Source organism: Amblyomma americanum, chromosome 1 (assembly GCF_052857255.1).
Source record: "Amblyomma americanum isolate KBUSLIRL-KWMA chromosome 1, ASM5285725v1, whole genome shotgun sequence".
Classification (NCBI taxonomy): Eukaryota; Metazoa; Arthropoda; class Arachnida; order Ixodida; family Ixodidae; genus Amblyomma; species Amblyomma americanum.
Genome location: NC_135497.1, coordinates 443508841 through 443728191, shown reverse-complemented (window position 1 = coordinate 443728191; position 219351 = coordinate 443508841). Strand labels below are relative to the sequence as shown.

At 46.5% G+C, this 219351-nt stretch overlaps 4 protein-coding genes across 5 annotated transcripts in view; 1 reads left to right on the top strand and 3 right to left on the bottom strand.

Moving 5' to 3' along the window:
• RpL35 (Ribosomal protein L35) overlaps window positions 1-3464 on the bottom strand; it is a 170538-nt gene extending 167074 nt beyond the window's left edge. Inside the window, exons 1-2 of the mRNA XM_077650556.1 lie at window positions 3391-3464; window positions 2871-3007 (exon numbers count right to left, since the gene is read on the bottom strand). Coding sequence (XP_077506682.1) covers window positions 2871-3007; window positions 3391-3393 — 140 coding nt within the window. The 5' untranslated portion in view covers window positions 3394-3464. The remainder of the gene's footprint in view (window positions 1-2870; window positions 3008-3390) is intronic.
• Window positions 3465-3617: 153 nt separating this feature from the next.
• Arpc5 (Actin-related protein 2/3 complex, subunit 5) lies at window positions 3618-8160 on the top strand. The gene is made up of 4 exons (XM_077650552.1): window positions 3618-3896; window positions 4432-4504; window positions 5970-6146; window positions 7901-8160. Exons 1-4 carry the CDS (start codon window positions 3751-3753, stop codon window positions 7961-7963), a joined length of 459 nt encoding a protein of 152 aa, XP_077506678.1. The 5' UTR covers window positions 3618-3750; the 3' UTR covers window positions 7964-8160.
• A 9421-nt stretch (window positions 8161-17581) lies between these two features.
• Window positions 17582-161154, bottom strand: LOC144115921 (golgin subfamily A member 1-like). Of its 2 annotated transcripts, XM_077650550.1 has the most exons (19): window positions 160627-161154; window positions 160356-160502; window positions 154055-154134; window positions 140758-140791; window positions 140565-140659; window positions 137917-138045; window positions 133943-134146; window positions 123077-123172; window positions 114030-114158; window positions 108941-109036; window positions 86790-86948; window positions 71696-71848; window positions 57452-57547; window positions 50576-50665; window positions 50201-50303; window positions 43339-43499; window positions 32949-33059; window positions 29095-29409; window positions 17582-25746 (listed from the first exon to the last, which is right to left on the bottom strand). In XM_077650550.1, exons 2-19 carry the CDS (start codon window positions 160462-160464, stop codon window positions 25528-25530), a joined length of 2379 nt encoding a protein of 792 aa, XP_077506676.1. In that variant the 5' UTR covers window positions 160465-160502; window positions 160627-161154; the 3' UTR covers window positions 17582-25527. The 2 variants fall into 2 exon arrangements, with proteins under 2 accessions (XP_077506676.1, XP_077506677.1); XM_077650551.1 differs by lacking the exon at window positions 57452-57547 and having other exon boundaries at window positions 160627-160980.
• LOC144104115 (uncharacterized) lies at window positions 45192-48329 on the bottom strand. Its single transcript, XM_077636932.1, has one exon. The coding sequence runs from the start codon at window positions 47841-47843 to the stop codon at window positions 45738-45740; it is 2106 nt and encodes a 701-aa protein (XP_077493058.1). The 5' UTR covers window positions 47844-48329; the 3' UTR covers window positions 45192-45737.
• Window positions 161155-219351: the final 58197 nt, after the last annotated feature.

Here is a 219351-nt window from a genome sequence, read left to right as displayed (position 1 = left end):
GCCTTAAGGCATAAAAATAACTCCAATAATAAATATCTGCTTGTTCTTTAGTTATAATTGAGGCTGGCTGGCATTGGATTTGAAGTGAATGAAAAACATTGAAATAGAGACGTTTTCCTTTTATACCACACGTGACCTCAACCCCATTTTACATTATGGCCACAGTTGAAACCAATAGAGCATTATTAACTAGGCGCAGGCGAATTCCATGTGATGATCCCTGTTTACAGTCGTGCATCATTTCAAAGAACTCATAACCAAAATTTGGTTTCTGCACAACTTTAATAGCTACAGTATTATACACCTTCTACTTCTGCTTTAACTGATGGCTACTGCACAGCAACTAGAGCAGAAACTATTCAAGAGATGCAAGCTCGAGTGTGTATCACTTGTATTCCTCAAGGCCTCTTAACGACAGACATGGCAGGTTAAAAAAAAAAGTAAAATAATATGGGACCTAAACACTGCACAACTTGCTTTTAGGTTAAAACAAGCCCGATTACTGCCTGGTTTGATGCAGAAGTTGAGTTTTCTCCAACATTGTGGCGCACCTTGCAATGAGTTCAAAGAGCCAGTATGCTCAGACGTAGCTAGGTCTGTGGTGTATGCACTGAATAAATTCAAGTATGGTAGTATGGCATCCCCTCATGCATGCAAGGCATTCTGTCCATGAAGGCCATGCCATACTATTTAAACCTCACTGCCAGCAGCAACCAGTTTTTCTTTTGTCCACGCCCGGGGTGCTTAAATTTCCATTACATGAAAATCCTAAAAATGTGCCATTATCTCAGGGCCAAAAGCAGCATGGTGCTTGCCATACAATGAGTAGAATGGGCAAGAAAAAATAAAATTACCCAGCCCGCACTACACACAGCAAAACTGCCCACTCCACTGCTTCCCAAGAGCTTAAACAGGCATGAACTCTGAAACTTCTTTCAGACACTGCCCTTTTGTGCCGCATAAACGCTAAATACAATCCAAGCGTCCTACAAATAGCTTGCACTGACATCACAGTGGCTTCCATGTAGCAGGCCACAAGTACTTTGTGCATGTGCCTAATCTACATGGCACTTAGTGAAAGCTTGGTGGAAACGGATTTGAGGTGCTCGTAATGTGCAAGCCGCCTATAGGAGGTATTCACATGACATCATCCGCAAGGGGCGCTAGTTGCCGGCGTGGCATTCGCCATGTTGGTGGTTGCGCGCGCGGCAGCCGCAGCATTTACCTCGCTTGTGATGTGTGAAATGTGAGTGTATTTAGCGCCTCGCCGCAGATCATTTCTGTCCGACCCATAACACCGTGTGACTGAGTGGATACGCCGTGAACTGCGCAAAGCAGAAAGAGCGGGCACGCTGAAAATGTTACATTTTGTGAAAACGTCAACCCGTAGGAATGTGCAGGTGCCGGCGTGGTGTGCGACGTACAAGACGGCTGCCGTGTGTTGAATTCATCAATATTGAGGTCCGCCTTGTGCACGGCGTAAGTTTGCCGACAGGCTGAGGAATTAAAGCATGCAAATCTAGGCACCCTCAGCACGGAGTTTCCTGACGGCCGAAGTGCCGTTTTTCACCTAGGTGAGTAGTTAAACGTGTCTGTTCGTTTAGCTAGCTTAACTTGTCATCTCTGCCTGCTGAAAGTGACGTGTTACTATTGAATGTAGCGGAATCGCTGCACATCGCGTTGCTGCGAACCGGCCTACAGATTCCAGGTCTTGTGCACTGGAAGCAACGCTACGTTTCTACAATCAAACCTGCAAAACATTCTTGCTGTCTGCCATTCGTGCTGCGAGTGCATGACAGTTTTTGCTCGACCATTCTGTCGCGTAAACAAAGCAGCTATGACACAATATGCCTTTTGGCTGAAACAATGAGGCTTCGGCAGTTCGCGGACTACAGCCGCTGGAAATATGAGTCTGCAGCATCCGTTTAGGAATATGGGTAATTAATCATGCTGTGTTATCCACTATGTGTCCTGCATGAGTAGCTGACAGTTATGAACTGATATTAAAAGCTGCAAGTCGTTTACATTCTTGCGTGCAATGCAGCCGGCCAGTTTTGCTGCCGAGTTGCGGCAGGCAGCTCGGTTAAATTACGGCACAGAATTCTGCTGCAAACTTTATGCACAATAAGCGTTCCACAAAGAAAAGTGGACGTTGACGCATTTAACAACGTGCAAAGATGTTACGGATCACTAACAATACAGGCCGGATACCTCACGGCGTACCGTGACACTGCGCGAGCAGGCGTGAAACGACCGGAAACGTGGCGCGTTTGCCGCGGCGACGCTCGCGCCGTCTGGTAGCGCGGCCTCAGTGAATACCTCCTACTCTTGGCGCAAACATAAGCCGACATTCTTGAAAAGTAGCATGCCTCATCAAAAGCATTTCTGCCAAGGCTTAACTCTAGAACTGCGCGAAATAACATGCTTTCAGGGACCACTGCACTCGCATAACGCAAAAACTTGCGTGTTGGGCATGTTCGAGACGGCTGCCAAGATAACATCAAAAACGCTGGGCAGCTTTGCGAACGCATCAAATAAATTCTGCGTTCACACAGCAGCATGCCAGATTTGATGACCAGTGCTGCCTAACGCTTAAAAAGCGCTCCAAATGGGTGCTCACTGCAACACTACCGTCCCTTATTCTAGCAAACGAAGACAACACGCACTGCAACCTCTGCCCTGAAGCCTGTGCACAGCGACTGGTCCCAAGAAGCAGGGTAATCGCACGACGCTCACTCCGGGCGTGCACCAGCCCAGCTGCATGCACAAAGCAAAGAAACTGCCGAGCCGTTGAAGCGTGGCCTGGGCCAGACTCGAGGCCACGCTGCGAGGCACAGCAGCAGCATTCCCCCGTTGCTGCCAACGCTTACATTTTGGACAGCTTGGACGCGGCACCGCCGGTGACTTTGGCGACTCGCAGGGCGGCCAATTCCTGCTTGAGGTCCTCCAGCTGCTTTACCAGCTCCTCCTTCCTCTTCCCCCGCAGCTCGCGTGCTTTTACCTTGGCCTGCGACATCACCCGCTCACATCACTCGGCAGCAAGCGCCATGCGGCTCGGCGACAGCCATCACAGCTCGAGACTGCGGTCTTTAAAGACGGCAATCTCGCGAGCACAAACTTACGCGCCGCGGCTAAAAGGAGGAGTGGAAAAACTCTGTCACGCAAATGCCTCAACACTGCACTGTGCGCCACGTTAAAACACTGATCGAGAAAACGAAGCTGCTTCTATGCGGCATCCGGCCGGTCGCCAAACAGGCGCTAACATCACTTACAAGGCACGTCAAGCGGTAATAACACATTAAATGAGGAATTTACTTCATGTCTAAAATATATTACCATTAATATGATTGCTCAGATATTACGATTACTTCGGATTGATGCAGCACTTACCATCACGATGTGAACGTCGTCTCAGCGACTCGAAAGGAGGAGGAAAAGGTGGCACAGAATAATCACCAAAACCGCCACTTTACTGTTTTGAAAATAGAATATTAAAATGAACACTTGAAGTTATAAATAATACTTTTATTAGTTTTTAATTATCGTTTTATATTGAAGTTTTGATTAACGCTTAAATATTTATTTTATGCGTTCCTATCTCGGCCACTTCAGGTTCTCGGTTTACTTGTCCGTTTTGCGGCGTTCGTAGGTTCGTGGGTGTGTGATGTGAGGTTTTGACTACCGCTATTTTTTCGTTCGTCTAGCTTGTTTGTCCGTTCTCTAGTTCGGCTGCTGTAATCTCCTCTAGCGATGTCCAAGAACACGGAAAGTTCGGCTTTTCGCAAGATTGACATCGATCAGTACAACGAGGACAACTATAAGGAGGAAGAAGGCTTGGACGCACAGTCACCGCCGGCGGGGCCGGACGAGCAAGAAGTGAATCATCTGCTCAATCAATATCCTTTATTCGTTAGTTTCGCCGCCGATAGCCTTCGCGCAGGAGCTGCCCGTTTCGAGGAGTGCCCCGGCGAAACCTTTCTTCTGAGTAGCGCGGACAGGAAGCCGGTCAACCGTAGCCCACCGTTTGTCGGTTCATGATTCCTTAACCGCGACTCAGCAGTTTCACTGCTTCTCACGCATGGCTGAGCTGTAAAGTGGGCTTTCGCTTAGGCGTAATGCTTTGCCGTGCTCCCAGTGTTGGTCTGAGTCTGCTCAAACGCGCGCATGTAGTACGTAGTACAAATGGAACACCGCAGGGGAGTGCGGGGCGCGAGCCAGAGGAAACAGCCCGTCACGAGTGCCTGTTGTCGCGCATGGAGCTGGCCTGGTCCCGCGTGCCGCCATACGCTGACCGACAACATGGGGGAATTGCATGGACGCGGCTAGGGGGCCGGTAGGAAGCTGCCCACTTCTGTCAGAGGGTGGCTGTTGACAGGTGCAGAGCGAACTGGTTCATCCATTTTAACGGCCACCGCCCTTAACTTATGTCACGGGAAAAACCGTGGACGCCCTGAAGATCATTCTGAAGACAGCGCCGATTGGCTCCAAGTGCCAAATTGTAAAGGTGAGCGTCCTGCAATGATGGAAGCCCTGCTTCCATCATTGCCTACTGTGCTATTGAATTGCTAATTGTGTTAATTGCTAATTATGTTAAATATCCAAGCGTGACTTTATTTGCTAAGATTTTTCTGTGCGATGGCTTCGGATTCAAAAGCCATGAGGCAGGCTTGCAGCATGTGTGCAGATGTGTTTGCAGGCATCGCTGCGGGCTCTCAAAGCTTTGAAGAAACTTGTTTCAGTCTGCTACCGCGAAGCATTGCTTATATCGGTAGCGCCATATATCTTAGCACTGGATGATAATCCCAAGGGCGCGAGGTCGATCCCGGCCGCAGCGGTCATATGTCGATAGAGGCGATAGAGGAATACAAAAGTGCCCCTGGGCAGGCGCTGCACAGCACACATTAAAGAACACCCAGGTGGCCTAAGAGCCCGCCACTGTGACGTCCCACATGGCCCATGTGCTGCTTCGGGATAGTAAACCCCACAATTTACAAATCTTGTTATGACGAAACAGCACGGTTGTTCATGTGCATTCACTTTGGCATTATGTTTGCAAAAACTGAAATTGCTTTGTGCAGAAAATATTAAGCGTTTGTGTTTTTTTTCTCGGTATTCGTAATGGCCAGTTGTAATGCCAGGAGCAAAAGTGCCGCATACCACGCAAGCTTCAACTGAAGTTGATCACAGTGCCTTGTTTTTGGTGAGCAGAAGCGTGATAGATTTAAAGTGTAAATTTACACCTGCCTCAACACCAAGCACAGCTGTGACATAGCTCGCATGGCATATGCCACTTTCGCTCTCGATAGTACACACATTATTGTGGGACAGAAAAAGTGATTAAGGTGAAGATCACCTTTAAGCAGTGTGGGCAGCAAGAGTGTTGGGTGGAATGTGTGCAAGTGGTGACTACTTTCTGAGCGGTGTCATTGCCACCGGTGACGATCTCAGTGACCTGTACTGTTTCATGCAGTGGGTGTCATGCTTACAAGGGCCGGCACAGTCCTCAGAACCTAAAGGGTTGACAAAAAAGTGTGCATCGGTAGCGTAGGCAGGCCTTGTTTGATGGAGTGCACCCAGAGGAGTCTTTCTGTTTGGTAGAGGTTACTAACTGAGTGCAGCTGTGGTAACATGAACGTTATCCTTATATTTGTCCTGGCATCATTTTTCGGGGTGGACACTGATGCTGGGCTGATGTGTTAGTGTGCAGTGCGCATTGATAAGATGTTCAAGTGAAATAGTAAAGTGAGTGCAGAATTTAGCCAGGTCTGGTGCACGTAGTAACTGTGTAGACGCCGGTGTGTATGCAGTTTTCGTTGGTTCCCTGCAACACATTTTTGAAAGGCAGCCGGTGTGACCTTTCGTGCAGCAGCAGTGTCCTCCCAGTGGCTTTGAGCACCTATCCGATGGCAGCCGCCACTTGGCTGCCTTTGTGAAGCTGTGTGCATTTCAGGAGTTCATCTCTGCTGCAGGATGCCGCCAGTGCCCTGGCCATGCGTGTGCTGCTGGCGGTGAAGGCCAGCGAGATGGAGCAGGCGGTCGGCAGCCTGGACCGTGAATCAGTAGACGTGCTCATGAAGTACATCTACCGTGGCTTTGAGAGCCCCTCAGAGGGCAGCTCAGGCCACTTACTGGCTTGGCATGAGAAGGTAGGCATTTTGCCTTGACTGGTGAGTTGGCACTCACTGATAACCCACAACTTATTTACGTCACTTGAACTTATTGACTGTCATCTTTTTAGGCATCCTTTTGCATTGTGTGTTTTGTTTCTCTTTAGAAGGTGAACAAGGTATTTTTTCTTGCTCAAAATTTTGTATTGTGAAAGTGCGCCCAATCAAGGGTGTTCGACTGAGCTTCAGTGTCATAACATCAGTTATGGGCTTTTCAGTAGTGTCACCACTGTCCTTATTTGAAGATGAGCACATCTTTAAATCCTAAAAAAACACTTACCATAAAGGGAAAGCTTGAAGGTGCACAACATGTGAGCAGTGACAGCACTGAAGTTCTATTAATTTTGGTATCTACAGTACTGTGGTCTTCCAGCGTGGCACTGCATTAAAAAAAATTCAGAATAACAGAAGAAATTGGAGGACATTTAAGCTCTACCTTTAGGAGTGGATAGCATGTTCCAGCACTGCCAGGGTACAGTAGGACCCCTCTACAGTAAAGAAGCTCGGACCAGAAAAAACCTTTGCTATATCAGGGTCTTTACTATATCAGTTTTTGGTGGTGGCATGGCTCTTAGCATGCTCTGCCTGCTTATAAGCACGGAGTGTTGGTTTATAAAAGAAACACTCAGAAATACATTGTATCCTGCTCTTATCCCTTTACGCGATAATTATTTTCAGTTATCACGTTTTCGACTTGGTTTATGTCTTGTGGAAGTGCCGCATTTACACGAATAGGACGTGGCTACAAAAATAAGGCGTTTGATACCATGTGAAAACCCGAAGCCTTGCTTGATCATAGCGTCGTTTTATGTGGCTTCAGTGTCATTTAAGAGGCAGTAAAAAGCGCTCGTGACACTGTCGGGTGTGGCAAAACCACATACCCAGTGCCGCCACGCCTCCGCTTCTTGCCACTGCTTCCCTGTGCTTCGCGCTGCCGTGCTACAAACACAGCCCCTTTTCTTTCCCTTTGTACTCCTCACTGCACTTTTACGGGCTTTACTTTCTCAGTGACCCGCGCCGCCTTCTTTCCATGTTCATAGCCAGCTTTATTTTTTCCGTGCGCGCCGCGCGCTTTGCGAGGTCTTCAAAAAGTTGGCTTCTCCTCGCGGCTCTCTAGCTTGGTGGTGAAGCCACCTCAAAGAGCGCCGTTTTATCGTATTCGATATGTATTTGCCCTGCGATCCTAGACTTCGCGCGGGCCGCGATGTCATCATTCCGCGGGAAGCACATCACCACTGCCAGACCCTCTTTACTATAGCCGTTTCTTTGGAAAAAAAATCTTTACTATAACCGAAAAAAAAAAATGTACAGTCATCTATGCAAGGCGAAATGGGACCACAGCTTCAATTTACTCTAACCGAGTTTACTATAGCGGGGTTCTGCTTTATTACTCATGTATGCATCAGTACACACAGACACTTCACGAAGTCAAAAACCACAGCGCATTCACTAGGTTCACTTTTATTCAGTTCGAACCAACGAGCCTTCATAGCGTGTTCTGCACATGCTCGCCTCACAATCTGAAAGACCTGGGTTCGATTCCTCGTAGCTCCACAAATTTTTTTTTATTTGAAGGTTTTCGTGTTACAACGCCGACACCGGCTTTTCTGCAACACGAGCTCCTTAACGCTGTTGGCTTAAAAGTGAAACATGATCGTCACTTTTCAGAAAGGAAACATGGCACTTCAGGAGGTGTTGAAGACAGCTTTTGATTTTGTGTGTTGTATCTGCAGGCTTACGCTGCTGGTGGCATTGGATCCATAGTGCGTGTCATGACTGACCGCAAAAGAGTATGAAGACCTCTCCGCACAGCGCCGAGCTGCTAAAAACGTTGAACCTGCTGGGTTCAACGGTGCCAACCAAATGTATCGCTTTTCGATTGGGCTCTGGGAGCACATAAGGACCAACCACATGACGAGTGCTGTACATAGGCATGGCTGTAGCAGTATGAGTGATGCGCAGGCGCACCTGATTAGTAAACGTCTGTTTCGGACTTGTTTGGCCATTCTTTTTTGATCGGGAAAACGGGTGCAGTGAAATGCATGTCTCTTGTGGCCTGCTGCCTTGTTCTTAAGACCGTTCACAAGCAGAGCAGGTTAAGCTCCTATGTCAGCAGCTGTGCACCAGAAATCATATGGTTTATAGAGCCTCATTACAAGTAACTGGAAGGGACCCTTGCTTCTACCACTTAAGTTGACATGAAAGTGCACTACCCCAACAGACCACATGGCAGTCTGTTTCTGCCTGAGACCAAATGTGGAAAACAAATGACAGGAGTGCATCTTCAGATTAATGCACAAAATCAGTAGATAATCTTGTGCCATCCTCTGTGCTGTTTAAAAGTTTATTTCAGAGCTAGCTCAACTTCACATGCCCGGACAGTCCTATTAATGGGAATGCCTTTCATCTGCCTAATAAGGCTGAAACTGGGGCTGTTGGTTAATCATCTTGAATATACACACTACTGAAATTACAAAATGCAAGGAAAGGAAAGAATGATAGACAACACAAGGCAAGCCGTGGTACTTGTAAGCATGCATGCATGACATTTGCTCTGTGATCATGACAGGCAACTTGAGTGCAGAAAAGTCCTCCCAAGATGGTTGAAATAAAACGGTCGCAAATCAAATAAGCCTTGCTTTGTTTGTTGCTCTTCTGTGTCCTTGCATTTTCAAATTCTGAGTAGTGAGTATGTTCAAGATTTCATCTGGGCTTTCTTTATTGAGGCTCGGGAATCACGTAGACTTGAAAAAGCAGTGATTTTGTGAGTTGCCTCGTGTGCTGTTTGCAGAGAAGCCACAGTGGGCTTCGTCTTTTATTAGCGGTGATGGTTGCAGCAGCCCATTCTGCTTGTCTGTGTGGGACTACTTTCATGTTTGAGGCAAGTTTATGTTGCCTGTGAGAGTCGAAAAGCAACAGTGATCGGAAACAGCTCCTTATAGCTAAGGTAGTGCTTCCATTTTCACTGGAGCCTGAAACGATGCAAGCCAATGCCATGCAAGGGACAATTTTGAGTCTAAGGTCACAGTTGCATGATGAAGTGTTTGAGGCGAGGTTATGATGCCTGTGAGAGTCGAAAAGCAACAGTGATCAGAAAGAAACAGCTCCTTATAGCTAAGGTAGTGCTTCCATTTTCACTGGAGCCCGAAACGATGCAAGCCAATGTCATGCAAGGGACAATTTTGAGTCTAGGATCACAGTTGCATGATGAAATGGGGAGCACCAAAGGGATTTTTGAAGTCATATAAACATTCAAAGCCATAGAATAGCACTCTTCATGATCCTTAAACAACAGTGACTATCTTTATTCATATCCCTAGATATATTTTGCCCTGAAGGCATTAATGAAAAGTGGTGTGTTGCAGAAATAAGACTAGTGGAAGGTGAACAAAACATTAAGCAGAAAAAGAAAAAGGAAGGGAAAATTTTCAACAGAAGCAAAATAAGCTAATAAAAAAATTGGAAGGGACATCCAAGTTCCGCCATAAGGATGTGATGTGATAGCATAATATATGCAGGATTGGTCATTCTCAACTTCACATTCATATGTCCCTGGGAGTCCTCATATCGCTCTTCAGGCAATGGTGCAATGGTTAAGGGATGCGCCGCTGCTTTCGGGTGGCAGGTGCTGCCACCGGTGGGCGTTGTGTGACCCAAGTTGCTATTGCCCGAGCAACCTCTTGCGATCAACCATTAATTTGACCATCACCTGGTAGGATGGTTAGTCGTCTGCCCACAATCTGGCGGGTAGGTTGTGATGACCCCACAAGGTCACATGACCTAGGTTGCTTCTCCGGGGGTGGCTGCCCGGAAAGGAAAGGATGACTGAAATTCAGATGTGCAGCAAGAAAGTTCGCACATTCTGCAACTATGGTCTTTCTTAGTGGAACTAAACTTGGGGCACATCTAAAGAGGCTGCCATATTATCTTCATTGCATGTGTACACAGACGCGAATGTATAGCATACAGCAGTTTGTCTGGTGTGACACCTTTACGAAAATGAGGTGGCGGCTGGAACCACATTCCACCACCCATTCTGTGCTTTGTCGCTGCACTCCCTTTCAGCCCATGCTGTCGCTGAGCCTGTAGCCTAATTGGCACAGTGCTCACCTAGGTAACCTGCGTTAACAAGACCATTAGCTTGTGCAGTCCTGTAACAGTACGAGCCCTGTGTTTTGTGTTTCTGCACTGAAAAGACTCTTAAGGTGGATTCACACTACGGACCATTTGCCCACGCGTCGCGCAACGTCTCACTTCTGCTCCGAGGTTCATGCATGGCCCCCCATATGGAGAAAAAGCTACATCCATGTCTGATGCAGTTATCGCCCCCTCCACTGATCTTCACCTTTGCAGGTGGTGATAAGTGGATTAGGCATGCACACAGTCTTTCGCCATACTGCCAACGTTGCGGGTCAAAAGAGAACTGCACAGAACGGCAGTGAGACATCACGAGGCGCTTGGTCTGTGGTGGTCCGCAGGCAAATGGTCTTTCGTGCAAGTCCATCTTTATTGACGTGTGCTCACTAGCCCAATTGAGTGTTCTGCTCCAACATGCTCTCATGCGCGTTCACAAGCAGATGAAACACACTGAAAAAGTGTCATTACGCAAACGCATTTATTACATGACCCACCTGTCTGGCTTTACCCTTGCTGAGCAGTGCAATTGGTTGCTCTGCTAATAGTCATTATGCTGTTGTCATAGCACGTAAACAAGGATATGGCAATTTTTTACTCGAAATTTTGGATTGGGCAGTCTTGCAATGCAAGCATGCCTAGTTATTTTTGGAATGGCTTTTAACAACAAAAAAAAAAACTCAGTCTGCTTCACTCCAGCCAAATCTGTCTGCTGCTGAATGCATTCATACGTTTCTTTTTTAATTTTATTTCACGTACTTGCCATACTAAAGCATATGAAAGAAGGTCGTGGAGGCTATTTTCATCCAAAAACCTGAGGAGGCCCTGGCTTTTAGTGTTGCCCATCAGCTGCTTGTGACGGAGGAACCATTAGTGAGTCCCTGTCACCCACGATGACAAGCATTGCGCTGTGGAGCTCGAAACGCTCATTTTCACTTTTACCGCCTCTTCCCATTACGGCTCTGGCTCCCACACTGGCCTGGACCACATCGTCACTAGTGGCACAATACCGTGAGCACTCGCAGCTCGGTTTACACATCCCTTTCAGTTGAGCCCCACCTGGGCCTCAAAACATCGTGACAGAAAACCTTGGTGAGCAGCTTTTGAATGCACTCTGCATTAAGACTAGGGACGAGACTTTGCACCTGACAATAGTTCTACTGTTGGCCAGGACTGGACTTGACAGAAGTTGTACTGAGGGATGTGTTGAAGTGGGCGGTCTTCACAGCAACAGCCCGCAATGCACTAATTGCAGTTTCAAACTTTAGCACCCACCTTTGTAGCAATATGACAACAGTGCTACGGGCACAGCCACTCCCAAGCCCATGTTGACCATGTCCGTGGTGCATATTCCTGAGAACCACTCACTCCACATGCCATTTTCATTGGCCAGCAGACAAACACAAGACAGCAACAGTTTACCCAGGATAGAACCCCTTGCATAGCCATAATTGTGAAAGAAAACACTGTCAGGTTAGTCATTTTTCTTGGCCTGCTCCGAGCCAAAGAACCAGTGGCTCATCCCAAGAGTCATGCCTATCCCGAACAGAGTCAGTCGGGGCACCGACCATGACTGAAAACTTGACAATTTCGATCCCACAAGGTGGAAACGGATAAGCTACTAAACGGTGCAGTATGTGGCACCATTGCTGCAATCAAAGGTGTGCTAGATGGTTTGGGTGACCACATTCTAGATATAGCCAGTATTGCAGGTTCTTTTCTTTGCTCAACATGTTTGTGTTGCTTCAGTCTGTATCATACCCTTGAGAGACTCCAGCGGTGGCCAAGTGGTTGAGCATCCGCCTCGCATTCGGGAGGTGCGGGGTTCGATCCCCAGTGCCGCCAGGTACCCGCTGGTGATACAGTGAGTACAAGCTTCCCCTCGCCTGGTGCTCGGCTTAATCAGGGTGAATTGCTTGGGAAATGGGTCTTTGACTACACCTTGAGCAAACAAAAATACCTTGTGCCATAGCCTCTTTGGCCGCATATGCCCTTGTGTGCCCTTGGGCTTCAGCATGTTGAGCTAGCACATTTGAAGATTTTTCTTCCCGACATCGTAAAGTGCTGCTTCAGCATTTCTACAAAGTTTGCAGTTTCTAATGTATGCATGGTCACAATCCCACATGGTACACGGCAGATTATGCCTGGAAATTCTACTGTTGGTAGGCTGCCTTTTACGTTTCGAGGGCATGCCTTAACTTTTTCACCAGCACATGTAATAACTGAGCGCCGTAAGCATATAAGACGACTGGACTACCTGGGACTAAATGACTTGCTTTCATTAACCACCAAGCAGACTTGGACGAGCCAGGCTCATCAGAAGCCAATTGTTATTTCTAGCTCGTGATGAGTCCAGCTTGTGTCTGTTCTAAGGCAAACAGCTCATCCAAAGCATATTTTTGGTTTGCCAACAGATGGCAGCATGGTTATTAAATGACCATTTTGGTACCATTTAAAAAAAAATGCAGCTGTTAGGGGGTTAATGGCCAGTGTTTTTGACTGCTCATCTTATGAACACTGCATGTATCAGCTGTAGAATGGAAAGGGGTAATCAGAGGTGCACTGAAATTCAGGAAAATTTGTGAGGTTTGCTGGAATGGGAGGGAAGTTCCACGTGTGGGCCAGCGTGGGTTAGAGGGTTAGTACACGACTGTTGTGTGAAGGTGAAAGCTGCTGCTGGTTGCTTTGGGCATGCTATTCAGAAATCACGTACTATAACAACATGGGGGCTAGATGACAGAAAAGGTCAACTCGCACTGTCCGTGGCTTGGGACACTGTCGGAGAATACAGTTTGCAGACCACATGGGTGTCAATGAAATAGTGCTGGCAGTAGGTGGTAGCACTCTGCTTTCAAGGTTACAAATTTAGCCCCTCCATTTGATGCTTGCTGCAGTTCTCATTCCGCTTCTTCAGTTTCGTGCGAGCAGCAACACTTGTGATCAGTCGAGAAGCTCTGAACACATGCCATTCTGATACCTCCCCGTGTAGACGAGCAATCCTGTGGCATCACCTTTCGAGAGAAACCCAGGGAATGCAGACAAATGGTGCTCTCTTGAGCAAGCTCCCTTGCAGGTATGAAATGGATGCACCACGTGTGGTGTTGATGGCAGAATAGTACAGTAATGCTGTTGCTGTCATGTTGCTTTTACTGTTGGCTAAGGTGTAAGAAATGTCAACAGCAAGATGCTTACAAGTTACAACCCCCTCACTGAAGCAGCCTGCTCTATGCAGGCAAAACAAGGTTCTGTATAGTGTTCATACCTTGGTTTGAGCCATGTAGATTGCGCAAGAAGTATTAAAGGAAAAGGAGAAAGAATTTTGCACACGAAAGCCACATGCTTTAGTTTTTAATGTTCTTAAACTTCAGGTTGTGGTTGCAGCTGTGACAAACAGGAAATTTGGAATGACTGCAGCATTTCATGACAGCTGCTACTACTGCCAAGGTGTCTCAAATTTCCATTTTCCCTTTTCTTGTGGGCAGCCAAACACTTTTCCTTTGTGTTTCCAGTTTCACCTTGATTTGCAGCTTGAGAAATTTGGTGGTGCTATAATGCGTAATGCTCTGAAGGGCTGTGCGAGGTGTCTAATGATAAAGTATTTCCTGCTCGTTTCCAAAATAATCAAGTTGGTTCATACTGCGATTTTCCTATTTTCTGTTGGCAGCCACACAGTTGCACTTGACTTCTTGAGGCAGTTCCACCTTGACGTTCTGCTGCACTGCTTGCACCTATCCAAACCGCCAGAAGCACTAATGCTGTAGATGGACATTTTGCCAATCTTTGCTGCTGTTTCTTTTAAACACTACGAAATGTACCACTACTTTTGCCAATATTTGGAGGCTCAATTTTCCACTAGCAGTCTCATTACTGACATTCATTCCAGCAATTAAGGTCGTTACCTGAATTGAAAACAACAGAACCAACACTACTAATAACTGGCGGTCTCCTGGAAAGCTTGTAGCACATCTCAGGATGTACTCTTGTGGTGCTAGAGCTGAAAAATCCCTGCACAATTGGTGTTAGTGTTAATTCAAGCATCAAAATGTCCACTCAGCTCAAACTGAACTTGGCCTAGATTGACGGATTACTACTTTTTCTGATCACTAAGAGTCTAACTTCACTGCAAATAACTAGAAAAAAAGGGAAAAAAAAAGACACATTGCCAACACCGTATTTTCCACAGTGCACTGAAGTGACACGAGGGCAGGTTTTTTTTTGTTGTTGAACAGAAAAGAAAATGCGTTATACGTGCCTCATTATTAGGTGGTTTTTCTGTTGCTACCTCTAGTTCACTTTCATCACACAACAAAGGTAAAAACAAAAATGTGGAAAGCTAAATTAAAGTAACTAATGCTAGGTGCCATCACAAGTTTAAATTGGAGAGGATTTAGAAAATGCACCAGCTACAGCGCAAAATTTCTCAACAGTGAAAGCATCACCTTACTGTGATGTGTATTGTGTGAAATGCTCAGCTATTGAATATTACTAAAAATAAAGTCCACAGCATCCATTTAGCAAGTACCTGCAGAGGCTCATGCACACAAGGTTTTGTCATGCGATTGGCCTTGTCCAGGTGACTTCTCGTGAAGTACCCGCAGTAGTTTGCCAAATGTACTTCCCTTTTTTTCTCAGTGATGACCTGTGTCCTCATGTGTCCAGTTGTCCTACCTGAACTACATTGCACTACAAAATCAACTGCTTAAAGAAAAGTAGATTTTGGTTACAGCTGTATGAGACAACACTGGACAATTTGGCTGTGCTTCAAAGCGAATTCATTGCCTGCACAGACTGTGTGTGATAATACCTATCACATTGTTTTGGTTACCTTGGCTTGAGCACAGTGGCTTAAACAGTTGTCACTGGCATCAGGTAAGCCAACATGCCCAAGCTGAGCCTAACAACTTACTTCGAGCTTCAACACTTCAAACCACACTGGACGCTGCCTAATATCACTGATATGATGAGGTGAGCTTGAGCACAAAAAATGCAATGACCACATTAGGAACACTTCCCTTGTCAAGGAGATGCCCAAACGCAACAAAAACCTGTGATTGAGGTCTAGAGACCCGATTTGTGAGCTCATGGAAAATGTAAAAAATATCCTTACACACCATGCGACAGAAATGGAAGTGCAATGGTTTCCATTGCAGCTGTTACTGCAACTACTTTCACCTACATCTGCTTTTGTAGAAATTTCTTGCTGTGCTTCTGCCACTTACAAAGTGCTGAAAAAGAACTTGCTTCACATTGTGCTGCCTGTTCTTCAGCCTAGGCAGTGGCACATGTGCACCAGGCATCATAAGCACCCAGCATTCTCACAAAAACTGAGGCCAAAAGCCTCAGCTTCATGTTTGTGTGTACTACTGGTCTGTTGTGTGTTGCCCAGGACACCTACTGCAAGCTTTATGTATAAACACAAATTAAAAAAATAAACCACTCGTTAAGTATGTTCAGTCTTGTGCACTATGGGTAGTTAGTATTTGTCCAGCTTTCTGGCCCATTTGAAAGAAAACAGAGGATTCGTAACTGAACTATGGGATGTGGTGCTCAACATTGCTTGCATAACAGTATAAGCAACAAGGGACAAGAGAGAAAGGGATGCCTAAGGCTCCTAACTTTCTATAGTGGAAAATTCCAAACTCTGTGGATGCAGAATAAAGAATCTGAGAAATTCCGCAAATGCACAACCCGGGTTCGATCCCGACCGCGGCGGCAGCGTTTGGAAGGAGGCGAAACGCAAAGGCGCCCATGTGCTGGGTAATGTCAGTGCACACTATAAAGATCCCCAGGTGGTCGAAATTATTCCGGAGCCCTCCACTACGGCACCTCTTTCTTCTTTCACTCCCACCCTCCTTCCTTCCCTTGTGGTGTGGTTCGGGTGTCCAACGATATATGAGACAGATACTGCACCATTTCGTTTCCTCAAAAAAAACAATTTTGAATTTCAACTAAGAATCTGTGAAATTTTGTGGGAAGCTTAAGGCGCTTGAAAGAAAAATGCAAGTTTATTTTCTGTGCACGCGTTGCATACTGCACTGGTCAGTCTTCTAAAATTGAAGGTAGCTGCTACTTGTAGAATTTTCCTACATTCTATTTCTCGCCTGCGGGTGCAAAAGGATCAGTTGTCCTTCCCTCAATGGATTCTCTTATGTTCCGATTAGATTAAGCCTGGTGCATTTTTGGGGTCCAGGCTGGGGCCTATTATTTTCTAATTTTTTAGGGCAGCTCGAAACCTCTGGATGTAGCTCAACATCAAGTAATGGTTTGTGTTATCCTCACTCAAAGAATTGCTGCATATTGAGACTGCAATGGATGAGTGTGTTGAGGTCACTTCTTTCGTTCCAGCCCAGAAAGATGGGACGTTGAAATCTTTGCCTTGTTTTCCTCGCTTAGAAAGCGTGCAAGGTTTCTGTCAGTGGATTTCAGTTCTCAAGCAGTTTTCAGGTAAACTTGCCACTCAGCAGCCAGTACTACCGATTCTTGACTAAGTCTAGGCAGGCTTGCAAACTTCTAACTTTTCTGCCAGAAACCTGACCTGTGGATCCTTCTTCTTCTATGGTTGGCCTGAAGAGTTTGGGATTTTGTCATAATATTTTTTAAAGCATTTTCCTGAGGTCTCAAACTGCCTCTTGCGTTGTATTCATAAAAATAAGGTAAATTAGCCATTTTCCCGTCGTCCTGTAATGGTGTCCATAACAGCAATTGTATCACAAGATGAGAATTTGGCTGCCAACACAAAATTCTGCAAAAAATGCTTAAATCCATGATTTTTCGCGAAATTGAGGGAATCTAGAGGCCTTAGGGATGACACGCAGCAGCGCTGGTTAATTTCTGAATGCGTGCCACTGCATTTCAGTGATGCCATGTGTCGTTGCTGTCATTGTTCCTTGCTGCTTCGCACCGTTACAGAAGTAATGCTAAACCAACTAGTCCAGTAGCATACATATGAAGGAAGCCAACAGTCGGCGAAACCAAGGAAAGCACAGGGGAATTTTTTTTTCTGCAATCATCTTTTGGCCATAGGTAATTACACTACTGAGTTCCCATTAATCAGCACGGCACCCCAGAACGAAAGAGAGAGAAAAAAAAAACATTCCCATATGCTTTCCTTGGTTTCAGTGACTGTTGGCTTCCTTCATGAGTGTCGTAACAAGTCCCTCATTTCCCTACTCTTGTCTGCTCAGTGGCCCAGAAGCATGTGGTTTTTGAAATCGCAGGTTGTTCATGATAAGCGTGCGAGTTTAAGGCCTGCCAGAGAATAAAATTAGACAGTCACCACATTATAACATTTTCGTGGAGAAATTTATTAAAATAACATCCACAAACTTAAACGAGCGATGCAGCACGCCCTTTGTCTACACCTCCACGAAGGCAAGACACTCTCATGTGATTTTTTGGAGAGGGCGTGAATAGCAGCATGGAATGTAAAAAAAGTGTCGCTTTGCGAAGTACCCTAGAATAATATTTTTCTCGGCTCTCGAAAGAGGCCACCGTCCTGTAAAAACAAAAAGATGCAGTGCACTGAGTGCTGAGGCGTGTGAAATGGTACGCTTTCCCACAACCCGTTCCAACTAATAATGCAATGTGGGCTTCACTTCTGGGCAGTGAAACCACTCACAGAGGCTCACTGGGTGAGGTAACTATGGCAGCTAGTGTCATAAGAACATAGTTTGTGGATAAATTCTAAAACAAGATGCTGCTGCAGACATACTTACGGATAGCTAGAAAAACTCATGAAAATGTAATGTTTCAACTTGATTGAGGTTAAGTAACGGCACTGTTAGCTTTCATTCACAGAAAATGCTGATAGTTTCAAGCAAAAAGTTGAAAACCAACCGTGCCACCACTGAATTTAACTGCCATCAGTTGAAACCTACACATTTTACACTCGCAGTGCCCCATTCGAGTTTTATCTGCAATAGAACATGATGACGGCAAAAGACGCACAGCATGTTTTGACTTCACATGCAGAGAACAAGTTTGCTTATTTTTGCGCTTCACTTGCACCATGACATTATTTGCCCTCATGCCTAATCCATTCAGCAATTTGAAGAGAAATCAGCATGCACCTTTTGTTTCTGCAACTGTGTTTATCAAGTATTTAACTTTTCCACCGAGAAATCCTTTCCTGGGGTCCTGTATGAAGCTTTGGCTGATACTCAGCACGCTAGTTGTGGTGTGCAGCTATGCTCAGTTTCGCATCATTGAGGCTCACCCCAGACAGCTTTGCACTTAACATTCCCTTGGGTGCACCCATGTCATTCATCTTTCGCACTGCTTTAGGTCATGTTGCTACTTAACAGCACTGGGGCGGGAAAGAAAGGCATGAGCACAGTGCAATGCCATGTCAGAAGCACACATCCTTCCCGTTTGCGTTCTCAACTCTCCACCCCCCCTCCCCCTAGTGAGCCAAAGTAAGAGTGCCAGCCCCAGCCGTGCAGGTTAAATTTTTGCACGAAATGTCTTGATAAGGAGAGAAAGCAAGTGCAAATATAATTCAGAGTGGGCCACAATATTAGCACTGCGGATGCAACAATTCAAGGCCTTGATCGCTTCTTGTGTACAACGTGAATGAAGACACGCAAGTTTGAAGATGGTCACAAATTGCTTTGCTTCCTGGAAAACAAGCAGCAAAAATGATGAAAAGATTTGCTGCTTTACACTGGCGGCTCTGGAGAGAGGGACAGTATCAAAAATATTTCCTGTAACACAGTTTAGTACATTGTTTATGGAGCACACCAGGAAACTAGTTGTTCATTCCAGCACCACAGTAAATCAGCCAACATTTTCATAGTCAGCACCAGATGAGCCAATTACGTATCCTCCGTCATTTCAGTGAAAAGCAAGCAGCTCCTAACACTACAAGCTCTCATTCCTTGCTGACTAAAGCAGCATGCTGTGCCAAAGGCTAGCTGTGCAAGCTTTGTGTTGCATGAGCAACACCTGCTTGAGGCAAACTTCACGATCCAGGCCACAAAAGAAAAAAGCCACTGTTGACAGCTGCAAATGGTTTTTCTAAAACTTCCCTGCTGCACCATTTACAACCGCCATAAAGCTAAAAAACTGTGGAGCACGCTGAGAGTTTCTCAACATGCCTGGCAGCAAGAAAAAGGCGGTGCAGAACTGCATACCCATGCAGCAAGGCAAAAGCGTGCACTTGTTTTCTGCTTTCCCAGGTGCTCCTTTGGCACGGTGAGCACTGCACTCATAGTTGCAAACGTGCATCGTGACCACTCAAGTGCGATGGCATACCTCACAGGCATGACAGAAAACGCAATAGGCATCCTTTCGACATGTGACCCCTGCAGGCAAAGACATCTAGTCCTTGCAGTAGCTGCTGGCTTCGTCTCTCACAGGCCTTTGCCCATGGCTGTGCCACAGGTTGTGGGCCTTTTGCTGAGGCTCACAGCACTTGTTTCACAAATGCCATTCCCACTAGATGATTCCAGTTCAAAGATTGCCAAGTCGCTGGCAGATAAGAAAGTGTGGCTGACAAACACAATATCCAGCTGCAGCACTGTTTGAATTACATGCCAGCAAAACAGCAGGGGTTCGTGTGTTTTTTCTGCAGTGCTGGATGAAATTGCTTTTGGAATAAGAAGCAGCCTTGCCATACAGCCACACACTGTACTCAAAGCGTTACTAAACAGCCGACTTCAGCAATGCATGCCTATAAACTCTGACAGCAGCATAAGACCATTATGCTGGTTATCCCATACAGGGGCAGATCTATGGGTCACTCTTGGAGGAAGCAGTCGGAGAGGGGGGTGATACCATGTATTTCAGCAGAAAAATGGGGTTCAGCATCTGCCCCTGACCCCACAGCTGTCCGCAAGAGCACTTTCAGGATTCTTAAAAACCATTTTACACAGTTTTAGCAGCATTTTGGTACAGCACTGTTCTTCATTATTAGTTACAATGCCAGTCTGGTGAGCTGCACAAGAAGTGAACATTAGCAATGTAGAATGAGGGGGGAATCATTTTCGGAACAAAGAATGTCATTTTAAAACATCGCATAGAAAAGGTGATGACAGGACGGACAAGCATGAACACAAGCATCAAGTACTGGCCTCAGTTCACAGAGTAGCACAGAAGGTGAGTCGCAAGGGGAAAGCGCATTGTATTTCTGAATGTGTCGACTGCGTAACAAAGCTTGCAAGACCTTAAAAAGTGGCCACTCTGCTATTAGCAGCATCATTCAGCACTTCCGAGAACCGCAGTTGTCTCTCGTGCAAGCAGTTCAGGAGGGAGGCTTTGCTGTTCTACCGTGGTAGATTTTTGAAGATAAGGCTCCAAATGCAGTCCAGAAGAACTTCAGGCCCTTAGCCGGGCCCAAAGCACTCAAGCTGCTTGAATGTTGCAGGTTTGGATAAAACTGGAGAGGGAAGTAGGAAACTGAAATGGTAATGCGTTGAAGATATTTTTCAACATGAAAACACGCAAGCCCAAATGCCCGTTCAGAGCCATCATTATGGAGAGAGAGAGAGAGCTGGCAAGCACAACTAAGCAAGTTTTTCCAACATCATCTACGCGTACTAGTTACTTGGACCCCTTCGAGATGGGCAGTTCGGATGCCTTAGTTGACATTCTTTGCTTTAACGTCCCAAGGCTGCTCAGGCTATGAGGGACACTACAGTGGAGGGCTCCGGATAATTTCGTCCACCTGGGGTTCTTTTAACGCGCACCGACATTGCACAGTACACGAACCTCTAGCATTTCGCCTCCATTGAAATGCAATTGCCGCAGCCGGGATCAAAGCCGCGCCTTTAGGGTCTGCAGCCGAGCACCATAACCAGTAAGTCACCGCGGCGGATGGTTGACATTCTACACCAGGACTTGTGCAGTGCAAATTCAGTGTTCTCAGTGAACATAGAAGTTTACTTGGTGCCACATGCTGAACTGCTCCTTGCAGTGAAGGAGTGTACTGAAGAGATGGGACGTGTGCCAATTCAGAATACTTGCGGAGTAACCGTTGAGACCTTTTTGAGAACTGCTGACATTGTATTTAAATTCCACAATAATTAGACGTACAGTAAACTTCTATATTCAGAAACGTGAAATTTGCAGTGGCGCGAGCGTTACTCCTGTCCTCTGCAAATTTTTTTTTGGCAAAATTTGGTCGCCTGCTTGAGCTGCATTTGAACAATGAGCGCATTTCCCACATTTTCAGACAGCTTCTGTGTTGTTTTTAAACTTAATCCTCTAGTTAACTTGGTTTAAGTTGCAGACTTGATTCTGGACCAATTCAAAGGGATCAAGAATTCTTTTAACTTTTCCATAGAACTACCAGTTCAGGATTTCATAGTTTTCAGCTATTCACCTATACTTTGCTCATGATGGGAAATTATGCTGGGTGTATCTACTATGGTTCAAGAAAGGACTACTGCCTTACGACTCTTCGCATTTGAAACTAATCAAGAGAACAGTAGCAACCTCCTGTTTTACGTTATCACTACTCAAGGCCTGTCGTCACAGAGTAGAAACTAGTTTTAGGCACCAGGATGAAAGACTGAAGACGGCAAGTTTTCCTGCTGATATAACTGTAGCAGTTGCAGAGGCTCTCAAGAAAAAGCTACAATAAAAAAAATTCCAGCATGGCCCTCCAAATGCATCTTCAGAGAAACAGAAAAGAAAGTTATGTATTGCCTTGTACAATAACTCTAGCACAACTTGAAGACAGTGGCCATGAAATTTGGAGTCCCAGATGTAGTTTCTGGCCCCCTCAAGCTATCAAGGCTCTGTGCTTTAGCTGAAGAAACCAGTCTACGAAACAAAGCACAGGAAGCCGTACGTGTCCTGCGCCACCGGTCTTGTGTACATATATCTCCATTGTGGCAGCGTGTACATAGGGCAGACTGGCAGATGCCTGAACATAAGGCTGAGAGAACATGCCTCGTCATTTTGTATCAATACAGTGCAATCCACTTATAACGACATTAAGAAAACCGGAAAATCTGACCGTTATAACCGATTATCATTATATTTGGACTGGCAAAAGGAACACATGTAGCCACCACTACCAGAGCTCCATCAAGGGCGCAAAGCGTATAGGCACTCTGCCAAGTTCGCCCAGCCAGCCACCCCTATACTCTGGAGCTCCCATCAAAAGATGGGAGCTCCACTTCGCGCTGTTATCAGCGCACAGCATCTTGGTGTACTGCCAAGGTCTGCACGCTGCGGACAACGCGAAATGGGGAAACGGGCCACGAAAAGCTAGTGCGTAATAAAAAAGAGTAAATTTTCAACCATCTCAATGACAAAAGTGGAGTGAGGGAGAGGAGGTGCAGAGATATCGCTTTGCGCTTAGTTGGCGTCACTTTTTACCCAGTTCACAAAAGCACAAATGGGTGGAAACTACGTTTGTGTGACTCACAGTGTTGTGCGGCGGCTGCCAAGCAGGATCCTCCCTCGAATGATTGTGACAATGATAGCGCTTGTTCCCAAGGCCATAGACAATGCTCTGCCATGAATTTAACCACGTCTGTCCGTTTGTGACAGACGTGGTTTCAAGTTTCAAACTTTCAAATTTTGGTCGTAAATAAGTTCGGGGAGGCCAGAATCCTATCGCTGCATCTGTTATTTCGCCGATGATAGTACTGTTGTATACGGTTTATTTTTACACAGGGGCAATGAGAGAACTAAAGAATTTGATCGTTATAAGCGATGTACCGTTATAAGTGGATTACACTGTACTGGTGAGCATTTGCCTGTACATTGCAAGAGTTGTAAGGACTGTTTCCCCTTTCTAAATCACAGACAGCTTTTAGGGTGCCGTAAAAATCAGTTGGCCATAAAAATCTTGGAAGCACACGAAGTCTGGAACTGCTGTAGTGGCATGCATATTGGTACACCTTCTGATTTCCTACTCGATTAAGAACGTGACTTTTGAAAAGACACCTAAGTTCATACAAGAATCTTCTTGCACATACATTCCTTCCAATATCCGACAGGTTTACCTTTAGGTTTTGTTTTTATGGTTGCTTCTGCAATATTTTCACTTTTGAGCGTGCGAGTTTTTTGCTCATTGAAGGGATGCATTCTCATTGATTCAACTGCAAGCGTAGTGTCCGTCCTGTCCTCTCCTTTTCAAAGTGATATTTTAAAGCAACATTCTTTGCTCGAAAAAAGTGCACAAAAAGCCATGCAGGTGTAGTGTCGAACGTTCAAGACGTGCCTCATGAAAAATGGACAGCTGCATTCTGTCCTTGGAAATTAATATGAAAATATAGCTCCCAATGAAGCAGTGAAATGTCAGACAACCTGGTGCTCAACCAACCTGCACCCGAATGCAGTGGCAAGTGTGGGGCAAAGCTCACCAATGCAGACTCAATTGCAGGCACAATTTTGCTAGCGTTATGGAGAAAAAAAATAGTCTACCGGGAGGACAGCATGAACTTTGCATTTGACTCGCATCTTAATGATTATAGCTAATAAGGCTGCCATTCCAATCTCCTCCCTCACATAGGCATAAAACGGTGAACAAAAGATGAAGCTGACAATGCATCTCGACAGCAAAAATGCACAGCACCAAAATTGTAAAAAGACAAGAGAATACCCTGACTGAGAATTGCTTTGATCAGTGCTACAACAAGTGCAATTTTGGCAGCCAGTGGTATGTGGACATGGTGCATCACAAGCAAATGGAATGCAAGAACAGTGGCTGAGCTACGCTGCTCCAGGGTGCTCCACTTATGCACAAACGAGTCCTTTCAGGCCTGGGTTTTTCTTCAGTGGCTCAAGAGTGATGGCAGTTGCATGGTTTCCAGCTCACAGCGCCTTCTTCAGCTGCCCTTGCATGATGGGGTTTCCGCAAGTCACCGGGAACAAACTGAGCAAGAATGCACCCAGCTTAGATGATGGTATGCGGGCCCACATCACAGCAGAGTTCAAAGGGCAGCAGCACTTGCAGTTAAAACCCAGAGCACAAAAACCATTGGTGCGGTCGTGCTCTTTTCCATTGCTGATGCTGCTATACAAGCATCAACGGCCATCTGTGGTGAGATTATTGCCACAAGTGAGACCAACTGCTTTTTCATAAAAAAAAAAAAAACACAGGAAACATGCATTTTAAGAGAAGTGATGACAGATGAAGAGTGCTTTCACTACAACAGCTGCCAAAAGTGATGGCTGAATGTGCAAAGATGTGACAAGGTCAAAGGAGCGTGTGGCACAGCCAAAAATATGTCGCCACCAGTGCTGAGTCAGCCTTTCACAAATGTCACCATGACATTGGAGCCAGCAAAAAAGTCTGGTTCAAAAGGACTTGGCAGTCACAGCTAAATTTAAGCATATTGGCATAGTTGTTACTTAACAGTAGCAACTAGCACTGATAAGATGCCACGGAATTTTGCCACCACTCCCGCATTCCACTTACTTCGGATGTGATTTGTATAGAGCTTTTCATCAGGGTGCTGTGCATATGATTTAGGCAGTTCAACCTTGAACCTTCACCATCCAAAGCTTGCTGGTCACAGAAGGAGCTCTGACTCAAGGTAACATTGCTGGAAGTCTTAGAAAAGCACTGTGCCCATGTTTCTAGATAATCTAATACAGCAGTGTGTAAAAGCCATTATATGCTTTCATTTCATTTACAAAAAAAAAAAGGTGGCATCATCAGGAAGTGTTGCTTCATGGCCCAATTTAGCATCTATTTGAGCTGCAACTGCTTGAGGTCTTTGCGGTATTAAAGATCTATGAAACCGAAAGTCTGCTGATGCATACAAACTGTATCATATCTTGCTTTACAAAATCAGTTCAGCTCTCACATACGCATCAACAAAAGGTCCACACAGTTGAACAGCACCAGCGCACAACAAACTCATACTGGTGACAGCCGATCCTCTTGCTAATGCATAAGGTCCCAGCTGTACAGTGCTGCCATACAAAGCCAAAAGGAATGCCACAAGAAAGCAATACTTGTTCCAGCCACTGTTGCCTTGCCATTAGCACAGTGGTTTGCTCCTACACATTCTCAGTGTGGCTGGCAATTCAAAACAGGAACGTTTCCATGATGCAGCACCTGTCCACTGCAGTATTGTGCGCCTTGCACTCTGAGATGCCACTGTTGTGTCCACTGTGGCCAGAGGTTTTGTAGGGGAGCATCTCTGCGACGCACAGGTGCCCCTACAGGTAGCCTCCTATGCCATGGGGCACATGACATGGGTCCGTGCTCTCAGCACACGTCTGTGGTGTCTAGCTCTGCCCCCCTGCATAGACAGGAAGGCTGCTAGGTGGTCTTCGCATTGCCCTTGGGGTGACTCGTGAGGGCAGAGCGGTGGTGTGCCGCACCATGCCCATGATGGGGCAACGGGTGGTGTGGTGCGTGATGCAGCTGCGGCCGTGTCCCGAACCATGAGTTCTTCCAGTCCAGGTGCTCGCGAATCAGCTGCTCCTCATCAGCCGTGAATCGAAGAAGCACAGAGACGGCACGGATCAGGTGCTGTGCCTGCAACAAGGGCAGCATTTCTAAATGCAAGCAATCTACGATCATGACAGAAAAAAAAAGGAGGCTGGCCGAGTTAGAGTTAGTTCGTGACTGTGGTATATATACCACCATCGTGAAGATAGCAGTCACAACAGAACAGTGCCTTTGCAAACCACACAGCATAAAGAGCACCACAGGAATGTTTACCGCAGTGCTCGCCACACAGCAGCAGCAGCATGCAGCAGCATGCGACTGGAGCAGTCGCTGCACAGCAGGCTCCTGCTACACTCCTAGCTGACATACAGAGAAGCAAGGTTCACTCTCTACAGCTTCAAAGCTCAAGCGGCAACTACTTTACGGTCATGAGCAATGTACAAAGACTGGGTAAACCACTACACTGCTCATAATACTAATGGGCAGAAATGACCTAGAGCTACTAGCAATTGCCTGAGAGAGCACTGCAGCCTGTAAGCATAGAATGTGAGCCTGCAACATGCTGTCACACGCTTGTGAATGTGAGAATGCCAAAGAGGACACTCTTTCTCCAATTCATGCCATTGGTAATTGGCACACACTTAACACCTTTGTGATTCCGCTGTAGTTTTCAGAAAAAAAAAACTAACCATATGACCCCACTGGCACTGAACTACAATGCCAGCAGCTCTGAGAAACAAGCCTTCAGAATCTGTAGCTGAGGGCACAATGAGCCCTTATCTGTGGCAGCTGCAACAATGTGTGTGCCAGCATGAGGCAACACACTCTCTCCACAACCAACACACAGCAAGTGAGCTGTTGATGCACAAGATGGCACACGTCATTATTCATTGCTAAATCTTCAACTGGGTTGACCAGCTGTCTCACTTGGGCCAGTGGTTTGAACTCTTGCTACACCATGTTGCCTATCTGACTCAAGAAAGAGGGCAGAAAGTTAGGCATGTATGTACTGGCTCATGATGGGTGCTGTCTGAGAGCTTGTTGTAAAGACGGGTGCTTGTCGCGTATGGCTTTCTTATGCGTCTCGTCCTTTTTGTGTGCTACAGTACTCATCATGATTCAAGAAAGCTGAGAGTTTCCTCACTGCTGGCACTGATCCCATGACACTCCATCTCTGCAGGCAGCATCTAACCATTCCTGCAAACTGGCAGCATCAGTAATAAAATCAATAGAAGGAAGCCACAGGCAGCAGGGACGAGGGACTGACAAGCTCTGCAAATTTCGTCATACAGCTGAAAGTTGGTCATGGCTAAGGCCTCTAATATTCTGAGGGCGAAAAATTATAACTCCACCAACTGAGAGCGAAGAACCTGTAATATTCCACAGGAAGGCTCCCACACATTAATGCATGCAGCCTTTTGTGCAGCAGCAGCTGCTGGAACAACACTTTTTGCCTTGTTGCTTCGTATTTCACGCAGCATAGTTCCGTGTTCGTTTGCCAGTTTTTTTTCTCTTCCCTACTCCTCATGGCTGTTTCACAGCCTTCTCTTCTCTCTCAGCGGCCCGCGCTGCATTCTTTTCACATTTGTAGCAATTCTTCACCAGACCACACACTTCGCCTCGATGACCCAAGGTCGTCAAAATGTTTTCTCCTTGCAGCCCATGAGCCTGGTGGGCGAGTGCACTGTGAGTGTCTCAAGAGACAGCAGAACGATGGCACTATTTGTGCAGCTTGGTTCAGAATACAATGTGAGGTGCTTACTGAAGCTGAATGTAAGTAAAAAAAACGCGTTATATTTGTGCAAATGCGGTAGTACTACTTTCGTCAGGCACGAGTCTCATGACTCTTCCCATACAAGCACGTTGCTGCCAAAGACGCAGCACTTGACACGCTAGCAGACGGGGAAGCAACAATGTCAAGGTGTCAGCGGAACTCTGTTCACCACTAGAATCTAACCTCTCAATAGAATTACGAAGGTCAAATTAGCCATATTCCGATCACTCTACCATTCCTGCTGATGTCCACAATCTGCCTTTTTCACAAGATGTGGTGCCCTCTGGGGAGTGCACGAAAATTCGTCTGCTACCCAGAAAACTGGCTGGAAAAAAAAAGGCACGTGGGCAACGCAGGTGCAATCCAGTTCCAGGAGCTGCCAGCTACACCTGCAAAGTGGCCAGTGTGTGCTTGACAGGTACCACCATCTGCCACTCGCACCTGTCACTAGCACAAACACGCATGTGCAGTAAGAGCTGGCTGTGTGTGTACAACCAGTGCAGCTCAAGGAGTAGAGGCACGCATGCACAGAGTGGCCATGTGAAAAAGGCACATATCAAAAAAAGAAAGGGAGTGTCATGCCATGGCCTAAGTCATGTCTGTGAAGCACATTTTGGACCCTAAGAGCCCAATTTTCACTGCACTGCCATTTCATGCATGGAATGCATTTGCCAAATTTCATGTTGCTGAGCTCACAAGCAGAGGCTTACTGCTGAAGGTGCACCAGTGAAGCAATTCTAGTGCACATGTATGTACACATGCATGCATGCACGCACACAAAATGACAAGTAATTTGGCCAGCATGTCCAAACCAGCACTGTCAGCAATGGTCACCTGCCACACTAATTACGGGTGAATCATTTTAAATGGCTAGTTCCTGCAAGAGTATAGTTCACTTCTGGGCTCATAGCTTCATTATAATTGAATAACAAACTGCTAAGATGCATGAAGGGCTTTCATGAGAAAATAGGAATAAGCTGTACAGTCTTTGCCAAAAGTAGTCAAGCAATGGGTTGGCTTCTCAGCCATATAACAGAGCCCTTGAAGCATTGCTAAAAACCGAAAGGTATCAAAAGGTGAATACTACTAACTTCTAAGGTTCTTAGCTTACACAGATTTAGAGCTTAAGGGGTGTCACAAGTGTTCGCTAAATGGCTGAGAGACAAACCCCGTTGCCTGGTTACTTGTGGTAAATGCAGTACATGACAAAACATGGCTGGATGTATGCTCTACAAGAATTGCATCACCAACAGATTTCCAGACAAACTTTATGCCTTATGGATTTAGGCATCAGGCAAACTATACATGAAACAGACTGTCAGTTCAAGTGCAGAAACGTGCTCCAACAGTCTCATCTAGATGCAGCAAACCTACACCACAAAAAAGATCTGTGAACATTGCTTCTCACTTAACACTGGATTCTTTCTTTCCCTAAACACCTTTCTGCACCAATAATATGCACATTTCCCATGCCACCATGAACATGAGGGAACTTTGGCAGGGTGCAATTAAACAAGGTGGGTGGTGACAAGCAAGTAAAGAGGCTTCAGACAAATTTTTTTTCCCGCAAACAAGGGACTAATCAGTATCCGCTAGAATGTAGCCACACAGTGGTTTGTTACGTATTGCTAGCAAGCCCATTTCATCACTGGCTCTCCTACCTCATACTCTTTGCTCGTCATGAACTTGAAGACCACGTGCTTTAGGTATTTGAAGTTGATGTCATCTTCCAGCTTGTTGTCGAGACCCCTTGGCTGTGTTGTTGTCGTGTCCTGGGCTCCAGTCTTCAATACGCTATTGCCTGCTGGGCCTGGAGCACTGCCAAGGTCGGCGGAGGGTGGCACCTCATTGACTAGGCTGGCCATTTTCTCAATGCCCAGAGCAGCACCAGTGCTGGAAGCACCGTGATGGCCTTTGAGTTCCCTCTGCAACGTCTTCTTCATGTCACTGATCCTCTGCTGCTGCAACTTCAGCATCTGCAGGTGTAGGGCGTTCAAAGCTGATTAAGCAGCCAGTGGAACAACATGGCCATTCATCGATCCTTAACACCCTCATCTGCAATGCGCCCTCAGTTTGTTTCCAGGGGACCACTCTTAATGCAAAGGAATGGAAATCTTTGCATGCAAATAAACAACTACCGCGCATTGCCGCATATAAGTCGACGGCTAATTGAAATTCGGGGGTAGACATATATGCAGAGCCATGGAGGAAGAAAAGGCAAGGAGAGGCCCTCACTATCCGAGCAGCAGGACAAAAAAAAAAAAAAAATTTCTACTTCACAGCAGATAGCAGTATTTTACATTCATAGATCCCTGGGAGTCCTCGTACCACTCCAGGCGCAGTGGTGCAGCGGTTAAGCGATGCGCCACTGCCCTGCGACGGCAGCTGCCGCCGCCAGTGGGGCTTTTGCGATCCAGGTTGCTCTTCACAAGCAACCTCTCATGACCAATCATTCATTTAACTGCCACCTGCCACGGTGTACACTTTTCTCACAATCTGGTGGGCAGGTTGTGATGATGCCACAGGGTCATGTGACCTAGGTGGTCCACCTGGGGATTTTTCGCGGATTTTCTGCTCAGTCAACGACGCCAACGCCAATGCTGGCTTTTCTGCAACACAGGCTTCTTAACACTTTGGCGTTAAAAGTGTGCCAGAAGTCCCTTGCTTTCTTAAGATTGCTCGTCGCGCAGCGGTGGCGTCTGCAGCACCCGTCTGTTAGCTGCTGACAGCCCAGCGCAATGCAAGATCTGCATGCCTTGGCCATCACGGCACATGTGCACTGAGACGACAGTGCCAACTAGGATGGTGGAGCCCTCACTTCCGGCTTCAAAACATGTGCCACAACTGCCTTTCCTAATTGTTTCTTTCCTCCATGTGCGGAGGGTCTAAGGTACCGTAAAAACCGGACTATAGGTCGGACCGGAATATAGGTCGACCCCCTAACTAACCAATTCTAAAATTGAAAAATCTTTTTCAATGGGAAAAGTACCGAAAGACATCCTTACTTTGAAACAAATGCGACTCGAGGGGTTGCACAATGGTGACAGTATTTAATTTCATTTAAATGCTGCTTGTATGCACACCCGGAAAATTTTTCAACAATATCGCGCACCAATCGGCCCGCGTGTTTGTTTCTGGCACAGGCAAGTACGGCGCCGTAGAGCAAAGCCCTCCTCTTCATGAATCGCCGCAACCAGGATGGCGAGCCTTTGAATTGCGCCCTCGTGAGTCTAGAGGCACGCGCGATCTCTGCCGCTTTCACGCGGATGCATTCGGCAGTCACAGGCAGCGATCTTGCTCGCAGCGCAACGTTTCCTTCCTATTCTCGATACACTACGGTCTGCCCACGAAATGATGTTTTCTTCTGGTTGCTGCAAGTTGTAATACGCAGCTTCTGCCTCCGCCAGTACTGAATGCTCTTTTCGGATACTCCAAATTCGCGCTGTGCCGCCAGGTTCCCGTGAGCTTCCTCGTACTCAATCGTGTTTTTCTTGAAGGCGACGGTAAATTGCCGTTAGCTTCCGCTTTGCATCTACTGAAATGCAAAATGGCAGCACTGCTGCTAATGGCGATGGTGATGGAGGCTGTTGACTTCAGCCACCCATTGTTGCAAGACTTCCGTATTTTTTCCACCAATGACCGGTATATAAGACGGGGGTCGACTTTTCACCATGGTTTTAAGAAAAAAAGTTCGACCTATATTCCGGTTTTTACAGTAGTTTTATCCGAGCCGTGGGTAGTACGTGCCTCAAGCCAGTATCTGTTCCCGGCAGGATGCATGGAGCTCTGTGTCCAAAAATAATCCTTAATTCGAGTGCATATCAGTTCTGCTAGCAATATTCGAACTGCACACCGTTTACCTTGCTCGCTCACGTCGGCAATCGCTTTCCCTGATGAGGGGTAGACAGCGTGAGAGAAAACTTCCGGTAACCTCCGGAGCACAAGTCAAGCCAGTATCCAAAACTACAGGACTGTTTGCAGTCTGATTAGCCAGCTGGTCACACGCAGGTATAGAAGGCAGAGTGGAGTGCCGTTTCATCACGTTTGACCTTCATTTGCCTCTGACTGCTCTTCCTGAGATTGCATCAGTATGAGTTTTTTGCTTTGAGCTGGCACGCGCCACAATGCTATCCTGAAAATGGGGGGGGGGGTATCTTACAGACATTTTTTTGGCCAGCAAGGGCTGCGAGTTGCAGGGTCGACTTATATTCGGAGTCGATTTATATGTGGCAATATACGGTAACACTATGCTCCTCGTTAACTTATTTGTGCAATGCAGCCAAAGCTATGCATCTCATCAACCAATCAGAGAAAGAAACAAATGCTCACACACTCTCTATAGCATGACAGGAAATGATGTGTTGTTCACCTCAATTCAGGATTACTTACAACTAGCCATGTAGGACTATTATTTCGCTACTTAACTACAGAAAAGAAATTTGTCTGCAACATGGCCAGAGCTACAGCAAGAAACTACATTTTGCTGTGCACTGCATGCAGCTGATGATTTCCTGGGGCTCTTCATTCGATTTGAGCCGGAAAGTTACTGAAAAAGTTTGAAGTCTGAAGCATACAGACCAAATGGTGCATTTTTAGCAAAACAACAACATCCAACCTGAAAATCTACAATAGGAAAACTGTTAAATGGCCAGTGGCTACCCTTAGCTTAATGCACCTCAGATGATAGTTTTTACAGGAAGTAAAACCTCTCTCACTATTACCATTTCTTAGTGTAAATACAAAAATATTTACATTAAAAAATGTAAATGGTGATGAATCGTAGCCCCTGCCATTTATGCAGAAGACACTGTGCACCAGTACTAATATGCCATGCAGAAGTAAATTAAATATTAAGAGCATATTAAATCCATTGGCTACGAATGCTAATGAAACCAAGGCAGTGTCTTCTAACCTAAAAGCCAGTGTAAAGGAATCAATAATGTCTGCAAACAGGATAATACAACTGCTCAGGTTTTTGCGCCAAGAAAAGGTCCTTGAAGAGCAGGGAAATCATCAGTATAGTTTCAGTATGGCTGCCACCTAACTTTCGCATTGCGACTGGAGCTCTAACACAATCTGAGAGCAGGAGATGAAAGCTTTGCAACCAAAGGTTTTTATAATGCAGCATTTTATATAGCATAAGTTAGTAGAGACGTTATTAGCGAAAAAATTGAATTTACCATTGCCTTTGCCTGCAGCCTAGAAATGATGCATACAACTTAATTCTGAGTGTGCAAATTACAAAGCATACCATTGGCTCTCAAGACATGTGCCCTGGATCCAAAGTAATTTTCCGCCAAAGTCGTGCTCCACCAACTTCATCATGGCGGGATGTGGTGAAGCAGCAAAACATGAGCAGAATTAACGAAGCACACAGATAAGAGCAGTGGATCCAAACCCTAGACAAGCAACACTGACAAGTGTCGCTTTCTGCCAACGCCTAATGCACGCGCATTCATGGGTGCCCAATGGCCATGCAGCAAGGGTGTAACAAACCCATCTGGCAGGCGCACACCTTGTTTTTCTCAGACACTTGGTCCTCAAGATCAGCCACCTTGCTCTGCAGGTCAGCCAGGCTGGTGCTGTTGGTTTCATTGATGGCTGCCTCTTCCTCCAGCTGCTCCACCTGCAAGGAAAACCCTCCTTGCAGGCACAAGCGGGCAGGAATTTCACAAGAAAAAGGAACGCCACACCACATTTTTAAAACTCGCTACAGCTGCAATGTCTTGTGTCTGAGACAGTAGTAGGGATAAACAAATAAAACAAAATAGTGGCCACCTCTTTGACCCATCCCAAAATAACTTTAAGGGGGGACGCAACTTTCAGCAACTTTTTTTTTTTACTTCTTGATGCATTTACATGAAATTTTTTCAGGATATGACAAATAACTTTGACTACCTACTCTAAAGAAATTTATATATATCTCCAAAAAACGGTTTTATAATATGCAGATTAAAGAACATGTGGCAGAAGGCTGCTTCAACATTCAGTGCTTTGCTACTGATGTGCTACATGTCAAGACATTCCAAGAATTTCTTTTTTCAGAAAGCACAAACTCTGGTTTTGAATTTTTGTGATGGAGTGTCCATTGACGTATCTAAAGTGAGAAGAAAATTTCATACAAGAAATTTAAAATTCACACATTTTAAAAATACACAAGGTCTCCACCTGCACTATGGTCCTAGGAATGCAGCAAACTGGGTCAAAATAGATAAAATAGAAAAGAGGAAGAAATCTGCTTCACAAGGTGATTACCTAGGCAGAAAACCATAAAGGAGAACACCCATTGTTCAATAGTTTCCGTGCAATGCAGAGCCACCATGGCAAACGAGCAATTTTTTTAGAGTATTTCACGGTCGATTCCAGCAATGAAACTTTGGGACAACATATAAAACAGGCCATACAAATAGAGACACATATTTCAAAAAGTCACTTTTTTTTGTTCAAAGCCGCGTCCCCTGGGGGCTGCGCCAACAAGTAAAACCGTGGGATGGGCATTGCCGTACACAAGAGAACTATTCGGAGCAGGGTCAGGAGCTGTGTTGAACCAATACGGACACAATGTTGCCTTCTGTCTCTTCATACTACCCCAGACCACCAGGCATTCGTCCCAACCTATTCAGATTGTTCTTTCTCTTTCCGGCCAGCGATGGTGTTAGCAGTGGACATGGACGCACACAAAGGCCTCTCATACTGCATGTGGAGTGATAGTGGTGGCGAAATTTTTAATGGCTGGCAGGCCTAGTGCAAATGCTCTATCCCACACAACTGCCTGTGTGGGCATCTTGTGTCCTACAACATTACTCCAGGGTACTGAGTAATCATCCGAAGCACTTGTGGGAGAGGCCACTTAGGTACAATGGTTTAAAGTATAAAAATTAGGCAGAAGAAGAGACACAGGGGAAACGTGGACAGAACGAGCGCACATTTCCAACTTGACTCTGTCTTGTCTCCTGTGCAGTTATGCTTTAAATCATGCTGTACCAGCTGGTCCCTCATTGCACACCACTTTTCATCTTCTGTGCTCACCTGCATAACAATGTACCCTGTGGAGGCTCTGCCCGCCATGATAGCTGGACCAAATGCGAATTAACGTGGGCTAGCAGTTCGGTTTCACTTCGGTTCCGGCGTTCAGATGCAGTGTTCACGGATGGCTGCTGTTCGGATAGCGATAATGGGTTAATGCCCATATATGTGGAATTGGTCATTCTCTACATTCATAGATCCCTGGGAGTCTCCCTACCACTCCTGGCACAGTGATGCAGCAGTCAAGCGATGCGCCACTGCCCTTCTATGGCAGGTGCTGCCATCGGTGGGACTTGGGTTGCGACCCAGGTTGCTCTTCCCGAGCATCCTCTCAAGATTAAATGACCTGCCGCCTGACGCGGTGAGCAGGTATACTATATGTATATAACAGAATTCTTTCTTATTTTTTTTTTAGATATCAACACCACAAATTAAAAGAAATAAGAAAGAAAAAAAAATCCCCTATGTGCTCTGTTGTGTTGGATTTTAATGGGGCATAAGCATCTAAGGCTATCATGCACCAAGCTGAAGGTGTAGGAAAATTGTTTTCTGCGGAATTTTAATATGTGAAAAACCATCAGTGGTGTGAGGGCCTAAAAAATTAAGTTTGTACTTGTTGGTAATGAGAAAGGAAAGGAACTTCAAAAATGGCTATTACAGAAAGCTTTAAAGAGGGTCAGGCAACCTCAGTAACCATCCTTGCCCAGGCAAGGATCTCGAGGCTCTGAACCCAACAAATAAAAAACTTCGGCCTTCTTCTCAGGAATGAGAAGGTGGCTGAGGTGTACCACCATATGTAGTAAGGCGCAGGGTCAGAATTCAGAGCTTTTAAAGGAGACCTGCTTCCCTTAAAAAGCTAAAAACATTTGGGATATCAATAAGTGCACCTTGATCTGAAATCAATGCTGGGTGAAGAGGAAGGTGTACTTTGTAGCATGGAGAAAATTACTTTTTCCTCGGTGATTCAAATTCTGTGCATGAAAATAAGATGTGATGTACTGTAATTTCATCTCCGCATTTTTCAGAAATAGGTTTGTCTTCTTTTGTTAGTAGGAAACTGTGTGTAAGGTAAGTATGTCCAACACAGAGACAGCATAATATTACCTCTATAAAACGTTCCTGGTGACTACAGGTTTTCCATTCACCCGGTACGGGCTTTACCAAATGCAGTTTGTTATTTACTTCCTGGTCCCAGGTTTCCTGCCGTTTAGCCTAGAGATTGCTGTGTATTAATTTCAAGCAGTCTCTACAGGGTATGCTGACTTTCTTGATTTCATAACTCTGAGCTTGTGCAGCATATTGGTCGGCTCTTTCATTACCTTATATTCCAACGTGGCTCGGCACCCAGCAGAATTTTATTATATGTCCCTGTGTTCTGACATTTTCTAGGTTGTGTAATATGTTTCCTGCTAAGGGTTTGACTGCATTTCTGTAATGTAATGCCTTGAGCACGCTAAGTGAATCCTTGTAGATTATGATGGTGATGATGAATTTTTTATGGCGCAAGGGCATCTGAGGCCAAACAGTGCCATGGCACAAGGTGTTTTCCCCGACTACTCAAGGTGGGGTCAAAGACCCATTTCCCAAGCATTTCACACCAAATAAGCTGAGCACCAGAACAGCAGATAGCTTGTATCAATTGTATCACCGGTGGGTACTCGGCAGCACTGGGGATCGAAGCCCGCACCTCCCGCATGCAAGGCGGATGCTCAACCGCTGGGCCACCGCTGTGGTGCAACCCGTGCAGATTATGCTGTTTTGAATGCTGTTATTCATTATTCTGCCAACAGCTATAGAGACTGCATAACATTCGGCAGTAAAAATGGATGCGCAGTTAGGGAGCCTTACTATTTTTTGCCAGTTGCCTTGTACAACCACGCTTCCGACATATTCTGCTGTTTTTGAGCCATCAGTGTAAAGTTCTGTCCAGTTCGCATATTTTTCTTGTAGTGCCCGGTGTTCCTGTAAAATGTGTTCTTGTGCTGTTTTTTTTTTTTTTCGGAAGTGTGTTAACGTGATGTCACACACATTGGGAAGATTGTACCAGGGGGGCAGTTGGTCGTGTCTTGAGGCGACATCAGGAAGACTGCTCAGTATTTCCAGGTTTTGGCAACTATCCTCGAAGCGGAGAAGCAGAGGTCGTATTGATTGCGGTTTATTGTTGAACAGGGTTCTGGAGGTGCACTTTGTAACAATTGGATAACAAATATATTTCGGTAGAGATCTTACTTTCAGTACATATGCGCCTATGAGCATTGTTCTTCTGTATGCTAGGGATGGTTCATTTGTTTCTACATAAAGACCATTTATGAGAGATGTCCTGTATGCTCCGGTTGAAAGACGGAGACCTAAGTTGTGAATTCGGTCCAGTCGTTTCAAGTATGATGGCTTGGCTGAACCATAAACCACAGATCCATAATCTAAACGGGAGCGCACTAGAGAGCGGTAAATCTGCAAAAGACAAGTTCTATCAGAGCCCCAGCGTTTTCGTGAGGTATGAATGTGGGCTTTTTATCAAAAGTTATGCCCAAGAACTTGTTTTCCTGTTTTACGGGTAACACAACATCATTCAGGTATGTATAGGGTAGGGTCGCTCTGTAATCCTCGTTTGAGCAAGAAAAGCACAGTCACTGATTTTTCTAGGGAAAATTTGAATCCATTTCTATCAATTTGAATCCATTTCTATCTGCCCAATTAGCCAGTTTATTTATAGTCATTTGTAACTGCCTCTCACATGTTGGTATGCTGGAGGATGTACATGCAATTTGCAGGTTGTCTACGTATACTGAATACACAATCGACTTGGGGATTATTTTTGCTACTGAGTTCATTTTTACTGCCAAAAGTGTAGTACTCAGAACACACCCCTGAGGTACACCGTTCTCCTGGATGAAATTCACTGATAGGGCAGTACCTAGACGTACTTGGAATGAACGGTCTGCTAGAAAGTCGCTCAAACAGTTCAGCATCATGACCCGGATGGTTGGATCCGCTAGGTGGCGGAGTATGCCAAACCTCCAAGTGGTGTCGTACGTTTTCTCAATGCAAAGAAGACCGCAAGACAATGCTGTTTGTGTATGAATGCCTCCCGCACTGTGGACAAGATGATCCATGGTGGAGCATGCTTTTTTGAAACCACACTGATGTATGTCGAGAAGCTGATGAGATTCACGAACAAAGAATAGTCGGATGTTAACCACACTTTCAAATGATTTTGCTAGGCAGCTGGTGAGTGCAACTGGTCTAGAAGTACCAGAACTTGATGATGGTTTTCCAGGTTTCAAGAAAGGTACTATGATGTCTTTCTTCCATGCCTCAGGTATCTTCACCGAAAGCCGGATTTTGTTCAAGAATTTTAGGAGTGCCTCAACGGCAGCCTCAGCGAGATGTGCAAGCATGGTGTAGTGTATACAGTAGCCGACGGGTAATTCGGACTCCAATAATTCGGACTTGTAGGATATTTCGGACCTCCATGAGGCACCGTCAGTCACCCTATAGAAGCGCATACATATTCGCGACGGATATTTCGGACTAAAGTCCAAAAGTTCGATTTTTCGGACTAATTTGAGTCGCCTGCGGGCCAAAATCGGCCATCTTATTGGCTTTTCACCGGCGCAAAAGGTGCCATCTTGGATTGAGGTCGATTTATGCTGCAGTTGGCTTGGCTTGATACACTTTCGGCACCTCATTGTTGCCAGTAGAGGTCCCTGCGGTCTCTGACACTTCGAGGTGGTAGCCGGATTGTCATCGCTGCCAACTTGCTTTTGTCGCCGACATTGTCGCAGGCAGTTATCGCTTGTCCCACACATTGAAAATTGGTTGTTGGGGGAAGGAAATTGTGCAGGAGCTATCTCATATCTCGGCGGGAAGGGATAAAGGAGGGACTGAGAGAAGAAAGGAGGAAGAAAGAGGTGCCGTAATGGAGGGCTCCGGAATGATTTCGACCACCTGGGGATCTTTAACATGCACTGACATCGCACAGCACACTGGCACCTTTGCGTTTCGCCTCCATCGAAACGTGGCCATCGCGGTCGGGTTCCAACCCGGGTACCGGATCAGTAGCCGAGCGCCCTAACCACTGAGCCACCGTGGCGGGTCTCATATTTTCGCCATTCGCATTTTCGTCACTTGGGTTTCTCTGATTGCGTTGACCGAGTGGTGCTCAGTCTTCACGAAGTTACATCTGTTCGCCGTTTTGTGATTGCGTCCGACGGTTTCGCTGCTTTGAAAGAAAAGGGTCTTATCTTTGCGTGGGTTTAACGAGCGGTGTGGTGCACACTCGGGTTGTGGGCAGCATGGCCCCGCCGGGTCCGTCAGAGAAGCGTGGGAAGTATTCCAACTAAATGCGGTGACCTTTTTGTCTTGCGTGTACAGTGAAAGCACAACCTTGGCGGAAATACAGGTGCAAATCGTAGCCAGCAAGAGAAATTTTCCGCAAGGTAAAATCAGTGACATTTTTAAGCAGATTTCATCTCAATAAAGTGATTTTTTTGTACTTCACGGATTTTTCGGACTGTGCGGTTATTCGGACCATTTTTTGGGTCCCTTCGAGTCCGAAAAATCGGTCGGCGACTGTATTATCTAGGCCTGCTGCTGTCTGTCTGCCTGCAGATGGTACTCTATTTAGTTCCTGTATTGTAATTTGCCTGTTATAATCTTCGTTCATGCCTGCTCCTGTGGGAAGTTTTAGATTTTCTGCTATGGTTTTGTATTTCTGAAATGTCTCTGTGTAGTTGGAAGAACTGGAAACAGCAGCCAAGTGCTCACCTAGCATGTTTGCCGGATCTTCTAATGTTGTTTGTGTACCAGGAGTGGACAGAAGTGGCAAACTGCAGGGAGGATAGTCGCCACTAAATTGGCCTATGATGTCCATGCACTCACTGCCTCAAAAGGGGAGTGCGCATTAAAATCCCCAATACCACACATGGTTCATGCAATTGCTGTAGAAAGCTTTCCAAATTGCAGATAGTAATTGTTAGGTGTGGTGGTATACAATACAGAGCATACTGTTATTGTTTTGTGTGCAACTACACTGACTGCTACAGCCTGAAAGTTTGTTTTCAATAATATTTCTCGTGCAGGGGCACCGCTTTGCGTTATGATTGCGACGCCACGTGAGAGCCTATTCACCTGTTATTCATCTCGTCGGAAAATTTGGAATTTTTTCAAGATATCTGTGTGTTTTGGCCCTAGGTTTGTCTTCTAAAAGCACAAAGCTATAGGCGATGTTCATTTAAGTTATGTCTGCAATGTCTATGTAGTTCCTGATCATTCCCCTACAATTCCATTGAATCAAAACTGACAAGTTTCAGTGTGTTGGGGGAATGTTAGTTTTCAAAGGCATTATTCTTGGCTTTCCTTTTCTCTTGAGAGAGTTACACCGACCCTCCAACACAGCTGAGCTGGGGGTGGTATCCATCACCTCCCTGGAAGCGCTGGACTCCCATGAAGAAACAGGTGTATGCGTGGTAAGCTTCTCCCTGTTGGAAGAGACCTTGTGGGCTCCCGACTCACGAGGTCGACAAGCCCTCTTTCCGAGTTGGCAGGGCAGCCTTTGCTGCCTCTGCCTGGTGGGGTAGATAGGTTTGGTTTGACGTCTCAAAGTAACTAAGGCCATGAGGTACGGCATAGTGAGGGGCTCCGGACATTTCGACCACCTGGGGTTCTTTAACATGCACTGACATCACACCGTACACGGGCCTCTAGAATTTCGCCTCCATCGAAATTCGACCTCCGCGGCCGGGATCGAACTCGCGTCTTTAGGGTCAGCAGCCGAGTGCCATAACCACTGAGCCACCGCGACGGCTGGGGGTGGATTGTCCTGCCGGGGCTTCGCTCAGCGAGGCCTGGGCGGGCGCTGAAGACTGGCGTGGTGCATCACCCCATTGCACCGCATTGGCGAAGTTTGTGTTGGGAGTGAGGGAAAACTTGTTGGCTTGTTCATTTGTCTTGAGGGTAATTGTTTCCTTTTCTATGTTCCATTGTGAGCATGATCGTGAGTAGGCTGGGTGATCCCCGCTACAGTTCGTACAGTTTGGTGAAGCAGTGCATTTGTCAGAGATATGCTCATTAGCATTTTGTGCATTTTTCTTGACCACGGCAGCTCTGCAAGCCATGGCCAAATCGTTGGCACCTGAAGCAACGGCAGGGGCTGGGAATGTACGTTCGGGCTGATATTTTTGTGTAGCCTACATCTATTGAGTCGGGCAGTGTGCAGGAGGCAAAGATGAGGACAAGGTGCTTTGTGGGGATTTCTTTGATATCTTTTCGAATTTTTATTCTGTGCACGTTGGTCACATTCTGTTCCTTCAGTCCTTCCAATATTTCTTCTTCAGTCAGGCACATGAGGTCACAGTCCGATATTACACCACGCACAGTATTTAGGAACTGGTGAGGTGTAATAGTGACTGGGGTTTCTCCAGACGAGACAATGTTTGAGAGGTTGGGTATTTGGCTTTTGCCGCGGATTTCTAGTAGGATGTCACCAATGGCTGGCTAACTTCGTCGCCTTGTAGTCAGGGCCCAATGCTTCCGTGAGAGATTTTTCGATGAGGAAGGGAGAGATCATTCGAGCTGTCTAGTCTTTTGCTTCATTGTGGATGACGTGAAATTTGGCAAAGGGTTCTTTTTTTTTTTTTGGTGAGGAAATCAGATGTTATGTTGGTCCGCCTTTTTTTTTCTTTAGGGTGGCGATCGTTTTGCGAAGTGGGAGGAGCCATAAAGTATGTGTTGCTCAGCTGCGGTGCCAGCCGCCCATTATGGAGTCCAACAAGGGGACGGGACAGGAACTTAGAAGCAAGTGCTGCCCATGCCAGCTGTACACCTCAACTATAACCCAATATGAAGCAACTCAGGGTAGTTACTCACACAGGGTTAACCTTCGTCGCCTGGAAAAAGGAAAAAGTCAATAAGAGAGGAGAAGACAGTTGAGAGGAGGACAGTTGAGAGAAAGATGATAGGAAAGTGAAAGATGGAGGGAAGGATAGGAAAAGGCGACTGCAGCATCACCAGACACGGTGATGCACGCAGGGCTAAGCTCGGGTGCTCGGGTCTGTGGTGACGCACTGCTCACCATCATCCCCCTGCGGGGATGTTCCTGCAGATGCTCGGGAAGCCATGGTGTCGCAACTCACCAACATCTGCGTGAAGCAGATGCCCCTGCATGGAAAATCCCCTATGGTCCTTGGTTTCTGTCTGTTGGCTTCTCTCACACATATGAATTATGTGAATTATGTCTGCTTTGTTGATTAGTTCTAGTACTGTTTTGCTTTAAGTATTATGTGTTTGTTATAATGCTCCTTTATTGTAGCGATAGTTACATTACGGTAGCATTTCGAGCCCTCAGCGTGGCCACCCCGTGGCGGTGGCGGCGCAGCCACAGAGTGGCTGCGCCGCCACGTGGTGTCACGTGGTGCGGAGCAGCTGCCGGTGGCGCGGCACCGTGGCTGATCACGTGGTTCGTCACGTCACGTGACCAAGTTCCACTCGGCCAGCTGTAGCTATCGCGTCACTCCAGATGTAACCAAAGCTAAACCACCGCCAGTTTTTTAATTATGTATGTAATGTTTTTTTATTCGAGTGTTTGACGGAATCTTGTCTGGCGAGGAGGGAACATAATAACAGGAAAAGAGGAGCACTCGCCAAAAAAGAAAAAAGGGGAAAGACAAAGACGTTTCGGGGCCCGTACGGGTCCCTTGTTCACAATGGCAGCGGATGGGTGAAGGTGGTGACTTATGTACGGTGCAGGTGGCGTAATGACATTGCGTAAATCGCAGGAAGATTACTCCTCCTTCGGTTTAAAACATGTGGTGTCGTTTGGCCTTAGCCAGGGTCTTCAAGGACTATAATGTCCATATCGCCCACGTGCCACCAAGTAAGCTGAAACAAATACTTGTCAGAGTTAAAGACCGGGTTGAAAGAAACAGATTCCCCGGAGTGGTGTACAATATTCCCTGCAAGGACTGCAAAGCTGCATACATTGGCGAATCAGGCAATTTTATTAGGCGTTTAAAACAACATCAAAATGACGTCGCCAAAGGCCGCACGAAAAAAAATGCCTTGGCTGAACACTATCAAGCTGCATCACATGCCATCGACTGGAACAACGCCTCAGTGATCGCGATGGAGAAGTTTTTATCGTCCCGCTTATTTCTAGAATTACTTCACATCCAAACGACACCACGTCTTGAACCGAACGAGGGGTAATCTTCCCGAGATTTACGCACGCTCATTATGCCACCTGCACCGTACATAAGTCACCACCTTCGCTCATCCGCTGCCATTGTGAAAAAGGGACCCGTAGAGGCCCCGAAACGTCTTTTTTTCCCCTTTTTTCTTTTTTGGCGAGTGCTCCTCTTTTTCTGTTATATTATGTTTTTTTAGTGCTGTATTTGTAGTTGCTGCATTTGCCTTCCCTAGCTTCGAAGTTTGTGTATTTTGTTCTGAAAAATTGCACTCTTTCCGAACAAAGTAAGGGTTTAGGGACCTAGTCAGGTACAGCATACCTTTTGTCCCTGATCCTTGAGCTTTCTGTACACAGAAAACTAAGAACAAATAAAATGAAATGAAATTTCCCTGTATTTTTCTGCTCCATACATATATATATATATATACACACTGGGGCAGGTTGCCCACCGTCCAGTGGGCAGGTGAGCAGTCTGCCACAAAACCGGCTTCAGACAAACACACAACGTCCTAATGCAGGGAATGGCCACTATAAGTGCTAGCGCACTCAGAACTTTTCCCACTTCTTCTTCGAACAGCTGGAACGTGGAAACCCTTTCATGTTGTGTGCACGCTCCACTCTTCCCATGCGTTGCTGCCTGCACTCTGCCCAGACGGCTCAAGGGATTGTCCCCAGAGCAAGCCCCACTGCTCACCTTTCGGGATGCAGCACGCAGGGACTCTTGCAGGTGTGCCACCTCCTCCTGCAGTTGGCCACGTTCCTTGTCCGCCTGCTCCCACAGAGCCTCCAGCCCCTCCTTCAGCTTCTTGTTCTCCGCGACCAGGGAGGACAATTTCTGCTTCAGATTCGTCACCTCTGCGCATTTTGTGAGCCATTATGTAGCATTAATGGGTTAACGCCCGTGTATGTGAAATTGGTAACTCTCAATTTTACATTCATAGACAGCTGGGAGTCCTCACACCACTCGTGACGCAGTGGTTAAGCGATGCGCCACTGCCCTGCGATACCAAAGTGTTGCCACTAACGGGGCTTGTGAGACCCGGTTGGTCTTCCCCAGTAACCTCTCACGACCGATCATTAACTGAACTGCCACCTGCCACGGTGGGCACTTTGCTCACAATCCGGTGGGCAGGTTGTGATGACGTCACTAGGTCACATGACCCAGCTGGCCCACCTGCCAACCAGCTCTTTAAGGTCGCAGAGGGGCCGCAAAGACAATGGCTAAGCGGCTGAGTGGAAGCTCTGATTATGACAATTGATTCTGTCACGGTTATTGCAGTGCTGCTAGTGTCACGTGCATGTGCAGCTGGCCATCAAACGCCCGAGGCTATCTGCTCTCAGTACATACCACTTATCACTGCGTGGTTTCGCACTGCATGTGTTTGTCACCTCCATTGCAATTCGGGGCAAGTAATGCCTAACAAATGATCTGCAGATGAAGGCCCACGTACTGCATGAAGTCAAAATGAGACAATGGTGTGGAAGTCTGGATATATATATATATATATATATATATATATATATATATATATATATATATATATATATATATATATATATATATATATATATATATATAGCATCCCTGACATGAAGCGGTTTTTACAACACCTGTCAATGCATTGATTACTCCAACCCCTTTTGCTCCCCCTTCCTTTTCCTGTGCACCTGTCATGGCGGGGACCTGTTTATATTGGTGGCAAAGGAAAACCACTTGCTCAAGTGGCATCAACGTGGTGCCAGCCCATCTCGTACGCCACTACAAATCCATCACTTGCCCTTGGTGCTGAGCCGCTGCAATGTGTGGAAAAGGGTACAGTGTACTGATGCACTTCTAGTGCGGTTACCCATGCAACGCAATGCATCCACCCCTCCTTCAGGCCTAAACATCATCACAGCCACCCAGGTCAAGTCCTCTGTACGACAAACACCTCTCCCAGTAACTTTCAGTCAGCCCCACCTACAGCCACCATTAGCCATTTCTTAGCCTGCCCCTGGTTCTCTTGCCTAACCCCACCCTAACCTTGGCGTCCACCCTGCCACTCTATTTGACCACAAGTTAGATATTTGGTCTAGGCACAACATGTGCACACCATAATTACGGCTCCAACTTTCTCTTGTTACCGTTGTAGCTATATTCTTCTCTCTCAACAATGCTGCACAATGCTGAGTCTCAGTTGTCTCCATGTTGAAGACCCACACTACGGGGCACTGGCAGGATACATGTCACATAGTACTTTTCTTCTGAGGTATCTGCCATAAGTAAGCTGCTGGTCCACTGGTCACAACTAGGGAGTACCTACAAGATACACTCCCACCTCTTCTGTTAATCTTTTTCTCACTGTTTGCATCTTTCATGAACAATTTCCCTAGATCACACTGCTCCACTACAACTAGCAGTACCTCACTATCAACCATAAGCTGGCATTCCTCTGCCATGTTAAGAGTTGCTTTGAATTTCTCCATACTAACTTTAGGCCTACCATTGTAATTTATCTGGATAAAAACATTAACTGCTCTGGTTGGTTAGGTTTACAGGGTTTAAGGGGGGATGCTACACTTCATAGACAACTTTTTTATTTATGAATGGATCTGAACCAAATTTTCACATCTTGCATATTTTGATGAAGTGATTCCTCAGGTGTAATTACTTTTGCAATAGGACGAGTAGTTTTCGACATACTGTAAAAGTTAGGTTCTTTGTTTGGAGCAAAATTAGCATCTTAACAGAAAACCACAACACAGTGGTTTGAGTATCGAATGAATCTAGGATGTTTAAGGAGTGTAATAAGGTATAAATAAATGTTCTGGGCCAATTTGAACTAGACTTACAGCTCATCAAAGTAACGCCATCTTCGCACGCCAAACATATGACCCATTTTTAAAAATTTCTGAAATAAATATTGTATTGAAATTGAGCATATTACATTCTGCATGCATTTACCTTTCTGGCAAAAAAAAAATTATGTTGATAGCTGAAATAGAACGAAAGCTATTTTTCCTCCAAAATCACAAGTGTGCCAAAATTGCTGTTTTGAGAAATCAAGAAAAAAGGTTTCAAAACATCTTTATTGGGAAAAACCCAATAAAATTTCAAGGAAATGCTCCAGGGGCATAATCAGGATGTATCCCGTCTCTGTGCCTTTTTTTGGCTTGCTTCCTCACTTCCAGAGAAGCTTCTCGCTTCTTCTTCGAGCTGGCACTTCGACGGAGATCTTTCTCCCTGACCCTCTGAAATCCACTGCTAGTGATGTTCGTGTCTAGCTGCTGTAGAATTGCAGATGATGCATGAAGATTCCCAGTGTTGAAGCGCAGGACAGCTTCCGCAACAGCAGCTTGCACGGCAACGAGTGAAGAATGCTGCTCCTTCGACACTAGACTCCAAATGACGGAGTGGAGACTTTCGTTAGCATTCTGTGTCTTGCCTCGCTGGCACCTCTGGAGTAGGGTCCTTTCAGATAGCCGAGTGTAGACGGGCAGCATTGCTTCTGCAACGTCTTTGGGCAAATTGTAGTGGTGCCCGGGTTCTGGCTCACCCTTTGCTCTAGCAGCATTTTGGCGACACCACGAATTGTCTCCAGTGGGGCATAGGCTATGATCTGAATGTTCATCAGTGGATGTGACATGCCTGTAAGTTGCCATTACGGCCTTCTGCATTGCATCCACGTCACCGTCATTAGACTTTAGAGCCCAGCCATAATATGTGCTCAGTCTCATGATGAGGTCATTTGTTAGCCGGCCTCTCCCACCAAGGCTTCGCTTCCCCTCTCCTTTTTGTTTCTGCACCAAATTCCTCAGTGCTGTCCCCATGCGCTTCTGAACATGGTTCACGCAGTCCTCCTTCTGCACATCAATGAAACCATACACTTTCGCTTCTTGGATTGCTGTAAATGTACGGCTGTCACCATCACACAAAATGGTTGTGTAGTGCAATCCATGTCGCTCTAGTGATCTTCGGAAAAGTATGAGGCCAGCTTCGACCTCCATGTGACCAGCTTTGCTATCACTATTTTTCTGGCACTGGTGTGTGGCCTTCCACTCTGCGTAGCCCTCAGAATCTGGCTTCGGTCCTACCTCACACCCTAAACAAAAGTTAGAGAGTACAACGTAGTCCAAGACATAACCTGAAAACAACTCTATCACTGCACCCACGCATAGGTGTGACGAGTGACCACGTGTCATCCAAGAGCCATCATAGCTTACTGCTATATTGCCTCTATGACCAAAACACAGGTCTTCGTAGAGTGTGGCCACCTTTTGTGCACACTGGCTCATAGCGACCTCGGCCACTTGTGTGGCAGCAGGTGCCAAAGACTGCTTCAAATGTCGCTGAAAAGTTTTGTGGTGCATTCCACGGTGCGACACTCCCATTGCCGCGAATATATCGTTCATGGCTGTCTGGCCATTCCCTGTTGAAACCATTATTCGCGTAGCCAGGAGGTTGACGTCGAACGCGTTGCAGGTCTTCGAACCATCAACTCGGGGCGAGCTCCATTCGGTCGCGATGTCTCCGCAGTTGTCGCACACGACAATCAGCTTCACCGCAAGGCCGTAATCACTATCACCTCTCACTATACGCGCTGGCTGGTTGCACGTTTCGCATCGCAGAACTTGAAGGAGCGAGCTGAGTGAGTCGATGTTCATGATGACGTAAGGAGCGGCACGCTGATCCGGCACTGGCGCCGTTGTCGCATTGCTTGCCTCTGCAAAAGGCTCAACCTTCCGTGCCGTTGCCGGTATCGACGAAAGTCGTTGAAGTGCCGTTTTTTCACGGGCGAGAGCCTCGCGCACTTCTCTGTCGCCAATAGCATCGAAGCTTATGTGAACGCGGCCGGAGTCGACACAGCGCACGCTGTCAGAGGAAGCAACCTCATGCGCTTCTCTGTTGCCGATAAGATCGGTGCTCATCCGAGCGTGGCCTAAGTCGACACTGCGCATGCCATCTGGGGAACCGATCTCGCGTACTTCTTCACTGATAACATCGGTGTTTATCGACGCGCGGCCGGATTCGACATCTTGCACGCTGTCAGGGGAGGCGTCCTCGGGCACGACGGCGTTATCAGGCGATGTCGGAGCCCGATTGTCCATCACGTGCTCCCGCAACGCGGTAGCAGCACCAGCACGCTTTCTGCCTCTACCTTTCTTCCGTGTACGGCCAAAATGATGCAGAGATCGGTGTTTTTTCGCACCGCCAGGCATGGCGAACCGAAGTATCACGTTGGGCACAACACGTTTTCGCAAGAGCAAATACCCTTACAAAATGGCGGCAGGCACCGACCACAAGCTTCCTTAGCCAATCAAAAACCGCCATTTTGGTCACATGCTTCAAGCAACCAATAGAAGGCCACTTCGCGCATCATTTTTGTTGTTGCTTTTTTTCTTTCTGCGTGAAACTCAGGGTTGCTTACTGAAAAAAATTAAACGCTGGAAACTGCAGCTTTCCAACAAGACCAAAATGGCGCCGATCGAGTGCGTAGTTCCCGAGCTGCAGGCGGTTGAAATAGGGCGAATTTTGACCTCAATTTAAAGGTCCGCGTGCCGTATTTGCTATTATTAACTGGTATAACGCGTGAAATAAACATAGTTTTGAAGCCAAAATTTGCAGATCGGCGCAGAATGGTCTCGGGAACGCGAAAATGAAGTGATTGAAAATGCGATTTTTGGGCCGATTTTCGGCTCTCAAGTGCCGCGTCCCCCCTTAACATCCCAAAGGATCAAGCTGAAGGGCTCTGGATAATTTCGACCCCCTGGGGTTCTTCAACGTACACTCACATCGCACAGTACCTGCGTCTCTAGCAAATGTGACCACCCCCCTCTGGGATTTTGTGTCTTTCAGGTCAACAGCCAGGCAACACAACCACTGAGCCACCGTGGTGGCTATTAACTGCTCAGGCATATAAGGCTAGTGGAGCTGGCATATATGCACTGCATACCCACCATATCTTAAAAAAAAAAGGCTTTTAACAAGTATGTCCAATACATCAATGCAGCTGCACAGGTATGTTAGCAGCATGGATCATCCAAAACAACAAAATCCCCAACAAGCCATAGTGACCACAAGGCTGCATTCCATAGGCAGTCACTTGTGGTCACAATGAAGATATTTTTAAGCTTTTTTTACTCACAAGTCCAACCTTGCAAATGGTGCCAGCATGTATGTAACACAGTTTTCCTCATGGAATGGAACAACTAATGCACAAGTGGCATGAGAACTGCATTTCATTTTCTGCATTACACTGCCAGTTCTTGTAAATTCTGCATCACTTTAGTGGTGTTGTGCTTGTATGTGGCAAACAAAACAGAAACTGAAAAGACAAAGCCTGTATGTGGCATTGCAGTGCACTGGCATGCAACTCTGTGTAGTTTAACAGGACATTATACCCGCGCAGTGTTCCAACCCCACATATGCAAACCAGCATACTACGCCCTTGAATCTCCAATACCCGGAAGGTCAGCACATTTACATGATAAGGCCATGTTCCAGCTACTCCTGACGCAACTAGTACACATTCGCAATGTGTCGCAAGCATGGGGTGATGATCAGTGCAAGCAAAAAGCCTATGCAGAGGAAGCAGTGGCTGTGTGCTTCAACGCTAGCCTAAAGGCTCCTCTGTTGATGCAAACACTCAAAGCACTTGCACCACCAGCCATGGTTACAGTTCACTCTAGCCACCACAGCAATACTGCTAGGACTTGCAACATGTGCATGTTAGCCCATATTCCTAGTTAAAATTTCCTGCATCTCTCCCATTGTTGACAATTGAGAGCAATGAGGGAACATAATCACCAGTACCACATTAGTCAGGCCCCCACATTTCACTTGCTCAATTTCACCTCTGCCATGACTTTTTGCAGCAACTCCAAGGATGTACAGGGGCGATGGAAAGAAACTCGAACAGAGCCAAGCCTAGGCGCTCCACTGTTCGTATTTCCTTTCATCACGCTTTTGCTTCAGTGGTAGCAAAAAGACACTAGAGTCGTCCATGATACATTGTAGGACGACTCTAACGTCTTTTCTTACCGCCCAGGTAAAGGCACGATAAAAAGAAATTCGAACAGCGGAGCGCGTGGGCGCCGCGTTGTTCACGTTTCTTTCCATCGCGATAGTACATGCTCTTTTATGCACACTGTTCAGGTGCCGAGCAAACAGAAAAGACAGCAAGCCCTGAGCAGCAAAGGAACGCTGACACCTGTTACCTACCACTTCGAAGTGTGGCACTGATCGGCGCTGCAGTTTAATATGGCACTGTGTGCACAGACTGAACATTCGCTCATGGGTTTAGGTTAGATTCATAATGGCCCATCAATACATTGTACTACTGTTCTGTGGACAAATGGTGTTAACTGATGGCCATGTAGTAAATCAGCTTTCAGCCAAAATTTTCAAAGGCCCTTTCACAATGCATGCTGCATAACAGTAGGGCAATGAAAATGAGGAGCTGCTGTTCAGGAGCCAGTGGTTCTTCTAAAACCATTTCCTTAAATTGAAATTGGGCACGGTTCTCCGATTCAAAGAAAAACCATTTGCTGCTGCTGATTTGATTGCCGAGGCTCACCTTCTTTTATAGCCTTCAGCTCTGCTTCACTCCTCCTGACACTGTGCTTCAAGGTGGTCTCAGAGTGTGACACAAAACTGAGCTGTTTCTCCAGCTTGGCAACCTAGAAAAGAGAGCCATAATTTGAAGGTTACACATTGAACACACGTGGTTACACATCACTGAAAAATTTCAGACCAACTTGGACAAAAAAAAAAAAAATTAGAACATGTTTCTATTCATGAGGAAGCCTTCTTTCTCTTTTTTAATTGAACGGTACAACCAATGCAAACTTGGATCACATCACTAAATATTCTGGAATGCACAGGAATATCGTCAGACATGATGTAATACTACACATGGCTGCTCCAGTTTCAAGTCATTGTGCAGTACTACCTTCTCTGACGATATCTGCTGACTGGTCTCCAGACCCTGGATCAATTCCTGGCTTTTCTTGCATTCAACCTCCTTCTTCTGAAGTTCCGCCTACAGCAAGAGATGAACATAAGCACACCAGGTCATTACTGCGACTGGTAGATTCCGGGTCTTCATCTGTGGCAAAAATCAGCGAAGCCATACAAGTGGGAAGGGGTCTGACCTCTTATTATGAAGTGGCTTGAAATGTAAAGAACTTTAGTTTCAAAATGTGCTCTGCGGCCAAAGTTCACATGTGCACTGGGCACTCATTTTTGCATCTTAAGCATTCCTCAGATCATTGCTTCAGGCAACAGTGACTGCTGCTCTTACAATTTGCAAGAAAGAAAAAAATAAGCATGCGATTTTTTATGAGTACGTGTACAGTCCGTATGTTGCCGATTTTCACAAGAATATAGCCACTCATGTGCCTTCATCTTACCAGCAATTATTACATGCAAAAAAAAAACACCGAAGTTGCAATGGCACTTGCAAAACAATACAAAAGCAACTGTATATAAGGGCTATAGGTCAGCACTCACTGAGAAAACTCGCCACTTATGCATAACAGGGCTGAACAACTGCACTTCCTCGCGTGATGTGGCTGACTTGGCCTGCTCAGCCTTCCTCCCGCCCTGTACCCTGAAGCAATGCGATGCGTGTGCACAGAAGCAGTGAGGAGGCAACAAAGGCGCTAGCACAAGATGGAAAAGGATGATGCCACCACTCAGACCTGAACATGATCTGGAAACTACAAAGGCTCAGGCAGTCTCACTCCTCGCATTGCTACCTGGCATTCCAAGTGAGCTGCTTCCCTCAAAACATGCACCAAACAGTGCCTGTAGGGCATCAACGCTGCTAGAGATAAATTGGTTCACTTATCTCTCCATGTACAATTAAGTGATCACAACAAGAGGCCCCTTAGGAACAGCACTCAGCGTGTTTCCACACTCAGGACGTCCCAGCCACCTGCATTTGCAAATCGGACAATGCAGGAGGGCAGCAACTACAGCCCAAGCTTTTTACAGACTGCACTATCTGTAGCTAGTACTGAGACTTGCTTGTGATAACAAGGAAGTGCTTTCTCTTCTTTGATCACACCAGGGAGACCAACTAAACAATTCCCTGTTCATCAACACATGTGCGCATGGCACAGTTCTCCAATGTGTGCAAGAAAATGCCTAAGCACCATGCTATGGAACCTAATTTCATATATTTCTGCAGGCTGCAAACTACAATTGCACTGCGCATGGAGCCTAGTGCCAAATAACTTATTCCTTCCCTTGGTGACAACACTCACACTTTAGCATATGAAGGTTTAAAGGGACACTGAGGAGAAACAGATGTTGGCCTGCATCAACAGGGTACAGCCTTTTAATCACAAAGAGACCACTCTCACCGAAAATGAAGCTGTTATAAGCTTGAAAAGACAAGAAAGAAAAGGTGTCACCACCACTGGCCGATTTCGCAAGAAAAACGTGTGCATCGCAACCATTTTTTGGGCACGGATCTCAGAGCATATGCTACACCAGCATTCACTTCGAAACAGTGGCACCCCGTCCTTTTCGGTAAGGACATCATCAGTTTGAATTGACTGCTCGGATGATTTTCAAATCAAATTTTCTCGGCAATAAATTAGTCTTTTTCTGATCATCCAATGTCAAAATACCTAGAAAGAGCCAGAGAATAAATTTTTACTGAGAACAATAATTGCATGACCTCAGTGTCCCTTTAATTGTGCTAGAAGAAATGCACACTGTAAGCGCCACCTCACTGCCACTGCTTGCGACACACCAAATTATCTATTGTGAACAAACCAAGAAGTTACCACCCTAAACTAGACACTACATAGAGCTGATATCCCAGTAGTGTTTTTATCTGGAAATTAACAACTCAAGTCCTCGATGAAAGACCCGTATAAGCCCGCATATGCTTTGAGATGTTACAGCTCACCACTCCCCAGAGAAAACCGGTGTTCAAGAGTAGTCTGCAAAGCTTTATGCAGATTTGTTTACATTAATGAAAGCACTGTTAACCCACATCACAGCAGGCAATCATAGTCCTATGCCCATTGTTAGTGAAGCATCATTCAGCATGCCATTGCGCCAAAACATGCTCAAATCGTGCAAGGTTTCCAAGATGCCCTTTAAAAAAAAAACCCACATTAGACACCTTAGATGCTTCGATGTGTCACTTTGTTCTTTAAGGCAGAGGCTTAATTAAGATACGAGGCCATTTCCCGAACCTACAATAGGTTATGCAGGCTAATAGAGTACTAGATCAATTTTGCTGACTGCCTCAAAGTACATTCTGCTTGTATCAGAATGTTAAGTAAGAGGTATGTTGTACTGCAGAGCTCCAGATTAAAATTCTCTGCAAAACAATGAGGCTAGTTAACTAACAGAAGGCAATTTATTGTACCAGTTTGTAAGTTTCATGAAGACACCACTCATCTTCTATGAAGATTTGTATTTCTTGTTATGCAGTTTGTTACTGGCTTTGAAAATGCTATCTGATCAAATGCATTACAGCAGGCTTGGGTATTATACATTACCGTTGATAGCAGCAATAAACTTGGAAACAGAGTCACCAGAAAATGGATGACTCCATTCTACAGGCTCAACAGCTAATAGGAGAAAAAGGACATTTATGAATGCTAGTGGACATGCAAGGTACAGCTGTTTGTACTCTCCAGCTTAAGCAGTCACAGGAAATGCAACCACGAATAACTGTACGGCACTTGAAGCATGACTTAGTGGAGCTCTTTGTCTCCTGCAGTCCTCTCTACAAGTGAAACAGTCACAGACATCACAGCTGCAGCTAGTGTTGACTGCCACATCTCTGCCATATTTAGGATGGTGATTTGAGAAAGAACCAAACATTTTAATGCGCAAGCGTTAAAGGCCTCATGTCTCAGAAAAACCGGTGCCTGCATTGGCTGAAACCGACTGGTTTGTGTTGTCACAACCACATGACCTCGCTCGGGTAATTCAAACACCCCAGTGTGATCCCAAAACCCAAAACGGTTGCATCACAATTTTGGTACGAATGTCGGGAACAATGCCGCCACATGGAGGTCGGCCAGTGGCAAGTATATATAGACGAACGACATGTATACGACTGTCTGAGGTGGCAGCGCTCGGCTTGCTGTGCATGTCATACGGCCGCTTGATGACGTCACCCAATTTTTCTTGTCATCGGTGGGAGTTTCTGTACTATCTTCGAGTAGACACACACACACACACACACACACACACACACACACACACACACACACACACACACACACACACACACACACACACACACACACACACACACACACACACGCACACGCACACACACCACTGTCTGAGCAGGTCTGTAGTTCAGTAGGTCTTGGTGTATACATCCTGGCATAAGGCTCTTTTGAAAAGCAATACATCTCCTATGCCATTACCACCTTTTTGTTTTTGATGATGATGAACATTCATGTTCAGTAATGAGCCAGATTGGAGATTTCAAAGATAACAAAGGTGGTTAACAAGGGGAAGTTTTAATGTGACAGCATTAGAAGCCTCATGGGGCCAAAACGTGTCGTCCGTCATAATATTTGCCCATTGGCTTGTTGCTGGAGAGAAGCGACGTCGCAAGGTTGGAAGTGACATCACCAGACTTCTGATCCTATTGCATTGCCAACACATGAAGTAATTCGGGGTTCCTGTGAATTTTTGTGGTGCAACATTTCCAACAAGTTCACATGCTACCATTCAGTGTTGAGGAAATACAGCAAAGGACACTCATAATTCAAGTCCAAATTATTGTTGCTTTTAAAAGCCTGCAGTGTTCAACACTTTGCTGCAAAGTTGGATGTTTCTTTATGCACAAGTACTAACGGCTTTTAAATAGCAAAGTATCAATTCTGCTTTCTGTAATGTTTCCTTAGTACAGCTAAAAAATTTCTAAGCTCATGACAGAATTACATTAGAAGCTATGCATAAGCAAAGCTGGCCGGAACAGAAATGCATTGCAACAGTCTGCCATTTCTCCATCTGTGATTTTCACGCTGAAAGAAGTTTTTATGAGCAAAACTCTATGTAGACTCACTTATCTTGGCCATCAGGCAACAAGATAAAAAGCTAAGAATTAAGAAAAAGCCTTGGCAGCAGTGCTTCATATAGCTTCCCTGAAAAGTACTTCACAGGGAAATGAGAAACTAGCAAGGTCAAGGCCAGAATGTCATGTTGGGCTCATTGAGCAATGAGGCTGTCAGTAGGCACCGGCTTTATGCAAAAGAGCTTGTTTACATTAACTCCCACAGTTAAAATGAGCAATGCTCAATAGCAATTAATAGTGGACGAAAAGCCTTCTTCAGCAGTTTCCAGCGAGAAAAACTGATGAGCACTATCACAAGGTTAGCCCTGATGCCTATTGTCTCCAAAGAGATTACAATAGCTAGGCCATGCAGGGCCTATTATCTAACATCCCTGGAAGTGCTCACCGAATTATTGAAGCAAGGAAGTGGTTGTGACGCTCCATTGCGATGCTAAGCATCAATGAACCAAATGTTCAGATAGTGATAGCAACCTAAATGCACTCAATTTTGCATCTCAGCTCTGACACTGCAGACAGGGTTACCATAACTGACAGTCTACAAGGTGTGCCAGTTGTCGAACAAACTGCATGTGGAGACAAAGCAACTTAGATGTTGACACAGTTATGTAACTGCCATGCTCAAAAGCGGTGGCTGAAATACTAGCTCTTTCTGCTAATGAGCCGAAATATATTTTGCGACATCTGATCAAGATGATGGCAATTTTATTTGAATATGTAATTTTTTCTTTGGAGTGCCGTGAGTGTTGTTGTGAGATCAAGGCGTTCTACACTTGCAGCGCAGGCAGTGCGGCTGCACCACTGCAGTTTCCGTTGCGAGTGGGAGCCACAACCACTTCTGCTGGATGGATGGATGGATGGATACGGCTGAACCCTTTACATCGGGCGGTGGCTCAAGCCACCTAGCCATGTCTTGTGAAATTTTACTCCTGTCTTGCTTTTAGCCACCAATCAGATAACCTTCGCTTGGTTACTTCTAACCTCTTAAAATCCACTTTCCCTTCACTATCCCTAAACCCCAATGCCTTGGGTAAGTCAGCCCCGCTGCCTTCCACTGTAGGGTGAAGCCCTTTACAGAAAAGTATCAAGTGTTCAGCCGTTTCCTCCTCCTCTCCGCACGCAATGCACAAAGTGTCTATCTCCTGGTACCTGACTCTATACGTCTTAGTCCGCAAAACTCCAGTCCTGGCCTCAAACAACAAAGAGCTTCCCCTACAATTATCATAGATATTTTCTTTGACAATTTCCTGTTTAAAGGTCCGGTATGTTCCCAGTGCCGATTTCGTCAGCATCCCTGTTTTCCACAGAGCTCCCTCTGTTTCTTTAACCTTTTTCTTGACCGATAATTGCTGATTTGCCCCCTTACTGCTGTCCAGATATTTGCTTGTCAATTTTCTAGTTCGCTTTCTCCATTTCGTGTCAACATTTTTTATATACAGGTATCTGAAAACTTTCCTAGCCCACCGCTTTTCCTCCATCTTTCTCAATCGTTCCTCAAATGCTATCTTACTGCTAGCCTCTCTGCTCTCGAAAGACGCCCATCCCATATCACCCTGTACCCCCTGATTTGGTGTATTGCCATGTGCTCCGAAAGCTAACCTCCCTACTCCCCGCTGCCTAATTTCCAGCCTTGCTTGAACATCTGGCCTCATACACAGGACCGCATTACCGAAGGTCAAGCTAGGGACCATCACCCCTTTCCAGATCCCTCTTACCACCTCATACCTATTGTAATTCCACAGTGCCCTATTTTTCATGACAGCTGCATTCCTACTAGCTTTATTCATTACATATTTTTCATGCTCTGTCAGATACTCAACACTGTTATTTATCCAGACCCCAAGATACTTGTACTCATTCACTACTTTTAGCACGAACTCCTGTATCCTATGCTCGCCGCCCTCTTCATTAAATATCATGACTGCAGATTTTTCCTTACTATACTTGAAGCCTAATCTATCTCCCTCTGTACTGCATATGTCTAACAACTTCTGCGGGTCTTCCTTGTTGTCAGCCATTATCACTATATCGTCCGCGTATATTGGTCCCGGTAATGTCTGTTTAATCAATTCCCCTTGCTTGAAAAAAGATAGGTTGAAGCCTAGTGCGCTCCCCTCTAGCTTGGTCTCCAACCCTTGCAGGTACAACATGAACAACAAAGGGGACAGAGGACATCCTTGTCTAAGCCCCCGCTGTATCTCTACAGGCCCTGATACATTTTTTTCCCATTTTATGAGCACTATATATATCTTTTAAAAGATTAATTACTCCATTTTGCACATCCAATGTGCCCAGTATGTCCCACAAATGCTCCTGATTAACGTTGCCATAGGCTCCCCTAACATCCAGAAATGCTAGCCATAAGGGCCTATGTTCCTTTTCCGCAATTTCTATACACTGTGTCAATGAAAATAGATAGCTGATCAGTGACCCCTTCGGGCCCCCTGAGGGATCAAAGCTGGAATGCAGGTCCAGGGGTTCACCGAATACAGCGCACGGCAGCTGCCCACTATTTCCATGGCCACACATGTGCAAGCAGTGGCTCTTAAAGGTGATACAAATGCATCTAAAACCAAGACAGACTGCACACGCAAGCACCTCTGCGCTACAGAACAAAGCCACACATCAAAGCACCTCCCTGCCTCAGTCAAGGGTGGCCCTCACTTCAGGGGCTAAGTGTGTGGTTGAATCCTGCGTTTCTTTTTCCTGTCAGTGCACTGACCCGAGTGTTGGGTGGGTAAAGAGGGGACGCTCGCGCTCACTCACCTTGAGCCGCCTGGCTGTGTTTTCGAGAGCAGCCACCTGCTTCTCGGCCTCAATTTCCCTCTCGACAAATTCCGTCTGAGAGGTCTCTAGAGCGCTCTGCGAATTGGTGGACGGGACACAGACCACCCGGAATTGGCACACAAGGTTGGCGGGGGAGGAGGAGAAGCAAGCACAGTGCACAACTTGCATGAGCATGCATGCTGGCAGAAGCAGTGCGGTACAACACCTCAGCTTTGTGACCACAGACCAAAGCGGCTGGGTGAGAAAGACAGTAAAGCTCCCCACCACCACACACAGGAGAATGCATCTGTGAGCAAACCAGGAAAGCTGCAGTTAGAGAATGTGGAGCAAAAACAAGTGTGCACAAGAAAACGCATGGAGCTACTGGGCAAGAAAGCAGGTGGTCAAGTGTCACTGCACAAACTGTGCCAGCACCATCCAAGGTCTTAATGCCCACACAATGCATTCAGTGAGAAGGAACAAGTCATCCCGAGAAAGCTGACACCCTAAATATGCACCCATGTGCAAGAGGTTAACCGGTCAGTCAAACTATTGACCAAAGTGATCACAGTTATTACCCATTGGAAAACACACCTTATCATTTTCATATGTGAATACATGTACTATATGCAGATATTATATACAGGATGCCTCAGCAAAGCCTGCCAGTAATACTGAAAAATGCTTCTTGAGGGATAAAGTTGGCTTTTGCAGCGCAGCAATAGCAAATCAGAGAACAGGCGAATCGCGTTAACTAGCAAAGATGGTTAAGTAAATTCTAATCGCTAATTTTTTAAATACAGTGGATTATCTTTAGGACGAACTTGAATGGACCACAAAAATGTGTTTGTCTTATCAGAAGTTTGTCTTAACTGCCCCCCAAAAATATACGTGAGCATGCCAGGTGTGTCCAAATGTATGTTACATAAAAGCTATAGAAAATGGCCTTGTAGCGAGAGGATAACTGCTTATAGAACATTTACTGCACTATGCATGAAGGAGGCTGAAGAGCGAGGGCATGAAACAAGCTCATGTTGTACTACCTGAAAATGGCACTGGTGTAATTTTCTTCAACTTACTGTCTATTTTTCTCTCTCCATCATGTAGTGATTGCTATTTGTGCACTTTTTTCCAATTTTTGCTTTCCTCCAGCGCCGAACGCTTCAAAGGTGGCCAGCTGGGTAGCCATGAGCCTCTTTCTCTTATCTCACTCCTTCCTGAGCGCAGTTGCTACCAACTCCACGACCAGGTGCACCACATGCCTTTCCGTCGACCGCAGGAAGTGCGCACACCACGCGGCATCAATATCCGACTATCTCTGTGTGGCAATGATGCGTGTGGCGACGCCGCATCAGATGAAAATTCGGCCCACAAGTGCTGAGGCCCTAAGTCAACCACAAGTGCACTATGTGCCTATGCACCTTTTAGTCTGCCAGAGGCAACTTGTGGCATGCGACACATTCGCAACACCAAGATCTTGTAACGCCAGACTTCTGTGTGAAAGTGCCCTCCTTCTTTCACACAGGCAAGAGAGCTACCCCCCAGGAAGCACGTTCTCGCAAGACAGCTTCTCCACAGTTTTGAGTGATGGTGCGCAGAAGCTATCTTTCGGGGGGTGCGCTTTCTTGCGTATAAGTGTTTTCTTTTTTTTTCTTTCCTCAACAGTGCCGCGAGGAAGCCCTGTAAGCCTTGGGGTGACTGGAGTTCAAGGTCACAGCAAAAGTTTGTCTCAACAGAAGGACACGCGAAGCAGTTCGTCTTCACACAGAATCTTATGAGAAACCAGCCAAATAGTCTCGCATTGCTGCATCTTATCAGAGAATTTTCTTAACCAAACACGTATTAACAGGAGTCCACTACAGTTAGGCCCCTGCTAGCAATTAGAGACTTGCAGCTGAGAATTAGTAATAGCCATCCCGGGTGAAAAACTTAACTGGCCAAACTGGGCTAAGGAACAAGTTAAGTTTGGCCAGTTATGATTTTCAGCTTAAAAATTTTTGAAAACATGATTCTGCTCATCACTGCAGCAAAACGAATTCTGGCCCACCCTACACACCAAACTGAAATTTGCGCAGCCGCTGAGTGCAAGCAACCGCAAGCAAACGGGCCAAAGAGGGCGCGCGATGTGTGCACCGCTGAATGGTGTTTGCTTATGGGTGTGACACTTGCGTGGTTTAAATTCGGCATGCCAGGTTGGCCAGAATTTGTTTTGCTGCAGTGATGAGCAGGTTCATGTTTTCAAAATTCTAAAAACTGGTGTGGCTTATGATGAACTGGTAGCTACAAGCCAACAATTAAAACCTGCCACCTAACAGTAATAGCTAAAAAGTGTTGGCTATAGTAGAATACAACTTAAAAAAAAACAAAAACAGCAGTTGGTAACAATGGGCCAGGTCCACAGAGTCCTGTATTACTCCGCTGACCAATCAGTCACAACAGTGAAATAAATCTGCTTTTTAATGTTTGACTGTATCAAACAAGCCAGAAGCATCGAAATTCTAGAGCTTATAATTTCGTCTCGTGATTAGCATCTTGTTTAGGTAACAAGAAAAGCGTTAACAATGGTCTACTTTCTGTCATGGAGGAATTCAGTTCAAAGGTCCTGAAAACGGGCAGAGCTTCACTGCAGACTTGAGTTGTATCCGACTACAATAAAATTTAGTAAAATTTAGTTTGCCAGCATACTAGTTAATAAAATTTTTGATTGTTTTTCCAATGTCTACCGCAACTGGTATTACTATGCCAAAAAAGCCCCTTAGTTTTTAATTTATCAGAAAAATTTACTGGTGGGCTTCAATGAAACAGCCTGTATATACACAGTAAATCTGTTAAATGGATCATGTAAAGAAGAAAAAAAATTCGAAGTAAGTGATGTGATACCGAAATTTTCACTGTATCGTGCATTGTAAAAATTTAGGCCTGCTACCTGCTACTTTATATTGCAACACAAACTGCACTACACAAACAATGCAAAGTAAGCACTCAGTCCCAACGAAAGCAATCCTGTGTGCTAGCATGGCAACACAATAAGCACACCCAACAAAGAGTGCACAATGCACCTTAGACAATGCCAGTGCACATAGGGCTGGGGTGGTGGGGGTGCAGAGCCACCTGTTCCTTCCTGCAAGTCCATCTTTTGAGCCCGGCGGTCATGCACTAGCATAGACTTGCTGGATTGCAGCACAACTAGTGTGCCACATAAACCACTGGCTCATGGCCCTTTGTTTCGAGTTTTCACAGGAGGTACTTTCAGATATCTGAATTTTGTCACGAAGACCCTCCTAGATAAGTAACCAAAAAGAGTACCTACTGAAGTATAATATACTGTGCCACATTAAAAAAAAAATAGCAAATGCTAACAAGGCTTTACTGTATATGCTTCGTTTTTTGTGGCACTTGAGGTCAACCAGGACACACCACCATGCCTGCTCCCATGAATCGGTGTGAAGGTGATAAACACACTCATGGTTGGCCAGTAGAATTAACAGGATAAGTAACCTCAAAAGTAGAAGGCAAGACAAGTGCCAGTGCACATCAACTGGTAGAGCAACACATGCCTTGTGTGGAGGTTGTGGGCTTGATCCCCACGAGTTAAGGGGGAAGAAGGTCTTAGAAAACTTTGAAAATATTTATTAATGAAGTGACAATCGTGAAATTTTCAGAGAACATAGTATATTTTTGCATTCTGACTGAAACTAGTAAGTTCATTTTATTTATGCAAAAATGCACGTTACACATTTCATGCACATGTTACACAAGTGCACGACAAGTTTTTGTCGTGAGCTTTTAAGAAATTTTGTAGCAGGGAACTTGCTAAAATGCCTACCATTGATTTTTTCTGATATCAAAGATGCAATATCAAGGAATGTCATCCTGCTTTTCATAGTACTCAAGTTATTGGGTTTTGAAGCTGCCATTTTAGAAACAGGGAAAAAAAAGCTCCCTTTCCCATTTCTGAAGTGGCAACTTCAAAATCTGACAACTCAAGTTCTATTATAGACAGGATAATAATTTTGCCCTCACTGCATTCCTTGATATCTGGAAAAACCAACGGCAGGCATTTTACCAAGTTCCCCACAAAAAATTTTCTTAAAAAGCTCACGACAAAAACTGTACATAACATATTATGTAAGTGCAGGAATAGTTTTTACATGAAATTATATGACATATTTGGAGTCAGCAAGCAAAAATGCTCCCTGAAGCTTTCATGATTATGACTTCATTAATAATCAAACCTCAATATAATGAACACGGATATTACTAATTATTAGCTATATCAATGTATTTTTGACATGCATGCAATTTCTACTTTATATATTGAATGCAGTTGGCCATGAAACGGATATAGCGAACCCCCCAGCGCCAAACTGTGCCCGTTCGGATGGCAGGCTGCGGGCTTTGCCGCTCTGCACGAGCTCTGCAAGCGTTCGCGCCAGGGTGTTTATCTCACGCTCGCCAACAGCGGTGCGTAGGCTTGCAGTCCGGCAGTCGATACGCGTTCACACCCCTGGCATCTGTCGACAGCGCCCTAGAAGCAGCAGCGCAGGTGGTGAAAACAGCGATAGCTTTCGCTCTGACGTACCGATTCCCACTCGACACGGCTGTGATGCGGGGAAGCCACCGTAGCCGGCGCTCGACTTGCGCTTGCGGTGCTGTGCGAAGAAGCGAACCTAACTGGCGCTTAGTTTTTTGCGACCTTCGGAATAGCCGCGAGCACCTTCGAAACGCCGTCAAAAACCCGGGAAAACGTCTCTCCGTTTCTCTATTAAGGATTGCCTGAACTGCTGCCCCTTAAATGAATGAATTGCGCCGCTGTCACGCGTGCTTCTGACGAAATTTTGCATTACGAATTTTCGGCTATAGCGAACTATATTACGGTTTTTTTACTTGTTCGCTATAACGAGGTTTCACTGTAAAAAAATCTGCTTAAGGCCCTCTTCCCCCTATAAGTAAAACCTCATCAGTATGTTCCCAGCTCTTACGATTTTTCTGTTCAAAAGTTCAAAATCATGAGCAGTAAAAATGAACCCTAGAGAGACTGTTTTACATCCACTTAATACGTTCCCTGAGTATACTTTTTCTTCTTGAGCACCGAACAGACCGATGTATTGATGTCCAGCTCAGGGAGCGTAACACAGATCTCTTCCTTCAAATGGTGGGGCACAGCTGGCAGTGCACGTGCACTAAACTTTTTAAGAACACTGTCATCCTTGGGCATGGGAAGGCAAAGGGGCCAGCGCCTAATTCTAGAGGCACTCCATATTATCAAGAGATCGGATGCTTGCATAAGTGACGTATCAGTGTGCCTTCCGGATAGAGAAATTAATTTTTTTTTAGTGGTCATAGATGGCTAGTGGCCTCACAATGAAGTGGGTGCCTTTCATTGCTTTGATCTTTTTCATGCTTAATTGTGTTGGGTGTGTGCATCTGTGGAATCACCGCTGATGGGCTTGTATCTAACCTTCACTGAAACACTAACAGAGTCAGCTGAAAGTCTAGCATTGTCCTCTGGTGTGCATTGTGTTTGCATCCCTTCCATCGGTTTTGCTGCATGTGAACATGAACCAAGCGGCACAACTCTCTGCTTTTCTGCACCATGCGCTGTGTTGCCCCATTTATTCTTAACTGACTGAGGGGCCAGTAGGTCAGACATAATGTCTGAATGAAGTGTGTAGAAAATGCGAGGACAGGAGTAGCGCTTGTCTTTTGTTCCCATTTATATTCTCCCTATGCTGCCACATCAGCTGCTACACACCAAAGAAACAATTCTTGTTGTGGAACTCTACACATCAGTCATGAAAAACAGGAAAACTGCATAACCCTTTCCCGCCCTGCCCACCGCAAGCGTGTGGGTGCATAAAAAGGTCTATTTTGGACCCTAAGGCAAAATACATGTGTTCTGGCCAAGCCCACTCGTTTCTGAGCGTTTAGGAAATAAATCTGTCTCGCTAGTTTTGAGTGTTGTGTTGGGTTTTATGGCACATAGGCAGCAAAGGCCATCATGTGCCCAGCTCAAGGTATAAAAGGGGTTTTCTGTTGAATGTTTAGGAATATGAAAAATCGTTGATGCTCTAGATGGCCTAAAAATATTGAACTGCCTAGTAAAAAAGAGGGAAGAAGAAATCTGGAAATAGCTAATGGTAAAAGCCCCAGAGAAGGTCAGGTAGCCTCAGCGGCCATCCTTGGCTGGGCAAGGATCCTGAGGTTCCCAACCAATCAAATAAAAAGCCTCAGCCTTCTTCTCAGGAATGAGAAAGTGGCTGAGGTGTACCATGTAATAAAGCGAACCAGTGGTTCAAAATTTACAGTTTTTCAAGTACCCCTGCTTCTTTTAAAAAGCTAAAAACTGAAGGTATATTAACACTGGCATTACCATCTAAGAGCAGTGCTGGATGGAAAGGAATGCATTCATTATAAAATTGAGTAAAATACTTTCTTCTCAGTGTTTCCAGTTGCACACATGAAAATGAAATGTGATTAACCGCAAGATCATCTCCGCATTCGCAAACAGGTTTGTCTTGTTTTGTTAGCACGAAGTAAGGTGCATGTGGCCATGCCGACTGCCATTTTTTCTCTTAATTTACGCTGTACTAAGTTTATGCAATCTTTAAAACGTATATTTACTTTTTCATTTCCTTGCCACGAGCTTTAGCAGCGCAGAAATCTGCCCTCTCATTGCCTCTTATTCCGACATGACTGGGAACCCAGCACAATTTTATGTTTTGTCCTCGAGCTGTGGCTGTTACTATCTCATGTATGATGTCGCCAAGAATCGGAGTGACTGCATTTCTAGAGCTCAGAGCTGTAAGTATACTGAGGGAATCTGTGTAACTAATACCGTTGGTGAGGTTTTCATTTTCCATTTTTTCTACGGCCGCACAGACTACGTAACAAGCTGCAGTGAAGATGGATGAGCACTGTGGAAGTCGTACTGTTTTCTCCGACTTCCCCCCGACCACTGCGCTTCCTATGTAAACGTCCGTTTTTGAACCATCTGTATAAAACTCCGTAAAACTACTGTATTTTTCTTCGAGTGCAAGGAATTCTTGTAGTATATGTTGTTGTGGAGTTTGTTTTTTATGGAACTGAGTAAGAGTGAGATCACAGATTGCAGGAAAATTGTACCACGGAGGCAGTGGATCTCGTCTCCAAGCAATGTCAGGTAATGTATCTAGCACGCCGAGGTTTTAGGACATCTCTTCAAAACGCAGGAGGAGTGGCCTGATAGCGAGCGGTTTATTGTTAAACAATGTTCTAGATGGGCACTTTGTGACTACTGGGTAGCATAGGTGTTAGGGCAGTGAACGGATTTTTTAAAATGTATGAGCATGTGAGCATGGTTCTTCAATCTGTAAGTGATGGTTCGTTGATTTCTACATAAAGACTATTAATGGGCGACATCCTGTAAGCACCAGAGGAAAGACGCAAACCTAAATTATGTATTGAATCTAGTCGTTTCAGGCAAGAAGTCTCGCTGACCCGTAAACTATACATCCGTAGTCTAAGGTAGAGCCTACCACGGAGCGATAAATTTGTAAAAGACATGTCCTGTTAGCACCCCAACGCTTGCGTGACATTACCCTGAGTATGTTTAGGGATCCGGAGACTTTCTTTTTCAGTGCGTTTATATGAGGCAGGAAAGTGAGTTTTTTGTCAAAAGTTATCCCTAGAAATTTGTGCTCATTTTTGATGGGTATCTGTGTTCCGTTCAGGTGTATGTATGGGTAGACTTGTATGCCGCGCTTCAGCGAGAAAAGGATGGCTACCGTTTTCTCTGTGGAAAACTGGAAACCGTTCTGATCTGCCCATGTCACTACTTTATTCACTGTCAACTGTATTTCTCTCTCACATGTTGCAATGTTTGAGGATGTGCAGGCTATTTGAAGATCGTCAACGTACACTGAATACAGGATGGACTTTGGGATTATTTTACTTCTGGAATTCATCTTTACAATAAAAAGTGTTGTGCTTAAAATACACCCCTGGGGAACCCCGTTCTCTTCAACGAAGCTCCTGGACAGGGTTGATCCCAGGCGTACTTGAAATGAGCGGTCGGAAACAAAGTCATTGAGGCAATTTAGCATCTTACTGAGGATACCTAGGTCGCCCAGCTCGCGGAGGATTCCAAATCTCCAGGTTGTATCATACACTTTCTCCATATCGAAGAAAACGGCAAGACAGTGTTGTTTGTGTATAAAAGCTTCTCTTATTGATGTTTTTGAGGCGAACTAAATGGTCTGTCGTTGAGCATCCCTTTTTATAACCGCATTGATGGGCATCAAGAAGTTTGCAGGCTTCAAGGACAAATGCTATCTTATATTACGGACACCTTCAAAAGATTTCGCGAGACAGCTTGTGAGGGCTATCGGCCTATAGCTAAAAGGGTGTTAAATATTCTGAGACAGTGACGCCCCCCCCAAGATGTCTTCACGGCACAACATTGTGAGCCGCCCACTGTGTCTGAGGGAAGGACGCCCCGGCCGCTACCAAGAACAGTTGGGAAGCGTCCATTAGTTCCTCCGAGAGAGAGCGGTGTCGATGTGTGCGGGTCGGTTGCGCGGAGGGGACGATCTCATTGCCAAGGTCAGCAAAGCCAGACACTCAGCGACCCCGGAGAAGCGAGGCTCCCGTTTCGACGCTCTTCGGCCAGTGTTTCTTTTCTCTTTGTGTAGTGGCAAATAAATCCTTGTTCGTTGTTTTTAACAGTATCGTTCTTCCGTACGTCATTGAAACGAACAAAGGGAAAGTTGGTGGTTCCTTGTTCGTTGTTTTTAACAGTATCGTTCTTCCGTACGTCATTGAAACGAACAAAGGGAAAGTTGGTGGTTCCTTGTTCGTTGTTTTTAACAGTATCATTCTTCCGTACGTCACTGAAACGAACAAAGGGAAAGTTGGTGGTTCCTTGTTCGTTGTTTTTAACAGTATCGTTCTTCCATACGTCATTGAAACGAACAAAGGGAAAGTTGGTGGTTTTCCATGTTTCAGGAAAGGCACTATCACTGCTGTTTTCCACGCTTTAGGCATTTTCTATGAATATTTTGTGAAAGAAATTCAAGAGTGCCCCTATGGCAGGCTGAGAAAGATGGGCAAGCATTTTGTAGTGTATCTGATCGGGTCCTGGAGCAGTTTTTTTTCCAGCAGGCAGTACTCTATTTCTTGGAGAGTAATTAAATTGTTGTATTGTTCCTTTCCCCCTCTACTTACTGGAAGTTCTTGTTTTTCAGCTATATTTTTTGTGTTTAAGAAATGACTGCGCATGTGAGAAGAACTGGAGATGGCAGCGAAGTGTTCCCCCAAAATGTCTGCCTGTTCCCTTATGCTTGTTTCTGTGCCAGGTGTTGTTAGAAGAGGAACTGTGAATGGTGAGAAGGTGCCGTTTAATTTTCGAACCTGCTCTCACATTTTTTTTTTATGTGATTTGACTATTTAAAGTTGAAACAGAACTCTGCCAAGAAGCTTTCTCAGCACTGCGGAGGACGTACCGAGCTCTGGCTCTTGCCTTTTTAAAATGTATGAGGTTTTCTTGTGCTGGGTACCTGCGAAATTTACCCCAAGCTCTATTTTGTTGTTTTTTTGCTTCCTTGCATTCTTTTGTCCACCATACTTTGTGTTTCTGCCAGACTACTCCTGAAGACTGAGGAATAGCTAAGTGTGCGGCAGTAATTATACAATTCGTGAACATTTCGTTTATCTCATCGATGCTATCTTCTAAATTGGCTTGAGCTCTAAAAAGTTCCCAGTCTGCTAAATGCAGCTTCCAATGTCGGGGTTTAGTTGGGATGATTTCTGGTGCAGATGACAAACTAATAACACAGGAAGGTGATCGCTGACATATGGGTTGTCGATAACATCCCATTTAAAATCGTTAAAAACAGATGGTGAACTAAAGCACAAATCTAAACAGCTCATATTTCCCGAGGTTGGAGAGCAGTATGTTGCTTTTTCCATGTTTAAAAGACATATATTGTTTGTGAGAATAAAATCTTTGATTGTTTGCCCCCAGGGTCGCAGCGCTCGCTTCCTCAAAAAGGGGAGTGAGCGTTAAAATACCCTACTACCAGATATGGCTCTGGAAGTTCATCTATCAGTTCTTGTCAATCATGAATTGTTATTGTAAAATGTGGAGGAATGTATATATGGAACAGATTGTTAGTGTTTTGTAGCTGACGATGCTGACTGCAACCGCCTCAAGTTTTGTTTTGAGCTTAATTTCTTGAGCAGGGACGCCGCTTTGAACGACAATCGCGTCGCCTCCCGAGAGTCGATTTGCCTGTTCTCGATCGCGTCTAAAAGTTTTATATTTTTTCAGGACATGCACATGTTGTGGACCAAGATTGGTCTCCTGAAGACATAAAACTATGGGTAGCATTGACCCTAAAATATGTGTTATGTCACTGTAATTCCGCATAAGTCCTCTGCAATTCCACTGAATTAAAAGAGCCATGTTTATGCTTTTGAGAGGAAATGAAAGAGGATTTATTCATGTGGTCGGCCCGTTATGAGGGGACTGTCTTTTTTTCGCTCAAGAGAGCTGTTCCGCCACTGCAAAGCGGGCAGACTGGGGGTTACATCCATCACCCCGCCAGAGGTGCTGGAGGACCGCACAGCCACGGTTGGGTTAGTTTCAGGCCTCTCCCGACGGGGGGAAGTCCTACGGGTTGCCGACCCATTGCCCGGCGCTCCCTGCTTTGTCAATGGCAGGGCAGCCTTCGCTGTCCCTGCCTGGGGCGTGGATGGCCCTGCCATAGGCTCTGTGAAAGCGGCCTCGGCAGGTGCCAGAGTGCTGTGTGGTGCTACGCCCCAGCGCACCACATCAGCGAAGTTTTGTTTTGCTGTGAAAGAGAATGTGTTCGTAAGCGCAAAACACCTTCTCGCTAAATAAAATGTTTTCCTTCGTCTTTATGGTGATTATCTCTTTTTCTTTCTTCCAGGACGGACACGCTCTGGGATATGAAGCATGGTCCCCTTCACAGCTTGCGCAGCGTGGGGCTGTGTCACATTCATCAGAATGGTGATCCTTCGAGGCACATTTTGCACAAGGTTTGCGACCGCGGCAACTCTATGAGCCATGGCCGAACCTTTGACAACTGAAACATCGGCGAGGGTTGGGTATATATGGTCTTACATTGACTTTCAAAAATCCCACGTCGGTTGTGTCGGGCAGCGTGCTGGTGTCGAAAGTAAGGATCAAGTGCTTTGTGTCTATTTCCTTACTGTCCTTCCGGATCTTGATTCGGTGCACATCTATGACGTTTTGGTCACTGAGCCCTTCGAGCATTTCTTTTTCAGTGATGAGTACAAAATCAGTTCCTGATATTACGTCTCAGACAGTGTTCAGTGATCGATGTGCTGTTATGGAGACCGGGATGTCCCCTATAGAAGCAATGTTCGAAAGTTTCGAGCACTGGATGCACTCACGCAGTTCAAGGAGAAGGTAGCCGCTGGCCATTTTTGAGACCTTGTAGCCAGGGCCGAAGGCATCGGTTAAACATTTAGACACAAGGAAAGGAGATATTATTCTTGCTTGTTTTTCATCGCTTTGAATGTGGATTACGTGAAACTTGGTGAATGTCGGTTTCTTTTTGGCAAAAAAAATCTGCTGCTTCGTTCCACCCTTTTTTGAGAGAGCGATCTGGTTTTGAAAGGGGGGGAGCCATAAAAAAAAATAGCTATTCGGTCATGGTGCCAGCCACCCACCACGGAGTCCAACTAGGGGACAGGACAGGAACTTGCAAGCAAGTCCTGCCCACGCCAGCTGTGCACCTCAAATATAACCAAATATGATGCAACTGAGGGTGGTTGGCCACACAAGGTTAGCACTCGCCGCCAGGAAAAAAGGAAAACCGAAGAAGTGACTAGGAGACAGGAGAGTTGTGAGAAAGGGGTAGGAAAGTAAAAGACGGAGGGGAGGACAGGAAAAGGCGACTGCCCATTTCCCCCGGTTGTGTCAGGCCGGAGGTGCCGTCTAGAGGAAGCTGGGGCCAAAGTGGTGTGTTGCTTCCGCCGAGGGGCCTTAAAGGTCCAAACGCTCGGCATCGGCTCAACCACCAGGATCCCCCTTTCCCCGGACACGGCGATGCCAGGCATGGCTAGGCGCGGGTGCTCGGGTCCGTGGTGATGCACTGTTCACCATCATCCCCCTGCGGGGATGTCCCTGCGGATGCTCGGGAACCCGTGGTGTCGCCACTCACCAACACCTGCAAGCTGCAGACGCCCCCCTGCGGGGATGTCTCGGTAGTTTGGGAAAGCACCTAAAATAAAAAACGGCCTTTCACCGCTTCATCAAAAGGGAATACATTTGAAGACTTCACGGGTGGCATTCAAGGTCCCTTGCATACTGCGAAAAATATGACATTTGCTTATGTTTTACTATCACAGGAAACTGCGTTACATTTTTTCACTCCGAAGTTAATGTTTCCTGTAACCCGCCGTATTTATGATCTCTGCTGTGATGACAGTTTCATCGACAACACCTTATTAAGGTGCCTTTTTGCAATTAAGGATTTAAATTTTTGGTGTTTCAGTGCAGGATATTATGTCAAATGTCTTTTAAGAGCTATAACTGCACAAAGAAATTACAGCTTCTCGGATAGTGTGTTTATGGGCCTGAAAGGGTTAACGGAGTGTTGCACCAGTAATGGGAACAGATCTAAATGCTTCTTTTGCCTAAGCTGCCCACATTTGTGCACTAGAATCTCTCAGATGAGTTGCTTTGCTTTGATTTTTGCCTAATGCCACCTCTGGGTACAGTGCTTGGCTGCTTTGTCCAGGGCAAATAAAATTCACCATGGCCTGGGAGAAAGGCATGGCGAGAGACATACAGTTCCTCCGCATAGGAGAACAGCACAGCATGTGTCACTGGGAAGGAAAAGTACTTGCTATCTTTCTCATCTCATTTACTCAACAAAAAGTGGTGCCAGTACTCCTTGCACCGGGAGACTACATATTTGGGACATTCTGAATTGCAGTTTAACTTTGCAATGGTTTGTCTTTGCACCCCTCTCCTGCTTGGGGTTCATGGCCTGCAGCATGTAATAAATAAATAAATTAACAAATAAATAAATAAATACCACCACTGTTTCAAAGCCAACTTAGCAGCACCATCAAATTTTCTTCCAGTCAAACTCTTCTGCTTTGAACTAAACTGAGAGTGTAAAGAGCAAAGCTCAATGCTTTTGCTGCTCTGAAGCAGCCATTTCAAGGCAAGCAGGTTAGTGGAGAAAGTGGAAGCAAAAGTGGGTGTTCTGGGGCAGGTGGCAGCATGGTAAGCAGAGAGGCACACAATTATAAACGCTTGTGTATGCAACAAGGGGCCCCCTCTGTTCCTGCTATCACTCTATCCTACTGATACACGAGGCAAATCGCACGAAATGTTGGCCCGCTCACAGACTATGCAAACCCTGTCACCAGGGAGAACAGAGAGAGCCGATGTTAACGATATGCGCCTGGGTGCACACATTGCAAAGGATGCCCATGGCTCTCTCCCTTGAAAGCCAACACAGAGACATTGAAAGAGCACTGGCACAGCATCTCACGTGCGGCATGCTAAGTTTTCAATGTCTCTGAGCCCTTTGACAACCCTTGTCGAAATAGGCTCAAAATAAGGCACACAGTGACACTTCTGGTAAGCTGCACTAGTGTAACATTGTGGTGGACACGGAGGATGTTGCACAAACAACCAAAGGGGACAAACACTCACAGTCGTGAATGGATGCTGTGTGTCCAGCTCACCACGAGTGCTCAGCCTTAGCTCAGAAGCAGAATTTTGCACAAGAATCACAAGCTAACAACCACTGATAAGAAGGTTTTTGCTAATCATGCACCAAGAATGAAGCATAGATATGTTACTTTCTTAAAAATGAACCGTTACCTGACAAATTCCAATGCATTCATTTGTTGACTTTAAACTGCAATGAGTTGCAGTCTACTACTGACAGACACTAGACCTAATGAAACCAAGGTATGCTTCAGCATTTCTGTGTGTGTTGCGAGTGCTCCTTCACTGTCCCAGTCCCTTTCATGCAGCAGTTACTTGGTGTAAAATAATGAACCAACTTAGCCTGACAAGTTTTACTGAGGTATTTGAAATAGTTTCTTGCAGTGCAAAGTCAGCTGGCAGGCCTCCTGCCTTCTGCTAACATGCTACAGATAAATTCTCAGACAAAAGTGCACTGCCAGTCAGCCACTGCCTGTGCTCATAATCCGAGGCCCCAAATGAGGAGCCCTTGGAGCACCGCCACTCACAATGCGTGCCTGTGCCCGGCTGGCCTCACGGTCCCGCTCCCTTTGGGCCTGGCTCAGCTGAGCACGCAGGTCAGCTGCTTGCAGCCGCAGCTCGTCCAGCTGCGCATCCTGAAGGGACCGCTGGCGCTCCAGCTCCTCGGCATGACTGCGCCGCTGCACACACAGGGTAGAAAATAAGCACACGTGCCGACAGCAACATGACAGACTTCTGCCATGGGCCCATCCGCAGTAAGTTTGTTCTACACTTCCGAGGCTACCAATCTTTTTACATCAGTGTGCCATCAGCTGGCACCCAGATTTCACCGACCACCAGAAGTGGCCAGTGCACAAATTAAACTTGCATGCAAACAGCTTTGTTCAATTACCACTGCCCTTTAAGAACCTTTTCTGAGCTCCAGCACTACAATGAAACCTATGCACAATAAACTACAGAACACGCAAAGATTTAACGAATGTACTGAGCAGTTTGATACAGTTTCATTGCCATGCAGCATTTTTGTTAGCAGTCTGTCCCACAAGCGTACACAGAAAACAAGAGCAAATGAAAACGTCTGTGACTTTGCACTGATAATTACTGCGAAAGGTGTGGCTGCTGTTCACAATGAATAATTACCTAGGCCAAGGTTTTTGTCCTCATGCTGCCTAGAAGAGGAGTGTCCCCAACAGGACACTGTCCTCATGCACATATGTACACATGAGAAAATGTCTCAGCACTAAGGTGTTAGACTCGCACATGTGTACATGAACATTGCTTGAAATCATGGGCTGCTAGGGACAATGTTAGCAGAGACCATAAAGCCAGAAAGGGCTCATCCTTTACTCAAGTAGTTGCAAAACATTAGGGCCATGTGTGCCTGTGAGATGGGAAAAATTCAAACCAAAGCCCTTTGCGTGCTCTTTCAACAAAGCCAGCCTCCTCGTCCTCTACACATTCACCCATAGCTGGTTTTGCATTGTGTAATTTGTTATTTACTTCGTTGTACCACGCGGACTGCCATTTCTGTCTTATTTTACGATGAATTAAGTTAATGCAATCTTTGAACGGTATATTTACTTTCTTTACATGCTGATAACAAGCTTGAGCAGCGCAGAAGTCCGCTCTTTCGTTGCCTTTAATTCCGGTATGGCTTGATACCCAGCAGAGTTTTACGTTTTGTCCTTTAGCTGTGGCTATTACTATGTTGTGTATGACATCAAGTATAGGACTGACTGCATTTCTAGAGTGAAGGGCTGTAAGCATGCTTAGCGAGTCTGTGTATATAATACTGTTTGGGAAGTTCTCGTTCACTATTTTTTGTATGGCTCCAGAAATCGCGTACCATTCGGCAGTGAAAATGGAAGCACACTGTGGAAGCTTTACTATTTGAGTGCAATCCCCTTGTACCACTGCGCTTCCTACGTTGGCATCTGTTTTTGAACCATCTGTATAAAAAGCTCTGAAAGTACCGTACTTTTCCTCCAGTGCAAGAAATTCTTGTATGATATGTTGTTGTGGAGTTTCTTTCTTCCGGAAGTGTGTAAGAGTAAAATCGCAGATTGCAGGGAAATTGTGCCATGGAGGTAGTGCGTCTCGTCTTTGCACAATACCAGGTAATGTGTTTAGGATGCCAAGATTCCGGCACATCTCTTCAAATCGCAAGAGCAATGGCCTGGTAGCTTGAGGTTTGTTGCTAAAAAGCTTTCGAGATGGGCACTTCGTAGCTATATGGTAACATAGATGTTTTTGTAGGGAATGGATTTTTAGAATGTACGAGCAGGTAAGCATGGTTCTTCTGTCTGTAAGTGATGGTTCATTAGTTACTACATATAGGCTGTTTATAGGTGATGTCCGGTATGCACCAATGAAAAGACGTAAACCTAAATTATGCACTGGATCCAGTCATTTAAGATACGATGCTCTCGCTGATCCATATAATATACATCCGTAATCTAAGGTGGAGCGTACCACGGCACGATAAATTTACAAAAGACATGTCCTGTCAGCACCCCAACGTTTGCGTGACAGTACCTTGAGTATGTTCAGGGATCCGGAGGCTTTCTTTTTCAGTGCGTTTATATGGGGCAGGAAATTGAGTTTTTTGTCAAAAGATATCCCTAGAAATTTGTGCTCATTTTTGCCGGGTATCTGTGTTCCGTTCAGGTGTATGAATGGGTCGGCTTGTATGCCTCGTTTCAGCGAGAAAAGAATGGCAACTGTTTTCTGTGCAGAAAACTGGAAACCGTTCTGATCTGCCAATGTCACTTATTTGTTCATTGTCAACTGTATTTGCCTCTCGCATGTTGTTATGTTTAAGGATGTGCAGGCTATTTGAAGATCTTCAACGTACACTGAATACAGGATGGACTTTGGGATTATTTTACTTCTGGAATTCATCTTTACAATAAAAAGTGTTGTGCTTAAAATACACCCCTGGGGAACCCCGTTCTCTTCAACGAAGCTCCTGGACAGAGTTGATCCCAGGCGTACTTGAAATGAGCTGTCGGAAACAAAGTCATTGAGGCAATTTTAGCATCTTACTGAGGATACCTAGGTCGCCCAGCTCGCGGAGGATTCCAAACCTCCAGGTTGTATCATACGCTTTCTCCATATCGAAGAAAACGGCAAGACAGTGCTGTTTGTGTCTAAAAGCTTCTCTTATTGATGTTTTCGAGGCGAACTAAATGGTCTGTCGTTGAGCATCTCTTTTTATAACCGCATTGATGGGCATCAAGAAGTTTGCGGGTTTCAAGGACAAATGTTAATCTTATATTAAGGACACCTTCAAAAGATTTCGCGAGACAGCTTGTGAGGGCTATCGGCCTATAGCTACAAGGGTGTTAAATATTCTGAGACAGTGACCCCCCCCCCCCGCACAACATTGGGAGCCGCCCGCTGCGTCTGAGGGAAGGATGCCTCGGCTGCTTCCAAGAACAGTTGGGAAGCACCCACCCATTTGTTCCTCCGAGGGAGAGCGGTGTCGATGTGTGAGGGCCGGTTGCGCAGACGGGACGATCGCATTGCCAAGGTCAGCAAAGCCAGACACTCAGCGACCCCGGAGAAGCGAGGCTCTCGTTTCGATGCTCTTCGGCCAGTGTTTCTTTTCTCTTTGTGTAGTGGCAAATAAATGCTCGTTCATTGTTTTTAACAGTATCGTTCTCAGGTACGTCATTGAAAAACAAACAATTCTCTGGTGCCGAAATCCGGGAAGAAGAAGAAAAGAGCAACGGAAACGCGAGGATAGCGATTGCAACTACAGCGGACGGCGGCGATGGAGCGACTCCAAACAAAGAGGAAGGTGATGCGCGCCGAACTGGACCGGCTTAACGAGGAGCTCGCGAGGCTATCGACGACGGAGGACCTGGGCCCCCAGCAACTAGATCGCATCGCGGAAATCTCAGATGAGTTGGATGTGCTAGCTAAAGAGATAAAGGAGCAAGATGCCCTTATTGAGCTGCATATTCATGACGAAGATCTAGCGGAGGAGTACAAAGGTGTTCGTCAGGGCCAAGCGCTCATCACACGAATGCGGACCCGACTTCGGCGTTACAGTGAAAAATTCTTCTAACGGAGCAACGAGCACTGTGAGTACAGAAGGCCCCGTGACCGCATCATCTACTGACTGCACCGGACAACTGAGATTGCCGAAGCTCGAGCTCCAGAAATTCTGCGGCGACAAGCTTAAATGGCAACCAGTCCACGAAAATAACGGCCTAACAAGCACCGAGAAGTTCCTTTATTTGCGGACAGCATTGACGGGGAAAGGGGCAGTAGCACTGACCGGCATACAGGCGACAAATAAGAACTACGACTACGTTGTAAAGACATTCCAAGGGCGCTTCGGGCGATAGGATGTGCTCGTGCAAGAACACCTCACGCAGCTGTTACACCTGCCACAGGTTAGAGCTCAGAGTGATGTCAACGTGCTGCGACGCCTCTACGACCACCTTCAACGAAACATCGCAGGACTTGACACGTTGGGCGTCAAATCGAACAGTTAAGGTGTGATGCTGTGCGCGGCTTTGTTTCACGTACTGCCCGCTGAGTGGACTGTTGAGTACCATAAGGCCCACAGTACGGACAAGGATGTGCTCAACAGCTAAAGTCTCCAAGCCATTCTACAGTCAGTTCGCTTGGAAGTAGACAACAGGGAAAAGGTACACGGAAGAAGCACGCACGTTCCTCAGCAAACACTGACAGCTGAACGCTCCAGAGAACGACTTCCCGACAGTGTCAAGGGCGAGGGCTCAGCGGCCGGCCTCCACGTGGGTGCCAAATCTAGCAAGGAGAGGTGCCCTTTCTGTGCTTCCGATATGCATGAGGCGGCAGAATGCAAAGCCCCTATCCCAATGGACGAGAAGAGAAAACTGAGAAACGAAGGGAGATGCTACCGATGCTCGAAACGAGGGCACATAACGAAAGGGTGCAAGAATTGGTCACTGCGCTGTGCGAAGTGTGGCCGGCATCACATCGCCTCGCTTTGCGACCCACCTGCTCCGAATGCCAGAGGCAAGACCACCACTGGGCTGCACTCAACAGCGACTCTTGACAGCAGCAACAAAACGCCGTGCTGCTGCAGACTGCACAGGTGTGGGTGGGCGGGCCTGAAAGGAAGCGCCTCGCTCGCTGTCTGTTTGACTGAGGCAGCCAGAGATCATTTGTCACCAAGCAGCTCTCGCGAGAACTGAATCTGGGGGCGACCGGCGAAGAAGTGACCATCTACCCTTTCGGTGGCTCGGCCAACGTCATGAAGGAAAAACGACGCCGAGTTAGAGTGTGGCTTAGAAGCCAATACAGCCGAAAAGAGCACTGCATTGAGGCGCTAGAAAGAGGCGCAGGAATGAAACTGCGGAAATGGAGGAATACAGGAATTTTATTGCAAGATATGTATATACAGTACATAGCGTGTGCCCGCAGAAGCCTCGCTCGCTGTCTGTTTGACTGAGGCAGCCAGAGATCATTTGTCACCAAGCAGCTCTCGCGAGAACTGAATCTGGGGGCGACCGGCGAAGAAGTGACCATCTACCCTTTCGGTGGCTCGGCCAACGTCATGAAGGAAAAACGACGCCGAGTTAGAGTGTGGCTTAGAAGCCAATACAGCCGAAAAGAGCACTGCATTGAGGCGCTAGAAAGAGGCGCAGGAATGAAACTGCGGAAATGGAGGAATACAGGAATTTTATTGCAAGATATGTATATACAGTACATAGCGTGTGCCCGCAGAAGCGCAAGCGCTTGTGGGCGGGCCACGGCAGTCACAACAGCATGCGGTCAATGCAAAACGCTGAAATTGCACAATTTACAATGCAAAAAGAAGAAGAAGAAAAAAAAATTAGCAATAACACAAAGCCGAAATATTACATATAGTTCAGTCAACAAAATTAGTGATTGATAATTATGTAACGCAAAGAAAATCTGGAGTTAATAAATAGAACACAAACAAGATAGAAATTAGAAAGCAACTCAGTATTTCCTTTCTTTAAAACTTTCAAAACACGCTTGCAGTCCAGATTTCACAGCCGTCAATGAATCACAATCAAACACCTTTGCAGGTAGTTTGTTAAAGTGGTAGGGTATATAGAACTGTCGTGTCCTTTTACCATAATGTGTATAAACCCTTGGAACTTTATAACACGCTATGTGCCTAAGCGACTCTGGTTTTTTATCTGGCTGTTTAAACTGTGCTGAAAAGTAGTTTCTCAGAACTACCACCTGCAAGTACAAGTCATGCAGAGGAATAACTCCTGCTTTAACCATTCTGGTGTTATGGTCGGACTTCTCGTAAGTAGTGCCATACAATAAATTAGTGGAGATTCTGCACAGGAAATTATCTACCTTCTTAATCTTACAAGGTGCACAAGAACCATACACTGAAACACCGTATCTAAGGATAGATTCTCCTAAAGATCTATACACAATCTGATGCAAGTTTATAGGTGTAGTGTATTTGATACGATAAAGCTGCACAGAAAGAGCACGGAGTCGTTTTAATAAATAGTCAATTTGGGAAGACCAACACATGTTGGAGTCAAGATATTTAACACTGCTCGAGTCGGGTAGTGGCGAACATTCGCATTTGGCACAGTTGCTACCATGCAGAATAACCGACTGGGTAAGATCAACATTCTTGTGCGGATTTCTGAAACACATTAACACAGTTTTGTTTATGTATATTTGATTTCCAGATAACCAGTCTACTATTTTATTGATATCGTACTGAAGTAATTTCAGTGCGAGTGGGCTTGATTCATGGGATATCACTAAAGCTGTATCATCAGCATACTGAAATAATTTTGCATTTAATGTTAGATTAACCATATCATTTACATAAACATTAAACAAAAAGGGTCCCAAAACAGAACAGAGCTCCAACATTAAACTCTTGCAACAACGATTCGATGCTGACGGCGTCGGAAATCCCTGTGCCGACACTGCAACGACGACATCAGCCATAGCAAGAGTATTGGGACTCGAGTGGGACCGAGAAGACGACGAGCTGAAGTATTCCCTGAAAACAGCGCTGGAGCTTCTCAAAGTCAACAGAAACACCAAACGCTTTGTGCTGCAAGCCTCAGCGAGAATATTTGACCCACTCCATCTCTTAAGCTCAGCGACAATCACAGTGAAGATGCTGTTTCAAGAACTTTGAATGCTTGACTTGGGCTGGGATGAAGCATTGCCGCAGGGCGTGAGTGAGAAATGGGGGAATTGGATCGACACCGTGCATCACCTCAAGGACGTTTTTCTACCTCTTCGATATGAGTGCAGTTCCGACGGCAGCACCGAACTTCACATATTTACGGACGCCAGCCCCCAAGCCTATGGAGCTGTCGTCTACCCGAGAAGCGAGATCGATGGAAGAACAACGGTTTCCCTGGTCATGGCCAGAACGCGTGTCGCACCGATCAAGACGCTATCCCTGCCACGGTTGGAGCTTCTTGGGGCCTTGATAGGCGCGAGGGTGTGCGCATACCTGAAACAATCTTTGGCCTTGAACCTCGACGAGGTAACTCTCTGGACAGACTCCATGATTGCACTATATTGGGTAAATGGATCAGCTGCTCAGTGGAAGCCCTTTGTGGCTAACCGAGTCCGAGAGATTCAAGAAAACAAACCCAATCAACTGGAGACACTGCCCTGGAGTCCACAACCTTGCGGACCTCCTAACTCGAGGAATTTTGCCAGCCACACTTCAAAGCTGTGAAAAGTGGTGGAAGGGACCGAAACGGCTTGCGCAGTCACCGGCAACCTGGCTTGACACACCGACTGATATTCCTGCTGAGACAGTCGACGAAGAACGAAAACCTACAAAGTCAGCGGTCATCCACGTTGCAGCACAGGCGCTGCCACCATTAACTGAAATCAAGCGCTTCAGTGATTTGAATCGTTTGCAGTGAGTTACAGCTTTGGTGCGGTGGTTCGTGCACAATTGCACTCTGCGGAAAGATCGTGTGGAGGGTCCGCTCAGCACTGACGAAATCGGGGGGGCGCAGCATTTCTTGCTGCAAGAGGTTCAAAGAGAAGCTTTTGGGAGCGGATGGTGCGCCGAGTAAACACAGCATTAAAGAAGGTGCTGGGCTGCAGCTACGTGAACTTCAAAGAGCTCTGTACCATTCTAGCGGATATTGAAGCCGTGATCAACTCGCGGGCCCTGACAATGGTCCCCTCTGAGGCAGGAGAACCAGAGCCACTGACACCGGCACACTTTCTTGTCGGAAAGCGCTTGACGTCTTTGCCTATCTGTGGTGGACATACCACAACTTCCAGCTCCGGCGAACTCACTCGTCGTTGGAGGTAGCGACAGCGCCTGACCAAAGGCCTGTGGAACCGGTGGCGAAGCGAATATTTGTGTTCACTGAGGTAACACCACTATTCCACTCCGACAGCATCAAGCGACCTGCAAGTCAATGATCTGATGCTGCTTCATGACAATTTCCACCCTCGACAGACATGAAAAATTGGCCGCATCGCGGAGGTGTTTCCTGGACGAGACGGAAGAGCACGCTCCTGTGTGATACGCTTGCCAGGTGGCATGACAGTAAGGCGTCCCATCCAACTCCTACACCCGTTAGAAGCACAAAAGGAATGAGTCAACACTCATTCGGCGGGAAGGATGTTAAATATTCTGAGACAGTGACGCCGCCCCAAGATGTCTTCACGGAACAACATTGCGAGCCGCCCACTGCGTCTGAGGGAAGGACGCCTCGGCCGCTTCCAAGAACAGTTGGGAAGTGCCCATTAGTTCCTCCAAGGGAGAGCGGTGTCGATGTGTGAGGGCCGGTTGCGCAAAGGGGACGATCGTGTGCCAAGGTCAGCAAAGCCAGGGCTCCAGTGTTTCTTTTCTCTTTGTGTAGTGGCAAATAAATAATCGTTCGTTGTTTTTAACAGTATCGTTCTTCCGTACAACATTGAAAAACAAACAAAGGGAAAGTTGGTGGTTTTCCAGGTTTCAGGAAAGGCACTATCACTGCTGTTTTCCACGCTTTAGGCATTTTTCTATGAATATTTTGTGAAAGAAATTCAAGAGTGCCCCTATGGCAGGCTGAGAAAGATGGGCAAGCATTTTGTAGTGTATCTGATCGGGTCCTGGAGCAGTTTTTTTTCCAGCAGGCAGTACTCTATTTCTTGGAGAGTAATTAAATTGTTGTATTGTTCCTTTCCCCCTCTACTTACTGGAAGTTCTTGTTTTTCAGCTATATTTTTGTGTTTAAGAAATGACTGCGCATGTGAGAAGAACTGGAGATGGCAGCGAAGTGTTCCCCCAAAATGTCTGCCTGTTCCCTTATGCTTGTTTCTGTGCCAGGTGTTGTCAGAAGAGGAACTGTGAATGGTGAGAAGGTGCCGTTTAATTTTCGAACCTGCTCTCACATTTTTTTTTTTTATGTGATTTGACTATTTAAAGTTGAAACAGAACTCTGCCAAGAAGCTTTCTCAGCACTGCGGAGGACGTACCGAGCTCTGGCTCTTGCCTTTTTAAAATGTATGAGGTTTTCTTGTGCTGGGTACCTGCGAAATTTACCCCAAGCTCTATTTTGTTGTTTTTTTGCTTCCTTGCATTCTTTTGTCCACCATACTTTGTGTTTCTGCCAGACTATTCCTGAAGACTGAGGAATAGCTAAGTGTGCGGCAGTAATTATACAATTCGTGAACATTTCGTTTATCTCATCGATGCTATCTTCTAAATTGGCTTGAGCTCTAAAAAGTTCCCAGTCTGCTAAATGCAGCTTCCAATGTCGGGGTTTAGTTGGGATGATTTCTGGTGCAGATGACAAACTAATAACACAGGAAGGTGATCGCTGACATATGGGTTGTCGATAACATCCCATTTAAAATCGTTAAAAACAGATGGTGAACTAAAGCACAAATCTAAACAGCTCATATTTCCCGAGGTTGGAGAGCAGTATGTTGCTTTTTCCATGTTTAAAAGACATATATTGTTTGTGAGAATAAAATCTTTGATTGTTTGCCCCCAGGGTCGCAGCGCTCGCTTCCTCAAAAAGGGGAGTGAGCGTTAAAATACCCTACTACCAGATATGGCTCTGGAAGTTCATCTATCAGTTCTTGTCAATCATGAATTGTTATTGTAAAATGTGGAGGAATGTATATATGGAACAGATTGTTAGTGTTTTGTAGCTGACGATGCTGACTGCAACCGCCTCAAGTTTTGTTTTGAGCTTAATTTCTTGAGCAGGGACGCCGCTTTGAACGACAATCGCGTCGCCTCCCGAGAGTCGATTTGCCTGTTCTCGATCGCGTCTAAAAGTTTTATATTTTTTCAGGACATGCACATGTTGTGGACCAAGATTGGTCTCCTGAAGACATAAAACTATGGGTAGCATTGACCCTAAAATATGTGTTATGTCACTGTAATTCCGCATAAGTCCTCTGCAATTCCACTGAATTAAAAGAGCCATGTTTATGCTTTTGAGAGGAAATGAAAGAGGATTTATTCATGTGGTCGGCCCGTTATGAGGGGACTGTCTTTTTTTCGCTCAAGAGAGCTGTTCCGCCACTGCAAAGCGGGCAGACTGGGGGTTACATCCATCACCCCGCCAGAGGTGCTGGAGGACCGCACAGCCACGGTTGGGTTAGTTTCAGGCCTCTCCCGAAGGGGGGAAGTCCTACGGGTAGCCGACCCATTGCCCGGCGCTCCCTGCTTTGTCAATGGCAGGGCAGCCTTCGCTGTCCCTGCCTGGGGCGTGGATGGCCCTGCCATAGGCTCTGTGAAAGCGGCCTCGGCAGGTGCCAGAGTGCTGTGTGGTGCTACGCCCCAGCGCACCACATCAGCGAAGTTTTGTTTTGCTGTGAAAGAGAATGTGTTCGTAAGCGCAAAACACCTTCTCGCTAAATAAAATGTTTTCTTTTGTCTTTATGGTGATTATCTCTTTTTCTTTCTTCCAGGACGGACACGCTCTGGGATATGAAGCATGGTCCCCTTCACAGCTTGCGCAGCGTGGGGCTGTGTCACATTCATCAGAATGGTGATCCTTCGAGGCACATTTTGCACAAGGTTTGCGACCGCGGCAACTCTATGAGCCATGGCCGAACCTTTGACAACTGAAACATCGGCGAGGGTTGGGTATATATGGTCTTACATTGACTTTCAAAAATCCCACGTCGGTTGTGTCGGGCAGTGTGCTGGTGTTGAAAGTAAGGATCAAGTGCTTTGTGTCTATTTCCTTACTGTCCTTCCGGATCTTGATTCGGTGCACATCTATGACGTTTTGGTCGCTGAGCCCTTCGAGCATTTCTTTTTCAGTGATGAGTACAAAATCAGTTCCTGATATTACGTCTCAGACAGTGTTCAGTGATCGATGTGCTGTTATGGAGACCGGGATGTCCCCTACAGAAGCAATGTTCGAAAGTTTCGAGCACTGGATGCACTCACGCAGTTCAAGGAGAAGGTAGCCGCTGGCCATTTTTGAGACCTTGTAGCCAGGGCCGAAGACATCGATTAAACATTTAGACACAAGGAAAGGAGATATTATTCTTGCTTGTTTTTCATCGCTTTGACTGTGGATTATGTGAAACTTGGTGAATGTCGGTTTCTTTTTGGCAAAAAAAATCTGCTGCTTCGTTCCACCCTCTTTTGAGAGAGCGATCTGGTTTTGAAATGGGGGGAGCCATAAAAAAAAAAATAGTTATTGGGTCATGGTGCCAGCCACCCACCACGGAGTCCAACTAGGGGACGGGACAGGAACTTGCAAGCAAGTCCTGCCCACGCCAGCTGTGCACCTCAAATATAACCAAATATGATGCAACTGAGGGTGGTTGGCCACACAAGGTTAGCACTCGCCGCCAGGAAAAAAGGAAAACCGAAGAAGTGACTAGGAGACAGGAGAGTTGTGAGAAAGGGGTAGGAAAGTAAAAGACGGAGGGGAGGACAGGAAAAGGCGACTGCCCATTTCCCCCGGTTGTGTCAGGCCGGAGGTGCCGTCTAGAGGAAGCTGGGGCCAAAGTGGTGTGTTGCTTCCGCCGAGGGGCCTTAAAGGTCCAAACGCTCGGCATCGGCTCAACCACCAGGATCCCCCTTTCCCCGGACACGGCGATGCCAGGCATGGCTAGGCGCGGGTGCTCGGGTCCGTGGTGATGCACTGTTCACCATCATCCCCCTGCGGGGATGTCCCTGCGGATGCTCGGGAACCCGTGGTGTCGCCACTCACCAACACCTGCAAGCTGCAGACGGCCCCCTGAAGGGGGCGCCATAAAGTCTGCACGACAGTTACTAAAAGAGATCGCTCCGACGATGCTTCTATGGTGTCTTGTGCACACAGGCAAGTGAAGCATGCCAGTCGGTGGGAGGGCAAATTCAGAGGAGAACCGAGGAAAAAAGCAGCTGAAGGGACGAGAGTGTTGCTACATTCAGTACCAAGGGGCTCCATCGGAAGCAGCGGGAGTCTCGTCTGTGCTGTCGTCAGCTACAGTTTGCTTTTGTTCACTTATCATGCAGTTTGAGAACTGCTTTCTATATAGAGCTGCCTCAACTTTCTAGTTTGAATGAGTGCATTTGTGAGCAAATACAGTGTACACAGTGGTATGTCGGACTACACCAGAAGCATGTGTGATTCAGAGAAACCCCAAGCTGACTAAGTGCCAAGATGTTGTGGGCGGCATGTTGCTTTTTACAGCTGGGTGCACTGTGAAATGAGAAAGTAATGGGCCGCACTCTTGCCCAGTACCCCCACAAAGGGGTCAAACAGGCACACACATATTGTGGTGCTTGAAAAATGCATTGGCTTTGAAATGATGTTCCATACGTGCACATTCTGTTATGGGACTTGCTTGGCTTTCGTTATCGAACAGGCAATCTTAGAGGTGCAGTTTGAAATCAGAAGACTGCTTTGAAAACTTTTGTTTACGTGCATTCCTATGGGTCGTACCCCCAGCTGTTACCCCCCAAACTGGCAACAGTTGCTTGCATCACAGACCAGTGTTGGTCTATATCGTGAACCACGAAAGAAAGCTCCGCTGCTTACACTATTCGCGTCATTTTCACTCTGTCCCACTTCAGTGCTGGCTTGTTGCAATGTCACACGAAACTGTGGTCCCCCAAAGAGGTCATCTCGATAAAATGCCACAGCCAAAAGTTTAGCAAGCTTCAGTGTGCAATGATAGTCACTGGTCCCTCTCTCCCATTTCTCAACCACCCCATTTGGTTTTTTTTAGCCAAAGGGCGCAGTCATCACTTGTGCTCACAGCTCTACTTGTTTAAGAGGGGGGGGGGACACTGGTCTCAGACCTACTTTCCTTATTTTTAGTCCAATCCTAAAGAAACTGTATCACCTTGCCCAGCTTTTTATACTGATTTCAAATATGAAATTGCTTTTTAATGAATTTGTTGGTTCTTGATATAAATAATTTTAATTAGTCATTTATTAGTACCTCGGTACAAAAAGAATGGCTCAATAAAAAATAATTTTTAACCCATGGCTACATAGTATGGTGAGTAAAGAGCGCAATAATGAAAGCAGTTTTTTCATTTCACCCTCATTAGTAATTTTACAGCACTTAGAATAGTAGCATTCAAACCGTGAATATCATGCATAGATAAACTTTGCAAAATTATAAATTCTTGAGGTGTGATTGAACAATTGTGCTTTGATTATTGCATACATTGTGCCTTCAGCTTCCCTCAGCAAACAATATGGCATGTATATCTGTCCTAGACGTTGAGATATTGACGTACTAAGACAGCCAGGTCTCCAAAATTTTTATGGTGTTAAATCGCCTGCTCCTGCATAAATTGAGCCCACACAATGATCTAAATTTAGTATTATGGTCAAAATACCAATTTCCTGCAGGAAAAAACTGGTAGAGTAAAAATAGTATCTATAGGCTCCAAAAATGTCATTTTTAAAAAATTGATTTTTGGGTCATTTTTTGGTCCCAAAGACCAGTGTCCCCCCTTAAAGCAGACTGCTCCTGACCGTCCTAGCCACCTCACAGAGAGCTGCTGGTGAAAGACAACCCTTCGCACGGCCCCAAGTGCAACGAAAAATTGACCTGCTGTATGTGACCTGCTTTGTCTAAAGTGTCTCACCTGCTGCGCCTCTGGGCAAGCCACTCGGGCATGCGGCGTGAGTGGCTTACCTAGAGCTGCAGTTGCGGCAGGCCAGACATGATGCAAATGCAAAGTGGTGGTGACATCAGCAACACAAAAGCACCACTCGTACAATCACCACCTGAGCAGTGCTGTGCTCTCCATGCACCCAGTTTTGGAATAAGAGTGGAGAAAGGAATCAAGCCGCCTAAAAACATTAAAGCGATAGCTGCATGGCCTGCAGCAGGGGTCATCATGTGAGCAGCACTGACAAAACTTCTGTCTCCCACGGCCCAATAGTCGGGATGGGGAGAGGAGTGTGAAAATGAAAGGTGAGAAAGCAGCGCTCCTCTCCTATGAACACTTCACCTGCTGTTCTGCATGCAGTCAGAGCCAAATGGTGACCCACAGCCGAGGAGAGGGAAAAGGTGGGAGATTACTACCCCTTAATTTTCCCACAAATGAAGCTTAGTTGTTGACTTACAAGCACAGCACAGTGCACAGCTGGCCACATTGAAAGAACGAACAGTGATGATGATTATAAAGAGATACAATATGAAGGAAGGAAAAACCTAGATGCTACTGCAACTGTGCGTTTCTAGAACAGGGGCTCAAATGCTCAGGGACAGTGGACCCCAGCATAAGGCCCTCTGGCCAAAAAGTTTGCAGACCCCTGCTGTAGGGCATCTCATGCAGCACATATGAGGTTCATGTTTTTTTAAGATCACATCAACTGCGTTTTTCTGCAGAGGAACCATCTTAAAAATTCCAATTTCAATGCTGCCTTTAAAGCAATTAAAAGAGTTACAGACTTTTGTTAACAGACTGTGATGGTTAGTGAGCCCTTGAATGCCTGCCAAGGCTAAAAAAACATTCAGTGAAGGCAGGATCATTGCAGTAGTCAAGCTTTTATTTTAGAAATCTGTTTTCTCTGAGAAAGTCACTTCGCGAACATGTAGAGGCGCAGACATAAGTAAACGGAGCACTCTATTCCGCTCTAATTGCAATCTCGCCATTCCTACAGGACATCAGGAAACATTATTTGTTCATGAGAACGCGAACTATCGCCTACTACTAGCGTGCACATACCACAGTTGACTGTGTCAATTAGGAAGCGAGTGAAAAATCTTAGAAAACAAAAGCGTGCTCCATTTACTTTTGGCCGCACCTGTACAGTATTTGCCAAAAGTAACCAGGCTGCATGGTTAGTTTCTTCCTCATATAGTGGAGCCCCTACAGCTTCCCTAAAAACCGAAAGCTATTGGAAGGTGAGAAAAAGGGTTCTCCTGACCTCACAGTGATTTATAGCTTGATGGGTGCGACAAGTGTTCCGCTATGCAACTGAGAAGCAAACTGGGCAGCCGGGTCACTTTTGGCAAAGGGGGTACATATATGCACCTGCACAGAAGCAGCACATGACAAAGCATGCGGATCACCACACACAGATAAAGCATGTCTGTGTGTGTGCCCTGAATGAGTAAGCCCTCTGTCAAGGCCTACACTGCAAAGAATAATGAGAAGAAATGATATGCCTAGCTTCTCTCCCGACCAACTTCAATAGCTGCAAGCGTGTTCCCCACCATGCTGGATAGCTGGGCATCAGCGGTGGCCAGTTGCGCCTCCAGTTGGCTAGACACCTGCTGCTGGTCCCTGAGGCGCTGCTGGGCATCAGCAAGGAGCTTCTCCATGCGGCTGCACTCCTGCGAGTCCTCAGCCATCTTCTGGTTCAGGTTGAAGATCTGCACAGAGAATGCAGCCCAGGGACCAGCTAGACACATCCAATGAAACTTCACACTTTCACTCGCCCTTTGGCACACACTCATACCGGGTCAACCAATTCCAAATATTTAAAAAAATTCCACGCAAAAGATGAATATGTACAGACATGTGGCTACATGACACAAAGTGCAGAACAATGCAGTGACACACAAATTCTTTTGATATCAGAGCGATTATTGACTTTACTTTATCACCCTCTAAAGCCATGGGCGCACTAAACATACCGTATTTACACGATTGTAAGTCGACCCCCCCCCCAAATCGCATGTCCGGAACCTGAAGAAAAAGCCTCTGACATACGCCAAGTGCGACGTGAGCTCAACAATTGTGGCTACCCACAGCACTTTGTGAACGCTGTAATACAGCAGACAACGAGACCAGCTCAGCCCGTTCGCCTACCTTGCCGTGCCCGAGCTGCAATACCCTATGTGCCAGGCGTGAGCGAGTCATTGGCCCGCATTTTTCGCACCTACGATGTGCATATAGCTCACGTGCCTGCGTGCAAGCTTCGTCATGAGTTGGTGTCCGTAAAGGACAAGCTAAAAAAGGAAAGGTTTCCCGGAGTAATTTATAAAATCCCCTGCTCAGACTGCGATCACTCCTACATAGGTGAAAGCGGAAACTTTGAAAGACGGCTGAATGAGCACAAGAATGATGTCAAGAAAAAGAAGGCTTGTTCCAACGCACTGGCTGAACACGTTGAAAACACGAAGCATGGTATCGCTTGGGAAGAAGCGGCAATTATCGGCCGTGAGAAAAACTGGATGTCACGCCAATATCTGGAGTCTCTGTTTATCCAGACAACAGATCAGACGCTCAACCGTAACATCGGCAATCTACCGCCCTCGTACGCTAGATGCCTGCGACGATTAGCACAACGTACTTAAGCTTTGTGTGCGAAATTTTTCCATCAGTGAACAAGACTTCCGTGTGGAAGTCGAAACGTCCTTCCATCTTGACAACACCTTTTGGTCGGCGCTTCATTATTTTCGCCAATGTATTCACCCGACCAGACGAGATTTCGTCGAACCTTAGATTTCATCATGCTACGAAGGTCGTATGGCCAGAATTTCATCACTCAAGTGCGCCAGTTCGTTTCGCTAACCGTCCGGCTTTCTGCATTCAAGGCTCATCTAGAATTCAACCTCATATGCAAAGCCAGGAACCTAACCCCGCGGTCCCTCCACTTGCTACGACCGGTCGATACGCCCTTCGGTCATAGCGTGGTGTTAAGAGCAGAATGACAGTTGCTTCAAGCCAGAATCCTGGAGTGCAAGGACTCAATAAGGCACCTTCAGAACCAAGCCTTTTTTGCCCGTCGCCGCCTTGAACACCAGTGTCCGAACGAGTTCGTCAGCATCCAGTTGCACGCGAACTTCGTAGCTAGTCTACAGTCTGGTCAGCGTGGGCGCACACACAAAGAGAAGCTAATCAGACTGCTACCTGGCCGTAAAGGGAGTCCGGCCAACAGACCTACCCCCACCGTCCACAATCTGTCTTCGTATAGGCCTACTCGAACAGAGCTCGCCGTTCTGGAGCTTGGTTTGAACTTCAATACGAGAGCGGCTCCGGACGCAAGAAAAATCATCTGTGCCGTGGAACAGGCTGTGGGACGTGTGGAAAACAATCGCCGAGAAGAAGCTCGTACCCGTGCGATCAGCATACTCGCCAAGCTGCCACATCGGCACCCCACCCCACTCCTTGCTCAGGAGCGTGATGCAGTCAGGAGCCTGCGGAGCAATACGGATATCGTAATCCTACCTGCTGACAAGGGCAATGCCACCGTCATCCTAAACCACAGCAACTACGTTGAGAAAATGACGAAGCTTCTGGAGGATGATGGCACGTACATGCGACTCAAGCGGGACCCTACACTCAAGGTAGAGCGAGAGTTGCAAAGGCTTTTGACAGACGTCTTCCAGTTTGTTCCACCACAGCACAGGTCGTTATACTTCACGCTCCTCTGCCACAATGGATCTGCCCCTGCTATATATGGCCTCCCGAAGATCCACAAGCCAGGCGTTCCAATGCGACCAATAGTGGATTTTACCCGCTCTCCCTTGTACCGGCTTTCAGGCTACTTGCACAAAGTTTTTTCGCCACTCGTTGGCAAGAGACCGACTTTCGTACGCAACCCCTTTGATTTTACTGAAAAAATACGCGAAATCACGATTGACAGCGACGAGATAATGGTGTCATTTGACGTCAGATCACTGTTTACCAGCGTCCCCGTGGATCTGGCGGTAGAGGTATGCCGTTCAGCGCTTCGAGACGACGACGGACTGAGTGCTAGGACACCCATCGATCCATCGGACCTGTTGAAGCTTCTGCAGTTTTGCTTGAAGAACATGTACTTCATCTTTCGGGGCACTGTCTACAAGCAGGTTCATGGCACTGCCATGGGAGCATCTATCTCGGTCACAACAGCAAACCTCACAATGGAAGCACTGGAAAGCCGCGCTTTGGCTTCGTTCGAGCCGCGCCCGAGGGTCTTCCTGCGGTACATTGATGACTGCTTTTGCATAATCAAAAAGAATGCCTTGGCTGCTTTCACGAACCATTTGAACAGCATGGAAGATTCCATCCAGTTTACCGTCGAGGAGGAGATTTCTGGCCGTCTTCCCTTTCTGGACGTCATGGTGGAGCGACGTGATGACCGCCTATCATTCAAGGTGTACAGAAAGGACACGCACACAGGTTAATACCTTCACTTTAATTCAGTCCATCCTACGTGCCATAAGCGCTCCGTCGTTTCTACCCTCGTCCGTCGTGCGGAAAGAATATGCTCGAAACCCGAAGAAAAAGCCTCTGACATACGCCAAGTGCGACGCGAGCTCAACAATTGTGGCTACCCACAGCACTTCGTGAACGCTGTAATACAGCAGACAACGAGACCAGCTCAGCCCGTTCGCCTACCTTGCCGTGCCCGAGCTGCAATACCCTATGTGCCAGGCGTGAGCGAGTCATTGGCCCGCATTTTTCGCACCTACGATGTGCATATAGCTCACGTGCCTGCGTGCAAGCTTCGTCACGAGTTGGTGTCCGTAAAGGACAAGCTAAAAAAGGAAAAGTTTCCCGGAGTAATTTATAAAATCCCCTGCTCAGACTGCGATCACTCCTACATAGGTGAAAGCGGAAACTTTGAAAGACGGCTGAATGAGCACAAGAATGATGTCAAGAAAAAGAAGGCTTGTTCCAACGCACTGGCTGAACACGTTGAAAACATGAAGCATGATATCGCTTGGGAAGAAGCGGCAATTATCGGCCGTGAGAAAAACTGGATGTCACGCCAATATCTGGAGAGTCTGTTTATCCAGACAACAGATCAGACGCTCAACCGTAACATCGGCAATCTACCGCCCTCGTACGCTAGATGCCTGCGACGATTAGCACAACGTACTTAAGCTTTGTGTGCGAAATTTTTCCATCAGTGAACAAGACTTCCGTGTGGAAGTCGAAACGTCCTTCCATCTTGACAACACCTTTTGGTCGGCGCTTCATTATTTTCGCAAAAAAAAAAAAAAAAGTTGACGTGAATGTAAGTCGACCCCCCCAATCAAATGTCCGAAAAAAAAAAAACACCGGTGGAGCGCTTCAAAAAACGAAAATTTATTGCATAGATGGGCTATTCATCTTCACTTGAGTCATCTTCAGTGGTACTGCTGTCGTCGTGGTCGCCGCTGCGATCCCACAGCACATCGTCCTCCATGGAAAGCCCGCACTTCCAAAATGACCGCACCACGACATCGCGTGGAACGGCCGCCCAAGCGGAAGTCACCCACCCGCACACAGCCGCCAGGGAGGCTCTCTTCACGCGCCCCGTTGGCGTAAGTTCCCACCCTTCTGCCGCCAGCCACTCGTTGTACTCACGCCGAAGCAAGTCCTTGAATGGCTTGTTAATGCCAACGTCTAGCGGCTGCAGCTGCCCCGTCAGACCGCCGGGAATCACCAGCATATCTGTATCTTCTTTTCGGAGCTCTGCCTTCACTTTCGCGGTAAGATGGATGCGAAATGAGTCCAGCACGAGGAGGTTCGGATTGCGATTTTTGAGGGATGCCCCTGGCCTCAAAAGCCACACCCGACGGTACCAATCAATAACTAAGTCGTCCGTCATAAAGCCTTTTTCGTTCACTCGCACAATCACACCTTTCGGGACCATTTCCTTTGGCATAGTTTTTCTTTTGAAGACAATGTACGGTCGGAGCTTTGTGCCATCTGCCAAGCATGATAGCATAACAGTGAACCGAAGTTTCTCGTTTCCGGTCGTGAGAAGCTTAACCTCGCGAGCTTCCCTCACGCTCACTGTTGCGTTGCTCGTCATGTCGAAGTTGACGGGAGTCTGGTCCGCATTGCCGATTTGGCCGAGCAGGTATTGCCGCGAGTCGCGGAGCTTGAGGTAGTGCCTATGGAAGGCGAGAACTTTCTCCTCGTAAGCAGCAGGCAGCTTCTGGCATACACTAGTACGCCGACGAAGAGAGAAGCCAGCCCTCTTCATAAATTTCGAAGCCCAAGCCCTGCTGGCTTTGAAGTCTGTTCGGAGTATTCCAGCTTCCGCAGCAAAGACCCGGGCTTGTTGCGTGATCATTTCACATGTCACTGGAAGGGACCGATCACGTATTTCGGTGACATACGCTGCAAGCTTGACCTCCAGCTCCAGAAAGCGTCCCGACTTCGGCCCGCGGAAACCTCTTCGCTTGGAGTCGCAACCGAAAATTTTGTCTCGCTGCTCCCGCCACTCCCGCACCAACCGTTCAGAAACGTCGAACTTGCAGCCCGCCGCGCAGTTGTTGGTTTCTTCGGTGTAAATGATGGCCTCCCTCTTGAACGCTGCAGTGAATGAGCGCCGAATGCTTTTCGAACCTGGAGAGCTCATGGCGAAGCACGTGGCCGGCAGTCGAGTCGAAAGCACCAGCTCCAAGCGCCACCAAACAGAGTGATCGGTGTCGGGGCGTCGGCTCTTCCAGCAAACATCGGCATTCCCCAGAAGCGCCGCTGTTACGTATTGCGCAACCAACTGAAATAGCGACTCTTCCATCAGCTAGCGACACTCCCGGGCGCTGGCGCAGATTCCGCGATTGGAACCGCGGGACAGCGGCCCTTCCCGCGAGTGAAATAAAATGAAATTGGTTTTGGGGGAAAGGAAGTGGCGCAGTATTTGTCTCAAATATTGGCAGAAACCCAGTTGTAAGGGAAGAGATAAAGGAGGGAGTGAAAGAAAGGAAGAACGAGGTGCCGTAGTGAAGGGCTCCCGAATAATTTCGACCACCTGGGGATCTTTAACCTGCTGTACTGACATCGCACAGCACACGGGCGCCTTTGCGTTTCGCTTCCATCAAAACGCTGCCGCCGCGGTCGGGTTCTAACCCAGGTATCCTGGTCAGTAGCACTGAACCATCGCGGTGGGTAATGGTGTGCGCAGTAAAAGTAAAAAATGAAAAATCCTGGCCAAAAAGCCCGCGGAATGCCTGAATGCTATGCTTGGAGCCGTAGAGCAAACAAAAACTTCTAACATCGCAGTAGCATCCCTGATAGTTGTTTTTCTTGCTTTTATTAGCAGTTCAAGGTTTCGTTTCGATTGTAAGTCGACCCCCCCCCCCCCCCACTTCAGAATTTTAAATTTCAAAAAAGGGTCGACTTACAATCATGTAAATACGGTATTACAAAAAATATATTACACTAAAATAAGTCAACAGACCTAAACCCCGCTTTTAATACTCTGTGCACTCAGCTGCACTCCACAACATAGTTCACAATACCCTAAAGACCAAATTCAAGAAAAATTTAAAAGGAGAGTAAGCATTCTAGCATGTGTGCTGCCACGTATATAAGTACCTCTTATCGTCCAGAATTTCATTTTAAAGCAGATGACAAAGAACCAAGCAAGATCAGGTGGCTTGGTGGTTTTGAGGGGCTTAACACCCCCAAAGTGACTCAGGCTATGAGGGACGCCGTAGTGGAGGGCTCCCGATTAGGGGTGTGCGAATATTGAAATTTACGAATACGAATCGAATACGAATAAAAAATGGCTTCGAATATCGAATCGAATATATGGCCAGCACAAAAAAATAAATTCAGAAAAGATAAACAAGCAAAAATTGTTGCTCCTATTTTTTTCAAAATAGTGTATGGCCTTTGCAACTGAAATAAAAAAAACTAGACTGCCTGAGCACTGTATAAAAAAAAAAAACTTGAGGTGCGCAAAGATGTATACAGTAAAAGCTCGTTAATTCAACACTGACGGCACCGCGAAAAATTGTCGAAATATCGAATGAACCACAAAAAACATGAAATTTGCCCCAGCATGACATACCTTTATTTGGCAAAGAAGTTTGTTATCGTCGTCTGCTCGAAAACGCCGATCCATTTGATGAAGCCAGGACTGAAATATGTTGGACGTCATCCAAGCCTTCCTGTTGGCTTGGTATTCAACCGGAAGGCGCCGCGCGTTCTTGAAGCACCTCGGCTTCTGAGCCTTTCCGATCACTAGGAGAGGCAGACGCTCTGTTCCCGTCATGTTGGCGGCAAGTAGCACAGTGACCCTTTCTTTGCTTCTTTTCCCTGCTGTGCAGGGGTCACCTTTAAAGGTGATCGTCTTATCTGGGAGTGCTTTAAAGAAAAGCGCTGTTTCGTCGGCGTTAAATATATTCGGAGCGTCGTACGCAGCTAGGTGTTCACGAAGCCCGGTGATCCGCCACTCCTCGATCCTGTCTTCGTCCACGGATGCTCTTTCGCCACACACTTTTAAAAGTCAGATTGTGACGGCTTCTGAAGCAAGCAAGCCAACCTTCAGAAGCTTTGAACTCTTCAAAGTTCATTTTTGTGGCGAACCTTTCAGCCTGGGCACAAATTAATGGCCCACTCACAGGGAGGTAGGCCTCACGTGCGTTTATAATCCATCGCATTACGGCTTCTTCGAGTTCCGGGTGGGCCGCAGTCCGCAGTCGTTTCCTTTTGTCACCGTAGGCTTCACTGTCAAACGCCTCCATAATGCTGTTTTCATTCTTCACGTAAGTGGCCAAGGTGGTTCTTTTAACATCATACTTGACCATCACGAGAGTTTTGCCCCATAGACTCCTATATATAATTGTAGGGACCATGCGTGCAGGTCGAATTATCCGATTGTCCGAATTAACGGGGGTCGAATTAACGAGCTTTCACTGCTACTTAATTGAACTGCATAACAGTATTCAACCTGTAATGTGCTCAGGCAAAATGCAATCCATAACACGACAAGACTGGAAACAAAAATAACATGATGGCTAGTAAAACCTCATTAATTCGGAGTTCAAAGAACCGACAGAAATGCCCAGGTTATTTGAAGGTCAATTTATAAAATGCCCCGTGGCCCCGAAAAAAAAAAAAGTACCGAAAATGCGGTAGTCTTATGAGGTGGCTCTATCGTGCCAACACCTGTAATCCTGTGACGAGCACAGTTTCGGCGTGCTGGAAGACATCGCGAATGTAAGTGAGATGGGAATGCGCACTGACGTCGGAATGGCGAGACTGTTTCTAAAAAAGGAAAAGAAATGACGAGCGACGTGGAAGTCAGCGTCTGAAAGCGGCATGGTGCTGAGATTGGACTACTGGCGAATGCGCAGGTCGACAGTTGCCACTGCAACGGGCGAGTGGCCAAGCTCAGAAACCAAAACTACGCGGCCAGGTTATTTTTTTGACCAAGTGACAGGGGGCCCTCCGAATATTCTCACACCTGCCGTTAGGTCCAATTAAGAGGTGCATGGGTTACAGTGCACCATGCAATACGTGGCATTTTTACAGGATCGCTTGCCCTGTTGTGAGACCTCGACTCGCCCCTTCGGGAGCCTCACGCGAAATTCCGCAAGTAGGATTTCCCGCATAGCGTAGTTGACCAAAACAAGATGGCGGTGGTCACGCTCAGAGAGTTAAGGTATAGAGGCTAGAAGGTTTGACTAGTGTCGTGAACGCGCCAGCGGAGAGGAAATAATTTGCAATGACGGCTCACAGATGGCGCTGCAGCTAGCAGGTGTGTTGTGCGCGCACTCGGCAGCAATGCCGGTAAACGCATTTCACTGCGAGCATCTCGCTATAACGGCTGCGATATTCGTCTGGCCAAAGCACAAAATATAATACGAGTGTCCATATGTTCTGCGGTGCATGCGGCGTCGGTCAGCAGCGATATTCTCAGCAAACCACTTTCGAAGCTACTGCTTCAGGTGGGCATAGACTGTTGAAGCCGCGAGCGCTTATATTTTTGCTTGTTTATGCTTTGGTTAACACATTTTCGCAGGAAAAGGAACAAGGAAAAGGTGCGCAACAAGACACTGACGAAGGGAAATTAACGAGCGCAACACGACATGCGTAGAAACAAGAAAGGCTCGTCATCCAAGAAATTGAGCGCGTCTTGTATATAACGAATGAGCGAAATTACGGCCTCACGTGTGGAACGCACCATTCAAGGATGGTCGTTACAGCCCCGAATACATTAATGTAATCACATAAATAAGGGAACAGAACATATTAACGCAATGTTTATTTACAGGAACATTTCACTGATGCAGTTCCATCGGCATCGCCTCAGTTTGAGCAGTTTTAATTTTGCTTCTCGCGATTGGACGCCTTATCTTTGCTCATTGCCTTAGTAAAAAATGCAACCTCGTCAAACATAACACTTAATCACATCCCTTATAAGAGCGCGGGAGTGCTCGTTGCCGCGGACTTCTTGGAGTTCATGCCCTTGTAGAAAATGTAAAAACGACATCATGCTCCCAGCATGCAGCTCGTTTCTGCTGAAAAAGGCAGTGAATGCATTTTCTAGTTTAGTTACTAGCACTTCAATGCGCTTTGGAGCGTACACCAAACCTCCATGGTCAGCCTGCCTCGTCAGTGAGGCATTCTAGATCTCATTTTTATCAGCCTGTAGGGGCAAATTAAATAGCCAAGGCAGATGCACATGCGGGGCATGGGAATCTTTTCAGTGATTTCCTGACAATGTAGCCATGGCACAGAAAATGAGTCGGCTGTTGCTTTTCTTTTCTACGCAGCCTTTATGGTCAAACATGCTGTCCTGCTCTTGCAGCACTGCTGAAGCATGTGCCAGGTTTCCCTCGTCCAACAGGTCATCAATTAGGCTTGCTATCTGTGCCGCCTTTTCTTTCCTTGCATCACAGGGCTGCAGAAGAGAAATTACAACCTCAGCTGGTGAATTTCCGTTCTTTGGCGGCTTTGCCAATTATTGTAGAAGGCAAGGTTATTACTATAAGCAAAAACTGCTCTGGAGAGGGGTGGTCATTGCAGCCGAATGATTGTCTTACAATTCCAAATAAATTCTCCAGTTTGTCTTGGCTCAAATTGGCTGTCAGGAAATAATTGTATTTTAGTGATGACGTCACATAATTCACAAGTGACAGTGTGCTTTTCAGCGTCACTAAGTCCGAAGGCAGTCCCTGCACTGAGAAATCCACCGCCGTGCTGAGCGGCATACCGTTCCCATTCGTTCAAGAAGGTTAGAAATTCTAGAATTCTCGCACTTGCTGCCTCTGGGCGAAGCCCTTTGGAGAGCACCCTTGATGTCATGACAAATATCAAGCGTTCCATGAGCTTCAGAAATCGTTTTGTTGGCTCAGTTGTACGAAAAATTTTGTCTAGCTTATCCTTGTAAAAAAAAAAAAGTCCTTTCATAACCTCATCACTTAACAGCTGGAAGGCAAGGTAGACACGCATTTTGTCAAATGCATTCGGCTGCAAATGGGATAAAGTTAAATGTGGCATGACTTTCAATGTAAGCGCGTCTTTGTCAAGTTCCACGCTTCTTTGATAACGCCGACGTATGCATTACCACCTAGGATCTGGACTCCCTTAGAAGTAAATGCATTCCTTATATATTTTACGATGTTAGGAAAATCAGAAATGAAATGAAGGTTCCTTGTTTTGTCCACGGGATGTTGAACCTTGCACTTGATTTCCTGGGCTAATGCTGGAAAGATGGAAATGCGCTTCGATTAACACAATAAACAATATCGTGGTCACAATGCAGACACAGATTAGCGAAGCGGAAGCGCACCAGAAAGACGCGCTTTCACTCGACGAGAGACATGAGGAGCTGCGGCGGCGGCGGCATCGGCTTCTCTGCTCGCCTAACTCGCCTGCCGCGAACAGCGCCACCTACGCTAGCATCGAAACAGGCTTCGGCGCGGCGGCTGGCGAGGGCGCCTGCTCACGACACTAGTCAAAACTTCTAGCCTCTATAGTTAAGGTGACAGAATAAATGCCATGGGTGTGGGCATTAATAAGATAACATATTACGGAAGGATAAAAAAATAAACGCGCTTTCGCGTTGCAATTGTTAGAAGCGGGTCGTCCCCCATCTTGTTCACAGCACGTGTGGTATGTGGGAAAGCCCACTTGCGGAATTGCGCACAAGGTCAAGCCTAGCGGCATCGGAATGCAATCGGTCCACGCGATAAACGATGGATAAGAAAGAGAACAGGGCCTTTATGTTGTTTTCCTGGAACTTTAAACTATATATTCAGTTCATTGGCCCAGATATTGCGCTTCTGCAACAATCAGATTTATGAAAGTCGGCGCGGTATACGATCGCTGCCGAGTATTCGGGAATTTTCGAATATTCAGAAATTCACGAATATCATTTCTCGAATACAAATATGAACCGAATATGAAACATATTCGATTCGTATTCAAAATTTCGAATATTTGCACACCCCTACTCCCGATAATTTATACCACCTGGGGTTCTTTACCATACACTGACATCGCACACTACGTGGGCCTTTAGCATTTCGCCCCCATTGAAATGCGTCCGCTGCAGCCGGGATCGAACCTACACCTTTCGTGTCAGCAGCTGTGGACCATAACCACTGAGCCACCACAGCAGCAGCCAAGCAAAGTATCACAGTATCATTACACATGAGCTAAGTAAGAAGTAGAGACAGATGTCCTTGTAATGGCAGGAAGTGTCTTGCCATCAAAAAAATGAAGTTTTCACTTGTACAAGACAGAACAACAAAAAGGCTGCATGTTTAAACTGTTGCCCAAGAATATCAATAAATAAATAATAAATAGTATTTATGGCTTATGGGGGTTTAACGTCACAAAGCAACTCAGGCTATGAGAGACGCCACAGCGAAGGCCTCCGGACATTTCGACCACCTGGGGTTCTTTACCATGCACTGACATCACAGTACACGGGCCTCTAAAATTTCGCCTCCATCGAAATTCGACCACCGCAGCCGGGATCGAACCCGCGTCTTTTGGGTCAACAACCGAGTGCCATAACTACTGGGCCACCGCGGCCGCTAACAAATAATGTCTTTATTTGCACCTTATAAATACATGGTACGGGAGACCAGCCGTAAAAGCTGTCACAATCAACAGCTTGATAAAGCCCTGTGTATACACTTCACAGAATCACAGAAGCAAAGAAATAGCATGCCTCTTAATTGAGAGAAATAATATTCTCTCAAAATAATTACTATGAAAATATACAGAACCGTGATCAAACGAAGCTAGAAGCAGTTGCAAAAGCAGTTTCACTTACAGGCATGAACAATGAAAGATACATGTGTGACGATAATGCTTGGATCAAAAGTAGCGAACAAGTGAAGCACATTTGATGCTTCAAATAAAATATGTACCTACATATTAAAACTGAACACAGACAAGCAGTACAATCAGGATAAAGAAAATCCACCAGAGAAAACAGAAATGGCAAGGAAGCAACCTATTAGGTATAGAAGTACCAGCGGAGTTCTTTAAACGTCATCTTTTCAAGCTGAAAATGTTAATACACATTTCCGGCACTCTTTCACTTGCACTTTTCAAGTGAGATATGACGGAAGCACTCGCACGTAGATGCATTTTACCTAGTGAAATCGTGCAATCTTGCTTCTATTAACAATAACTACACAAAAAGCTTGCCTTAAAGGGACTATGCAATGAATTAAAAGTCTCTTGTAAATGTTTTCAATGCTTAGAAATGATCCAAAGAACCATTCACACAAAGTATGAGCCTTCGGAACTGAGCCGGCAATTTATTATGAATTTTTAAAAACCGCGTTTTTCAAAATTCGCGGGCCGAATGGTGTTCTCATAGTGACGGATTTTGCAACTAAAATCGTGAAAATATACGTCACTAGTTCAGTGATGTCGGCAGGCCACCACACACTGTCATTCTCTGGAGCCACGGCAGCCACGACGCCACGGGCAAACTTCCGGTAGCCGTGAAAGTCGTCTGCTCGTGTCGCCGCGCGAGCCCCTCGGGCAAGGGCGAGCCAGGTCACTGCCTTTGCGCATATGGTTTCAATTTACATCTGGCGCCTCTTTCTGTCGGGAGTTGCGGGGTCACCCGCAATGCCTTTTTCGCCCGCGACAGCAGACGACAAGCAAAGGAATCCGACGCGCGCCACCATCCAGGAAGGCGAAGAGAGACCGCGGAGACGCTGCGACGCTGCTGCTGGGGGGCTAGGAGCGACAACCGGAAGTTGCAAAGGGAATGTCAGTGGATGACGTGTTCATGGGTGGGGCCCAGTCCCAGAGCTATTTATTTTTTTCCAGTGCCCCGCGTGTACCAGTTGAGGGGGGAGAGGAGGAGTGGAATTTTTAATCATCTATATCTTCGCTGTTATTGATGCTAGCTCAAAAATTCTTGCGATGGGGTGACGAGTGATCGAATGCCTATCTCTCGTCTGCTTTACGTAATCTCAATTATTTATTGCATAGTCCCTTTAAGAAATGTATAGAATGTGATGCTGAACTGAGCTGAGGAATGGCTAGACTGGCATCACAGTGAAGCACACCAGAGAGAGAGAGAGCGAAAAAACTTTATTGCGCCAAAAATTGGTCGATTCAGCGGGACCCGGGTGTCTTCATGTTGAAGTTCCGAGTCTTCCAGGGGTGATGCCCTTATTCCAGGGCCCCACTGAGTCTTGCTACCTCATACACATGCTGGACCATCATGGGTGGGGCCCAGTCCTTTTTGGACCGCCAGCACGCTGCTGGTGAGCAGGCTCTCCCACTGTTCTGCATTGGGCTCTTTTAGTTTATGGAATGAATGATTGTTTTTAAACTCCCATGTAATATGGTATAAAGTGGGGGTGGCTCCTCACCACTTGCATGTGTCCGCGTACTGGTTCGGAAACATTTTGTGAAGTATGTGTAAGTTACGAAAGCTTCCTGTTTGCAGTGTACGCCAACCGACTGCCTCATATTGCTTTAATAGCTGGTGTGGTGGAGGATACGCTATCCTCTGTCCTCTGTAGTGGTTTAGGATTTCCGCGTACGATGGTTCCACCGTTGTGGTGGGCTCAGGGTCACTTGATGTACCTGCTCGGTTGGTAAGCTCGCGAGCTAGATCGTAGGCCCTCTGATTCCCAGTCACCCCGGTGTGCCCCGGCACCCAGAAAATGTTGTGCTGAATTTCTTTGTTCGGGGGTCCCGCCTGGAGGATGATGCGTAGCGCTCCCTTGCTGATCCTACCATTAGTGTAGTGCCTGCATGCTTCTTTGGAGTCAGTGATTATTGTGAGCGATTTATTTCTGCGGTATCCTTCAGCTACTGCTAGCGCAACAGCAGCTTCTTCACCCTCGGATACTCTGCAGCCGCTCTGTGACATACTGGTGACTAGGTCCCCTTGATGGTTCCCCACCACCGATACTACTCTGTGTTCCTTCGTGTTTCTGTTCCATCGATGCAAAGCTGCATCTGTGTATATTACATTTGTTTTTTCAGCTAAATGCTTTTCTACATACTCTGCTCTCGCAGCCCTTCTTCCTGCATGCAGATTAGGGTCCATGTTGCGAGGGATTGGGCACACCCTGAGTGTTTGGCGAATGTTATCAGGTATGCCCGCAACCCTATCTTCCACTTCTTCATTTAAGTAGCCCAGCCTTCGGAGGAGCGCTCGGTCGGTGGTTGACTGCTGGAGCCTGTACATTTGGGCCCCTATTTGGGCTTCCTTTAGCTCGTCAAACGTATTGTGGACTCCCAACTTGAGGAGCTTCTCGTTTGACGTATTTCTTGGTAGATTAAGTCCTGCTTGAAAGCCTTCCTGATTAAAGTGTCTGCTTGTTCTTTTTCGTGCTGTGTCATCTTATGGTAGGGGAGTGAGTATGTTATGCGGCTGAACACCAGGCTCTTGACTAACTGGATCGTGTCACTCTCCTTCATGCCAAATCTTCTCTGTGATACTCTGGTGATCATTCTGCTGACCTGTTGCATTGATTGTTGGAGAAGGCTGAGGGTGTGGCTGCACTTCCCGCTGCTTTGGATCCACATTCCCAACACTCTGATCATGTTGCGTTCCCGGAGGACCTCCCCTTCAATTTTTATCTTGTATATTTCTTTGGATGGTCTCTTGCCCACTCGTAGAATTTCCGACTTCTCGTTGGAGCATGCCAGGCCTCTCTCTCTGACGTAGTTCTCCACGCATGTGGCTGCCTGCTGCAGGAGATCTTGTTTTTGGCCTGGGGAGCCCTGGCTGATGCAGATCGTTATATCATCAGCGTACATAGCGTGCTGTATCCCCTCTATCTGGCTCAGCTGTCTGCCTAGCCCAATCATGGCTATGTTGAAGAGGACCGGCAAGATCACTGAGCCTTGCGGAGTGCCTTTGTTTGGTGTTTCGAAGACCTTGTTGCGTAGGTCCCCCAGTTCAACCGTAGCTGTGCGGTTTGACAGGAAGGCCCTTACGTAGTCGTGTACTCTTCTTCCGCAGTTGGTGGTGGTTAGCCCTTCCATGATGGCGTCATGGCTGACGTTATCGAACGCGCCCTTGATGTCCAGTGCCGTGATGATGTTCTCCCCTGTTTTTGGGGCGGCTTCTGCGACTTTCTCCTTGATCTGTAACAGGATGTCCTGCGTCGATAGATTTGTTCTGAAGCCGAACATACTGTGCGGGTACAGATCTTCATCTTCCAGGTATTGTTGTATTCTTGTGATGACTCTCAAAAAGTTTTCCTAGGCACGACGTGAGCGAGATAGGGCGCAAATTGTTTATCTCCAACTTTCTTGCCTGGCTTGGTATCATCACAACTTCTGCATGCTTCCAATCCCGTGGCAGTGTGCCTTCTGTCCACAGTGTATTGAGGTAGTCTGTGAGTTGCATCACCGCTTCAACGCTGAGGTTGCGAATTAGCGAGTTTCTGATTTTATCGGCTCCTGCTGCTGTGTTTCTGGTAATCGCCCTGATGGCCGCATAAACCTCTTCATTGGTTATCGGCCTGTCGAGGTACGGGTTCTCCTCCCCTTGATATTCTCCTTGGTATTCTTGCGGCTTGTCTGTGCCATAGCACTTCTTCTTGACCGCCTCCAGGATCTCTTCATCTGACTCTTTGCTGTTGTGGACCAGCCTCTGCATTGCTTTCCCACTTTCTGCTTTGCTCTTTGTTGGATCCATGAGGGCTTTGAGTATCCTCCACGTTCTGGCCGTGCTAAGGGTGCCGTTCAGAGAGCTGCTAAACTGCTCCCACCCCTGTCTGGCCAGGTGTGCCGCATACTCCTCTGCTTTCTTGGTGACCTCTGCGATCTTGAGTCGTAGCTTCCTGTTAAGCGTCTGTCTTTTCCATCTCTTTGTGAGCCCTCGCCTTGCTTCCCATAGCCTAAGCAGCCTCGGATCCACTTCCGGTGTGACTTCCGTTCTGTCTATCTCTTGCGTGTTTTGTTCCTGCAACTCTTTCAGCTGCTTGCTCCATTCCTCTATTGAAAGAATTTTTGGTCACAGACGATGTAAAAACATTAGCTCGCACTTCAGAACCACTACAGGTTTCACCGTGAAAAGGAGCCAGTGCGTGTTCTGAAATGTGAATTAACACTCTGACATAGTCAGCAACCAAAGATTCTCTGCGCTATGCTAATACCTGACCAGACAGCATTCTATCAATCCCTAGACAACTATGTCGCGCTTTTCAACAGTTAACACAACCACACAGTGTTGTGATAAGCATTATTTGCCCTGAATGGCCTGGTAAGATCCCAGTGTGAGAACCATGGAGCTTATGTACTGACCTGTGATACATTCAAAAGGAAGCTCTTGGAAGGCATGACAAGCCTTTTTCAGAAAAAGTGCGCTAAGCTACATTTGCAGTCATGAATCCAGCACCATAATGAGACTAAACATTTGAATAGAAGATGAGTAGACCTCAACATGACTAGGGAAGTGAGCTTCCTGATGCAAAGCATTAAGCAGCCACTTTTCACAGATCTGCTGAAAAACCTGACAAAGATGGTGGCTAATTCACTAACGAAGTGTCTACTACTGAAAAGATCCTGTATGTACGAGCTGACCACACAATCGCCAGCCACATGCCCTTTCAGCAAGTAGCACATAAGTCATGCTTGCTAGTGGTAACAAACTGCGGAGGTCATCTGTGAGATTGTCCACGAGAACCCCACAGACATCTACAATCTTCAACACTAACATGAATCATGAAGTCCAGCAGGTGTAATGCGTTTTAATAAGCACCTCAAAAAATGAGCCCGAAATAAGAACCTCAAACAAACGATGACTCATATCATTGTGCCAAGCAACTAAAGGTGTCTCTTTGGCTCATGCTAGGAGCCTTAAAAAGGGGCACTGAGGAGAACCCTATCAAAATTTTTTTGTAGCAATATCTGATAGTTCGGCATTTCATGGCTTTGTTGACGCTTGTCCGGGAGCGAAAGATGCATTTATTTCAAAGAAATTCGGATTCGAAGTTGAAAAATTTTTTCCCGCCGCTCCGATTCAAACTCGAGAACTCTTATGACGACACAGACCAGAGTGACGTGCAAGGTGACGTAAACGTAGACTCCGTGATTTCTGGCTGCTAGCGGTGCGGTCTAGCAGCTGCCGAAATGAAAGCTACCGCCGCCGCACGTTGACTACATCTATCGGGGGTTGCTACCGTCGCTTCGTTTACGTTTGCACCGGCGTCTTGCCAGCGTTACGATGGATCCCGTTCCCCAACCCGACGACGTAGTTCTCACAAAAACTCTGGCCTGCATTTCAGCGACCTCAGCCCCACAGAGTGTGCGATGCTTTTGAGGGAGCACGGTTAGGTTAGGCGCCGGTGAGTCGTTTCCCACTTCCTCAGCGAGCAGCCATTTCAAACTAAATATCATAACCCCAGTGCGGGGAGTCGCAAGGGGCCAGGACAAGGTCGGTGCCTTGCGCCCATTGGAGGCTGGCCGGGGCTTTGGGGCCAACGGATTGTGATTCCTTGAACGGCGCGGTTGCACGGCGCAGCAGGCGGCGTCGAGGTCTCCCACGGTTGCAAGGGCCAAGTTATGTATTTATTTTTTGCCACAAAAAACAAATTGGTGCTCGAGGGCGGTCGCGTTTAAAGTCGGCGGCTTGAAACCAAATAAAGGCTGAGTTTGGGCGAGTTGGTTTACCATGCTGAACGTAAAAGCGGAAAAAGCAAGGACGAGAATAAGACACACAACACGAACGTAAAAGCACAAAAAACAAGGACGAGAATAAGACACACAAGACGAGCGCTCGTGTTGTGCGTCTTATTCTCGTCCTTGTTTTTTGCGCTTTTACGTTCAGCTTGAAACCAAAGCCGGTGCACGACGCTTCAACGGCTTCCGCTAGATCCGACGGGTCCACTGGATCTGGCTCTCTCGCCAACTTGAATGTACCTTCAGATATGTACAGTGAATTGATTAAAATAGCCGAGCTCGAAAAGAACAGGTCCACCCAACTGCCGCAGTTATTGAATATAACGCGCACCTCGCCGCGGAGCCAAATCAGTCTGGCCGGGCTGGCGGCGGCTGGCGCACTCGGCGCGAAATAGATACATGCTCCAATCTCCCCGCCAGTGCGGTCAGAGTGCGCCGAAGCCGCCGAACGCGTCGGCGGTCAAGCGCAGTTGGAGTATAGAGGGTCTCGCTTTGACCGACGTGACTTCGCCGTGCAGGGCGCGCGCGCCTCGCAGCAGCATGAACGCGCCTTAACAGAGCCTGCGCTTAACAGCTAACCAACGTATTCAGTGGCGGCATCCATGGGAGCCACTGAAACCCCCCGCCCACTCACTGAATAGAAGAAAGAAAGTCGGATGCCGAGGTTCGGAATCAAACCAGGGCCTGCGGCGTTTGAGGCGGAAACGCTACCGCTCCGCCACGACGGCTCAAGTTATAGCCGACAATAAAGGCGCATCTAGTGAATGCATTCTTTTGATGCAGAAATCTCCGCGCTTTCGCTAGGTATATCTTGGCCTATTAGCAATTTTTCTGAACTGCCTTGTACCTTGTCTCCCGTCCCTAATAAACGATTTCCGTTAAGTAGTTTGAAGTTGACTGGCACAGCCGGGAATGTTTCGCTGGGCAAGCGTGCGAATACACAAGTGCTGCCTTGTACGATCACCGACCATCGTGCCATCATAGCTTTTCATCGACCGTGGCGATCATCTGACAAGCCTTAACAGGCTCCTTCAAAGGTTAACTAGCACTTGTAGCGGCACCTGGAGTTCCTCTGCCGTTCGGCACTTGTAAATCGAAGCGCGTCAAAAACAAAACCACGGGGCACGCAAAGCTCATAAACGCGAAGCGCCATAAGGAATCGAAACTTTCCTGGCCGCCTGTGGCGCCGCCAAGCATCCGTTTTCTTTGCTTCCAACATTCAGGTTGTCTTTTGCCTGCCTTCCTTGTGTGATAAAAGTGCACTATTGGTTTTAAAACAAAACTTACTTCAATATTGATCTGTGCAACCTACCTTTGTCAGCCTCAGAGATTCGCGTGACCAAGTAGGATGAAAAATTCCTCCAAGGTGGCGTCTCTTGTCTTATGGCGTCACCACGCTTGTACTTGCGAGATTGGCCTGTGGTGGCGATACCTGTATTTTGGTTCTTGCTATTTTCTACCTTACAAGAGCTTTGTTTTCGGTAAGAGCGGCGTTTTTGTGATCAGGAGCTGGTATTCTGTCGATACAAGCCAACTTCAATTTCTCCTCAGTGTCCCTTTAAGACTCACCCACAATTCACCAAGCTACGGCAAGGAACACCAATGTTTGAAGAATACCTGATCAGTACCACCCAATGTGCTTCCACAAACCTGGACACATCCTCAAGCATTAACCTTAAAAAAATGGGCTTTCATGGATTCTCTTCTGACATATAGCAACCACGTCCTGACAAGCAACCCTGAGAGGCTGATGACTACTTGCATCAAAAAGACTATGTGTCCGGCCATCCTTCTTGATCCCCATCACTGTCAATGTCGCGCTTCGTATAGCCATGTCATAGCCATGCAGAGCCCTTGTACGGCAAACTGCAAAACTGGAACCTCAGAGATGGGGCAGCTTTCCTGCAAAATGACGAAGATTCTGCACCGCTGGCACAGCATCAACACATCACATCCTCTACACAAAAGAACCCTCTCACAAAGCTGACGTTGCATGTGGAGAAAAATGCAACGATGGTACAGCACAGCTCTAAGATGATGACACCACCCAGCAAAACGACAATGAACCTAAGCCACAACTGCAACACGCACCGCAGCCAGGACCTGACTCCAAGACTGATATTATCAATGGCATATAGATTTCAGGGGGGAGGGGCTTGGCCCCTTAAGTTCCAACGGTATAACTATTCTCAACAGAAGATTGTGAAATTCCTCCTCCGGAACACTCTTGCTCCATAGCTTGAGCCTCGTTTTCGTACATATATGCCACTGCACCAAAAAAAAGAGGATGTGATGAGTGTGAGAGCAGTGGCAAAGCTAAAACTAAGGAAAGCTGGCAAACCTTGTTCAAACTGGACTGTGGTGTGCTTTCGCAGGTACTGGAAGTTTAACATCCTACTGTTGAAATGACTCGGATCTCAAAGCAAAGAAATTTTGCAGGAGTTTTCAATCAAGTTCTCCGTGCACACCACTGAGACCTCTTCTGTACCTACCGTATTTACTCAAATGTAATGTGTCCATGATTGTAACACAAGGGTTGGCTTTGTAGGACCAAACAGGAAAAAAAAAAAAGGAATGAAACACAGGGAGTAAGACCATAGTATACAAAAAATTGGGTGGATGTTTAAGATAAAGGTACCTCAAAAAATGAATTTCCTGTAGCTCATCTTCATAGTAAGGTGAGGCTGTGCCTTCGAGCATTAAAAGGTACAGCAGTTGCTGCCACCATTATCATGCATAGGTTTCACGCTCTCCTTCTCTTTCAAGAGCAGTGAAAAAATTATCAGAAGACAATGATACGATAAGCACGGACTTCCGCCACGCTGTCACCGCGTTGATTGTGCGGTTAGAGGCCTCATTGTAAATATGAAACTTCTCCCAGTCACTCAAACATGCAGCAAGTCGTGCCTTCCGGATGTCAGCGACCGCTCTCAGCAACATTTAAAGAGACAATGAGGACAACTCAATTACTGCTCTAAGTAAAAATTGGTTCTCTGGCCCTTTCTGGCTATGCTCGTCAATTCGACTCTGTTAATTCAGAAATCCGCATAATTCAAACCGCCGGCACCGTCCCGGCTGATGCCCACGTAAGTTTATGGAATCGAATGCTTTCTAATTCGGATGCTACAGGCCTCACACCAGTTGGTTTGAAAGGAGGCCCCGTCCAGGAATGACCGGCATGACAAGAGATCATCAAAATCCCCCCTACTCGAACCAGAACTGTATGCTGCAGAGTTCCACGCACTTTTTACGACATGCACGCGGCGGCAGGCGTGACACAAAACGGACGGCACCATTGCCAAGAAGAGTCCGACCGCTAGATTACAATGTGGTTCCATAGTTTTGGTTATGCTTGTCTGAGGTTTAAGCCAGCCAGCGGTGATGGTGGCGGCTATCGGCCATGCATCAGCCAACTAAGAGAGCACAGTTGCAACCGCATGCCATTTCGGAAGCTGATTGGCGGCGCTGCGAGTTTTCCGTGCTTCCAACATGTGATTTTTTCCGTTCCAGTGAGAATGTCAAAACTTCGTGCCTTCTCACACACGCCGCGATGACTCAGTGGTGACGTCGTACCTGCCGCAGTGGCTCAGTGGTTAGGGCGCTTGGCTACTGATCCAGAGATCCCGGGTTCGAACCCGACCGTGGCGGCTGCGCTTTTATGGAGGCAAAACACTAAGGTGCCTGTGTGCTGTGCGATGTCAGTGCACGTTAAAGATCCCCAGGTGGTTGAAATTATTAGGCACCACTACGGCACCTCTTTCTTCGTTTCTTCTTTCACTCCCTCCTTTATCCCTTCCCTTATAGCAGGTGTCCGCCAATATATGAGACAGATACTGTGCCAATTCCTTTCCCCCAAAACCAATTATTATTATTATCTCACACGCAATGTGGCTGCTTATGAGGGGGCTTCATAGCTACCATGTCGCATCATGAAGGATGCCGCGGGGAACATAATCATTTTTGAACTGTTCTACTTTGATGCTCCTGACAGTGTGCACGCAATAAAGAATTAAAGGAAATCTGAAAGATAGTCACAGACGACCACTTGCAGAAAAAATTTACTGTGATGAAAGCAGTTCTTATCAGATTTTTTGGAGTCATTCAATATTTCGAACCTTTTTTCCAGTCCCTTGAGGTTCAAATCAACAAGCTTTTACTGCAAAATGAAAGAAGACCTTTACAACTTGCAAGTTCTGTCATGTTTCCACAGGACGAAGCATTGAATTTGCGCTTATTGCATAAGTGACGAGTTTCCAGTGACGACTTTCTTAACACTCTGCCTCTGCTCCGATACGTGATAAGACGTGCTGGTCGCCTTAGTTGAACATCTATGGCTTACAGCGTCTGTTAGTCAACCAATAACGGTATTCAAACTTTTTTCTGTCCCTTTTTTCGATTTCCCGAAGTTCAGGAGATGGACCTGCACAATGCATCAATCAATATGCAAGTAAGTACGGCACAGTGTGCCTTTGTCTCCAAATAGATTTTAACCCAAAGGTGACTTTTCATTTCTATTTTCAGTAAAAAAAAAAAAAACTCGCTACATTCAAGTAAAAGTGGCATTACACATGCATCTTACCTGGGCTTCAAGGTTGTTGATTTTGTCACTCCACGACGTCTTGACCTCGGACAGATGCTGGCGTGACTCATCAAGTTTCTTCTCGATTGCCTTGCGCTGTAACGCAAGCAAGAGAGGAGCAAACACTGCAGTCAGTGCCTGGAAAAATTATACTGTCAACAAAGCACACATCATGAACATGCGATGCTCCACTCTTCCCTCAAAAATGCCTCATCCTTGGCTGAACTTTAGATGATCCCAGCATAGTTCACACAGTAATATACACCAAAACGCAGGACGAGAAGCAAATGTAGAGGCAGGATGTCGTCCATTTTTCACTCCAGACTTACCTGGGTGGCTTCACACTGCTTTTCATTCCACATTAAGGCTTTGCAAAACCCATGGTTTATGGTGGTTTAACATCCCAGAGCGACTCAGGCTATGAGGGACGCCGTAGTGAAGGTATCCGGAAATTTCAACCACCTGGGGTTCTTTAACATACTAGGTGAGCTGCTAAATTTTTTTTTTGCTCTTGACAAGCAATCGAATCTAACACAAATTGAAAAGTAAACAAAATAAACTGGATGCAAATACAACATGTTGTAAATGATGTTCCAATTGTGTGTACACGGCTTATAAATGTCAGCATTATGTGAAAAGCGCCTTGTGAGTGGCCGATTTATGAATGGCTTCCAAGAATGCACTGCTACATGAAACGTAACTAACAGCAAGCCTGTCAGATGCCTGTCAGCATATGGCAGGCAGCACATGGGCACCAAATGAGCACAATGATAAGTGATGTTCAAGAAGAAATCGCAGGGGAGAAGGAATATAAATTCACATTTCTTCTATTCAAACTGCTGAATGATATACTCTGGATGCATTCACGCATGCACTTCTGAATCAATCCTAAAATGCTTTGTAATTTGCTCTGTGCACCTGCTTTTGTTCTGTGAAATTACCTTCTGTACAGGTTTTAGTGTCATGCAACCACTTTTGCGCTTGTGTTACAGTTATAGTACAGCTTTGTGTATTCAAACATGCATGCTGTTCAAGGCTGATTCCTTTTTCTGATAGCTAATTCGTCTTCAGATACCTATTATTTTGTAATCTATTGACAGAAGAAAAGTTGGTATTCCTCAAGCTGTGACTGATCCACAATTTTATTTGTCAGCACTTTCTTTGCCCGATTATACCGTGCATTTTTTTAGAGGGTACCAAATTAAAAAAAAGTAGCTTTCTTTACATTTATTTTAGCCCTGGAGCCAGATTGGAGGTTATAGCGGGCACCAGGTATGAGACAGAATGCTTTAATTAGTTTACAAAATACCTGAACATGATAATTAACTTTTCTCATTTTTATTTTAGGGGGCATGTTCTATTTGCAGAATCGGAGCTCGTCCTCCAAACAGTCTACCCAAGAAAAAAAATTTCATCAACAAATTTTTAGCACGTTACGATGCAAAAAAGGTCACCCCAGTAGGAGACTTTACAAAGTAACACAGTGGCAGCAAGTGTGTGTGGTGCAGACTTTTCCGCCCTGTGCTTTGCGTCACACTACTGACGTCAGCAGAGGCCTAGGCGGGTGGGCCGGCGGTATCACTGTTAGTTCCGCTTCGCTCCATGGCCTCACAGATTGCTTGCCCCATTAGAATGCTATGTGTGCTGTCACTGCGCTTGCTAGGCAGCCTCAAAGTGACTGCATGGCCCTTGTTGTTTGTGGAAGCAGCACGCAGAAAAGCTCCCGCTATTATCCCTTGTGGCATGTGAGAGCATAGGCCTTGGAGTGGCGTCACGGAGTGAAGGGAGGTTATCCACCAAAGAAAAACTGGACACGGATGTCGCATATGTAACCATGGAGAAGAAAAAGCACCTGGCAGAGCAGTTCTATGCCTTCCAGCAAAGACATTGTTTCTGCAAATTTTTCACAAATTTTCTTCTATAGGTTCTTTGGCATCAAGAAGGAGGCCTAACACGCATGTTCTGGACGAAGAGTTTGAAACAGGTGTGCTTGCATTCGTGACAGCGAAGCCAGAAGCCAGCATTCAACAAACAGCGCAGTGCGCCGCTGCAAGCATGACGCCAGTGTGGACAGCCCTTGTCAAGCACTGCATGTGTACCCTTATCATGCGAGTCTCCAACAGCAGCTGAGTGCGACAAACTCTGAATGGAGGCTGGATTTTTGTAACTGGGCCCTGATTCACATCGACAGAAATCCCGACTTTTCACAGAATGTGGCCTGGATGGGTGAAGGGCAGTTCTGAATTCTTGTGTGAACCTGCACAACAACCATTAATGGGATGATGTGAACCCCCTCTGGCCTTGAGTGCACAAACACAGTGAGGTCACAAACAGTGAGGTCAGTCATTGGTTGGTGTGCCAAAGACCAAACTGTCGGCTACTATTTTTTTTAAGAGTCATTGACCGAGAGAGAATAGTCCAAAGTAATTCTGGAAGGAGAAGGGAAAGTCTTCACGGGAGACCTCCCACTCAAAGTACTCAGGGAAGCATAGCACAAGCACAATGGAGTGCCAGCGCACTCTTCTGCATGTGCTGTGAACCATCTCAATGCAAGATTTCTTCTGCAATGGATAGGATGCAACGGCCCTATCCTATAACCCCCAAGGTCTCCAGACATGACATTCTTTTTTTCTGTGGGGGTATTTAAATAAACGAGGTTTACATTGCTGAGCCTGCCAGTGCAAAGGACATGAAGGCGAGGATGAGCATGCACTGGAGTTTAGTCTGCAATGCTGAGGCGGGTAACCAATTCGGTGCTCAAGCGATACATGATCTGTGTTGCAGTGGAGGGACAGCATTTCCAGCATTTTTTATAAAGTTATGTACGCTTCTGGGAGGTAAACAACGGATTCTATATTTGGTGCTATGAGCTAAAGGTTTTAAGTTTTATTTTGTTCTTGCAGAAATTCAGTCGCAGAAGACTGCCACTGAATTTCTGCAAGAACAAAATAAAACTTAGAACTCGCCAATTAGCCATGATAGGGACATTCGATTCTAAGAAAAAACTTGCGCTAAGTAGGTTTTTCAAATAGGCAAGTTTACTGTATCAAGCAATTAACAAAATTATTTCAGCAGCAAAATGTATGAGGCACTGAACATTAGAGCACTGTCAAAATGCTAGTTGTGAGCCCCCTAAACGATCACTTTTAATTCCATCCAGTTCATTAACATCATGGGACAACTTGATTAATGAGAGACTTAGTATTTATAATGCCTTGAGCGAACGAGTGCTTTGAACAGAAAATAAAACTTACAAGCCTGTGGAGCTGTGGCCATAACCATGGTTTCCAATATTTATCCTCACAGAATAGCTTCAGGGTCAATATTTTTCAGTCAAGGTGTCAAGACAGATAACGTTACATCAGTGGTACTTGTGCACAGTTCAGCAAATAAAACGTTTTCACAATGCAAAAGCTGAAGAGTTCATGTCTTGCACTCAGCAGTTGAAAATGACGTGAGCCTTTCTTTTTGCTGCTTCCACAAATGACAATGGCCAAGTAATCGCTTCGAGACAGGATTGCAAGAGCAATAACAGCGGGCATTGGAACCCAATGCGCTCCCTGCCGCTGTGTGTGTGAAGCCGCCTACCAAGATTACTTCTTTTCACTAAGTAGCATGCACTACAAATTTGTTCATCATTTTTTTTTCTTGGCTACACTGTTTGGAGGATGAGCTCCAATTCTGCAAATACAACATGCCCTCTAAAAAAATTACAAAAGTTAATTATCACATTTAGTTAATTTGTGAACTAATTAAAGCATTCTGCCTCTCACCTGGTGCCCACTGTAGCTCGTAAAGTTGGTAACAGCTATGCTGAAGTAGGAGCGAGATAAGAGAGATGCACGGCTACCCTGCTGGGGCCTTCAAAGCAGTCAGAGCAAGACGGAAAGCAAAAATCAGCAAACACGCACACAAATAGTAGCTGCTGTGGGGTAGAGTGAAAAAAGAGAAACGGTGAAAAAAAGAAATTTGACGTATGCCATTTTCAAGTAGGATAACGTGAGCTTGTTTCATGCCCTCACTGTTCAGCTCACTTCATGCATGGTGCAATAAATGCCCTATCTCCAATTATATTGTGTCTGAAAAGGCTACTTTATTCACTATTTTTATGTAACATATATATGGGCACACCTAGAATGCTCACGTCTTTCTTTAAGGGCATTTCTGTAAAGACGACCTTCCGATAAGGCGAAGTTTCTGGTCCTTTAAGTTCATCTTAAAGGGAGCCAATTGTAAATCACAAGAGCTACACATCTTCTGAGAATAAGTTCCAATAGAGTACTATGAAAACTGCAACCAGACAAGCTTGTTTTAAAGGTTCTATATGCTTTATTAAACCAAGCTATATAATCTACACAAACTATTAGCTCTGGGGTGCTACAACAAAGTATCCTAAAGCCACTTTTATTTTCTACATTATATACAAGGTGTTTCAGCGAAGGTGAACAAGAATTTTTATAAATAGGCTTTCTGAGGTATGAAGGCGGCTTCTGCGGCACAATAATACCTGCGTTGGTGGACATCAAAGTGTACGTAAATAATGTTATCTAGTTAGCCACTTAAATAATTTCTGATAACTAACTTTTTAACTATAACAGGCTACTGATTTCACTAAGCCAACACAGTGGCTGGCACTAATCATATACTTAATTCATAAAACAAAAAGAAAATCATAGCGACCTAAATGAGCTAGACACACTAATCAAGTTAAGCCAGCACAAGACTAAACCCATTGACTGTTACCTTCTGAACTGGTTTCTGCAGGCAAGATTGCAACTTTCTGCTGGGCTTCCTGGTGCACACAGCAATTAAAGTGCACCGCATGCAGAAGCATGCCACCACAAAAGAATGCACAGATGGGACAAGTGCATTCTCGTTAGTGTGTCCTTTCATGGCAGTGTGCTTTGACGCCAAGTGCTTTTTCATGTCACAAAAGAATTCGGTAAAGCATCCATCTTCTCTTTGCACTGCTCCCACCACCGTCAGCTGCTGACGGGATTCAGCAGTGCAGCATTTTGGCCAATACAGGTCCTGGGGAAGGTCCCCCTGCTGAAATGCCCACTGCCCAACCCCTCCATGATGGCCTCACCTCTTCCACTAGCGACTGGATGTGCTCGTCACCCGTCAGTGTCGTGCCTTCAAGCCGCTTTTCCAGGGTGCGGATCTTGTCCTCCAAGTCAGAGATGCAGCGGTCTTTCTCATCCATCACCGTCGTTGCCTGCACAGGCCCCACTCGTGAGCAACGACACCACTTATCAGAAAAAAAAAACATGCTCACTGCTGCACAGCACAGAACATGCACGTGAGATCAGAGTCAATCTAGACCTGCGATGGCCACAGCAGCGCCCGATTCCTGGCTGACCTCAAAAAGTGCTGCAAACATTGTCTGGAGCAGAATTTATATTCAGTCGTCTCACTAAGCACAACAAAGCTGAACATGAGGATGCAGGGAAAGTGCAAAAACATCGTCTGTTAAGAAGACACCCCAAGGCTGCAGCACATAGGCGGCGGGGGACTCCACAGTGAAGGACTCCAGATTAATTTGGCCGCCTGGGGTTGTTTAACGTCTGCATCAAAGGGTTCTTGCCACGGCCGGGATTCAATCTTGCGACACTGGATCTAGCAGTCGGACGCCATAGCCACTAATCCAATGCAGTGGACCAAGTGAAAAAAACAAAAAAACTATCACATAGCTAGCTTGAACACAAGACCTGTGCAGGAGTTTCACCATTAAGGGGGGATGTGGGTCTTGAGATTGCAAAAAATCACGAGAAAGTGTATTCTTCGCAAATGTTTTTTGCACTAAATATACTTCAGACTACATTTCCACAAAATATCCATGCTCAAAATCTCAAAGTACAAAAAATAGATTACTTTGAGAGTTACGCGGCTGAAAAATGAAGAGGGAGCTTCGAAATGATGTTCCACTTCCCTTAACTGCAAATTCCGAAACCGCTTCCCAACTGACATTATCCTCCTGCAGTTTCAAAGCTTCCCCATAGCTATTGCTTATCGCTGTCACGTGACTCGGTGCCCAATGCCGGCTCATAATAATATTAGCTCAGTGTCACAATGAATAGTGGCTCTGCAGTTTAGGCTGGCCCGCAGTAAACTTTCGTTTTCCTCCATCTTCTGTAGCTGTCATTGCTGTAAAGCTGGCTGACCGACATCACTGCATGCCTGTGTTATGGCCCCACCTCATTGCACTGTCATGTTATTGGCACTGTCATGAATCATGTGCTTCCTGCGTCTAGTGCTTCCCAAGTGACATCACTCCTCAGCCAACTCGTGTCAGTGCAAAGCTCAGAGTGTTAACCATCGCCGCCGCCGCCTGTGAACGGCTCTTCACAGAAGTTTTGCAGCAGGAGGGCACTGTGAAAACTGTCACCTTTTGCATGTTTAGAGATGCAGGCAATGCAGTTTAAACTTCTCCAGCATAATCCGATAGTAACAGTGTTGCTTCAATGACAAATGCCATCCATGGCAAGCAACGCCAAAAAGGAAGCTGAAGATGGCCCAAGCCCTACTACCGCTGGAGAAACTGTGCGCGCAACATGTGCTGTGCCTGTTCGAAATACGAAATCTAATAGAGCAGTTGAAACCCCGTTTACACGCCTTCAAGGCAGCAGTAGGAGCTAGGAGCTGCGCCTCGGCGTCTGACATATTTAACGGATTTCTGTGGTCCTAAGCAAATAAAAGCTTGCGTGTGAGCCTTCCTTCATGAAATATCTCGGGTATCGTCTTTCACTAGGCAAGAGGATATATTAAAGCTGTGTTCGGTTAGAGCGTACAGTCGCTTTGCACGCAGCTTTTCCGCCATCCCACGAGGTGCACCTTAATGAGGTTTCACTGCACCAGTGCTGTAAAGTGATTTTACACCACCACTGAAGGAAAGGGCACATCAGGTTTTCAAATAGCACTGAACTAAATGGCTGTTGCCTTTGTAACCACATGACTTTGACCTTTGTTGGTAAATAAAAATACAGCAGCTCTAATCTATTATTTTCTCTTTTTAACCCCTACTTCATGACGTTTTCATGTAATGACACTTCACTGGATTTGTATACCACTGTTAGCATTGGCCAGGCCAGCAACATTATGTAATATAAAAGAAAAAAAATAGCAGCAGGAAATGCTGCCGGGTTGGCCAATGCAGTGAAATCGCTGACTGCCCCGTTCTCAGTTCGTAGCTTCAATGGGGACTAAGTCTTCAATGAACTCAGCGGCTATTAAGGCTCAACGCCAGTTGGCACTTGTGTGCAGTGCCCACTAATTATGGCTGAAATAGTTAGCTATATTGCCGATTATAGGTCGACGTTTGTTTCGAAAAATGACCTTCCGAAGTTTCAGGGTCGACTTATATTCGGAGTCGACCTATAAGCGGATTGCATAGTGAAACTTTTATTTCCAACAGTTTGAGGGACTGTAGGCCCCTCGCCTAAACGACGGCCAGAAGGCCCTGGCTTCTGGTAGCGTCTTCGGCCAGTTGGACGACCTTTATCTGAATCTCCGGATCGGAGCCGAGTAGGAGAGCCTCCCATTGGTCAAGCGCCTATCTTTTTTCCTCCAAGGGGGGCAAGAGGGCATTTCCAAAGAATATGGTTGAGATCCGCTTTGTTGTGACATAGCTTGCGCTCATTTGAATATTGTCCCGGATAATAAGGACTACACACAACTGGGTTCAAGAAAGCAAGAGCCTGGAGACGGCGCCAAGAGGTGGCCTGACTCATTGTCAATGATTTATCAGCCGGGGGTACTTCGCTCTATTGAGCCTGTAATGTTTTGTGATCTCTCTGTAACTCACAACACGATCCCCGTCTGTGAAGCCCTCAGTATGCCCACTGGCTATATGCAGAGTCGTAAATTCGACCTATATGCAGGGTCAAAAGTAGTTTTGGCCAAGCTGCGTGTGATATCACGTGCGTTCAAGCCTAATTCCGTAATAGTTGTCGGACATACTAATAAAGGGGGCTGCTCAAAAAACAGGAATTTATCCAAAGAGATGCCCGCAATTTTTGTTTTCGTAAGACAGAAACACTTTGTAGGCGAACCGTTGGCATTCCACATAAAAAGTGGCAATGCTGTGCCCCAGATCCAATCCCAATCCTGTCCCAAACCACATGACCAGTCACATGCTCTCAGAAGAGTCTTCGCGTGTTTTTTCGTCCCTTGGCGCCATTTCAGCGTTTCACTTCGTTGGCGCCGGACATCTTATTGCGGATCGTCGACCGTCAGCGGTGAGCTTGATTTGTGTGCCCGTCAGACCCCAACATGCCCCCGCAAGCTCGGCAACAATACAGAGTGGCTTTCAAGCAGAATCGGAAAACAATGTCGCAGCAGGGTGGAAGTTTGACGTGTCTGAAAAGTGCATGAGGGACCGGAGGAACCAGACTCCAGTCTGGTTCGACATGCCTAGTAGCAGAACAGTGTCCGCGAAAGGGGAGCGCCAGGTTCACCTGCTGACCACGGGAAACCCTTTACGGTAATGTTGTGCTGTACGGCCGATGGGCACAAGTTGCCGCCTTTTCTCCTGTTCAAGAGAAAAACGATCCCAGTGAAAGAAATGTTTCCACCCAAGCTTATCTTGCGGGTGAATGAAAAGGTTTTTTTTGTAACGATGAACCTGTCCTCGAGTTGTTTCGTCTAGTATGGTGCAGGCGTTCTGCTGCAATGTTGAAGCCCCGCAGCGTACTCATCCTGGACTCTTTCCAAGGTCACATCACCGACCGAGTGAAGAAAGCAGTAGCGGACGCTGGATGTGACTTGGTCATTATTCTGGGCGGATTGACATCTATCCTTCAGCCGCTAGACATGGCGCTGAACAAGCCATTCAGAGACCACATTGGCGCATTCTACAATGAATGGCTTCAGCAGGAAAACCCTATGACACCAACTGGGTGGCTGAAGCGTGCTTCTCTAAGCCAAGTGGTGCAGTGGGTAAGTGACGCTTGGTATGGACTGCCAACCAACATGGTCTCTGGGGCATTTTCCATGTGCGGCATCTCATTACTGCTTCTGACAGCCAGCAGCAGCAGTGGCTCAGGTCACGACGACTGCGTCCTTGTCGCGAGCGACGACAAATCGTAAAAGGAGTTTCGTGTATGAACAAAAATTTTTGAATGACTGTGTTCTGAAGAACTTATTGGCAAGCTATGGCCGCATTGCGATTTAATGCCTACCTATATTCGGGGTCAAACCTTCTTTTGCTAAGAAGCTTTCACGAGTTGGGGGGTCGATTTATAATCAGAGTCGACTTATAATTGGCAATATACAGTATTATTGTACACTGTTACTGGTTCAATTGCAGCTAAATAGGCACAGGTGAATATTCGATAATTTCGAATATTCGGTCGAATAATAAAGTATTCGATATTCGATTCAAACTGAATGTTTGGTATTTGAAATCTCTAAGCATTCATTCTGAGCGGATAACATTTCTGTAACTCTTGCTTTGCACTCCAGGATTGCAACGCAGCACGCGCGTAACCAAAGCCCTGACTCTGCAACGCGTGCCTGCACTCCCGCGCATATGCCGGAACTGGTCTGTGCATGCTTCCGGCAACAGATGCGAGCAGGCGGAAGCGTGGCGCCCTAAACTGTACTTGCCAGGTGTCCGCGGCCGCGCTACCCACAGTGCGCACTCGCCGTAACCGCGCTCGGTGGCATGCATCAGTTGAGAGATTTAGCATAGCACGATCCCCTTCCACGTGCCGCTAGTGTGCACGTTGAAATGGGGGACGACGAGGCTACGCAACTTGACAACTTTGCCAAGACACTCACAGACGAGGCTCCCAAAAGCATAAAAGAACTTACTAAGCTTACTTCTAAATTTATGGAGGCCATGACTGAAATCAAGGTCGCAGTAAACAAGTTGAACTCATCTAGCGATGCTGTACAGACTGAAATAGCAGTGAAGGAATCAATGGGTTTCATGAACACTGGCTTTGAGGACTTCAGACCGGAAGTTAAAACGATGAGGCTTGAACTCACAGAAGTAAAGAAGAACAATATAGAAAGTCAGCAAGTAAACAAGAAGCTGACCAACGAAGTGAAGGAGGTAAGGACACAATTGGTTGAACTGAAGCAATACAGCAGAAGGAATAACATTGAATTGAAAGGAATCCCTGAAACTGATAATGAGAACCTCGGTAGTATGATGACACAGCTATCTTCCTACCTACAGGTTGAGCTTTCTCCTGAGGAAATTGACGTGATACACCATGTTCCAACCAAGTCGAAGGGACCTTCCAATGTAATTGTGAAGTTTAAGTCAAGGTCCCCACGTGACAGAATCTTGCAAGCTGCAAAAAAGAACAGGCTAAATACTTCCGTGCTTGGCTTCCCAGAGAACAATCCCATTTTTGTCAACGAACATTTGTGTCCGGAAAAAAAGGTTTTGCTCGGCAAAGCTATTGGAGTAAAGCGTGACAGAGGCTGGAAGTTCGCATAGGTGTCTGAAGGCAAAATCTTGATGAGAAAACGGAAAGCTCGAAAGTAATGCACATAACTTGTGAAGATGACCTGGAAAAAAATTATCTAATTACCAATTCTCTTGTGTTTTTGTACCTGTTTGCTCTTACAATGTCTTTGGCCATAGAAGATGATGACCTGTTAAGCAGAGACAAAAATACGTCAATATTTTACTCTAATATCTGCAGTGTAAGGAACCTTCTAGTGGCTTCTTTGACGAGATATTCCCAATCTTTTGATATTGTAGCGCTTACAGAAACCTGGCTGCAAAAAGATGAGAACGTTATGCTTCCCGGCTATGCTATGTTATCTCATCCGAGAGAATCAAAAAACCGTGGTGGCGGTGGTCTCTCTCTCTCTCTCTCTCTCTCTCTCTCTCTCTCTCTCTCTCTCTCTCTCTCTCTCTCTCTCTCTCTCTCTCTCTCTCTCTCTCTCTCTCTCTCTCTCACACACACACACACGCACACGCACACGCACACGCACACACACACACACACACACACACACACACACACACACAAAGATAATGTTTACTATCTAAACCAATTTAAGAGCCTGCGCAACAAATCCGTGTCGATGATGAGGGCACGAAAAAAAGGGTATTACACGCGTCTCGTTGAACAGGCTTCTGGCAATTCGCATAAGGTCTGGAAAATGATAAATGAAGTCGCTGGCAAAGCCAGTTTGCACCGTGTTCTCCCGGAGAGAATAGATGGCAGTACTACAGAAAGATTTAACTCCTTTTTCACCAATATTGGCCCGTCCTAAGCTGCTCAACTCCATGAATCACAACATAAAAATGCTGCATCCAATCCAGTTCTCAATACTTTTGGAATCATTGAAATCGAAACCGATGAAATTACATCCATTATTCTCAGCTTACCAGGCAATAAATCTGCCGGACTGGACGGAATTTACCCTCGCATACTTAAGGAAAACACTGATATCTTGGTGCCCATCTTATGCAAACTTTTTAATCATTCATTAAAATTTGCAAAGTACCCTTCTGCACTAAAGATTGCCAAAGTTGTCCCGGTATACAAAGATGGAGACCGATCCAATCTGTCAAGCTACAGACCCATTTCTGTCCTAAGTAATATGTATTAATAATATTTACGAAAAGATTCTATCCAACAATATTTGCAAATTCTTAGAAAAGTATAACTTACTCTGTCAACAGCAACAGTCTTTCACTACTACCACCGTCGCAGAAAGAGTTTGAGCAGACTGCAGGTGACGCAACTGCTCTTCTCTATGTGAAATTCGCGAATCAAAGCGCAACAACGCAAGCACGAGAGGAGGCTAGCACGAGGAACATAGCGACGGGTGCCGCTTTCCGACGCCTGGCGTGGGCCGGCATTGGGCATGCAGTGCGTACGCTTATCAGGCAGAGGCGTGCGCACAGGGGGAGCTGCGCATTCCCCCAAAGTCATCCAATGGAGGCGAGAAGTTTCCACCATGCATTTACTCTTGGACCTGTCTGAAGTGCAGGGTTATGGCCATGCGGGTTCTCAGACGATAAAACTCAAAACTACTGCTCAGTAATATTTTGTATATGGTGCAGTACCATCACATTCAAATAAGCGTTTAACAACCATACGTCATCTTTGCGCTGCGTTTTGACCCTAGGGGCTTGGGTGTGATGGAGAAGAGAGGGGGGGGCAGGGAGCGTTGTGAAACTTGGCTACTCCTAAACTCCTAATGGGGAACCTTGTAGACTCGCTAGCAGTGTTCATGGATTCGTCGCTTAAAAGCGATAGCTGTGCGACAACGACCAGCACTCAGGGGTCTCAAAATAGGTCTCACCCCCCCCCCCCCCCCCCCCCCCCCCCAGTTACCCAAATGTGCTGGCTGCGCATGTAGGCCCACTCCCCAATTTTTGATGGCCCCTCTTGCATGATGTCGACACGCTTCAATGAGAGTGATAAAGTTCAATGCATTCTTTTTTTTTTTTCTGGTAGTGGCCTTATGTGTTCGAAAAATACATGATTTTTAAAATGCCTATTGTTCCATTCAACTTATTTTGTGTGCTAGAAGTATTCAAAACATTCGCTTAGAAATTATTCGAAGAAAATTACTATTTGATTCGAATTTGCTTAGAACCAAAAACCACTATTCGCACATGCCTACAGCTAAAGCTTCCCATTAGGGGTGTGTAAATATTTGAAATTTCGAATACGAATTTCGATTTGAACCTATTCAGCTCATATTCAATTCAGGAAATTGGTATTTAAGAATTTTCAAATATTCGTAAATTCCCAAACGTACGCCAACATTTGCATACTGCGCCAACTTGCATAAATCTGATCATTGTAAAACGACAATATCTGGGCTAATATCTGAAGATTGAGTTTGAAGTGTCAAGAAAGCAGTACAAAGGCGTCCTTTTCGCTTTCTTCTCTGTTTTTATCATGTTGCAACATGACAGCATGAAGTTTTTTTGTTTGATGCTTCCATAATTTGCTTCAAACGTAACGCTCACGCCCTTGGCACTCGTCCTGTCTCTTCACAACTCTTCAGGTGAAAGCTCAGTTATCTCGTTTTGGTTATGATATGCAGGAAAGACTACCTGCAGAATTTTGCACGAGGCTCCTGAAGAGGGTGCGAGTTAAGGTGTCACCGGCAGGGCAAACGATAGTGCAAAACTCCTGCCTATTGCATGATGCACTGTAACCCACACAACTCTGACGTGCACACAACAGCAGGCGTGACCACGACACGCGGGCCCCTGCAACTAGGCCAAAAAATCTGGCTGCACAGTTTTGTTTTCAGAGCGTCACGGCCAGCCCGCACAGACAGCGGCTATGGGCCATGCATTCGCTTTTGGATGCCGACTGGTGCGTCGCTGGTATTTTTTTTTTCTTTTTAGGAGCAGTGTTCCTGTTCCCCTCGCTTAAATACGCCCTGTTCTTCCAACACGCTGAAACTACATGCTTGTCAAAGGCTTTTCGTTGTTTGTGTGATGGAGCCTCCTTACAAGGAACCAGCCCTTTTTTTTTGCACTTTCAGGAAGTTATTGTTTATTTTTTAAGTGCAAGGGGGGGAGGGGCAGGAATTGTTCAACTTTTATTTCATACTAAACAGATATTCGATAATCAATTCAATATTTAAAGGCACTTTTTGTTCATATTCATATAAGAAAATTTCAATATTCATACACCCCTACTTCCAATGAAACAAGTATTCCACCCTACATTAGCCCTCAAGCGCACATTTCACACCGCATTGGTCATCTCCTGCAAGCTGCCCGTCCACCAACTCATATCACAATGTTAGCTGCATCATTCTTTCCTCGCTCATCCAAAGACTGGAACGGCCTTCCACACGACGCCACTACAACCACCTGTCCATCCTCATTTTCGAATTGTATCATATTTAACAAATAACATCTTTGTACATAAAGTTTGATGCTATCTGCACCCACCCCTTTTGTAATACCCCCGAAGCGGGGGTCTTTAAGGTAATAAAATGATGTGATGTGACGTGACGATGGCAACATGCACAATTAAAAAGGCAGGTCACACCAAACATGCATGCGCATGCGCAAACACACACCAGACAACATCCAAGAGAACAGAGGTAAGATCAAAGGAAGCAGGCAATGGGGTCTTAGCTAGCCACTAAATTCACAGGACAGCCAAGCTGCTCCTGGTCACTTAAGGGTACCTTGGATTTGTAGACGTCGTGCGTGTGCTTGAGACCATCATGCTCGTCCGTCAGGCTTCCGAGTTCACACTCCAGCTGGCTGATGCGGTTGGCACTCTGCACCACATGAAAGTGGGAGCACACAGTCAGACACCCGGCTGAACCACTATCACACAGCCAAGTGGGGGCCCACAGCGATATTGGGGATGCCATGGATGAGAGCGCTGCACTTGCACAGTGCCTCAGCAACCGCCTGTACTTTCAAGTTATGGGCAGAGCACGGCCTGAGCATGTCACCTGTTTTTGAGGGCAGTATGTCACAAACAAGTTACACACCAGAGATGCTTCATGTCATTTTTTAGGCTCTCACTCTGTCCACATGGTACAGTTGAACCTGGATGTAACGAACCTTCATACAGCAAATTCCTTGATATTACGAAGTTACTCAATTCCACAATGCTGGCCCCATTGAAGCGTGTGTATTTGAGACTTTCGCGTATGGAACGTATTGCGGCGACTGACCTTTATATAATAAACTCTCTACGCCAACTATCTGTTAGTTTGTTCTGAGTTACGAAATTTGGCAGGAAATTTTCATGACGATAAAGCACAAACTAACACGAAAGGAACGTTTACGATCGCGACGAGTGACCACAGTTGACACAACGCACCATGCTCCAGCACTGTTGGCACATCGCCACTGCTTTCGCTTTTGGAACATCATACCACGTGGTACAACAGTTCATGCTCAAAAGCAGCAAAAAATAACAGGGCATAGAAAAAAAGAATTATTACGAGCTGTGCACTCCCACCACTGCCGCATGGTTGCTGGCGTGATTCCAGTGCCGATAACTCTCGCACATCGGTAGCGGGGATGGAGGAGAGCGCTGGAGACGCAAGGTGAAGAGTCCATTTCCAGGGGCAACGGCGGTGGGGGCAGACCAAAAGGGGGAATGTGAGGGAAGAAGGATGCGCCTCCGTGGCCGGTCTGCGGCGGCAGCGCGACTGTGCATGCTCTCTAGATGAGCTGTAGTACCGTACCCTCGCCTTCCCTACTTGTAGCGGCATTGTGCAAGCCACGCCAAAGGTGGTGGTGGCCGCTGCCGCAGTCGTGCTATCAGCGAGATCGCAAAACGTGTCTCTGCATTTATGACTTTGAGTAACGGGTTTTTCCGCAAACATTTTCAAAGTAGTTTCATCTACATTTATTTCTTATTTTGCTTTCCCATCTGCACTGTCCTTTCGAGTCATCTTGCGAAAACTGTATTTAAAGAAAACCTGGATGCAACGAAAAATCCCGGACTTTTTACAATTTCGTCATATCCAAGTTTAACTGTAGTCCCAAACACACTAGTTCTCTCCCCAATCCAGCACACTCAAGAAGCATTCCTTATGCTTCTTTACCAGTGCAGCAAGGCCCTTAATTATTGAAAGTGCACTAAAGGTCTAACGATAACATGGCAAGGGCTGAGGGGGAAGGCGGTCTGCAGCCCACATTGTAAAACAAACACAATCCAATAAAAAAACACCCCATGAAAACATATTAAAAAACAAACTAACAAACAGAGTAAGATGCTTTTGAAGAAAAAAAATTAGCAACTCCATTTCCTTGGTTCAGGGGTAAAAAGTTTGGGAAAGGAGGACTGCAACATTGGCCTAGCAGCACAGTGTCTGTCCCACAGGCAGGAAGCACTGGGTTTGAATTTCTGAACCACCAAGCAGTGCGGGATTTAGTTACAAACCCGTGCCGAAGTGTTGAGTGGCACTTCGCCCACATATCGCGGGTTCGGGCCAGACCAAGCTGAGGGCACTGCCAGCCTCCGAAGGTAGGAAGGCTCAGTTATTATAGAGCACAAGTGTTTATTGCACAGGAAGCTGCATTACACAACACTGCACTGATCCCCAGACCTCAGTATACAACCCATAGCCCAGCTGCAGCACCCGAAAATGGGCACACGGAGCCGCGCGCGCAAAGCAAAGACTACATACGCGCATGACGGCACAGCCCAGGGCGATCGCATGCCGCACAGCCAACCAGAGGGTTAGATCGCGCGCGACACAACACGAGGGAGGATGGGGAATGTGGGGAGCACATCTTGACGATGCAGGTCGCATGTCGATGGTCCATCGCGCGTCGTCACCGGCAATGGCCGGCGATGACGGAGAACCAGCCCAATCAGGCCCTCCCGGATGCAGAGCGCGTGAGCACTGCACAGGCGGGCGACAGGACTCCAGAGGCTCGGGCCTGGACTCAAGCGTACATACTAGGTGCGCAAGGTTATACCACCCGCGCTCTTGTCCCCCGGCAAACGCCGGGGCACCCGGGAGGCGAAACCTATGCACCTTTCTGCTGCCCGAGTCGGTGGTGGTCTCCCTGTTCATTTCCCGCTCGGGCCTCTCGCCGAAACAACGCCCCACAGCTGTCACTGGGAGTGACCCAATGGGGACGCCAGGTCGAAGCGGGAAGAACGGAAGGGAGGGTGGCTTACAGCGGTTCTTCAACAGAGCTTTCCTTGGAAAGGAGGACAAGCAGCGCGGGCGCCTGCATTTCACTCGCAGACACCCCACGCGGGGTTTCTAATGAGCAAACGGCAGCAGCGGGCGCACACTTCAATCGCTCAAGAAGCCCAATCCCCACAGCAGCCACGTGTTTTCCTTATCTGTAAAAGCATCCCAACTGTGGACTCACAGGCCCAACTGTAATTCCCCAGTCTTTGAGATCCAATGGTTTGGTCTGAGAGACGGCGATCCCTTCACAGACAAGTTGAGCACAAGGATAGTGGTATACATGCAGTGATAAAAAAACTTGGCAACTTCCTGACGGTAGTGAAATTTGAACACAGGCACTTGTATAAGAAGTAGATGCTTTACTGCGAGGCCACTGCTGAGGGTTTAAAAGGTGTTATACGTGGCCCACAGGACTGATTTGAGTTGACTGACAGAGGAACAATATCACTGACCGACTGACACAACAGTCTGGCTGCAGAGACTGGGTGGCACCTTTCACAGGCACTTGTCTGTGAACCATGGCTTCACACCAGGGGACACTTGTACACATTACAAAAGTTATGCGCTCCATACGGTACCGAGACTCAAACCCCCATACAAAAGAGATGCTCTACCACTAGACCTCTACTACAGCACTCAATGCAGTACGCGCTAAAAGTTTAACAGTAAAAAGCCATCTGTACAATTTCCAAGCAAAAAAATTACTATCATTGCTTAGTCTGACAGATGAATAACAAAATTAAGTATATCAAGAAGTCAGGCAGTCATAACTAAGCTCACAAATGATAATTTTCTGTATTATGACAAAGCCATACAATGCTTATAATTTCTAACAAACTTCCCTACCATGTTCACTGACACCGACACAAATTACGGCTTCCAAAAGCTACCTTACCAGATACCAGCTGCACAGAAATGATTCACATAGTTTACTGACCTAGACTGCTACTTGAACTAAATGCCCCATTGTCCATTGGTTATTGCTCGGCAGTGTGTGATTATTCGAACTTTCAAATACAAATCAAATATGTTTGTTATTCAGTTTATACTCTATTAAAAGAAATTGATATTGGAGAATTTTCAATTATTATACAGGAAAATTTCCGAATATTCTGTAGTGAGTGAATACTGAAAAGGCTTTTATAAAGCCAACCGTGGCAGAAGCTCTAGACAAATTATTTGAAGATCGAGTTTAAAGTGCCACACCCATGGCACTCGTCCTGTCCCCTTCACAACTTTTCTAATGCAAGCCCTGTCACACTGTTTTGGTCAACTATGACGTGCTTTTAGAAAACCCACCTGCGGAATTTTGCATGGGATTCCCGAAGGGCATGTGAGTCAAGCGGTCACTGGCAGGGCAAGCGATTCTGCAAAAATTCCACTTGTTGCTAGATACATTGCAACCCACACACTTCTGATGTGCGTGATAGGAAGGTCCCACTCACTAGGCCTAAAATATAGCCTGGCTGCAAAGTTCCGGTTCCTGCCAGCCTGCAGCAATGGCAGCTATCGGCCGCGCATTCGCCAGTTATTCGAACCCAGCTGCGTACCACTTTCAGAGATCGACTAGCGTGTGGCTGGTCTTTTTTTTGCTTTTTAGTAGCAGCCTCGAAGTTCTGACATCAGTGTGCATTCCCCTTGCTTACATACATGCTGCTTATCCAGCATGCCGAAACTGTGCTACAGTCTGGTACTACTTTATCCTGCAGTGAAGCTCCACCGATATTAAGGACCGCCATACAGAATTCCTCCACGACAAAAAAGTAGTCAGTTGTTGAAATTTTGCTTGTTCCGTAAACAAGAAGCTAATCCCCCCAAAAATTATAGCCTGTAGAACTTTTATACCTGGCTAGTTTAATGAAGTCAAAGATTAAAAAGCTTATTTCGTTTGCTGTTATGACTGACTAGAAGAGCAACACAGGATGCCGCAGACCATGGCCCAATGTTACCAAGTGCTGTTTTTTTCAATTAAACTACTTACTGGGCTAGTCGGTGACACATACTTGAATAAAAAGTAGCGCAAAAGAGGCGAGCACGAAAGGAAGACACCACAAACACGAACGCTCATGTTTGTGGTGTCTTCCTTCCGTGCTTGTCTCTATTGTGTTACTTTTTATTCAAATATGCTGTTTTTTAAGTTGTATCCTATCATAGTCACAGGTTTTTCACTGTTTGTGCGATGGAGCCCCGTCACAAGAATTCATGTCATTTTCGAATTTTCGGCAGTTTTTTTTTCCGGTGGGTAGGGGACATTAAGTAACTCGAACTTTTGATAATTCGGGCATTTCTTGCGGTCCCCTGAAGTCAGAATTAATGAGGTTTTACCATCGATCATGTTACTTTTTGTTGCCAATCATGTGTTATTCACAGATTTCATTTTGTTACTCAGTTTGCTTGACCAAATTACTGGTTGCATACTTTTATACAGTTAAGCCAAGCGGTATAAGCTTCTGTGCGCACCACGATTCTTTAGTATGGTGCTGAATCAACAGAGTTTCTTTTTATTTCAATTGAAAAGCCCATATACTATTTTGAAAAAAAAAAAAGGACATCAGCATTTATTTATCTTTTTCTGAATTTTTTTTTCATTCTGAACAGATATATGACATTCGATTCTTATTTGAAAATTTCATACTTGCACATGCCTAGTTATTGCACACAAATACCATGAACTATGTGGATGGCTCTTGAACGTGCTCTGCATACCAAGCTGTTTCTGGCCAAAATTTTTGTAGTATAGTTTTCATACTGTACCCTCCATGATGACAGCAGCCGAGCAGTGTGCTCGGCTGCTGCGCCCAAAGGCTTAAAAAAGCCATGACTTGGTCGCTCTTCATATTGCAGTTTTCTGCTTCAGTAACTAATGCAAGAGCTTATGATTCAATTTCCGAAATTTGGCTGCCCTGGACGCACTGTATTTTCCAAAAAATACGATCAAAATTGAGACCGGGAGCTCCTCCCACCGGCAGCGACCGCCACATTGAAAGCTCTCGTGACGTCACTGAAGCATGCACAGAGCAACGTCGTCTGCTCTCGTTGCTGCAATATGCGCAGCGAAGTCTCATTCCCCCCTGTACTTTCGCGGGCGATCGAAGCAGCAATCATCCCCCATATATGAATGACTGGTACCGCAAAAGCGATAATAATCCAGTTTTTCTTCGGTATAGGTAGGGTCCGGTCACACTATAGGCCGATGCGACGGCGATCGACGGTCGGTGGGCTGATCGGTACGCAAATGCCGTCGCTGACGCACTGATCTGTCACGCTAGACCGACAACAGCGCCAGCATGATCAACGATCGCGTATCCTAGCAATGTTAAAGGGTCAGCTTAGTGGGAACCAGAAGAGAGTGGTAGGGGACTAGTTGGTATGACATTCAATAAACTTCAGAATTTTAGAACTTATGGGACCTCATGCTAGCCACGGCGACATATACGACCGATGTGCGTGCACCAGCGAAGACGTGCTTTCATTCAGTGAGTGCGCATAGAACCTATTGGCGAGGCAAGCGACACGGACAGAAAACGCCGCACGACGGTGCCGCTCGCCGCCGCCGCCTGGGCTTGTGCGGCCGAGCGAAAGCTTCACGCCCGGAGAGGCGGAAAAACTGCGCTTGTGTACCTTATCCGTATCGAAAAAAGCGAAACAATCGGCTACATATCATATCTTCCCACTCTGTTACTAATCAGTGAGAAACTTTTGCCATATTCTTGATTTTCGGTTGACGGTGGACCGCCGGCCCCTTTCGTGACGAGGCCTAGCGAGTCCGTAGGATTCGTGTGTGCGATTTTGGCGATTACGGAGAGCGAATTTGCAAGTTTTAGCGCCTGCAAATACCTGTCGAGTGTAGTTTTAGCTATAATGCCCTCAAAGCGACGACTGCCTACATCGCAGGACGCGAGTACAATAATTAAGGGGGAAGTGCCGATATGTGTGACCCTGTCTGCATAGCATATGCAGAAGGCAGCCGGCAGCAGTCGTCGGCGTCGACTGTGGACAACAAATCTGGTTGTTTTCATTCGTTCAAGTAATGTCCGAATATATTTTTAGCTAAACCGATCTAAAATTAAATTTGGTGACATAAGAGGAAGCAGATACAATTAGCAGAAAGCACCGGTATCCTACGCGAAGAGTTTCCCAAGCAGGCGATATAGCAACATCGGCACTTATTGCAGTGTTATCATGGTGTGTAAATGAGTAAAAGTGCAATTTGTGACCAAGACTACGTAATATTTAATGTAAGGATAACCCACCTGGCGTTTTATGCCACGCAAACGAGCAGTGCTGTTTGCGCACAGCCATGCAAACAACCTCAGTGCGGGGCTGCAGTTGTAATCGTCGCACTCCTGGGGCACAATGCGCACGCACAGCAAAATGCTGTATTATTATTTCGAAGCACTCATTTAGATGGCGGCGACTATTCATCGGTGCGGACAGTGAAAGCATTCGAGTCACGCAGTGTTTTGCAAGCGGCTTGGTTCCTGCAAAAAAGTTCTACAAGTCGAAGGAAATGTATGTTCGACTTAAAAACGCATAGATGCAGCGCAGAAGTCATCGCAATCAGCACTTTTCTCTGCTCCTTTCGTGCCTCAAGGTTACTGCAGTGCACCTTTAGATAATTTGAGTTTAATTATCGAGCGATGAATAGCGGACAAGAACTTGGTAGCTAGCTACAAAATGACGCAGCTTTCACGGCGCACATCGGCAAAGGCATGCACGGCACATGCCGCTTTTCACATACGGGAGCATTTGACTGCTCAAGAGAGACCACACTCATAACATACGAACAGCATGCTTCTAAGCGTAAATAATAAAGAAGGGGTCCATCGATTTCTGTTTCCTCAACATCGGAAAGTGGGCGCTACGAGCAAGTCTGCTTTCCCAAGGATCACTCAGCTCGCGTACTAAGTTGAAGGCTTCCCAAAAGGGAACACGGAAAATCCATTTTATTTTGCTAGGCTAAAAGAAAAAAACTTTTTGAGCCACTGCTGTCTACGGTGTGCATGCAAGCACCTCAACAGCTCGCAGCAGACGACGCGTGGCGTGTATGCGCTCGTGACGTCAGCGATCAGAGGTTGCCAGACCAGCAAGCAGTTCGCAAAAGAAACGAAAAAAAATTCGTATTAAAAATATTTACCGTACAGAATCAACTGAAAATTGGGGGAATTGTAATTTAACCTGTTGGGAATTAAAGGCGATAAGCAGGGTGTGCGTGAAAATAGGCTGTCATGGCCCCTTTAAGGACACGAGAACAAATCTTGGCTGTTTTTGATGGAGGCAAAATGCTAAGGATGCCCGTGTGCTGTCACTGTTCATTAAAAGGGCCTCAGATTCAGAGCCCTCCAATATGCCAAGTCTTTCTTTCTCTCTTCCTTCATTCATGCCCTTCTTCATACCTCCCCTCAACTGAGAAAGCTACTGCACCTTTCCTTTCCTTATAACCAACAACTCTCATACTGTCATTGCCATAAGCTGCTACTTTCAGATTTTTTACATATGCTTTCCCACAAATTATTAGAAGGTACTGTTTACTGCCATTTTCTTTTAGAGGGTAGTTCCAGTCAGGTGTAGCACTCTCCTGCCTTGCCTTTCATTCCATGGCTTTCTATTTGTATGCTATCTGAAAATCCCAGCTGCATGCTACACAGGGTAAAGGGTTCACAAGGACAGCCAAGCTGAAAGACTCTGTACAAGTTGACCCAGTCACCATCCTTCAGAGCGTACGCTAATTCTACAAGTGCCATCTGGAATGCCATATGGAATTCGCCATCCATATCTACATACAGATACCCAGATACAAATGTGCTTTTTGTCACCCTAAGCACCATCCGTATATACTGCATTTCCAATTGTTCTGCCAGCGGTACCGCATTTGCTCAAATGTAATGCGAGTCTTTTTCTAAGATTTTTCTCTCTAAAAGTCCACCCTTGCATTATAAATGAATACAATGATTTGAATGCCCTAAAGCAGTGTCGCGGTGCAGCCATTTTGAAGCAATCGCAACTCAGTTTCTGTTTCCGCAGTTTTGCAATGTTATGTTGGCAATGTGAATAGCATGGAAGCCAAATCCCAATCCATCCAAAGTGAAACCGTCGCTCCTTGAGTTCGTTGAGATTCCGTGCCTGTCGCATCATGCCGCCGTACTCTTGATATGTGGTGTCGTTCGTGATGACGTAATTACGACTGTTACTGCTTGCTACAGTCCACACGATGGCAACACAAGCTTAGTATGACACTTGTTTTCTTCCCCCTGCATCAATCCTGGTGTCAGATTTGTTTTGTGGACACCTGACCCCTGAGATGAAGCTGGAGGACAGAAAAGCCCACCTTGTTGTTATTTCCAAGGGGATAACTGGACGGCTGCGTAAGTAAATCATTTAGAAACAGGGTGCGGAAACTGTGCACCAATTGGATCCAGGAGGATCAGTCCCTGAGGCCCTTGGGAAGAATCAGGCGACCGTGTGCATCGCAGATTGCCTAATGGGTGTCTGCCACTTTGTACAGCCTGCCTCATGACACGGTTGTTAGGTAATTCAAGAAATGCTCCATATCGAATGACCTCGACGGCACTGAGGATGACATCGTCTGGGAGGTCGATAACGAGAAGGAGGACTCAGTTTCCGAGAACTCTGCCTCTAGAAACGAGGTACAGTGAATGCTCCCGAAAAGAGGCTGAGTGTTGGCCATGATGTCCATTAAAGGTAGATGCTTTTTTTTGCATTTGTTGGCCTCGTGTTACAATTAAGGTTTTATTTTTTTCACCCTGGGCAGCATGTGAAGTGGCCCCTCAAGTTATATTCGGGCAATACAGTATGTTTGTGAAAACTTTCACACAACAAGACAGCATTGCTGTACATGGCATGCCCCATGTATGGTGCACCGTATGAACAAATGTGATAAAATCAGAGGTCAACACACATTTAGAGTTGGTTTCTCGTGCAAAATTGCATCATGAATCCCGACCTTCGGTTCCAACAGCAGCTGTCAACATGGCTCCTAGCCAAGAAATTTTGTTTTTGGTCCCTTGTTGGCAGGTTCATCTCCACTACTCATATTAGACAGCAAATAAACTACTGGCAATCAAGCAATTTCTGCACAGTCTTCAATTTTCACCCAAGCGTTCTCGTGTCAACCACGAGCTGGGCTTCGACACAGGCACATTGCACGGCTCAAACTTCACTGTCACAACTAAAAAAAGATCCTGTGAGAAGCTTTTAAAGCAACCATTTTTGCGGCAAGTTCGTAAATATGCATATATTCAGAAATTTTCATTTTAGTTTCTTTTGGGATTCACACTTTACATGCTTTTCTAGGACAAATTTTGAAAGGAAAGTGATGGTCACATATTTCTTTTTTTCCGAAAGGATGCATCTTATATTAACCTCAGTCCCTTGCCATTTTTATGCCATTGTGATGCTTGATAATACAATAGGAACCAGCCAAGTGTGCAAGTGTGGTTCCGGGCAAAATTCATTAAGGTGAAAGTGAACGCCCTTAATGACTGGCTATGCTTTTGCCATGCATTACCTCAATATGTCAATGGTGTGATAATAAAAATTACTGTGGGCCATAAATTACGATGTGCTCCTTTAAAGGTCTAAATTTTTGCAGCAATATTGAGACAGATGCATTTCCTTTACAAAACTTGGAATCACCCACCTAGCATGACCAGTGACATAAAAGGACCATTTTGGACACAAAAACAGTGCAAAAGGAATGGCAGATAAGTGCAAGGCAATGACAGGACAAGTGCAGTGGTCCCACATCTGCTCGCATACGACAGGTGCGGGGTTCGATCCCCTGTGCCGCTGGGTGCCCACCGGTGATATAATGGGAGCAAGCTTTACCCTGGCCTAGTGCTCGGCTTTCCTGGGGTGAACTGCTTGAAAAATGGGTCTTTGACCCTGCCTTGTGTAAAGAAAAATACCTTGTGCCATGACTCTGATTAGCCAAAGCTGCCCTTGCACCAGTAAAATTCAAGATCATCATCATCTTTAGCCATTCAAATGGGTTTTACAGCACATAGCAGATCTAGAGTTTCGACGCACCAAGGATCCATCGAAGGGGGGCAGGCCAAAGATGCTTTTCCCAAGCTTTCATCCCAGAGACACTGAGCATCAGGCCAGGGGAAAGCTTGTACCCACTGTATCACTGGTGGGTACCCGGTGGCACCTGGGATCTAATACCACACCTCCCGCATGTGAGGTGGATGCTCAAGCCACTAGGCCACCCACAGCTGCAGTGTATGGCCAGTGCACCACCCTTCACCCAGGGTGACAGCAACCTGCTTCTGCAGCATTTCCTTCCCTTGAATGATGCATGACCCTGCTCCTGCCTGGTCCCCCAGAGCACAAAAAAATAAAAGTCAGGAGACTGACCTGCAGTGTGTCCTGCTTGAGCCTGTCCACCTCCGCTTCCAATGCTGCCTTGTCCTGCTCCAAGGCCCGGGCTCGAGCTTGCTCACCACCCTCGGACAGAGCCCGCTCGAGCTGAGACACTCGGTCCTGCGCCTGTTGCAGCTCCTGCGACCGCTGGCGCAGCCGCTCGTCAGCTGCCCGCAACTCCTGCTGGCTGCACAGCAGCTGCACGCGCAGGGAAGGCATTGCTGACAGCAAAGCTCAATTTCACATAAAAAAAGAGTGCTTCTAGCCTTCTGCCTGCATTTCATTGCACCTGCTTTCCACAATGCAGTGCTAACTAGGCCAACAACCAACATTCTGCACTGATAAACAAGTAATAAACAAGGACGGTAATTGTCACGACGCAGCTGGCGTACGCCGTGGTAAGGCGTGGGGAGTGCCGCCGAGGGGGGAGCAGGGGAACGCGCCGACAAAAGGCTCACAGGGCGGCGTCGCGCGCGAGTTTCGGGAGCCTTGGCCTACGCGAGGAGGAACGGTCTGTTTTTGGAAATCAGATGGTCAGAAACACGAGACGACGACAGGACGGCTCGGGTGGGCCAGCGCCGGAGGCGAGTGGGCATCCGGGCACCCTAGGCCAGAGCGGCTAACAGTGACGCATGTGTTGTAAATTGTTTCTCTCCCCTCGTTGTGGCATGTTTCTAGTTAGCCATGGCAGCTTGCAGCGAGGCATGTGTTCGATATTTTGTGCCTTTCTTTTGCGTTGCGAGGCGTGTGTTCGATATTTTGTGCTTTTCTTTTGCGTTGCAAGGTGTGTTTTATATTGCGTGCTTTTCTTTTGTGTTGTGATATGTTGCGTCCGAAAGGTGGCGGGAAAGTCACCTATTCGCTGAGGGTGTAGTTTTGGCAGGAGTACAAGGAAATGTGTGCGCGCTAAGGAGCGCGGGAGGTTGGTTGGTGGCAGCCGGACAGATTGGTCGTGTGCGGCCGGTGGTGGTCCCGGGGTCGCGGAGTTGGAGACGCGAGTTCCTTGAGCGGCAGCCGGGCGGGTTGGCCGTGTGGTGGCCGACGGTGGTCCGGAGTCGCGAGAGTTTGGAGTTGTCTTTTTTAGTTAAAGCGGAGAGGCCAAAATCTTTCAGCATATGTAAATCAGTTCTGTAAATATTGCAATAAATAACTATTTGAGGAAAGCCTTTCCAAGTGTCAATGTCAGAAGACCTGCACGCCTGTCTCAAACTCACCAGTCGCGAAGTACGTCCCCCGGGTCACTCACGAGACCCGCTTCTACCACTCCACATCAACATCTGGATGCAACAACAATCGACGAGAGGGAAAAATTCGTGACTAATTTAATGGGGATTTTAATGGAGAGTACAATGGAAAGCAACACACGGTTCCATGACATTCGGTGTCCAATTTACTCTCACATCACAGAATAACCGAAGCCTCAAACCTTTGCAATAGCTGCAGCCACAGCACCATCGCTCAGTGCAATGGTAGAGTGAACTAGAAGATAGAGTGTGTCAAACAAAAGCCGAAAAGTGTGGCAAAAGAAGGGTAATTTCCGCTAGGATCGCTGCGAACGTTATCCTTTCCTAGGTGCCTTTTAAAGGCGGCAGAACATGTGTGCTGTGTAGCGTAGTGGTTAGTGAACGCGTTTCACACGCGGTAGACCAGGGTTCGATTCTCGCTGAACGAACAATTTGTTTTCTCTTTTTTATTTTAAAGCACAGTTTGTTTTAGTGCAAACAAGCCGTGGTAGCTAAAAAAAAGCCAACAGAAACCAAATCTGAAGTTTTTGCAGCGCCGCCTTTCTGCTGCCAGGGACTTCACCTAGTCAAAATATAACGGCCGGAATCTCTGTGCCACGCCGCTACAATTTTGAATGCGCGTTTAGAGCACACCCAACGTTACTCTCTAAGCTCCTATCTGTGCTTTTAGCAGATGAGTAAGACAAACACGCCCTTCAAACAATGCTGGGAATTATTTCGTTCAGCTTGGCATCTGCCAGCTGCACAGAGTGCGGCACGCAGAAGTATGCTGTCACTTAATGACGGCCAGCTGTGGGGCGCGAGTTGATGCATGACTGAAAAAACTGCGGTGCAATGAAGACAACCAAAGGAAGAAAAAGACAACACATGCTCATACTACCAACTGTTTATTGGAAGAAAAGGGGCACACTTATAACCTTCATTCACCATGTGACACCGCTCTATCGCTCACAAGCCATAGAGTAACAAGTAATATGCAAATTACAAGATTAAAAACAAAACGCAGAAGGCTTATCTACAATGCGCTTAAAGCCCTAGCTTATGTAAAGATTGCACATAGCGCTAGGTTACAATAGAAAGATAAACCAAACAAAATCTAAGCAATAGCAGTGTCACTCAATCGTAGCAAAAGCAGTGTCATGCATTTGATGCAAAAGCAGTGAAAACCTTAAACGTAAAATAAAATCAAAATAAAATAATATAAAACATAACAAAAGCCACAACAGCCCCAACCAGTTCACTAACCACTACGCCACGCAGCGCGCGGGTTCCGCCACCTCTCAAAAAGCACCTAGGGAAGGATAACGTTCGCAGCGATCCTAGCGGAAATTATCCTTTTTTTTGCCTCAATTTTGATACACAGGTGGCATAGGCGTTTGACACACTATCTTCTAGTTCACTCTAGCAATGGCAAAACTTCTTTCCCATTTCACCACAGCCCTTTTGGAGCCTGTCCAGTGACAGTTTTGCACCCATGACTGGGGGTGGTCCGAGGCTACTTGAGCCAGGGAGTAAGCAGTGTAGAGAAGGTGCGACCTCCTTGCCCTCTCCAGACCGGCAATGCCAGCACCACACAGCCACAGATCGTGTGAACTAATGCTATAACAGCACTGTCTCTCAACTAGGCCATATAATAAAAACTCGTTCTCATGGGCCCATTCCGTTATATAAACCCTTTCTCTCTCAAAGCAACTTCAGCCTCCAGAGAGGTGAGTGGACCACAGCTGGTGCATTCACAAAAGCCACGAGAATGTCGCTAGGAACGCGACCACGAATGCAAGCAAACTGTGCCAACAAGACCTGGAGCTCCGCATGCACAGCGCTAGACGTAAAAGAGAAGGTGGGTCTGTTTCATGATTTCTGGCACATGCTGACTCTGGCGCCGCAAGGTCACTGATGTCGTTAAGTAGTAGCTGTTCGCTTAACTCTTCCCTTGCAACAGAAAAACAGGCAGCTTCAGGACGGTGCACATAAAAATTTTTCAACCATTAATTTAAAAATATTTCTTTTTACAGCACATCAGAGTGTGGCCAACAGAATTCTCTGTTCAATTATACAAGGCAAAAACAACGTGTTCCTTACAAAAGAAAAATATCTGATTGGCAAAATTTGAGAAACTCGCACAAAAGGTCACAAAAGTATATTACATATCCAGATGGAAAACAGGAGAATAAAAAATCTAGAATAAGTTTTGTGCATTACTGTGCCAAAAAAAAAAAAAAAGAGTATTCAAAGTTGCAAAACTCTGTTCAGTGGCGGTCTGAAGACCGCCACTGAACATGCCATCCCTCATGCAAAAACTGTTTATTCAGGGCACTTGAGAAATGAATAAATTTACAGAGAAATGCTAGAGCAAGCAGAACTAGAAAAGAAAACAACAGCACTGCAATAGGCCAGCTATGCCCCCCAGTAAATGTGTGCGCATGAATGAGCATTTGAAGCTGCACTTAAAAAGATAAAATTAATTTCCCAAACCCGGTCTGCCCTGAAGGCACAAACTGGAACAGCAGCACGCACCCCCATCCTGCATTACTGCTTTTTATGAATGCAACAGCTCTCTACTCATTATGTGTTGACAACAACAGATTTCTGAGCACCGCCTATCACATAGCATCCCCGGCTATCACTTCGGGTGCACACAGAAGTGGTTCTCGAAGCTAAAACACGCCAGCCACAGTGGCCCAGATGGTGAGCCGAGTGGGAGGTCACCAGTGCAGCTCTCACCAGGTGCTTGACCTTGGCCATCTCCTGGCTCTGGAAGCTCTCGATCTCCTCGCGGTTCTCGCACCGTCCGGCCAACAGCTCCACCCGCTGCTCGCTCTCTCGCAGCTGCTGCTCCAGCTCTTGCTTCTCCTGCACACGCAGCCATCCTTGCTCAGAGCCTCGTTCCTCTTTCACTACAAGTGTATCAGCCACCAAGAACAGCACTTGAGTATGAGAATGGCTTGCGTCACTACTATGTTCATCTTGCTGGGTGCCACACTGCCACAAAAAGAGACCATTTTATGTTCTCATCCAAATAGAAAACAATGCTCATGCAAAGGAAAGGCATCCTTGAGGTAGCTTCAGTTGAGTATGATCACACGAGGATAATACAATGACCAGACCACAGTCCATGTAGTGATTAACAGATACATCAAAAGAAGGGCAAAGCAGAGAAAAACGATCTTAATGAGTCCTGCAATACAATTTTTTTAAACCTGCCATATTTGCTTCTGGCTAACTCTAGGTCCCAAAGACAAGAATGCAGCAACAATGTTTGTTCACACTATTATTTGGGACTGAGTGCACCAGGACCTCTGAGCCTACACCTGAATTTCATACAGTTGTACCATATTTACTCATGTAATGGGTGCACTTGCATAATGAGTGCACCTATCATTGGGGCTGCCAAGATAAAACTTTTTGCTGATACATTGTAATCACAATGACCGCACTCTTCCAATTTTTCAAAATAACTTGGGAAAAAGTGTGCTTGATATGTGTATAAACGCAGAACTAGACGTACAATTACGACAACAGAGGAATCAATATCAGACTATTCCTTAATAGACGCAAACAAGAAGACTCCAGGGGAAAAAAAAGATAAAAATACTGCAGAAAGCAAGCACAAGGAAATGAAATACAGTGGGCCCCTATTATTTCAAGGTCACTTAATTTCAGTATCCTGTTTATTCAAATAGATACTTCGTCCTCATTTACATCAAGTGCTTTTTTTTGAAAAGGCACCCCTTATTTTGAATTCCACTTTAATAAACCAAATTTTCAGCCCCCTTCAAGTCAAAATTACAGACGGTGAATTGCATAAGCAGTGACAGTCCTAATGATGCAAGAAACTGAGTACCCATGCTAGCAAACAGACAAAAAGTAAATGAATTTCATACATAACGTTGACTTTACTGTTGGCTATTACACAAAATGACACACAGAAACATGTGCTGTAAAAATATCACTATGAAATCACTTTGTCCCTCAGAAAGTTGCATGACCTATAAGAACAGATTACAAATTACAGCCAGCTTCTGCTAATTTGACATCAGTTAAACTGCCTTTTAGCTGAATCTGACTGTGCTCAAAACACCTGACAACTCATGCTCTTTATAGGAAAAAAGGACCTGTTAATGTTAACTTCACATAATTCAAGCTGGAGAAAATACCCAATGGACAGATAACAAACTGATGGGTTTGACACACAAATGTTCTGGTCAAGTTGTTGGGCCCATGCCAACAGACCGTGTTCACATTCCAAGTGTGCCACCTACAGTGCCCATGAACAATGAGAACAAAAAATGTGCTCAGACTGTACAGCAGGAGATATACAAATGTGTAGAAGTGATAGCATTATAGGCCACATATTTCAGCCGGCTTAGCAAGTGGCCATTCTGCAATGAAAGGCGCTCCACAGTGCAGGTTTTACAGAGAAAGCTGTAATAGCTTTGTAGAAGCCATTTAGAAGGTAAAACAGCAGCCCTAAAACCCATTTCTTATTTGCAGCCTAAACCCTCCTTTGGTTCTGAGAAAAGGAAAGGTGCATAACTGCCCTGATTTGTAAGTGGACACCACTGCCACCTCACAGCATGGCTGAGATGTACACTGACCCAGTAATGCGCCTTTCCTTTCCTCAAAACCAACGGAGGGTTTAGACTGGGAATAAGACAACACTGGAAACTAGACTACTGCTGCACGTAAGCAGGCAATGTCAGTTGCAATGTCTAGGCTGGTGTCAGTTGCAATGTCTAGCAGGCTGCTTTACACCAGTCGAAGTTTTCGTCCAAACCGTCACCAAGACCTCGGGATGTGCTTTTGCGTGCGCACCACTTGTGCAGTTTCCACACTGTTGCGCACTAAGCATGAAACTCACTACAGTGAACTCGGCCTCTGATTAACCGATGGATTCTCTAGTTTCCACAGTGCTATATGAATATGGTGGCTTTTAGTGAGATTAGATAGCTGCAGGGATGACGACTATGTCCATAAGCCAATGGCAGCTCAAGTGGCTGCTGCACTTGAACTTACATAATGGCTCTTTGCAAGCAAAGATAATGCTGATAAAGCTTCGCACTGGATACAGTTATAGTGACATTAATTTCTGGGGTGCCCACTTCAAGGTGCAAGAACAGAACCGCACCACAAGAAATTTCCAGTAAACATCTATTTAATTTGCCATGAATCTCCACTATATCCTGGTATTCAAACATATGTCAAACAGATTTTTCAATCAGAACTTGACTGAATGAACACCAACCAAGAGTATAATGATGGTAAACAATCAGCACAATCAGCCGACACCAGTGAAAGCAATTAAAAAATTACTAAGCACTAAGGCTTGCAGAACGAGTTTTTCGGGATCTGGAAGACAAAAGTGAACTTGCCCTCTTGATGAGCCGCAGCTTGTGGCAGACCTCCTCATAGTCAGCACTAGTGGGCGCTGCCCTCTTGGGGGTGCCACCCTTTTGCTTGCCAAGTTCTGGGGGGCAAGGGAAAGAAGATGCAGGCACATGGCTTCAGGGGTTGCTCAAAGTCTACTGCACAAGGCAGGCAAGGCCATCAGACAACAGGACTCACCATTTTCTGTCAAGCTAGTGTTTGGCGGCAGTTTCTGAAAAATGAAGCAGCACCACCGACCATGAGAATGAAAAATTACAAAAACAGAACTAATTGTCGTAGTGAAATCATGCTCCTCAAATGTACAAGCGCCGTTCTGGCTAGCCTGCATGTGCCTCACGCCAGCAAGGCTTTATCACAGAATGCAGCCCTGAACTGCTCAGCTGAAGGAGATAGCACGCAGTCAGCTCAGCAATCAAAACTGCTGCCCTTTCACATGCTAGAACTACACCAGGAGTCATGACGGACACCACAGAGAGATATCAGTTTCCACCACCTCAGTGAAATCTTGCGGTTCCCTGTGTGCTGATTCTGACCTGATGTATGCATACAGCTGCATCCCCTTCTCTTCCCATCGCCATGCGCTCGTTTATCTCTTTCTGTACCGTGCCCATTGAGCATGGGCCATAGATATTGCACGCTATTTTAATGCTACCATTGAACTTTCTGGCTTGTTACGCTGTCAGTTACACACCAGCCCAAATAGCCAACTTCCAGTTTCAAAGCAATTTGTAACCCTGCTACAAAGCGGTGAATTTCGGTCCGGGACTGAAGAGCAGGGTGCATAACTTTTCTTAGTCAGCATGAAAAACTCCCCGATCTCTGGACAATCCTGCAAACCACCTTGGTTTCGTCGTTTTTTTTTACCCTCGCGATAATTATTTTCAATGCTAGTAGCAGCAGTAAACGTCAGGATGATGTTAGATAGTTTGGTTTTAGTTTTGATGATAAATACCTCAAAAACTAGCACAAACATCAACTGCTGTCCACTCAGGAGCATCGTTTTCCACCTGCTACCGGTTTCCCAAATTTTTGTGCCTACCAAGAAATAATAGAGATATATATAGTATTATTGCTGCTGTCTATAATCTGTCTACATTATGTGGCCAAGGTTTGCCACTGCCACCTCCGCAGATACAGCTATTCTACCCCCAAATAAGGAACCTGGCCCACCTCATAGCACTGTGCACGGTATCCTAGCGGTGAAGCAGACAGGTCATGAGATGAAATTATGTTATTGTGCTCTTTTTCTGTACAGCGGCAATAAGACTACAGTCCACATGAATAAGTATGTCTGGATGGTCATCCTGAGCAAACAACCTTGAGTTGAATTCGATGACCCATAAAAAAGGCTGCAAGTGCAGAGGCACGTTGTACCACGGCCGGTCTCGAGGGGGGTGCGCGCGCGTGCTCTTTCATACGGCCTTTGCATTCGCCGCGGAAGCAATGCGAGTTTTTCTCCGAGAGTTACGCCGCCCGCCATCGCTAGAGGCGTGACGACCCTACCACTGGCTCCACGCCTGCATCTGCGGCGGCGGGTGGTTTTTGCCTGGTTTCGCGCTGTAGCCCGCTGGTTCATGGTGAGCACAGCACCAAAATCAAAGAAAACAAAATGCAGATGCTTAAGCTGCGTATCTTCAACACAGTCCACTTGTGCACAGATTCTTTGTCACAAACTTTGCTCGATGAAAACATTTAAAATGAGGAATCACTCTCACATTTCTCAGAAGTATGTCAAGCATTTGTGATATTAAATCCAGAAGGAAAGCGTATGTCTCATGGTCCGTGATTAAATGACAAGTTAATTCTAAAGGGAAAAGAATGAAATCTTGGAGAACGAAGGTGTTGCGCTCGTCCCATAAAAATGTACTATATCGAGGAAAATATTCTCTATGACGCGTGAGCCGTAAATCCGATAGCGCCGTAGCCGGTGGCTTGAGACGATACTTGTAAAGTTGAAAGTCAAGACTCATGTACACCACCGTTGAACTGTCAAAGAAACTGATTGCTGGGAGATGTATATAGTACTTAATTACACCGATATCGCTTTTCGCACGTCCTGAATTTACTTATTTTCACCCTCGTATACATCACAACTTCCTTGAACGAGAGGCCTGTATCGATAGCTTAAAAGAATGCTAATTACTAATGGGCGAGCAAGTATCAAGAATAACTGTAGTAATGCATTGTTCCGCGCTCGAAGCCAATGCACGTGGCCTTTCCACTTTTGCTGTAAAACGAGAGGCCACCAGATTTTTCTGGAATGACTTTCTGTAATGACTGGAATGACTGCCACACACAAGTCTCTCTTCATGTTCAAAATTGTTGTAAACGCATTAGGCGTATAATGTTTCAAGTTCCTTGTCACCTTTAAATTTTGTTTTATCGCTGTGCCGCCTGTTTGAGGACATGAGCTCGCCCAATAAACAATTTTCGACTTGGACGCAAGCTTCCTTGTCGTCGTTCTGGCCTGACTAGCGTTACCACAATTTAATAGAAGCAACAAGCACAAGCTGCGTATGCTGCCACAGATATTGATGTGTACTGAGTATTGCAATTTCAGAGAGTATGTATGTCTAGTGATTGACTTCAGTTACCATAAAGATTGCCATTTTTTGTTGTCCATGCATATTCAACCTGCAGCATGTCCTGAAGCTGCCTAAAAAAATTTGGTTTAAATATCTTTGCAAAAAATCTCAGATTATGCAGTTGAATCTCCAATGCCCTCTATTCTCTTAAATTCAGGGACTTTTATTAACATGTAAGCATCGCAAATCTTAATCTTTAGTTCCTTACGTTTTATGCTCAGCCAGCTGTATCGCACATTGCTGTAAAGTGCGGTGGAGCTCCGTTAGGTTGCTTGCAGAAAACTTTTTTGGGTGCTACTTCCTGGAGAGCACCATGAATTCTTGCTAATGCCGCTGTTGTGCAAAATTAAAGCAGCTGTGCTTGAAATTTCAGGACCTATATGTACGCTGCAGAATTGTTTACTCTTTGAAACTTGCCATCCAAGTATTGCATGCTGAATATCGTTCTACACACTTATAAAGAACCTTCCAGAAGACGAATTGTGTAAGCTGATAGGCTTGCTTTTTAGCCAAATATAAGGGCAGAACGTGTTGACGTCTGTGCTCGAAACATACGTTGGACAATCCACAGTTGGACTAAAGGAGAGAGCGCGCAATCGTTAATACATTGTTTCAGATTTCTCCCATGGCAAAGCGGTTGACTAGCAGTGTTCGCGTAAAGCGTAAGAGGCAAAATGTAAAGGCTTGACGGTTACCACTGACGCAAGCTGAACTGGAAGCGAGCGCGCATTCTCCTTCCGCGTGAACGGCGGTCGCAACGACGGAGCGGTGGGGCAGTGGTGGCCCCACCGAGGCGCGGTGGGGGGCGAAAACAGACCTCATTGCGAAGGCCGTAAGAAGAGAAGCTCGCGCTTTCCTTGAGGCCGGTCGTGGTTGTACAATGCCTAGGTTATTTCCAAAAATGTCACCGAGCCCCTATGACTGCATCGACACTGGAGTTATGCCAGATTGTTGTCTGGTCTTTTCCTTCCCAAGTTAATGTCCACAAGGCATTTCACATCTCTTTTGTGCTTGTTGGATGTCTGTACGAGTCAATACTGAGGAGCTCTTTTTTGCAGTGACACAAGGCTTGGTAAGTGAAGGTTATCGTTTGTAGCTGAAGACATTCTTGGGGTGCAACTCTATTTTTTGCGAAACTTTTAGCCACTTTAATTCAAAACATTTTTGTGCCCAATTTATACACCAGCCAACTTTTCCTTTCATGACATTCGGATTTCGTTGACTTTGGCTGCCATCTTCTCTATGTTTTTCCATTTTACCAATTTTCTTGTGCATTACAATTCTGCATATACTTTTAATTCAAAGGTATGTGCTTGTGCAAAGAAGACGAGGACAAACGAAGTAGCCCATAAGGCATGTACAGAGCGCAACTTCCATGTGTTACTTCATTTGACCCTGTTTTCTTTGCGCTAGCACATACAGGGTGTGTCCGGAAAGTAATGCAATTATTTTTTTTTCGGGCACTGCTATTGGTCCTACCACACTCGGACTGGTTGGGTTAGGTGAGGAGGCCTTTCTCCTTTTCATCACTGCCTAGCGCACTCTGCTCCAAGCTCTGGGAGCATCAGAATCGCTGTTTCTGTGTACCTACTGATAGTGCTGTGTCATGATGTGCAGTGGCATCCGCACGCGAACAACAGTACGCGATCAAGTTCTGTGCTAAACTCAATAAGAGTCTTGCTGGCACCTACCAAATAATTAAGCAATCCTACAGGAATTCTGCTTTGCCATATTGTTAAGTTTCAAGGTGGTTGAAGGCTCTTAAGGCGGGCTGGGAAGACGTCGATGATGAATCCCGCTCTGGACGGCCATCAACAAGCAAAAGTGACGAAAATATGTGTCGTGTTCGTGATCTTTTAAACACCGACCGTCGAATGAGTGTGTGGATGATAGCAGAGACTCAATATTTTAAAAACCACCGTGCTCGATATCGTAAGTGACAATTTGAACATGTGGAATGTGTGCGCCAAGCTGGTCGCCAAATTGTTGACTGACGACCACAAGACTAACCGAGTGGTGATCGCAAGCGAACTTTGGAACACGTGCAAACTGAACCTTAATTGTTGGACAGTTTCATTACCGATGGCAAAACATGGCTATTTGAGTACGACCCTGAGACGAAGCGCCAAAGTTCCGAATGACACCCCTTAGGGTCCCCTCGCCCCAAGAAGGCAAGAATGAGCAAGTGAAAGCAATGCTAACTGTCTTTTTTGATGACAAGGGCATAGTTTGCAAAGAATTCTCACCCCAAGGGCAATCAACGCTGTCTACTACGTGGATGTGCTCGAGAGATTGAGAAAAAAAGGTCCTCCGAGCTCGAAAGGAGATTGCTGATACCTGGTAGTTGCACCAGGACAATGCTTCTAGCCACACTTCTCTGCGCTTACGGGAGTTCCTGTCCAAGAACAACTTGGCGACGCTGCCCCAGCCCCCTATTGGCCTGACTTGGCTCTGGCAGACGTTTTCCTGTTCCCGAGAATCAAGAGCGCCCTGAAAGGAGTCCGTTTTAGCAACATCGAAGCGATCCAAACCACCATGACAAAGGCTCTAAACGAGGTTCCTGTCGACGCCTTCCATGATGTGCACAGTGCATGGAAGAGTCGCTGGCAAAAATGTGTAGATGCCAAAGGGAACTACTTCGAAGAATTTTAAACATTTGTAACAATATCTTGAATAAATTTTTTGCTATGGATAAAACTGCATTACTTTCTGGACACACCCTGTACCCTGTAAAAAAGTACTAACTGAACTCTTAATTTCTATTATTCAGAATAACATTGATGTTAATGGATGTGCTTGTACTTCCCGGCACTTTCCAACAATACATTTGGAGAAAAAATAATTTTTGTAGCACATGCTGAGGAGCAAAACCGCAAAACAGGACGGGACTGAGGCAGGCGACAACACAGGGTGGTACTGACAAGTGAAAAATTATTGAACAACACCAACGCTTATAAGGATCAGTCACGCATGTACTCTGGCAAACAATCGTAAAATGAAGATGAAACATGGGAAAACAGTTCAATGGCAACCATGACAAAAACAATCGGTACGTGGAAGAGAAGGAAACCGAGCAAGGATGGCACAACTAGCCTGCGCAAAACCAAACAAAATAACCCAGCGAAACACTGACAGAAACGCTAATTCTTTTTAGAAAATCAACGCAGAAGGCGTGCGGACACACTTATCTGGCTATGATCTCAGTACGGCAACAGCCTCGACTGTTTCCCTTTCCAACTGCCCCTTTCTTCTTCCTATGATGTGTGTGCAGTTCAGCTTAGGATAGCAGTCTGAACGGGCAGGGCAGGTCCTCCGGGCCTACTCAGGGAACGCGCATGCTCTTGCAAACGAATGTGTAAACATCTGCCAGTTTGACCGATACACATTTACCACAGCTGAGGGGAAGCTTATAAACCACCCCAGTTGCACATGAGGCATAGTTTTCCAATGCCTCATGCCGCAAACTACAGGCTTTGAAGTCTGCTTCCCCACCAAACTGCAGTTTTGAAAGCTTGCAGGGCGCAGACGTGACTGCGATAACACCATATCTGCCTGAGCTGTTAAAATTATGGGAAATCTTATGAAGATATGGTAAGACTACATACTTATTACCGCTACATACACCTGCTTTTTCAGCGTCTGCAGGTTCAGTCAATCTAAAAGAGCAATTGCCTTGCTCTTGAACTTACAAGGCGTCTGAGTGATGGCCTGGAAGTTCTTGGTCACTGCGTTTGTTGCTTTTTCCTCGAAAAGGGTCTGTGGCAGTACCGTAAATCCCCCCCTCCTTGTCCAACTGGACAAGAGCAAGGTTGTAATCACAAAAATTTTTGGAGCTGCAACAGTTTTATTTAAGTTCAACCATTGACTCATTTGATGGTAAATTTTATGTTCAAAGGAAAGGAATCTGTATTGGCTCCAGCGTTGTGCCACTGCTGTGTGGTCTTTCTTGCCAATTTAGATCGAGTGCTCAAATGTAAGATGACCCATGCCTTCATTTATAGTGTATTTAGATATGTAGATGAACCGTAGGAGTGGCTGAGTGGTTGAGCATCCGCCTCGCATGCGGGAGGTGCAGGCTTCGATCCCCAGTGCCACGGGGTACCCACCCGTGACACAATGGGTACAAGCTTTCCCCTGGCCTGGTGCTCTGTTCCTTTAAGGTGAAATGCTTGGGGAATGGGTCTTTGACCACACCTTGAGAAGTCGAAAATACCTTGTGCCATGGCGCTCCTTGGCCGCAGATGCCCTTGCGCCATACAAATCCATAATCATCATCAGATACCTAGATGAGACCGCACTGCTATCCGAGTGGCTGAGCATCTGCCTAGCATGGCGGGAGGTGCGGGGTTCAATCCCCAGTGCCGCCAGTTACCCACCAGTGATACAATGGGTACAAGCTTTCCCCTGGCCGTGTGCTCTGCTCATTTAGAGTGAAATGCTTGGGAAATGGCTCTCTGACCCTACCTTGAGAAATCGAAAATACCTTGTGCCATGGCGCTCTTTGGCCATAGATGCCCTTGCACCATAAAAATCCATAATCATCAGATATGTAGATGATTTTCTTATCATTTTAAAACTTTCATCTAATGGTGTCCTAGCTGACGTGGCAGATGAGCTTTTAGCTGTGTTTTCCAGTTGTTTACATTCTCTCAATTTTACTCTTGAGTTTCCGCAAGATGGATACACCCAGTTTACACACTTACAATTAGATTTTAATCAACATGACCACATTTTCTGGGATTTTCAGCCGATATCGAAAAAAGCTTTACTGCCCTTCGACTCATGCCATTCAAAGCTTGTAAAACGGGCCTTGGCATCTTCATGTTTTAGGTCTGCGCTTTTGAAATCATGCCATCACAAAGTGCATCTCAGTTTTCCTCTTCAGGCTGAGAGACTCAAAAATGCAGGATTTCCGAGCTCACTGTTAAGATCTATGGCCGAAACCCTGTTCAAAAAGCTTCTGAAGACTGTGCAAAAAGACCTTTTTTCATGAGCCAACTGGCTCTGTACTATCTTCTCCTTCTTCCTGTTTTGTGTTCGCGCTGCTGACACATACAGCCGAAATAGAAGTACTCTTACCATATCTTCGTACGATATATCTCCATATCTTCGTAAGATTTCCCATAATCTTAAGATCTCAGGCAGATATGGTGCTATCGCAGTCACGTCTGTGCCCTGGAAGCTTTCAAAACAGCAGTTTGGCGGGGAAGCAGACTTCAAAGCCTGTAGTTTGCAGCATGAGGCATTGAAAAAGTATGCCTCATATGCAACTGGGGTGGTTTATAAGCTTGCCCTCAGCTGTGGTAAATGTGTATCGGCCAAACTGGCAGATGTTTACACATTCGTTTGCAAGAGCATGCGCGTTCCCTGAGTAGGCTCGGAGGACCTGCCCTGCCCATTCACTGTCGCAGTTGTACGGACTGCTATCCTAAGCTGAACTGCACACACATCATAGGAAGAAGAAAGGGGCAGTTGGAAAGGGAAACAGTCGAGGCTGTTGCCGTACTGAGATCATAGCCAGATAAGTTTGTCCGCACGCCTTCTGTGTCCGTTTAGCATTTCTGCCAGTGTTCCACTAGGTTTTGCGCAGGCTAGTTGTGCCATCCTTGCTCGGTTTCCTTCCCTTCCAAGTACCGATTGTTTCGTAGCGATAGCTACATTACGGTAGCATTCCGAGCTTTCAGCATGGCAGTGGAGGCGACGCCACGCTGTCACGTGGCTGCTCACGTGATGCGGAGCAGCTGCCGGCGGCGCAGCACCGTGGCTGATCATGTGGTTCGTCACGAGGTTGGTGACGCAACAAATTTTTACTCGGCCAGCTCTAGCTATCACGTCACTCCAGGTTTAAGGGGGGACACGGCTCTTTGGCACCGAAAATCAGCCCAAAAATCAGATTTTCAATCTTATAATTTTCGTGTTCCTCGCACCATTCCATCATTATACCCCACGTAATTAAGAAGTTATAGCGATTTAAAAATGCAGTACCACACCCACTGCCCTTTAAATTGTGGACAAACGGCACCCAATTTCGATCGCCCGGCACATCGAAACTACGCGCTCTACCGCGGCCATTTTGGTCTCGTTCGAAAGCGCAGGCTTTCGGCTTATTTTTTCTTTCAAGCAGCAACCCTGTACATGCCGACTTCGGCAAAAAACGAAAGAAAAAAATTAATAGCGGCGCGCTGCTATTGGCCGGTTTAGGCACGTGATTAAAATGGCGTTGTCTGGTTGGTTCCGGCAAGCTAGCCATGGAAAGCGGACGCCTGGCGATGCCATTCTGTCTTTCTGCCGACCACACTAGTGCAACGCGAGAACCATGCCAGGAGGCACGAAGAAGTACCGCTCTGTGCACAAGTTCGGGCGAAAGCATGCAAAACGAAAAAAACGTGTTAATGACGCGACATTGTTGCATACTGTGCAACAAGCAAGTGCCAGTGGTACGGGATTGCGTGACGATCACGTTGCAGGCGGCGACGCTTCTCCGTCTCCGCTGGATAACGGCAGTGTTCTTCGTGCCGATTGTAGTCACGTACGAATTGACACCGCGCCTGTCACTAACAGTGACATAACTCAAGCGAGTGCCCATGAGCAGTCTACACTTGATCGACTGGAATCGACGCTGGCGACGGCACGAAAGACCGCGCTGTTCGCCGATGCAAGTGGTGCGTCCGCAGGATCAGACGCAGACGGCAGCCTCCTATTCAATAATTGACCTCAGTGTTGCGAACGTTCTCTTGGATGCCATGCGGTGCAAAACATGTCGCGGGTGCGTGAGGTTGATTACCAGCGACCAGAGCTATGGCCTCGCCGTGAAACTGATCGTGCTATGTGACAACTGTGGTGAGATTGCGGCCGAGTGGAACTCACGGAGGGTTGACGGTGAGAAAAAGTGCAATCCTTTCGAGCTCAATATTCTTGCTAGTCGAGCAATGCTGTCGACCGGTAACGCCCAGACAGCAATGAACGATATCTTTTCGGCGATGGGATTGTCGCGGCGTAGCATGCACAACAAGACGTTTCACAATAGCCAAACGGGCGAGTTGGTGGTACATATTGGTGGCAAACAGCGCAACGACGCGGACAGAGTTGAAGAAAAAACAGAACAAGCGCCGACTCACAACTGAAATTTATTTAAGGAAAGCAGTACATTTTATAGACAAAGTGGCCAACTTATCAGCTAGTACCTAGACAAACCCAAGTTTCTACGTGGCATCGAGGTATGCAACCTCACTGTCATATAATGAAATAGATGGCTTACTGACACATAACCTTGTTTTTTTCTTCATGTGATATGCAACGTGCTACTACTCGAGCAGCCGCGGCAGCTATGGCACAGGCCGTGCAGGCAGTGGCAAAGGTATATGACGACTTGTGTTTTGGGCACAGGGGGAACATTGCCGTGTTACGACGGCACATGGATGACGCGCGGGCACTCGTCACATATAGGCGTCTGTGCCGTTGTGGAACTCTTCACTGGTTATGTGCTCGATTATGTGCTGCTGTCAAACTTTTGTCTGGGCTGCGAAACTGGCCCAAAGCCGAACACTGACGGCTATGAACTCTGGAAATCGCGCCACGAGTGCCAAAAGAACACCAACTGCAAGGCTGGCCAAACGGAGGTTGAGGCAGGAAAAATTCTATTTGAGAGGTTCTACAGCACCACAACATGCGCTACACAACGATGTTATGCGATGGGGACAGTCACACGTTTAATGCCCTTCAAGATGCTAAAATCTATGGCTACATTGAAGTAGTCAAGGAGGATTGCATAAACCATAAGCACAAGCGTATGGGAGCAGCTTTGCGCAACCTTTTGCGGAGGCACAAGGGTGCAGGAAAACAGTCTCAGTGGCAGAGGAAGGCTCACAGCTGATCTAGTTGACAAGTTGGCTATATATTATGGCTGAGCGCTAAGGTCAAATGTAGGTAATGTGGATGCCATGCAGCGAGCCGTGATGGCGACATATTATCACATCACGTCTACTGATGACCTTCACTGATGACTGCCCCAATCCCACTTTTGTGTCCCACTGGTGAGCAGTCTTGGTGCCGCCACAAAGCTGCAAAAGCAAAAGAGGAGCCCAAACCGAAGCATAAGTACAGTCTCCCGAGCGATGTGGCTGAAGCTCTTTTGCCCGTGTACAGTGGCTTATCAGAGAAGAGCCTGCTGCAGAGGTGCATTCGGGGGAAGACCCAGAATTCAAATGAGAGCTTCCACTCGATCATCTTTACCTTGATCCACAAAGAGCGGCATTCATCACTGTTTGCCGTGGAAGCAGCCACAGCAGAAGCTGTGCTGCGCTTCAATGCCGGCTGCAAGCATACAGCAGCAGCAATTCTGCAAGAATGCAATGCGAACGTGCCAGCAACTGTCTCCAGGAGAGCTGAAGAAAAGGACTTGCGCCGTAACACGCGTTCTGCGAAGAAGCGGGCAGCTTCGCTTGGCTTTGCTAAAGCGGAAAAAAAGAAGCACCGCGACAGCATGCACCCTGACTATGCTCCTGGTGCATTTTGAAAGCATGCGAAGGTCTTTGGGGTTTTCTTTCCTGATTAAATATGCTGTGAGGCTTGAGTGCTCCTCACAATCCCCCAATTTTGGTGGTGTTGCATTTTTGAAAGATTAATATCTCCGGTCCTGTTCTTGCTATTGCTATAATTTATTTTATTTTTTTGCTAGAAAGGGAACCTTGTGAGTCACATGACACCAAGGTAAATGCAATGACCACAAGAAAAAATTTACTGAGAAGGTTATCTGTCTTGGGTACCCAAATGGACCTTTCCTTTCAAAAGTTTCCTATAGCATAACTTAGGCTGAAATTGGCATAAGCCATTAATTTTTGCTTTAGTTCAGTTTCCACTAGTTTCTGATCATGTTGACATATCAATCATTGACATAATTTACATGTACATACTGTGAGATGTTTTTTCTCGTTTTCTCAAATCTGCAATCTTCAGGGTTCTGCAATTTTGGAGGAGCGATATCTCAAACTATTTGTGCTATAGCTGTCATTCTTATTCTGTTAGAAAGAAAAACTCTTGTACAGTGCATTGAGGCTAAAATATGTTCAGTTATTGCGCGGCAACATTTACAAAATTAATTATCAATCTTGGGTGCCAACTTGGGTTTTTTGTCACAAAAGTTTGACTAGGTGTAACTTTGGTTGAAATTCTTCTAGCACATTAATTCTTGTCTTGTTGCACTCTATGATCCTTCTAAATCACTCTGGCAGGTCTATTCTCATCATGCCATAGAGTGCTTAGTAATTAGCTCACCTCCAAATGAGCAACATGAATTAGGTGAAATTTTGAACTATTTCATCTAAAGAAAACAAATCAGATATTTGAAATCAGCATGCAAAAATATACAAATGGTGCAAGTTTCAACCAGATCCACCCATAAATAAGGAAAAAAGTTCTAAGAGGGGTGTCCCCCCTCAGAGCTAAACCACCGCCATTTTTTTGTCATGGTTGCCATTGAACTGTTTTTCTCATGTTTCATCTTCATTTTACGATTGTTTGGCAGAGTACACGTGCGACCGATCCATATAAGCTCTGATGTTCTTCAATAAATTTTCAGTTGTCAGTACCGCCCTGTGTTTTTGCTTGCCTCAGTCCCGTCCTGTTTTGCGGTTTTGCTCCTCACGATGTCCTACCAACTGGCCTACAACAAAGTCCTTGTAAGAAACTTTTGTAACACTTACAAAAATAGTTGCTTTCTATGAGGCAGCAAATATTGTTTTTTGTACCCTGCGATAATTTTCAGTCAAACCATTGAAACTTTCAGTTGCTTTTTGCCTAACATCATAAATATTTACCATAATTTTTACCCAAGTATGTATTAGACAAAATTTCACACTACTACCTAATATTTCTTCTTGAAATGCATACTATCAAATAGTACATTTATTTAACTACATCTTGATGTGCTGCATGCTAACGTAACTAACAATTTTTTCAGTCAAAAATAACAAAAATGACCAGAAAAAAAATTTTTTGCCCTGGAATGGAAAGCGTTAAATGTTTCATTATCAATATCTGTCCAATAGTGTCAAGGGACACTAAAGTCAGTTTTCATCATCAATGCACACTCGAGAACAAAGTGTATATAAAAGACACAAATGAGCATTTACACCATGCTTTCATTTGATTATGGAATGCAGAAATAGAGGAACCTCCTGCTCACTCCATTGGCACTCACATGAGCCACAATGCGTTAACATCAGGCATACTGCAACCAACAAAAAGCTTATAATGGTCACTCACTGAAGACAAAGAAAAGCAGCTGACGCTTCGGGTTTCATACAGAACCCTTGTTCAGAAGAGAGCAACCTGGGAAAATGAACTATTCCATTTTCTTTCATTTCTTTCGTTTTGGTCAGTGACCATATTTGATTTTCGCAGCAATATGCTTCATCCTGACCAGGCAGTGTTCCATCAAAGGCTCGATTACATTAATATCTAGGGCTTACTACTCCAGACAAGATGGTAACCATTCTTTTGCTGGCTAACGGCGAAACTTTCACAGATATGAACTGATATGCCGCCAAGGTGCAAGTGCCAATATGCAGGTAAAACAAATCACAACAGAGAGTAAATATAAACACTGCGTAAACGTAAGCTAACATGCTCATTGTGGGTATAGTTACAGCAAACGTTAACGTGGTGCGTGTGGTTAAGAAAAATTTACTACAGTAGTGACTCGCAACTATGTATTGATACCACCAGATAGAGCATGCACATCCCCTCATACTTGCAGGCACTCAAGTGAAAACTTGCATGACAGTGGCAAAATAAATTTCTTTTTTGTGCACCTGCATAATTATGTATATTTTACCCAACATTTTCACATTTCAAACCAACAAGTTTCTTTCGGCAGGCCCATTACTGACCTTTGGTTTCTGCTCTCGATCACTGTCCGAGGCCTCACTACAGGTGCTCCGACCAGGTGTGCTGACCCCACAGTCAGATGCTGCAAGAGGTAAGAAGTTCTTCTCATAACAATGAAACGCATACACGAGGTTCAGCAGTCAAAAACAATGCGAATGCTGCAATGGCAATTGGAGTCTCCATTTGTCTAATGCAAATCAAATAGTCACAGATGTAGAAGTATACAATAATTGTGTGTCAAAGAAAACAAGCTCCATCAGTTATACTGAGCAGAGCATGCAATGTTCAGCAGTACAGACACGAAGAGAATCAAACTGCTTTGGTTGAAGCAACACGAACTTGAGTCTGCAGGAGCACCTCATTTAGCATCCTCCTTTCCATTGTTGCTGCCGAGAGTACAAGCCCTTGAGGAAAGAGTGTGAAGTCGGAGCCCATCATCAAGAGCAGGCCATGAGAAAAATTACAGAAGCAGTGGAAACAGCAAGAAAAGGAGCAGTGTGTGACAGCACACCATCTAATTCCCGATAAAAAAATTACTCGGCTTTATTTGGAGGCCGGCCAGGCAGTATGCAGGTAATGAGTGAATTTAGTCTCAATTGCTAACCTTTTTTATTTTTTTTTTCTGCCAATACAGAGAGAAAGATGTTTCATCTCTTGAAGACAAACCAAAATGCTCTCAGTAAGCATGTATGTTAGTCTAGAATTGGGTACCCAACAGAGGCAAACTTACTTCAGAATCTATACATTTTCAAGTACACCACTTTGTGCTTCTACGCAGTGTATATTCACAGCAAGAATAATATGAAGCATACATCTGCAATCAGACTCTCTTCTCATGGATTACCCAGCAAAAATTAAGGACTGTTTGATACTTATGCAAGCCCCACTCACACACTTGTGCACCACATGGCGAATGTGCCTATTTTTTTGTTCTGTGCGATGAGGGAGGAGCGAGAGCACTGAAGCATACTATGTATTGCTTTGACCACAATTGCAACACATGAGCATCAACCCTGTAATGCCCAGCATATCACATAAGATATGTACAGATGTAAATATTTACCACATCAAACCATCACAGTGTTGTACAAACCACTTCTCCCACGACATACTTATGAATGCAAAGACCGAGTCATCTGCCTGATGTACAGGAAGCCCGCTGAAAGAAAAAAGTAACGCAACCAGCAAAGCCTACAATTTCAATGGGTGTGCAAACCCATGAGAAGGTGTTGGAATTATTTTGAATTTTACTTTATTTTGAATTTTACTTCCAACCTTGTATGTATGTCCACGTACGTATACGCAGCTTTATTGCTCTAAGACATTCAAAAATTAACCTAATGTGCTCATTTTATTTACAAGTTAATCATATTTTTCTCAATAAATCTACGTTTTTTTCACATTTCTGCAATGCAGGGGCCCGAGACACCAAAACACTGCAAAATCAAAACTTATGCAGAGATCTTCATTGCTTGAGCATTATGGGGTTAAATTTTCTTGTCTTGCCCATTAAACGCATTACCAATGAAGCTTGTGCAGGCTTAGCAGATACAGCAAACGCAAGTTTCACGACGCTGGCCAAGCAGCTTAATCCCACGAATAACATTTTACAGCACAGGGTGGGAAATGAAACAAAAATGTAACAAACTTCACAGCTAACACCGCTCAGATTCAAGTAAACATGGTCTTTGTAGCACACCCTGAAATAATGATTTAATGCCTACATAGAAAAGTCAAGGCCCATTTCACTTACGCTGGATGCCTGATGCTCAAAACAGAGCTCAGTGTACACAGGTACAGTACTCACGGATTGAAATAGGACATTCGGAGCGCGTGGCCACCGCTTCATGGAGCGCCGCCCGTAGATGCTCATGGAACCAAGGTGGTGCATTGTGGTATGGCGCGAGGGGGAGAACATCTACAAAGCAGAATTGTTCCTTCCAGTCGCCAACGAGCCGGCCTGTGGTTTACCACATGCCTGCGTGGCACTGCAAGGCTTGCGCTTCGAGTGTCCTATTTCAATCCGTGAGTACTGTACACATCTGGCTTTAAAGGGACAAGAGGACAACTGCACCCAATTTTGGTTTTCAGCAAAAATGGTCCGTCTGGCTCCATTTCACTATAATGACCTTCATCCAGCAGCAAACATGCATTTATTGTTGAGAACACTGCACCTGAAAATTTTCTTACCAATCAATTCAAACTTGTGATGCCTACATCGAAAAGGACTCCGAGATCACCATTCTGAAGTGAACGGCAGTACAGCCTAACATCTGGGATCTGTGCAAAAACTGCGTAGACGCCCTGCAGTTTGCTTGCAAAATCAGCCAGTGGTGGCAACACCTGCAATTCGTTTCAAGGCTTTTTCAAGCCCATGAAAGCTCCGTCTTCAATGAAAGTCCCGTTTCCGTCATTTGAATTCGGTAATCCACCATTACAGGCTGACTTCAACTTGTCCTCAGGGTCCCTTTAAAAAGTCAAATCTACAATAAAGATGGCCCATGAGTAGATGTTTTTAACAGTAGTGAAGTGGGAACTGTGCATAGAAAAAAATGGGACAACACAGGCGGCGAAAGACGACTGTGCTGGTCTGCAGAAACTCTGTCTCTCTGCTGTCCAATTTTTTCTATGCATGGTTTCCTGTCTATTTCACAGAAAGTGCAGTCATCTGTCGCCTTCCTTATTGGCATTTTTTTTCTAAGCAGTGGTGTTCACCTATTTCGCTTGCGATGTACCAACAAGAACATGTCAACCCCATTCTCAATGTTCGACAGAATACAAGTCCTTCACTGCATGGCTCTGCATCACAATGAACTATACATGTCGGTCAGATCAGTTACCTCTGCAGCACACAACAGCTGCAATCAGCTAGTTCATTTGCAGCTGCTACAAGATAATGGAAGCTGTTGAGACTGTTTGCAAGAGTCAAAAGGGTGTTGGTTAAGAGAACATGATGATTATGGATGATTATGGATTTTTATGGCGCAAGGGCGTCTATGGCCAAAGAGCGCCATGGCACAAGGTATTTTTCGATTACTCAAGGTGGGGTCAAAGACCCATTTTCCAAGCATTTCACTTTTTACTAGCCAAGCACCAGGCCAGGGGAAAGCTTGTACCCATTGTACCACCGGTGGGTACCCGGCGGCACTGGGGATCGAACCCCGCACCTCCCGCATGCGAGGCGGATGCTCAACCACTCGGCCACCGCTGCAGTGGTTAAGAGAACAAAACGCTACATACCAGCCCTTTCATGTATTTCCTTCACACTTGTATTACGTTCCTCGATGGCAGCACTGACACGGGTTCCTTGAACAGTTGTGGTCATGTACCAGTTTCTTGTTATTCCAACGCATTGAGGCAGTTCTGACAACACATATAGCAAACAAAATGCCTTCACACTGAAAAGCCAGCCAAAAATCTCCAACGGTTCAAAAGCTTTCTTGCTACTCTTATGAGAGTTAAGTGAAGTTTTCAGTGAATTGACTATTAAGTGATAAGTTAACAGATCGTCAGACAAAACTCCAAAGTAAAAACCACTTTCTCACTCTGATGGCGTTTCTGACCATACGGACAAGACCAATCCAGCCAGATTGTTCTTTATGCTATTCTTAATAAAGAGTCTCTCCCCAAAGCAAAATGCTGGAGTTGTGCAAACACTGTGCATGCATAAAAATGAGGTTCATGTATGTCATTTCACCTTCCCACATGCTTTTGGACACAGTTGCTTGTGAACATGTGAAAAGAGCTCTCTCTGCATTAGAATGAAGCGTTGTGCTCATTACAACTCGCAAACGACAAGCAGTGGCTGGACCACACTGCAAAACAAGCTTGCGGCACCAAAATGCGGTGTACTTGGCAACTGCATATGAAGAGAGCATTTAATTCCAAAGATGGCTACCAATCTTGGAGCTTTGTCTTGCAAATTGGGTGTGCATAAAATAAGAGCAGCAACTTCCATTAATTACTTTGATTACAGCAAGCCATAAATGCCTGTTCAATTCTTGTGTGCTACCAGTTTGCAAGCTGCAACATTGCCGGATTAGGTGCAAGTGCCATGAACAGTGTGGAAGTTCTACCTTTCCCTGAAAGGTAGAACTCCTCAGGAAGTTCGATGCAGAGAGAGGTGCGCATCGCTCCTCAGGGAGCGATGCACACCTCTGGATTGGCAGAGCCCTTTTCTTCCCAGGCAAGCCACACAGTAGCACTATGCTCTGAGCACTCTAGCTACCATTGTGCATTGCGGGCCACAGTGAGCACACTAGCATATTAACGTTGATACTAGCAAAGAATAAATTTCAGTTTGTGCATGCGCAATAGGATCGTCACACATGAACACTCCATGAGATTTAGCTTGTGCCAGTACAAGCATGAGTGCACTCAGAACAGTGAACAGAGCTTCATATACCTTAGTTTACGATTGTGCATGGTCATTAAAGCAGTGATGACAATTCAGCACCTTCATGACTGTTCACTGAACAAGCTGCATTTAGATTATCACCACAAACGCCTCGTGGTGCGATGAAGGATGACAATACAAGCATCACAAACTATGCCCGCAGTGTGAAAGCATGCTCAAGGACAATCCCTATCAACATGAAAGCATTAAAAATAGTATAAGTGTTGGGTTGGTGATGAATTATTAGTCAAAAGCTCATTATCATGCACTTCAAGAACCTTAGAAAAAAAAATCTCATGCCAAATGGCAGTCACTAGGCTGTAAAGCGATGCCACGAGTGAATGATACATAATGATCAGTGCCATTATAAGGTATCCCCAGTTTGCTTTGGATTGTGATTAAAGTGATCTCAGGATTTTTGTCTTCCTTTGCAGCGATGTCAAGCCAATCAGGCTTTACTGACAAGGTGTAGGAACAGCGCTAAGAACAGGACAGAAGTCAAACATGGAAGTTTAAACAACAAGACAGTGTTGTTTAAAGAAGGTTAAGAACATCTGCATGTGCATGCTAAATAAACTGCACATAAATGTGCTGTGCATGTTTAGCTAGAGCACCAAAAAATGGCTATTTTTTCCTAGAAAAAAAAAAATTTACACCAAACCCTCAAGAAGCATCCTTTTTATAGCACGAAAGCACTGCATGCATGAAGTGGGGTTCAACAGGGAACAACTATTTATCACAGTCAATGGTTCCCTGCCACCTGCTATATGAAGAGAGACTGAGTTGGTAGCTTAAGGTGACCAGATAAAGTTAAAAATGTCATTTAAACACTCACACTCCTAAAGTAAGCTGCAGTGACAGCTGCGGAGACAGTTACTGATGACCATGTTCACAGCACAAATTTTCTCAAAAACAAGATGTCAAATCATTATACTCTCGACATACCCATCATTAAAGCAGCTTCAACAAGATAGTTATGCTCAATTTTCTTCCAGGAGACATTCACCACATAATTGTCATACTCAACTAATACAACCACTTAAAGCAAAATGCACATGAAACGCTGCAAATGCGAGTAGTATAAAGTAAGAAAAGTCAAAGCTCAACTACGGAAAACACACACATGCACTCAGGGATGAGAAGGATCATGACCTCATGACAAAAAAACCAACAACTGTCCTCAACTGAGAAGGCTTGTGTTTTCCACATAGTTTTTCCTAATAATTAAATTAATTAAATGGTTTCACACATGCTCACGGATTGTAGGCACATTAAAAAAATGAAGCAAGCAAATCTAGGCGAGGTTTCAACGGCTCCCCTGTCGCAATGGGTTGCTGGCTGCTTGTATTGAAGTCAATTGTACTACAAACCACTAGTGTGCCCAATTATCGGCTCACTGCTTCGCTTTGACTGTGAACGCAGTGTAGAAGCAGGGTGAACGAAGAACCCACCGTGCTTCTGAGCTGTTTCTTGCTTTTTAAGTGTCAGTGAGCTGCAAGGTGGCATGATCACTTTCCAGCTCACTACAACACGCTTTACCGTTGGCATAGTCAAACCGACATGCCCTCACCTCAACTGCGTTCTTGAGGTGGACGCTGCAAAGCTTAGAAGCTCTAACCATAAGCGCTTGAACGAAACAGGGTCTTTTGAGCGCCAGGAGCCTTCGCGGGTGGTAGCCCAACACCCACAGGCAGCTCTGGAGATCAAAAGCGCACGTAGAACCCGGGCCTGTTGCTGCTACGGGGCCGGAAGAGGTGTCTGCGAGAGCCTGCACACGCCTCGTTTGCCACCTCGGGCATACTCCACACCACACCACGCAAGCTCAGACTCCGACCAACAACTTACGGCAGGTCTAAAAACCAGCGTGACGCGAGCGAAGTGAGGACAAGCGAAATCTGGCAACGGACCTCTCCGTCTGTGAGTCGGTGTGGGCAGCTGGGGCGGCGGTGGAGGGATGCCGATGTTGAGCTCAGTCTGGTTTTCCTCTTCAATCTTCTTCTTCAGCTTGGTGAACATTGCTTACGCGAAGCTCCTCCACGTCGAAGCGGGGCACACTACGCAAAAGAGAGCAAGCACTCGGTGAACGGCATACCCACGCGGCCGCGCAAGGTCGGTCGAACGGCCAACCGAGACCAAAAGAGCAGACCACCGATGTCACTGCAGCTCTATGAGACTAACCTTCGCCTTTGCAACTGAGGCAGAATTGCTACTCCTACAGCGAATCAACCCTTGGGAATGGACCTCAGTGAGCCATCGCCGTAGGGGTAGAGTAGGCGGCGGTGCAACGTCGAGTGCCACAAATTGACACTGTCGTTGTAATCTGTGTCACTCGCAGACAAGCCATAGCGACAAAAGCTAAATTTCTCAAAGCGGATTATAAATGGGTCACAGGAACGAAGATGACAGCGATTTTAGGTTGAGCTCAGCTGACGAAAACGAACTCTAAACGCCCTGCATCGTCGTCGTTTGATCCGTCCTGTTTACCGCGAACTGGAAGCTGCTCACGATCAGATGACGCATACGCGTGTTTCCAAACGCCCGAAGCTGCAGCAGCAAAAGTTCCGGTTACGTCGCTAAACAAAAAAAAACACAAGCCAAACAAAACAATTACGCGCTTAAGTTTGTTCGAGCATACCACTTTTTGTACAAACTAAAATACATTGTTAATAAAATGGTCTGCTGCATTAAAACGTCTCAACAGCAATCCGCCGCCTACATGAATAGATGGATGGATGAATACGGCGGAACTCTTCAAATCGGGCGGTGGAGGGGCTTTAAAGCCACCTAGCCGTGTCTTGTGAAATTTTACTCCTGTTTTGCTTTTAGCCACCAATCGTATAACCTGTGCTTGGTTACTTCTACCCACTTAAAATCTACTTTCCCTTCACTATCCTTAAACCCCAATGCCTTGGGTAAATCAGCCCCGCTGCTTTCCACTGTAGGGTACAGTGAACTAGAATACTGGTCTAGTGGCGCTACAGTGTACTAGAATATTCTAGTACACTGTAGTGGCGCGAACGGAGGCGCGCGGCAGCGGAGCGGCTGAAGCAAAACGCCTCTCCTCGCCGCAAGGGGCGCTACTGCGTCTTTTACTAGAAGCGTTTGCGGGTCGGTGGGCTGGAAACGCCGATTGGTCGGTGGGATGCGTGTCTGCGTGGCGTTTTTTTGCTTCGCCCTCGTTCTCAACCGGATTTGGGGTCGCCGCGCCTCTCTCGGCCTGTCCCTAGAGTGCCTAGGGAATCGCTAGGGCCGGCTGGCCGGCCGCCGGTAGAGATGTGAAGGCCTGAAAAAAACACTGCAATTTTGGAAAAAAAAAACGGTTTTTTCGTTTTTTTCAGACGAGAAAAAATAGAAAAAAACATCGAAAATTTCACAATGCAATTTCAAGGTTTTATGATTGCTTGCTTTCAGTTTAGGTTTTTGCTGTGAAAATCATTACAGCGTGCATCTTAGAACGATTGGAGAGCAGCCGCCATCGCCGGTGCCAGGCAGTGGTTTTAAAACGTTCGTGCTGCGAGTACGCGGGTTGAAGGCCAGGTCACATATAAGATCGAGGCTTGACTTAAAAACACACTGATACTTGAACTCACGGCTGAAGTAGACCAGAATGGCTGCAAATTCTACAGCGCGACACACACGGCATAAATAACATAGGCTGCTGTGCACGTAATCGGTTTTAGCCAAATAGAAACCTTGCTTTCTGGGTAGGACGGCTACACAGTAACACCTGAAACTCTGGTAACACTAAGCGAGATCAAGCGTGATGGACTCGCACTGCCATCTAACGAAATGTAGGCGCAACAAAGCTGAACCATTAACTACTACAGCCAATATCGTCTACAGTGGACAGGGCTGCAGAGTGCTGCCATCTGTATTCTGACAAAACAAACGCAAGCACGATTACTCGGAGTGCATGCCGCTTTGTTAGCGTGGTACACGGTTCTGGCTGTGACAATGGTTCGCCCGCGGTCGAATGTTTGGGAACACTTTTCTGTGTGCGAAACGTCCACTGGCGGGACAAAGCGAGCAGTATGCAAGTACTGCAGTGTTCAGCATGGATTTCCGAACGCCACACGTTTGACAAGGCACCTGTTGGCGTGTAAGAAATGCCCGCTGGACATCAAGGAAATTTGCAGCAAGGAAACGAACGCCAAACATCCTGCTGGTGTGTCAACTCAGTCATCAATTGAAGCAAGTGAGTCAGAATTCTGCAAACACGATGAAGAGCAGCCATTGCCAAAAAAAAATCAAGAGTATTGCGCCTTCTGTAGACCGCATGACTCCAGAGCAGCAAAGCCAAATCGACACTGCCTTGGCTCGAGCGATCTACTCAAGCAATGTGCCTCTCTCTGTGACTGAGAATGAACATTGGAGAGCAGCTTTTAAGATGCTTCGACCGTCGTATTCTCTGCCTTCTCGACACCTTCTGAGTGGACTCGGAGTACACTCGAGTGAAGCAACACGTCGAGCAAACCGTGAGAAACGCTTCGTGTCTGACACTGTTGACAGATGGATGGACGAACATTCGTGGCGAGGCAGTCATGAATTTCGTCGTGGCAACGCCAAAGCCATTCTTCTACTCAGCTGTTGAAACAGGCCAAAATCGTCACACTGCGGTGTATGTTGCTGCCGAGATCTGCAAAGTGATTGAATCGCTGGGAAGCGATAAAGTAGTGGCGCTAGTCACAGACAATGCCAGCAACATGCAAGCAGCCTGCAGTATTGTTGCAACAAATACGAGCATATCACATGCATTGGATGTGCAGCTCACGGCCTGAACCTGCTTTTGAATGATTTGATGAAACTAAAGACATTGGAGGATGTCCATCGTACGGCAAGGCAAGTTATAAAGTACGTGAAGCGTACCCACATCGTTGCTGCGACGTTGCAGGAGAAACAAGAATCAATAGATGGTGAAGGGAGATCCGAAACTCTAAAGCTTCCGAGCAAAACAAGGTGGGGAGGCATGGTTCTGTCACTTCAAAGCCTCTTGAGAAACAAGGAAGCCCTTCAGCAGACCGTGATATTAAGTGACCTCAAAGTTAATAAGTCCGTGCGAGAAACTGTTTTGGACGAAGACGCTTTCTGGAAGTCCGTGCAAAGCTGCCTGCTCCTCATTACACCAATTGCGTCAGCCATAACCTCACTAGAGTCGGACAATGCTCTGCTGTCCGACGTTCTAGAAGCCTTCCATTCCATTAGAATTGAACTTGCAGCAAACCTGGCGACCTCCGCGTTGACAAGCGAGGAACAGATTCGAGCGAAAGAAATGATCACCAGGCGCGAAAAGCTTTGTTTGCGACCAGTCCACATTGCTGCTAATTTGCTGGATGCAAAATATAGAGGAAGACACCTGAACGATGCGCAGATTGCAGACAGTTTTGAGTGGATATCTCAGCAAGCAGGGCACCTTTCAATGGACATCGGTAAACTGATTTCCAACGTAGCAGAGTACAGGACATCCGCAGGAATATGGTCCAGGACAGGGGTCTGGGACTCAGCGAAGCACGTGGCCCCATCTACCTGGTGGCAAGGCCTTTGCACCAACCAGCCGCTAACTCCTCTGGCTTGCCGACTGCTGCAGATATCACCATCATCCGCCAGCTGCGAACGAAACTGGTCACGTTTCGGAAACGTCCATACAAGGATTCGCAACAGGCTTTCAGGGGAACGCGTTCGAAAGCTTGTGTATGTGCAGTCGAACCTAGCTGTGGACACAACTTCAATCCCTGCTGCTGCGCGTAGTGCCGCATCCAGCGACAGTGATTCTGAGTCCGATATGGGGTGACTTATAGATCAGGTTTCATGTTCCCATTCTCGGTGAAATAGAACAAGAAGTTCGTTCCACAAATATGATATTTATACCTTCATATTCGCCTCAAGTGCAAATCATTATTTATCTTCGCGGTGCAATAGAACAAGAAGTTCGTTTCACAATATGACATCTACAACTGCATATTCGACTCAACTTCGGAGCATTATTATTGATCGTTGTGTTTTTGCAAATAAATTTGTTTTTGTCACGTTTTGCAAAATTTCCAATTTTTCATGAAAAAAACCCTGAAAAAAACGTTTTTTTTCATGCCATTCAAAATTTCTTGAAATTTTGCATCTCTAGCCGCCGGGCGTGCGTGGTCTGCGGGCATTCTCTTCGTGAGCGTAGGCGGCGGCGCGCGCGTTTCGGAAGCTGTCCAGGTATGGCTTTTTTTTTTGCGTGGTGCGCTCGTCGGCGCAGCCAGCTGAAATTTTTGTACAGTTCTTGCTTCCACGACATTGCGACGACCCCCAAAAGGCGCTGACCCGCGAGAAATCGCCAGCGACATAAAGGTACGCATTTTATCTCAAATTTCGCTTCATGAAGTGCTGTACCGCTTACCTACATGCCTTGCGCATTCCAGGACCTCGTTTTCCTGCTGCAGGAGCACGTCGTGCTGGTGTTCAAAATTTTGCAACTCCATTACGACGACCCACTAAGGTGCGGTTTGAGGACCGCCGGCGTCGCCATCTGAACCGCCGTCTGACAGCCACGATGAAGCGCTTGTCGGGCGTGCACGTTCTCAATCACGAGGCAAGGGTTGAACAAAGTTTTCGCAAGTTTTCTCGTGCAGAACTCGCCAAATTGCGGCGCTTGTAACGTAACTTTTTTTGCAGCATCGTTTCCTGGATGCTTCTGGCAAGCCGATGCTGTCCTTATTTGCCGCGGACCGATACCACGTGGCGAGACGCCAGGGCATCGACCCCAGTGCGCCTTTGTTCCTTTGCAATGGCAAGTCCAGGGTAAAAGTGGCCACGATAATTCTGCCACTACAATCTGCCCTTTAGGATCGCTATCAGCTGTAACGGTAAGTCCAGAAGTTCCGACTCGCGCATTGTGGAAATCGCGCCTGGCCTAAGTTTCCAGCATTCACCCAGTGCAGTGCAGCTTTGTTTAATTCCTTAGAGACTTCTCGCGCTTTGTCGAAATCGACGGCAGCCGTGAAAATTTACATATTAGACCTCTCTACGGCATTATCCCAGCGCAGCGCGCCTTTGTTTCTTTGCGTCGGCAAGCGTTAGAAGCGCGCGCCGTCTCGCGCTTTGTCCAAGTCGGATCTAAAACTCGCGCTAGGCCTCGTTGTCTGGTTGACAAAGTGCACGGCTTTGTTCCTTTCAATGGCAAGCCTCTGTCACTACAGTCGGCGGCCTTAATTTTTATGATCGCTGTCAGCTTCAACAGCAAGTCCAAGAAAAGTTATGACGATCGCGCGGTGTGGAAATCGGCGGTAGAGACAAAAAACTCGTGCTTGTAGCTGCAGACTTACCCAGCTCCAGTGCGCCTTTGTTTATTTCCGTAGCGACTACCCGCGCTTTGTAGAAATCGACGCCAGCCGTGAAATTTTACATATTAGACCTCGCTACAGCATTAGCGCAGCGCGCCTTCGTTTCTTTGCGTTCTAACTTGTTTGCTCGTTACTTTTGTTCTTTTCAGTCGTTTCCTGAATCTGTCCAAAGAGCCGGGGTAGGTGGATGATTGTTCGCCGTCAGTGGAACCACATGGCGATCGCACTGCATACAGCACGACTTTGGTCCATGTGTTTTTTAAATAAAAACATCAGATGTCGAAGGTCGTGCCCGAGGATTGCTTCGACAGCTGGGGCAAAACCATGGGGACCGCACACGCTGTGTCGTCGCTGCCAAGTGAAGAGGCACAAAACGGCTGTCAACCTTAATAAAGGCCCTTCTCGGGGCCGCCTCAGTGTTTCCTGGCAGATCACACGCTTTCCACCCTGTGCACGTGTTCTCATTTCCAATTAAATAGGTCCTTCAAACCCTGCAGAAGGCTCGAATTAGGAACTGCTAATATCAAGATGGTACTTGAGAAACAATAGCGGCTACAATAACAATGATGAAGAGGGGCTGGAGTTACACGCAAATAAAAAAGGTTGGAGGTACCCAGATAAGCTGAAATTGTTTTGGGTGGGAGTCCTAGTTATTCTATATAGGACTCAAATAATGCATATTCAGCGTATCAAGATTTTTGTAGAAATATATAAAGAACATTAAGCAGTCTAAACGAATAAGAGAACGATGGATAACGCCAGAGCTCAAAAGAATGATAAAGAGCAAAAACAAGTACCATGCCTTTTTAAATAATCGCTCTCTTGAAACTCTTATTAAAAAAAACAAGAAATAATCTAAATGCTGAGCTTAAGCGTGCTAAGACTGTGTATCATCAAAAACTGTTCTCTGATGTTAGAATGAAAAATTCAGACACTGTGTGGAAAGTTGCAGATAACTTGTTACGTCGCAATACGAAAAATGCGCCAGTTCAACGAATAATCTATAAGGGCTCTGAATTATCCGGTCAGGCTCTTGCTGGCCATTTAAACAGCAATTTTTTAACCACCCATTTACCTATGATGCATCTACCTGAAGTTCCTTCATCTTGTAGCCCTTTCGAAAGCCTTTTCCTTGAGCCCACCAATGAGACCTTTATGAATTTGAATAATAGCAAGGCCTTAGATGTTGACAATATTCAGATAAAACCAGTCAAATATGTACTATCATATATTGCACCTGTGCTTGCATACATCTTCAATTTGTTAATTGAAGCGGGAGTTTACCCGGAATAAATGAAGAAAGCAAGAGTGACAGTTGTGTTTAAAGGGGGAGATAAAGATGTAGTGTCCAATTATAGACCAATATCTGTGATTCCAGTCTTTTCAAAGGGCTTGGAAAAAGTAATCTTTTCCCGTGTAGTGAACTTTTTAATGCAAAACAAATCCTGTCTGATGCTCAATTTGGCTTCCGAAGGGGAAAGTCGATGGAAACGGCTTTGTTATCACTTAAGGAATGTATCCTGCAAAACACTGAAGCAGGTATTCTCACTGTCGGACTCTTCATTGATTTTAGTAAGGCTTTCCATTCCCTAAACAATCAAATTTTAACTCATAAACTTTCTCAAAACGGAGTTCATGGAACACCTTTAGACCTCATGAAATCATACCTGCAAAATCGAAAACAATCTGTCTATATCCAACACCATCAGTCTTCTTTTTTGGCGGTACGAAATGGTGTGCCTCAAAGCAGCATTCTGGGCCCGATGCTTTTTAACATCTATATAAATGACATTGGTCATATTTATGCCAAAGCGAAATTTATTATATACGCCGATGATAGCAGTTTACTAATCCCTGGTCACGACATAAACAAGTTAATTGAAGAGTGCAACGTAATCCTTACGAAACTAGAGAACTGGTCCTCTTCTAATTGCCTAAAAATAAACCCTACAAAGACAAAGGTAATGATTTTCCGTGCAAGGAACAAGCCAGTCGAACTACAACGCGCTCCTAAATACGCAGGTCAAGAAATTCAAATTGTAGACAGCCACAAAATCCTTGAAGTTACTTTCTCGTCGCATCTCAGGTGGGATCGACATGTGGAAAATATTTGCAAAAAGCTCTCTTCAGTAGCAGGTGTTCTAACACGATGTCGATGGCTCCTTCCCACTCACGTGAAAATTCAAACTTATCATGCTCTTTTCGGTTCCGTAACTCTGTTTGGGCAACACCACAAAAACAAATGTGATAAAAATACAGGTTCTGCAGAAGAAAATGATCCGCTACATTACAAACCTTTTTTATCTGTCTCCAACGCAAACTGCTTTTAGAAATTATAAGAAAAAACAAATGTGATAAAAATACAGGTTCTGCAGAAGAAAATGATCCGCTACATTGCAAACCTTCCTTATCTGTGTCTCCAACGCAAACTGCTTTTAGAAATTATAACATCATTCGTTTTGAACATATATATGTTTTTCGCATTTTGAGGTTCTTTTACCATTCTTCTCCTGCTTATAGAGATTTCTTAATACGTACTACACATTTAACGGCCGCTTCGAATCGACTCTACACCTGAAATACCGATCTCTGGTATATTCCATATTTTCGAATTAATTATAAACTGCAAACGCTTGAACACAATTTACCGACCACTCTTAATAAGCACAAAGTTTTGGATAGTGTTAAACCAAGCGAGTTAAAAATGTATTTTGTTAATATATAGCCAGGTTGCATTTAATGTTCCTCTGTTGTCTGCCGGTGCCATGTATGCCTATTGAGTGTTTCTTTTCTCTTTATTTTTCTCGGGTCTTCTCTTTGTTTTCATGCGTCTGTAATTTATTGTTAGTGAACATACATGCTCATTGTTTTCATTGCAGTTCAAAAAATTGAACAAAAAAGTAAAATAAATTAAGATAGGGTTGTGGGGAGCAGACAGGGACAAGATTGGTGGAGGAAGCAAAAAATAGAAAGAAAAGAAAAAAAAGGGGGGAACTATTCTAGTAAGGAAGGACGGGGTAAAAAAAGGAGATGGCGAAACCAGAGAAAGGGAGAGGAAGACGGTGCGGGGGACATGGGCAGCGCGGCAACCACAGGCGTACGAAAGCAAAACGTGCAAACAAGACACAAACAAAATGTACAAACACAAAGATGGGCGCCGCTGCAGATGCGTGGCCAAAGAGGCGCCGCTGCGCAAATGACACTGGCAGCAACGAACAGGCCAAACCAGGCGCCTTTTGGGGGGTCTCACTTATTTCCGGTGAGCCAAGGGCTAGAACGTTAAGGAAGGAGTGGGCTACGTTAACGAGCACATGTGTAAGAACTTACTCAGGGGGTCTGGGTTTCACTGAACGGTGCACCCCTCTCCTTGGGCGGGTCGTTGAACCGACTTCGTCGGGAATACTTGGTTGTAGTGGAGGAGGGCTGGGCTAGCTGTGTACAAAGATTTCAAATTGTCGGAAAAAAGTAAGGAAAGAACGTCAAAGCTTATTAATACTGCACGAGGCAGGATAGTGTAAGTAAGGAGGGGTATGATTGCCTGGGATATACACTAGGAGTTATAAAGGGTATATCTGAGTTAGCCAATTAACGAGAGGTGCAGTATTATTTTGTTTGGAGGTCGTGAATAAAAGAAAGGACACCAGGCTTTTCGTTAAGACATTCTTGAATAGTATTAAACTTGTGGATAAAATAGAATTCACGTTGTTCACGTTCTCGCCTGTTTTTGAAGCCCTCTTGAATAATTGTTACTTTTAGTTGGTCAAATGGGTGTCCTTCTGAGTTTACATGCTTGGATAGGGGAAGATTGGGGAGAGACTTGGTGTGTGCTCGGTGGTTGTTAAATCGAATGCGGAATGCAGTGTTTGTCTCTCCTATGTATTGCTGGTTACACACAGTGCATTCAAGAAGGTAAATAATGTTTGATGAGGCGCAGTCAAACTTGCCGTTGATTGAATGCTGGAAAACTGACCTCGTACTAGTTGCGGAACACGTAGTCTTGATGTGCTTGCAAACTTTGCAGCGACCTTTACCACAGGGCTGGCATCCATATTTTGGCGTTTTGTGTTCCTTGGAGTGGACTAGATGGTTCTGAATGTTTTTGGCACGCCTGTAAATCACGCGGGGTGCGCATGTAAATATTTTCGATAGTGGTTGACTTTGCTGGAGAATATTAAAGTGCTTATTAAGAATTATGTTTATGTTCGGTGCGTTACTGTTAAATGTGAGAATAAGGTTTGTAGTGTAATCATTTTGGTTATCTCTTCGGTGCCCCTGGAGTATTTGACTACGGTTCAGATTTGAAGTTCTGCTTATGGCGTCATCAATAAAAGAACGTGGATAGCGCTGCGTTAAGAGCACGTAAACATTTTTTAATGCTTTTTATACGTATATGTAAACATTTTTTTTTTGCTTGAAGTGCGTTTGTCGTGTACTGCCATTTCAGAGGCGCTTGGGCCCAGTCAAACTGCTTTTTAGCAGCTTTTAGCCCCTGCACCTCTGTAGTATGTAACTTGCATTTTGTAAAAATGAAATGAAATTGCATTTGGAAGAGAAAGACAAGGTTTCATTTTGCAGTGTAAGCTTGCGTCTCTAGAATGAACAGAGAACGTTGCCTCACACTGCTTGTGCCTGTCGTTTGACCCCTCGTTGACCGCAGGGAAAAAAAGGACCTCTCTAGTAAACTATTTGCGGGATCTTTCCTCTGCTTCAGGAGGGGAGGGGGAGGGGAAGGGGGGTTGATGGCCTCCCCTTTGTCGGGTTCGCCGCGACACGCGACGCACGACGGACAAGACGACGAAAGGAAGCGGGGAAAGCTGCCTTTCCGAAATTAACCGTGACTAGCAGGTGCCTATAGCTGTGTTTGGATTCCAGGGAAGTAGCAGCCGACCTCTGAATCCTCCTCGCCCATTCCCACGGGGCTCCGCGTGCCATGTCGCCATGTGCGGTGAAAAGAGCAGTGTGCATAGTTTAAATTAAACAAGTATGAAGCTATACAATGAAGCCAATTACAGACAGCTAGAGGAATTTCAAGAGCATGCTGTGTGATGCTAGTTATCTCAGTGAAAACTAATGCAGCCAACTATTATTTCGTATTTTTTTTACCCAACAGACATGAAAGGTCTGAAGATGAATTAGTACCAAACACATCGGTACATCAGTTCTAATGCCTGAAAAAAGTTGTACCAACATATAGATGCCCATGTCGTGATAATCAGGAATACTGAAGAATTAAGGATAATTAAAACATTTTTTTTGTTCGGGCTCACACACCTGCTACAAACATCTTTATACGTAGCAATTTAAATGACTCTGTAGGATGCATTTTGGGTAAAAAGTACAGTATGGCAGAAAGGAGTCTTTAGGAAACGCACTGTGTAGAAATAGCCATACCAATTCCATCTCATCGTTCGATAAATATAACAAATACCGTGCAAAGAAGCTTGCTGCATAGTATAGTTGCAAGTTACTGGTTGCAGACCGCTCTGCAGTCACTGAACTGTGATTGTGTATGTACTGCATGACAGTGCGTGGATAGCAAACCAGTTAACCAACAAAGAGATGCTTGTTCATATCGTTTACCACACATATAAACAAGATCAATGAAACAGGATGCTATGTGTAACTTTTTGACATGTTCCTTTTTGGCAGCCTCTAAAAATGTTTCCGCCTAAATGAGCTGGCTTGTTTTGCAACAATATTACCACGGGACTGCTGTAAATTGCCACATTTTCAAATTGTATGAAAATCATTGCATGTGAGGGGTCACAACCCTATCCTGTTTCTTGAAGGTCCCGTTGCTTTGTTGGTAATGCTTGGACAACCATGGCCAGCTTTCCGCATTCATGTGCACAGGGTATGTCCATTACGTGCATGCCTTTCCACCTAGTAATGGCTTACATTGCAAACAGACAAAAAAACACATAGAGCACAAGTACATATAGTATTTGTAGTCCACACTCTTCTTATTCACCTCAGTAATTATGGTACATACCCACGCGGGGGGATTGGCCAAGGTACAGTGGAGATTTGCCAATGAAGTATTTGCACGGGAAAAAAGACGTGAGGCGGCGGCGTAGAAGACTGAATCAAGATAAAGATAGGAAAATTCAATTAAATTTAAGAAATATGAATTACCAGGAACAGAACCAAGCATTTCGGACATGAGACAGAATTTTGTATACAGCTAACAAGGTAACCGATCAGTTGCACTTATGTAATCATGAAGGTAGCCACAAACACTGCTTAACGGGAATTCCTTGGCGCTGGCACCGAACGAGAGATGAACTGGAAGAGACTGGAAGAGGGACCTCCAAATACTGATTTCCTTGAACAACCGCCAGCAAGAGAGGAGAAAATTTCAATTTCAATTTCAATTTCAATTTATTTCCCAGAAGGTTCTGGTCGGCTGACTGGGCTAAAAGCTGTGCGTAAACAGCTTGACGAGGCCCCAGCCAGCCGTTACAAGGCATAACAGCACACATTAAAAGAATATTCATATACATCGAGAAGAAACTAGTTGATACAACAATGAAACAAAAGGGTATCATGGATTCAAGTAAATGCAGTTAACATATAGTATTAAGAGGACACCAAAATATCAGTTCGGCAAGTAACACTAACTGCAAGGAAATATGCATACAATCAGCTCAATAAATGACAGCAAATCTTACACACTTTATTAACACTTTAAACGAGAAGTTTGTTAAAAAAAAACTAAGGAAAACTGGAGAGAAATTTTCAGCTAAGAGAAAGAACATCAGGTTACATCATTACAAAATAATGACGTAGTGTAGCTTTGGTAGATTTATTCGTGTCTTTGTATTTGTTGAGAATTGTGGGAAGATTGTATTCTAGTGTCTGCAGCCTGTAGTCTGTTCGAAAAAACGGTAATAGCCATTTGTCTGTGTTGCGTGTGTTTACTGGATGGCTATTTTCTTTTAGCAGTGTCTTACCTTCTACCATTGATCTGAAGCTGGAAGGGAAATAGTATGACAACAGAATTCGCAATTCGTACATATTTTGAATCCTTACAACATTGTGCGCCTGGAGAGCTTGTCGAGTATGACCTAAGTAATCAAGATTCGCAATATGACGAATGGCTTTCTTTTGGAGCAGTGAAATTTTCTCTATGTTTGTTTTAGTAGTTGTGAGCCAAACTAAGGAACAGTAATTAATGCGTGAGGCAAATAGCGCATTATATATCTGAAGTTTTATTTTACAAGGAAGAAAAGTGCGGCAGCGACAGATTGCGCCTGTCACTGACGAGAGACTATTAGTCAACTTTTGAACGTGTGAATCCCAAGTAAGGTTAGAAGAAAATGTTACCCCAAGTATGGTGTGTTCATGAACGATTTCAATTTTCTCACCAGCACAGGTAATAACACCTTCAAACACCTTCAAAAAAATGGTCTAATGTTTCAACTTGCCCACATGAGAGACAAAGGTTTGTCGCAAAGAACCCGTATCTGCGTAAGTACAAATTTAAGTGAGGGATTCTGCATCGCAGAAGCGTCACTGACACCTCAAAACGCCTTGATTTACACCACCGGACATCCCATGGGTACTTTTAAGTGGAGAAAATCCACGGTATTGAGCAACGGATCACTCAAGCTGGCTGAAATACGTTGGAACCACTGGAAACGTGAAGTTTCCAACAGAATGAGGTGAGGGACGGGATAGATTAAGATTACAGGAGCGCTGAGAGCTGACCTTGCCAATAAATCAGCCACCTCGTTAAAATAGACACCCGAATGCCTGCAGGTAGCCGGACAAAGCGGATCTCACGCACTGTGCACGGAACAAAAAACCTAAGCGGCCGATTCAATAAAGATTTTCCGGAGTTTTGGAGAGAGCCTAAAAGTGAAAGGCAGTTTGCAAGAATAAGAACCCGTGCTACATGTCTGGGAATTTTGAGAAGAACCAAACCAATAGCCAAAAACTCTACGAAGAATTTAGAAGTATAATCAGGGATACGAACGGAATAGCTCCAAGCCAGAACCTGCGAATATATCCCAATCACCGCCTTCTGACAGCTGCCGGAGGCATCAGTGGAGAGAACAGTATGATGAGGAAAATTGTGTAGGTGTTCAGAAAGAAGACCATTTAGGATATTTGCGGGCATATGCTTCGCATGGAACGGGTAAATATGGTCGTAATAGAAGACGGGGTCAGCCTGCGTATCAGCAACTCGTTGCAAGGAGATCAGATCAACCTGAAGCGGAGCTTGCGTGAACCTAACTTGCGGAAGCTGATAGCCTGGCCAATGTTGCTGTTGTTGGTAGCCTATCAAAAGATCGCACATACCCACACTGGGCGATCGGCGAAGAATCCGGTGGCTATTCATCTGTACTCAATTAACAAAAAAGAAAACCACGCGGGAACGCAATACTGGCGGATGTGCTGAATTTCAGGAACAAACCATGCAACAAGTAACAAAATATTCCTAAATCAGATTTTACATTGCATAATGAACCATGACTGTACCAAAGCAATGAGAAATAAGTGAAGCATTTCATTCCTTTCGTGACATAAACGAGTTATGAGGTTTGTTGAACAATTAAAAAAGTAATTTTTCATGGCAGCCAGCATGGGTCATTTCAAGTTATAGCTCAAGATTACAATCACATCTGATATAGATGACACGCATGCTATGAAAGCAAGATAATTTTTTTCCTTTTTTATGAGAAATGCACAGGCAGTTTCAAGGCTTGCTTCACAATTTAATTTCTGGCGTATACACAAAGGCATGTCTATAAATTATTCGTGCGTTACACCAGAACCAACACTACTTAAGTTGGTAAATCATGTTCATTACCTGGGTGTCATTAATAGCAAACATATGATAATGCTGCTAATGTTATAGACGAACAAACAGCGGTTTTATGAAGACGTTAAGTAATACCTGATACTGTTGTGTCCATCAGGTAGACAGTTTCAAGGCTTGCTTCACAATTTAAGTTCTGGCGTATACACAAAGGCATGCCTATAAATTATTCATGCGTTACACCAGAACCAACACTACTTAAGTTGGTAAATCATGTTCATTACCTGGGTGTCAGTAATAGCAAACATATGCTAATGCTGCTAATGTTATAGACGAACAAACAGTGGTTTTATGAAGACGTTAAGCAATACGTGATACTGTTGTGTCCATCAGGTAATGAACTGTGCGGCAGTTTCAGTTTCTCTTCTCTTATTTTCAAATTCAATTCTCTTACTTTCAGTTTCTCTTCTTCAGAGTTTCAGTTTCAGTCACATGCATGTTGTTTGACACCGCGTATACGTGACGCAGGAAAAGTAGAGGGGGGGGGGGGGGGGTCGGAGGAACCTTGGCGTCAGCATGACATCGCTCGCTCCGGTGTGTCGTTCGACCTTGGATCTACAATACAACAACGTGCCGACGAGGTAAATCTTTACTATGAGTTTCACGGGATCTTACGCCCCCTCGTACATTCCTGAAAACCCCGGATCAGCCACCAATACCATGGAACCAGTGGAAGGCACTGTTTTCTACCTACTTAGAGGCGTCTGGCGCCTGAGTTTCCTGCATCTCGGCGCAAAGCTATAGATGCTTCTGCAATCGCGCGGCGTCGGAGGTCAGCGTCGTTCCGGAACGCCTCCCGCCACGAGCGCAATTTTAAAACGAAGGAGACCTCAATTAAGTGAAGTTACGAAACGCGAAGATGCGTCGAAGGTGCCTCCGCCCGCCTTCCGTCGCGGAGACAAAAAGAGGGCTCCTTCCTAAAAACTGAGAGAGAGGGGAGACTAACAGAAAGAAAATGGGGAACGAAGGCGCGAAATCGCCCAAGTGTGCGTTATTGCAATGGGTTACTGCCCTATATGGAGCATCACGCTCTATTATCCGCAATGCAGGAAAAAATAAATAAATAAAATATATAAAAAATATAAAAAGTTGAGGGGGGAATAGGCAATATGCTTTGCTCTCATAACTGTTTTCTCTGGTCATGAGCAAGAAAGACTGGCAGGGGGAGGAGAAGGGCGGCATGTGGAAGCAAGCACGCAAATTGGCATGACCTCAGGCGATGCAGTCCGGGTGCTGTGAATTTCAGTAGGGCTAGGACTATGATCTCTGAAGTGTGGAGAGAGTACCAGGGTTTTCATTTATACCGGCCTGCACAGTATTAAACCGATATATAAAGTATGACTCTAGTTGCTCACGCTCACGGGCATTTTGGAAGCCGCTCTGTAGCAGCGTAACTTTTAGTTTGTGAAACTCGTGACCTTCCTGGGAAAGATGTTTCGACAGGGGAAGGAGAGAAAGAGATCTGGTGTGCGCGCGGTGGTTGTTGAATCAAATTCGGAAGGAATTCTCGGTTTGGCCAATGTATTGCATCTGACAATCGCCACACTCGAGCATGCATACTACGTTACTACTGTCACAGTTCAAGTTTTCACGGATGGAGTGTTACAGTGTGTGATTTGAGCTAGTGTTGTTGTCCGCATGTGCTGGCAAACTTGACAGCGATTCTTCCTGCAAGGTAGGCAAACCACAGGGTTTTACTTATTGACAGTAGAGCGAACTACATAATTCTGCATGTTTTTTGGTAGTCTGTAGGTAACCTGTAGAAATGTTGGAAAAATTTTTGACAGTCGATCGTTTTGTTCGATTATGTTGAAATGTTTTTTTTTAGAGTTTTGTTGACATTAGAAAGGTTGTTTGCGAAGGTTAAGACGAGATTAGAGCGGTGTTCATTTGCGGTTGCTAATGGGGGATCCCCAAACATTTCATTACAATCTGTTGCTTCCGCTTTCGTAACGGCATCATCAATAATGGAGGCCGGATAGCATTGGTCCCTCAGAACCTCCCGCATACGGCTAGAATTTTTTTCGAAGTCTTCTGGTCGTGAGCAGATCCGTTTGAATCTGATGGCTTGGGAATATGGAATTGAAGTTTTGCAGTGGCGTGGGTGGCAGCTCTTCTAATGAAGGTACTGTTGCCTATCCGTGGGCTTTCTATAGACACTAGTGATTAAGGTACCCTTCTCCATTCGAACTGAGACGTCAAAGAAATTAATTTGACTGGTGGAGTAAGGGTGTGTGAAACAGATGTTTGGATGTACGTTGTTAAATGCTGAAATAAACTGGATGAATTGGTCCTCTGTTTTCGTCCATACCATGAATATGTTGTCTAGGAAGCGTTTGTAAAAAGCCGTTTTTGTTGGGTATGAGCGGATAAACTCCGATTCAATGCTATGCATATATATGTTGGCATTGTTTGGGGCCATTTTCGTTCCCATAGCGGTACCACTCGTTTGTAGGTAAAAGGAGTTGTTGAATTCAAAAAAGTGGAGCTTGAGGACCAGATCAGTAAGTGCAGCGTGTTACGTTTCGCCTACGACGCGCGGTATAGCCGGCGCGGATGCAACGGACGCCGGGGCTTCGTTCAAAGTGGCGGTCATTTTGGGCCCGTTCAGTACTGCCGTAACGCCTCCCGCCAAGCGCGCCCAGGCAGGTTTCAATGCCACGTGTCGTCGTGTGTGTGTGTGTGTGTGTGTGTGTGCATGTTGGTGCCCACGCTTGTCAAAGCGCGGCAGCCGGGGAGAGGAGCTCCCCAACTGGGAGGCGAGGAGGTCTGACCGGCGCCGGCCCGGCGGACGCGTCACTTCACGTCTCAACATGTCCGTGCGTCGCCGTCTCGTGCGACTCATCCCGAGCCGTTCCTTCTTGCCCTCGACTCCGAGGGTATAAAAGCAGCTGCCCCGGACGCCAAAGAGAGACTTCGATTTCTTCCTTCGAGTAACGTGGTTGCCCTGACCGGCTGCTCTTTTGCGATGCCAGAATAAACAAGTTGTTCTGTTGCCAGTCGACTCATCCTTTGCCAGGACCTTCGGATGTTTCCAGCTGTGCCCCAGGCCGCCAGGCCAACGCTACCCTTGGGGCTTGCAACCCATTTGCAACAACTGGTTGCCAGCGGTGGGATCGCGACAACGGAGGCCAGCAGCGAAGATATGCGGTCGACTGTATGCTGAGCAGCACAACGACCATCCGGGAGCAGTGCAACGAGCCCTGTGTGATGACTGGTTGCCTGCAGCGGAACGACTGCGCTGAATTCTTGGCTGCGAGGTTTGGTGAGTGCGGGACTTTCTTCTTCTGAGTTTTGCCAGGCTTTTTTTGTTAGTGTCTGAAACAGAGCTGGTAATTGTGTTGTCGTTGCTGCCTGGTTAGTTTGCGGCAAGACAATAGTAGGCAGTAGAGAAAGCAGCATTCGGAGCAGCCATGGATTTGAAGTCGTTGCGCAAACCGAAATTGCTGGAGCTTGCAAGAGAGTTGGGTCTGGATGTCTCAGACAAACTCAGAAAACCAGAACTGCTAAGGGCTATTCTTGAGTTGGAGGCTGAGGATGACGAGCTGTCGGAATGCCTTGAGACCATTGAGGAGAGGGAGCAAAAAGAGAAAGACGAGCGCGAACGTAAAGAGCAAAAAGAGGAGCGCGAACGTAAGGAGCAAAAAGAAAAAGACGAGCGCGAACGTAAAGAGCAAAAGAGAAAGACGAGCGCGAACGTAAAGAACAAAAAGATAAAGAGAAAGAAGAGCGCGACCGTCAACACGCTTTGGAAATGAAGCGTCGCGAGGTAGAGATGGAACGCGCTCGTAATGGAAGTCAGGCACTCGATGCAGGAGAACGGGTATCGTTCAAAATGACTGACCTGATGCGGCCGTTTAAGCTTGGAGAGGACATTGGTTTGTTCCTGGTTAACTTTGAGCGAACGTGCGAGAAGCAGGGGTTCTCTCGGGAAACGTGGCCACAGCGCTTGCTCACTTTGTTACCCGGCGAGGCGGCCGACGTAGTCGCTCGCTTGAAGAGAGAGGAGGCAGAGGATTTCGACCAAGTGAAATCGAGTCTGCTAAAAAAGTACAGGCTGTCAGCGGAGGCGTTCCGTCGGAAGTTTCGGGAAAATGAAAAAGGCAGAAGCGAGTCATATACAGAGTTTGCCTACAGGCTTATGTCAAACATGCAGGAGTGGCTCAAAGAAGAGAAAGCGTTTGGTGACCACGAGAAAATTCTGCAGTGTTTCGGGCTGGAACAGTTTTATAGTCGGTTACCTGAGAACGTGCGGTACTGGGTCTTGGATAGGCCAGGCGTTAGTACAGTGGCTAAAGCCGCCGAGCTAGCCGAGGAGTTTGTGACGCGTCGGGCTCGCGGAGCTAGGGACGGTCAAAAGGGTGAATTTGGCTCCAAGTCTGAGAGGCCGAAGTTCACACCCATGAGAGCAAGGGGGGACACACGTAGTGCGGATGCGAGTGAAAGCAGTCCGACCGAACGTAAGGAGACGGCGGCAGCCGAAGCCGAACGCAGAAAGCGGTTCGAGAGGAGGCAAGCGCGCCTGCGTTATACGTGCCAGAAGCCGGGTCACTTTTCGGCGCAGTGTCCAGAAACAAAAAGAGAAGTCGTGTGTTTGTCATTATGTAGCACTGACGAGAACATGAAGCTTCTCGAGCCTTACATGCGAGACTTCCTCGTGAACGGGAAAGAGTGCCGAGTGCTTCGTGATTCCGCAGCTACAATGGATGTAGTTCACCCCTCTTACGTAGAACCCGATATGTTCACGGGCGAGTGCGCATGGATCAAGCAAGCCGTGGAAGCTCATAGCGTGTGTCTGCCCGTAGCAAAAGTGCTTATTGAAGGATCTTTCGGAGCACTTGAGACGGAGGCCGTAGTGTCATCTATGCTGCCCCCCCAGTACCCGTACCTATTTTCGAACAGGTCCGATCACCTCCTGCGCGAGAAGGGGCTTTTGTTTGGTGAGGCTAGCGTTCAGGCCTTAACCAGATCGAGAGTTCGGGAGCTCGCTGCAAAGGCGGTAGTTGCGGGGCCGACGTTGTCGAACAATGAGAAAGGGTCGGAGGCGCAGCAAGCTGATATTCAGAGCACGTCCGAACTGAATAAAATTGAGCCTGTACCGTTGAAGGCACCAGGTACTGGAGAGGAAATGCCCGACACGGGAAAGTTAGAAGAGCTTCCAGTCGAGCTTCCGGGACTAAGCTCAGTGACGAACAGGGAAGACACTGATCAGGTCATTAGTGACTTAATCATTAAAGCACCGCTGTCGCCTGAGCAGAAAACCGAACTACACCAACTCTTACAAGAATTTCAAGGTCAGTTCTCTGAGAGGCCTGGTAGGACTTCTGTCCTTACTCATGATATAGAACTTACCTCCCCAGAGCCAGTACGATCCAAGGCGTACCGGGTGTCACCCCGCCAGCGCGATATTATGGAGGCTGAGGTAAAGAAAATGCTACAGCTCGGTGTTATTGAGGCGGGTGAGAGTGATTATACCTCCCCTTTGATTTTAGTTGAGGTACCGGGCAAGGAACCTCGTCCTTGCGTCGACTACCGCAGGCTTAATTCCATCACTAAGGATCAAATTTATCCGATCCCTAACATCGAGGAGCGCCTTGAGAAAGTTAGTAGCGCTCAGTTTATTTCCACCCTAGATCTTGTCAGGGGTTATTGGCAGGTTCCACTTACAGAAGAGGCTAGTAGGTATGCGGCGTTCATTTCACCAATGGGAACATTCCGTCCTAAAGTTTTGAGTTTTGGTTTGAAGAACGCGCCATACTGCTTTTCAAGCCTCATGGACAAAGTGTTGCGGGGACAGGAAGAATTCGCTTTACCGTATTTAGACGACGTAGCGATATTCTCCGCATCCTGGTCTGAGCATATGGCACACTTGCGGGCAGTGCTAACCCGCCTGCGCGAAGCGTGCTTGACACTCAAGGCTCCCAAGTGCCAATTAGCACAGGCCGAGGTTGTCTACCTCGGTCACGTGATTGGACAGGGTCGTCGCCGCCCCTCTGAAATAAAGGTGGCCGCTGTGCGAGACTTCCCGCAACCGCGCACGAAGACCGATATTCGGTCGTTCTTAGGTGTCGCCTGCTACTATCAGAGGTACATCCCCAGGTACTCCGATATCGCGGCTCCCCTGACGGATGCTCTAAGAAAAACAGAGCCCCAAACAGTCGTCTGGGGCGAGACAAAGGAAAGAGCTTTTAGCGCCCTAAAGAGCGCCCTAACAAGCCAGCCTGTGCTACGATCGCCAGACTACACAAAAGGGTTCGTTGTTCAGTGCGATGCTAGTGAGCGAGGCATGGGCGTTGTACTGTGCCAAAGGGAAAATGGAGAAGTGGAACACCCCGTCCTGTATGCTAGTCGTAAGCTGACCTGTCGTGAGCAGGCGTACAGCGCCACCGAGAAAGAGTGTGCGTGTCTCGTGTGGGCCGTTCAGAAATTGTCATGCTACCTAGCCGGCTCGAGGTTTATCATTGAGACGGATCACTGCCCTCTCCAATGGCTGCAGACCATCTCTCCCAAAAATGGCCGCCTCCTGCGCTGGAGCCTCGCTTTGCAACAATATTCCTTTGAGGTGCGTTACAAAAAGGGGAGTCTCAACGGTAACGCCGATGGCTTAAGTCGAGGCCCCTAACGTGGGAATCCGCCTCAAAGTTGTTTGTTACTGATGTTTTCTTCCTGAGGCAGGATTTTTAACATATGGCTTTTGTTTAGTGTTTCAAAGTGATTATGTGCTTTCTAGTGCAATTTTCCAATTTGTGGACGCGTTCTGAGTGCTGCTTGACTACTGTAAGGAACTAGGCAGTAGTATAAAAGGGGAAAGAGCCTGGCAGAGCTTAGTGAGGGTTGTCTCGTGCTTGCTGACTGAGCGGTTGCGTTTCGGCGTAGTTCTAACGCTTGCTGGGAACGAGCACAAAAATGGCAACTCTCCCGAAGTCACTTTGCAGTGTCCTGTGTGATCCTGAACCTGAGAACGAGGCCTTCTCTGTGCGCTGCGCTCAAGCAACGTCGAGGGACGACCGGTTTCGATTACGAGCATCATCGAGCGACATCCCTCCGGACAGCGGATGCAGTCCCCTGACCATCGGGATCTCCTTCTCCCGGCGGGGCGGTCTGTTACGTTTCGCCTACGACGCGCGGTATAGCCGGCGCGGATGCAACGGACGCCGGGGCTTCGTTCAAAGTGGCGGTCATTTTGGGCCCGTTCAGTGCTGCCGTAACGCCTCCCGCCAAGCGCGTCCAGGCAGGTTTCAATTCCACGTGTCGTCGTGTGTGCGTGTGTGTGTGTGTACATGTTGGTGCCCACGCTTGTCAAAGCGCGGCAGCCGGGGAGAGGAGCTCCCCAACTGGGAGGCGAGGAGGTCTGACCGGCGCCGGCCCCGCGGACGCGTCACTTCACGTCTCAACATGTCCGTGCGTCGCCGTCTCGTGCGACTCATCCCGAGCCGTTCCTTCTTGCCCTCGACTCCGAGGGTATAAAAGCAGCTGCCCCGGACGCCAAAGAGAGACTTCGATTTCTTCCTTCGAGTAACGTGGTCGCCCTGACCGGCTGCTCTTTTGCGATGCCAGAATAAACAAGTTGTTCTGTTGCCAGTCGACTCATCCTTTGCCAGGACCTTCGGATGTTTCCAGCTGTGCCCCAGGCCGCCAGGCCAACGCTACCCTTGGGGCTTGCAGCCCATTTGCAACAAGCCATGGTACTTAATTTGGCTAGGAGCATCATCGTTTTTGTTTTTTCCATAGGATGCGACCAGAATCGGATGCCATCATCATGCGGTATGTTTGTGTACAGAGACACTAGATCAAGGGTAACTAAATATATATATGCAAAGTTGAGAGACGCTTCATTTAGACAGATTTATTTGGAGTCGACATTTCGGACAGAGCCTGTCCTTTCTCAAGACTGAAGTTACAGCGATCTTCCTCCCGTTCTTGAGGAGTTGTAATTGGCACACATGTCCGCCACATGAAAATAGCAACAAGCAATCGGGTGCTGGAAAGAAGATGGACAGAAAAGAAAAATACTAGAAAAGGGAGAAAGAGTAATAAATAGAAAACGAATACGCGCTGTCGCACCCTGTCCACCGAAAAGCCGCTGGGAGCGTGCAGAAAAAAAAGAGAAAGAAAAAAAGGAAAACGAGGAGCGGGAGGAGAGAATGGTCGCCCCTCAAGGCAGAGCGGCGGCGAATACAGAAACAGACGGTGGCGGATTTGCGGAGATGCGTGTACTCGCGTGCCCCCGGCCAAAACGAGAAAAAAAAAACAGAATAAAGCGCAGACATGGCAGGACACTTCCCTGGAGCCTCTTCGGCAGGAATAGTGAATGTGGAATCAGCGGCGCAGTTTGCTTAAGTAGAGACATGTGCACTCTGCATGCAAACACAAAAAATTAAAATGGCGACAAAACATCCGAGTTCGGGAAAGTGTCGTGGGGGGGGGGGGGGGGAGGCGGGGGGTACACGTGAATGGCGGGAGCATTTAGGCAAGGGTTCTTCAACTGCACCCCGCTCGGCAAAGTGGTCGAACTGGGTGGGGTGGAGGTAAAGATGCGCTTCTTTATCCCGCGCACGCTGTCACAAACGTGGGGAATTCTGTGAAAACTCTAAGGAAAATGTGTCTGTCACCAACCGGACATGACGTCATTAAAAGTCACGTGACCATGACGTTAGAGGCGTGACGTCACTTTTTTTGGGCCAATCAGCGTTTCCAGCCTACCGACCCGCAATCGCTTGTCTGCCGCCGTGCTGGCCGGGCAGACAAGCGATTGCGGGTCGGTAGGCTGGAAACGCTGATTGGGCAAAAAGAAATGACATCACGCCCCTAACGTCATGGTCACGTGACTTTTAATGACGTCATGTCCGGTTGGTGACAGACACATTTTCCTTAGAGTTTTCACAGAATTCCCCACGTTTGTGACAGCGTGCACGGGATAAAGAAGCGCATCTTTACCTCCACCCCACCCAGTTCGACCACTTTGCCGAGCGGGGTGCAGTTGAAGAACCCTTGCCTAAATGCTCCCGCCATTCACGTTTACCCCCCGCCTCCCCCCCCCCCCCCACGACACTGTCCCGAACTCGGATGTTTTGTCGCCTTTTTATTTTTATTTTTTGTGTTTGCATGCACAGTGCACATGTCTCTACTTAAGCAAACTGCGCCGCTGATTCCACATTGACTATTCCTGCCGAAGAGGCTCCAGGGAAGTGTCCTGCCATGTCTGCGCTTTATTCTGTTTTTTTTACTCGTTTTGGCCAGGGGCACGCGAGTACACGCATCTCCGCGAATCCGCCACCGTCTGTTTCTGTACTCGCCGCCGCTCTGCGTTGAGGGGCGACCATTATCCCCTCCCGCTCCACGTTTTCCTTTTCTTTTTTCTCTTTTTTTTTTCTGCACGCTCCCAGCGGCTTTTCAGTGGACAGGGTGCGACAGCGCGTATTCTTTTTCTATTTATTACTCTTTCTCTCTTTTCTAGTATTTCTCTTTTCTGTCCATCTTCTTTCCAGCACCCGATTGCCAGTTGCTATTTTCATGTGGCGGACATGTGTGCCAATTACAACTCCTCAAGAACGGGAGGAAGATCGCTGTAACTTCAGTCTTGAGAAAGGACTGGCTCTGTCCGAAATGTCGACTCCAAATAAATCTGTCTAAATGAAGCGTCTCTCAACTTTGCATATATATATATAGTTACCCTTGATGTAGTGTCTCTGTACACAAACATACCGCATGATGATGGCATCCGATTCTGGTCGCATCCTATGGAAAACACAAAAACGATGATGCTCCTAGCCAAATTAAATACCATCGCTGCACTTACTGATCTGGTCCTCAAGCTCCACTTTTTTGAATTCAACAACTCCTTTTACCTCAAACGAGTGGTACCGCTATGGGAACGAAAATGGCCCCAAACTATGCCAAGATATATATGCATAGCATTGAATCGGAGTTTATCCGCTCATACCCAACAAAAACGGCTTTTTACAAACGCTTCCTAGACAACATTTTCATGGTGTGGACGAAAACAGAGGACCAATTCATCCAGTTTATTTCAACATTTAACAACGTACATCCAAACATCTGTTTCACACACCCTTACTCCACCAGTCAAATTAATTTCTTTGACGTCTCAGTTCGAATGGAGAAGGGTACCTTAATCACTAGTGTCTATAGAAAGCCCACGGATAGGCAACAGTACCTTCATTAGAAGAGCTGCCACCCACGCCACTGCAAAACTTCAATTCCATATTCCCAAGCCATCAGATTCAAACGGATCTGCTCACGACCAGAAGACATCGAAAAAAATTCTAGCCGTATGCGGGAGGTTCTAAGAGACCAATGCTATCCGGCCTCCATTATTGATGATGCCGTTACGAAAGCGGAAGCAACAGATCGTAATGAAATGTTTGGGGATCCCCCATTAGCAACCGCAAATGAACACCGCTCTAATCTCGTCTTAACCTTCGCAAATAACCTTCCTAATGTCAACAAAACTCTAAAAAAAAACATTTCAACATAATCGAACAAAACGATCGAATGTCAAAAATTTTTCCAACAGTTCTACAGGTTACCTACAGACTACCAAAAAACATGCAGAATTATGTAGTTCACTCTACTGTCAATAAGTAAAACCCTGTGGTTTGCCTACCTTGCAGGAAGAATCGCTGTCAAGTTTGCAGCACATGCGGACAACAACACTAGCTCAAAGCACACACTCTAACTTCAAACACTCCATCCGTGAAACCTTGAACTGTGACAGTAGTAACGTAGTATGCATGCTCGAGTGTGGCGATAGTCAGATGCAATACAATGGCCAAACAGAGAATTCCTTCCGAAATAGATTCAACAACCACCGCGCGCACACCAGATCTCTTTCTCTCCTCCCCCTGTCGAAACATCTTTCCCAGGAAGGTCACGAGTTTCACAAACTAAAAGTTACGCTGCTACAGAGCGGCTTCCAAAATGCCCGTGAGCGTGAGCAACAAGAGTCATACTTTATATATCTGTTTAATACTGTGCAGGAAGGTCACGAGTTTCACAAACTAAAAGTTACGCTGCTACAGAGCGGCTTCCAAAATGCCCGTGAGCGTGAGCAACGAGAGTCAGACTTTATATATCAGTTTAATACTGCGCAGGCCGGTATAAATGAAAACCCTGGTACTCTCTCCACACTTCAGAGATCATAGTCCTAGCCCTACCGAAATTCACAGCACCCGGACTGCATCGCCTGAGGTCATGCCAATTTGCGTGCTTGCTTGCACATGCCGCCCTTCTCCTCCCCCTGCCAGTCTTTCTTGCTCATGACCAGAGAAAACAGTTATGGGAGCAAAGCATATGGCCTATTCCCCCATCAACTTTTTATAATTTTTATATATTTTATTTATTTCTTTTTTCCTGCTTTGCAGATAATAGAGCGTGATGCTCCATATAGGGCAGTAACCCATTGCACTAGCGCACACTTGGGCGATTTCGCGCCTTCGGTCCCCATTTTCTTTCTGTTAGTCTCCCCTCTCTCTCAGTTTTTAGGAAGGAGCCCTCTTTTTGTCTCCGCGACGGAAGGCGGGCGGAGGCACCTTCGACGCATCTTCGCGTTTCGTAACTTCACTTAATTGAGGTCTCCTTCGTTTTAAAATTGCGCTCGTGGCGGGAGGCGTTCCGGAACGACGCTGACCTCCGACGCCGCGCGAATGCAGAAGCATATATAGATTTGCGCCGGGATGCAGGAAACTCAGGCGCCAGGCGCCTCTAAGTAGGTAGAAAACAGTGCCTTCCACTGGTTCCATGGTATTGGTAGCTGATCCGGGGTTTTCAGGAATGTACGAGGGGGCGTAAGATCCCGTGAAACTCATTGTAAAGATTTACCTCGTCGGCACGTTGTTGTATTGTAGATGCAAGATCGAACGACACAACGGAGCGAGCGATGTCATGCTGACGCCAACTTTCCTCCGACCCCCCCCCCCCCCCCCCCCCCTCTACTTTTATTGCGTCACGTATACGCGGTGTCAAGCAACATGCATCTGACTGAAACAAACTCTGAAGAAGAGAAACTGAAAGTAAGAGAATTGAATTTGAAAATAAGAGAAGAGAAACTGAAACTGAAGCACAGTTCATTACCTGATCGACACAACAGTATCACGTATTGCTTAACGTCTTCATAAAACCACTGTTTGTTCGTCTATAACATTAGCAGCATTAGCATATGTTTGCTATTAATGACACCCAGGTAATGAACATGATTTACCAACTTAAGTAGTGTTGGTTCTGGTGTAACGCACGAATAATTTATAGACATGCCTTTGTGTATACGCCAGAAATTAAATTGTGAAGCAAGCCTTGAAACTGCCTGTGCATTTCTCATAAAAAAAGGAACAAAAATTATCGTGCTTTCATAGCATGCGTGTCATCTATATCAGATGCGATTGTAATCTTGAGCTTTAACTTGAAATGAGCCATGCTGGCAGCCATGAAAAATCACTTTTTTAATTGTTCAACAAACCTCATAACTCATTTATGTCACGAAAGGAATGAAATGCTTCACTTATGTCTCATTGCTTTGGTATAGTCATGGTTCATTATGCAATGTAAAATCTGATTTAGGAATATTTTGTTACTTGTTGCATGGTTTGTTCCTGAAATTCAGCACATCCGCCAGTGTTGCGTTCCCGCGTGGTTTTCTTTTTTGTTAATTGAGTACAGATGAATAGCCACCGGATTCTTCGCCGATCGCCCAGTGTGGGTATGTGCGATCTTTTGATAGGCTAACAACAACAGCAACATTGGCCAGGCTATCAGCTTCCGCAAGTTAGGTTCACGCAAGCTCCGCTTCAGGTTGATCTGATCTCCTTGCAACGAGTTGCTGATACGCAGGCTGACCCCGTCTTCTATTACGACCATATTTACCCGTTCCATGCGAAACATATGCCCGCAAATATCCTAAATGGTCTTCTTTCTGAACACCTACACAATTTTTCTCATCATACTGTTCTCTCCACTGATGTCTCCGGCAGCTGTCAGAAGGCGGCGATTGGGATATATTCGCAGGATCTGGCTTGGAGCTATTCCGTTCGTATCCCTGATTATACTTCTAAATTCTTCGTAGAGTTTTTGGCTATTGGTTTGGCTCTTCTCAAAATTCCCAGACATGTAGCACGGGTTCTTATTATTGCAGACTGCCTTTCAGTTTTAGGCTCTCTCCAAAACTCCGGAAAATCTTTATTGAATCGGCCGCTTAGGTTTTTTGTTCCGTGCACCGTGCGTGAGATCCGCTTTGTCCGGGTACCTGCAGGCATTCGGGTGTCTATTTTAACGAGGTGGCTGATTTATTGGCAAGGTCAGCTCTCAGCGCTCCTGTAATTTTAATCTATCCCGTCCCTCACCCCATTCTGGTGGAAACTTCACGTTTCCAGTGGTTCCAACATATTTGTGCCAGCTTGAGTGATACGTTGCTCAATACCGTGGATTTTCACCACTTAAAATACCCATGGGATGTCCGGTGGTGTAAATCAATGCGTTTTGAGGTGTCAATGACGCTTCTGCGATGCAGAATCCCTCACTTAAATTTGTACTTACGCAGATACGGGTTCCCTGCGACAAACCTTTGTGTCTCATGTGGGCAAGTTGAAACATTAGACCATTTTCTCCTCTCTTGCCGGCGGTTGTTCAAGGAAATCTTTATTTGGAGGTCCCTCTTCCAGTCTCTTCCAGTTCTTCTCTCGTTCGGTGCGAGCGCCAAGGAATTCCCGTTAAGCAGTGTTTGTGGCTACCTTCATGATTACATAAGTGCAACTGATCGGTTACCTTGTTAGCTGTATACAAAATTCTGTCTCATGTCCGAAATGCTTGGTTCTATTCCTGGTAATTCATATTTCTTAAATTTAATTGAATTTTCCTATCTTTATCTTGATTCAGTCTTATACGCCGCAGCCTCAAGTCTTTTTTCCCGTGCAAATACTTCATTGGTAAATAGTTTGTACATATTACTTCTCCCCCTGTCCTCCATTCCTGTCCCCTCACCTCTTTCATTTCATTTCTCCATTCTGCCTGCTGTCCTTTATTTCCGCTGCCCCAGCTCAGGTGCTTCAGTATCGATGGCAGATGCCGGGGCTAGCAAAAATCTTTTCCTTCCTTTTTACTATTATTTTTAATAAAACCACTACCACCACCAAATCTCCACTGTACCTTGGCCAATCCCCCCGCGTGGGTATGTGCCATATTTACTGAGGTGAGTGTGGACTACAAATACTATCTGTACTTGTGCTTTATGTGTTTTTTTTGTCTGTTTGCAATGTAAGCCATTACTAGGTGGAAAGGCATGCACGTAATGGACATACCCTGTGCACATGAATGCGGAAAGCTGGCCATGGTTGTCCAAGCATTGCCAACAAAGCAACGGGACCTTCAAGAAACAGGATAGGGTTGTGACCCCTCACATGCAATGATTTTCATACAATTTGAAAATGGGGCAATTTACAGCAGTCCCGTGGTTATATTGTTGCAAAACAAGCCAGCTCATTTAGGCGGAAACATTTTTAGAGGCTGCCAAAAAGGAACATGTCAAAAAGTTACACATAGCATCCTGTTTCATTGATGTTGTTTATATGTGTGGTAAACGATATGAACAAGCATCTCTTTGTTGGTTAACTGGTTTGCTATCCACGCACTGTCATGCAGTACATACACAATCACAGTTCAGTGACTGCAGAGCGGTCTGCAACCAGTAACTTGCAACTATACTATGCAGCAAGCTTCTTTGCACGGTATTTGTTATATTTATCGAACGATGAGATGGAATTGGTATGGCTATTTCTACACAGTGCATTTCCTAAAGACTCCTTTCTGCCATACTGTGCTTTTTACCCAAAAAGCTTCCTAGAGTCATTTAAATTGCTACGTATAAAGATGTTTGTAGCAGGTGTGTGAGCCCGAACAAAAAAAAAATGTTTTAATTTTCCTTAATTCTTCAGTATTCCTGATTATCACGACATGGGCATCTATATGTTGGTACAACTTTTTTCAGGCATTACAACTGATGTACTGATGTGTTTGGTACTAATTAATCTTCAGACCTTTCATGTCTGTCGGGTAAAAAAAAAACGAAATAATAGTTGGATGCATTAGTTTTCACTGAGATAACTAGCATCACACAGCATGCTCTTGAAATTCCTCTAGCTGTCTGTAATTGGCTTCATTGTATAGCTTCATACTTGTTTAATTTAAACTCTGCACACTGCTCTTTTCACCGCACATGGCGACATGGCACGCGGAGCCCCGCGGGAATGGGCGAGGAGGATTCAGAGGTCGGCTTCTACTTCCCTGGAATCCAAACACAGCTATAGGCACCTGCAAGTCACGGTTAATTTCGGAAAGGCAGCTTTCCCCGCTTCCTTTCGTCGTCTTGTCCGTCGTGCGTCGCGTGTCGCGGCGAACCCGACAAAGGGGAGTCCATCAACCCCCTTCCCCTCCCCCTCCCCTCCTGCAGCAGAGGAAAGATCCCACAAATAGTTTCCTAGAGAGGTCCTTTTTTTCCCTGCAGTGAACGAGGGGTCAAACGACAGGCCCAAGCAGTGTGAGGCAACGTTCTCTGTTCATTATAGAGACGCAAGCTTGCACTGCAAAATGAAACCTTGTCTTTCTCTTCCAAATGCAATTTCATTTCATTTTTACAAAATGCAAGTTACATACTACAGAGATGCAAGGGATAAAAGCTGCTAAAAAGCAGCTTGACTGGGCCCAAGCGCCTCTGAAATGGCAGTACACGACAAACGCACTTCAAGCAAAAAAAAAATGTTTACATATACGTATAAAAAGCATTAAAAATGTTTACGTGCTCTTAACGCAGCGCTACCCACGTTCTTTTATTGATGACGCCATAAGCAGAGCTTCAAATCTGAACCGTAGTCTAATACTCCAGGGGCACCGAAGAGATAACCGAAATGATTACACTACAAACCTTATTCTCACATTTAACAGTAACGCACCGAACATAAACAGAATTCTTAATAAGCACTTTAATATATTCTCCAGCAAAGTCAACGACTATCGAAAATATTTACATGCGCACCCCGCGTGATTTACAGGCGTGCCAAAAACATTCAGAACCATCTAGTCCACTCCAAGGAACACAAAACACCAAAATATGGATGCCAGGCCTGTAGTAAAGATCGCTGCAAAGTTTGCAAGCACATCAAGACTACGTGTTCCGCAACTAGTACGAGGTCAGTTTTCCAGCAATCAATCAACGGCAAGTTTGACTGCGACTCATCAAACATTATTTACCTTCTTGAGTGCACTGTGTGTAACCAGCAATACATAGGAGAGACAAACACTGCATTCCGCATTCGATTTAACAACCACCGAGCACACACCAAGTCTCTCCCAAATCTTCCCCTATCCAAGCATGTAAACTCAGAAGGACACCCATTTGACCAACTAAAAGTAACAATTATTCAAGGGGGGTTCAATAACAGGCGAGAACGTGAACAACGTGAATTCTATTTTATCCACAAGTTTAATACTATTCAAGAATGTCTTAACGAAAAGCCTGGTATCCTTTCTTTTATTCAGGACCTCCAAACAAAATAATACTGCACCTCTCGTTAATTGGCTAACTCAGATACACCCTTTATAACACCTAGTGTATATCCCAGGCAATCATACCCCTCCTTACTTACACTATCCTGCCTCGTGCAGTATTAATAAGCTTTGACGTTCTTTCCTTACTTTTTTCCGACAATTTGAAATTTTTGTAGACAGCTAGCCCAGCCCTCCTCCACTACAACCAAGTATTCCCGACGAAGTCGGTTCAACGACCCGCCCAGGGAGAGGGGTGCACCGTTCAGTGAAACCCAGACCCCCTGAGTAAGTTCTTACACATGTGCTCGTTAACGTAGCCCACTCCTTCCTTAACGTTCTAGCCCTCGGCTCACCGGAAATAAGTGAGACCCCCCAAAAGGCGCCTGGTTTGGCCTGTTCGTCGCTGCGAGTGTCATTTGCGCAGCGGCACCTCTTTGGCCACGCATCTGCAGCGGCGCCCATCTTTGTGTTTGTGCATTTTGTTTGTGTCTTGTTTGCACGTTTTGCTTTCGTACGCCTGTGGTTGCCGCGCTGCCCATGTCCCCCGCACCGTCTTCCTCTCCCTTTCTCTTGTTTCGCCATCTCCTTTTTTTACCATGTCCTTCCTTACTAGAATAGTTCCCCCCCTTTTTTTTCTTTTCTTTCTATTTTTTGCTTCCTCCACCAATCTTGTCCCTGTCTGCTCCCCACACTTCTATCTTAATTTATTTTACTTTTTTGTTCAATTTTTTGAACTGCAATGAAAACAATGAGCATGTATGTTCACTAACAATAAATTACAGACGCATGAAAACAAAGAGAAGACCCGAGAAAAATAAAGAGAAAAGAAACACTCAATAGGCATACATGGCACCGGCAGACAACAGAGGAACATTAAATGCAACCTGGCTATATATTAACAAAATACATTTTTAACTCGCTTGGTTTAACACTATCCAAAACTTTGTGCTTATTAAGAGTGGTCGGTAAATTGTGTTCAAGCGTTTGTAGTTTATAATTAATTCGAGAATATGGAATATACCAGAGATCGGTATTTCAGGTGTAGAGTCAATTCGACGCGGTCCTTAAATGTTTAGTACGTATTAAGAAATCTCTATAAGCAGGAGAAGAATGGTAAAAGAACCTCTAAATGCGAAAAACATATATATGTTCAAAACGAATGATGTTATAATTTCTAAAAGCAGTTTGCGTTGGAGAGACAGATAAGGAAGGTTTGCAATGTAGCGGATCATTTTCTTCTGCAGAACCTGTATTTTTATCACATTTGTTTTTGTGGTGTTGCCCAAACAGAGTTACGGAACCGTAAAGAGCATGATAAATTTGAATTTTCACGTGAGTGGGAAGGAGCCATCGTCATCGTGTTAGAACACCTAATACTGAAGAGAGCTTTTTGCAAATATTTTCCACATGTCGATCCCACCTGGGATGCGACGAGAAAGTAACTTCAAGGATTTTGTGGCTGTCAACAATTTGAATTTCCTGACCTGCGTATTTAGGAGCGCGTTGTAGTTTGACTGCCTTGTTCCTTGCACGGAAAATCATTACCTTAGTCTTTGTAGGGTTTATTTGAAGGCAATTAGATGAGGACCAGTTCTCTAGTTTCGTAAGGATTACATTGCACTCTTCAAATAACTTGTTTATGTCGTGACCAGGGATTAGTAAACTGCTATCATCGGCGTATATAATAAATTTCGCTTTGTCATAAATATGTACAATGTCATTTATATAGATGTTAAAAAGCATCGGGCCCAGAATGCTGCCTTGAGGCACACCATTTCGTACCGCCAGAAAAAAAGACTGATGGTTGTGGATATAGACAGATTGTTTTCGATTTTGCAGGTATGATTTCATGAGGTCTAAAGGTGTTCCACGAACTCCGTTTTGAGAAAGTTTATGAGTTAGAATTTGATGGTTAGGGAATGGAAAACCTTACTAAAATCAATGAAGAGTCCGACAGTGAGAATACCTGCTTCAGTGTTTTGCAGGATACATTCCTTAAGTGATAACAAAGCCGTTTCCATCGACTTTCCCCTTCGGAAGCCAAATTGAGCATCAGACAGGATTTTTTTTGCATTAAAAAGTTCACTACACGGGAAAAGATTACTTTTTCCAAGCCCTTTGAAAAGACTGGAATCACAGATATTGGTCTATAATTGGACACTACATCTTTATCTCCCCCTTTAAACACAACTGTCACTCTTGCTTTCTTCATTTATTCCGGTTAAACTCTCGTTTCAATTAACAAATTGAAGATGTATGCAAGCACTGGTGCAATATATGATAGTACATATTTGACTGGTCTTATCTGAATATTGTGAACATCTAAGTCTTTGCTATTATTCAAATTCATAAAGGTCTCATTGGTGGGCTCAAGGAAAAGGCTTTCGAAAGGGCTACAAGATGAAGGAACTTCAGGTAGATGCATCATAGGTAAATGCGTGGTTAAAAAATTGCTGTTTAAATGGCCAGCAAGAGCCTGACCGGATAATTCAGAGCCCTCATAGATTATTCGTTGAACTGGCGCATTTTTCGTATTGCGACGTAACAAGTTATCTGCAACTTTCCACACAGTGTCTGAATTTTTCATTCTAACATCAGAGAACAGTTTTTGATGATACACAGTCTTAGCACGCTTAAGCTCAGCATTTAGATTATTTCTTGTTTTTTTTTAATAAGAGATTCAAGAGAGCGATTATATAAAAAAGCATGGTACTTGTTTTTGCTCTTTATCATTCTTCTGAGCTCTGGCGTGATCCATGATTCTCTTATTCGTTTAGACTGCCTAATGTTCTTTATATATTTCTACAAAAACCTTGATAAACGCTGAATATGCATTATCTGAGTCCTATATAGAATAACTAGGACTCCCACCCAAAACCATTTCAGCTTATCTGGGTACCTCCAACCTTTTTTATTTGCGTGTAATTCCAGCCCCTCTTCATCTTTGTTATTGTAGCCGCTATTGTTTCTCAAGTACCATCTTGATATTAGCAGTTCCTATTTCAAGCCTTCTGCAGGGTTTGAAGGACCTATTTAATTGGAAATGAGGAGAACACGTGCACAGGGTGGAAAGCGTGTGATCTGCCAGGAAACACTGAGGCGGCCCCGAGAAGGGCCTTTATTAAGGTTGACAGCCGTTTTGTGCCTCTTCACTTGGCAGCGACGACACAGCGTGTGCGGTCCCCATGGTTTTTCCCCAGCTGTCGAAGCAATCCTCGGGCACGACCTTCGACATCTGATGTTTTTATTTAAAAAACACATGGACCAAAGTCGTGCTGTATGCAGTGCGATCGCCATGTGGTTCCACTGACGGCGAACAATCATCCACCTACCCCGGCTCTTTGGACAGATTCAGGAAACGACTGAAAAGAACAAAAGTAACGAGCAAACAAGTTAGAACGCAAAGAAACGAAGGCGCTCTGCGCTAATGCTGTAGCGAGGTCTAATATGTAAAATTTCACGGCTGGCGTCGATTTCTACAAAGCGCGGGTAGTCGCTACGGAAATAAACAAAGGCGCACTGGAGCTGGGTAAGTCTGCAGCTACAAGCACGAGTTTTTTGTCTCTACCGCCGATTTCCACACCGCGCGATCGTCATAACTTTTCTTGGACTTGCTGTGGAAGCTGACAGCGATCATAAAAATTAAGGCCGCCGACTGTAGTGACAGAGGCTTGCCATTGAAAGGAACAAAGCCGTGCACTTTGTCAACCAGACAACGAGGCCTAGCGCGAGTTTTAGAGCCGACTTGGACAAAGCGCGAGACGAAGCGCGCTTCTAACGCTTGCCGACGGAAAGAAACAAAGGCGCGCTGCGCTGGGATAATGCTGTAGCGAGGTCTAGTATGTAAATTTTCACGGCTGCCGTCGATTTCGACAAAGCGCGAGAAGTCTCTAAGGAATTAAACAAAGCTGCACTGCACTCGGTGAATGCTGGACACTTAGGCCAGGCGCGATTTCCACAATGCGCGAGTTGGAACTTCTGGACTTACCGTTGCAGCTGATAGCGATCCTAAAGGGCAGATTGTAGTGGCAGAATTATCGTGGCCACTTTTACCCTGGACTTGCCACTGCAAAGGAACAAAGGCGCACTGGTATCGATGCCCTGGCGTCTCGCCACGTGGTATCGGTCCGCGGCAAATAAGGACAGCATCGGCTCGCCAGAAGCATCCAGGAAACGATGCTGCAAAAAAAGTTACGTTACAAGCGCCGCAATTTGGCGAGTTCTGCACGAGAAAACTTGCGAAAACGTTGTTCAACCCTTACCTCGTGATTGAGAACGTGCACGCCCGACAAGCGCTTCATCGTGGCTGTCAGACGGCGGTTCAGATGGCGACGCCGGCGGTCCTCAAACCGCACCTTATGTGGGTCATCGTAATGGAGTTACAAAATTTTGAACACCAGCACGACGTGCTCCTGCAGCAGGAAAAAGAGGTCCTGGAATGCGCAACTTGGCATGTAGGTAAGCGGTACAGCACTTCATGAAGCGAAATTTGAGATAAAATGCGTACCTTTATGTCGCTGGCGATTTCTCGCGGGTTAGCGCCTTTTGGGGCTCGTCGCAATGTCGTGGAAGCAAGAACTGTACAGAAATTTCAGCTGGCTGCGCCGACGAGCGCACCACGCAAAAAAAAAAGCCATACCTGGACAGCTTCCGAAACGCGCGCGCCGCCGCCTACGCTCACGAAGAGAATGCCCGCAGACCACGCACGCCCGGCGGCCGGCCGGCCGGCCCTAGCGATTCCCTAGGCACTCTAGGGACAGGCCGAGTGAGTGAGTGAGTGAGTAAAAACTTTATTGAAAGAAAGTGTAGATTCGTGGTCAGTAAGTGAGGTCCAGGCCATGTAGGTCTCGTACCGCACAGGCCCATTCGACAGCCTTGACTTGAGTGCCTCGGTCGTCGCTGACCTTTACTGAAAGCCACGCGTCAGGTGAGGGAGTAGCCATGAGATCTGGGGGTGGGGGATGTGCTTTACAGTCCCAGATTATGTGGTCTAAAGTAGCTTTTGCACCGCAGAAGCGGCAGTTAGGGCTGGAGGTTCTAATAAATATGTGCGAGTACACATTTGGGTTGGGGAAAGAGTCGGTTTGTAGTCTTCTCCACGCCACCTTCTGCTCCCTTGACAGGGAGGGGTGCGGCGGCGGGAACTGCATACGTGCGAGTCTAAAATGGGTGGTGTGGTCGTGATAGGAGGTTAGCGCTTCACCGGTTGCCTCCGGGTTCGGACCGTCTACTGCTCGGCCGGATTTAACTCGAGCTTGTGCGTTGGCGGCCTCGTTTCCGGGGTTTCCGGCGTGCGCCGGGACCCATACCAGGTCAATGTCTCGGAGGAGGAATGTGTCTTTAACATTTTCCAGGATATTTCTGGCCGTGAGTGAGACGCGGCCTTTGGCAAAGTTCGAAATGGCATATTTGGAATCGCTAACGATGGTTGTAGCGTCCGTAAAGGCGATAGCAGCTGCAATTGCAGCTTCTTCCGCGGTTTCCGCGTTCTTGGTAAATACTGTAGCGGCCATGAGTGTAGTGGCCGGGTCCGGGTCCTGAGGATGAGATACCCCACAGATGGCGAATCTGTGGGGGCTGTCTTGGTAGTTGGCTGCATTGACGAAGATGACGTCTTGAAGACTCTGCAAGCGTCGATGCAGAGCTCTGGCTCTTGCTTCCCGCCGACCCTGTTGGGTTTGCGGGTTCATGTTCTTGGGTAGAGGTAATATTTTTATCTTTTTTCGGATATGGCTAGGAACGGGGCCTGGATGGTCCACCATAGGCTCCCCTTCGATGCCAAGTGTGTCCAGGATGATTCTGCCCGCTGCAGTGCTGGAGAGTCGAGCCGTCTGTGTTGTTAGGTGGGCTTCCTTAAGTTCAGAAAAGGTATTGTGTACTCCCAGGGCGAGGAGTTTCTCGTTGGCTGTGAATTTAGGAAGGCCCAACGCCGTTTTGTATTGTGACGTTCCTTGTGTGTGCTACGAGGTTCGCGTTCGACGGCGCGGCGTAGACGGAGACCCAGATGACAGCGGCATCATCAATTACCCAGCCATGCTCTTTGAGAGTGACGACCAGAACGAAGGGGTTTAAGCCCAACCGGACCCAACCGGACCCGCCGCCGCCGCCGCGGGGAAACGGGCTTTATCCTCCCCAATTACCGTGGCGGTTCCAGGGGTGGCCTCGTTTCGGCGGGCCTGGCCCCTCCCGAGCACATCCCAGGACAAGGGACCACTTTCCCGGACGTTGACCCGCGGGAACTGTCAGCGGGCCAGAGCGCGCCTTACCTTGAGGAGCGAGTGTCAGTTGATGGATGGAGAACGGAGGCCGGTGACCCGCGGGAACTGTCAGCGGGCCAGAGCGCGCCTTACCACAGCCGACGCTATGCGCTACCTCGAAGACAACCTTCTTTCCCTCGGACTCAACACGTGAGGGGGGCGAGACCATAAGTGCGGTGGTGTGTTTGTGCGCCCAAGTGAAAGCCCTAGCCCCCCTCCTTCCCCTCCGGCATGGGCGTCCTCACCCTAGGGAGTGTGGGGAGAAGAGGATATAAAAATCGACAAGCAGTACGGAAGAAGGACGCTCAGGACGACATCGTTCGCCAAGAGGGCCTTCAGCGCCGAAGCCCGACGGCGTGCAGCTTCTGCCAGCAACCGTTCGAGATCAACTCCGGAGCCCCTCCATCGTCCCCATGAAGTCGTCGGCACGTAAGCTCGGACGCCCCAGCCTCTGATGTATAAATCTTAATCATGTGTAATTATTGAATATATCTGTTTGTTTAAACTGAGCCATACGGTGTCCCTTTGCCTCTCCGTCCCGTGTGGACCTGCGCATTATGGGCGGTCATCACACTGGTGTCAGAAGTGGGGTCTCAAAAGCAAATGTCCTCTGAATGCTGCGACATTCATGACTTCAAAATTGTAATCAAAAGGGAATCACGGGACTGATTGTGGGACTTTTACCCCCATTTGAGAGGCTTGAGGCACCGGAGGGCTTGAAAAAAAAAAATGTCTTTATCTGAGGGAGCTACCACTCCACAGCCGTCGCTCGGAGCAAGCATTCTGGCATTAGGAAGCGTCATTCCGACGTTTACAGGAGATAAGACAGGGGTTCCAATCTGCGATTTCTTTTCCATGCTAGAAGAGATTGGGAAAATGGGGGGATGGTCCGATGCTCAAATGCTGGGAATGGCAAGGTGTAAGATGGCAGGAGCTGCTCATGATTTTGCATGGCGAGACGAAAAAGTAAAATCCACAAAATCATTTGCGGAATTTAAGAAGCTCGCGTTTGAGCATTTCGACACTGAACCACGTCACGTGCGGGTACAGAGGTTCCGGGACGCCGGACAGATGGTAGGGGAGGACGTGCGAACGTTTGCGTCGCGGCTTCAGCGCTTAGCGCGCGATACGTTAAGCAGGGAGGAGGAAGGAGACCAGCTAAAGAAGAAATACGCGGAGGATATACTTAAAGAGGAAAATGACCGCGTTGTTCGTGGCTGGTCTGCAAGACCCCGTGCGCCGGTTCGTGCTCTCGCGCAAGCCGAGCAATTTCGACCAAGCCGTGGAGGCCGCATTGGATGAGGAACGAAATGAGGCGTTAACGACAGCCGCAGCGAGAGTACGCGTCATAGAGAGAGCGGTGCTCAACCCTGAGGTTGCTCTCTTGACAGAGCGGTTAGATCGCTTAGAACAGCTGCTATCTCAGCAGGTGGAACGCCAGGTTGAAGCGCGCGCTCAACAGCGCCCATTCGCTGGAAACCGGAGACCGCCACATAGCTACAGGCGCGGTATGCGAGATTTTGAAGAAATCGTATGCTTCGCTTGCCAGGGTCGCGGACACATCGCCAGGTTCTGCCAAAACGTGCGCCGTGGGGAGCCACAAAGAGAAGCAGGCGAGACACGCCCTAAGCAAGCCTACAGCGGGGCTCCAGATACCGAGACAAAAAACTAGGTAGTCCTCCCCAGCCTGAGGAGCGTGGGGAGGGAGCAGTGGATGATGAGGTGGTGGTAGTTTGTGTGGCCGACGAGGCATGCCCTGTTGTGCGTTGCAAGTTAAATGGTTGTTGCATGGAATTGTTGATAGATACGGGGTCAAAGGTGACATTGCTTAAGGAGAGCAGTTTTAACACGCTTCGAAGGAAGGGGGACCGCGAGTTGTTGGAAGCGTCTGGTGGTATGGCAACCAAATTTGTAGGCATAACGGGGGATCCTCTTGGCATAAGTGGACTCTACCGGTTACACTTCTCTCTCGGCGGAATTGCATTGGAGCACCCCTGCTACGTGTGCCCGGACACAGTGTCTCTGCCAAACGGAGTGTCAGGTATATTAGGGCAGGATTTTTTGAGAAAAGGGAAGGTAGCAGTCTCATTCTCTGAGGAAGAGGTTAATGCGGGCGGCTCAAAAGTTCCGTTTTTGAACAGGAGAGGGGCTGAGATTCGCATTACCGATATTGACACCCGTCAAACAGTGGGATCATTGGAGAAGGTATATTCGCGGGTTGCCGTCAGGCTGGACGAGGAGGCGGTCGTCCTTCCTTGGTCGGAGCACATTTTGTACGCGTTTGCGCCTTCAGATGTAGAGAGCGGCGCCGTGGGAGTGCTTGAGCCGGTCGACTCTCTCAGCAATGGTCTGAAGGCAGCCGCGTGCCTCGTGACAGTTAATGACGCCCACAGAGTGCCCCTACGGGTGGTTAACTGTAGCCAGCAGCCACTGAGCCTTCCCAAGAACAAAACATTGGCTTTCTTCACCTCTGCGATAGAGAAACATGAGCCCACCGATACGGTACTCGCAACTGTAGAGCATGCTAGTCCTTCGGCTGCTCCAAAGGTGTCGTTCGATCTTTCTCACGTAAAATCCAGGGAGAGGGAGGCTCTGGCTGGTTTGCTGAGCGACTACTCGGAGGTATTCGCCGCGTCCAACCTGGATTTGGGCTGCTGTGGCGTTATAAAGCACAGGATAGAAACCGGCACTTCATCGCCCGTTTACCAGCGTGCGTACAGGATTCCTTACTCCCAACGTGAGGAGATGGAGCGGCAGGTGCAGGACCTGATTAATCGCGGCATTGTCGAACACTTAAAGTCACCCTGGGGAGCACCAGCACTACTGGTGGAAAAGTCAGATGGCTCGTATCGATTGGTAGTGGACTACCGCAAACTAAATGCCATAACTCGCATCGATCCATACCCCATCCCCAATATACAGGAGACGCTTTCTCAGCTGGGCTCTGCCAGGTACTTCACGGTAGTGGACATGGCGGCGGGATTCTGGCAGATAGCAATGGATCCGGCAGATGCCGAGAAAACGGCATTAAACACGCCCTCAGGGCACTATGAATGGAAAAGAATGCCGATGGGTCTGGCCAACAGCCCTGCTGTCTGGCAGAGAACCGCTGATGTTATCCTGGCAGGTCTTCTGGGGAGGCTGTGCTTCGTGTATATGGATGACATAATCATATACAGTGACAGTTTTGAGAACCACTTGCGCAATATTGAGCAGGTTTTGGTGCGACTAAGAGGAGCGGGTCTCAAGCTGAAGCCCTCTAAGTGCCAATTCTTCAAAAACGAGGTGAAATACCTCGGGCACGTTGTTTCAGCTGACGGCGTGCGACCGGACCCTGAGAAACTAAGGTGTGTCTCGGATTTTCCATCCCCGACTAGCGTCCGCCAGGTCCGGCAGTTTCTCGGCCTGATCGGTTACTACCGAAGGCACATAGAGGAGTTCGCCAAGCTCGCTAAGCCGCTCACCGCCTTAACAGCCAAAAATGTCGCCTTTCGCTGGGACGAAAACGCGGAGGATGCTTTCGGGGCCCTGAAAAGGAAGCTAATGAGTGCACCGCTGTTGCGCCACCCGGATTTTAATTTGCCCTTCGTTATGGCCACAGATGCGTCAAAGTTCGCAGTTGGTGCCGTGCTATCTCAGGTTATCGAGGGCAAAGAACATCCCGTTGCTTTTGCTAGCCGACAGTTGAGCCCCACAGACCAAAAGTACGGAGCTACGGAAAGGGAGTGCCTCGCCGTTGTCTGGGCAGTAAAGCACTTCAGATGCTACCTTTACGGCCGCAAATTCAAGCTAGTCACAGACTGCCATCCTCTGAAATGGGTGATGAGTGTCAGGGACCCTAGCTCGCGACTCGCTAGATGGAATCTACACCTGCAGGAATACTGCTTTGAAGTTGAGCACAAGTCAGGAAAGACACATCTGAATGCTGATGCACTCAGCCGCACAGCTGCCGTGGCAGCTATAGAAGAGTTTGTCCCCGTAGTCGACCCCGCCGAATTACGCACAGAGCAGTGCAAAGATCCTGACCTGAAGCGAATAATCGAAAGCTTAGAGGGCGCACCGTCTCACCCCGAACAGCTAGGTTATTTCATTGGCAAAGACGGCACCCTGTGTCAGCGCACGAGGCCAACCAGGAAAGGGAGACCAGAGAAAACCGCTTGGGAGAGAGTCGTCATACCTCGGTCGTGGACAGAAAGGGTTCTTCGCGCGTTTCACGATGCGCCATGCGCCGGTCATTTTGGCGTAGCGAAGACACGCAGGCGTGTGGAGCGTTTGTACTTTTGCAGTGGCATGCGACAGGATGTTAGAGACTACTGTGCGAAGTGTCATTCCTGTCTCGAAAGAAAAACACCCAAGGAACGAAGACCAGCTCCAATTCAGCCGTTCTCTGAGGTTTCGGCTCCCTTCGAGCGGACAGGTATGGACATAATGGGCCCATTGCCCACGACCACTTCCGGAAACAAGTACATTTTAGTATTTGTCGATCACCTTTCAAAATACGCGGAAGCGGTAGCACTCCCAGATCAGAAGGCAGACACGGTTGCTAGAGCATTTGTCGAACAGATCGTGCTCCGACATGGACCCCCGAGGCAACTCTTGACAGATCGGGGAACGAACTTCGTGTCGCAGCTAATGAGGAGAGTTTGCGAGCTGCTTAAGATCGCTAAGAAGCAGACAACACCGTACCATCCGGCTTGCAACGGCGCGATGGAGCGACTGAACCAAACCGTGGCCGGGTTCCTGTCGCATTTTGTTTCGCGCGACCAGCGGGACTGGGACTTGTGGCTCCCGTATGCAATGTTTGCCTACAATTCCGCAGCACACGAGAGCACGGGCGAATCGCCATTCTTTCTTCTCTACGGCCGAGACCCGGACCAGCCTAGTGAAGTGCCAGAGGGCCCCCGTCGCGTCCCATACGCTTCACTGGACGACTATAAGGTTGAGCTAGAATCGCGCTTGCAAGTGGCGAGGGACATCGCAAAGGAGGCCTTAAAGAAAGCGGCGAAGCGCAGGAAGGAGGTGCACGATCGCAGTGCTAGAGACGCGCCGTTTAATGTGGGGGACAGCGTGTACATTGAAAACTGCCAAAGGCAGATTGGGCTAGCTCGTATGTTCCAGACGAAGTGGAGAGGACCGTGCGAGGTTGTCGAGAAGCTTTCTCCGGTAAACTTCAGAGTCCGAGACGTGAACCGGCGCTTGATAAGGATACACGCAAATCGCCTCAAGTCGGCACCGGTTCAGTATTCACGAAATGAGGAAAGGGAAAGTGCGGATTTTGATGGGGACAGAAGTGAAGCGGAGCGCGCAGATAGTTCGCAAGAAACGCCCTCTCCTGCATTTGTTTGGCAGGCGCCAGAGGTGACGGCCGGAATGCCACCGGATTTACTTCATGCATTGCTAGAAGAAGAAGCGCGCGAGGTTGTCGCGCAGATAACGCCAGGAGAGGCTCCTGCCACGAGCCCTCGCGAGTCCCAAAGCAGACAAAGGGTCACAGACTTACTTAGTATGACTCATGAAGGCCGATATCCGCTGCGAAATCGGAAAGCTAAGTCGGACTAATGGCGTAAACAGAGCGGAGTTGTGAACTGGTTAGAATTGTGTAATGCCGCAGCTCATAACATTGCTATGTGCTTATGTGTTAAGTTATCGGAGTTGGTAGTTAAACCTTTCTGTCATTAACTAACACCTTCACAGGAGAGCATGCGGAGCGCATGCAGAACCTGCCCTACTTCCTTTCGTTATCTATATTTTTGTCTGTGCCGTGATCGTGCTAGAAGTGGGAGCTCCTTTGTAACTGTGGTAAATTTATTTCGTCCAGTTTGGACTAGAAAGGAGAGGCTTGGGTGCTGAGTTTCATGTTTATCTGTAAAAGAAGATCAGTGCTGCCCCTGGAGACGCCAGTTATGACAGCGGAGGCATATGGTGTTGTGCAGTGGTGTTGAGTGCAGCGAAAAGTGTTTTGTCGGACGCACTGTGCGAGGCGATTCAGAAAGACAAGGGGAGCTGCATGGACTCAAATGTTCGGAGAACATTCTTCTGGAGGGTGAGCGAGTGTGACGTTCCTTGTGTGTGCTACGAGGTTCCGCGTTCGACGGCGCGGCGTAGACGGAGACCCAGATGACAGCAGCATCATCAATTACCCAGCCATGCTCTTTGAGAGTGACGACCAGAACGAAGGGGTTTAATCCCAACCGGACCCAACCGGACCCGCCGCCGCCGCCGCGGGGAAACGGGCTTTATCCTCCCCAATTACCGTGGCGGTTCCAGGGGCGGCCTCGTTTCGGCGGGCCTGGCCCCTCCCGAGCACATCTCAGGACAAGGGACCACTTTCCCGGCCGGTGACCCGCGGGAACTGTCAGCGGGCCAGAGCGCGCCTTACCTTGAGGAGCGAGTGTCAGTTGATGGATGGAGAACGGAGGCCGGTGACCCGCGGGAACTGTCAGCGGGCCAGAGCGCGCCTTACCACAGTCGACGCTATGCGCTACCTCGAAGACAACCTTCTTTCCCTCGGACTCAACACGTGAGGGGGGCGAGACCATAAGTGCGGTGGTGTGTTTGTGCGCCCAAGTGAAAGCCCTAGCCCCCCTCCTTCTCCTCCGGCGTGGGCGTCCTCACCCTAGAGAGTGTGGGGAGAAGAGGATATAAAAATCGACAAGCAGTACGGAAGAAGGACGCTCAGGACGACATCGTTCGCCAAGAGGGCCTTCAGCGCCGAAGCCCGACGGCGTGCAGCTTCTGCCAGCAACCGTTCGAGATCAACTCCGGAGCCCCTCCATCGTCCCCATGAAGTCGTCGGCACGTAAGCTCGGACGCCCCAGCCTCTGATGTATAAATCTTAATCATGTGTAATTATTGAATATATCTGTTTGTTTAAACTGAGCCATACGGTGTCTCTTTGCCTCTCCGTCCCGTGTGGACCTGCGCATTATGGGCGGTCATCACAGTATGCATGCCGCATTAGGGTATCGATCTTTTGTTCTCCTTTCTTGAGATGGAGATATGGGAAGGCATATGTAATTTTGCTGATGACGAATGCTTGAAGGAGTTTGTATAGGTCGTGCTCCTTCATGCCTCGTCTCTTGTTGGCGATGCGCCTGATCATGCGCGCCACCCGGTGTACTGAGCTTTCGAGTCTCCCCAGTGCTACAGTGTTGCGGGAGGTGTTGGAGATGTGGAGTCCTAAGACCTGTATGTTCTCCACTTCATCTATGTTCTTGCCTTGGATCTTAATGTTGATGGGGATCCTGTCTTCAGGTTTCTTGCTCCGCCGTATGATTAGGAGTTCTGATTTTGGTTGGGAACACTCGAGGCCGGCTCTCCTTGCCTCCAACTCAACCGTTTCAGCCGCTGCTTGGAGAGCTTCTTCAATTTGTCCATCTGAGCCGCGGTTCGTCCAGATAGTTATGTCGTCTGCGTACAGAGTGTGATGGATGTTTTGAATTGCGTTGAGCCTGTCTGGAAGCTTGATTAAAGCCAGATTAAAGAGGAAGGGCGACAAGACTGCTCCTTGTGGTGTCCCTCTGTTACCGAGCCTGATTGGGGTGGATTTCAGTGGTCCAACGGTGATCTCCACCGTTCTATTTTCTAGGAAGGCTTTAATATAATTGTACGCCCGTTCGCCTGGGTTGAGGTCGGCTGGGTGTTTCAGAATGGTATTGTGTGACACGTTGTCGAATGCCATTTTGAGATCGAGGCTCAATATTGCTCTTGTGTTCTTAATGGAGGGGTCGAGTATGTCACGTGATAGCTGGAGCATGACGTCTTGGGTGGAGAGTCCTCTTCTGAAGCCCACCATGGAGTGTGGCATGAGGTTGTGGTCTTCGGTGTAGTCCCGTAGTCTGTTCAGAACCAGGTGCTCCATGAGTTTCCCGAGACAGGATGTGAGGGAAATGGGTCTTAGGTTGTCCACGTTGAGTTTCTAGTTGGGTTTTGGAATAAATGTCACTCGGGCATGTCTCCAGCTGCTGGGAATGATTCCTGTCTCCCAGCATACGTTGAAGTAATCTGTGACTGCAGTGACAGATTTCAGGTCCAGGTTACGGAGGACCTTATTCGTAATCAGATCTGGTCCTGCCGCTGAGGTTGTTCTAAGCTGGCCCAGCGCTGCCCAGACTTCTGCATCACTGAACGGCTCGTCCAGCTGCGGATTTGGTTGTCCCGAATACTGTGGGCTCGTTTCTCCGTCGTATGCGGTATTTAGGTATTTGTCCCTGAGGAGGTCCTAGAAGTAGTGTTCGTCCCCGGGGTGTTGATGGATGACTTTAGCGAGCTGTCCTTGCGCAGCCGACTTGGACTGTGTGGGGTCGAGAAGGTGGCGGAGCAGGTGCCACGCCCTCTTACTACCCAGTTGTCCGTTCAGGCTGTCACAGGTTTGATACCATTGTTGCCGGGTAAGTTCTATCGCATATTGTTCAATTTCTCTTTCGAGTTGGGCGATTCGACTTCGTAGCCTTTTGTTGAGTCGCTGTCGCTTCCACCTCTTCATAAGACTATTTTTTGCCTCCCACATGTGTGCCAATCTTGAATCGAGGTTAGGTTGTGCGGCGTCTGTTGTTATTTCGCTTGTGTGCGACTCTACATCCTTACATATTGATTTAACCCAATCTTGGATGTCTTCGATTTCAGTCGGGGCCGTTTGATCCCGTTCTTTCCGAAATTTTTCCCAGTCTGTAAATTTCGTTACCTTCCAGCCCTTCTTCCGAATCTCGGTGCGAAGGGTAATGGCCAGGATGTAGTGGTCGCTGTTTAGATCCGTGCCTGTGTTTCGCCAGGCGGGGTTCTGCACATTCCTGGCTAGCGTGAGGTCCGGGGTGGTGTCTCGGCTAACGCTGTTGCCAGTTCTGGTCGCTGTGCTAGGATCGTTTAGTAGCGAGAGTCCTAATGCTTGGATTTTGTTCCAGAGGATGTTGCCTTTCTTGCTTGACTTCTGGTATCCCCACTCTACGTGTGGCGCGTTGAAGTCGCCCGTAATCACTAGCTGCCCATTCTTGGCTAATGTCGTGGTGGACTCTAGTAATGCCGGGATTTCTCTGGATTGATCTTTTGGGGAGCTGTATAGGTTAAGAACGTATAGGCTCCCCTGCCTCTTTCTGGCGGGAATAATTTCGGTGAGCGTGTAGTCTGCTTGAGAATCGTCGAATTCATGTTGAATGGCCGTGAGTTGGTTACCCACTAGCGTGGCTGTCATTGCTGCTTTGTGTGGTATGTTTTTTTGTGATATGGTTTTGTATCCTGGTAGACTAACGGGTCCCATCGGTTCTTGGATCGTAATAATGTCCGGTTTGACTTCTAAGTTTTGAATATAAAGCTGCAGATTGGATTTTTTGCCTCGAAAACCTCTACAGTTCAATTGCCAGATGGTGATATCTTGATTACGAGCTGCCATGTTGGGGCACTGTCAGCTGCGTAACGGCGCTCGCTATTGCGCTCACTTGGGCTTGTAATGCCTTGATGGCGTCCATCATTTTTTCTCTGGTCTGTTGTAGGTTCTTGGCGATATCTGTGCATGTCGCGTCTAGCCTATCTGCTCGGGCTTCCAGTTTGTTGACCCTCTCATTTTGCTGGAGAGCTAGCTTGGCTTTAACAGCGAAAGTTGACGTCGGTTGGGACGCCGCGTCTGTTTCAATTCGCTTCTTGGGATTCTGGGCCTCTTGCTGGTCTCTTGGGGCCTGTCTTTTTTGAGCCTTCGGTTGTTCTATGTCCATACCCGCACCTTCGGAAGGAGGGATGGATTGAGACCTGTCATTAGCGGTTGTCGCGCTTTCAATGTGGCGTTGGGTTTGCGTGAGGCTCGCGAGTTTACTGCCTAGCTCACTGATCTGGGACTGCATGCGTTCTATTAAAATGGCTTGCTCTCTCACCTGATTGCGAAGTGCCTGCTTCTCCGGATCTTCCTGCCACTTGAGAGCCTTTTCTTCTGGCTTTGTCCAGGGGTTCTTGGGGTCCCGCTTCCGGCTGGACGATGGTAGGTCCTGTCGAAGGTCTTGCGACTGGCTGCGTCGTGTAGCAGACTTGCTTCTACTTCGTGGCAGCGGCGAGAAGGACTCCTCCCTCTCGTCGCCTAGGGTCAGCGTCTCCTTTTGTCGGGTTCTGTCCCTCGATTGGCGTCCGAAGGTGTCGCTCTGCCCGGCGTTTTGGTCGACGTTCCTGGCCAGGTCGGGTTTCTGGGTGGCTTGCTGCTTGACGAATTTGAACTTGCAGCTGGTGCTCCCGGTTCTGTGCGCCCCCGTGCAGACGATGCAAACGGGGACGCAGGTTGGTGGTTGTCCCTCATGTGGTGGGGGGTGCTCTTCTCCGCACCTGACGCAGCGGGTTCGTTTTGGTTGTGGGCAGACGTCTTGTCGGTGCCCTGTCTTGCGGCAGTTGAAGCAGGCCTCTACTCGGTTGAGAAAGAGGACCACTTTATGTCTTGTGCCGGGGTATCGGAGTAGTCGGGGAGCTCCGTTCCGGCTACCGTAATGATTATATGATTTGTTCTCCCATACCGTCTTGCCGATAGGATAGTCTAGTCGGGGTTGTAGGTGTTGTAGTTATGAACAAGCTGCGCGTCCGTTTCGCCACAATACTCGTTGTGGATGAGGCCTTTTACCGAGAGATCCGGGGAAGGCGCGTAAGCTTTGATGGGGTACTGCTTTTCCCCAATGACGAACGCTTGCAGGTTGAGGTAAGCGTTCGCACGTTTCTCGTTGGGCGTGCTTATCGTGAAGGTGTGGTTTACTGGGTGTTTCTGAAGAATATCTTCGGTAAAGGTGTGGTCGTCGGTAATCTAGAATCTAGACGGCTTGACGAAACGCTTCTAGCAGTAGCGCTCCGCCATGGGTGGGAAGGTCAAGGGGAGACTGCGGTCTGATTACAATTTTGTAATGCTCTGCCGGTAGCCTCGGGATCGGGGGTCTTCTTCTTCTATGGGGAGGCCTAGGCTTCCTATGGGTAGAGTCAAGGGGCTTGCCTTTCTTCTCGTAGCCTTGGGCGCCAGTAATGACGGCGGCCTCGTCCCCAACGCCGGGCGTCCCGATGGCGGCTCGGCCCTGCGCCGAGCGTCCGTCTTCTTTGTCGACGCCGCGCCGGCGGAATCGTTGCTGGTTCTTGAGTGCCATGGAGGTCCATGTTCCGTCGTTCAAATCATGTTCTGTGATCGGTCCACCCTCGACGGTGACTTCCATGTTGCAGGCGTGTCAGCTCCCTCCGGGGAGCCGAGGTCGTCGGGAGTGGTTACCGCCAGGCGGCCGTACTCGTGCTAGGCCTATTAGGCCTAGCGGCGGAAAAAACGTGGTCGACGCAAAATGCGCCGAAAAATAGGCACACGAGCACTTGCACGCAAACACCGGTCGTCCTCGTGATCCGGACGAGGTCCTGAAGGCGTTAGTAAAGGTTTCAGCAGCCGGTCGAGGGCTATTCCGCGGGTGGTAGCCGTAATCCTCGGAGCTCATGCGAAACGCGTCCGCACGCTCTCGCAACGCGGCCCAGTCCCTAGGGACAGGCCGAGAGAGGCGCGGCGACCCCACATCCGGTTGAGAACGAGGGCGAAGCGAAAAAACGTCACGCAGACACGCATCCCACCGACCAATCGGCGTTTCCAGCCCACCGACCCGCAAACGCTTCTGCCGGGCAGTAGGGACGGCTCAACACTTGCTTTTTCGCGCCTCACTGCTGGTGTTCTAGGCCCCAATTCTGCATCTGCTAAGCTTCATTTATTTCTGTCGCATCTAGCAGAGTGCGTGGGAAAACCAGACTAATGGAATGAAAGGCTTGCATAAGCTAGTCGACAGCTACAGGAGTGCGTGTGACACTGTCTATAGCGTACGTTTTATAGCGTACGTGTTGTCACTGTTGGAGTACCTAATAGAACGTGTAGGTTTCAGTTACCTGATGACAAGTAGAGTGAGCCAGGATCCGGCTGGGGATCTTATCAGAATTGTGCGCAACTCTTCGTTCTGGCTGCAATACACATACCCAGCGCCTAATACCCCTGTCACACGGGCACTTTCGATCCTTATTGAGCTCGATCTGCATCGAGATTTTCGAGCACGCTCGAAACATCCGGTGCTACACGGGCATTTTCAATGCTCATTGAGAAGTTTCCTTCATGTGTGACAGGTGGCGCCAAATGTTCCGCCGACAGCCATAACAAGGCGATGTCCGGCAACACTCTGCAGTCGGGGGCAGCGGCAGCCAAATCCGTAGCCAAATCGGTACATTGAGTATCTGCGCCGGACGCGACTAACCTCTGCGGAATACACTAGGTACACCAGCCCTCTAGTGTCCCTAGCGCGTTGAGCCTAGCGTTTTTAGCTGCTCAACTTATTGAACCTAGAGCTTGACAGTCCCTAGGCCATATTGGTTGCGTTATTTCAGTTTAGCAATGGCTATGCGGGACGTACTTGGCGTACTTGTCGGCGACAGCTAACTCAAGCGATTGTGCAGAAGTCGCCTACGTTTATGCCCATCGGTTAGACCTGTACGTTTAGCTTCGGGGGCTACGACGCTGTGCACCTCGCAAGCGCTGTGCGGCGCCTTAATCTCAAGCCAGCAGATTTTGTTATACTTTACGTAGGAAGGAATGACCTTGCGAGGCCTAATGCCAGTCCGCAAGCGATATGCGTTAACGTCAACGTAGTACGTAATTGCTGAGAACTTCCAATTGCTGTCGATTTTAGTACGGAATTCTCATACATCATTTCGTATCACAGGCCCTTGTCCTGCTTCTGCTGCGCGACGTGGCACCTGTCGTGCTTGTGGCAAAGGTGTTGCCGCGGTGTTTTGCCTCGACGGACGCCGAGGCAAGTCGGCGCTTGCTTAACCGCAATTTGACGGCTGCGCTGAAGCGGATGCCTTGTGTGGGCATCTTGAACCCAGACGTGAGTACCGATTCATGCTTCTCTTAACCGTGTGCGAGGCAAGTGCAGTCAGCAAGCCTGGCGGTCGCTGGAGCGGTTTGCCGAGGAACCGTAAAAGTGAAATATTGGCTCAGCTGTTCTATAACTGGTACAGTGCAGTCGACAGGACGCACAGCGTGCCAGTGCGCCTTCGGTCTAGCACCAGCATAATATTGACAACCGAGTACAGGTTCTAAACTTTCACTTTCTTTGTGGTACACGGTGGCGTTGTAGCGCTTTAAATAGGTGTGCTGACGACTTTAAGTACAAGATGCGACAAATATAGTGGTGCCTTGCAACAATATTTGTGCGTGGGGAAACAAACAGTCGTGTAGAAAAAGTTAACTCCTGCATGTGACCGTGAATTTGCGAACTGTTTTGATAGAAGTGAAGGCGAGCGGACAGTGACACAGTCCCCTTGCTATTCTCAGAGCCTGAACTTTCCTGCGTCAATCGACCTTTGTTTTTTCAAAGAGCGTCCGCGAATTGAGGTGTGTACCCACAGATACTGCAATGCAGCTATTCTTCCAAGTCCAATTTCCAGGTGGCTGGCATACTCTTGAAAGCATTCTAATTATTGCTTGCTGCACTGGAGGGGTTGCAGCATACCAGACACACTTGCCAAACTCTTAAGCAGTAATTGCATGAACTAATGTTCTTTGGTGATGTGCCCCGCGACACAATCGCCTGTCACTCGTCACCCTGTTCATTCGCCTCACGGCATTAAAAAAGTGTAATTATACTAACTCCCCGTTTTTAAGACTCAGCAGCATGAAGTATGACTACAGTACTAATGAAAAATCTTCTAGTAATATATTGTATTTCTAAGGGATGCTGTGAGTGTTGCAAAACTTTGACAAGAAGTGAGTTTAGTCTCCCACAACCATAATAGTTAATAATAAATAGCCTAAATGACCTTCCTGGCTCTATTATTCCCACCAAGTTTTCGCTTAACTATTTCACCGAGCTATAGCTCAGATGAAGCGAGCATTCGCAGCTTCTTCGCTGAAACCATGCTAAAAAAAACTTCCTTCGCAAATGCTGCTGTGATTGGCTAGTCTTGTGAGCTGATTTCGGGCAGGCGCCACTTTCATGTCACTTTTCATACAGCATAAATCATGCCTACTAAAGCCTCAAATGGCATGAGTGGCAGTGTCTGGCAGATAGTGAGCAATGGTAAAGCAAAGGTAAATAAAGACTTAATGAATTTGGAAAAAAAAGTCAGCAACACAGAGAGACAAATATTGACACAACTGTTATGCCATCAAGAGGGATGACAGTAATTTGAAATTAAGACAATGACATCAGATGAAATAAAGGGCAGGAAGCAATGCAGAGACAGACTGCAAAATTTTTTTCAGGGTCTATTTTGTATGCATGCGAAATACACTAGGTGGCAAACTATTGAATGAGGCAGGTACATAGTATTGACGTGTGCGCTTTCCATACCGGGTTGAGGAGCAAGTAACATGCCGCTGTTTGTAATGTACTGCACACACTCCAGTGTTAGGTCAGCTACCTTGGCCACCTTTTGGCAGCTCACAGATTCCAGCTAAGTATCATAGCATGGCAAAACGCAAGCTGTTGTGTGTCTGGTGTGTCCGGATCCAAAGCTAATTTCAGAATAATAATAATAATTGGTTTTTGGGGAAAGGAAATGGCGCAGTATATATCCGAGCACACCTTAACCGCCCAGCGCTGTAAGGGAAGGGATAAAGGAGGGAGTGAAAGAGGAAAGGAAGAAAGAGGTGCCGTAGTGGAGGGCTCCGGAATAATTTCGACCACCCAGGGATCTTTAACGTGCACTGACATCGCACAGCACACCGGCGCCTTAGCGTTTTGCCTCCATAAAAACGCAGCCGCCACGGTCGGGTTCGAACCCAGGAACTCCAGATCAGTAGCCGAGCGCCCTAACCCCTGAGCCACCGCGGCAGGTGGCTCAGAAAAAAAATTTCAGAAAAATAATGCTTTGCGTGTGCGTTGGCCACGGTTTTGTAAGTTCTAACATCAGCGCACACTTGCAAGAAATGCGACATCTTTTTTTTAAGGAGAAATACCATGATCAAAGGAATGAACAGAAGTGAGTGAGTGACCTTCTAGACCACCAAAATCATACCTGTCATTCACACCAAGAGCAAAGTCTGTGGCACTGAATGTGACAACTCGTGCAAACAGAGGAGAAAAGACATCCAAACATCATGGTGTGTGCTCCTGGGAAATTATACACGTTGTTAATGAAAGCTGCAAAGAGCGAGTTACAAAATATGCGGGGTTGCATGTGCTAGTGACATAGTTTTTTTTCCCTTCGCAAAGTCAAGGTGGCAATGACTGGTGCACTGGCAGACAGAGCAGACTGATCATGATGAGAGTGAATGTTTATGGTGCAAGGGCATCTGCGGCCAAAGAGCGCCATTGCACAAGGTATTTTCGTTTGCTCAATGTGGAGTCAAAGACCCATTTCCCAAGCATTTCACCATGAATAAGCCGAGCACCAAGCAGGGGAAAGCTTGTACCCATTGTATCACCGGTGGGTACCCAGCGACACTGGGGATCGAATCCTGTTCCTCCCGCATGCGAGGTGGATGCTCAGCCACTAGGCCGCCGCTGCGGTCCAGAACAGACTGTAGCTCGGACCAAAGGAAACAAAAATCTCTTAAGCAAGCAGCAAAGTGACATTCCAACCACATTGCTTATCAATTTGAAATTGGTTGCCTATAAACTATTTACAGTGCCATGTCATGGAGGCTGCCATCTTTGATAACGTGGTCACGCTGCCATTGCATGCCTCCCGACCGCTGAGCTCCTGCCTCGTCCCAACGGCTGCTGCTTCTGGGGGTTTGGCTCAGATAGCTAGTGTTTCGGCTGATATGGTTGTAAAGGAGTGGGAAGGTGACACTAGCATAAGGCTAAAGGTTCAAAGAACATTTTAAAACCTCAATTTGATCACTTCAGGCGTGAAAACGTGATTGGGCTGCATGTCGTGGAGATACACTCAGCTCTCAGCCTCTTCGAACCGACGAAGGCATCGCTTGAATGCTACACTGTTCAACACCGCAAGCTAGCAGGTCACTGCTCTTATGTTTTGAAGAGATATGCAAAAATCTCGGCATATTAGACTCGCTACCCGGCATTGCTCAAAGACGAGACGCACTTCCTGCATGTTACAATTTGCCAGCAATCTATGATTTCACGCAAACTTCTGTAAGAAGCACACTCTACAACAGATTATAGAAGAATTTCTTGTACTCAAAGAAAAATACAGTGGTTCACGGACTTTTATATGGATGGCTGGAAAACTTGTTTATGTTGGAAGCGCAGTGGTGAAAGTGTGCTGAGTGTACTTTCGGCTCTTTAATTTAAAAATGTAATCTCTCCGCTTCTTAGCGACATCATACACAACATAAAATAGCCACAGCTCAAGGCAGGGAAATGCTCGGGGCAGGGAAATAAAAACGCACATATCCCCTTTAATGAAAATTGAAGCAAATAAAAAACTTCACTTTACTATGCCAGTTTTAGATGAATGGAAGTCTTGCACCTGCCTGAAAGGTCTTGAGGAAGTGGCTATCTGCCGTCATTCGTATAGGACATGCACATCTCACACATAACTTCCTACTGCCAAGCGAAGAGAAACCTGTTTGCAGAAAATGCGGAGATGAGCTTACAGCAAACCACATTTTATTTTCATGCACAAAACTTTAATGACGGAAAAAATATTTTACCCCATTTTATAAAGAACACATTCCTTTTCCTCCAGCCGTGATTTTAGGTACAGATACACTGCCGATATGCCAGATGTTTTTAGCTTTTTAAGGGAAGCAAACGTGCTTCATAAACTCTAAATGTTGGCCCTATGCTTCGCTACATACACTGAAACTTCAGCCACTTTCGCAGTCCAGAGAAGATGGCGGAGGCCTTTATCTGAGTTGCGGGAACCTCCAGAGCCTTGCCGACGTTGTGGAGGTTACCCGATTTTTTCTGATTTAAAAGCCGGGTCCTGCCTTAAGGTCCCTTATTGCGTAGAAGGTTCGGTGTGTTGTAAGCCTTTCTTTTGCAGCAAGTAGTGTGTTAGACAGGCTGGGTGGCGTCATAATGAAAGACTCGCGTGGCATGCTAGCAGGATAAAAACTGGCCATGTAGGACTTGGTTGCACATTGTAGCTGCAGTGGGTTCATGCCTTGGCTCAGACTCATTCTCAAAAACAAGTAGGAAACTATAGAAGCTGAGAAGCCTGCAGTAGGAGGCGATAAAGGTATCAATATATGTCAGTGTCTTGCCAGAAAACACTCCTAGCGCAGGGGGACATCCGGGTCTGTTCTTATCCTTGTGTGTGTGCTTGGTTACCTGCCATAGATTAATTACGGCATTATAATTTGGTTCTCATTGAGCACTGCATTTGCGTGGATTCATTCTTTCTGCCTTCGTTATGCATTGTTCACAGGAAAGCTGTGCCAGAAAGCCGAAATACTTATTGTAGCTCTATGCTGTTAGGACGTCATGCTTGCTCAAGCTGCCTTATTTATCAACGTATCTCATTTTGTTTTCAGCATCGCTTCCTGGATGCAATGAAGGCACCCAAGAGGCACCTTTTCGCTGCTGATGGCTATCACCTGTCAGCTGGCGAAGGTATCGAGGAGCTGGCGGAGGTCTTCGTCAGGGGCCTCGCAAAATTCTATGGAGTGGGCATCCTGGCACCGTTCTCAGATGCACCTGCCAGGTATATCATCCACCAGTGCCATCAGTGCGGATCCAAGGGCCACCGGCATGGGGACTGCTATGAGTACTGCAGGCCATAGGACAATCACTACAGCCTGCAGTACTTACAGCAATGGGCATTGCAGCGATTGCAAGGTTTTGATGAGTAACTTGGTGGCAGTGAGACCTGTTCCTGATGTGTTTCTGAGCTGCATCTGCTTTGTGGAGTCTGCAGCATCAAGTGGGTGCTCACTGACATTAGCCAGCACCGAGGCATTTTTCCATTTAGACTTCATTCAATTTGCCATTGGTGTGGCTTAAATTAATTGAAAGCTTTCCTCGTTGGCGTCACTTATATCCAATGTGTACCTTCGTGACAAACCCCTCGTGGCAAGCATTATTCACATCCATTAAACTGTTAGCCTACTTCATTATGCCAGTCATTGGTGAGCCAGAACTATATGAAAGGAAAAAATAGTTGGTAATGATATGAAGAATCTGTGAAACCTCTAAGCTGTGTCCCTGTGAATGACAAACTGGCTTTTAAATGTGTAGTGCGGCCACATCTTTATCAAAATAGCAGTGCCTCACAACGTAATGCTGTGTGTTAGCACAAGGTGAATCTTTTCATGCAGCCATAGCATGTGCAGAACATTGCAATACGCTTTCACAAATGTCGTTGCCACTATATCAGGTTCCGTATGTATTACAAATGCTTTTCAACACAATGTGCAATGGTTTGGTTTGCTGTGGGTTTGTCCCAAAGCGACTAAGGCTATGAGGGCTGCCGTCGTGAAGGTATCCGGAAATTTCTACCCCCTGGGCTTCATTAACGTGCACTGACATCGCACAGCACACGAACCTCTAGAATTTCGCCTCCATCGAAATTCGACCGTTGCGACCGGGGTCGAACCCACGCCTTTCGAGTCGGCAGCCGAGCACCATAACTGCTAGGCAACCGCAATGGACTTCAGTGTGCAATGGTAGGAAAAGTTCACTTAGTAAAAGAATTGGCGCCAGATACGTGGATTCCTATGGCTGGTTCAAAGAGGGTTCAGCGCCATTGCTATATTAAATCCATCATTTCATCATAAACCATTTTATTCTAGCTAGGCTTGACTGCATTTTTTGCTATCTGAAGGATGAAGCAGACATCCAGTTTCTCTCCAGTGGTTGAATGAGTGTCCGGACGAATTTTTGGATGCAGTGACGCTGTGACTCAGCTTCATTGCTTTGCCTGCCCCCTGTGTGACTGGAGCACTTGTGCTTTCGCTCTTCTGCATCTTCTGATGTGACTGTAGGGGATGTGCTTCCACAAGCATGAACCACACACCGTGCTGGTTAGCGGGGAAAAGGCCCAAAGCTTTATTTCACATGACATATGTAGCCGAGAAAGCAGTGAGGCCACCTAGTGCAACACACACTACATCCCCCCTTGTTTAAGAAAGGAACAAAAATGCACTCTACGCTCAGCACTACACAAGCACAAGTTCAGTCTTATAGGCTTCCAAATCAGTTGTCTAAATCTTGACACTCAAAAGGGTGAACTTGAAGGTTGTGACGGGGGTGAAGCCATGAAGTTGGGCCAAGAACTACTTGCATCCCTGCTGTATTAGCCTCACTCCTTGATAGCTTCCTCTCGGGTTCATTCCAGTAGCACGTTTGGCAGGATCCTCGGACATTTGGACATTGAACAGTGGGATGAGGAATAACCTGTAGCATTGAAGAACTTTATTCAGGTCCTCCACTACATACGGCTGGGGGATGTTGAACTGGTCTCAGAACCATCGCAGGGTTATCTGCTATGCACCCGAACTTGCCCACTCGTCTGAAGTGGGCACTGTACCTGAGGTGAATTCCTTTTCCTATTAGCTTGATCGCTCAGATTAAAAGACTTAGACAATGGCCAGCCTGGTTCAAGCTCTGGTGTGCGTCTGTCTATGAGAAGTTGTGCTGTGCTTAGTTCACTGACGCCAGGAATTTTATGGTAGACAAGCAGTGCGAGGAAAACATTGTCCGCATTTACGGTCCACGCCATCCTAGGAGTCCACCTCAGCTTTTGACGGTGGGAATCTTGGGCTGCTGGTGATATGCCTAAAGCCTTAAAGGATGTGCAAAGGTAAAGACGACGTCGGATGAGGATTATGGACCGTTGTCGCTGTGGGCTACCTCTGGGATCCCATGGCCGGCAAACGCTCTTGATGACTGCGATAACTGCCGGTGTTGTAGTAGAGTGCTGACTAGCGACTTCAGAGAAGATTGGAAGAGGTCAACTCCCACCTCCAGCTGGGGAAGGCTTGGAGTCTAAGGCATTGTTGGTTCTATGCTCTTGGCACAGTTTGTCTTGGTGTGCCTCGTGACTATAGGTCACCACGCTGAATCTTGAGCAATGGCTTTGCATTGGTTAATACCTTGATGCTCGTCATGAATAAGATCCGTATGGAATGATGAAGGGCCATTGACATTGCAATGAGGGCTCCTTTGAGAAGTGGCCGTCGAAAACACTGAGGTTTCCATGATGTGTCCAGTACTTCTTAAATGTGAAGCAGTATCGTCTGCTAGTCCACCTTTGGTGCAATACTCGAGCAGAAGGTTCGAGTGGAGGAAAAACCTACGAGTGTGCAGAGTCCTTTCATGCGCTAAACAAGATCAGCTTGCCTGGGCAGTGTGCCATCCGGTAGCGCACATCGGAGCATGTCCACAGTGGCTAACAGCTTGCTGGGTACATATGGCACCTGGCACTGGAAGTGCATCAGCTTCAGACAGAACCGCTGAATCTGCGGAGGTAACAAGCAGACATCCATGCTCCCACTATAGCCAGTTGTAGCTGGTGGTCCATCTCAATGAAGAAATGTAGACCACAGACATACTCATCAATGCGAAGCACTGGCTAGCCTGCTGCCGAAGCCTCCGTCTCTGTCTGATTGTGCCAACGTTTTGCTGTTGTGAGTGATGGAAAAACTGGTTCACACTCACGGGAAGGCTGCTTCAGTTACAGGATGGCACCAAGACCGAAGGAGCTGCCTTCGGCTGATACTTTCGTCTTGATCCCAGTGTAGTACCAAGTACGAGCAGAGCAGTTTCTTAAGCTTGGCAAAGGCAGATTGTTGAGCGTGGTTTTTAGTCCACTGCAAAGGCATTGTTGGTTCTATGCTCTTGCCACAGTTAGTCTTGGTGTGCCTCTTGACTTTAGTCCAGCAGCAAAGCTCGGATCTGTGCTTTTGTTTTTGATATACGAGGTAGGAAGCATCCAGTGCAGTTAACGAGGCCCAGAAGTCGACGAATGCCTGCGGCACCTTGAGACACTGGGATGACTTTCATTGTGGCGATGTTGTCTGGGTAATGAAAGCCTTCGTTTGTATGTCATCGCATGACCCCTGGAGACCCTTCACACGCTCCTCTTCCACATAAAGCCTCAGTTCCTTTTCCTGAGCTTCATATTTCCTGGTTGCTGGCTCGCGAAAAGCACAACGCCGCCCATTGCAAACAAACAGTTGGCCCCGCTGTTTCCGCCAACCCCTAATCAACTTTTCATTTATGTCGAATTCACGCTGAGTGGAACTGTTCGAGTTCTCTGCAAGAAAGAATCGCTTGTCGCTTGAAGTTGGCAGTGTATCTTTGTCGATGTGACATGTCGCTCAAGTGCACAACTGCGAATGCGGTGGCAAAACTTAGGCGCAGAGGGAAACAACAGACACAAAGACGGGCATTCCGAGTGACTGGTATACGAGCCCTGTACGAAGCCTGCAAAGTACACAACCTGAAAGTGGACGTCACGGCCACCTTTATGAATTAGTTTAACCAGTGATTCTTTTAATTGCACTAGTGCTTTTGCTGGATTTTAACTGTCGCAAATTTTCCATTTTTAATATTTGTGTTATGCGCGACTGCGGCTTCGACATGTCGGAGCGTTTGTTTTGATCACGACCTCTTCTATAAACTACAATACACTGGCTTTCATACCTATTTAAACGCCACAATAGACCGCTTTCTAAGCTGTCTACCACCATAAGAACACAAAAATAAGTGAAAGAGCGATGCTGGTCCACACTGCAATTCGCTGTTATTTTCTACTGAGAGGCCACACGTCCACAGCTCTATCATCTGCTCGTCGGCATGGCCGTCTCGAATACAGTCGACAGCATTCAAAGTAGTTCCAAACGTTTTCATTAGACTTGGCAACGCTTATTTTTTCTTCATTTTTTGTGTGTGTATTTACTGTGAACAGAAGTATAGTCCCAGTGTAGCCGGCGCTGCTTGAACGGCAATAAGACTGCATTAGCGCGCTGCTTTTGCTCATTTTGGTCACGAATATAGGTCAAGCTTCTTTGGTCACGAATATAGCTCGACAGCTAATTGTGGGCAACATTTCTGAAAAAAAG

What these genes read in the sequence shown, in the direction of transcription:
- Arpc5 (XM_077650552.1), top strand. Translation starts at nt 3,751, where the DNA reads ATGTCCAAGAACACGGAAAGTTCGGCTTTTCGCAAGATTGACATCGAT. An exon ending in GTGAATCATCTGCTCAATCA is followed by an intron (nt 3,897 to 4,431) that starts ATATCCTTTATT and finishes AACTTATGTCAC; the next exon opens with GGGAAAAACCGTGGACGCCC. An exon ending in CCAAGTGCCAAATTGTAAAG is followed by an intron (nt 4,505 to 5,969) that starts GTGAGCGTCCTG and finishes TCTCTGCTGCAG; the next exon opens with GATGCCGCCAGTGCCCTGGC.
- LOC144104115 (XM_077636932.1), bottom strand. Translation starts at nt 47,843, where the DNA reads ATGCCTGGCGGTGCGAAAAAACACCGATCTCTGCATCATTTTGGCCGT.
- LOC144115921 (XM_077650550.1), bottom strand. Translation starts at nt 160,464, where the DNA reads ATGTTCACCAAGCTGAAGAAGAAGATTGAAGAGGAAAACCAGACTGAG. An exon ending in ACCGACTCACAGACGGAGAG is followed by an intron (nt 154,135 to 160,355) that starts GTCCGTTGCCAG and finishes TACCTCTTGCAG; the next exon opens with CATCTGACTGTGGGGTCAGC. An exon ending in AGCTGCGGCTCATCAAGAGG is followed by an intron (nt 138,046 to 140,564) that starts GCAAGTTCACTT and finishes CTGCGTGTGCAG; the next exon opens with GAGAAGCAAGAGCTGGAGCA.